We start from the raw sequence: 288,358 nt of genomic DNA on the forward strand, positions 1-288,358 counted from the left end.
TTTTACAAATCGCTTTTTGTCACTGTGGCTCTCCTGAGCCCTGGGCTATTCACGCTCTCTCTCTGTTATCAGGGCTGATTAGGAGGACTAGGCTGGGCCTGCAGGTTCTCTAACAGCCACAGGCAGTAGTCCACAGCAGCCATTACTGTACGGTAAGATAGATGAACAGATGAGTAACATCTAACCAATAACATTACAGTAGTATGACAACACCCAGTTCCAGCCCTAATGTCCAGTACATTTACATTCAGACAACACCTCTTTGTGTTACTCCATAAAAATGAGAATGATTAACCAAAGAAAGGTAAACAACAATTGACAACCTAATGTCACCATACAAGATAAACAATGTCTAAATGTTTAAAATAAGCTACACTATGCTAGTTTAATGGTGCTGTATTGAAGCATCATTGCCTTAATTAAGCTAGGGTAAAAATGAATTCATGTACTTCATTTGATGTAAAAACATATTGTCCATACTGACTGATACTGGGACTGCTGGCAGGCAGGAAGGCAGGCAGGCAGTTGATATGATTCCCAAGGTGTACTGGGGAGAGATCCCACTGGTCCGATAAAAGGCCTGGGTTCCTGCAGCAAACGCTGCTTTTCTCCAGACGTAGGCCTACACTCAACTTTAATTGGCCTTTTCTGTAGCTGTGAACCTTAATGACTATGTTCCTGGATTAAAAGCCTTCTCCCTCTCTCTCCTTCCCTTCCTCCCCCTTCTCTCTCTCTCTCTCTCTCTCCTTCCCTTCCTGCCCCTTCTCTCTCTCTCTCTCTCTCCTTCCCTTCCTGCCCCCTCTCTCTCTCTCTCTCTCTCTCTCTCCATCCCTTCCTCCACCTTCTCTCTCTCTCTCTCTCTCTCTCTCGCCTTCCCTTCCTCCCCCTTCTCTCTCTCGTCCTCTCTCTCTCCTTCCCTTCCTGCCCCCTCTCTCTCTCTCTCTCTCTCTCCATCCCTTCCTCCACCTTCTCTCTCTCTCTCTCTCCCTCCCTTCCTCCCCTCTCTCGCCTTCCCTTCCTCCCCCTTCTCTCTCTCGTCCTCTCTCTCTCCTTCCCTTCCTCCCCCTTCTCTCTCTCCTTCCCTTCCTCCGTCTCTCCTTCCCTTCCTCCCTCTCTCTTTCTCCTTCCTCCCCTTTCTCTCTTTCCCTCTCTGCTTCTTTTCTCCTGCCCTTCCTCCTAATCCTCATCCTCCTCTCTCCCTCACACTACCTCTCATTGCCTCTCAACCTCAGCCACTCCTAACAGCAATACACACACCTTTGTTTCCACACATAAAACCTTTTCTTTGAGGTTAAAGTCTAAGCGTTTTCCTCTCCAAAAGGTTAGAGGACAAGGTATGTATCACTCCTGAATAATTTCTCAAGTTTTTCTCTCCTTTTGTCCCCATAGCGACAATGGAGTGAAAGCACTATCTTTGCAACATCAGCCACAATCCATTCATTTCTGACAGAGAGGTGAGAAACAGAAGAAACACTCATGAAGGTGAACCAGTGAACCAAACTTCTCAGGATACTAGGGCTGGGAATTGCCAGGGACCTCACGATATGACATTATCACAATACTTAGGTGCTGATACAATATGTACTGCGATTCTCACAATTCGATATGTATTGCAATTCGATACTGTGATTTTATTGCGATTCGATGTTCCAAACATATTGCTCACCTGCAGCTGCAGAGGGAAAGTAGAGAGACATGATGCTGAAAAAAATGCTGAAAACAAATATAATACTGCGATACTGTCAAAACTATACAATATATCGTCAAAAATTATATCCCGATATGCAACTGTATAGATTTTTTCCCCCATCACTACAGGATTCAAAGCAGGCCTAGGCTTTACAGATCCTACAGAACAACAAGTTGATGAGAAAATATATTGTCTACATTACCTTATGTGCTGTATAATTGACTCACACATTGGGAGTCAAGGCTAAATTTAAATTACCGTAATTTCCGGACTATTGAGCACACCTGAATATAAGCCGCACCCACTGAATAAAAAAATATATATTATTTTGAACATAAATAAGCCGCACATGTCTATAAGTCGCAACACCTCGGCCGTCTGCTCTCTGTGTGTTGACCCAGTCTTCGAGCTCATTTTCTAGTTCGGGACATCTGCTTTTCTTCCCTCTGAAAGCTTTAGTTGTATTTTTGCACTGAGTCAATTCCTCACGCTGCTGTTTCCAACGTCTTATCATCGACTCATTAAGACCAAGCTCCCGTGCAGCAGCTCTATTTCCTTTTCCAACAGCCAGATCAATCGCCTTCAACTTGAAAGCAGCATCATATGCATTTCTCCGTGTCTTTGCCATGATGAGGGTGACAAAATGACTACCGTAATCAGAATGATGGGAAGTTTGAGAGCGCTCGATTTAATCTAAACAGTAAACCAAAAAGTTGTTTGACCTTAACCCGTTCGGCAATTTCATTGGTCTAATGAAAGCTTCATGCCGGCAAAAAACTGAGCACGTCACAGAATGTGTTTTTTTGGAGAAAAAAAATGTGAAAGCGGGAAAAATCCATATATTAGCCGCGTCATTGTTTAAGCCGCGAGGTTCAAAGCCTGGGAAAAAAGTTGCGGCTTATAGTCCGGAAATTATGGTAGGTTAATTCCATTCATGCATTTGTGCTGGCAGAACAAAACAAAACAGTACAATTTTCTCCATTCTCCAACAGCTCTCTGCATTGTCTACTCACGCCATTGTTGTCAAGCCTATTGTAGTGTTGTCACGATACCAGAATTGACTTAGATACCGTTACCAGTAGGGATGCACGATATATCAGTGAACATATTGGAATCGGACGATATTAGCTAAAAATGCCAACTTCGGTATCGGCCGATGTCTAGTTTAACGCCCCGATGTGCAAAACCAATGTCAAAGCTACCGTGCACACCTATATAACGTAGGTACATGACGTAATGACGCCACGTAGAATTTTGCGCCACACGTGCAACACAGCATTCCTAACCTAGCCCACAATGTCTGCTGTGTGGATCGAGCAGTCAGCAAGTCGAGCAGTCATTTGAAAATGTAAGAAAATTGCAGCGAGACAACTCAAAGGCGAAATCCATAAAAGCCAAGATAATGGAATTCATTGCCCTTGACAATCAACCATTCTCTGTCATGGGTGATGTTAGCTTTCGCCGACTGGTCAAGCATCGGTACACACCACCAAGTGCGCTATTTTTCAGATGTTGCCAGACCGGAGTTACACAGTAATACCGTCACTGCTATTAGCATCACGACATACATACTATAGAGCGCTGTTTGGATCACATTTTGACAGACGTACCGAAAGTAACAAACACCATTTTTCATGATCTAGTATCGAAAAACGACAAAGGTTTTGGTATACGGGCAACACTAGCCTCTTACCTTGAAGAGTTTGAGATGGAAGAAACTCAAAGCTATGTGCAACTGAAAACCCATTATGAGGGAAATGTCTCCAGTGTAAAAACTTACGCTACTCTCAAAGACAATAATAAACCTTTTAAAGGCTTTATATTATACCAGCATACCTTTAAGTGTGAAAAAGCATAAGAGGCACAAAGGCCACAGGACACTGTACTCTGTACTTACATTGTATTACACATTTTTTATCTGTTTGAGCTTTCAATAGATTTGAAAGATTGCCACAAGCATATTATTGTTCTAGCATAAAAGCAAAAAAAAGTTTGCAACTTCAAGGCTGTCCATCTTCATGAAAAAAATAGTTTTTTGTATTTGCGTGTACGTGTGTGTGTGTGTGTGTGTGTGTGTGTGTGTGGCCCCTGTCCTTCAGAGTAGCAGTGTGTTTCTTCCCTGCCAGCTGCTCTGGTTTGGCCAGCATGGAGCGGAGTGCTGAGTGATAGACTGATCGATGGGCAGCCTAATCAGCCAGCTTAACTCTAATACCCTGGACAGGTCCACATCATTATCATATCAGGCTCCACACGTTTCGAGGTGACAAGGAAGAGGCAAAAGATTAAAGTCAATCTTGTAAAGAAGGGCCACAACTTTTAATGCGCTGTCCAAGACAGGCTAGGTTTTATCTGGTAGCAGGGAAAGAAAGGAGGCTGAAGGAAGTGACAAAACAATACAGTGAAAACAGATGAGGAACTCATCAGTTAAAATTATTCTGTGCTTGGGGAGTGTTAGTGGCATTGTTGTGGCACGAGCTCTAACCGTACCTCAAACCACTTCTGTCAGCCAGCTCTCCCCCAGCCCACAGCCTGGTCCTAGACTCCTAGCAGCCCATTACTGGCTAACTATTAAGGTAAACGTTTGTTTAACTCCACACACATTTGGGGGCGCTGGGGGAACTCTTAGAAATCATCTATAAACCGCTTTAAACAAACTGTTTACAGGCCGTAAATGACGCATAAAAGAGGAAACAGGTTTGAGGTTGGGGCTGGGGCTTGTGGTGGTGGTGGCTGCACACACTTCACTCAATTAACTTCAACACACACACACACCCCCGATCTGTGAGTGATTCACAAAGGAGGACCACAATACATGCATTCCACACTTTAATATCAGCCAAAATGGCAGCCACATTCATGAGAAATGTTGACTAACTGCGCAACAACAAAAAACACATTCCAATGCCAAGAACAACCTGGCACCAATTAAGCTCTAGCTTTAGAAAGCACTGCCAATTCAAACCCAACAGGCAAACACAGTACGTGCTACATTCAGTATTGTGTAATGGCATTGAGTTTCTTTCCAGCATGTTCAAATAATATACAACAGTGTATGTAGGCTCTACGCGCTTATCTTCAGTGGGCTGCTATAATGAATGAGCAGACTGATTCGTTTTGGGTTTCATAATTAATGCTGCCTGTTGAAGGTCAACCACATTCCATTCCTGTGAAGATGAAATGACTGAAAGGTCTGGGGCAGTCAGCTACACTGAGAGAAGGGAACGTTGACTTGGCCAACAGGCACACCCTTTCCCAAACTCTGCCTGGGCTTATTTTAACAATCCGATACAAAAACAGTCATTTACCTTTTTTCTTATTGTCCTAGTTCATAATTCACCGTTACTCAATTACTGTCAGCTTACTTTACAGCGCAGGATAGAGTCTACAGGGAAATGGAGGGGGATACCAATTTCTACAAAAGCAACCCATACTGCCGCTCTCATTATACTGTTCATGGGAGAAAAGGTGCTCAAACCAAAGGTTTTTGAGGCATGAAACCTGATTAATAAGCTGTGATACAGATGCCTCCATGACAATTTCATCTGTAATGAAGACCATGTGGTTAGCAGCTCCAGTGTCGACCCTGAGGCCCAGCTACAGTGAATACGGCTGATTTTGCATGAAAAGCCCAGTTAATAACATTAGGGGGAAATCTCAACAATCGTTCAGTGCAGGAACAAGTTCAGCAATACATGGGCCTGAGAGTAAATCAATCTTAAATTGATTAGCTGTTCCCAGTGAAAGACTCAGATGAGGTTGTCTCCCCCTACCTTGTTCTGAACTCACCTGCAAGCCCACTGACGGCCGAGCTCCAGGCTTATTCTATGAGCCTTGACAATCCATAACACACACACAGTCAGCTGTCTATACAGTTATGAATGTGAATGTGACTTTCCGCATAGTCAGAGTGTAACCCTGAACTTAGCGGCCACCACTCCCCATCATCATTAATGCTTAAGATGGCTAACAAGCCCACTGTCAACAGCTTCCAGGCTAATCGACATGTCAAACAATGGCGGGTGTGTGAGGCGAGCTTTTAGAGAGTCCCTGGGGTGGCTTCTTAGAGCACGCTCAGTTTAACACAGCAGCGCACTGAGGGTGTAAACAGAGAGGGATATAGACTTCTGGATTGACTAGCTGATCAATGCCATTGATCACTCACCTCCAGCTCTTTGTGCAGGCTGGCTGTTCTCCCCTCCACCGCCCGGCCCTCCGCCTCCTCAGCCTCCAGCGCCTGGATCAGAACCTCATTCTGCTCACTCAGGTCCCGCACAAACGACTGCAGCACGCCCACCTTGCTCTAGAGGGAGACAGAGAAGAGGGGCACAGCAGACATGACCTTTGTTAGGTGTTTATTGGAATATCAACACTGAAATGGATTGCTGCTACCCACCTTCACTCAGTGTTATGGAGGAAGGACTGAGTGACCAGTTGGGATTAAAACAAATCCATTCAGAAAAATACAGCACATTCTCAAACGTCACGTTGTATGAATACAGCAAAGGAAGCAGTGATTTACATTTACATTTACATTTAAGTCATTTAGCAGACGCTCTTATCCAGAGCGACTTACAAATTGGTGCATTCACCTTAAGATATCCAGTGGAACAACCACTTTACAATAGTGCATCTAAATCTTTCGGGGGGGGGGGGGTAGAAGGATTACTTTATCCTATCCCAGGTATTCCTTAAAGAGGTGGGGTTTCAGGTGTCTCCGGAAGGTGGTGATTGACTCCGCTGTCCTGGCGTCGTGAGGGAGCTTGTTCCACCATTGGGGTGCCAGAGCAGCGAACCGTTTTGACTGGGCTGAGCGGGAGCTGTGCTTCCTCAGAGGTAGGGAGGCGAGCAGGCCAGAGGTGGATGAACGCAGTGCCCTTGTTTGGGTGTAGGGCCTGATCAGAGCCTGAAGGTACGGAGGTGCCGTTCCCCTCACAGCTCCGTAGGCAAGCAGCATGGTCTTGTAGCGGATGCGAGCTTCAACTGGAAGCCAGTGGAGAGAGCGGAGGAGCGGGGTGACGTGAGATGGTCAGAGAAAGTTTGAAAGTGGTAGGCATCAGGTAGGTAAGTCAGGTAGGTATTTGAGGGAGACAGAGACAACTCTTCTCGCTTGCTGTTGTGTCCTTTCCTGTCCCGCCCCCATCCCCTCTCTGACATCCCCTCTCTGATCATAAAGCAGGACATGCAGGGGTGTTCGGGCCAAACCCATCACATGACATCCAAACCCCCCCATATTAGAGCTCTGCTAACACCAGGGGTACTATTAGCCATATGTCACCTCTGATCTAGCATGGCATATTCACAGCCCAGACACATGGATGCTATGCAGGAACATGCCGACTATCTGCAGAACAGCCCAGACAGTTTGGACCCAGATTATAATTTAGTGCGGGATGGACACATAGGAATTATTACGGCTCTGTCGGCCGTCTGGTAGAAATGGAGATAAATGCTCCATCAGACTGAAGAGCTTTTGATTTTCAAAGCCTCTTTTAGAGGAGTGGAGATGGAGGTGAAGTGGAAGTGACAAGTGCCCCGCCTCACTTAAACAGAACACAAACAGGTGGGTTTGATGCTGCCCTGATGCAAAGCCCAGCCCACCAGCTCAATCAGCCAGTGGTGATGGGCACTGGCAGCACACACCCAGTAAACTGGGGGCCGTACATGGTAAGGTCCTCCCCCTTCAAACACTGGGCTAATGCTCTAGCCCCAAAGACGCATGTGGGAGTCCTTACTGTAACTAATAGATGAGAGGAGCAGCATTAGGTTCCTTCAGAGTACCAACATGGGTCCTGCCAACATCAAAGGTTCCCCTTTCTGTTAAGTAATTCTGCCCTCAGTTTGAAAGAATGAGCAGATGAGAGTCTGGCAGGTGGGAGGAGGGTGAGAGTGTGAGGGAAGGTAGGGCAGGCGGGGTGAGAAAGAGGGGGAAAAAATGAGAAAGAGAGAATATATTTTAGGTGTATAATCCTGCTTCCCAGCTGTGAGCAATTTTACAAAACAAATCTCCTGGCCATGAGAAAGATAATGCAAACCTCATAATGACACAAATAATAATCCAACAACACCAATAGCCAGCCACCCAGCTGCATCCAGGACAGCGGCTGGCTATCTCGGCCTCCACACAGCCTCACCACATTCAAATTCATATTGGATTTTTATTCTTTCACCTTTCTCAAAGCATCCATTTCAGACGGCATGAAAAAGTAATATTCCAGCAATAAAGCTTGATTTACACCCCTTCCATGCTCCCCCTCTTCCTTTTTTTATTTGATCATTTAGCCAGGATCGTATAACTGTATATCAGACACAAATGAAATCAGCTCCCTTGCACATTAAGGCCATGTCTTGCTGCAGCTAACATCCCCTGCAACCCAGCCAACCAGCTCCACAGCAAGCCAAGGGCAGTGTCCCATTCATTTTCAGGCCCATTTCCTCCTATGATTAGGCGATCAATCAATCCCAGCCTTCAATCTCATCAAGCAGACGGGATTATCTTTCCATCTCCCCTCTCTCCCTCTCTCCACTCAGTCAAACACTCACTCCCTCCCTCACACACGGCAGCACATTAACATCAGATCAAGTATCACCCAACGCACGCCGTCTGCCACATCAGCCCACCACAAACAGACAGTTCTTCATCGCACCCTTCTCTCAACATCTGCTCTGTCTCCTAAGGAGTGAGCACACACACACACACACACACACACACAGTTCATTTTTAGAAGCATCAAGCATTAGGATCCCTGTAGATTGACAGAGTGCGGCCTTTGCTAAAGCAGTCTTTTCAAGGCTTTCACTTACACACTCCCTCTCCAAGCCCCCATCTTCCTGAGAAGATATTGAATGGATGGCATTGCTCAACACCACTGGATCATAACTGCACTTGTGAGATATAGTAATAAATCATTTATTTTCTTAAATGTGGAAGAAGTCACTTCACACAATGTCCAGTAAAGTCAAAGACCTCACATAGCTTCTCTCTGTTATTCACTGCAGATGGAACACTGTAGGTAACAGATTAGAATTAGCTGTGAGGTTTGGAGTGTTAGAATACATTGATCAAGCCTGGGCTTGTCCTTCTATTGGTCAAAGAGAAACCTCATATCGCCAACATGCTTGTGTACCCACAATGCACTGGGGAGCAGCACGACTCTTCAGTCTCTGTCAGGTTAAGAGATGTTATTCGATAAAAGCATGGTAACTGAGGTCTTTGTGGTAGGAAAGGGAGTGGAGGGGATCTTTTTTACAATGTGGACCACTGTTTACACTCCCTAAATGGTGGCTAAAACGGTCACTTGTAAACAACAGAATGCCATTAAACTGGGCCCACTCAGGGCTGTTGGGGCTTCTCAACACGGCCAGATAAATGGCCCACTGGGACCAGGGACTGGGAGGGGATATGGGGTCCAAGAGACACCTCCACACACATACTGGTACTGAGGCAGAGAGCAGGGGACAGTCTACAACCCATCAATAATGGTCCTTACAGGCCATGGGTCTACTCTAGGTTTACAGAGCATTTGGAAAGAAGTCAAGGGCTGTAAATATTTCCACATTTTGGAAATGTTACAGCCTTATTCTAAAATTGATTAAACTGTTTTTCCCCCCTCATCAATCAACACCCAATACCCCATAATGACAAAGCAAAAACAGGTTTTTAGATTATATATATACATTTATGGAAATATCACATTTACATAAGTACTCAGACCCTTTACTCTGTACTTTGCTGAAGTACCTTTGGCAGCGATTACACCCTTCTTGGGTATGACGATGCAAGCTTGGCACACCTGTATTTGGGGATTTTCCCACAGTCTTCTCTGCAGATCCTCTCAGGCTCTGTCAGGTAGGATGGGAGCGTCGCTGCACAGCTTTTTTCAGGTCTCCAGAGATGTTCGATCGGGTTCAAATCCGGGCTCTGGCTGGGCCACTCAAGGACATTCAGAGACTTCTCCCGAAGCCACTCCTGCGTTGTCTTGGCTGTGTGCGTAGGGTCGTTGTCCATAGGAAGGTGAACCTTGCCCCAGTCTGAGGTCCTGAGCGCTCTGGAGCAGGTTTTCAAGGTTCTCTCTGTACTTTGCTCCATTCATCTTTCCCTCGATCCTGAATAGTCTCCCAGTCCCTGCCGCTGAAAGACATCCCCACAGCATGATGCTGCCACTACTATGCTTCACCGTAGGGATGGTGCCAGATTTCCTCCAGACGTAACGCTTAGCATTCAGGCCAAAGAGTTCAATATTTGATTCATCAGACCAGAGAATCTTGTTTCTCACACTGTCTCTGAGCTCTACGGACAATTCCTTTGACGTAATGGTTTGTTTTTTGCTCTGACATGCACTATCAACTGTGGGACCTTGTATAGACAGGTGTGTGCCTTTTCAAATCATGTCCAATCAATTGAATTTACGTCAGGTGGACTCAAGTTGTAGAAACATCTCAAGGACGACCAATGGAAACAGGATGCACCTCAGCTCAATTTCGAGACTCAAAGCAAAGGGTCTGAATACTTACGTAAATAAGTTGGGGTTTTATTTTTAATAAATGTGCAAAAATTTCTAAAAACCTGCTTTCACTTTGTCATTATTGGGCATTGTGTGTAGATTGATGAGGGGGGGAAAGTATTAAATACATTTTTGAATAAGGCTGTAACGTAACAAAATGTGGAAAAAGTCATGGGGTCTGAATACTTTCCGAATGCACTGTATGTACTACAGAATAAGTGAAACAATTTTGAACTTACAGAACTGGATAGAGATAATTTGGAAAATACCTAAATTAGTTTGACATACCCCTCTGATGGTAATTATCAAGTAAATTAGATAGTGTATGCTATGTAATTTAATTAAACTCTTAGCTCACTGCTTTCAAAACAACACTATTATAGGATAGGCAATAGAGATGTTGATATACTGTACTAGTCCTTCTTTGAATCCTTGACAAGAGAGTTCTAAAAGGCTTGTTTTGTGTTTCCAGAGCCGAGCCTGTCAGAGGCTGTGTGAATCAAATAGGATTTCCCCAAACCGAGGATAAATGCAGTTAAAATGAGAGGCTGTGTTGTTTCCAAACTCTGCCATTGCTTTGCCATGGAGAGGATAATTCTGAGAGAAGGAGCTTTCCTCTGGTGATTAGAGTCAAAGAGACAGGCTTGGCTCACTAAAACTTTCATCAGCCGTCATCAAGCCCAGTCCTCAAGGTGTGCAGCCACCCCCCCACCCACACAGCCAACCCCATCCTATAGCCACTGACATGACATGCACAAAGGGAGAGAGAGAGCAGCAGAATTGGCTCATCCTCATCACTTTCAGCATTCTTTAGTGGAGATGAATATGAAAAATAGCACATCTTTAAATGTTGAGGAGAAGAAAAATGAATTAGTAATATACTTACAAGGACTAAGAGCATGCACATGTAGGGAAATTTATTCCACTTTTACTGATGAGCACTGGCTAAAAGGTACATTTTCCCGAGATGTAAAGATATTCAATAAAAGCCACTTAATGGGATAGTTAAAAAATAACCCAAAAAGCTTTTTGATGTAAAGACAGTAATTCTCTTAACAACATTGATCAACCTGTCATGCTTTCATTATGGCACTATACCTTTTAGCAGCCATGCGCTAGACTAATAGCATTATAAGTCTCTAAAACACCAACTTTTCTCCCTGCCCTTGTCAGGCCCAGTCTGTTGTCCCTCCTCAGACTTCACATGCAGGGACAGCAGATACAGTCGCCATAAAAGGCCTGTCACTAAGTGTCTGCATCATAATGTAGGCCTAACCATTTTCTAGTTTATTCTCACACATATGCATCACATTGCAAGATCAGTTCATTAGTGGAAATAACACACTTGCCCCAGCACATCCAAGGAGCATCACCGCCTTTACCAGTTTACCTGCAGAGCCTCCTCCCGGGTGTCATCTGATTGGTCAATGCGTCGAAGACGCTCGTGGTAAAGGGTTCGGAATTCCACAAGGAGTTTCTGAATCTCAGCTGGCCGCCGAGTCTCTCTGGAGTAGCCATGATCCCCTAAGCCAGACTGGTAATCTATCAACACAAATAAACACATTTTACCATCAACACAACTGATGCATGGACACCATGTCTCACAATGACAAACCTTTAACTAAAACTGAAAATTGTGACATTGCCTACAGTACTATGTAGAGAGACGCCGTAAAAAACAGGGATGGGATTTCAGTGCGGGCATCAGTGTCTGAGCTGGCTACTGACGCTCGTCAGCTACTCTCATAGGGACTGTGACTGTCCAGAAGTGCAGCAGCCCACACAATAAATGGCTTTAATAACATACCTGAATCCTCAGGTGCGTAAAGCACTTGTTTTTCACTTCATCATTTTTAATTATGTGCTGAAAAAACCTTCCCAGAGCCCCTTGCTTCAGACCACAATGCCTTGTTATATTCTCTCTAACAGCAGTAATTAATCTAGGGAGCATAGCAGCATAGTCTCTCTTTGAGGAGCGGCCTATAAAACACATTTCACTCCGACAACTAATAAGTTATAACAATGGCAGATAAAGAGAAACTGTGCACCAAAGGAGCAGGTGAGATTTGGGGCAAAGAACAAATGAAAATGCCCAAAACAACTCTATTTGTGGGTATGTGTGAGTGAGCGGCATCAAAATCTTCTGAAATCATGGGAAGGAAAATAAGTAATGAAAAAAGAAATGAGAATCATATCTTGCTGCAGAGTAGCCTTGACCTGGAGGATGATCTTGATAGAGGTGGTGCTGTCCATTTAATTCATATTGATGTTTACACAACACCACCCTCAATCTTCCTTATCTCACTTCTGACCAAGTCATATTCTGGATTAGATTGAACCAACTCCAGATCGAGATGGAGAGAGAAACCAAGACGAGAGAGAGCAAGATAATGAGAAAGATAGAAAATATCCCTTTAAAGGGAGGTTTAGCCACACATTTGTATAAAATGTTTAGTTAATTAACAAATCAGGCTAATGCATTTAAATTACATTTAGAACTAGCTAACTTCACAAACAGCACGCACCTATCTGAGGCACAACCTTCATTACAAATCTTTCAGTGGCAGTGCTTTGCATCACGAGCCTCAACTCGTTCTCCTGAGTGAGATGGATAGGTAGCAGCAACCCAGCTAACTACTTTGACAAACAGTGACAAGTGTTTTCCAGGATATGGCTATAAACCCACAGGCAGTATCAACTTCTTGAAAGACTACGAGGTCGCCTAACGTTGATAGCCAAATAGGTAACGTTAGCTTATATCTAGATAATTATTTGGCTAATTCCGTTAGCTGGCTAGCTAACATCAACAGAGTTAGTTGTGTTGTCTTCATAATATGTAACGTTAGCTAGCTACCTGTTGCACTCCGGCTGCTTATCATTTCATTCGGTTTCGGATATGCCAAGTGGCTTTATGAGGCGCCTTGCACAGATTTAATCAACCTCATGTCGTTCAGCAAGTGAAAGTATCCCTTCTACTTTGCATTATAAATGCAGTGGTAAACTTATTGTGTTCCGTTTTTATCCGCTGTCACCACATTCTAACGTTAACCGCCTGGAAGCCCCCATCTCCCGCTTCTGCACCTGCACATCCTGTCAGTTCAAGCTCCAACAGTGAGACTAGCCAATCAGGCAATGATTTTGCGTAGCGCTTTGTCTTTAGAACCAATCACAGTGTAAACATTGCCATGAGGAGGCGTGAACCAGTGTTTGTTTTGGGAGTGAAAGTCCCAGATTTCCATGGAAACTTGCACAACTAACTAGCGGTTTGGTTGTGACTAGCGTGCATTACTGTCCGTTGGACTGTTCTCTTTGTTGTCCCAGATTTCTCTATAGGCTGATACTGTACCTGTACTACTGTACAGATCAGAAAGTGGAAGGTCCAGATTGTGTGTTATTATAATTGTTTTACTTGCACCTTATTCCAGGCATGGTCACTTTGCCTGTTTATGTCTGGCCCTTACAATTGAAAATAGCTCATGTGGTCTGATGTTCTCATAACATTCTGCCTGCACAGTGGTTTCATCTCCTTGGAAGCTCTTTTCCTTGCAAATATAGGACACTTTATTGAAATTGAATTTCCAAAGGTCCTTTGTTTTATGAAGAATAGAAAGTAATGGGTAGAATATATTGATAGTTATATGCTGCTCCTTTCTGCTCAGTAAGCTTGGAATGTGTTCATGTTGAGAATCATAAGGCAAAGCGTGCTGAAAGCCGCATGATTGCTATATTACTCGATTATTGACTTGAAAATTGCCTTCCCTCTATTCCTGTTTATTATGAGCATATTTGTTTCCTGCCTTAAACTCCATGGCCTAAAACGGCTATCAGGGTGCATGATGAATAAGAGATACTGAAACTGATTGCTAACAATATTATTTCTTATAATGTGCTGTGAACTGTAGAGCTTCTGAGCCTCATAAATATTTATAAGACCCTGTGTCACAACGGGAACTGGACAAATTGTTAAAATCTGCTTGCCCTAGGGGAACTGTTTAATTCACAAAGACAATATTGCATGCCTGTGAGATCTCTGTTTTGCTAATGCAGTGCAACACAAACCAATAAAAAGCTGCTTGCAAATCACATTCATCCATAACCTTTCCTGATAATCTCAAAGGATATTGTACACACACCTTGTTGTTCTCCCTATTCGGTGCATATCATGCCACTATCCATTTTATTTATCAATTTCCAGTTCTTATTAATTTTCTGCATATGCAGTAAATGTTCTGGTTGGATAAATAGTCAGTGTATGAAGGTTAGATTGATTATCACCAGTCCAGGAGAGACAGGCTTTAATCACTTCACAGTAGACTATTGAATGCTGTGAAACATAATCACCTGCAGAGTTTAGTGGATTGTGTAACAACAAGTTCAGATTCGGCTGATGCCTCGGAGGCTGGAATTTGTGCAAATTTGTGACATTCAATAAAAGCCTTTCCTTATTTTTCATGTTTTGAAATAATCACCTTTGACATTGCAACATCTTGTCAATATTCTTGAGCGGGAATCTAGTGGGAGCACTGCATGAAAATAGGTCTATGTGTTGACAGCTTTAGTTAAAAGTGTCTTCTGTTTTTAGGTTGACATACTGTACTGTTGTTTACCTTGTGTTGTTGCCTTGTGCCATCTCTGTTCTTGGTGATAATAGCATCATGTCTCTCATTTTGGATATCACCAGGGTTTGAATGGGAATTCAGAGGTGGAGGAGCCATATTTGGCTTATGCCAAGATTAGGGTTAGGGTGATGCTACACTCTTAGAAAAAAGGTGCTATCTAGAACCTAAAAGGGTTATTTGGCGGTCCCCATAGGAGAACCCTTTGAAGAACCCTTGATGGTTCCAGGTAGAACCGGGTTCGATCCCAGGCTGTGTCGTGACCGGGAGACCCATGAGGCGGTGCACAATTGGCCCAGCGTCGTCCGGATTAGGGCAGGGTTTGGCTGGCCGGGATTTCCTCGTCCCATCGTGCTCTAGCGACTCCTTGTGGTGGGCCTGCAAGGTGACTTCAGTCGCCAGCTGGACAGTGTTTCCTCTGACACATTGATGCGGCTGGCTTCCGGGTTAAGCGAGCAGTGTGTCAAGAAGCAGTGCGGCTTGGCTGGGTCCTGTTTTTGGAGGATGCACGGCTCTCGACCTTCACCTCTCCCGAGTCCGTAGGGGAGTTGCAGCGATGGGACAAGACTGTAACTACCAATTGGGGAGAAAAAGGAGTAAAAGTTTTTTTTAAAGAACACTCTATTTTGCAAAGGTCTACAGTAGCCTCAACAGCACTCTGTAGGGTAGGACCATGATGTAGCCGGAGGACAGATAGTTTCCGTCCTCCTCTGTGTACATTGACTTCAATACAAAACCTAGGAGGCTCATGGTTCTCACCCCCTTCCATAGACTTACACATTAATTATGACAACTTCCGGAGGACGTCCTCCAGTCTATCAGAGCTCTTGCAGCATGAACTGAAATGTTGTCCACCAAATTAAAGGATCAGAGAATTAATCTAGTACTAAAAGCATAAACTACAGCTAGCTAGGACTGCAGTGTATGAAATGTGGTGAGTAGTTGACTCAAAGAGAGAAAAAGACAATAGAACAAATTAATTTCTTCCAAAATGAAGGAGAAGCAAGAGAAATAGAGAGATTTCCTCATTTTTTTTCACTTTCAGTTTCACTTACTTGGCTAGCAAGTGCAGCTAGCTAGTTTAGCCCACTGAAGCACCCTGCTCAAACAGAGGGATGCTGCCTATGACTTTCCCACACAACAACTCTTCCAAGTAAGCTTTTGGTACTAATTTAATGCCACCGGGGCCCACCGGTGTAACTGCTTACTGACTGTACACTGTAACATAACCGCATGATTTGGGCAGGTTTACTAACGCGTTAGTTCTATTAGCTATGCTGATTATGACGTTACTTTAGCTAATAAGGTGACAATGATGTAGGCTGTGTGTAGCGGTTTGGTTTGGAAAGGTTTTCTCGCCTGGTCACATACAGTGTTGTGCATTGAAGTCCACAAGCGAAGGGAAGAGGTGAGAGGAGGAAAGCGCATAGATGCAAGAAGGAATACAACGTGGCTGCTATAATGTGAACTGTGTTTACTCTTGATCGGGGGTGTATTCATTCTGCCGATTCTTTTGAAAAACGTTTCTTAAACGTAAGCAAACAGAACAAAACGGGGATAAACATACCTTCATTTGTCCAATCGAAACTCTTGTTTGCAACGATTGGACTAATGATTACATCCTATATCAGCTAGATGCAGGCAAGAGTGTGCAAGGCGATATTGAATGTCACTGTCTGTCACCTGAAATTTGTCTCTCCACCTGTAAACTTTAATTCATATGCTTGGTTGTAGGAACCTCATGATGGGTTTAGGGAAGATTTGAGTATCATGTAGTAGCCTAACCCTATCGCTGTTACATTGAACTGGGTAAATGAAATATGAATGAGAGTCATCCAATATTCTGTAATAGAAATAAGCCCATGCTCATGAAAAAAAACTAACTTTAGCCTCAACCACAACCCTAACCCCAACCCTAACCTGCACAGCACTGCATGGAACACCCTTCCATCTCATATAGCGCAAGTAAACAGCAAACCAGGTTTCAAAAAACAAATAAAGCAACACCTCAAGGCACAATGCCTCTCCCACATGTGACCTCCCCCATGTTTGTGTACTGTATGTACTGACATGTATGTGTAACTGATAAATGCACACAAACACTCTAACACACACTCTACACACACCCTCACATTATTATTATTTTGTTGTATTGTTTCTGAAATTTGTGTACATTTGTGTCTTTAGTTGAAGTTTTATTTTTTTAATGTTTTTTTATATACAGTGCCTTCAAAAAGTATTCACACCCCTTGTCTTTTTCTACATTCTGTTGTGTTACATACATTGTGATTTTGTGTCACTGGCCTACACACAATACCCCATAATGTCAGTGGAATTATGTTTTTAATTTTTTTAAACAAATTAATATAAAATGAAAAGCTGAAATGTCTTGGGTCAATAAGTATTCAAGCCCTTTGTTATGGCAAGCCTAAATAAGTTCAGGAGTAAAAATGTGCTTAACAAATCACATAATAAGTTGCATGGATTCTGTTTGCAATTATAGTGTTTAACATGATATTTTGAATGACTACATCATCTCTGTATCCCACACAATTATTTGTAAGGTCCCCCAGTCAAGCAGTGAATTCCAAACTCAGATTCAACCACAAAGACCAGGGAGGTTTTTCAATGCCTCGCAAAGAAGGGCACCTATTGGCAGACACAGAACATCTCTTTGAGCATGGTGAAGACTTTGGATGGTGTATTAATACACCCAATTACTACAAAGATAAATGTTCTTTCTAAGTAAGTTGCCGGAGGGGAAGGAAACCACTCAGGGATTTCACCATGAGGCCAATGGTGACTTTAAAACAGTTACAATGTTTAATAGCTGTGATAGGAGAAAACTGAGGATGGATCAACAATATTGTAAATACTACACAATACTAACCTAATTGACAGAGTGAAAAGAAGGAAGCCTGTACAGAATAAAAATATTCAAAAACATGCATCCTTTTTGCAACAAGGCACTAAAGTAAAACATTCCAACAATGTGGCAAAGCAGATAACTTTTTGTCCTGAATACAAAGTGTTATATTTGGGGCAAATCCAATACAACACATTACTAAGTACCACTCTGCATATTTTCAAGCATAGTGGTGGCTGCATCATGTTATGGGTATACTTGTAATCGTTATGGACTGGGGAGTTTTTCAGGATAAAAAGAAACGGAATGGAGCTAAGAACAGGCAAAATCCTAGAGGAAAACCTGATTCAGTCTGCTTTCCACCAGACACTGGGAGATTAATTCCCCTTTCAGCAGGACAATAACCTAAAACACAAGGCCAAATGTACACTGGAGTTGCTTACCAAGATGACATTGAATGTTCCTGAGTGGCCAAGTTACAGTTTTGATTTAAATCGGCTTGAAAATATATGGAAGGACTTAAAAATGTCTGTCTAGCAATGATCAACAACCAACTTGACAGAGCTTGAAGAATTTTTAAAAGAATAATGTGCAAATATTGTACAATTCAGGTCTGCAAAGTTCTTAGAGATTTACCCAGAGACTCACAGCTGTAATCGCTGCCGAAGGTGATTCTAACATGTATTGACTCAGGGATGTGAATACTTTTGTAAATTAGATATTTCTGTGTTTCATTTTCAATAAATGTGCAAACATTTCAACCCTAACCCTAGCATCAACCCTAACCCTAGCTTTATGTCAACCTAAACCCTAACCTTGATTTATCATACTTTTCTCTTTGGACCTGTAAGTGCTGGAGCCTAGCTCTCTCTTTGACCCAAGTTGCAGGAGCCTGGCTCCAGCTAGCTCCTGCACAATTTAAAAACGGAATATCACTCCAAGATAAATGAGACCTTGGCAAATGACTAATGCTGTGATTTCCCTTTCTTCTGAGTTCCCTGTTGTCGATTAGGGCTGAAAGCTAAAATGAAGTAATCAGTTATGTCTGAAAATGATGTAAAAAGGAATGCGTTCCTAAGGGTCGGTGGGATTTTTCTGGGCAATGGATGTGACCACGCAGGCCCAGTGACTCACAAGCCAACCACGACTTGGCTACATCTTTGTTACAAACTGAGATTATTACAAAGATGTCCCTTGGCAGCTCATTATACCATCAGCTCAGGCCGTTTTCTCCCCCAGTCTTTAATTAAAATTGAATTATTACAAATATAAAGAAGAATCAACAGCTACATGGCTGCCAGCTAGTCTTGTATTGCGCCAGAAGGCAGGTGCCTTATCTTTTTAATTTGTCTGTTTTTTTCTGTCCATCTCTACAGCTCATTTTTATGCTCGGTATCATTTGCCATGTCTCTCCAGACTTTCCTCTTGTCCGAAGCTCATAAACCCGTTCTTTGCTTGTTTCTTTGGATGTGGGGGTGGTGGAATCTAGTAGGAGCACACACAAACCTCTCAATACATCAGTCATATGTCTCTAATCACGCAGTCTCTTCATTTCAGACTGTCAAACGAGAAACACGACAAATAAGTCCTTTTGAAGGGGCATCCTTACAACACAAAATAACCAAGCCTACTCTGCTAACTGGTGACAGTTTTGCACTATTGTATACAGAACATTACTCAAGATATTTGATTATAGTGGTGCTTTGAATGTAATCTATTCTTGTCTTGTAAAACATCTCATTCCACATTCCACATTGTGGAAAGAAAATAATGCATTTGACTCATTAAGATGTAAAAATTGACAATGTATTTAATTGAGAAATAAATAATTGTTGCAACTTATCATCACACTCATAAGAAAAGCAGCCAGACAAAGGTTTGAATGTTCCAAAGCAAAACAAGATGTTGTCAATAAGACATCTCTCTCTTTACCTTCCTGGGCATCAGCAGTGTGGAAACACTGGCTGTCAGGCTTTGTTCCACAACGAACCCTTTGTGAATGGCTCTTTACTCTAATAAAAGACAGTAATTGCTGCAATGGTTGAAAATGTTGAAAACCATGTAATGTCAAGGTTGCATTTGAATGGTTGCTGATTAATTTCTCCTTTTGTGTGTCAAGCTCATTATGAAAGCTGGAGATTGAAGGAGGGAAAGAAGTACACAGTCCTCTCTCTTTCTCTCTCTCTCTCTCTCTCTCTCTCTCTCTCTCTCTCTCTCTCTCTCTCTCTCTCTCTCAAGGATGTTGGGTGCACATGCTTTCCAATGTGGTACACAATAACCAATAACACAATGTCCTAGAAAAAGGAAAGAGGATGGAAAATTAAAGATTTCAATTTACTTCAACAGAAATAGACAACCATATAATACCTTTCTGTTTTATTTCCCCTATCATTAAATACGTTTTAGAGAGTCAAGGTAAGAGATGGGGAGCTCCACACATGACATGTTGCCATCTCTACACAAGACCAAGTAGCATAGATACGTTGAATAATCAGATATTTTAATAGTGAATTAATATGATTTATAAACAGCAGTTTGTTCAATAGTAGTAATGTAGGCTACAATAATATCAGGATAGAACATGTGAGAGAATTACTGTAAAATGTGCGTCTGTGAAATTCACAGAATGTGTATATTCCAGCAGTTGTAAAGGAATACTATAGGCCTACACAACACATATTTTTGTACAAAGAAACTCCATTTCAACATCTATATGCTTATTGTAGGAGTGATCTTTACCGCATAGCCTCGGTGAAAGGCAAGCTTATGAGCTCACTGGGAGGCAGACCTTTCCCTTGGCCTAGCCCATACTATAAAACCATCCCTGTGACACCCAGGAGAGCAGAAACACTATTCATTACACCGAGCAAAGATAGCTGGGGTTCACCTCAGACAAAACCGCAACACAGTGATACATAGCACCTGAAACACACTGAATATATAGAAAAGCTTGCATATTGTATCAGGGCAGCCATTTTTATTCTTAACATCATGAGTGATTTCTTTATTACTCCGTATCCTGACCTATTCATGATATGATGTGTGTTTCATCTCTACTATGTTAGTAAAGCATGAATAACCTGCTCTGGCTGCATAAAACCCAGCTAAAATTAGAATGTTGGTGTACTGCACTACTCGCTGCAGAAAAGGAGATGCAATCGTCAAGGTCAAAGAATGAATTGAAATGTTAGAACTACAAATGAATGGAGAAGTTGCGGTCTCACCAGACAGGGGCCCTGAGCAGAGCACTGTGCTGCGGTCAGAATAGGAAGCAGAGAGCAGAGACAAGGCTGTGTGTGTGGGAGAGTGAATTATCAATCTGCTTTACATTTGAAGGTAATTCAAATTCTTAATTTCTTTTCAACAGGCCCCGCAGAAAGACGCTGGACATGGTGGGGTGACAGGTTAATTGAGGAATAATACCCTTCAGAATGATGGATTTTGGTGACTTGAGATGTCAGAATCCATTATAGGAAATTCAAATTTGCAATTAAAGTGGGAGGTGGGGTGCAGAACTCCTTCATTTTAATTTACCCCTGCTCCTCCCCTGTTATTATTAATGTTCTGCATTAAATGTCCGGCCCCTCTCACCCATCATGTATCCCTCCCAACACGTTGCGTTCAAAGGGGGCTTAATTAATATTCTAATATATAAGTACAACAGCTTTTGCAGAACAGGGACATTGGACAAGAGGGACAGGCATGAGGTAATTTAACACATTGTACATGAGTAAAGACACATGGCTACCATTCCCTACTCTCATTGTGGGTCACACTGTAAGCTCTGTGAAAGCACTCCTTGTTTGTGTTGATATGACAAGCCTTTATTTCCTATGTTATAAAGTGTGAGGACTGATACTGTGTGATATTTGATCCCCCAACCTGAGTGGAATCTACTCAGGCCCTCTGTACATTGGTGAGTGGGCAGGGAATTGCTGTCATTGGGCAGATTTTTGTGGTTAGGAGCTGGCATATGACATGTAAAGATGTAGGATCCTAATTTGATCACCTTGTTGCAGGAGAACTTTCCTGAAATGCTTGATTTTACAGTGTCAACCCCTACAAAAATGTACATTAATCTTAATCTACATAATAATTCACATTTCCTGTTGCTGCAGGATTATTTTTCTGCTGTAGCAAGCTACCTCAAATTAAGATTCTACATCTGTAGTGTAATGTGATGCTGGCCGACAGGTGACTGATGGTGATCATATCTCTGTCAGAGCTCACCTGTTTACATATCTCATACCCAGAGAATGTTGAGCACCTGGAACAAGTGACTGATGTCAACAGTTGTGTCAGTAAATTCTTCTATAAAACTATCTCCGCTCAACACACTCTGAGAGTAGGATTATTTTTAGACATGATTGATGGTTAATGAATAGCATTATAAAGTTGTTTCATCCTGAATTGCATCATTTCAAGCATGTAATAAGCATGTTAAAAACAGACATGTAAGCTATCATTGACAGAGTTGCTGAGGTTTGGAGTGACAAGTTTTAAATCGAACTGATCAGCTTATGAAATAACAATATAGCTAGTCTTACTTTGTGTCATCACATGCCTTCCTCCCTTCCACTAGTAAGAGCTACTGGTGTACTAGTAACTGGTACACACTTTTGCAGCAGTTAGATTCAACCAAAGCTGCTGTTAGAGTTATCTTAAATATGATTATTGTTCATCCGGATAAATGCACTATATTGCCTCTTCTGTTATCTGTATACATCTTCTTTTCACAGAGCACCATACAATTGGAAAGTGCTGCAGAGATGATTTTCCTTATGTGTGTTTTAATCGCCTGGAGAGGAAAAGGACTGATGATGCACAAAATGTGGGTGACTGCTCTCCAAAAAGAGGAGTGGGGTGAATAAATGCAGAATGTCTCCTGCGAAGGCAATCTCCAGCAGCAGCACACTAACGCAACAGCTACTGTCAGCTACTATATCACTAGTCAAGGTGACGAATGGGAGACAAGAGCCTCTCAAATATTCAGGGTACACAGCAGCGGAGGGCGGGGGACTGTTCAAATGAGATAGAAGATGGATACATACACTTTGTTTTCCTCATTTTGAAGCGAGCTGGTGGGAACAGGAGAGATGGAGTGAATAACAAAGACAAAATATATTTTGTGTGTGTTTTGGTAAGTGTATGTTATCATAACAGTGTTTTTGGATCGGGAACAAATGTATATTTTATTTTCTCACCCCTTCCCTGCCCATCCCTTAGCCCCCCTCCCTGCTGCTGCTGGCCCCCAACACACCCCCCACCCCCATTTGGACAGCTGGAAACAGAATTCATCCGATTCGTTCTGCTGCTTCTCTCTCTCCCAACTGCCCCCTTCTCCCAACCCCCTCCACCCCCTCCTCACTGTCGTAATAGGATCTGCAGGAATCATTCAAAGGCTAGATATAATTTACTGCTCGCCGTGCACAATGCCCCCTCCCCTCTCACCCCCTTTCTCAATCGCACAAGGTGCCCTGCGGATGAACTAATCATACTTGAAATATAATTTCTGCTTCTTATTCCTCCATTTTATGAACAGCTCCGGTTTTATGGTGCAATGGATTTAACCACTGCATGATCCTTGTTTATATGTGTCTCTTCTGCTTGTTTTGACAGCAAGGTCTTCTCTCTAATTTCTGTTTTACCTAAACCACGGTTTCCCCAGATGATGCTTCTATCTGTAATGAAGCACAGGCATTACACAGTGAACATGGAAACACAGCCAGGAACCTCTGCCACAAACCATAAAACACAACTCCTTCGGGCTCTTTTACCCACAATCCCCATTCTCTCTTTACACAATCCACATATTTAGACTGTTAACCTTTCTTCATATATAATATATAACAGCTTTCATGTGAAAAAGTTAGTATTAACATATGTACTCCTCGTTTAAAAAACATGAAAGTGATACCCAAGACACATTTGTAAAAAAAAATATAGCAAAGTATTCCATATTTCATGTGTAATATGATTTAATGTTGTATTTTGTATGCAAACCTTTTTTTCCCCTTCAAAGCTTTCTGGTTGTCCCTCTCATTAACTAAGACAGCAGTATGCATGTGTTTACCATTATGAGTGTCTATTGGAGTCAGCTAGCCTGCTCTGCCCTGCTTTGGAAGTTGGCTGGGCAGCTGGCAGGGAGATATAGCATGTGCCAGCACAGTTTGGTGGGAAAGTGACATAGATTTGTATGTAATGCTATTGATCTGGCACCACCCCCATTGATCTCCTGTGGGACAACGGAGGTCTGGATTAAGAATAAAGTCTTCTAAACCTGTATGGGGCATTACATCATCAAAGCGCTCCCGGGGCCTCATTCTCCAAACATGGTAAATGGATTTGGAGGGAATTGACTCGATTACAGGAACATCATTTGGAGAAGTATAAATCAGCTTTATTGTTTTGATTCTGCCTCCAACGTATGCTTCCTTCGCTTTGGCACATTCAGAACAATGCCCATATGCCCGTTTCCTTCCCACACTCTCTTATTTGTTATATTTCTTCTCTGTTGCAAAAGGTGCCTTGCTGCAAACTCTAAATGATCCGTTTGAAAATAATTGATATCTGTATATGGCCCTTTCCTTCTGAAGGGGAGAGGAAAGCAACACAATCAAGCTCTAGGGCTCCTCTCCCAGACTGAACATTGCCATTGGATATATACTTTTAATTGTAGGCTATATTGTGTTTTGTGCTTTAAATGGTCATTTTAAGTATACTGCAATTGTACACTGCTGAAAACACCCTGGTTTCCTTGATCCTTATTATTCTATAAGATTCTACTCCCTTCTGTTTTGTTCCATTCTATTCTGAACCATTCTTTTATATCCAATTAAATCTGTGGTTTTGATGGTTCATCTGAGTGGTTGTATAAATTATCCAGCTCAAAATTTGCCAGGAGCCTCGACAATAAAAGCCCATCAGAGCAGATGTCAAGTGCATACTCCCTGTGCCTCAGGCTAGGAGGTCCCCAGATGAAAGGGTTAAATGGCATTAGGGACTGCTATTCTCTTAACCATCTGGGACCCAGTGTTCAGAGGCCAAGGTTGAACTGAACTAACCCAACACATCATGGCTGTAACGCCCCGTTCTCTGTCAGACAGATTCTTTGGCTACCTGTACTGAGCATCTCCTCCAAGGTAAACCTGTGACTTAAAGATGCACTCTCAAACTTTTGTATCATTTCAGCCAATAGTTTTGAAAGTGATGCTCACGAGCCAAAACGGGTCCCCGTTTTTTGTGTACTACATCATCCAATTGTGTACTACGTCATCGATTTTGTGTGATATGTTACGAATCCAATTTGTGCAATATGTTAGAAATGTACTATGCTTAAGATCCCGGAGTGCATCTTTAAAGGAGAAGGCTGCTAGGCCTACATGACCTATCCCTCATCACACTAGCCAATCAGATCAACGTATGGCCAGGCACAACTGGAAGTACTCCCTTGGCCCTTCCTCTGCATCCTTTACAATGACCTGGCCTCCGCACTGGGGAATAGATTGTCTTTACTGCTCAATTTGGACACACACACACACACACACTCCAGCCACTAACAAGCCGTATCAGCTATCTTTTCTCGACTGTGTACAGGTATTGACTCAGCCTGAGACAGAGATGGAGGGAGTGAGATAGGGAGTGTGTGTGAGAGAGAGGGGGAGAGAGAGAAAGGTAAAAAAGGAGAGAGGAAGGAAGAGATAGAGAGGGGTAGACATAAGGCCGCTCTCCACTGTTCACTTGTACTTAAGGAGCGCATTTACTTTCCATTGATTTCCAATGTTTTAGTCAATTTCCTGTCACTTTTCATTGCAAGTACATGGGATCTCAGTTTAGTTCCTTACAGGAAAAGGGAGAAAGTCCAGAGGGGAGATGTGGGAAAGGTCCTTAGCCTGGCTTTCACAAGTTCCACTTTAAAATATCCCTTTTCATTTTGACACACACAAAACAGGATCATTGCCATGCCCACAGACCTAATATGTTTTTTAATCTGTCATTAATCCTTACTGTGATTTATTGGGTATGCAGTTGATCAAATTGATGCATCAGTAACATTGTCTCTATAATCCAAGCAAAGCATTATAATCCTCTATGATTGTGTTGCTTGTGGTTTGTACCAGTACTACACAGGTCACAGAGTTTGTTTCTGCCAGTGGAAGCACTGTGAACAGAAACCTGAGATAGACCTGTGTTCTATTCATGTAATAATGGTCTTCAATTGCGGAAGTTCTTATAGCAAATGCAAAAACTCAAACCATATAAACGTTGCCGCACATACGTTGCCAAGACAACCACTTCATAGATCTCCTGTCCAAAACTAACATAGATGCCTCAATGGCACTGGCTGTAGGGCAAAATTATTTTACCTTGTCTGTTAATGTATCTCTCTCTCTATCTCTCTCTGTTTCTCTCACTCAACCACTCACCTAATTTTCTTTCTAGTTTCCTCTGTCTGTTCAAGTCCTCAGGGAACAGAGCCAAGCGAATATTTCCTTTTGAAAACAGCACAACTCCAAACAAAAGGCCATTTTTTCCTAACACATCTGCCTGTGAGCGAGACAGGGCCTTAACACCTGGAATAAATAAAGGAGCAACACAGAGAGAAAATGAGGTAGATTAATGTTCTGTGTGAGGAAGAGATTATGTTCAGAGAGAAGACAGGGAGGAATGCTGCTACACTTTCACCCCGAGACAACAGGACTAGAAAGCAGTGCCTGATTAAAACGGAAATGAGGGGAAAGGGAACATCTGAAAACGTGGCACATACTTTCATCCCAAGACAACCAGACTGAACAACAGTGTCTGATTAAACCTGAAGCAAAGAATAGAGCATCTGAAAGCCACTGCACCACTGGCACTACAACTACAGTATTATTACCTGTCCACAGCCAAAAATAATCTCAGTGCTGGAAAAACACCAGGAGGTTTTCTCAATGTTGATAATATCCTTCTATTGCATTTCACTTCATGATTTTTCTTGTTCAGTACCTTGCATATGAGTTATTGTTCAATTTACCTGGTTAGTATAATACTGTAGTTCATATTCAGCATATCACCAGCCAGAAATCTTTCACCACTGAACACCAGAGGCAGACAGCACACCAGTTCAACAGTTCACTCAACGCATATGAGCATCTTTCTCTGATGAATATTAACCAGTTATCGAACATTACAAACTCCTTTCACTGTCCCTGAACATTTATCCACTAGTCTACAGCAACTGGATTGCACAGTACACCTATACATTGTTTTCACTGTATGTACTATACAATGCCCCCTACACAATTGCATGTAACAGAAACAGTCCGAAATGCTTTATACAGAAATGTCTGCTACCATATGTTAAATTGTGGCAATGTCCTCTTGTTTGTATACCAGAGGTGCGTCTTGATTTCCTCGACCATCTAGAGAAAATGACCCCATTGTTCCTTAGAAGCAGAAACAGAAGAGACGGTGTAGAAAGGGAAGAAAAGGACTAGAGAGAATCACAGGAACAGGCAATTATTTCAAGACATCCTGACTCATCTGCAGTCCTACCTTGAATCATTGAAAGGTTAGAAGGAGACAGGGTAGGAGGTAGAAACTCCATTCTTGCTATATATTCTTCCCAACTACCCCGCCCTGAGTACACCAGAAAGGGAATGGAACCAAAACATTATACGCAGCAAGCCATTTTGTCGCTGAGGAGCGGGTGAGAGATCCCAGCACACACACACTCTCCCTTTCTCATCGCTCTCCCTCATGTTGACTGGAATGACATTAGATGCCAGTGCTTGTTTGTGCTCTAATGACAAGTAACAGGGGACTGGGGTCTCCATGGCAACAGCCAAGGCTCAATACATCATACCTCGTTACAGTAGTCAAGAGGGGACATTTGGTCAAAAATTAATATATCAAGGGAGGAGGAGAGGGAGGGAGGGGGGGAGGAATTGCCCTGCATTTGTTTTATGAAGCTGATAACCCGGCATTTAAAAAGGTGGCCTTATTCATTTCAAACAGCGGCCACATACCAAAGTTAAATGAATGTGCAATAACCTTGGTTTGATTTTCCTGCATGTATGTGTGTGTGCATGTGTGTGTGACTCTGCGTGTGTGTGTACGCATGTGTGTGTGACTCTGCGTGTGTGTACGCATGTGTGTGTGTACATCAGTGGAGGCTGCTGAGGGGAGGACGACTCATAATAATGGTTGGAACTGAGGGAATGGAATGGCATCAAAGTTTGATGTATTTGATAACATTCCACTGATTCTGCTCCAGTCATTACCACGAGCCTGTCCTCCACGATTAAGGTGCCACCAACCTCCTGTGGTGTGCATGTGACCCAGAGGTGCACTTACAAAGCAGTTGATTGGCTGCTCAGCAGGTCCATAATATGTTGAGTATGAAGCAGGCCAAAGCAGTAGCAACAAGAGACCTCGCTAGGAAGCTCGCTAAAAAACATAACAGCTGTGTTGCAACTAACATTCTATCATAGAAGAACAATGAATTTATCACATAGGTGGACGTGCTTCATGTCGGGGAAATAACATTTTGGCTCTGAGGAGATTTTCAAGCACTGTACAAAAGGACTATAATCAGAGACACATCTAGAGGGTTACATTATTTTTTTACATGATATAAAAATCTATTTTCTCATTTTAATATTATCTTCAGATGAGTGTGAACAAGATTGATTTACAGTACCAAGCGCTCATCATATCAGAAGAGAAAATGTTTGTGTAGGAGTGTTTGCCTTTTCATTGTTTGAGCCCGTATGGGGAGGAGGAGAGAGGACCAATGTGCTTGTTATTAGAGTTATGTTTAAATATCTCTCAACAATATTAGTCAAACGGGAGACTGTAATGGGAAGGGCAGACAAGGCCAAGGTGTGTTCCTCCAGCAGGGAGACAGAGACAGACAGACAGACAGACAGACAGACAGACAGACAGACAGACAGACAGACAGACAGACAGACAGACAGACAGACAGACAGACAGACAGACAGACAGACAGACAGACAGACAGACAGACAGACAGACAGACAGAGCGAGGGCCAGAGAGACAGGGACGTTGGGACAGACAGGGGCCTGGGAGGAGACCCTGACTCCTGGCAGCACAGAGCCAGGCCTCAGCCCCCTAATCTGCCTGCACCAGTCAATATTTATTCTATCAGTGCCAGTCAGGTGCACCAAGAGCAAGGGAGGAACAGAGAAAAAAATAATAATATCAGCCACTCAATTGGCTAACAGAACAGCTCACTTTTCTACTGCAAACAACCTTATTCACAAAGTAATAGCGATCTGTCTCTGAAATCCTATTTGCCTGGGTTCAAACTCTCAGCACGGCTGCCTCTGCCAAAGTGCTTTTTTCAAGAATAACTCCAAATGTCTGTAAACAATTTCATGTCAAGATGATACTGTGCAGTGGAATTATTCAGGAGTGGGTCTGTTTGCAGGGTGACAGTAATCTTTCATTAAAATAGAGAGACACCTACTGACAAGACTTCACCACCTCCCTTCTCTCCATTCTCCCTCTGTCTCCTCACCTTCTCTCTCTCTCTACCTTCTACTCTCTTCTCCCCATCCGTTGCCAACACATAGCCCCTTTCATTTTCTACTGTTCTGTATCATTTCAAATGTTTTCTCATTTGGAGGAGAACCATGTTTCTCTCCTCTTTAAAATTCTACAGTAAACACAATGCCAATATTTGATTTATAAGGTATAAAAACTGACACGCCAAAACTGGAATTATATTTTACCTCACCAGATAAGCAACCCTGAGCGAAAGGCCTTTCAATAACCAGACCTAATGAATAAAATAGAAATCTGCTTCTGCAATATTCCCATATTCTTCTGAACTGATTACTTCTGTATCTGTCAGCTTCTTGTTCATTTGACTGAGAAACTGATTGGTGCTTTTCCTCCTGGAATAATCAAACTGTCTCCCTCTTAAATTTAAGGGCCTATTTGACCTCCTATTTGAATGAATGATGTGATAATCTGGTAGAAACTATAGTCACTGATGATGATAAGGGTCATAATCAGTCTCATATTTATACATAATCTGAATGTAATATTTATCTGAGATGAATTGGGCTCTTATGGAGGAGGTCCTAATGAGGACTCATTTTCAGCTGAGTCCCTCTTTAGTCATTTTAACTCTCTCCAATTGACATTTACTGACCTTATATGGAAGTATGGAGGTAGGGGATATCCAATGTGTTCACTCTAGCATCTGCTTCTCTTTGGGCTGTGGAGCACATGTTCTTTGTAGAGCGCCTGTGAAGGGTTAAATTATTGATGTTAAATGGCATGCTGGATTCTGTCTGCTGCCTGTTAATTAGATTGTAATTACAGCGGAGCTTTGCAAGCCTGTCTGCTCTGATTAGAAACACTTTTGTGGCCGATCCGCATGACCTTTCCTTTAAAACTTCACTACTTCAGATTAACAATGGCTACAAGGGGTAAATGCTCAACAAGTAAACTTGTTCTGGATGAAAGATAAGGCAAATGCTCTTCTTTATGGTACCAACACCCCGCACACATGCATATCCATGCTCTCTGACAAGAAATCACTGTGTTCCCATGCAATCTAAAGATCGGAGATTGCTTCCCACCAGTATTATAACTGCAAAACCAGATGTGGATTGAATTCATTGCATTAGCCCCCGCCTAACAAGACATAATTCCCAGTTTTAATAATTTCCATGCTGGATTTAACACTTATTAAGTTAGACAAGGCTTCCTACTACCAAATGAAGAAACAAAGGCATATCTGGCAGCATTGCACCACTGGGGACTGAGGAGGTGAGAATCATCTGTTGTAAGGTTTGTCATAATTCCCTTTGTGTGTGTGTGTGTGTGTGTGTGTGTGTGTGTGTGTGTGTGTATGCCAGTGTGAACGCATATGTGTGAGTCTGTGAGGGAGCTCCTTGTCAGTGTTCATGAAGCAGAGGCAGTGTGGCCTCCCTCTCAGGAGGACTGAGGAGCGTCGCTGGCCCCCACTGCACACCTGGACTCCATTATCCCCCCATTTCACAGGCCTGCACCCCCTAACAGAGCAGCCTGGGAATGGGCCTGGCTCTTTCATCTTCCCATCATTACTGCTGCCTGCCCAGGGTCAGGGCCCAGTCTGACAGGCATTCCAGCAGCAACACACAACAACTGATTTTGGTTAAGGAAAAAAGTAGGATGAAAAAAAACTTGAAAAAAGATGGAGTCAGAGAAATATTAATAAGAACAAGTCTCAGAACAATTATTGCATTAAGAATTTCTTTCGGAGCCCTTTTCCCTAAGCTATGTGTAACTTGAAGCTGCACCTCAAAGGCTCTGGGAGAGAGAGATTCCTCCCTCCCTTTGCCCACAACTAAACCAGGTCCTGCTCACACACACACCCTCCACCTCACATAGATACACTCAGAGTACTGTAAACTGTTTCACACACGCACACACGCACACACACACACACACACACACACACACACACACACACACACACACACACACACACACACACACACACACACACACACACACACACACAGGGACTGTAGATTACGGTAAAGCATACAGAAACCTACATATGCCACAGATATTTGATGTAGGAATGGTGGTCCGATGCTGAGTGTTAGATTTATTCTGTAGGTCTATCCCTCTTAAAACCTCTCAGCAGTACAATGACTAGAGACATGTGGATCTAGGTGAAGCCAGGATTCTCTCCCTTACTTTTTAACTGTTAAAGTGATTTAGCAGACCCCATCAGACCAGGACAACCTGTGAAACACATTTATGGAGGAACAGGATAAACCAAAAGACAGTGGAGCTCTTACATGGTCAAGCCATTATCATTTTTACATACAAGAATAAAATTAGATGTGATAATTGATCTCTCACGACTCTGACATCAACGCAGAGCTATGATTTTCAGGGGTTAAAACCCTCTCAAACAGAGGTCTTGAAATGCTCTCGATGCATCACATTACTTTGAGGTTACAGAAATGACACCTAGGGAAGAACTTTGAAGTGATTTATTGGATAGAGGAGAAAAGAGGTTGAAGACAGGGGAGGAGAGGGCAGGAGACGGAGAAGGAGTTGAGAAGGACAAACACATTCCCAGCACATATTCTCCTCATTACGATTGAGGGGTGAGCCGATCACTCAATTATTGGCTGCCGTCACAGGCTAATATTTCTGCCTGTCAGGCCTGATTCAGGCTCAGTTTTGGTCAGAGTTCTTCTGATGGACCTCATTTCCTGTTAAGCAGAACCAGAAGGTTTTGTGAAAAAGGCGACACCTGATCCTGTGTCCAGGAGATGGGAAATAATCCAGCAAGACCCAGTGCCTGCCAAGGCACACTCCACACCTTCCCCATGGCTTCCAGGTTGGTGGGGGGCTAAGGCCCACTAGTTTGTCATGCACAGGATGGGGGTAGTAGACTGATATGGGTAAATGTCTATGCAAAAAAACAATTTCTCAAGTAACAATTTTGCTAGGACTGTCTGGGAGTGGTCTGAGTGGGGAGGGGAAAACTGAAAACTAGATTTTTAATGCCAGAGAGGTTTGGAACTCTCTTTGTTATTGGTCTATTAACCAATTTACCGCATCGTGATGTCACCATGGAAAGCTGAAACTCCCACCCATGCAAATCTACTGATTAGAAGGTCCTGTGTAGATTGTATTATTTCAACCAGCAACTATCAGAAAATAACTTTTACAGTGTTAGTTTCATCAGCTGTTGTACAATATGATATAAAACACAGGATAAACAGAATTTTGACTGCACTAAAACGGTGTTTAATAATGGCATGTATTAGTCTGATACATTTACAAATCCTGCATAACTCTATCCATAAGCAGTGTCCAGTAAAAGGTCAGCACTGACCCTCAGAGCCCCTCCCACAGACCTGTGTGTCTGTAGGTCACATGACATGGGTCTGCTATCAGTGATGTGCGGAGTCTGATAAGGTCTTCTTTCCTCTGACATTCCCGTCTATCCCATCAGATTCCCTGGAGGTGGGAGGGATGCCTGCTTTAAAACAAGGCCTCACCCAGCCGTCTTCAATTTAAAAAAGGAACCAGTCTTTGCGTTTTAAATGTTTTATCCCATTCGCCTTCCCTTGGATCCCCCTCACCCATCGTTTCTCCTGACAGATGAGATTGAATTAGTTTGACCTGTCCTTGCGGCTCTGGCGTGATTTGGCTTTGACATTGATAGGGGAGGAAGACATTGTGGCACTGCATGGATGGAGATCATGGGGCGGTGGGGAGAAAAGGGGGAGAGCTCACTGGGCTAGGATGTGGATGTAGGATGTGGTAGTCCTGTGGTCTTTAGGCCTGGCAATGAGAAGAATCCTTAGCCTCATGGTGTACCCTGTTATTGTCCCAGACTGGCTGTCAGAGGTTAGCCCTCAACAGCAGAGAAACCTGTTCATGTGTAAAGCAGCCCTGCTTAGCCAGGGCTTTCACTGGTGGAGCCACAAATGCATACAGTATGTCCACAGTCTTTGCTGGTGACATACTATAATTTGTTCCTTTGATACAGTTCAGAACAGTTTACCTACAATTCCAAATGTAACATGTTCCCAAAACCTCAACAGGTTTGATAGCAGTGACAGTCCTGGCAAAGGATCCAGAAATTTTTGTTCCAATTCTCAAAATATTATTACACTGCATTACTTTAAATACTGTGTGTGTGTGTGTGTGTGTGTGTGTGTGTGTGTGTGTGTGTGTGTGTGTGTGTTTGTAGGGTGGTTTCATGGCATCTCGTTGTGGGTTTGGAGTCTTTAGGACTTTGTGTTAATGTGACAGAGGTGAAACTCCACATTCGGATGGGTTGGTTGGCAGCAGGATGCCCTGACCAGCCCAGCGTAGGTTTGAAAGCCATGCTGGAATGTTTGGTAGCGTGATTTCCCTTCCAGCTTCTGCTCCTCATTTTCTACCTTTGTGGTCTACTGGGCCAGTGCCAACTTCAAGCCAAACAACCATTTAAGAGCCATGTTTCTCATTTAAACAATGTCCCGCGATTACATAGACATGCTATGTACAACCATGCCTTTTGTAGTCACTTTGGCTTCAGTTGTCCAACCTTCGTACCCTTGATTCACTGCAAATGTTGAAAGCAGATCCTAAAGAGCTTAAGAAACCCCACAGAGACATTAGTGGGACCAGGCCTCAACCCTCTACATGGCATCACCACCCAGCTAGAGCCATCCAGTCATACAGAGCGTAATCTGCCTGTAGGGCCTGAGAGGGAGTGAGCTCTGATACATCAGGGGCCATTTCTGGGATATGTACAGGGCAGACAGGGGTAGAGAGAGAGAGGAGTGGCAGACAGGATACTGTGGAGCTGTCACTCAGATCGAGGCCTACATACAGACCCCCTCTACTCACTGTGGCCTTCTGACAGGCTATGTGAGGGGCAGTTGGCATGATAATTAAGTATTGGGCCCCTACATTTTGTAACGTGGGGCCTGTTCCTCCAGGCCAGGTGAGTATAAGATTGGGAGCTCCCCTTGCCCATGGCCAGTGTTAGACTCAGGCGCTAACCCAATTTCACACTCTTGCAACTTGGGCTGTTACAATGCTACATGTGAGTGTGGGTGCCATCTGGTCCAGGGCCGGGGAGGAAGCGGCCTGGCTTTTCACTCTGATCCGATTAAGGTGCTTTTAATTCATTCGGGATGTACCCTTGCGTGTTAATTGGCTCAGCATGGCCGATGAATCAGGCTCCTTGCTCTAGACAGGATGGCCCCTGCCTCCAACTCTCTCTCTTTCTGGGGCTTCTCAGGAACCCTTTACCCCCTTTCCTAGAACCCCATCGTGCACCGTAGTTAATTCAGCATGCATGTTGTATGAACACACACGTTCACAGCACACTTCTCTTTTATAATATTCAGTTCCTTTTCAAATTATATTTCAATGAAAATCCTTTAGAAACTTTCAAGAATTCAGTAAGGCTCTCAAGGACTCCGCCCACCCTCTTCATCCCTATTTATAGTAAAAACGACAGCAATTCAATCAAATCTTCTCAGACTGGAGCTCACTAAAGGTCACAAGGCAATAATAGCGTACTCCTTTATTAAAGGAAACTTCCAAAGGGGAGCGCATGCCCTTGTGTGTCACACCGTTCCTGACTGGGGAGGGGGCCCCACTATCAAGGTCCTCCCTTGTTATTTCAGTTTGGTTTCTCACAAAAAGCATCTTGTTTCATAAAGTCCTCCAGCATTACAATCAAACCAATATGGTACAACTGTGTCACGTTTGTGCATGCAAACCTTGCAAAGACAAGAAAAATACAAAGAATGCATTGGAAATGTGTTACTAATGCAAAAGGCCCTTTACTGTTAATATTGTAGGGTGAATCGTAATGGCCCACCAACCTCTGTGACTCCTGTGCATAAAGTAAGGGAACAGCTTGGAGCCTGCTGCATGCCAAAAACTACGAAGGATAACACTGTTAATATGATACCTACTCTAACACTAAATCAATGTTACATTCATAAGTCTGATGTCATGCTGTATAGTTGAGATATACAGTTGAAGTCGGAAGTTTACATACATCTTAGCCAAATACATTTAAGTTTTTTACAATTGCTGACATTTAATCCTAGTAAACATTCCCTGTCTTAGGTCAGTTAGGAACACCACTTTATTTTAAGAATGTGAAATGCCAGAATAATAGTAGAGAGAATTATTTATTTCAGCTTTTATTTTTTTCATCACAGTCCAAGTGGGTCAGAAGTTTACATACACTCAATTAGTATTTGGTAGCATTGCCTTTAAATTGTTTAACTTGGGTCAAACGTTTTGGGTAGCCTTCCACAAGATTCCCTCAATAAGTTGGGTAAATTTTGGCCCATTCCTCCTGACAGAGCTGGTGTAACTGAGTCAGGTTTGTAGGCCTCCTTGCTCGCACACGCTTTTTCAGTTCTGCCCACAAATGTTCTATAGGATTGAGGTCAGGGCTTTGTGATGGCCACTCCAATACCTTGACTTTGTTGTCCTTAAGCCATTTTGCCACAACTTTGGAAGTATGCTTGGGGTCATTGTCCATTTGGAAGACCCATTTGCGACCAAGCTTAAACTTCCTGACTGATGTCTTGAGATGTTGCTTCAATTTATCCACATAATTTTCCTTCCTCGTGATGCCATCTATTTTGTGAAGTGCACCAGTCCCTCCTGCAGCAAAGCACCCCCACAACATGATGCTGCCACTCCCGTGCTTCACGGTTGGGATGTTGTTCTTTGGCTTGCAAGCCTCCCCCTTTTCCCTCCAAACATAACGATGGCCATGATGGCCAAACAGTTCTATTTTTGCTTCATCAGACCAGAGGACATTTCTCCAAAAAAGTTTGATCTTTGTCCCCATGTGCAGTTGCAAACCTTAGTCTGGTTTTTTAATGGCGGTTTTGGAGCAGTGGCTTCTTCCTTGCTGAGCAGCCTTTCAGGTTATGTTGACATAGGACTCGTTTTACTGTGGATATAGATACTTTTGTACCTGTTTCCTCGAGCATCTTCACAAGGTCCTTTGCTGTTGTTCTGGGATTGATTTGCACTTTTCGCACCAAAGTACGTTCATCTCTAGGAGACAGAACGCGTGACCTTCCTGAGCAGTATGACGGCTGCGTGGTCCCATGGTGCTTGTACTTGCGTACTATTGTTTGTACAGATGAGCGTGGTACCTTCAGGTGTTTGGAAATTGCTCCCAAGGATGAACCAGACTTGTGGAGGTCTCCAATTATTTTTCTGAGGTCTTGGCTGATTTCTTTTCATTTTTCCATGATGTCAAGCCATGTGTGATCTGGCTCTGGTCTCGTTGTGCCATGTGTGATCTGGCTTTGGTCTCGTTGTGCCATGTGTGATCTGGCTCTGGGCTCGTTGTGCCATGTGTGATCTGGCTCTGGGCTCGTTGTGCCATGTGTGATCTGGCTCTGGTCTCGTTGTGCCATGTGTGATCTGGCTCTGGTCTCGTTGTGCCATGTGTGATCTGGCTCTGGTCTTGTTGTGCCATGTGTGATCTGGCTCTGGGCTCATTGTGCCATGTGTGATCTGGCTCTGGTCTCGTTGTGCCATGTGTGATCTGGCTCTGGTCTCGTTGTGCCATGTGTGATCTGGCTCTGGTCTTGTTGTACCATGTGTGATCTGGCTCTGGGCTCATTGTGCCATGTGTGATCTGGCTCTGGGCTCGTTGTGCCATGTGTGATCAGGTACAAGCTAGTTTGCCTTTCATTCTCACATCCTCATTCCAGTAGTCATCAAAACACATGCAAAACAATGACACACACAGACACTTGTAGCGCATTCTCAAGGCTGAGAGCTGCAAACAGCACACACAAGCACTAATAATTAGAAATCCAAGCTTCTCAATGACTTAATTTTCAAATGAGTGCCCAGTACTAATACACAATGCACTTGAGTTCCAACATTAGTCAAAAGGAATTTAAAAGTACTGCTGTTCACAATATATTCACTTGGAGTTATAATTTTTCTCAGCCTTAATCAACTTGAATTAGTCACAAACAGCCACTTCTAATTAAGTGAGATCCTGCATTCGTTCCTTAATATGTTTTAATGAATCATGTCCAGAGAGCATCCCTACCAGGGAGCTAAATATGAAGGATGATACATCTCAGGACATGGAAGATTTAGAAGATCTGACAAGATCACACTTTTATGCATTAATTAAAACAATGACGTGCAAATGATGTTTTATGATCATTATTACCCTTAATGAGATACAAATGTGAAGGATAAGGTTTGATAATAATAGATATTATGGAGAATACTGCTAAGCTATGGCTGTGTGAGGTTATTGTATTTCAATTCTTTCCACCCTAAATACAGAAGAAAGCATAAAGGGTCAAATGCTCATGGTTGGTACGGAGAGTGCAGATATAGTTGTATCAACGTATACAAATCATTCATGGCAGGAAAGGCATTCTGATTTGAGCTAAATGTACAAACTGCTATTCAGTGTTCAACGTTCTCTCTCTGTATGTGACACTCGACTTTTGCACTCATCTGCACTTTTCATTCATACAATACAACTGAATTCACACAAGGATGAGGCACACAAGTAATGCATTTTATGCTCATCCTTTTTTAATGTATCACAATGAGCAAGAAACATACTTGATGAAATATTTTCAAAGGAGTATATTCAATTACCATCTACAATCAACTTAACTAGGACAACAAGGTTTTTGTGACAAAAGTTTCTTTAAAAGTCTGAAGTTCCATGTGGTTTTATGTATGTTAGTTTCCATGTAATTTGGTACAGTTTGGAAATCTTCATCATATAATTACAGTAACAAAAAAGCTAACAAGACTACAGTATAGAAAAGACATCAAGAACAACATTTTTGGTTTAACTTGCTCTTTTTTGTACATTGCAAGGCTGTTTTTTCTACCCTCAGTGGGCTGCCTGGAGCCACGGAGCCATGCTTGTGAGGCTCGGAGGAGGAATAATTCAAGGAAACAAAAAGAAAAAGAAAATGCATTAAAAAAAACATTGTGGCACCAGGAGTCACAAAAGGAACAGAGAGAGCTCCAAGTAACAGTTCATCTTTGAAGTTGGAGCAAACGGTTTTGTTTGGTTGTTTGTTAGTTTGGTTGTTAATTTTGGTTGATTCGCTTTTTTTGTGTGTAACTGCCTCTTTAGGAATGACAGCCTAGAAAACCTTTCCCCTTTCTCTCTGGTTCATTTCTCTTTTTGGTTGGTGGGATGAACAGAGAGAGGGGCGAGCCACCATCTGACTGGAGAGCTTATACTTGTCCATCAGCGAGACAAGCAGGAGGAAATGAAACAGGTAGCAACAACATGAACCGGGAGAAATGAAGCGAGCATCTCTGTCCATCCAGTCCAGAAGTGCGGAAACATGTCCGTAAAAGAGCAGAAGCAGAGGCAGAGCTGGAGAAGAGAGAGAGACAGACAGAGCAAGGAAGCAGCTGGAGCCACTATAGTTCAGCTTCTTTATCTAGTCTTTCCTCTGTGTCACATGTCCACTGGTTCCAGAGTCCATTCCCATCTCAGAGATGTAAGCAAATATGGTTGTGATATTAAAGCCGCCTTGAGCCTGCCTTTGGCTCCCATGCCCAGTTTGCCCACAGCCTCCCCTGTCCTCTCAGCAAGAGCTCCAAAGTTTCCCAGAGTTCATTTCTTCTTTTCATTCCTTCTTTATCATTTCAAACAAAAAAGTTGATGTCTTGTTTTAAATATATCTATATCTGTATACATGTTCATTTTCACAGTGGGCAAAAGATGACCTCTACAGCAAAACCTTGTCTTTTTCTTTCTTTGTAATTGTCCATGAAAATCAAGTATCCCAATGTGAGTGAAAGGATCTCAGTTATCTATTGTTTTGTGCCACAATAAAATATACACTTATCTGGGGCACAAATTGTAATTTTTATTTTTGTTTTTAACTGCATAAAGCTTTGGCCACATTCATATATTCAATCAAAATAAAAACTGCTCAGTGCTTCGGTATCGTCGTTCTCCTCTTTTTGATTATTGTTACCTTTAAAATTCAAATTTTCTAAAACTTCACCACTTTATTCATAATCCAGCTTTCGGTTCAGTACGTTTTGGTGCGTAAATAAAGGTACAGTATAAAATAAAATGTATAAAAACTCAAAACTGATGCTGGCTCTTATGAAACACACTCACACGCACACATACAAACTCACACACACAGTCCATGCTGGCTGAATCTGTTGTGAAGAAGACCATGACCGTCTTCCACAAAAGAGCCCAAAACAAAGATTACACTTCGGAAATAAGAGATCAAACAGTGTCAAAAAAGACAAACAAATATAAGAACATTATTACACCATAAAGTGGCCAGGTCATAGAATAAAGATATTTTTTAATTCAGCAATTGAAATTAAAGCTAGTGTTAATTTATATGAGGAAAAGTAATATACAGAAACAAAAATAACATAAAATAGTTCTAAGAAAATAATAGTACATGTCTGACATCTGAAAACCAAAATAAAGCAAACGCATTCAAGAATAAACTGTACAACATTAGAATTCTCAAAAAATAATCATATGAACAATATTCTAGAGAACAGGACTAGAGGAGTGGCAAGCTTGCAGACCAAATCAACCGAATTTCAACAGCATGCGTAAGGAAGTATTAACACCAAATTACATTGCTCTGCAAGACGTAACACTTTTAACACACTTCCTAGATTGCAGCTTTGTATGAATTATGGCAAATACACTTGCTATACACTAGTGGCCGAAAACCAGTTATTCACAAATTTAAATATGCCTTGGTTTTGGTGTAAAGGAATTAAATAAAAGTTGTTCATCTATGAGAGAGTGTGGATAATTAAGCACATCCATTTCCACTGCTATAAGATGGAGCGAGTGAGCTCTTTGGACATGAAGGCATGACATACCTCTTAACTACAGTATCTGAACACAAGGGACATCTTCAAAAAAACTCCTGCTTTTTCCAGACTTATAATGCTTTGGAATGAAGACGTCCCTTAGAAACCTGTAATCAACATCGTGCGTGAAAATGGTTTAACGCCCTGCAGACACCTGGGGCAAGTCACAATTGGATGTCCCAGGAAGTTGGGCCGGCACTCCAGACTTATCAAAACAGCCATTATTTCCTTCTGAGACTTGTAAGTTGAGAGGCATGATGATGTAACCTATGAGATGCGTCAGTACCAGATGTATTATATACATTTTTTGGTAACCACTATTACTTGCTGATCAAGTGAGCAACAACCTTAACCAGAAGGAGGGGTTCTTATCAACTTTCCATGCCAGACACAAAATGACAGATCTAGGTAATTTTGTTTAGCAAACAGAATGCTAACTTTACACAACAGCTTACAGTCACCTTAGAAATGAGAAAAATATATAATAATAATTAAAATGATTAAAATTAAATCAGTCCTTGCTTAAGAAAAAAAAGAAAAAACGTTGATGTGATATTTGGAATGCACTGTTCTTTACTAATGTTATATATCATTGGCTTTAAACATTGGTCTGTTCAAAAAGAAAATCGGCAAAAATGTCCTTTGGAACATATATTCACAGTCTTCAAAGTTCCGTTTTTGCAAGAAAAAAAAAAAAAGATGTCGCAGAGGCAGGAAAATGGTTTATTGTTGTTTTAGTTAAAGCTTAGTCAAAAAGCAAAATGAGCATGCATCTAGCTAGGTATTCTTTTTTCAAAATTCTACATTAGCAGCAAAACGTATGTCCTTGAAGACCAGACCTTATACATTTTCTTTAAAAAAAAATCATTTTTGTGAGTAACAGAAAAGTTAAAACAAAGATTTATAACCTCTATCTTACAACTGCAATGGCTCTGTAACGGTGCTACTCCACAATGCAAGGACAAGGGCCCTTTTTTGGTTTTTGGTATTCTTGGTATTTTACGTAAAAAAGTCACCTATCTGCTTGCAAAGAAGCAAAAACGGCAACTCTGATGCGTACTCATTTATTTTAAAACTTTGTTTTCTTTCCTCTAAAAACAGCAACAAATTCTCAAGTATAAAGAAGCCTCTTTTCTCATCTTTATGCACCAATGGTGAAAGTGTTTAGTCTTTGGATTTTCTTTTTGTTTTAAAGCGTGAAAATTATTATTATTATTATTTTTTCATTTTCATCTATGACAACAACAACGTAAAGTCTAAATGAAAATAAAGCCGAAAAAAGACTGTAGCCACACTACATGAAGAACAAAAGACCTGCTTCGTAGTGCACGAGGAGGAGTAACTATCTCCATATCTACAAATGCAGTGGAGGAGAAAAACTAAGTGAGGAGAGGAACAAGTAAAGTGAGAATTATGAGTCAGACAGTGTTAAGTGCACAAAGGTAACAGAAATAAACGTAAATATTGTTTAACATTTCACCCCAGATCTTTTTTTCTTTTTTGGTTAGTACCATACCAACCAAAACAGAGAGAAAAAACATTTTGAAAGAGAGGATCCTGCCTAGTGGGAGAGTGGCAGTTGGGTGAACGTTAGCCAAGAAGCCGAGAATAAGACAGAAATAAAGTTCAGATAAGTTACTGCTCCATAATCTAGTCTATCGGAATGACCAAGACAACATCAAATGAAGCGCCTTAAAGTTGGACGATACAAAAGCTAAATGTACAAAGTTTTTTTTCAATCTAACATACTGTTTAAATTCATTTCCAATGCAACAATCTACTTAACACCAAAAATGTTCATATCTATCATAAATACAGAAAGTTTTTTTTATCAAAAAAATCTTTTTTATCCCCCATCAACATGTCTCCAATGCTCTCCGGATTGCAAATTTTCCCCCTTTAAGAGTATTTCAAATGTTTAAAATCAGCAGATCAGCTACCCTTTTAAATGCCCAGAAAGCTATGCCTTTATGATATTTTCACTCATTTTAAAACTTTCTGTCGATAAAATCAATTTCTGGGAAAAAAAACACAGATGTTTCTCCTGTTCGGAACAAAAGGTGTAAAACAATGAATTTCTGTAACAGAAAAACGTCTGTGAGCTGTTGACCTGAGAATAAAATAGACATTACATTATTCTTTTTACTTTTGCAAGCCATTAGTATTTGAACGCTTTGATAGCAGAAAACTGTTAGACTATTCTCCCATACAGTACATACTGGCTTTTTGTGACTGTGCTATTAAGTGGAAATAATTACACAAACAAGGGACAGCTTGTTGACTTTGTCAAAAGGGTTCTTGGGCCATTTACCAACTTTGAGGCAGTCCATTGCTATACAGCATTCCTCTATCATTACCCAAAACTTAACTGCAGTGATCTTTCTATTCTTATACATATAAATGTATATATTTCAGTTGAAAGAAACGAAAACCAGCATGTTGATATGGGAAAACAATCCACTAACATTTAAATTTTTGGTTACAAGCTTTGGAATTGCAGTTAGTCTTTACACATCTTTTTCTGAAATTGTTTTGTATACTTTTAAACGTATTTTAACATCGCTGCTTTTTTGTTTGTTTTTCCCATTTGTGTTTTTTTTTGTCTTTTGCGTTTTTTAAATATTGTCCATCACCGAAAGCTCTTTTACAATCTGATGGAGTCCGTTCCTACACTAGCAAGATTACTACTACAACTACTACTGTCTTTGAGACAGCCAGGCTGTTGCGGCACCTCCGCCGTCCTACCCAGCCTGTCTGCTGACTTCTGACTGCTGTCAGAGTCAGACTCGTCGGTAAAGACGTCTGTTGGTATCGAGGTCTGAACTCCTGAGGTGCTCAATGAACTTGAGGTAACCGTTGAAGGTGAGGATACTGGAGGAAAAGAAGAAGAAGGAGGAGTGGCATTGGGCTTCCCAGCTAAAGCTCTGGAGAAAGGGGCCTGGGGCCAGGGTTTGCCGGCAGCTGTGGTGTTGAGTGGGGTGGCAGAGGAGGAGCACAAGGATGAAGAGACAGAGGAGGACGGCATGGTGGCTGATGTCGTTGGCGGGGGAGGGGGGGTGCTGATGAGATGAGTGGCAGACTGCGAGGTAGATGCGGTGTTAGGATCGGGGAAGCAGGCTGAAGAGTGAGGTAATAAACTAGTAGCGTGCTCTTTGGCATTTCTGGCTGATCGCTTGATTGTTCTGTGTTTGTGCAAAGCCGAATCCAGGTGTTGACTAAGCGCTTTGTCCCCATCCAACGTGGTGTCGCAGGCCAGGCAGTCATAGAGGCTGCCCATCCCTGCACCTGCGCCACTGGGGACACGCAGCAACACCTCTTGCAAGTTTGCCACAGACTGACCGAAAAAGCAGATAGACTTCAGGTGATTGACGGCCGCTTCTTCCTTGCTGAAGACTGCTTGACATTTGCGACACGCCAGCCTGTACTGCACCTTGGGGACGATGTACTGGTCTAGAAGGGGGTCTGCGACTTTGCCATCCATCTCGTTCTGCTTGGAGGGTAGGTTATTGTGAGAGGAGGAGGAAGAGATCTCTCTGTGGGGGTTGCCTTTCAGCTCCTCTGTTTTCGCTGGATCTTTGGCAGATTCTTTGCGGTCCCCCGAAGGTTGAGGGGGTACTGGAGTTTGGCTCGCTTTGGGTTGCTGGATCTGCTGAAGCTGCTGCTGCTGCTGCTGTAGCGCCTCCTGCAGGCTCTGCTGATATTGCTGGTAGTGCTGAAGCAGGGACCCCGGGGACAGGCCCATCAGCGCTTGGGACAATGTTGGGTTGTAGGGGAACATGCTTTCCATGCCGTACATTGGCTGCAGATAGCCGCCTTGGAGAGTCCCAGGTATCTGCGGGGCGTAATACGGGGAAAATCCAGGCATGAAGTAGGGCAGGAACTGACTAGTCAGTAGAGCTGTAGGGTCCGATGCCAAGGCAGCCTGCAGGGCCTGGAGCTGGGCAGGGTCTACCACATACTCCATACCCGGCGTGGGCATGGAGGTGGCGGGCACAGCTGCATCTTGTTTTTCTTTCTTGGCGCTGGCAGCAGAGGTGGATGGGGCTGGGGTGCATCCTGTGGAGGATGGCGTTGAGGGCTTCTCTGTCTTCTCCTTGTGGTGGGGCTTCTCCTTCTCTCTTGACCTCTCAGCATTACGCTCTTTGGGGTGTTCAGGCCGGGAGCCTGACTGGGCTGTTGTGGTGGTGGAGGTGGAAGTAGGGCTGGAGTGGGCGACAGATGTGTTGGCCTGTGCTGGGCTGGGTGATGCCAAGGAGGAGGAGGAGGGAGGCTTGTTGGGTAATCCAGACGTAGGGAGGCTGGGTGAAGGAACACTGGCGCCAGGCATGTTCAGGAGGTTTGGAGGTTTGGGAGGAGTTAAAGCTAGAGGAGATGAAACAGAGAAATGGGAGAATTCAGAGTTAGAGGGGGATTCAAGACATTAGTTATTCATAGATGCATATATGTGTTTTTCTAAGTAAGGTGTTCTAGAGAGCTACTGTACGCACTAATTATTGGAGCTCAGTGCATTAATAACTGAGCACTTTATTGAAGAGTGTTTTTCATTTGAAAATGTTTTTCACCAGAGGTAATTCATTAGATTGCTTTTGATGATTCAATGTTAGCCAATCAGAAACTCAGCCTTTCCAGGAAGGCCCATAAGATGAGGTCTTAATCACAATATTTACTAGAGTTAATCAATCAAGAAGCAGCTGGGCAATAATAAAGAAAACAACAGACAAACTGAGGATTTAGTTACATAAAGACTCTAGTGTCTACTACTTCAAACATGTGCAAATGGTTTCTTTACATGAAGTATGACACTGACCTTTAAACAAACTTAGGAACTCTTAATCAAAACATGTAATTTAAATGATAATAAGGTCAAGTACTACTAATGTTCCCAAGGTCAAAGAGGTTTGAGAAGGAAGTGAGCTATTAGTATTCATTTGAGGACTTTGTTTAATGTTCTCTAACTGAATGGTAACAGTTCAAGTAGCTCATGAAGTTGACAGCAGATGTCTGGAGATGCTCATTCTGATTTTATATTGTATTTGTTTGTTGTAGTAGCGTCTCTCCAATAACGCAGGCCAACACTGTCAAATGAACGGAATGAAGGACTTTTACTAGAACACATGACTCATTATGAAATACAACGTGATGTAAAAAATAACATGCTTACAGTTGCCTGGCAAATCCATATTAAAACGGAAGGTGCCCTCACACTGTTATATTGCATTATATGTACAGTATGTATTCTAATGTGAATATTTCCAGATGACAGATTGATTGATGACAAGGGTATTTAATCTGAAGAAGGTCGAAACGTTGCCTACTGGAAAATGTAGGAGAAATTCAGAGCCCTATTTAATCGAGAGTGCTTACTAGTTTTCCCAGTTAATACCTAGTTAATGGTTTTACTTGAATGAGACCCCCAGACTGGTACAGCACTTCTTTTCAATTGTGGATATGACAAAATATTACATTTGATCCAAGAGTGCTTCATCGGTTTAAGACAACTCTGATGAAACAGTGATCTATGTGACGTCTGAGTGATGACATACCTGAGTTTGATGAGTTAAAGCCAGGTAGGGAGGTGCTTCCGACACCTGGCAGAAGTCCAGGGGGCATCCCTTGCAGATTTGAATAGGCAGACTGAAGGTTCAGGGCCTGCAGGGCGGGGCTATCAAAGATCCCCTGCTGCTGCATGGCTTGCTGCTGTGCCAGTCCCAGGACCTCATTGGCTTTCTTGATGCGATCCATCTCCTGCTGGGCCATCAGCTGGCGGACAGTGGCTGGGTCAAAGTACTCCTTCTCCTTGTCCAGTTGGCTCCCAATGGTGTCCTTTACCTTGGTGATGTGTTGCGCAGAGAAGATGTGATCTCGCACGGAGAGACGGGCACTGTACTTGACACTGCACAAAGAGCACTCCGTCTTCGGCCCCTCATAGGATGTGTGGTTGATCCCGAAGTGCTTAGCCATGCTGAGCTTGGCCTTTTTCTCCTTGGCGCGAGCATTCTGGAACCACACCTGAACCACCCTCTTTGGAAGTCCGATGTCATTGCCAAGTACCTCACACTCCAGCATGGTAGGTGTCCTGTAGTCATTGAAGCAGGACTTGAGCAGCTTCAGCTGGAGGTTAGTCATCTGAGTTCGGAAGCGCTTTTGGCCAGGACGGTCTCCACTGTCAATGCTCCTGCTGCCGGAAGCTCCAGGGCTTGGTGAGCAGGGATCAGCCAGACTGGAGGTCTCACTGTAGTCGATTATATTCTCATTCTCATAGTCTCTAGCATAATAGCTTGTCGCAGGGCTCACCAGCCCTGATGACATCTGGTCGTCATTTTCAAGAGAGGGGGCTGTGCCCACAGACTTAGACAGGTAATCACCACTATTTTGACCATGCTTTTGATCAGCACTGTCATTGTCAGCATTGGCCTCATCACCAGTGGTGGTATCTGTGATGGCCGTATTCACTGAAGAACAGTCGTCATTATCAAGTTTGTTCTGGTCAAAGCTAAGGTTGACAGAGGACATAGATGGACTCTCAAAGTCCTCCATTCCTCCTTCAACTTTAATGGATGAAGGGCTCAAAAGGGCCCTGGGAGACAAGTCCATGTTTTTGCTCACTGGTGACAGAGAGGAGCATTGTCCATCATTGTTAGAAGGGGCAAGCTGGGAATAGCTGGTGATATCCAGAGGATCCATCTTCATTTGCATCCCTTCCTCAGTGAACATGCCAGAGAGAGCTAGGTTGTAACCGGCACGTTTGGCTTCATGCCAATGGCGGGAACGGATATGTGCCTCTAGTGCAGTTTTCGCCTTGAAGAGAGCACGACAAAAAGGGCATCGCCGGTGAGCTTGAGCAGGCCCTACAGCCCGAAACTGCCCCTTCCTTTCCCTGGCTCTGGTATTTTGGAACCAAACTTGCACTACCCTCTTCTTCAGTCCCACCTCATGAGCGATGTGGTCAAGCATTTTACGAGTAGGGTTTGAGTCCAATAGGTATTTCTGATAGAGGATCTCCAGCTGCTCAGGTGTGATGGTAGTCCTGAGGCGCTTGTCTCTTTGTGGCTCCTCCCCACTGTTGGTGCTGTCATTCTCTCCTGGGCTAGTGCCTGCTTTCTCCTCCAACTTCCTCTTCAGGGAGTTCATGGTGGAGGTGGGTGTTGATGGAGAGGTGGCAGAGCTGCTTGGGATCTGTGGCATGGCCCCAGAGAGGAGTTGACTGGCCAACAGGGGATTGCTTGGATCAAACAACATGAAGGGCATATCCATTGGGCGGTCCAAGAACTGAGGGTGGATGAATTGGTTTTGCACAGAGAGGAAGTGCAGTTGCTGGTGCTCCTGCCAGTGCTCAAAGGATGGGAAGCCAAGCTTGCACTGCTCACACTGGTATTGGATCATTTGCTGCGCCAGCTGTTGCTGTGATGCAGAGCTCATGTGAGGGTTGAGGCCCATGTGGGAGCTCTGAGAAGCTCTCTCAGCCTGGCTTGTCTGAGAGACTGAGGGACCACAGTCACGTTGCTGCTGAGAGAGGGAAGGAGAAGAATGCTTGTTTGTCTTTGGGGCTGTTTGTGGCTTCTCATCTCGGGCTTCTCTTCTCTGATGTTGAGTCTCAGATTGGGGCTGATGCACAGTCTCCTGTTTGATGGTGGTCTGGTGCTCACGTGGATCTGAGGACATTTCAGCCAAATGTTTGGGCTTCTCATCATAAGAGTTTGATGTGTTAGCTGGTGAGGCTTCCTCCTTCTCAGAGGATGAGAGGTGGGAGAAAGCTGAGGTGGAGGGAGGGAGAGGGCAGAGGCTTGAAGAGGAAGGCATAGGGGTGTGACAGGAGGACCCAGAGGGGGTGTAGTATTCATGAGAAAGATCCATAGAGTCCTCGTTTTGGCTGTCGTATTGCCCGTCATCGTCTTCATCTTTGTAACACAGCTTCTTTTGGTGCTTTATGAGGTCAAATATACGCTGGAAAACCAGACTGCATTTCTTGCACTGGTAGTTCAGGTTGGTGGTGCGAATGTAACGGTCATTGGACAGCTCTCTTCGTTCACCATCTTTGCTTCCATCCCCCTGGTTTTCATAATTCTTGCGTGCCTTCTGACGAGCATTTTGGAACCACACCACAATGACACGTGTGGGGAGGCTCAGAAGGTTGGAGAGCTGTTCAAATTCATCATCTTTGGGGTAGGCGTTAGCATCAAAAAAGTCCTGAAGCACCCTCAATTGGTAGTCTGTAAACCTTGTTCTTGAGGATCTTTTACTCCCATAACACTCCTGTCTTTGAGGCTCAGGGGAAGGGGGTTTAGAGTCAATTTTGGTATCCTCCAGAGTGGTAATGGGTGGGTTGTTGAAGTTGTAGGGTGAGTCTTTGTTGCGCTGGCGCTCTTTGAAGAGGGTGTTGCGGAACCAGTGTTTGATGACTTTCTGGGGCAGCCCTGACTTATCTGCCATCTCTTTAATCTGCTCCTCATTGGGGGAGTTGTTGATGTCAAAGTACTGCCGAAGGACCCTAAGCTGGTCATCAGTGATACGTGTCCGGGGCCTCTTATTCTGCTGCTGCTGTAGCATGGCTGGTGTAAGCTGCTGTTGGTAAAGCTGGGCCAGATCGTTAGCCAGTGACTGTGACTCCACAGATGACATCTGGGATTGCATTTGAGAGGGCATGGACTGTAGAGACATTGACTGCATCATGAGTGGTGAGAAGAGGGGCATATCCATTGGCATGGGAATTTGAGCCATTTGAACAGGAGGCTGTGGGGTCGACACAGTTGGGGGTGTGATGGATGGAGCAGAGACAGGAATATTTGGTGTTGGGGCTCTCTGCGGAGGGGGTGGAGGTGGAGGAGGAGGAGGAGGAGGAGGAGGAGGTGGAGGAGCAGGAGGAGCAGCCTCTGGTGTCTGGGGTCTGAGTGGATACAGTTTGTCATACTGCTCTCTGTATTCCTTGGCAAATCTCTCCAGGGAGCGGAATGGGAAGAAGGCCTGATGGATGTGCTCTTGATGACTCTTTAGAATCAGTATGTTTGAAAATAGTTTTCCACAGGATTCACATTCCAGTTTCTCCAATCCCTCGATGGGGTCCACCACTCTTGTGATCCCACCAGGCGTGCTTGTTCCAGCTGGTCCAGGCCCAGCTGGTTTCTTCTGAGCCTTCTGCTTGTTTTCATTGTATTGAATCACTAGCTCAAACCCAAAGTTCTCCAGAAGAGCTTTAGTGGCATTTCCACGAGCATCTGATGCAATTCTTGGTGGAGGAAACCCAGGATCGTGGTTGGAGTTCATTGCAGTCTGTTGCATGTCCTTTTTTTCATTTGACTTGTTGTCAGAGTTGTCTTTTGTGACATGTTCCTCAATTTTCTCTCTTAGGTCTTTTTCTCTTTGTATTTCCCTTTCTCTCTCTTGCTTCTCATTGTGGGCGGCAGCGGCCTTCTGCTTTTTCTCAGCCTGGTGAAGGAGATTGGCACTCTGCTGAAGCAAAGCCATCTGGCCCTGGGCCTGAGAATGGGCTTGGGCCTGCTGTTGTTGGTGCTGCTGCTGAAGGTGGTGGTGCATCAGCTGCTGTTGCAGGCAGCTCTGAGCCTGAGCCTGCTGGGCAGAGTTCTTCAGGTCCTCCAACAGAGAGTTGGCAGTGGAGCTTGACAGGCCAAGTGCAGAACTGTTGAGGTTCATCTCTGGGTTCAGTTGGAATTCTGCTCCAGGGATGTAGAAAGGGAAGAGCAGCTGCTGTTGCTGCAGTGAGTGAAGAGCATCAGTTGTCATGGGGAAGTGCTGCAGAAGTGCTGGGTTGAAAAGCTGGGACTGGATGAGGGCAGCTTGCTGCTGGAGCTCTTGTTGGAGCTGGGCCTGGGCTTGGGCTTGGGCCTGAGCCAACTGCTGTTGCTGTTGCTGTTGAAGCTGCTGCTGCTGCTGCTGCTGTCCCCTTGCAGAGAGCATGTCTGCAAATTTCTTCTTTTTTGATTCATGGTTTTCAGACGGTGACGGATGACAAGTCATCGAGGAGTTCCCAAGGCTTTCAATGCTGTGAGACTGGCTCATGTGGTTGCCTCCAAGAATACTCTGTGTAGTCTGAGCCCCAGAAGAGCTGTGGTTGCTGGAGCTGGTTGTTGAGTTTGTAGCTGGGCTCGGGCTTGGAGTTGAAGTGTTGATGGAGGATCCACCGCCACTTAATCCAGAGCCACTGCTGGAGCTGGTGTTTCCTCCTGCTGCTTCAAGCTTGGCTGCTCGGGCCTTGGTCTGGTGGAGGACAGAGCGCATGTGGATCTCTAGAGTAGAGCTCTGGCTGTAAGCCACGTTGCAAGTGTTGCACTTGAATGGTTTGTTGTCAGGGCTGCTGGTGGGCTCTGGTTGACCAGTGGTGGACTCCTGTAGGGCCCGCTTGACCTTGTGCAGGTGTGAGACAGAGTTGTAGTGAACCAGAAGGATGTTCTTCTGTGTGAATGACTCTTTGCACACCGTGCACTTGAAAGGACGAGATGGGTCCAGGAACTTCTCCATGGTAAAGTTAGGACCTTTCCTGAATGGCAGGGCACGCTTGGGCTCTGATCCAAAATCTTCTAGCAATGAGCCAGAGTCGCTGCCTGTTGGGCTTTGCTTCTCCTCTTGGTCACTGTCATCTCCCTCTTTGTCATCTTCTCCCAGTCCTCCGTGGTCCTCTCCAAGTGATGGATCTCCCATGACCATAAGGTCTCCGTTCATCAGTAAGCCTCCGTAGAGCTGTTGGATGTCAGCCTCACTCAACTCTAGGTGGCTGGTCTCCAAATGTTTCTTCAAGGCCTGCAGGGTCCTGAAGCTGCGTTGACAGAGGCAGCACATGGTGGCTGCTCTGATGACGTGGTACTGCGAGTGCAGTTGCAGTTTCTCCACCGTCTTGAAGGCCAGGCTGCACTGGTTGCAGCGGTACTTGTAGACATGCCGGTCCGAGACAGGCAGCTGAGGCCTTTTGTTGTGAACCTCGTTGAAGTGCACCTGGAGGGAGTTGGAGGACTTGAAGACCTGGTTACAGCCTTTCTTCCAACACAGGAATCCTGTGTCTTCCCTTCCAGACTGCTGATCCTCCAGAGGTGACTTGCGAGCTTCAGCTATTTCTGTAGGCAGTGAGACCCCTTTCTCAGGCTCAGCATCTGATGGTTCTGTCAATAAATAAAGAGAAAGAAAACATGGATTAAAGAGGCTCCCACATAAGCAGAGTCTTTGTGCAAGAAAATGTAATTTCAACAGAGGACATCTTATCTCTACTTAGGAGTCCTTGACGCATGTATAATTTCAGAATCCCCAGGGAGGGGGTAGTTGCAACACACAGAAGTAATAACTAATTCAGACTCCTGCAGATGCAGGAATCATTCTTTTTCCTTTGTTGTCAATGACGGCCTTGGCATGATCCCCTGCATTTTCATTACATTTTCCAAAGGGAGACTGGGTAATGAGAACAGTGCCATCGCTATCCTTCACATATAAATGAAAGGAGGGACAATTAAAGCATAGGTAAATACATGGTGCTATACTGACCGGCTTGTTTCTTGATATCTTCAGAGCTGGAGTTAGCCGTGGCCTGTGGGGTGCTGCTTTGTGCCTCTCTGTCTGGGCCTGGTACTGGTATGAACATGCTTTCTGGCAGAACCTCTGATGCTGTCACCTGGAAAATCAAACACAAGACACATCCCTTGTTAATTACTGTCTGGTTCTATTATACAACTGAGTTTCTGTAAGCTCACAAAAAGATTATGTTATTATATATTCTTTACATTTAAAACTGCACACATATTTTCCTGATGGAATTGATAGACGTCTTAAAAAATCTTGGAAACCCTTGCAGAAGGTTTTTCTCTCACATGCACTCACACACACATGCACAAATAATCATATTACATTTTACTTTATTTGCCATCCCTGGAATTTGTACTTTGATCACTGCTGGTGTTTTGCCATGCGACTGGAAAGTTCTGCTGCAGCCAATTAGTGAGATGGCCTGAAAAGCCTACCTTGGCCAACTGAAAAGCTTATTAGGCCACCTAATGAAATAAATATTCCATGAAAAAAGCACATCCCATTCCAATGATAAGAACCAGAACAGAAAAGAGGCATTCTGGGTAATATAAGCACTATCAGTTTGGGGAAATATTCTATGCCTTCCAACACCGCATAAGTCACAATATAGTGGTTTAATGTCAGTTACGTTAAAGTTATTTCAGGTGCATTAAGAATACAAAATTAGAGCTACTATGGATAAATCCAAACATGAACATGTTCAATAAAGATGTATGAACAAATACGCAACAGAATGGCGTTTCAGGAGGAATGCTATGCATTTTTCCACTATACAATGGTTTAATTTGTTTCTACCATTTTAATTAGAACATTTCAAGGAGCAATGAATATTGATTAAAAATGTGCAGAGAAGCGGCCAGGTTTTCTTTGCTTTCAAAAGGTTGAAGTCAATCATGGGTGAATGACAGCCACCTCCCTCCATATTATCTCCCCCCACCCCTCCTCCTCTCCCATATCTCCCCCTCATAGCCCCTCTTTCCCCTTAAAGAAATACAACAATTCATCAAATGCACTCATTAAGCAGGTCCTATTTAACAATAATCGGTGATTGAGATTGGAAGAGGCCGTGAGATGAGGCACTGTCTGCTTCACCTTCCTTCAATAAACTCCCCAAACAGAATAATCATCCTCACTCCCCACACCGCATTTCAATTCACAGTACCCCAACCCACCCGACCCCACCCCTCTCCCTACTCCCCACAGTCTCTCCCCACCCCTCTCCCTACTCCCCACAGTCTCTCCCCACCCACTCCCTACTCCCCACAGTCTCTCCCCACCTTCTTCCTACTCCCCAGTCTCTCCCCACCCTTCTCCCTACTCCCCACAGTCTCTCCCCACCCTTCTCCCTACTCCCCACAGTCTCTCCCCACCCTTCTCCCTACTCCCCACAGTCTCTCCCCACCCTTCTCCCTACTCCCCACAGTCTCTCCCCACCCTTCTTCCTACTCCCCACAGTCTCTCCCCACCCCTCTCCCTACTCCCCACAGTCTCTCCCCACCCCCTCCCTACTCCCCACAGTCTCTCCCCACCCTTCTTCCTACTCCCCACAGTCTCTCCCCACCCCTCTCCCTACTCCCCACAGTCTCTCCCCACCTTCTTCCTACTCCCCACAGTCTCTCCCCACCCCTCTCCCTACTCCCCACAGTCTCTCCCCACAGTCTCTCCCCACCCTTCTCCCTACTCCCCACAGTCTCTCCCCACCCTTCTCCCTACTCCCCACAGTCTCTCCCCACCTTCTCCCTACTCCCCACAGTCTCTCCCCACCCTTCTCCCTACTCCCCACAGTCTCTCCCACCCCTCTCCCTACTCCCCACAGTCTCTCCCCACCTTCTCCCTACTCCCCACAGTCTCTCCCCACCCCCTCCCTACTCCACACAGTCTCGTCCCACCTTCTCCCTACTCCCCACAGTCTCTCCCCACCCTTCTTCCTACTCCCCAGTCTCTCCCCACCTTCTTCCTACTCCCCACAGTCTCTCCCCACCCTTCTCCCTACTCCCCACAGTATCTCCCCACCCTTCTCCCTACTCCCCACAGTCTCTCCCCACCCCTCTCCCTACTTCCCACAGTCTCTCCCCACCCTTCTCCCTACTCCCCACAGTCTCTCCCCACCTTCTCCCTACTCCCCAGTCTCTCCCCACCCTTCTCCCTACTCCCCAGTCTCTCCCCACCCTTCTCCCTACTCCCCACAGTCTCTCCCCACCCTTCTCCCTACTCCCCACAGTCTCTCCCCACCCTTCTCCCTACTCCCCACAGTCTCTCCCCACCCTTCTCCCTACTCCCCACAGTCTCTCCCCACCCCCTCCCTACTCCCCACAGTCTCGTCCCACCTTCTCCCTACTCCCCACAGTCTCTCCCCACCCTTCTTCCTACTCCCCAGTCTCTCCCCACCTTCTTCCTACTCCCCACAGTCTCTCCCCACCCTTCTCCCTACTCCCCACAGTATCTCCCCACCCTTCTCCCTACTCCCCACAGTCTCTCCCCACCCCTCTCCCTACTCCACACAGTCTCTCCCCACCCTTCTCCCTACTCCCCACAGTCTCTCCCCACCCTTCTCCCTACTCCCCACAGTCTCTCCCCACCTTCTCCCTACTCCCCAATCTCTCCCCACCCTTCTCCCTTCTCCCCACAGTCTCTCCCCACCCTTCTCCCTACTCCCCACAGTCTCTCCCCACCCTTCTCCCTACTCCCCACAGTCTCTCCCCACCTTCTCCCTACTCCCCAATCTCTCCCCACCCTTCTCCCTACTCCCCACAGTCTCTCCCCACCCTTCTCCCTACTCCCCACAGTCTCTCCCCACCCTTCTCCCTACTCCACACAGTCTCTCCCCACCCTTCTCCCTACTCCCCACAGTCTCTCCCCACCCTTCTCCCTACTCCCCACAGTCTCTCCCCACCCCCTCCCTACTCCCCACAGTCTCGTCCCACCTTCTCCCTACTCCCCACAGTCTCTCCCCACCCTTCTTCCTACTCCCCAGTCTCTCCCCACCTTCTTCCTACTCCCCACAGTCTCTCCCCACCCTTCTCCCTACTCCCCACAGTATCTCCCCACCCTTCTCCCTACTCCCCACAGTCTCTCCCCACCCCTCTCCCTACTCCACACAGTCTCTCCCCACCCTTCTCCCTACTCCCCACAGTCTCTCCCCACCCTTCTCCCTACTCCCCACAGTCTCTCCCCACCTTCTCCCTACTCCCCAATCTCTCCCCACCCTTCTCCCTACTCCCCACAGTCTCTCTCCACCCTTCTCCCTACTCCCCACAGTCTCTCCCCACCCCTCTCCCTACTCCCCAGTCTCTCCCCACCCTTCTCCCTACTCCCCACAGTCTCTCCCCACCCCTCTCCCTACTTCCCACAGTCTCTCCCCACCCTTCTCCCTACTCCCCACAGTCTCTCCCCACCCCTCTCCCTACACCCCACAGTCTCTCCCCACTCCTCTCCCTACTCCCCACAGTCTCTCCCCACCCTTCTCCCTACTCCCCACAGTCTCTCCCCACCCCTCTCCCTACTCCCCAGTCTCTCCCCACCCTTCTCCCTACTCCCCACAGTCTCTCCCCACCCCTCTCCCTACACCCCACAGTCTCTCCCCACTCCTCTCCGTGCCTCTATTAATCCTCTACCTCCATTTCAGGTTCTCCTTACTGCAATGGACCACCCTTCTTCTCTCCTATTACCCCACAATGGTCATCCTGGCTTTGCCTTTTTACTTAAATGTGTATGTGTGGGTGATAACATCAAACGAGGCTATGCAAAATGAAAAGGAATAATATAATTCAAATAGCTGTTTTGACCTTTACTATCTAACATGATATTCATATTCTTCAAAAAGAATCAGTCAAATCTTATCAACATATATTTAACCTTAAGTCACCAGGAGTGATGTATAAAGGCATAATGGATTCACCTAGTTATCTGAAACATAAAATAATCAAATGCCTCTGTCTATATTTGTGTATTTTAGCCTTTGGTCTGGCCTGTGCTTGTAAAAGGAACAAACTCTCTGTCAGTCTGCAACTGGCAGCGTGTCCAGCAAATAGTGACAATGAGGACATGTCTGTGAACAAAGCATGGCACACAGCTCCAAACAGATCTACTCTAGTCCTACACAAGGCAGAGTCCTCCTCAAGCAACAGCGGGTTTGCATAGGGCTCCGGGGTTAAGTGGAACAGTAAACATTCTCCAGTCCATCACTGTGCGATTAGTCTCATCAGAAATTCACTGGAAAATGTTCCGACATTTTCCTTCCTTTCTGTTTTCTTCTCCCTTCTCTCTCTCCTCCAAACAGAGAGTGGTAAATTAATGCAACCAGCATGGAGAATACCACAAATACAAAACATAGCAGCGATTTACATTACAAAGTGAACTGTTTCTAGACAACTGCTTCATTAGACGACGAGAGGCAAGAGCAGAGAGTATCCCAAGGTCACTTTTAATTTGGACCGCCTAATTGGCAAACATAGTTCAAAATGGCTATCATCTAGCCAGACTCAGAATTAATGAAGCACAATTATTTTCATTACCCCTATCTTAGACAGACAGAAAATGAGACATAGAATGAGAGAGGGAGGGGAGGAGAGAGAGGAAGAGAGAGGGAGCGAGAGAGGAGAGAGAGAGGGAGGGGTAATGGAAGGATGGGGCTGCAGGAGAGAGAGAGAGAGAGAGAGAGAGAGAGAGAGAGAGAGAGAGAGGGAGGGGTAATGGAAGGATGGGGCTGCAGGAGAGAGAGAGAGAGACAGAGAGAGAGAGAGAGCACATGGTGGATAAAAATGAAGGTTGAGAGAGTGTGAGCATCTTTATGCATGGTCGGCATGAAATAAAAGTCTCCTATTTCAGAATTCATTAGGCTCGTCTGCTACACATGTGAAAAAAATAGAGTACCTTTCCATCTATATCCACCAGTAAAAATAAAAAAATGTGCTGGTTTTAATGTGCATTATATTACCTATGGTTCTCTCCTGTGTCTTTGTAGGGGCTCAGTGCATTATTATCTCTATAAAAGAAAAATACTGCTGCCTTCCATACTAAAGTGTTTGCCATTTGCTTTCTAGCTGGGCCAGAAAGATGGCTAGGCAGCTAGGCAGAGCACCGTTCTCCTGAATGATTGTCCAGCGAGCAATTCTGTTCCACAGGCAAGAACAAACGTCAACATTTGCACAGTCATTTACAGGAAATCAAAGGAGAGCAAATAAAACCATATTTCCCTTTGATGATGATTAAAACAAAATGAGCTCTTTCGCTGGGGTAATGTAGCAGAGGTAGACAGAGTCAATTTTGTAAATACTGATATTACATTTGTGTGAGTCTATATCTAACTTCAGAATGTATATTCATGCTTTAGTCTTTACGTTTTTTGTACCGCTCTGTGTGGAACTCAGATAGTTCCTAGATAGTGGTATATGTATGGGAAACGTTAGGGGTGATTGTCTCTTTGTGAAATTGGTGCATTCATTATTCACATGAGATTTGAGGTTGGCACGCTAGATTAAAGAAATAGTGAATAATAATATTTCCATTGCCTGAACTTGCATTTCATTAAAGGGAAAAAAGTATTAATTACATTTAAATGAATCTGTGTCACAATAACGTAAATATATTATTAATGCAAGCCTTTGTTTAGAATAGCTCTGAGGTGATCACAGACACTGAGAGAATATCAATGTGCTCCTGAGAATAAATGGACTGGGAGGTAAGATATAGCAAACATCAGACTTATCTGTCTCTCTCTCTCCCCCGCACTATCTCAACTGACTACGATAACAATGAGACCCAAAAAAGGGCTCATTGACCATAGGCACATTAGACAACGGCACCTTAGAATATGGCTAAAGCATCTGAACCTAACCCCCATAATATCTGACTGGCAGTGAGTCAATGAGATGCCTTGGAGCCATTTCACAATTAACAGTTTCCTTTGTATTTTGATAAAGCTTCAAATGTCATAAATTTGGAAGAGAGAAGACTGGAAAGACGTGCTCCATTACAAACAGCCAGGCAGGCAGGCAGGCAGGCAGGCAGGCAGGGTGAGTAACAGATCCAGCCAGGCAGGCAGGCAGGGTGAGTAACAGTCATCTCTGGGCTGCAGAGAAGAGACACAGCTAAGGCCTCCGTTGGTCCTTGACCTGATGGGGCCCAGCCAGCTTGCCTGCATGGCCCTATGTGTTCAGACATACGCTACATGCGCTAAGCTCACACACGCAGAGCATCAAAAAGGCCTTGCTTATTCCCATGGCCTCTTCATCACTTCCCACAGAGAAAATAAATGACTAAACAGACACAATGGTAAATATAAATGTGGTAAAGGATGTATACTGTACAGGATGGGCTGGGTATTAAGGCTAGGTGGTAGAGCAATGACATCCTGTGTTGTGCTTTCCTCTCAATGTATTCAGTGTGTTTAAAAAGGCCCTTGAAAAAAAGATGTCATGAAGTCCCCATGCAATCCAGTGGCCATGGATTAGGAGGAAAACAGTAATCAATGTACACATCTCAGAGGCAGGCGCCTGCCTGTAGCCTCACAAACAGAAAGACCACAATGCACCAGAAGAAAGGGAAGGAAAACCCAGCGAGAGGATTACAGACTGAACTACCTTGAACATCTCAGAACCATTTACAGCTGTTTAGCTTATAAAACACCATATTTGTATTTGTACAATAGCTGATGTGTGGTGAGCCTTCTGGTATAAAATGGTTGCAATGCATCACCCAAGTGGGTGGAAGAGGTGACTTTCCCCCCTACTATGTAAAGCTCTTTGAGCACCTACTGTAGGTGGAAAGGCGCTACATAAATGAAATCAATTATTATTATTATTACAGCTGTGTTCACCCTATTTTACAGACATGGATGTGTGCAGGAGGCTTGGCATTGATATTTTAGGATAGGTTTCATTTAGCTTGAGGGAATGTGCATTTCCTGTTATAATTGAGCTGACTATTGGTATGTAATGGCATTGCAGGGGCCATGGTTAAATACTTCTAAAGAATACAGTACCTAAGGATTAATGTATACACATACTGTATCCACAGTCCACACAGACACACACACAAACACACCCTAACACACACACGTACCGTGGCGATGAGCTTTTCCACGCAGTCGGGCGCCACGCTGTGGAGGTGTGTGAGGTGGAACTGCAGATGGATCTTGTTGTTCAGCATGTCCTGGCAGAGCGGGCACCGGAACATGGGCTGGACAGAGTGCTGCGTCATCACGTGCATTCTCAGGCGGTTCAGGTCCGTGTTGCTGAACTTGCAGTAGGGACATTGGTACATCTGGAGGAGAGGAGGAGAGGTGGGAGAGAGGAGGAGAGGTGGGAGAGAGGAGGAGAGGGGGAGAGGGGCGAGAGAGGAGGAGAGGTGGGAGAGAGGAGGAGAGGTGGGAGAGAGGAGGAGAGGTGGGAGAGAGGAGGAGAGGTGGGAGAGAGGAGGAGAGGGGGGAGAGAGGAGGAGAGGGGGGAGAGAGGAGCACAGGGAGGTTAATGAGGTGAGATGGAGAGCTGTAGGTCTGCTTTGTGAGAGAGAGGAGTTGGAATGGGAGGATGAATGGAGGAGTGTTGCCCTGTGTCTCTACCAGGCAGGTCCCTCTGATCATGGACCACTAGGCAACACGGAGAGCAGCAGTCCTGGCACACACTTCAAAGCTCTCTCATCTGTCAGATACTATATTGATTTTCCACCTTTTGCACAATTAGCAATGCAACTGCAGCAGGAAAGCAAAACTAATTTTAAGGAGATTTCAAAAAAATCATGCATAATGCAAAAAGGCCCGGCTTTATTCAAATGTCTTTAAGAAAAATGCTTAGAAGTAGCTACGTATTTACATTCCTTTTCTCAATTAATGTGTAAGTTTTACTGCTCATAATGAGGGCATGGTAATTGGGGATGGGATAACCTTGAGTTGATTGGCAAGTTCAAATCGTTTGGGAACAGTGAGTGTTAATATGACCATCCTCTATAATTTAAGAAACCAACTTCTGGAAGTGGCAGCAGGCTGTGTGTTAAAGATAGAGCAGAAGGATTGGGCTGTTACCTGCTCCGCAGCAGCACTCTTCTCAGCCGTCCTGGGACGCTTGGAGGAGAGGGGGCTCCCTGTGGCCCCTGACCGTGAGGAGGGCCTCTTAGAGGGGTTCGGGGAGTCTGTCTGGTCCCTCTCTGACTGGCTGGATCCTGCTGTGCACGTGCGCACACACACACACACACACACACACACACACACACACACACACACACACACACACACACACACACACACACACACACACGGGGCAGAGAAGAGAAGAAGACTCATCAAAGCAAGGTGAAGACTTGGCAGCCTGAGAACAAGTCAATCAATAAGTGTGGATAAAGAGCTTTGAAATGTCTTTCTTCAATGTGATATAACCGAGTTTAATGGGACTTGGGCAGGGAAGCAGTTGATCAGCCAACCCACAGCTCCCCGTCCAAACCACCAGTCTGTATACTTCTCCTCCCATGCCAATGCAGCAACACACAGCCAAGGTGTCTCTCCCCATGTTGGATTGTTAGGACATCAGACAGCGCCACAGACGGCTAATCAAAACATTAGTTTGCCACATTGAGCAGCTTTAGGTTTCTCTCAACCTCAGATTTTCCATTTGAAGTGGCGCTGGAGATGAGGGATTCGCCAAACTTGAGACGAGGCAAACATCTCCTCGCACTCCAGCATTAAGGTAAAGAGATCCACATCAGTCCTCAGTTTAACTTCCAATGTGACTGCTTTCTTTACTTAGTTTCTCCCAGGTACTCTTTACAGCAGCTCCTATACAGGTACCCAGCTCTGACTAACAGAGAGGTGTGTATTCATTCACCTCTTTTTCTATGGTTCCATTTACACAGATATGATAGAAATAACACCAACTATAAATAGTTGCATAACATTAGCACAGATTGTTATTGTCTACAATGGTAGAATGGTCCCCATTGAGACAGTACATCCAATTAGCTAGCAAGGGGGCCTACAATAAGTGAGTGAATCTACTGCCAGACTTTCATCAAGAGATGTAAACCTCAGCAATTCCCAACTGTATTTTCAATTTCACCAATTCACACAATTATCAAAACAGACTGTCATGCTAGGCAAGGCCATATATACTGCTGAGGTGGCTGTGGACTGGTTGAGAAGGGAGCAAGAAATTGGATTTTCGCTTTCAAAGTACTCATGACCAACGACATCATAAGCTTGCTCCTCATCAAAATACAATTCAGTTGAAATTGCAACCAAAGAGGGGTGAGGTTGCCAGGAATGAAATAGGAACGATATCAGAGGAACGAGAGGTGAGGTCCTTGGATTCCTCTGCCAGGAATGAAATAGGAACGATGTCAGAGGAACGAGAGGTGAGGTCCTTGGATTCCTCTGCCAGGAATGCAATAGGAACGGTGTCAGAGGAACGAGAGGTGAGGTCTTTGGATTCCTCTGCCAGGAATGAAATAGGAACGATGTCAGAGGAACGAGAGGTGAGGTCCTTGGATTCCTCTGTCAGGAATGAAATAGGAACGATGTCAGAGGAACGAGAGGTGAGGTCCTTGGATTCCTCTGCCAGGAATGAAATAGGAACGATGTCAGAGGAACGAGAGGTGAGGTCCTTGGATTCCTCTGCCAGGAATGAAATAGGAACGGTGTCAGAGGAACGAGAGGTGAGGTCCTTGGATTCCTCTGCCAGGAATGAAATAGGAACGATGTCAGAGGAACGAGAGGTGAGGTCCTTGGATTCCTCTGCCAGGAATGAAATAGGAACGGTGTCAGAGGAACGAGAGGTGAGGTCCTTGGATTCCTCTGCCAGGAATGAAATAGGAACGGTGTCAGAGGAACGAGAGGTGAGGTCCTTGGATTCCTCTGCCAGGAATGAAATAGGAACGGTGTCAGAGGAACGAGAGGTGAGGTCCTTGGATTCCTCTGCCAGGAATGAAATAGGAACGGTGTCAGAGGAACGAGAGGTGAGGTCCTTGGATTCCTCTGCCAGGAATGCAATAGGAACGATGTCAGAGGAACGAGAGGTGAGGTCCTTGGATTCCTCTGCCAGGAATGAAATAGGAACGATGTCAGAGGAACGAGAGGTGAGGTCCTTGGATTCCTCTGCCAGGAATGAAATAGGAATGGTGTCAGAGGAACGAGAGGTGAGGTCCTTGGATTCCTCTGCCAGGAATGAAATAGGAACGGTGTCAGAGGAACGAGAGGTGAGGTCCTTGGATTCCTCTGCCAGGAATGAAATAGGAACGGTGTCAGAGGAACGAGAGGTGAGGTCCTTGGATTCCTCTGCCAGGAATGAAATAGGAACGGTGTCAGAGGAACGAGAGGTGAGGTCCTTGGATTCCTCTGCCAGGAATGAAATAGGAACGATGTCAGAGGAACGAGAGGTGCAATTTGGCTTGGCAGTTAGAGCTTTAGAAGTTGTGGACCCAATATCCTCTGAAATCCTGCTGGAAACACTGACCTATAGCTTGACCCCGCTTGGGTAAATCCTCCTGCTCTTTGTGCCTACACAGCAAGTGAGTGCCAGTGCAACTCTCGACTTAATTGGAATTTCTGTAACCAGCTAAGCCTCCTCCAGTGGTTTGTGGGTCGGGCCAAGTGGACTGTGACAAAGAGAGAGTGGATAGAGAGACTCATTCACACCCCAGCCCCTCACAGCACAACCATGGGTTCCCCCCTTCACAAACCAACACGGGTACCAGGCTTCACAACCACAACACGCCATTCAGCTCTTAGAAAGAGCAGGAATTTTGAGGAGAAACAAAACCTTTTTCCAAAGACCTTTAGGGGGATTCAGTAGGGAATTAGACTACTGATTAGCATCCATATGCACCACAGGATGTACAAGACAGCCATGCTTTGTTACACACAGTAGGCTGAAATGTAAACAGCGGCTAATTGTCAGGTACCATCTCAGGCAGGAATATCCCCTCTCTACTGTCACTGCAGGCTCCAGTGTGCTCTGCTCTACTAGCCAGCTGGACGTATCACACAGTTAATCCTTTTAATGCAACCTGCAGCAGCATTAACAATGCAGCCAGCTTCTCCCTCCATCCCGCTCCCTGTCTCTCTCCGTCTCCACTGAGCCGGGCCCCACAACAAGAAGCTTCTGCTCAGCTAACCAGAGAGGAGAGCACTCCCTGTTAGAAACCCAAAAGAGAGAGAGGGAGAGAAAGAGAGGGAGGGAGGTAGACAAGAGAGAGAGAGAGAAATAAAGCCAAACAAAATGGGAGCAGCAAACAGAAAAGAATCACAGCTGAGTAAAAATACTAAGCCGGCGCTCGTAAAGGAGCTAAATCCACACAGTGCCGGCGTGGGGGAGCCAGAGCACCACAGTGCCCCGCCGCCAGTGGAAAGAATTCACTGTGAAACTTAAGGAGGTGTCTTGCCGGCCCTTAACAAGGCCATAAAGAGTTAAATTTGGCCTGATTTGTACAGTCCTGGAAGGGCAAATTGAGAACAGGGGGCATTGGGAAGGGGGCGAGGGGGGGTTAGGGGGGGTCAGGTTAAGCAGGGCTGACCACACTCCTGCTCCAGACATTAAAATGTCAGCTCCAATCAGGCCGGGGGCAGCTGAGCTGATTACCCAGTGGGGGCCCTGCCTTGGCTTTGGTCAGAGCAGCCTGCTAGATCTCCCAGAGACACTGGGATTGGCCAGGGAGGCCTTATTAGGTCCAGTCAGACACAATCCCATTAAACACATCAACCAATAAACAAAGGAAATGTTAAACAAAGGCACCTCCCCATTCCCTGACATTAACCTCTCAGTCATGAACTGTCCTCACCACTTCTTCCTCCACTTCACTACACTTCACTGCCTCTTCACTCACTGCCCCCTGTCCTCACTCCTCCTCTCTTCCTATTTCTGTTTTCTGGCCCACTCACTCTCTGGTGGTAGTCCCCCCCCCCCTTGTGTTAAAAGACTGGGAGGTAAACCCTCCTACCAGACCAGGACCTTGCTGCCTTGCTAAGCAGTTATCAGACTCTAACTGCTCAGTATCAGGGTGGAAATCCTCACACATAAAGACCATAAATGCTCATATGTGGCCAGGCCCTTCAGTACAGGGCAAACAGCTGGAGAAGGGGAAGCAGCTGAAGCCTGCTCTGCTCTGAGAGAGGCAGCATTACTGGACAACAGTCTTCAATGAGGCTGATATGATCAATCAGGCCAGAGTAATGGACAACATAATGCTTGGGCTATGGAGTCCCGAGGCCAACACACTTAATACCTATATTAAACAATACACAAGAAGCCCTCAAACAATAACCAGCAGCTGCCTGGGTCTACCAGTGTATAATGTATGTGGGTGTACATGTACAGTGTGTGTGAGTGTTTGAGTGTGTGTGTATGTGTGTGTGTGTGAGAGAGAGAGAGAGAGAGAGTCTGAGAGCGGGGTGGGAAGGCTTGTTCAGGGCACAGCCTTACCTCGTCACGGCCTGTTAGGAGTCCATAAATCTGATCAATCGCTCTCTTCTAAGAATCCAAACCGCCCACTCCTGCCACCAGCCCTGTGACTAAAGTCCAGCTACCGTATCCTGTTTTCGTTGTCGAGTGAAGAGAAAAAAAGAGAGACCAACACAGAGCGAGCCTGGGAACATACCGGAATGAAAAGGAGGCTGATAAAAACAGAGGGTGAGGGGATTTTAGCGGTGTGTGCGGTCTGAGTGTGGCATGGTTGGGCTGGTATCAGAACATGGCCGAGCATCGGGACCGACCAGATCCATTAACAGGGACTAGGAGCAGAACATTGGCTCTGCCTCCTCCAGGACCCACACTGTAATTAATGTGCACTGGACTCAGCACACAGCCACATTCTGGCTATGAAAGGCAAAATAAAGACATTGGGTTCAGTTGGAGGGAAAGCGTACAGTAAGGTGAACTCTATTGCTCTCTAAAGTCCCACTTCTTTTGGCCTGCCCTTGGGAGGCAATTTGAAGTTTAATATGCTGCATAAAATGGCAATCAAGGATGTCAAGTTCTTTAATATTCAAATCTCGTTGTCTCTCCTTGTCAAATTACCATTGGAGGACATTTTGAGCTGTGCTTTCATATATGGAGTCCCTGTGTGACCTTGTCCTGGAACTGTCTGTGTAGCTCACCTGTGATAGGGTGTGAATCAGTTTGTCATCAGAGGGGCTGGGCTCATCTTTATGGCTTCATCCATACATGTGGATCACAGTGGGGCCTCCCCAGTGACCTATTTGACTGAGAGGACCCTGTGTGTGACCCTGACCTCTCCTCTCCGCTCATTACACACCCACCTCACATCCATCCCAAACCAACTCTGACAGATACACAGAGTGGACATTCATCTGAGAGCACAAAAGGTATAGCAGGAGGGAAAGAACCCTTAAGAGTCAATTAGGTGATTATTAATTCATGGGCCTTTTCCGTAAACCAGGGGCTTTTGTGCTGTCGAGTCCCGTAAGTGAATTGGACTTTGGCACCTTGTCTCACCTCCCTGGGCTGGGCTGCATTACTCAGGCTGCAGCGAGGGGGCTGTCAGCACACAGCCTGGTCTCTGTAGCAATCACAGCCTTGTTGTGCTTTCAAGGGGGGAAAAAGATGGCAGCTGAAGTGAGTGACCGACACAAGCCAGGCTGAATTAACACAACAGCTCTTCTGCCATTGAAATCTTCGAGGAATGCAATCACAGCTGCCATTGTGTCATTGATCTGTCTCTACATCCTTGGGAAGGGATATTCCACGAGTTGGAGCTAACAGGATGGAGAGGAGAGGAGAGGAAGAAGAAAGGGGGAGAGAATGATTTCCTGTGGCGGGTGTCTGGGTCTGGGATGGTAGGCCTGGTGGTGCCCTCTTCTCTCACAACTGGCTGGAGAAGCCTGACCTTCAGTATGGACACTGTCCCCCAGGAGGCCTTGGAAAAGGATGCATGTGGTCACCAGCTCCGCCCCTTCTACCGACTGGCCCTATCCTGTCTGCAGACCCAGCCCCGCCTCGGAACCCTGAAGCCTCCGGTCGTAAAAACATAAGCCACAGTTTAGGCTCCGGTGGAGCCAGGCCACATGGCCCTACAGCCTGATACCCACCACTCTGCCCTGGGCCCAAGCCTAGCCGCATCCTACCCACAACCACCCCTCTCACAATCCCTTCCCACAATGGCCTGATCATTCAGGGACAGACTCACAGCCATCTACTGTACTGGAACTCCATCCATTCAGTCTCCTCCTCACCCCCTCCCCACTAACCCACCCACTCCACACTTCACAGGGCCAAATTACTGAAGCTCTCTCTCCCCATGTCCCTCTGCTCTTCACTCGCCTCTAGTCCCTCAGCAATTTAACCATTAATATGGAGAAGCAGGTTCAACTCCCCAGTGCTACAAGTCATTCACTTTTAATGCATATGCTAACAATAACTGAATATGATCTCTCTTTTCCCCTCCCTTTCTGCCCGTCTTTTTTAATCTACAGGCCATGTTAGAGCCCTGAGCGACAAAGGCTATATTCCACTTCACCTCATACTTCTCAGGTAATTACTCTGCATCAATTAATTTCAAATAAAGAAAATTACAACCAAAGCCTCACGCCAAAGCGACTCTATATCGAGGCTCATCATTCCTCAGTATCCTTGGTGGATAACCCTGACTTTTATTAAATGAAAAACCAGCTCCACACTGTATGGGAAAAGAAGAGAGTGGTTTATATAGGCCTACAGGCGTGACTGCAACAAAAACACATTTAAAATGAAGAAATTAAAAGGAGATAGTAATTAGTGTCCGCGTTATTAATCTTCAGGCCACTGAGCAGACGGCTGACATGGCGTTCACCTTTAAAGGACACTCCTCCCTGCCCACCCGGCCGGCACACAGGCAGTAGCAACACGGCTGGCCCATAACACTATAGCAATAAAACTCATAAACACTGATCTCTCAGGGAGTTGGCTCACAAACAAGGACAATTTATGGTCTATAATCTTCAAAGACAAAGGGAATTATAATTTGAGGGATGACAAGCACTCAAAGGACATGATATGAATATGAAAATATTTTTCTGCTCTCCTCTGACTTCATGGGGTAACAGTTGCACATTGTTAGACCATTGGTATTATACATTCCTTAGGCTGAACTGTTAAAAAATCTGAAAATATGAGATATATGAGCACTGTCCATTGCTAACCTTACCCTACTGGCCAGCACAGCATTTCTGACAACTCATGAGACTATTACTAAAACTAGATTTTAAAGCTACCACATCCCCATGTGTACGTTTCAGTGTGAGCCACACACCACTCCCAAGACTGGAGAGCACAGACCATTATATGTTCAGCCTGCAGTATCACTCCTCTGCATCCAGGGGCTGCTAATGTTCACTGCACTGACAGAGATGCATCCATAGTCTAACGTCCCTTCACTCACACACACAGACACACACAAATCTACACATACAAACCAACACACACTCACAACCAGACACACACTCACAGCAACGGGCTCCTCCACACTCATCCAATCACAGAGATTCATAGGTAAAAGTAAATATTTAAGGGAAAAGAGATGGGACCAATTTGGTTGGGTGCTCTGCCGGTGACAGAATGCGGATGACCCCGCGCTGTAATATCATTTTCCCCTCCCTCGCTCCAGCTCCCATAATTTGAAAGTCAGGAAGGGGGTATGAGAGGAATTATTCATAAACCTCAATTGCAGAAGATTGCAACCCCCACTCCCTCCCCACACACACACACCGCACCCTTCCCTCCCATTTCTCCATATAGGCCACCACAATACAAACCCTTCCCATACATTTATGTTAAGCATGTCAAATCATATTGTGGCCATTCCTCCTAGCCCTTAAGTGTATTAACAATCCCTCTTTCCTCTTTCTGCCCCCCTCCTCTCCCTTCCTCCTCTACCTTTCTCCTACCTCCATCCCTGTGTATTCACCTCCTGCATTAATACTGTTCTGCTCTAATCTAGGTACAGCCCCCCTTGCCTTCCGGAGCAGAACCCCTCCATTTCACTAATGCTGCCTCAGCTAGGTGAACAAGGCATGAGTAGAAGGGGAGCAAGGCTCGACGCTGGCCATTTATAAATATTTCATTGGCCGCATTAGAAACGACCCCTGGATAGCTTATTGGGGAAGTTGCCTAAATCGCTGCTTCTGCCAACACGAACTTCATTGTTTAAATAAGTAATGAATTCAATGTACAAACTAAACTTGTGGTTGTATGTCATCCCTCGCTCTCTCATGGAAAATAATTACAAAGTGTGGTGTGTGTGTTCACCTGTGTGAGCGGCATATTGTAGAAATCTTTCAGCACGAGAAGACATGCAGAATACACATGCATTTCTAAATGGCTTTAATGAATTTTGAAGCGCTGTGGCACTAAAAAGGGAAAATAAGATTGACAGTAGCTTTAAAAAGGAAGATTCCTTTCTTCTGCCTCTGCTAATGCCACCTGCCTGATAGTGACTGTCACTTGTAAAGGGAACAACGTCTCTACACCAAGTTCCAATGGTTGTATGACAAGGATGAGACGAAACACTTCAATAGTTCTAATGACGGACCTTAGGAGAGCGGCACACCATCAGACAGCGGGAGACGGAGCACTTTTCAGACAGTCCTTTAAATAACAGGCTAGCTCAGTCCATCACAGTCTAGTCCAACAAACAGCATCAGTGTGTTGTTTGCCTTCTCAGACATCCTGAGACAATCATCAGCCACAACAAGCATGCCTCTGTTTACCAAATGCATTCTGTGTTCCTCTGCTGTTGTTCATACAGGGTTATAGAGGGTCTCTGTACCGGCGCTGTGTCCATCAGTCATACAAAAATAGAGTAGAAAAAGCGACCTTCCATTAAACTAGTGCTCCCGTCTCCTTTCTCAGCTGACAACACAGCCGCCCCCCATCCCTCCACCCCTCCACCCCTCCACCTTATCCACCCACCCACCTTTTCACTGACATCAAACAGAAACCCAGACCTGGTTTCCTAATGCACACGCTATTTTTAACTAAGCGGTTCTAATAAGCTGCTGGGAAGATGTACATTTTTCATATGCAAGCACATCTTTCCTTTGTGAAAACACAGAAACACACTTATTTGGTGATTAGTGACTGACAGAGGGGAGGAAAGGAATTGAATATGCTTGTATCAAATTGCATGCCTTTCAAAAAGCAGGAATGCTAATGCGAGGACTCTTCCTGAGCACCACAGGTATGAGTGAATTATTAATCGCTTGGCTCATTTTAATGCTTTTTAAAGTGCTATATTTTGATGTGTTAAAATGTACTTTTAGCCATTTTTCAGGCAGGCATGCATAACATTATTTCTCCCATCAAAGAGGAGTGTCACCCTTTCAAAGAGCACAAACAACTCAGGCTCATTTAAAATAAAAGTTAGAATATCAAAGACCTTTTTACAAAGATGGGGCTTCAAGTGGTGTGATGAACTTTTTCGCAGAACTTTCTTTAAAAAAAATGTAGGTATGCAAAAGGTCTGGATTGTTTTCCAGCTTTTAACCTCACTAATGTAAATGAAGACATCAGAACTCTAACCACCCCCCCGTTCCAGGGATGGAGCTGGTCTAGTTAAAATGCCATCTCTCACTTTGCCTGCTAGTCTGTGATGTTGGCTTTCATTACCACAACTCTGTCTATTGGATGGGAGGAGATTACAAGAAATCCCCCTACTCTCTTCCATCCTTGTCTGACAACATGAAACAAATAGCTAGATCAAAACTAATTACTGATAATACTTATTCCCTTTTCTACTTCATAACAGTAAAAACTCAAAGTATAAAAAGGACCTTCCATTAACCCAGTGCTGTATTATACTGTTCCACAGTACTCCTGTATACTGTGTGCTAAATGGAAAAGCATGTTTCATACATGTGGAGCAGTAGGCCAATAGCCAACAGTGTTTGGATGGATATTTACACAGTATCTGTCTCAAAAAGGTGTGTCAACGCTCCCCACACCACCCCAAGAACCAATGGGAAAGCACCTCAGGCCTCAACGCTCTATGGGCTCTATTTTAACTAACCTAACACAATGGTAAACCTAAGGGCTCTATTTAACTAACCTAACACAATGGTAAACCTAAGGGCTCTATTTTAACAAACATAACACAATGGTAAACCTAAGGGCTCTATTTTAACTAACCTAACACAATGGTAAACCTAAGGGCTCTATTTTAACTAACCTAACACAATGGTAAACCTAAGGGCTCTATTTTAACTAACCTAACACAATGGTAAACCTAAGCGCTCTATTTTAACTAACCTAACACAATGGTAAACCTAAGGGCTCTATTTTAACTAACCTAACACAATGGTAAACCTAAGGGCTCTATTTTAACTAACCTAACACAATGGTAAACCTAAGGGCTCTATTTTAACTAACCTAACACAATGGTAAACCTAAGGGCTCTATTTTAACTAACCTAACACAATGGTAAACCTAAGGGCTCTATTTTAACTAACCTAACACAATGGTAAACCTAAGGGCTCTATTTTAACTAACCTAACACAATGGTAAACCTAAGGGCTCTATTTTAACTAACCTAACACAATGGTAAACCTAAGCGCTCTATTTAACTAACCTAACACAATGGTAAACCTAAGCACAGGCGGTAGTGCTATAGGTTCAGGGGTGTATCAGAAATATCTTTGCTATTTTCACTGTCACAATTATCGGCACACTTGCAGACGTTGGCGCGAAAGGGCTGGGTTTTGATGAATAAACAAGTTGTGGGTGTGTCGAGGCTTGGGCCCTCACTGGCCAATCAGAACGTGCTCCTTGGTGAAATATGTGGTTGCTTCAAGTTTTGGATTTACAGTCTTTTATGTATTGCCTTGGAATCAACTCCAATTCCAATGTTAGTCCATTATAGTTTATTAAATGGCTTACAGAAATGAAATAACAAAATGTAGACCTAACTTTGCTAAGTAGGTTAACTTGAACCCATTTGCAGTCCACATTGTTCTAAGTAATTGCATGCCTTCAATAGCATTCACACTGATATAGGGGCTAGGTATACTGTAAATTGTATTATGGCTGAGCATGGACATGCCAAAAATGCCTAATAAAGAACAAATAATTATAATAAAATGCTAAACAAAACAACAAACTTGTTTTAAATAGGCTATGTCACACTTACAGGCACCATCATTTCTCCATGTGGGCATATAATATTAAAACAACTCAGAATATGGAGGGTTTTATGCACATCCAAAACAGGACCTGCATGGCTAAAATAATGTGAGCCTGCCTACAATGCTTAGATAAAAAGTGAATGTCAGCTCACTGTTTTACTCCTCTCAAACTTTATATTTTAATAAAGCTTCGGTGATTAAGATTTATTTCCAAGCCGTCTCAGGAGGCACAAACCCTTTATCGGCAGTCTTGACTACTTCGCAATTACATAGAGCAGACAAAAAAAGCCTAATTGAGAGGAGGGTAAGGCTATGCTTGGTTTTTAACCAAATAAAACCAAATAGGAAGAACTAAATGTTTTTTATATTTCTAAAGGCACCAAAAGCACATTAGGCTACTCTTGTTCCATGTGCATATGGGCAGTGTGCGTCAGGCTGGATAGACTGTGTTTCCACTGTCAAAGTTCATGCCATAAGCAACTACGTTACCGCTAAAACCAGCTTTTGGTTGGTCTTAAATATCCCTATCAGCGCTGAAATTACAACTTTGGATCATGTTTTTAAGGACATGCCTCAAATACTTCCACCCTGCCCATCTGAACGCAAGCAAACTGATATAAGACAGATAAATTGCCGAACCTGGCGTTAGGGCTGAAAAACAAAAACATCAGCCGAAAATAGAGCCCTATATAGTATACTGCTATTACTAATGACTATTACTGTAACTATTACTAGATTGTTACCGAACTATTATTACTATAACATATTACTATAACTTCTAACTAATTCTACCAAGGAAGTTTAGAATATTCTTGGTCTAGGAGTGCTGTGATTGGATATCCAGGCCAGACCCCCAACAGGGCTTGACACAAACCCTAGCTATGCTCTGACGTGAACATATGGCCAGGGGGGCCAAGCAGTGGGGGGCAGTCACAAACACTTCCTGTCTGTGAACCTCCTCCTCACACTCATACACCCACACACGTTCAGCCTGGACCTGCTGACCTCGACTAGCAGCAGAAATCAGCTGAACCATTTCTAATGCACACTGATGTAAACTAATCACATTAAAAGCAGATAGGATTCATCCTAAAACCTACAACAACAAACAATCATGGACTCCCACCAAAACACAGGCCTTTAATCTGCAGGTAAAAGTAGGCCTCAGGTTAGAAAAGGCCTGAACACTAATGTCTCGCCTCAGCTCAAGCCCCACCTCTCCATGGAACTCAACACCTGCACCTGGCATCAGAAAGCCCACAGAGAGAAATATCCCTATCTGATAACATTTAACACAGGTGTGTGTTTCTGTCACACACAATCAGTGCAGTGCAGGCGGGAGGCAGGCCTGTCACATGGGCACACACACGTGGCTGAGCTTGAATTATGCGCCCAGGCCCCTCTCCATAAAATCCACTGACAACTGACAAAACATGAGTCACCTGACCAGATTAGCTCAATTGACAATTTGGCTAATTCATCAGATAGGATTTGATGAGAGGAGACCTGTCTCCCTCCTACAGTAAGAAACAGAAAGGCCTCCTTTAAAGAAAACACTACAAACTGATTTGTGGATTTGTAACAGAGCAATATTAAAGGGACTCTGACATTTGTGTAGAATCTGTATAATTATTTGAGACAAAAGGCCTTCTGTTGAGAACAAATCAGGTGCAATAGCACATGATCCCTGAGGGCAGTGTTGCCTAAATGTGTGTAGTGTAAATATAGGCCTTACCTGTCCCTTTGGTGAGCTCCTTCTCCCCCCCACTCTCTCTGTCTTTGGTTTGGTCCTCCTGCTCTGTGGTGGTCTCACTGGCAGCCTCCACATCCTCGCTCAGCTCTCCTGAAGGGGGAGGAGAGGATGGGATATGTAAATCAACACGCCATCAGAATTGGTGGAAGCACTTAAAGGGACAGCAGCGTTTTTTTTCTATAGGAGCTTACAACAATTACATTCGCTGACACGCAGTTAAAAGGTTACCAGACAAAGAGGGCGGGATCTGCTTTCTGCCCTGTGCTGCTTGATCACCATGAGTGCATTTTGCCATTTATTTTCATTAAAAAAATACAATTTGAGAAATCATTTTTGTTCATCAAAACAGAGATAGAGGAAATGTATTATATTTTCTCTCATCTATTTTCTCTGCTGTATCCACACTAATACAAACACATTTAGAAAATAATTACAGTTCATTTGAAAATATAATAACAATAATAACCATCATAATTTTTTATACAAGCCCCAAAGTTATAATTCTTAATTTATTCAAGCCCATGACACAAATATCTTTATGGCTTCCTCTCTTTAATGTGGACATAAAACTGCAGAAAACCACACACATGTGGTAGAGACATACACACATTTTCCAAAGCGGTTTGAAGTATGCAGACAGGAAAAATAATTGTGTGAGGAGCGTGTTTCTAGAGATTATAGAGATATTCTCTCTCTCCCTCTTTCTCTCCTTCTCTCTCGCTTTCTCTCTCTCCACATGCATTACTGTCCCCAGCTGCAGTCTGCTAGGCTACTTACCAATACAGGGTTCATTTCACCTCTACTTCCTCGCTATTGCAAAATAAAAAATCATAAATATTTAAAACTTTCAGACCGGCAATTCATTTGATTTTTCTGCCAAGTCAAATACAGAAATCCCCTGTAATGACCTTAAAAGCCTCAGCTCAATATATCAGCCCATTTAAAAGCATTGAACTCCAAACAATATCCGATAATGCCATCTGTAAGTAATGCACGGAGGGAAATATGGCAAAAAAATGATAATAAAAAGGGCATCAATCTTCTTTATTTCTCTCCAGTGCCCCCCGAGCAGGCCCTCGGCCTGTTAAGTTTGTTTAAAAGTAGTGCGACTAGCACGCAACCACATTGATTTGACAACAGTAAACTGGGCCGCAGTCAATAAGGCCTATCAGTTACTACACAAGTCAGCTAATTCTCCGCAAATGTACTTAAATGTTCTTTTGAAAATGCTTCCACTCTCAGGTCTCTACTCGACAGTCTATTGATATATTGACAATGCTACAACAATAGCCACTGAAATATCCTGTTCACATATTCAGCCCTGCAGTCAACACACATCTGATCTGAGCTCACCACTAGACAAGCCACTACGTACACGACTTTTATGGCCTCATATGATCTACTATAGCACTTACACTCCTAAACTGTAGTTACCAACTATGTAACCTGGAACGAAACACAGACCCAAAGCTTCACCAGCACAAATAGCCTCTAAAAATGGTTTCTGAATAGAACATTTTGAATCAAATCAAAGATGCACATTTCACTACCAGCATGGTATGGTTAAATGCTTTGTTTTGTATTATCTCTATTCATTCATGACTGGCAATTCGTGAAGTACTTCAAACATTTCAATCTCCTTCAGTTCTCATGGTAAATAGATATTTCCTGTGCTTCTATATTCACATGTAAATCAAAGAGAAATGAAAGCTATACGACGAGAGACACATGATACCGTGTGTAAAGTGATTACACATTTAGATCAGGCTGAAATTGCGATGATAATGTGCTATTGGAGTTCTGCTATCCTAATCATTGATGCACCAAGAGAAACACACTTACTAAAGACAGCAATAATACATAGCTCAATAGTACAATATACAATTCCATCCTACAAAATAAGCTATGAGTTTGTCAATGTGATTTTCTCACTGACTTAACAAAAGATTGGATTTAGAGGCCTGAAAAGTGCTTCTTACTGTAAACTGAAGATACCATACAAGCATGCATCATAATTGCAATAACTATCATTATTCCAGTTATGATAATAACTACAGCATTGAGGAGATTGTCATTGACAAAGCTTTAACTCAACAGAAAACACCTCTGTGTCATGAGGCAAGAACAATATCCAGGAGTTCCTGACTGTTTCCCAAAGTAAGAAGCCCCTCTCCTCACAACAGAATGATTGGTGTATGGATTATGTTGCTAGACATTACTGCTAGAAGCAGACGGCGATCCTGTGTATAAATGAAGGTATTTAACAGGGATAACTGGCTCCCAGTAAAAAGCACATTTAAGTGATCCCCAGATCCCACTCGCATAAATACATTTTTTCCTTATTTTATTATTGACCATGTTTCTATTATGTTTCCAAGGCAACCTGTAAGTTCCGTCCAGCGTAGCCCATCCTGTGCTGGCGAGGCGGTCCTAAACCGTCGCCCCGTAAACCAGAGGAAAGCCGCAGCCTAGCCCCAAAATCCCATCTAACTCCAGCCTGCACAAATCCACACAACTCCCGGAGAATTAGAATACCATACAGCCGCACAAGTGCTCAGATTACAAAATAATCCCCAGGTAAATTGCACACCTTTAAAAAGGGTCTGCATGTCATTCTGAGATGTCCTACTCTTACAGTGTGTCTAATTCCACACCTCCACACCTCAACGTGCTTTTTCAGGAACATTGCAGTGATCCACAGTCCAGATTTGAACTCTATTCAACGTCACTGAATACAACAGCTGTCACCTCAGCATTCTCCAGACGGATCTCTTGTGGGACGTAGAGAGAGCTCCCCCCAGCCTCTGCTGACTGCCTGCCTGCCCCCTCTCACTCACACTTCTTCATTTGGGTTTTTAATCAAGATGTATGACACTTCCACCACACACCGCACAGTAACCCCCCATAATGAATGTAGAAATGCAGACATTTAATTCCACGAGCGGCAGTACATCTTTAAGTGGCAAATGACTGTGTCTATTCCTCATCTCATCTCCAACGGTATTACACAATGATTAAAGCCGGTTCCAGCCATAATTAATGAAAGGTCACAAGTGGCCTAAGAGTAGGATGCAAATGGAAGAGCCACTAAAACGGACTCATAGATTAGGACTGGAAATAGACGGGGAGAAACACTCAGAGCTATGGCAATAGGCCATTTCTAACCTCAATCATTCAAATTTAAAGGACAATAGCCTGGAGGTTGTTGTCTAATGAATTGTCTTCATTAACCCTCCTCATATAGTGATATTAAACTGTTCTGTTAATCTAATCAGGCAAGCTGAATAAGCCTCCGCTGCAGACACAGATTACACCCATAAAAATATCAGTCCTGCACTGCATGTCAACAGAGACAGTCCTATAGTCTCTCCATCCTACCAGCTCTCTGTCTGCAGAAGGCATCCCAGACACAGCAGCCAGGTGAAATGGTGTGACATGGAGATGAAAAAGACAAACTGAAGCATCTATTTCCCCCTGACACACGCACGCACGCGTACGCACGCACGCATGCATTTACACACACACACACACACACACACGCACACACGCACACACGCACACGCACACACACACGCGCGGCTGCTGCTCTCCTTCCCTCGCTCTCCCTCTGCCTGCCTGTAAGTGCAGGGGCTTAAGTAGACCCATAGGTGTCACCCTATACAAGCCGGGAGAGAGCGAGGTACTCACACACATTAATGGGGGGTGGGTGGATGAGGAGAGAGAGAGCAACAGAGACACAGGGAAGGAAATAGGAGAAGAAATATGTGGAGATGTAAAAAGCAGATGCTCTGCAGGAAGCGGCCGGTGAAGATGAGACGGGGAAGACAGTGCGATAACCTTCAGATGAGGCCAAACAGCCTTCCTTTCCCCAGAAGAACAGTGATTACACTAATACTAATCCCACTGACAGGCACAAACGGACTAATAAATAATAGATGGTAACCACTGCACTTTCCAGTATTCCTTCCGAGACTGAAATAATTATATATATAGACAGTGTACATAGAAATCAGCCAGTCAAACTCCTCCTCTGTTGCAGCTGAACACATGCTAAACTAACAGCCATTCTATTAACACATAATCCAATCCTACCTGCTGCAAATGGCTCCAGTGCTCCTCACACACAAGTGAATCCCTGCTCATTTTTGCATGTCTGTCAGTCTCCCTTTCATGCTCAGCAGCAGACTCCTCTGCCTGTCCCTCTCTGTCCCGTTCTCCTCTCCCCAGTCTTAGAGTACCAGTTCTCCTCTCCCCAGTCTTAGAGTACCAGTTCTCCTCTCCCCAGTCTTAGAGTACCAGTTCTCCTTTCCCCAGTCTTAGAGTACCAGTTCTCCTCTCCCCAGTTTTAGAGTACCAGGAGCGGGGGTTGAGCTGTGCCTCTCCCCAGTCTTAGAGTACCAGGAGCGGGGGTTGAGCTGTGCCTCTCCCCAGTTTTAGAGTACCAGGAGCGGGGGTTGAGCTGTGCCTCTCCCCAGTCTTAGAGTACCAGGAGTGGGGGTTGAGCTGTGCTAGTCACTAGGGCTCCTCTGTGGTGTGTAGCTGGCTGTGTGTCGGAGCTCTCATTACTCTCATTATGATTATTGAGGCTGTTGTTATCATTTTAACCAGGTGTCACAGCACTTCAACTGGAAATCAGGGGTGCACTTCCCCCGCTTTATCCAGCTCTGGACAGCTTCCTTTTCTTTAACGCCGCGCTGTCGGATAAAAAGCAATCTTATTTCACACCTCACAGACTATCTTTCTCCTCTACCTCTTTCTTTTAAAATCCCCCTGCTCCCCATCATCCCTTGCACCCCATCCCCATATCAAAGCTGGCCTGACTCCGGACTGGGGGGTGTCAAATGAAAGTGACAGGAGGGTACCATGGGACAATGGGATACAGGCCCCATGCTGGGGGCTTTCATGCATTGTCCCCTCCTCATATCAGCACCTCTATGCCCCATACGCAAGCCCCCCTCCTCGCTCCCTTAAACCACAACACACAGAAAAACACTCCCACCCCTCCCAAAAAGTAACCTTGCCCCGGCCCAGACCCCTCCTCATGCCCTCGCTCATGAGCTAGCTGTCAGAAAACCACGACTGAGTAAAACACGGCCCACTCCCTAACCAGAGAGGTGAGAGGTTAGAGAGGTATGGGCCATCACTTAGTAATAATAGTCAACCATAACATATGATACAACCACAGTCCCACACAGCAACTACACCGCCATTCAAACAGTCCAACAAACTGCTGATATCAACATCCTATTTAAGATAGAAACAAAAAAATATTGAAAAGTGATATACAAAATATAAGTGATAAATGCAGAACTCGTTATATAAAAAAATATTATAATATTTCATACTTAATGGATGTCGACAGGAAACTTCCAAAGTGATTGTAAATACAAGCATAAGATACAATTAGAAATAAAGCAAGTCAAATATGTGGTGAGGATTGGTTGATTCCCCTGCTACCATAAACACAGTGTCTGACTCATGCACTCTGAGACCTAGCGTCACACCAACACACGGCACAAGCTGACCAACTGACTGTCCAACACTCCACTAGTCTTACACACCACAACACACCCCACACATTCAAAGAGGAGTGTCCTGTATCTCTAATGCTCTTTCAGTCTCTCAAACCCCTCTCTCACACACACACACACACATACTCCTCACATTTAGGAAGGAAAGAAGAGTACCTTGGTTTAAAGGGCCGTGGTGTCTCTCTGGCGGTGTGGGACTGAGTTACGTGCTAGATTCCTGACCTGTCTAAGGGAGGACATGACACTCTCTCCCCACTGGCCCTGCCGTGACCTCACCATCTAAATGTGAATGAATACTTTGTGTCTCCATGGGGCTGGGGGCAGGAGGGGGAGGTGCAGGAGGAGCAGGAGGAGGAGGAGGGGTAAAGGGGGTCCGGGGTTAGGGCAGCTAATAGCTAAAAAACTTTAAACAGCAAGTTAATCACAAACAGCAGGGATAGCTCACACTGCCTTAGAACAATACCAGTGGGCCCCATCTCCTCTCTCTCTCCCAGCACTCCTCTCCTAACCCCCCCGCCATGCCCGGCTAACCCCCCTAAGCCTTCCAAGCAACACTTAATTTGATCCCCCTAGCCTTTCAAAGTCACTGGCCATTTCAGTGGACATTCAGCCCTTATTCAGGTCACCAAGGGTCACGCAGACGGAATTATTTTATCTGTCCGCAACGGCAGCAGCGTCTAATAGGGGGAAATCTAATTTACACATGCCTCCGGAATATCCTGTTATTCTAAATAGACATCACTTTGTTTCAATACCTGATGTGACACCGCATCGCAAACATGACATGTCTATTGCAATGGATGCTCTACATCTCCCATAAGTAGGGAGCTGTAAACAGGACATCAATCGTGATGAAACGGCTCCTCTCCCTTCAAAATAGAGCTCACAAAAAAACATATGACTATCTAATTGGGCAGTATAGTACACACAGCATATGTCAATTTAAAGTATTTTCCCTAAAGTAATTATATCATAGGAATTAATACTAATTAGTAGAATTATTGCTTGTTTTATTGATATTTAGACACATTATAAATACATCTGTGAAGAGTGGTGTTCTATTTCTTTTCTCTTTTGTGTTTTAGTGGAGGAGAGGACGAGAGGAGGAGAGGAGGAGAGGAGGAGAGGAGGAGAGGAGGAGAGGAGGAGAGGAGGAGAGGACGAGAGGAGGAGAGGAGGAGAGGACGAGAGGAGGAGAGGACGAGAGGAGGAGAGGACGAGAGGAGGACAGGAGGAGAGGAGCGGGGGATGTAGGTTAATGTGCCCGCACAGGGACTGAGCATTCAGGGATCATTCTCTCCAGCTAACCTCTACACACACACACACAGAATAAACACAGGCAAACAGCTCTGACTGGCCATTACGCTGTGTCCTGTATGACGGTAGCCTTGTCTATACACACATTATGGACAAAGGAGGATGCAGACTGTCCTTTTCCCTGGCAGGCGATGGGCTAAAAGCTTGCGCAGGAGGCAAAGACATCACCGGACACACTACTGCTCTCATGTCTGGGGGAGATCTGGCCTGCACAAAGACACAGACACTCCCCCCCCCCCCCCACACACACACACACACACACACACACACACACACACACACACACTTATGTTAATGTTCCACGCCTTCTTGTCTTTCTTTTAAAATCAAGCCTTTTCTTAATGCATCCCTCTTTTCCGTCATCTCACACCACAATAGCTTCACCTATTTCTAGACTATTGAAGGGGGCTAGTTAAGCAGGATCCAGAGGGAGGGGGGATAGGAAAAATGCATCACTGCTGTCATGAAGGGCAATCACATCAACTCTGAAGTATTCACCAGTGGGTCGGAAAATGCGATGGTACAGTTGTGACAGGCGAGTAGCCCCCCCCTCATCTACCCCCTCCCTCTCCCCACTCCCCATCAGGGAGGAAGCATGGCGGGCACTCTGAATATGTATAACCCGGAAAAAATGTATTGATTTTTTATTTGGCAAAAAAGGGACATAAAAATCACATAACCCGAAACTGTCACAGCTCTTTTGTTCATAGCTCATCTCTCCCGATGTCTGGCTTCTGCCACAAACTCCCTTTAATTACCAGGTACAGCACAGTACAGCTTAGCTCCAGAGCCTCACTCTCTGCACAGACACACACACAGCCACACAACACAGCCCGCTGTGCTTAACAAGACAGCACCATTTTTTACATCCACACATTTATTAAATATGATCTACACCAAGTTGCTTTTGTTTAATATCTGACAAATAAAGCAGACTGAATGTGAATATACACACTGCATTGTTATATATATACACAAATGATGTCTGCTGTAGAAACTGAATGCTAACAATATCCTTGAAAAAGCCTTTGGAAAACATACTACTTAATATACTGTGTGTGAGTATTTTTATATTTAAGTTGATGCTACTTTACATTCACATTCCGTAGCCTAGTTTACTAAGGGGCTTCGTCTCAATGTGGAATTATTGAAACAGGCTTCTTCAGTCCCACCGCACAGCAAGCTGGCAGGTATGTGTGCATACACGTGTCTGTGTGTCCATTACCAGGTACTTATCTGTTTACGCCTCTTTTTAGAACTACCGACCCACCAGTACAGCGGGCCGCCTGAAAAAGATCTCTGCCTGTCAGTTTATCGAATGCTCCATTTGCATATCTTTGTAGTGCATCCATCTGCCTGTGGATCGCTCTGTGGAGGCATCAGCTGAGAAAATCAATGTGGCCATGGTTGGATGTATGTAGCACCTACCTCCATGTGTTAGGAGTCCAGCTCACAGCACACAGCCCCCACATGGCTCAGTCTACACCAGTCCTCCCGGGCCTGCCACGCACATAAACATACACAAACACACTACCCACAAGCCCTCTCTCTCCAGACTGGGCCGCTCCAGCCCTCCCGCCTGCCTGCCTCTCCGGCTCGGAGCACACGGTCAGCAGCGGGCATGACGGGCTGCTTGTTTATAAAAGCATACGCCTAGCTAGATAAAACAGAATTGACTATGCTTCTGAATACCAATATGGCTAATCAATTTGATTAAAAATATAAGATATGGGGGCTATCATTGATGTGTTTTCTTTCTAATACTATCTGTCTGCTATGCCTGCTAAATCAAAATGTGTTGGAGGGATATCTTACTGGGGAGAGGATATCTTATTGGGGAGAGGATATCTTACTGGGTATCTGAGGAGAGGATATCTTACTGGGGAGAGGATATCTTACTGAGGAGAGGATATCTTACTGAGGAGAGGATATCTTACTGGGGAGAGGATATCTTACTGGGGAGAGGATATCTTACTGGGGAGAGGATATCTTACTGGGTATCTGGGGAGAGGATATCTTACTGGGGAGAGGATATCTTACTGGGGAGAGGATATCTTACTGGGGAGAGGATATCTTACTGGGTATCTGGGGAGAGGATATCTTACTGGGGAGAGGATATCTTACTGGGGAGAGGATATCTTACTGGGGAGAGGATATCTTACTGAGGAGAGGATATCTTACTGAGGAGAGGATATCTTACTGGGGAGAGGATATCTTACTGGGGAGAGGATATCTTACTGGGGAGAGGATATCTTACTGGGGAGAGGATATTTTTTCCTGGGGAGAGGATATCTTACTGAGGAGAGGATATCTTACTGGGGAGAGGATATCTTACTGGGGAGAGGATATCTTACTGGGGAGAGGATATCTTACTGAGGAGAGGATATCTTACTGAGGAGAGGATATCTTACTGAGGAGAGGATATCTTACTGGGGAGAGGATATCTTACTGGGGAGAGGATATCTTACTGGGGAGAGGATATTTTTTCCTGGGGAGAGGATATCTTACTGAGGAGAGGATATCTTACTGGGGAGAGGATATCTTACTGGGGAGAGGATATCTTACTGGGGAGAGGATATCTTACTGAGGAGAGGATATCTTACTGGGGAGAGGATATCTTACTGGGGAGAGGATATCTTACTGGGGAGAGGATATCTTACTGGGGAGAGGATATCTTATTGGGGAGAGGATATCTTACTGGGTATCTGGGGAGAGGATATCTTACTGGGGAGAGGATATCTTATTGGGGAGAGGATATCTTATTGGGGAGAGGATATCTTACTGGGTATCTGGGGAGAGGATATCTTACTGGGGAGAGGATATCTTACTGGGGAGAGGATATCTTACTGGGGAGAGGATATCTTACTGGGGAGAGGATATCTTACTGAGGAGAGGATATCTTACTGAGGAGAGAATATCTTACTGGGGAGAGGATATCTTACTGGGGAGAGGATATCTTACTGGGGAGAGGATATCTTACTGAGGAGAGGATATTTTTTCCTGGGGAGAGGATATTTTTTCCTGGGGAGAGGATATCTTACTGAGGAGAGGATATTTTTTCCTGGGGAGAGGATATCTTACTGAGGAGAGGATATCTTACTGGGGAGAGGATGTCTTACTGAGGAGAGGATATCTTACTGGGGAGAGGATATCTTACTGGGGAGAGGATATCTTACTGGGGAGAGGATATCTTACTGAGGAGAGGATATCTTACTGGGGAGAGGATATCTTACTGGGGAGAGGATATCTTACTGGGGAGAGGATATCTTACTGGGGAGAGGATATCTTATTGGGGAGAGGATATCTTACTGGGTATCTGGGGAGAGGATATCTTACTGGGGAGAGGATATCTTATTGGGGAGAGGATATCTTATTGGGGAGAGGATATCTTACTGGGTATCTGGGGAGAGGATATCTTACTGGGGAGAGGATATCTTACTGGGGAGAGGATATCTTACTGGGGAGAGGATATCTTACTGGGGAGAGGATATCTTACTGAGGAGAGGATATCTTACTGAGGAGAGAATATCTTACTGGGGAGAGGATATCTTACTGGGGAGAGGATATCTTACTGGGGAGAGGATATCTTACTGAGGAGAGGATATTTTTTCCTGGGGAGAGGATATTTTTTCCTGGGGAGAGGATATCTTACTGAGGAGAGGATATTTTTTCCTGGGGAGAGGATATCTTACTGAGGAGAGGATATCTTACTGGGGAGAGGATGTCTTACTGAGGAGAGGATGTCTTACTGGGGAGAGGATATCTTACTGGGGAGAGGATATCTTACTGGGGAGAGGATATCTTACTGGGGAGAGGATATCTTACTGGGGAGAGGATGAAGAGGTGGTTCAGCACTGAACTGGACTGGACATGGAAGTGTTTCAGCTGGGTCAATGTGACAGGGTGTCAGCCAGGCACTGCCAGGCCAGCCCACAGTGTGACAGGAGTGTGTACTGAATGTGTGACTCACTGAGCACAGTGACAGGTCCACCTAAATGTACCATCCCTCAGGATAACACGTACACTAAAGCTCAGTCCAAACAGTAGCACTGTGGTCAAGTACTGAGGATATGATGCATTATTGTAGAGGAGAATATAGTGGATACACTGGGTACCTTCCTTTCCATTACTGGGTCTGTGTCATCAGGATTCAACCCCAGTTGGCTGCTAATAGCAATCCGCTAAAGGAATTCAATGAATACATTGTGGAGGCACTTTAAAACATCCACAAGACTGCCACCACTTATTGAGAAACAAATTCCGCTCCTTCCTCCCTCTATCAGGTCGGTTTCTAATAGAAATCAAACACAGGAGCTTACTTTCTCCATTTGTCTTTCTTTCTGGTCCTCTTTGCATATCCCATCCATTACTTTCACATGAAATATGAAAAGGCAATATCCTCTCTGTGTTTCTACTGAAGCGTAATGTGATTGTGTTGTCATTTATAGGAAATAATCGCAAACCTCTCTTTCATTTTCCAGTTCAAATAACCATGAAAAATTAGCCTGCAATGTCAGGGGGGACAACAAAGGGACGCGCTCAGACTATCGCTTCGCCACCGCGCTTGACATTTCTCCTTAATAGGAAATCGGGCGGTTGTTTCGAGCTTTCTTTTTTAACCTCTCCTTTACTTAATTAAAAAGTTCTGCACTTTGATCGGAATAAATCTCTCCTTGTTCGTTACTTGTTGTGAAGGAGGGGTAGGTTGGGTTTGTATGACGGGGTGCGGGTGGAGTACGGGGATCATACTCTGGTCCCCCTCTGCCCCTCATCAGCACCTCCACCCCTCTCTGCTAATTGTTGTCCGTCCGTCCATCAGGAGGAGAGATGTCGCCAGACAGCACCGGTGGGGCCTTGGTCTCCGTGGCTACGTGGCTGCAGCCTGGATAAATGATTTAGCAGCTATCAGACTCCCTGGCAGCAGAGCAGAGCCAGTCCCCAAAACACACACAGACTCAGGACGTCATGTGTCACAAGGCCTTCTCCACCCATCAGCATTTAGCCCTACAAGTGATAACAATCCACCAGATCTCTAACTGCACAAACACTCACACAATTATCCCCTATCAGCAGTTAGTGAATCCTTTCTATTTAGAAAAATCTTTATTTCCAGTGTGAGAAACTATTGGTAATTGGATTGCTTTCTGTATTACTGCCATTCGAGAGCAGCTTAATAGGCACACTGTATTTTCCACAGTAATTATGCACAACATAATCAACCCATCTCGGTTTAACAGTGAAATTATTACAGATAGGTCTGATCAACTCCGCTTATCTTGTGTTCACAGCACCTGATAAAAATCATTCAAAATGATATGCAACATATTGTCGCTCGTGGATTGTAAATAGGTACTGTCAAAACAAAACTGCTGTCAGCTAAGTGAAATATGTCACTGAGAGCCACGCACCACAATCATCTACCATATCTTCTAACGAGCCTTCTTCATCTCTGAAATCATCTGCCAAAACAAATAAATTACTTAATGAAAAGCAATTTAACAATCCTAAACCCAAATCTCAAAAACAAATTTACCCCCAGAATCTCAAGGTTAAGTGATTATTCTTACTCCTGCAGACTGAACCATTGGTGGTCTGAAACACAGCGGGGTACAGGGTACAGTAGAGGACTGAACACAGGTGGTCTGAAACAGAGGGGTACAGGGTACAGTAGAGGACTGAACACAGGTGGTCTGAAACACAGAGGGGTACAGGGTACAGTAGAGGACTGAACACAGGTGGACACGTTTTACTGAGTAAACAGGCATGTCTCTGCACAGCCCCAGGGACCTGGGCAGTACTCTGTGTGTACAGTGCACCACTAACTGCACAGTGTAAACAGAGAGTGTTTGAGACTACAGCTGTCTCTTCGGAAACTGGGCTCGTCACTCCACTCTGGTTGGTAGTTTTGCTACCCCCTCGTGATTTCCTTCACTCAACAGAATGTTTGCTCATTTACATATTTCTAAAGCAGGATTTCATCTGGCATTATAGTTTGTGATGCATATAATGAGATTTCCCCTGAAAAAGCTCATGAAAAAGACTCATCTCATGCAATTAGCTGCTGCTTGCTTTCTTCACTTCTTGTCATGTATTAATTCATTATCACATAATTCTTACACTATTTATTTATTTTATTATGCACACACCTTAAAACCTTAATTACAAAAGGGACTAAGAGCCAGAGGAAGGGATGCAATGCACAAACTCATCTATCAGTCAATCTATTTATCTGTTTAATCTCAACAGTATATCCATCCAATCTCTTATCAGCCTGTAGTAATCTGAAGCTAATCAGTTTACCAATTTGCTGTATGGGCGCAAGCTCATCTAAGAAGAGAGACTCAAAAATGCCCTGAAAAGATAATCTTGTCAAAGTAGGCAGAATTTGGCCTCCACAATTCCCTTGCCCTCCCATCCGAACCCTCTCTCTCTCTCTTTTCATCCTCCATCTCGGTGCATTTCCTCTGGATGTCCTCATAATGTAAACTGGCTGCAGTTCCACAGCCGGTTCAGCTGCATTCAGCTACACCAGCTTGGGTCACGTGTCAAGTGAACACACTTCATTTATTTTCAATTTTACCCTTGCTCACCGTTTGGCTTTTAACAGCAGCCAGACTGCAATGGAGACTTCTTATTCTTAGCTGAGACCCCCAAACCCTACACATTTACAGTAGTTTAATGTTGTAATTTACTCCGGCTAAGCTACTGTCACAGCCTGCTGTCACCTAAGACAACTACTTCCTGTAGTCCAAAACCAGGGTTTCCCAGACGGTCTGTGTTCATGCTAAGTGGAATTGTGTCATTGTGCATTCAGGACCTCTATGATTCCTCATGCACATGTGTCATAACAGAGTGAAAAGGGGCTGAGATCTGGTGGTGGTGCAGAGCTGGGTTGCTGACTGAGGTGATGCTCTCCTGAGGAGGGGAATTGAAGTGATTACAGTCACACACAGCTACTCAGTGAGTTATCTTTGGCTCCTCGGCTCGGCGAGGGGAGAGGAGAGGAGAGGAAGGAGCAGAGCAGTGAGTGATCACACCGACACGGCCAGAACATGGAACAGCTGCTTTACAATAACCAAAAGCAAAAATACCTCTGACCCTGTTCATGTAGTATTTACTCCTCCACGTTACAGCCCCTCACCTCCTGACTCTGTCATGTCCATCACTGAGCCCAGGACAGCATTCCCTCAGTACAGACCAGAACAATGACTCACTATCACTGGGGATAGCTACAGGTTTAAAACTGTTACGGGAAAGGAGACATTATTAAAGAGCCATTCCCAACGCCCTTGGATACTGAAATGGAGGCCAATTAAATGGCTTGGCGGCATCCATTTTGTGCCGAGTGAACAGGTATGAGCAGCGGAGGGGAGGGGAAGGAGGGGGAGGAGGAGGAGGGGACAGCGGAGTAGTACAGACAGCGCTGTGCGCTCGGCCCATCAGCAGGTTCTGCTAAATAGGCTTATTAATTTATGCAGTGTGGAGAACATTATGAGGGATGCACTGCCACATAATTGAATATTACTTTCTAACTTTCAGAGGAAACTGTTAGCCTAATGGTCTCAGGATCACATCAGCAGCATTTGTGAAATGAAAGGTTAGCCAGCGTGTTCCCTCCTCCTTGCTCCTCCATTTAGTGCTGACTGTGCACACAGGCATGGAAATGAGAGGGTGGGCCAGAGCCTTCGTTAGTCCCTGGTCTCTCCCAGGCATGGCCAGGGATTAACAGCCCCCTGCCCTGGCCCTCTGAGACCACGGCCTGCACCGCTAAATTGGTCTTGTAGTACACCACTCGCCTCCGCTAGGCTAGGTGTCCCCACATCTAGCCTATTTCCCTGTGCCTTGGTATGCATATAGCTGTTAGCGCTGTTGTTGTTTGTTGTTGTTGTTTGTTGTTGTTATTGTCCCCGCTGCAGAACACCCTTCTCTTTAATTAGTGAGAGGGCTCATTGAGGAGAGTTGGGCAGGTAGGGCATAAATTATTCATCCCAGAGACACCGTTTGGGCGATAGCTGATGAGGAGACCAGTGAAGGAACTCTTAACTAGCAGAGGCTTCTCTCCTGAGGCCCGCTGAATAAACTACTGAACCGTGTGTCAGTTGTCAAGAGAAATGAAACACTAATCACTAAGACGAAGCAACACACCGCCCACAATAAATAAGGACCTCTGTGGATTTGGGGTGCTTTCCCAATTTTCCATTCCAAAATATTGTGGCCTTCAATTCAAATCTAGGCCCTGGCTTCATAAGGTCTGGGCCTCCCTCCTACTCCCTCCCTCCCTCCATCCATCCAGTCCAAGCCTCTCCTCTCATGGCTCCAGCCAGGACCAGCAGCCTCCTGAGAAGGCTGTGATAAGAATTCATTTCTCCCAATTATGTGCTCTTGTCTACTGCCTCAGTTCATCAGTTCAGTGCAGCCAAGTCAATGAAAAGGCCTGTAATGAAGCAATCAGATGCAGGCTGGTTCCCTGGGCCAGGCGCTCTGTTCTCCGCTCCCAGACCCCAGCTCCCAGTGCAGGGGGGGGGACAGGCTGCACACTGGCATTAATTCATGGCCCTGTCTTCATAGACTGAAGGATAAGCGGCTCTCATATGTGCCTCAACCTCAGATCTCCTGTCTCCTGTGGGTTTAGAGAGTCGGCCAGTTCCACAGACTTCCATTATTGTGGCTGAACTGGCCACTAAACCAGCCAATCGAGTTTGAGCAGGAGGATGTGTTGCTGTCACCTGTGGAGGTGGGTTGATGGAACGGCAGCAGAAGGCTGGGTTCCCTCTAGCTCTCCCTCTCTCTCTTGCTCTCTCCCCGTCTCACTCTCTTTCTCTCGCTCTACCCGTTTGCCTCTCTCTCTCTCCCGCCTCCCACCTCTCACGTCTTTCCCTCTCCAACATGTGGAACCCATTATGGGAAGTTTGGGAGAGGAATGCATGTGTTGAATCTTAATCTGTGCCTTAAAGTGGAGGATTCTGGCTCTCCTTTGTCTCCTAATGCTGTGAAAGTTTCATCTCAAATTAAAAAGGACCCGTTTGATATACCTAATATTGTTTTCGCTCTATTCAGGAGATGGAGAAAGTCCAAGTTATCTCTGATCCCACAACGTCCTGCCCCCCCCTCTGTCTTTCTTTCCCTGGCTCACAGGCGGGCACATGGCTGTGCTATTTTACGAGCTATTGTTGAGATTTGAAATGGTCAGAGTTCAATGTTAGGACACAAAAAGCCTACGGTGGTATTTTATTTTATTAACTCCACAAACAAACATTAAATACAATGATTATTTTCAAATTAGGCAGCTTAGTTCCAAACTAACATCACTTAAAACCACTATGGCAACAAAAACTCCTGAATCGTTAGGAAGTAATGATAATAATGATAATATTTCCTGTTCAACACAATCATCTCTGGAGGAGGTAACTATGCTATTTTTATTGCGCAATCTTGGCGGAAGAATTTATTAACAAAAAAAGATCACAAAAAAATATTCCATAATGCCTGCTGTTTGTCAGTCATAGGGTAGAGCATGTATGGTATTCAACTCTACACAGGAAGCACATATCAACATGATAAACAACAATACCAACACGAGAGTGGATGTCTGCCTGGATGACAATTTTTAAGATTTACCCAAGAGTCTACTCTCTGGAAAGAAACACATCTACCCTTCTCAGTGGGTGATGCAGCAGTGATGCTTTACCATTCTACAAGTAGCCTCAGTCTATTCAGGCTTCAATACAAGAGCAGAATGTAGCTCCATCTCACCTCCAAACACTGCAGAGAAGGTGCCCAGACCCCCCTCACTCCTCCTCCTCTACCCTCCACCCCCGCCTGCTGCCAGGGTTAGGTTTGGCAGGGAGACCCCTGCGGCTGGATTCCACCTGACAGGAGCTCCTTAACAAGCGCCAGTCATTAACCTCCGGAGCAGGCAGCTGCCATGTGATGTAGTGCGCAGGGCCCGCTGCAGAAGGCCCTATTGATCCCACACATACTTGGTGCCTTCCTGGATGCTTATAATCAATATGCAAATGGCCCGCGGCATTGATTCAATATTAATTTTCAATTAGGGAGTTCTCGGGGGTCCTGAGTGGTCAATACAGAACCATTCAGAGCAAAGGCATGAGCAAGTTGCAGTTGCATTGATGTTCTTCTACCCAAGACAACTTACTTACTGTTTATTTAGCCTGCCTTGCTGTAAGCACCGATTACGGCTCTGGCTAACAGGCAGAGAGACAGATGGGCCTTTCTCCACTTCCACAACACACACTAAATAAACTGGATTCTGGTGAAAATATATTGTCCAAACTAATCATCTTACACTTAGTTCAATTTTTTGTCTTTTAAAGGTGGGGTAGTTTCAGGGACAGTCTGAGTAGATTTCCTCAGTATCTTATCAGTTTCACCTGTTCATATCAGCTTTCAGTTAGGAGCTGTTTAATGAGTGAGAAAGGAGACATGACTCACTGTCCCCTGACATTACTTAACCATGCAAGACATCACACATTTAACGTGTATCATACAATTCCTGATAGGCCTTGTAACAGCAAACAAATGCATATTTAAGCCCAGCCTCCATAATTTATGAAAACCAATTACAGAGGGCCAAGTCACCATGTTAGTACTCTCACTGAGCGAAAACCCACATTTACTCAGCTACTTACTCAGACACCAGGGCTGAGGAGCAACGGCTGACCAAGTACCATTACCATCAGTTTTCTTTCCTCGCTTTCTTTTGTTTCCAAATTCAGAGTCCAAGTCTTCAATTAGATTTACCAGGTGTCACCCTATCTTCAATATCAGCTCCTGTAGTAATAACCCTGCTCTGGAATGAGGAAATAAGTACTTTCTTCACATCAGTCAAGAATGTGGAGGGAGAGAGGGAGGGAGAGCGAGCGAGAGGGAGAAAACATTTTCTCAGTTGAAACGTCGTTCTCTGATAAGTGAGGTAATGGATTCCAGGCAGGACTAGTCCTGCTCTTCAACGTGAAAACAATAGTATTGATTTATAAGCGTGTTGTATTTCCTGTACAGACTGCGTGTCTATCAGAGGCCATTTTATTGAGTGCTTGGGCTTGTCGCTGCGTAGTCTCTCACTTGCTTCCAGCTGTTCAAAGAGGCAGGCGCTCACAGCTGGGCTCTGTTCACTGGAGGAGACATTCTGTAGAGATAGATACCACACTGTGACTGCACCAACCCTCCTAGCCTAGCACCCACTGCCTGCTAGGTAAGATGGGTAACATTATCAGAAAACAATGTCTGTAAAGCAACACTTCCTGCACAAAGGGAGAAGTCCAGACCGAGGACAGGAAGTAGCACTATATAAATGACAGAGAATGAAACACAGGAAATGGAAATGAGGCGCCTTACAATACAGATAAACTGTCAGGTAGGGGAAGAAACAAAAAAATCCAAACAAACGCCAAACAGTCAACAGAATAGACCAGAATGCAGTCCCATCGAATCCAACAGCAACAGAGAGTGACGAAGAGAGGATTTCAGGGAGGGAAGTACAGAAAAAGAGATAAACCGGTAGGGCCACTGGCTGTGCTTACCAGTTGCTGCACTGCCTGGTCTAATTGACTTAGGGATAACATCAATTACCACATTGCTCATTAATGGATGAAGCCTTTATTGGTTCCATTGATCAGCAGAACTTGTTAGCCATCATCCTACGCAATGGTGGATGTAACAAGCTTACATATTGGCATATCAATTAATGCAATCAATTCCTGCCTAGCAGCTGACATTCCCCTTGCTCTCCCACTCCCCCCCATTCTCCTCGGCCTCTGGATGACCAAGACAAAAGGCCCATGTCAAAGCAGACTTTCTAAAGAGATTTTCAAATGATTGCTTAAGTTGAGAGGCGCACGTTCAATCGACTGGGCGGAGGTGTGGCGAAGCAGTAGGAGAGGCAGAGCGGGATGTAGACGTCTGGTTTGAGTTCAGTAACACACCAGTGTTGGGGGAGTAGAAGTCAAAAGTCTCCCTGCAACAACAGGAAGCTAGAAGATTCCAGTGGGTGAAAACAGACTGATTCAAAATGGTTAACGCTACGGGAGATTCCACTACTCACTGACTCTCCACACTCCTCGCAGACAGCTGAGGAAGTTCAATCGGATTATCTGCCATACACACCATGGCAAGTGGCACATCTCAAACACCCGTCCCTTGATGCTCCCAAGCAGATCGCAGCTAACTGCACTCAGCCCCTGTTCTTTAACTGTACAAGTCTGCTTTGACTGGCTAAACCGCCTGTTTCGTTTCAAACTTCCTTTTTAAAATTGAGATCAATGTAGCTTTTTAAGACTCATTGATTAGCACTTAGAATCCTCTTCTCTGTCACGGCTGTTCCACAGGGATGGCCGACTTTAAATACTACTATGCCAGTGTAGTGTCGCCCCAGTAACACGTGGGCAGAGTCGGGGAGAACATGAGCGATGAATGAGGGAGCAGGGTGTGATAACTGAAAGCACACCATGACAAAGTGGAGGGATTTAACGTTGGGCCCGCAGCACTTCATTTGCTTAATAACAGATCATTCTGTAAGAAAGTGGCTGCTCTGAGGGGGATATCGCCCAACGAGGATGTCTCACTCGCAGAAATCCTATTTGAAGACAACACCTTGTGAGGGCTCATCCTCTTCCAAGCCTAAGACGATCAGTGCGCATGACAGGCTGTATTAATATGACGCTCCAGCTAACTTAAAAACAGGAACCAAGATGATAGCCAGGGAGGAGGAGGGGCCGTGGGTACTGACTGTGCATGTAGCAGGGTGATGGTGTGCGGGGGGGGTAATGCTCTTTTTGGAAAGATGTCTAACATTTCCTTCTCAGAGCACTTGGGGGGGGGGGGGATCATGCAGGACCACTGCACTCTATGATGACCACGCATGGAGCGGAGGAGCGCAATCGCCTCCCTTGAGTCTTGTTAAAAAACAAAGGCCTCCCTTTGTTATTCGTACAGCCAGGAATCATTCTCTCCTATCTGGCTGCTATCTGCCACACTCCTCCATCACATCCATGACTGCCTGATCAAAACACCTCACCCCGAAATGCACTGGCCTGCTTCCACATATACTCATCCAAGACACATGCTTGACTGCACCCACGCACAGGCTAAACAGGCTTGAACGTTTTTTCCTGTTTAAAGTTGACTTTTTGCCTTTCCACACTAAAGGCAGAGGTTCTAGTGTTATAGGGCTTTTTCAGGGTAGAAGAAACCTTATGACCAGTTTTCACTGCCTAAAACCTTGTCTTTCAAACAACCTTGTAGCAACGTTAGTGAGATAACTCAACATCACATCACTGAGGAGTATACTACTGCATATAAATGCGACAGGAACATACATTTGTACTAAACTGTTGGCTAAAACATATTTCTAGACTGTAGTACAGATATTAAAAGGTGCCTCTGGTAACTGCATTTCCACTTTATGAATGCTGTGAAGGTCAGGGAGAGAGGGAGGGGGTGGCTGTTTGTTTGACAGTGTTATTACTGTGTCCTATGCTGAGGCCAGACGTGCAGGCAGTTAGTCGGGCACCCCACACTCGCTGGATCCGAGTCCTCCTGAAGGCTCTTTCAGTCCCTGTCCCCAGAGCAACACAGAAGTGGGCTGAGCAATTAACAATTTCATGCTGATTGCCTGAAGCATGTTTTGCTATGCCATAAAGATAATAGCATGAAGGGCGCAGTAGGCCCCCTCCTGCTCCTCCCGGTGTTCCTCCATCTCTCAATTCTCTCCTGCATGATTCACATCCCAGATATTAGTGTAATGGCTGCTCTGCCTGTCTGCTTTATTAAAGACTCTGGTCGTTTAGATGGGCATTTAGGAAAAATATCCAGATGACTCCCTGAAGAGTAAACAGGTATGATTATTAAAGGCAGAGGGAAAACTAGAGTCTCCGTCTCCCACTGGCTTCTTGATTTGAAAGTCTAATTTTGCAACAGCACAACAGGTGGGCAGGTAGACACAACAAACAGAATCCCTCTCCCCGAACACACTGAGCATGCTCTGTAGTGGGCACTGGTGACAGCCCTCAACCCTCCCCCCTCCCCACGTGGCGCTGGTTGGAGGATGCTGGCGTGACAGCTTTCCACACACACCACTGTGCTCACGGCTGCACAAGAGGGAAAACAGGGGCGTTGGTAAACCTTTAAGCAATATTCTACATGAGCAGTTGCACATCAAAGAGTGATAAAGACTGGAGGCATGTAGCTAACATTCTTCCCATGGTAGCATCACATGCCAAACTGACAAGAAAAAGCACACATCAAAATGCTAGCTTGTGTATGTACATATATAGTTATAAACCACATGGGGTTCAAACAATACCTTCCACATCAGTTTATTAGGTTCTGGAAAACAAGCAGGGAAGCAGCCATCTAATTTCATTCATTTCTGATCCACTAGCTAGCCTTTTGTAGAGCTTTCCTGTTTTTTCAGAGGTCATATTTCCCATTTTCTAATTCCTCCACCTGCACAGTATGCACACTGCATACATGAACATGGGTTAACACTAGACACATGAATACACAAAGAGACAAGCAGAACCCACTCACACACACCAGGGAAGCAACCGGCCACTGCAGCGTTGCTAATGAGTGGACAACACCTACAGTAGCACATTGTCCTCAACCCAGACAGTTCACGTGATCCACATTGCGCATAGAGGGCATTGAGCTGCCTCATTTTTAAACTAAAGTGCTACCTTCATATCACTAATGATATTTCTGTGTTAATGAATGCATGTTTTTAAGGCAGCGCCTCGTCGGGCTGCATTGGAAATCTGAAGATGTATTTATTTAATGTTATGACCAGGACAGGGACATTTATGAACTTGGGAGGTGGTTTAAAATCAGAACACAGCTCCGACGTGCATTAAACAAGGAAAGGCTTCCAAAAGCCCGTGATTGATTTCTCATGTTATTTCCGATTGTACTGACAAATCTCCCTCTGGGTACAGACTGTGTGTGTCCCTATATTTTTCTGAATCTGCCAGCGAAAGGTAATGAGGTAAATAAATTCACATTTTGATTAAAAATATAATAATAAATGCTTGATTGCATTTCCCCCTGATGGAGTGTGAGTCCGTGATCCTCTTCAGTATTCAAATGACTATATTTTTAACAATCCCAGCTCTCGCATGATCATCATTATACCAGGAAAAAAACCCCAGAGCAGATCAAGAGACAAAATAAATGTGGACTTGAGAGAGATGGAAGTGGACAAAGCGTTGCAGCACCAGCCCCCTCTGCCCGTCCCCGTCCCCCCGGCCCTCCCACCCCCCGGCTGAGTGTGAAAGTCCAGCTGGCGCGGTGACCTCGGCTCCTCACACAGGCATTTGAGGCCACATATTGTTTATGATACGGGGCCACCATCAATTTGCACAGTTAAGTGATCATGGCGGTTGGACACACACCAAGATACAAAAAAAAGGAAGAAATCTGCACAACAACCTGAAACTACATTCCCCCCACCACTATCACACACACATACATACTTAACGCCCCCCCCACCACCACTACCACTACCACACACACACACATACGTACCTACTATCCCCCCCCACCACCAACTAAATTGCAGTCACATCCCCCCGTTCGTAGGCGATAATAATTGCGGACGGCCAATAAATTACTACTGCCTCCATATCAATTATAAGCATCACGTCTGGCATTGAGGAAAATGAGATCTTGTGACAAATTTCATGAGGCTTCGCTGCCCAGCAGCCTTTCTTAACATGCTACAGATAGCAATCCCTTATCTAGCCTCTGTAATGGGGAGCTACGGATAGAGAGATGGAGCTGCAGCCATTTAATTAAAAAGCTAGGGGGGGGCGGTGTAATTCATTGAAGAGGCCCAGGAAAGAGACAAAGCCTTTGTCTCCAATACATATTTTGCTCTACATTGTCACTCATCAGGGACTGAGCTTTCTGTATTTCGTTTGATAGCCATTCGAAGCATTTTCCCTCCATTTTCTCCTCCTTCTCTCTCTTCTTCCTCTGCTTTTTTATTTCCCAGGAGTCCACTGGACTGTTTTCTCCACAGGGACCGCCCCAGCGTTTTTTACGAATGACTGCGGTGGACGGACAGTGACCCTGAATGAAATGGCCCCTGCTCCGAATCGTATTCCCACCTGGGGAGCGAGGGTGAGGGCGCTAGCTTCAAGAGCTCGGCAATGAGGATTTATGGTGGACAGGGAGACGGCAAAATAAAACACCAAAAGGGATGGCCCTTAAATCTCATTCCCAGCCCAATATTCATTGCAGTTGCAATCGGGTGTCCTGATAGAGTGTTGACAAAACGACTGCTGCGTTCAAATGATGGCTTTTCTCTCTACTAATATTTAACATCATTAGAAAATCATTAGAAAACCATCATAAAAACCTGGGATTATGACTAGAGCATTAAACACAATGATTATTCAGTGTGTTCCTTCCTCGCTTTGCCTTGGAAATGAGATTTGCTTCACCGTGGCTATGTAGGTGAAAGCAAGAGTATTTCTCATAATTACTATAACATTTGAAAAACATTGCCCTGCATGAATAACTATACCATTTATGCGATTGTGTTTTCTTCCCCCCTAAGCAACTTTTTTCAAGATTCTTGTGATACCACAGAAGGGCATTAATGCAATTCTACAGAAGCATTAGCAGACTAATTCAAATATCTCTCCATACCTCCACCTACGAGGCGATGGCCGATCATATATAGCTTTTTTGCATTGCCAGACAGACCTAGACAACATCCCTGAATACAAAACCAGATGCTAAATAGCTCAAACGTATGTACACACTGCATATCTTATTGGTTAAAAATGAATCATCATTCAAACACCATCCGTTGTCAGCAATATGGAGAAGGGAGGGGGGCGTCACAGTTGTTCAGCGGGAGGGGTTGGGGTTACGGGGGTGGCTGTAGAGTGTTAAGGCAGCTGACACCAGTGCTCTCGCTGTAGCCATGGCTGCCACTGCGGTCAGGCCACAAACCATTAGCAACACAGCACGCCACAGCAAATAACATTCACAACGCTTCGTAGTATTTTCTCATTAAAAAAATACACCAACACATTCTCATAACCATACGGCTTATTCAGCATGGGCTAATCTGTACACGGAGGATGGATGGATGTACTATTCCACTTATAGGAGGAGGACGGCTGTGTGTTACTTTTGGGGCTTTTCTCGGCAGCCCCATTATCAGCAGCAGCCATCAGCACAAAGATAAAAGATCCTAATGGAGCAGACCCCGGTGGAGATGAAAGGTGCAGAGGATGGCACACTCTGTTTTGAATCCCTAATGCGGCCCATGTTTCTAGGGGAACGGCCGTCTCTCAGGCCCCTTTCATAGGGCTCCCCGCCGGGGGCCTCAGGGATAAAGGGCTCTTCTTCCTTGTCACGGAGCGCTAAGGTACTGACCCCTTGACCCTGCCCTCAAAGGCTCTTCAAAACCTCCTTAGGAGGCACGCAGATTTCGGAGGGGAGCATATCCATGTCCTCCAAGAATCAATCTAGGCACGGACAATGGAGACACAGTGTGGTAGGGTTAAACCCAGCAAAATACACCCTGTGACATCACCAATATTAACCACGCATGACCAATGATTGGTACGCTGCATATGAATGGAAGGCTCAATGATCACAATGAGGATCGGCAGAGAGAGAGAGAGAGAACGTGACTGTACCAGGCTATCCACGATCTAACTAAATGAGCTAACATTGCAGAAAAGTTCAGAATAAAAAGATAATACAACTTTTCTGTACTTGGAGATAAAACATTATCTTCTTGTGTTCTTAGAGATGGGGTGGACTACTAGCGAACTCTCCTTGCAGCTACACATTCTTTTGGGGGCAGGAGAAGAGACAGGCTAATATAAGAGCAACTCCTTGTCAAGCCTTTGAGGGTAATTCAACTGACACTGATGAGAATCAATGTTCCTTTGAATGCATTACTTGGCAGAATCGGGGGCTTTTGTCCCTTAAACTTAGCCGTCGAAAAATGATGCACTTCGAACAATGGGGGGAGAGGTGAAAATATAGAGAGTGAGTGAGAGAGAGGGGGGAGATAGAGAGAGAGAGGGGGGGGGGAGAGAGAGAAAGTCTTCTCTCCCATTCCCTTTCACAGAGCCAAATGGATTCCGAGCACTTTATGCATTAATCAATCAATATCTCTCACTGTACATCAACGGCGCGACCAAGTTATGAATGACCTTTGCAACAAAAAAAGGACACTTTAATGCACACAAGATAGCTTGTAGCTTAGTAACTTCAGCCCGGTTTTTATCACGCATGATTACACCTTCACAAGGCACAGGGCCATTAATAGTGCACTAAATATGACGAGGTTAGTCGTTATTCAATTTGCACATGGACAGGGTTGGGGGTGGTGCCACTCCCCAAGCTCACATGTCTGCCCGCCCCCAGCTCTATGCACTATGCTTTTGTATAAAGAAATATTATATTAACACAGATTTGTATCATTATTATTATTTTCGCTATTCGATTTGTTTAGTGCATTAGAATATGATAATGCCACAAAATGAAAAAGGTAGACAGTCACCAATCACAGGGGATTTGTATTGGGGCTCACATAAGCGTTAAGTGCAATTCTTTGTAGTGAAGCTCAAGTGCTAATTTAAAGACGGTTCCTATCTTTAGATGAAAGAAGACTAACCACCATCACACTTGAGAGAAATCACAGTAAGTGCAGGGGTGCACTCCAAACCTGCCTGTTGACAATCAGGTACAATGTCACCCAACAGTTTGGGTCGATTACATACATCAACAACTACAAATGTTTCTGCCCTCTCTACACTACAATAGAGAAACATTCCAATTAACTATGTTCACTAATATATTGTATTGGCAGGTAAGCTGAAGTAACAACTTCTTCTAAGTAGTAATGTATCACACGCAATCTCTCAATCAAATAAGTCACTGCCCAGTATTCTCATGATGTTAGGAATTTAAAGTATTTTCTTCTTTTTGATGAAGACACAAATCTTTCATCGTGCATTTGGTCACCCCTCATGGCAAGTACTGACTCTTAACTTACTGAGCAATCAATTCCAATAATTTCTCATTAAATGACTGAATTTTTAAAATCAGATAACATGCACCAGGAAATGTAAAGATACTTTTCTGGAGGCGGGAAACGGAGGGCAGACAAAGAAGGGAAAGAATTAGCCTTTTCTCAATTTCTTTCTTTTTAATGGGCTGGAATAAGAAAACGGGGCAGGCAGGCAGGGTAAGGGCTGTGGTGGGGGTGGGGGTGGGTATATGGGATTGGGAAAAGGGTAGTAGTGGTGGAGGGGTCTCTCTGTGCCCCGTCCTCAGCGCTGTTGGAGCGTGGAGGTGAAGCGTGGAGACAGAGTGGAACGGACAGGAGCTGACTGCACAGAGAGCCACAGAAAGGAAGAGCTCAGGCCAGGAGCACACATTAACACTATTGTGGGCCACTCACAATGGGGCCTGGAAAGTGACTGCAGAAGGCCCTTAAACAAAGGAGACATCGTTCTCTCACCCACACCCAATTAGATTTTCTCGCCCCGTTTTACATGACAAAAACACGGTCCATTTTTCCCAATTCCCCCTGCCATATTGGGCCCCGTTGACACAGGACCAGAGGAAACCAAACAAACGGCAGATTAGCGCTCCGTCTGGCTGATTGACAGTGACCTGCACCGTCCATTCAGACACCGCCACTGTAACGCCATAGTGCTTCTCGCCCCCAAATATGTGACCCGTCTCAACCTTCCCACGTGCCCGAGATATTCAGCATATACATGAGAGAGACACTCATTTCCAAAACAGACCCGATAATCATTACTTTTTCTCACCAGGTCCTCTGAAATGATATTTCACACAGCCCAACAGGAACTAAATACATTATCTAGCTCCCAAACTGTTGCAGATGTTTTCATATTATCTCCAAACAAAAGGGCTGCTCTTGCTTGGCGTTAGCCCCTTCCATCTCTCTACAGCAGAGTTTCTCAAGTCTAGTTATTTTAACTGTGTGTGCTGGCTGTTTAATAGCCATTGACTTGCCAGTTCCCTATTCGTGGTTCATTAAGGGAACAGGGAAGAGTGACAAGGACCTGGATGTTAATACTACTCCCTGAGTGCAACGCCACCCTTCTCAGACACCATTAGTCCCTGTTTTAAAATTCAGATGACCACAGACCATAAACGCTACAGTGTAATCCCTCTCCATTTCTAATAGGAGTCACACAAGGGAGCAGCACCAGCTCCATCCCCTACAGAGGGCTGTGGGGCCTGGGGAGAGGAGAGGCCTTTAGCCTGTCTGGTGCACTGGGCTATACTTCCTGCTGCACTCTGACCTCTCTGCTCTCTCTCTCTCTGCATCTACATCATCATCAGCGTGTTACAGCACTGTCTAACCTGCTCCTGAATAGACAGAGGTTGCTCTCACCTGCATTGACACCGGCTGTGGGTACACTGGCTAAAGGCCCAGACTCTCTCTGGATGCTGCGGGTTTATCCTGTACCTTATGACTCTGAATAAGGCTGTTGTTGTGCATTCTGAATCTCAGACCAAGGACTTACATAAAGGCAAATATTGTCTTTTTTGGGGCTAAGTTAATAAACTATTTCTAAACTGGCCATCCAAGTCTACATGTATCACGGTAGGGAGAGCATTAAAACTTCAAAAACAAGTGCATGAGACCATCAGCCTGAGTGAGCGAGGCGAAAATCTTTTTATAGCAGCACTTGGTCTAACATAGCGGCACAACTCTAAAGTGGGCCTGAATTGCGTGTCCTTTCCTCTTGACTGTGCAGCGCGGCTGAATTGACTCGATACGCCGGGCTCTCCTGTATGCTTACTGAGCAGGTAGCGTGAAAATTGACCTTTGCTTGCTTTCTTAACAGTGGATTATTCATCTTAATGCTTTAAATTGGTCAGGGTGGTTTTTCTGCTGCCTTCCAACATATTTTCCTCTCTCTCTCCCATCTTTGTGTCTTCCAAATTCATTTTTAAATGAAAGAATATGCTTTACAGAACTCTGAGGGCTCAACAAATAACCATGCCAAAAATCCCAGAACAATAAAAAAGGAAAACGCCCGTATAAACTGCTGCAGGGATTGGAAATCAACAGGCAATGATTGCATATGCAGTAACCATTTTATAGGCAATGTGTGAAACAAAGACAACAGGAAATTCAGAAAACAGATCTGCCCATGCTTTTATCTGAGTTATTTCTACTCATGAGTAGAAATGAGGCACTATTTCACGAGGAAATGCAGAGCTTTAATCTGAAACCCATGAGTGACACAACAGAGAGAAACACACTTGTCTTCTTGGCCGTATTCATTCTGAGTAGTGCTTGAGAGGCAGGCCTTTGTCTCAGTGGCTGTGCCCTGCATACTGTAATGTAAACAGACACCAGGTCGAGAGGATGGCCAAGACACACAATACAACACGTTTAAGAAGCAGATAAAATACATCAGATGGGAGCTATGTCTTTGATGCAGTGCTTCTGCTCTAATGACTGGTGAATCTCCTCTCCACCGACCCGCCCTGTCTGAGGGGCCCGCGCCCAGACACTGCACTAAAATAATACGCAATAGTCATTTTTCTGGGAGTTTTTGCACTTAAAATACCATCCATCAGTGGGCCCGGGCGGCCTCCTCTGGCCCATCTAAACAGGCTTGTGGGTGAATCTGTCTGGTAGCAGCTAATAAAATAGCAGTGACAGGGCAGCGGGCCCAACCAGACAAAGAGACAGTGTGAGGGCTATGCCTTCCACCGGACCAGGAGGGATGCCATAAATCTAGCCCAGTCAAACAGCAGGAATGTCCCAGTTTGTCAAAAACAAATACAGTCTTGTCTTGGATCGTCACTGGGCAGAAAAAGGGCCTCACATCTGGTTAAATAGAGTCAGCCAGACTTCCACCATGCCCAGCCCAGGCCATGGGCACGACTGACTTCCAAATCCAGACTTCGGCCCTTCTTTAACAAACAGGCCATCACACGGAAACTGCTGTCCAATCAGAAGCCACAGAGCACCACCACACGACCCCTCAACGCTCTGCATCTAAACATTCATCCTCTATTAGGGCCAATGTTAACACTTTGTTTGAAGCAGGGAGGGAGATTCCCCTGCAGTATGCAGACACTGGGCCAGGAGCTGAAGGTGTGCTGTGATCAATAGCCTGCCCAGTGTGGGTGGTGTATAGGTGAGGCCAGAGTGGTCCTTTGAGGCCGGGGGGACAGTGTGAGAATCTCTGTCTCTGTACTGTTGATACCCAGCCTATCCCTGTGGGGGGAAATGTGATGATGGTTGCCGGGGGTAACAGGAGACATCCCGAGCCGAGCCAAACACCTGCTCCCCCCTACGGACCGCTGATAGATCGTACTGATGTCACCACCATAACAAACCTGGACTTTCTCTCTCTCTCTCTCTCTTTCTCACCAACATATTTCTCCATGTATTTTTCTCCTCACTCATCCATACCCTCCCTCCCTAGAGAATAATCAGATGCAGGCTGAATCAATGGTAGGCGTGCAGGCCTACAGGTAAAGGTTAGCAGGGTTCACTATTGAATTATTCCTGCTCCTCTCTCTTCACTGCCATCTGCCTGGCTGCTTTTAATTGATGAGGTGGAGGGACAGACAGCACAAGGCTATGACGCCAACGCACATACACAACGCTGTTATGTGTGTGTCTGTGAGAGAGAGAGAGTGGGTATGGTGTGTAAAACACACACACACAAATCAGACACCACAGTGGTTCTCTCCGCCAGTCATTCACATCTATCACGGGACAGATAATGAATCATCTCTTGCTTTCAGCCAGTGTTTGTTTCATCTGCCTTTATTGTAATGGAGCCTTCAGAGTGTGAGGGCAGGTTGGCTGCTGGAGAGGGCATTCTTTACTCCCTGGTTTTGTTCTGCTGTCAGGCTGGGAGAAGCTGGGAGAGCTGGGGAGAGCCGGGGATGCTGAGCTGAGACTGAACTCATCCAGAGCAAAGATCATGGCCTTTGATCTGCCAGTGCTCTCTGGGGGGACAAACAGGCCTTATTAAAAAAGACTAAATAAAGCTTTCCCTGCCTCCATTCTAAAGTTGCCAAACTTCTCCACTTCTCCACTCTCTCATGTTGCCTATGGTCAAATTCAGCTGCCTTGATACTGACAGTGAGTGAACTGCTTGGTCTCGCAACACCAAAAACATAGCAACAAATAAAGCGATCTAACGGCGTTTAAGAATTTATTGGCTCTTGTTCCCAGAATACCTGACATACACAAACAGTGCAATCAATAGCAAATGTATCCGAACAAGGGCCTACTGTGCGTGAGATCAAAATGTGTGCCTTGGGGGAAGTCCAACTAAGCTACAAAGAAAACTTATCTGCTTATGTCAAATGAAAAGTTCCAAGTGCTAGTGATCGGCAAGAGAGGTAGCCACATTACAGACTTATCGTATAGCGATCAAATGTTAGGCTGTGATGGATTTATGGATGTGCCTGTGTGTGCTGTCCAGGATGGCCTAAAACAGAGCTTTGATTGGATGGGATTTATATGGAACACTTGGCGTTATTGGTGTAGTGTGATTACAGAGCCAGTGAAATGAGTCACACTGGGGAACTGACTGTGATACACTTACATTACAGCATTTCCTCTAAATAAACCAAGAAGGCTGCCAAGCCGCTGTCTGCACTAGTGGAACACCAGCCAGCCATGTTGCACATCTGCAAAGACGCTGCAGTACAATCCTATTAACATTAACCTCGACTAAACTCATAATAACCTAGTCACTAAAAACTCATATAGTACACAAGGTATTTTCACACTATCAGAAATGATACAATGAACATGAACTCACTTCTCTCTCAAAGCACTTATGGCTTTTCCTCTCCTCCTCTTATGCTTCCTGTCTGACACTGTTGCTGCTGCTGGTTTAATCAAACCCATCAGAGCCATTCTCTGTACGTCAGCGCATCTATTCTCAGTTCCCCTTTCTGCAACCACAGAGCCTGCAGCCCTCTGTGCCCTCAAGCCAGACTGACAGGCCCACAGGAGTGTCTGTGGTCACTCTCTCGCTGAGTGACAGGGAGGCAAGCAGGGCTACTGCATACCCCCCCACAGACCCCTCCGGAGTGTGCAACCCAGCACCCTAAACCGCTGCTCCCCACCTCTGCTCAGATATGCAGCAGCAAAGCCTCAGGGCCTGGAAATAGAACTCATTAACACGGTTAGTAAGTACAAATGAGAAGACTGTCTCCTGATGGACTGTCTATCTTTTGGATCAGCTTTCAAGAAGAGCGTCTGGTAATGACGGGAGCGAGGGAAACCAATATTATAATGCGCTGCCTGTCTCCTCTCGGCTGAAATAAAGGCCTGAAAACGGGCTCGATGACAGGGAGCGAGGGCCTCTCTCACCCACACACCCGCTAACTCTGTGTGGACACCTATGTTGCACTTATTTATGAGTGTGTGCAACATAAAATCCAGCTCAGGTTTACACCCATGTGCCATCCTTGATGCTGAAAAGCACACACTGAGCACAGCACACATAGTGAACAAACTCAATAGGGCCTAGTGTATCTAAGTAGAAAGCTGATTATGCAAAAAGCTTTTCATGTTAAAAGTTCAGGTTGAAAAGTAGACATTTTGTCTAAACTTTGTTTTTGAATAAAATATCTTTGTAGTTTCTGAGTTCACCCTTTACTTGGCCTCCTCTCATTATCCCTCTCTGTTTCTCTCTTCCCCCTAAAGCCTGGTGCTCTACTCCATAGGCCATCTATTGGATTGACTGACAGACACACAGTGGGCCAGTCTTTGTTCACCTGCCAGGCAGAGAGAGGCTGAGGCAGTGCAGCCAGTGGTCAGTGCCATCCAGCCCAGTGCTTAGTGCTCTGGGGTACAGTCATGAAACGTAGGAAGAATGAATATGGACACAGGACGTTTTGATTCATAGTCTATCCGAAAATAGGATCGTGGCTTTCTGGTAAATTTGCTATTGCAGGATGAGCCAGCAGTGGAATATATACAGAGGCCATCTATAAACCAGGGGGAAAGAAAATACTTACTTGTGTGAGTTTGGACAGCAGGGCCATATGAGTGCGACTGCGTAATGTGCACAACCGGTAACTCTATAAAGTCATTATTTCGGCTTTTTTTTATAATAAAAGGCAAGTTTTTTTTTTTTTTTAAATGAAAGGTAATGTATTTATGAAATTCCTGCCACGTTCTGTGGACAGCAAACAATTTCCTCTGCTCCCTGTGCCCCTGGGTCCTGGATAAGAGGCCAGCCGTCTGACAGGAGCCAGACTGGGCACTGGGCCCCGGGCTCTACAGGGGCCCCTCCTCACCCTACTAACCCTCCTCACCCGCCCTCGCCCAGACCTCATCTCCACTCTGCATCACCGCAATAACAGCCTTTATTAAAACAGCATACAGCAAAGTCAATTTCAGATTGGACATAATATGGCGTGGAAGAAGGTTAGGGGCTATAATATCCTGTTTCTGGGAAGGTTTACGTAGCATTTTAACAAGCATGAAAAAAGGATGACATTCCAGGGATGGCGGCTGTCCGTCTCCTGTGCTCCTCCTGTCTGTGGGAGGGAGCTTTGCTGCAAGCCGCCCCCGCAACGCCATCGGAGCGTGGCCAGGCTCACCCCTGCTTCCCCTGGCTTCTGCTCTCACAGCCCCGCCACAGGACCCGCTCCTTCAGGAACACTGTGGGAGCTGGAGAAGGTAAAGCTCAAAGCCCAGCTAATGTGCAGTTCTCAGGGGCAGGCAGGGGGCGAGAGGAAGGGAGAGGACCTGGCTTCTATATCGCATGAGCGTGATATATTCCAACCCAGTTTAGGTGAGGATGGTTTGAAAGCCCACCATTTCCCCCCACTGTTGACATATCCTGTCGGCTGTCCAAGAGCCTCCGTAAGGGCTGCCAGAGAGCTGGAGGCCTCAGAAGATGAGTGAGGATCTGGTATTTGCCTTATTAGCACATTTTTTTAAGCATGAAGCGCTTTGCCAGCTTTTTTGGGACCAAAGAATTATGTATGAGACGGAAAGGGAGAGAGGCAAGTGGGGATAAGAGGGATGCCTCTGTTGTCAGGACAGGGCTTGCTATTAAGTGTATGACCCTGGAAGCGCACCCCTTTTAGTGAAACAAGCAGCGGGTTTCAAATTGGATTCCGCCAGTATGCAGTAATTCCACGCATCTTTTGGCCTCATTTCCATTTGCCCATGCAAACAGCCTGCATGATGCTGTGTCCACTCGCTAGGCCACACCCACTGGGATGTGCCGGCCAGGCTCTTGTTACTGCGCTTCCTGGTTAGAGACCTGAGTAGCAAGCTCTGCTGGTGGGGTGTTTACCATGGCTACTGCAGTGTCACTATCCAGCCCACCCGTCACCGCTCTATACCCCCCCCCCGACTGCTGCTACACCCCTGACTGACCAGGCAGGCCCCTGTGTACTGAGAGACTGGAGACAATGAGTGGAGGCTGCTCTGACGGGCCACGGCCCCAGCCTCCCTCCCAGCCACCTTACAGACAGGGATTTCCTCCTGCGATGAGAGCCAAGCCGTCACAGACCAGTGATCAAGGGCCTGCCATCTGTGGCTGAGGCAGATTTACAGCAGGGGCTAATCCACACCGTCAGCCCTGTTTGTTCTCCTTCTCAGCCTCCTCCACACACACACACACACTCACACTGCTTCCCTCCATATCTGTGGCCTGCTCCCCTCCACCACTCCTCCACTAGGACCCTAGTCACTGGGAGAAGGGCACCCACCATGCAGTAACCATTTAACTTTGCCCTTTTTAAAAAGCATGATCTCATTCTGTTCAGTGCTCAAAAAATAACTTTAGTCCATTAACTGTTATGAAATGAGAAACCCCAATGTGTCAGTGAGTTATATGCCCTGGTGAACATCACTCATAAGAAATAGTGTCATCCAATGCCCGAGTGTCACACTAGCTATCAGTCACCATACACACACACAAACCCACACACACACACCTACCTGGAACCTGAGTTTCTCCTCTCGTCTCTTCTCCCCTCCCTCTCTCTGCCAGTGTATCCAGTGAGGTGTCGGTGTCTGGGCTGTGTGCAGTGTGTTAGTACAGGGCAGCAGTGGGCTGTGCTCTGTGGCCTCTCCACCCAGGGACAGGGACAAGGCAGCTGTGTGGCTTGGGAGTGGGTGTGGCTGGGGTCCCTCTGAGGCCTCCTTTGTCCCCCCCCCCCCAACCAGCCAGAGAAAGGGTTAAAGAAGATAAATGGAGGCAGAGCCTCAGAGGAACGTGCTTAAGCAGCACATTTTCAGAGCGGGGGCAGGAATTTAAACAATGGCTGCCTTTTATCCCAGCGTTGGTCTAATTGGATGGGAAATTCATCTCTGCCGCCTTAGCAGCACTCTCCCTTGACGCTCTACAGAGGGGAGACATGGCACCAAAAACCTCTGGCCTTCAGATTCCGTCCACCCAGCCGCCCGCACCCCACAGCTTCCTCACACAGACCTTTCACCCAGCAAGGCTTCCTGTGTGAGTGCATGTGTGATTACACACCTTGCAAACACTGTCCTAGTCTCTGTGCTGCCTGCATCTGTTTGCAGAGATAAGCCTACTTGTGTTGTCATCTGTCCTTTTTCCTTTATGAGTCACTCTGGTCTTTGATACAGTGGTCAGGGCTCCTAGGGCTGCTGCAAGGAGGCTGCTGATTGGGGGAAGCCTAGTTCCTAGCTAGCTCCTGTGGAGACTAGTAGCCCAGCACCTAACACCAACAGAGCAGCGCTCCAAGCCCAGCAGCAGTCAGGGGAATTACTGCCTAGCTGACCCAGAAATCTAGGGTCAGCTTTGTTTTAACAAGCAGGGGAACCTTCCACCACTTTAGCAACTGTGCCTCGACCACAAGAAAGGGTCCTGCGCCTCCGAAGAGCTAGCGGGGAGGAAATTAAATATTACACCAGGAGGGAATGGGGGGTGGGGAGGAGGACTGGGTCATTCACTGGTGCTGGGACAAGGCATTAGGAGGTGAAGCGGCAGTTTGGCAGAAGGGGGGTGGAGACTAGGAATTCACAACAGTTCATTCTCGCTGATGAAAAGGTATGTTCATTATCAGCGTAATTCGATCAAGATGCTCGAGGGGGGGGGGTAGGAGAGCGAGAAAAGGCTGACATTCTTTATTACACACTTCATTTCATTTAACGGACCTTTAAAAACTATATATAAAGGAAAAAAGAAAGAACGAAGGAGAGAGGGAAAACTGTGCCCTGGCTGTTAAAGGGGAGGTGGCAGCCGTTCCAGAAGCTTTTGGTCTGCACCCAGTCTTTTCCTGGCAGAGAGCGTCCGCTGGCCTGTAAGGTGGGAGCGAGCAGAGCCTGACTCTGTAACACAATCAATCAGGCCTTCAGCGCTGAGCCTCGCAGAGCTCCGTTTGGTAAACATCAAGTCACAGGCTATTAAAGGATCCTCTGGCTTTCTAAAGTCCCAGGATGCCAGACTGTTCAGGAGCATGACAACGACGGCCCTTAGCATGGTGCATAGCCGCTAACAGAGTCACTAACACAGGATAGGGACTGGGAGAGACATTAGGAGATTTCTATGCTTACGGATGTCTTGATAAAACAACGCCCTGTACACATGAGCAATTCCACCCTTTGACCTTGTGATACGTTTACAATGAACTCCCCTTGCCTTTCATCAGTGTGTTACAATCAGCCAAGCCTAATGATCTAATTCCTAACAACCCTCCCGTTCTATTTCTTAACCTCTCAGGTCAAAAGTAGCTGAATTACTTTTGGGAAAAGATGAGGTGATTAAATTAATCAACTGAAGGACCTGACAGCAAGGCAATCAAGTCATCTTAAAAGTACACACTTCATGCAGGCATTAACCTTGAACTAAACCCTACTAGTGGCCTGAACAATTATCACAGAGTAGAACGTTTTTTATCCACCATCTTGTAGTGTTTGTCGTGTGTTTACTGTGGGATAATGTGGTCTGGAAGACTGTAGTTTGATGTATCTCCGAAGGGGGGCTGGAGGGAGCACCCCCAGCATATGTGTGTGTGTGTGTGTGTGTGTGTATTGCTCTGCCCACACCACCCCCGTGCAGGAGCCCATTACCTAACCTACAGCTAGCCTCACTCAGTTTCTTACAAACGGGGTTATCCATTAACGCACATCAAAGGTTAGGAAAGAAGATATATAAATAAACAGAACCTCTTGTTTGTGAACCACACCACAGCCCCCCTCCTTCCTCTAACACAAAATCCCCAACCCCCCACCCTTTTAACCTAAGTGGGCTTCCTCTTGCTTTTACATGTTCACTTGTCCACTGTACTGTAGTCATTAACATATTTGGAGTGCAGTGAGCAGAAAGCTTAATTGTCCTTAATTGCTCGTCTAAATGTGTTCTCTAATGATTTGCCTCAGATCTGTGACTGCCTTTTGCGCAATTTCCCGGCCGCTGGCTTCATTATCCCTGCCTCCTTGGAACAAAGCATCTTCAGAGGCCGGGCCTTTTTTTACATAACAACACACAGAGTGAGTGTGAGGGAGGGAGGGCAGTGACGGCACTCTGCGGGGACACACACAATGGAGGCCCTTTGTCAGGGTGCAGAAGTTAAAGTGATTAGAAAACCAAATCTGTGCAAAGACCGTGTTAATTGACCGCTGCTCACTCTTTTTTAATTGGCCCCTAACAAACGACCAATCCTGGCTTTTGTTTGTGCGTTTTGCTGCTGCTGCTGTGGGTGTATCTGTTGTTACTGCTTTGCTCCTCCTACCTCTGGCCTGATGGCATCTCTGAATGTGTCTTTATTGGCTGAACAGCAAGGCCCTGTAGCCTCCATTAACTGCAGGCACGGCCAGGCCTGATCTCAGAATTATTATTATTATTTCTCAGAAAGCATCCAACTGAATTGTGCATATATAGGAAAAAAGGCTGTATTCAGAAATAATTAGTTACAGTAAATTTAGTTTGGACTAGGAAAAAAGATGTGAATATACATTTTCTGAATACATGCACTATTCTGAACTAAAAATATATAAATGAACGTAGAGTGTAGGGTTTGTGCCTGACAGAATGGAGGCACAGTAGCTACTTCCTGCCTTCTACCTGTGTGGGAGGAGTAAGAGAGGGCAGGTGGCTTTCCTGGTAGATGTGCACTATGTGCCAGCAAAAGTAAAACAGTCTAGAGCACGCTGTATTTTGAATCTGAGGTGCCAAAGAAAATAAATTGTGCACCATTTTATCATCGTTTTACCTGCTTATATCAATATCACAGCACAGACTCAGTGGCATTGGGAGCTGTTTGACTGGTTTGAATACGATAAGGCATAGACACTTACTCACGTTTCAACCACTGTTACTTTTTATAATCAGTTTATCAGTATGTTTTTGATTACATTTCCCTTGTAGGGAAAAATAACAACGGCAACAGCAGCACTGTCACTGTCTAAACGTGGCTGGTTCCATGAAAGTAATCAAATTATCTTTGATAATTAACATAAGCACTGATGCTCATATCTATACCGCAGAGGACATAAAATAAAGCCCTCTTTAGTCCCTGTGTGAAGTATACTGAAGCAGCTACAGGTACAGCCAGTAGCTGGTGAGTGTGTCTGTATCCCATTGTAAAATATAGTGGAGAGTAAGTCCTCCCATTGTAAAATATAGTAGAGAGTAAGTCCTCCCATTGTAAAATATAGTGGAGAGTAAGTTCTCCCATTATAAAATATAGTGGAGAGTAAGTCCTCCCATTGTAAAATATAGTAGAGAGTAAGTTCTCCCATTATAAAATATAGTAGAGAGTAAGTTCTCCCATTATAAAATATAGTAGAGAGTAAGTCCTCCCATTGTAAAATATAGTGGAGAGTAAGTTCTCCCATTATAAAATATAGTGGAGAGTAAGTCCTCCCATTGTAAAATATAGTGGAGAGTAAGTTCTCCCATTATAAAATATAGTAGAGAGTAAGTTCTCCCATTATAAAATATAGTGGAGAGTAAGTTCTCCCATTATAAAATATAGTAGAGAGTAAGTTCTCCCATTATAAAATATAGTGGAGAGTAAGTTCTCCCATTATAAAATATAGTGGAGAGTAAGTTCTCCCATTATAAAATATAGTGGAGAGTAAGTTCTCCCATTATAAAATATAGTAGAGAGTAAGTCCTCTCATTGTAAAATATAGTAGAGAGTAAGTTCTCCCATTATAAAATATAGTAGAGAGTAAGTCCTCCCATTGTAAAATATAGTGGAGAGTAAGTCCTCCCATTGTAAAATATAGTAGAGAGTAAGTCCTCCCATTGTAAAATATAGTGGAGAGTAAGTTCTCCCATTATAAAATATAGTGGAGAGTAAGTCCTCCCATTGTAAAATATAGTGGAGAGTAAGTTCTCCCATTATAAAATATAGTGGAGAGTAAGTCCTCTCATTGTAAAATATAGTAGAGAGTAAGTCCTCTCATTGTAAAATATAGTGGAGAGTAAGTCCTCCCATTCTAAAATATAGTAGAGAGTAAGTCCTCTGTATCTTACCTGTATCAGCAGACGGACACTTGCGGATGGTGAAGATGGTGCTGAGCTCCTCCTCATCCTCAGGCAGGCCCTTCTGCAGGAGCTGGAGCTTCCTCAGGCTCTCGCTGCGCTGGTGCTTCATGGAGCGCACATGCTGGACCAGGTTGAGCTTGGCCTTGGTGGAGTAGTTACACAGCACACAGTGGTAGTAGCAGGCATCTCCCTCTACCGCGTTCTCCTGATGCTGCAGGTGCTGTGGGAGGAGAGAGAGAGAGAGAGAGAGAGAGGAGAGGGAGAGAGGAGAGGGAGAGAAAGAGAGGAGAGGAAGAGAGAGAGAGAGGAGAGGGAGAGAAGAGAGGGAGAGAAAGGGCTTTTAACTGACGGCAGACAGCTAGCCAGGCACCACTGACTCACTTTCACTCACACAGTTCGCAAATGAACAAATCAATTACCAATCACGGCCCTGTTGTTTAACACCCAGCCCTCTTCCACACTGTTCTGTTTGGACTGAGCCCTGTATCTCTCTCTGTGTCTGGCTGTATCTGTCTGTGGACTAACAGGACAGGAGAAGAGAGGGGTGGGAGCCGGGCTGGTCTCAGGGGCCCAGGCGCGGGCGAGAGACACACATCACGCACCCCTCAGAGGACCACAGGACCACAGACCTGGCAGACGGAAGGGAGCATTGATCCCTGTCACTCAAGAGAAGGCTCTCGTCTCTGAGAAGGAAACTCCAAACATCTGCCTCTTCATGCATGGGATGCTAAATATTGATCACGGCCAGTCAAATCCTCCCTATCACAGCAAGCGTCAGGGAGAGAGAGGGAACGTGGAGAGAGAGAGCGAGGGGGGGACCACATTTTGAAACGAGCTAGAACATTCCTCAACAGGGTTGTGACCTTCAGAGGACAGAGACTCCACAGTATTGACCTATCAACCCCATCATTTCCTCTAAGTGCCCCACACTGACACTCCAACTCCACTGTACCCCACACCCAACACACACCCTATAATGACACACAACGTGCCCCACACCCCACAGTGACACCATCTCTCCCAACACCACACCCCACCACACCACGGACCCACACACTAATTACCACCTACAAGGCCCAATCAATAGCACAATGCCAACACAATATGGCCCTGACTAGGGGATCGGTAGAGGTATTGATAATTATCCTATAAAGCAGGGTCCTGATCATTTCATGTTTACAATGGAAGGGCCAGACTCAGTATGGCCACTGTTCTCACTGCTTCTCATGCCTGTCATGTTCTGTTCATACAGCCCACTCTGGAGTCTAGCTGTGGATTTCTGGGGCTGCAATCAATGTCAATCATCAGAAGATGTTTCTTTCTATTCTAATCTTCATGGCCTAGTCTCTTGTGAGATTCAGTGGCTGAGTGGGTGAATGGGCTGAAAACAACAAACACTTCACTGCCAGATGGGGACTAGATCAGATAATGAATCCAAATAAATGTACTTTCCGTCCATCATTAATGCTCCATTAAAAACTGCCAGGAAAATAAATACATGTAAAAATTGTGATTTCTTTGTAACAATGGCTGGGTTTTCCATGCATGGCTTTGAAAGCTTTTGAGAATTGCATGTATAAGCAACGAAAATAAGGCAATTGGAGCTTAGTGGAGATACAATTGGATGCATTTGATGCATTTGATAGGTAATTATTAATCCTAACCAAGACAATTGCTACTGCAATTCGTCATATCATGTGAAAACTGAAAAGGCTATGATAAAAATAACTTTAATACACAATGCAAGCACAAGCAGATTATAAGAAAGATTGCTACATTTCAGTATCGTTTTATTTGAAACAGGCTTCATTTTGAATGTGTGGCTTCATGCTGAGAAAGAGGAAAAATGGCTGTTTTCCTGTATCTGCCTCCCACCACGACTCTCTTAATCTCCCGTACAGGCCACCCCCCACACTCAGACAAAGGTCGGGAAAAACAAATTGATTAATTAAGAGGAGCCTGAACCGGCTTGCCCTGCAGTGAGGCAACATGTTTAGATGGCTGGGAAATGCAAAAGCAATGGAAACATTACATTTTTAACCACATTACATCTGAATCAGGTGTTGACAGCCTGGGCTGAGAAAAAATCATAACAATATTATGTTCCCAGAAATGCTCCCGTCCTTTTCTTCTAATGTTTAATTTTCTGGTAATATTGTAATATCGCTATGGGCTTTTCTGGGCAATTGTATTCCATTCTCCCTGGTTTTATATTTCTCACTTCTACACCTAAACGTACATTAGGACACTGCTTCCAGGAAAAGGAAGGGAGTTTTTATTTTTTGCAAGCCCCACAGCTCTGTGTAATAGAGATATTAGGTGATTCTAAAAGGGTCTGTCTCTCTCTCTGTGCTCTCCCTCCTCGCCTCGTTTGAAGCCCTCCATGATGTCATTGAATAGGTGCTGCTGGATATTCTGCTCGTGCGAGCTGTATCCCTCCTTTCTCCTCCTCTCCCCCCTTCTCTTCCGTCCACACATATTGCATCAGAGCTCAGGTACAGAGAAATCTGACAGACACATTTACTCGTAGATAACACCAAATCCATTGTGTGATTGCTGAGCTGAGAAATGGCACACTGTTTTAAGTCATAGCAGATGTCGAACAAAAAAAAATGGATCGAGAGGGACTTCTTACCGCATTATAACTCAAGGCTGAAAAAATCTACAAGGAGACAGTGAGTTCACACAGAAAAAACAGACGACACCTGACCTAAACTTCAAAGTTGGTTTGAGGAGGTAGAAAAAAAAATCCTGGGAGTTTTACAGCTTCCCATAAAAAAGGCAGGATTTATGCAGGAGTGAACCTGAGACTGCCTGGCCTAGAACAGGCCGTATATCACCTCAAAACTGACTGGGCTGTAAGCAGGGCCCGACTCAGTCCAAACCAGACCTCATCCCCTCTGTATCACCACCTCTTACAGACCACAGACACCTGTAAGTGTGTTAACAACCACACTTACTCAAACAGCACCGGGCCGTACCAAACAGAGTGTGGGGGTGATGGAGGACTGTTGTTAGAGATATGGGGCCTGATCAGTACAGGGCCAACACAGCAGCGTACCCCCCTCCCCGGACCGGTCCATCTGACCAGTTGTAGGTGGGAGCTCTATATGAGAGACAAGATAAAACACTACCCATGGGAACAGGGGCTCTCTGATACACCCCCATGCATGCGCACGCTCACAAACATTATAGATGTGAGAGAATCTAGTGATCCTATCTAGGAGCACACACACACACGTACACACAAACGTTGGATGTGAAACACAGTAATGCATTAGACAGGGCCTGTGTCTGTTTCCTATGATCCTGCAATGAAGCCCCTAGCTGATAAATCACCTCCAACTGGAGTGCAGGAATTCAGCGGTTTAATTAAAAAGTCATGTTGGGAGAGAGAGCTGGGAGGAGCTGGCCTGGCCGCTCCAAAGGAGAGGAGAGGAGGCTGCCTGGGCTGCCCTACACCGGGGCCCCTGAGCACCAAGCACCCCACTGAGGCCCTGAGAGGAGCTGAGCTACAGAGATGGGTGGAGGCTGGAGGATGGCTGTCAACCCTTCCTCAACAGGCCGCATGGCTTCAATTTCTCTTCAGTTCCATTTCATTGGCCGGGAATTTACGACAGCCGTACAGGAGACAGGAGTTTTAGCCGAGCATGGATAAGAGAGTGGGAGCCCGGAGTGCTGGAGAAGGATGGGGCGAGGGAGGCAGAATGTGTGTGCTGTTCTGTAGCCAGGCCTCTGTACTCTACCTCCTCTCTCTGTGGGGGTTGAAGCAGGGCTCTGTACTCTACCTCCTCTCTCTGTGGGGGTTGAAGCAGGGCTCTGTGCTCGTACAGGTAGAGAGGGACAGGGGTGGTGTGGGCGCCACCACATCATCTCTCTGGCAACTTAACACTGCACCCTGGCCTCTCAGTGGGCAATATAGGGACAGATCAGTTACAACACCCACCCAGAGTGCTGCATACACCTGCATTTCCATCCACTTCAATGGGATGTAAAAATACACCTTCAACCAAAACAGTAGCTGGGAGAGGAGAAGAGAGGAGAGCCAACGTGACATGGACGTGGGTATTACTGGAAGGGTGGAAGGTAGCTAGAGTGCCAACACAAGCCGGTAATTCCACAGAATGGCCCCCAATGGAGCAGTATAATACATGCACACACATAAACACACACGTGCAAACTAAGGTGCGCGCGCACACACACACACACACACACACACACACACACACACACACACACACACACACACAGAGACAGGCACGCACACACTCTCCATTATGATCATACCCCAATTTCCAGCATTACATTTGGCAGTGCTGTTAATACAAAATTAATGCATTAAAACAGATGACTATCCACGGGCTAAATGGCTATCAATTCAGCGAGAGCTGCCAAATTCCCTGTGTGAACGAGCCAGTGAGTGTCTGGCTGTGTATTGCTTTGTAATTATCCCAGTGATTCTCAGCACTTAAAGGTAAAGCTGGACGCTTTCCGGACGGCACTGAGTGTGTTTGTGTGTGTGTGAGCGCTGGTGACAGGAGAACATGGGACAGAGACAGGGAGAGGACACAGAACCTACAGTCCACAGTGTGCTGCCATGTAAACCTGATCCATATTCTTTACCATATCAATGAGGATACCATGTCCGGTGATATCATAGCGCCAGTAGTCATGGTTTCTCCATTGACCGAGGGGCAAAATTATGAGCTGGTTCCAGGCACAAGGCATGTTGATGAATAATGTCAAATAGCACCTATGTTATTCACACACACTGATGTCATGGCAGCAATTACATCCAACGAGGTCATTGTATTTCACTGTGAAAAGATACAAAGAAGATGGGCTGAAAAAGCCATTCTGGGCTGGGTGTAGAATAAAACACCACTGCTGTCTTATATCTCAGTGTGTGAGTGACTGAGCCGTGTGCTGGCACAGGTAGCCCTAGGGTGGTGTGTGTGTGTGTGTGTCTTGGCGGGTTGTGTGGGGGTGTTGCAGGAGGCTGGGGTCTTGTAAAGAGGGGCTCTGGGATTCCCCTGGAAGGAAGGTAGGCTGTTTAGCAGAGAGAAGATGGGCAGAGCGGCTGGAGTCTGAGTGCTTGCAGCTTTGCCTGTGATTCCCACTCCGCCGGCAGCAGCAGGAACAGCAGCCACGACCACAGAAGCCGCTGCGGGTGCCAAGTTCAGCGGCTGGTTCGAATTAGCCACTGCGAGCGGCGACAAGCCCAGACATTGCGCTGTGGCTGGGGGGACTGCATGTATCCGCCCCAAACTGCATACCTACTGCTTCCTGTCCCCCTCCCCTTCCCCTTCCCCTCTCTCCTCTCCTCTCGCTCCCTAATCCCTCTCTGCCCAACCCTGGGCTCTCCCCTTTTGTCTAAAAGCACACCAGACAATTAGTGACTCTCCCTACTGCCAGTGGGGCGATGATCAACTGCTACAAATGAAAAAACAACAGGCTGCATATTTGTCTGAGAGAGAGAAAGGAGGCCTCTTTGTCATCGGGGAGGGCAGCGAGGTAAAGATGGATGACAGTAGCTCTCTACAGGCTGGGCAATAGGTAAACACAGGCCGCTGGGAGCACAGGGGGAGTCAGGGGGGTCACAGTGCCTTAATACAATACTGCTGCTGGCTGGGCCTCGGCTTCATGCAGCCACTCAGCCTAACTTTAACATTAAATAAAGCAATAATTATTGAATTCCTTTTTAATAAGTAAGATGCTGGAAAGTAAACAATGGGAACATAATTGCAGAGGGAAGGCAATCAATGCAGCCAGTCATTTGGCCCATGTTGATTGTGTATGCTGCGGAAGCATGTCTCTTTGTGTGGCTGGGGAGCGAGGAGGGGTGGCGGGGTGTAGTGACAAGCAGCCGAATAATACATTCTTACATACACTGGGCGAAAACAAGAGTTGGGTAATCGCTTCTTCAATATTGACCCTGGGCTCGAAACAATGGCTCTCAATCAGCTGATCAATGTGTTCATATAATTCATGAGTGAGTCACTCTGCTCTAAGAGAGGAGGAGGAGGCTGAGCGGGGAGAGATCAATGCCCTGCACGGTGATAACGAGCCTGGGCCTATGCCCTCCGGAGCCCCACGCCGACATCCCGGGTCCCTCTCATTAACAATATTTGGATAAGCATGGCCATACATACATAAGGTCCACTTCTAATCTCAGCCAGATAAACACATTTCCCCCCTCTTAATGAGACGGGCCCCTACTTTTGCGACACACTGCAAATGATTCTGAGACGGGCAGGAAATGATGTCAAGCACCGGAATAATAAGAAAAAAAAGTATGGTAAATTAATAGCGAGCCGTCGCCCTTCTCTCTGAGCAGCTAATTAACAGTTTAGCCTCATGGTGCTTTAATGAATGCTAGCCTGGGCGAGCCGAGCAGAGAGCAGAGAGCAGAGCCGACGCTGCAGTACAATAACTCTGCCTGCAGGAGGCGACAGATGTGTTGTGCCACGGGGGCACAAAGCAAACAGCTGTTCCAACCACTCAATGACATCTGGAACATCAGGAGGGCAACTCTGGACCTGCCCTTGTGCTGCTCTTCCCAGCAACCCACTGCCTCAACAACAAAACAACCCTCCATTTTGGACAGTGGTGATGGTAATAATTAGGACTGACTGGGGAAGAATGTGTTTCTCTGGTTCTCATTACAGCTCCAAACAGGAGACAGACTCCATCAAACCCAGGCAGCAGAGATGTTCACATGCATTTCAAAGGAACTGATGTTGTCTCGTCTTCTCTTTGAATAAAGACTAGACGTCAGGAGGTATCAAGGGTTTACTAACACATGTCATATCTATCCTAATGAGAAATAAGGGCTTTCAGGATGAGGGAAAACAATAAGCTGGTCAGAGCTGAGGCTTAGTACAGTAGCCTAGGCTGGGGTGGAGTGGTGTTATGGTATATGCCTGTTCTATCCAGTGATGAGATATTGTCTCACCAGCCACCTCCTATGAGTATAAGCCCCATACAGGTCAGTTTTCACGGGAGGGAGAGAGAACAAGCAGGTCTGTGGAAAATCCACACCTGCACTTGGCAGCCACAACCCAGAACACCCCTCCTCCCTTACAGTATCTGCCCCCCTTTCCAAACAAACCCTGCTGACAGCACCCCGTAGGATTCTGACAGCAGGATGTACCCAGGCCACTCAGCCTCCCAGCTAGCACTTGGCCTGTAGGCAAGGCTTAAAGCCCAGCCAAGGTTAGCATGGTAAGCTGGCTACTCTGCACTGGGCTGGGGGATAGGGAGAGGTTTGGATATAGTCTCTGCGATGATATTCTCCTACCTGCTTGAGGCAAATGTTAATTTTACAAACCTTAGAGGCACTTCCAACACACTGCTAAAACGCTACACTAAAGAGGCCTAGAGCCACGTATAAAATGAAATCCTTCAAAATATCTGCGACTTCCATGCAAGTCAGCAGGGAATCTGAGGAATGCATTACAACACATTGTAATAGGACTAGTGCTCTTGAGTGGCAATGCATTGACTAGCTGAATAGGGACGTCTAGGGTTTCTGACGTGTGTGTGGGTGCTAAATGAGACAGATGACGGACTTACTGCGGCTGTACATGAGAGTACTTGGTTTCATGGTGGGTTTGCCTGTTACGGAGGCAGAGGTAGAGGCAGCCCTGGCCTGGCGACCACACAGGTGACAGAGACCCTGACACACACAGTACCCCATTTGTCACTTGCCAGCCAAACAATTGCAGCATGGCCTTGTGGGCCGGCTGGAGGTGTGGGCCACAGGCTGCTTGTTAGGTGGATGGGGAGTGAGTGGGGGTAGTGGAGGGTACGGTAGCAGAGAAGCCATAAGGGCTTGGAGGTGCGGGTGTGAGGGGTACAGACAAACGGCACTTGTGATGATTAATGCAGTCAGTGAAAATGTAACTCAGAGCCAGAACATTACCAAAACGCCATTAGTCTATGACAACAAACATCCCGTCGCACCCGCTCAGATCTGCTGCGACCCCTTTATGACTGGGACAGGCGACAGGTGCGTCACCAGACCCAGTGCTGCACCCCTAGGGTCGAACTGGACCTCTCATCAGCACCACACTGTCTGTCACAGTGTCACCAAGATGGCTGCCCTTCCTTTTCTCTACCAACCTCTCTAGCTACCGTGACCCAGATGAAGATGAGCCAGTGTATCTTGTCTGAGGAGAGGAGGAGAGGGTAAAAGATAGAGGAGGAGAGGTGTCCATAGGGCAGGGCTGTAATACTTTAGCCTCTGGGCTTGGTGGTGTCATTAGTTTCTCTCCTCCTGTTCCACCCAGCCTGGCTGGCTGAGATGAGAGATGCTGACGTAACGGGAGGAGCGATACAGAATACAATCTCCTCTAGGCTTGTATTATCTAGCTTTCACCTCTGGCATTCCCAGTTTGGCTGTGTAAATATTTCATTACCACATAATTGGTTGCTGCTTCGGGCTATGCAATAAGGCAGTGAGAGTGTAATGCTGTGTGTTTTCTCTCATTACTTTCCTGTTCTTCTTTATATAAAATTCACTATGAAGTAGTTGGAGTGTGGGTTTGAAACCTCTATAGGGGAAGTGTTTCACTCGCTCTGCCTTGCCCTAGCCTGCCCCTCTTCAGTGTCCTACCCTAGCTACCTCTCTACACTGGCGAGCTAATTAAGACACCAATGATGACTGAGCCAGAGTCAATATTTAACCGTCTTAAGGGGACATCTTTCATTAGCAGCAGCGAGCTGACAAAAGGAGCAACAAGGCCATCGAGTGGTCCTCTTCCTAAAATGCAAGTGAATGAATGGGGCGGAGCAGTTAGATAAGGTGCTAGTGTAAAGAGGAAGGCTTGGACTGTGATGTTATGTGTGGAGGTTGAAGTACCCTGTTGGTGGAGTGAAACTACTGTTGAGAGTTCTTCTACCAGCTCCGTACACCCACCAACTGGTCCATGCCAACATCTACTATGAGACCGATAGAACTTCAGCCCTGCACCTCTTCTACACATCACAGTCCAAGACTTCCTCTTCACACTAGAACCTAATAATAGCTAAGATAAGCATACAACATTCAAAAAGGGTGTTATAGTGTTAAAAACACCATATGTTGTTACCACCTGTACACGTCTTCATACAATAAAAACTAATTATTTTCCTAATCACCTGATACTCATTCAATGTTCATATAATGAGTCCTGTTCTCTTTCAGTAGAGATACTATGTGATGAAAAAAGCATGCCCTGAAGCCTTACTTCTTCTGCCCCCCCAACTAGACATGAATTTGAAATGAGTTCTCCCTAAGACCCCCAGCAGCCTTTAACCCATGCCCAATGGGAGTGTGTGCACTTGTGTTTAAAAGTGGTGCTCTGTGAAGGTCTAACCCCTCTATCGCATAATATCATCGACTACACCAGGGACCTGCTAACACAAAAAGCCATTCTGGCTTTATAGGGTCATTCTGCCCAGGCTGCTCATTAGACATAGAAAAAAACATAACCTCACTTTCCATAAAAAGACAAACAAAGTGCTCATTGATCAGGGTGATCAATGGAGGATCAATAACCTAAACCCTCATCATTCCCAGCACAGCATAATTACAGCTGAGATATGGTGGTCGTCACAAAAGTCCAACACAGCCTGGTCTAATTGGAGGCAGCCTACTGCTTTAGTCACGCTGGCAGAAGCTTTTCCAGAGCAGAGCAGCCTAGTGCTGAAAGACCTCTGCCGGCCTGGCTGGGCATTGGAGCTTCCCAAAATAACCACAGCGAGCTCATGCCATTAGCCCCAGTGTCATCACGGAGGTCGTTGGAGATGGCTGCCCATTAAATGTTTGGGATATTTAACACAGGCCACAGCAACCTCCTGCTCCCCAGCGCACAGGAAAGCTTTGTATCCCTTTTAATGTAAATTACGCACGTAGGTTGTAAGATCGCATTAAGCCCCTTTTTATAGGACAACTTGTGATTTTAATTTATTAATGTTTTGGAGGAGTACCCTTATTATGCGATTAGTTGCTGACCTTCCTTGTTGTTGACCTCCCATAATGTTTTCCACTCCAGTGACTGTGGCGAAGAGAGACACTAGAGGAGCAGGCACAGCTAAGTGGTGAGCTCAATGTACCGCTCAGGCATCGGACAGGCTGGCATCACAGTCCCGCTGCCCTGTCCACCTATACACCCTGCTTACTGGTGCACAAAGTCACAAACTATACCTCAAAGGCTACCACTTTCTCCCCTTCCTGTTTATTGATTAGGTAAACCTCTTGTTCAGTTATTGTGCAGTAAATCAAGCATGGTGAGCACTAATCTCAACCCCGGGAGGAAAGTGGTAAAGGTTAAACTTGCTAAAAAGCGCATAATTAAGGAGCCATGTTCAGCCATGAGTGAGGACATATTCCTCCCTCTCAGCTTTCTGCCCTGTTCCTGCTTTACCCCGTTCCTCTCTGCTGTGCTGTGGCCTCTGCCTGCCTGTCTTCCTGCCTCTCTGCCTAACTGACTGCATGACCGTGCAACCAGAGGCTGGAGGGAGTGGGCTTGGCAGAGGAGCCACGGGAAGGAAGTATATACAGTTTCTAACCACCTCTCCCTATCCCTTTCTCTGTCTCTCCCTCCCACTATTCTCCACCAAAGCGCCGGGGGCGCCATACTTGTAAAGTAACCACAGCCCTTTGAGTGCCTCTTGTATTTACAAACAGAGGTATGTCGGAATCAAAGGAATTACATGACATAACACAAACAGTCGGCGGATTGAGAATTTATAGCGTGGATATGGCATAGGTGGGGCTGCACCCAGGAATTCTGCTATTGTTGGATTAAGCTACACTCAGTAAGATAACTGAATTTACCTAGAGGAGAGAGCAGGGCAAGAGTCCACTGCAACAGCACTCCGCCCTTTTCCCAGACAGACAGGCAGGCAGACAGTCTGCTCCAGGTGGAGAGAGCAATCACTTTCCCATCAACTTCCTGGTCCTGTTGTTTCTCCTCCCTTTCTCTCTCTCTCCCGCTTCTCTCACTGGCTCTTTTAATGAAAGCGTATCTATTGGTCTATGCCTCCATGAGGTCTCTACAGTATGTTTCTGCCGTAGTTAAATCTGGCATTTTTCCTCTCCTGGTTAGATCTAAAAGCCCCTTTCCCTCTCTCTTTCTCCCTTTCCCTCTCTCTCTCTCTCTCCCTTTCCCTCCCCTCTCTCTTTCCCCTCCCCTCTCTCTCTCTCTCTCCCTTTCCCTCTCTCTCTTTTTCTCCTCCCCTCTCTTTTTCTCCTCCCCTCTCTCTTTCTCCTCCCCTCTCTCTTTCCCCTCCCCTCTCTCTTTCTCTCTCGATCCCCTCCCCCTCTTCCCCCAGCACTTTCCCTCTGTTGCTGTTCTGCCCAATCTCACCTCAGTTTTTATTTCTCCTTCATCAGCAGGGGACTAAAAATAAATGATAAATGGAACATGATATTTTAAAGTCTTTTAAAATCTTCTTACAAAGGAATAATGGGCTAGTTAATCCTGCAGATCTCCCTCAGATTGATTAATCAGCACATGCAGACAATCAAATAAATGATTAATATTCGCCAGACCTGCGGTCGGACAGTTACCCTGAAACCATCAGTAATAATTCAGTAACCCTTCCCAGACCATGGGCTGGCTCGTCTGACTCACTCTGCCTCACTCAGCCTCATTCAGCTTCAGCCCTGTGATGTTCCAGCAGGGCTTTGAACTCAACTCTCACCATGCTGGAGTCAGACACACTGGGGAGAAGCTGTCTGCTTTCCATTCTCTCTCACACACACATGCACACACCCCTAAGCAGGACAGAGAACACCGGCCTACCTGGGCAGACTCACCCTGCAATACCGTCAGTCTTCTGCATAAATACAAGGTGTAGCTATAATAGAATATTCACTCACGGGATCTGTCCTCCATGTCCACACCAGCGCTGCTGTGGTTTTCCTATCAAACATATCCTCGCTTGGAGGTTTCCACTAAAAGAACTGGTTCCTCCAGTTTCAACTGTTGGTAGTAAACAGTTATACAACCAAACACACACATACAGTATAAAACCCTCTCACGTCATAGTAGCTGCTATAATACACAGACAAAGCCCAGTGGGTAAAGAACATGGGCAGAGCTATTCTGTCTGTGAGTGAGTGTTCACACATGAGAGAGACAGAGAGAGATAGAGGCTAGCTGGCTGGCTGGCTGGCTATGTGTTATGTAAGGGATAAGGTGAAGTGAAAACAGTGTCACCATGTTCCCTGGGAGCCAGGGGGCCAGATGTCCTCAGACAGACAGGCTGTTTAGCATGAAGCCTAGCCCCATCACCACCACCCTGCCTGGCTGCCTGGGCACATGTCCTGGTGATGGATCCCCTGTTTATTCAGCTATTTTTAGGACAAAAGGGGGAATCTCCGTTGAGAAAGACTTTCTTTCTCTCCCATTACCCACCCTGCTCTCCCTCCCACAGAGGTCAACTAGTAGGCGTCCTCACGGCCCTCCCTGCATCTGCCAGCCTCTGCTGTTATTAATCTGGGAGAGGGCCGGGGTCAGCAGAGAGAGAGAGCGGTGCCTCTCCTCTCATACCCCCACACTCCCTCACTCCCAGGGGGGCCGAGTCAGGCCAGGAAAAGGGAGGTAAACACTGTCTGTAGGTATGGAATGTCTGCCCTACTCCACTCTGCTCCCTGGCCAGTGGGTCTAGGGGGTGTTGCTGTGTATGATACTGCAGATCTCAAGCTTTCTCTCTCTCTCTCTCTCTCTCTCTCTCTCTCTCTCTCTCTCTCTCTCTCTCTCTCTCTCTCTCTCTCTCTCTCTCTCTCTCTCTCTCTCTCTCTCTCTCTCTCTCTCTCTCTCTCTCTCTCTCTCTCTCTCTCTCTCTCTCTCTCTCCTTGGACCCATAAAGCTGTCCCACGACAGAGTTGACCCCACCCCCCTCCCCTTTCCTCCTACCCCTCCTCTCTCTTCTGGAGATGGCATGGCCTTTGTGTTGGCTGACCGGCTGGCTGGCTGAACCAGCCTGTGCAGCTGTCTACTCCCCTCTTCCATATGACACACTGACTCCTCTTGTTAAACTGCTGTATTACACGGCAGCATATCATTTACTGGCTACAGACATTTACAAAATATCAAACTTCCCACTGAACTCAGACAGAGTTTACAGGCTGAGTGCAGGAGAGTGCTAGCAATAGCACATTCCTATAGCCTTTTTGCAGTGTGAGCAGCTTACAGTTTAGCGCTGTGAGACCTAGAGTCATAGCAGGGGCAACACCAAGCTTTAAACTGCACGGGGCCACTCAATAGTCTTGCCAATATGGCGTGTGATATATGGCTTTGTCTTTAATAGGTATAAGCATGGTGTGTTGTAGGGCAGTGTCGTGAAAAGCCCTGGTTTTATATAACCGTTAGAGTTCACTTTGATCTTGTCTCTCGCTCCACTGTTTATAAATCAGCCACACAAATATTTATGAGCAGGACGAGGAAAATGGCTAGTCTGGTTTGTATCTCGCCCTCCCGCTTTCCCTCCCTCCCTCTCTCTCATTCTCTCTCTCCCTCTCCCTCCCAGGCTGATGTGTCGATGAGGCCACCACAGAGGCAGAGCGAGGGCATAGGCCCCGGGCCACATTCATCATGCCTGATGCCTGGCCTGGATTTGGCTATTGTGTGGCCAGAGGGAAGACCACTCAAATGGGAGCGAGAAAGAGATATGAGGAAATAAATAAGGAAGAACATTGCTTAGATATTCGGGCCACTTTGAAATCTTAAGAGTACTGAAGTAGGTAAGCAAAAATAACAATAACAGTGCAAAACACCGAATGAGTGCATTATGTGTGCTCCTATTAAAGATAGTGTGTGCATGCATCTGTCCCTAGTGCAGCTCCAGTTCATTTGTAGCATGGCTCAATACATTTATAAAGCCATGTTCAATATGCATTGCCTTTCTCTTGCTTTCAGCTCACCTATCAGTTGGTGCCTGCAGCACACACAATGGGACGGGCCCTGGGCTCCTGGATCCATAGACTTTAATTGCTCCCCCCAGCCCTGACCTCTGCTCCCGATCACTCCCTGATACACAGCATCTCTATTAAGCTGGGAAGTAGGTAAATATTCTTCTAATGACCCTTAGTCCTAACGACACCATTGGAAATGGAGGAAAAAATCAATCCCCCCCTTTTTTCCTCTTTTGTCCTTGGCTGACTATTAGTTTTCCCTTTTTATCTGATGTCGGGCTCCAAAAATGTTGAGGGAAACGGATGAGTGGTGGAGTGTCTGCGCTCACTTAGACATGGTGGCAGAGTTCCTTTGGGGGGATTTTTAGATAGAGAGATGGCAGGGTTGTGTTTTAAATTGAAAATATCTTAAGCAGTCGAGACTGTTCTTCAGACAACATAGACAACAGAGCCAAGGCAAAGAGACAACCTTCTTCTTACGTGGATCTTTAGATCATTCAAAAGGTAACGCTTAGACAGAGAACAAGAGAGAGGAGAGAGAGGCGGGGAAAGGAGTGCACTTTCCTCTGATGAGTAGCCTAACCTCCACATTTCAGACTGGTCTAACCAACCAGGCAGTATGAGGGAAGTTTGTTATGTGACTGAGTGTGGGTTTGTATACAGTAAGTGCTTATATGTGTGAGTCTGTGAGTGTGAGGGGGGTGGTGGGTGGTGAGTGGTGATAGTAGTGGTGGACTGGCTTGTCGATCGATACAGTGATTGGCAGTTAATGGCTTTTCCTGTTGTGCCTTCGTAACCCCGGCCTGAAGGCTGTTGCCTCTGATCAGAGATGGCAGATGGCGTTTGATTTTCGTATATAAACACCTGACTTTGCGGAGATGGCTTCATCATGTTTAATGATTTAAAAGTTAAGTTGAATACGGGGAATACTCTGTTGCTGGGGCTCTTCTTTGAAAGGCACTAAACGGCTCTCCAGATGTACGGGCAGGGCGGCTCTCACACCAAACTGCACGATTTACAGGTAGTAATCTACAGTAATCTATCCCTAGAACTTACTGGTATATCCTCCAAATGAACTTCAAAACGCAGACACGCCATATTTACATGGTCATTTACTCTACATGTGTAATATGCTGTGTATATAAGTGGCCTCTGAGGCCATGCAGCCTACAGTATATATAATATCAGCTAATGGTGTTACAGCCCACTCTACTAACACACATAAAATGACCAATCAAAGAATGCCAATGATCAAAGGTGATTCTAGAGGGATGTCACAAATTGTTCCAACCTGTTCTTTGTCAGTGAGTCCACCATGACAGAGCAAACTGAAAATGAGGCCAGAAATAGCCGGAAATTGAGGAAAATTGAATGATAAGCCCCATTTGGAGTGAAAGAGACGAGGTGTGTTAAAACTCACTCTCCAGCAGGAAATCACAGTACAAACAGCAGGCCCTGAGAACGATCAGGTTTTTGGAGGGTTGTTTCATGTACTGAGGGATTTGTAATAATTTGTCTCGTCACTCCTATAATCCCGATTTTATTCAATCTGATATTCTGTTTTGATCCCATAAACTCCCGTCATTCTAACATTTAATCTTTTCTAAAGTTCAAAGGTGCCTATGAAATGGAAGAACTGAGAAGAAACCCCATCAGATTAGTCTAAGAAGAATAAAAAGGGGCTACATTTATTTTTCATAAAGAAGGAAAAACATCTAATGTAGAGAGAGAGGTTCCTGTTCCCAGCCATTCAGGAACAAAGGCCGTTCCTGCAGGGACCATGGAGGCCAGTAACTGGATCCTGACATAAAGGAGGGGGATATTAGCTGGCAATATGGGGGGAATCATCTCCAACACAGACCGGTGCTCTCATAACTCATCTGTGAAATGATGTTGGGAAGAGTAGTCTGGAGACACAGGAGGTGCATCAGAAGAACAGTGGAGAGAACAAAAGCAGGGATTGTGTTCATGGAGATCTGGGCCCATTGGGACACGCCACTGCAGGAACTAATATACACTACTCTCCCGTGCAACATAAACAAATATTTAATAAAGCCTGGTTCATATAACTCATTAAACTAGACTCTCCGTTCGGTTGCTTAAATTAATATATTGATGATTTGAATAATAATTTGCAAACCAGATTTAGCAATCGACTCTCATGGCACGTAAACGTACTGGCTCCAAGAGACCCCGTTTATACAGTAGCACAGAGTCCTTATGGTTCTAATTACTCCAACAAGACCATTCCAACCGTACAAGCATAAATGAAGGACATTCCTAAGTAGTGACAGAGATAGGCCATCTGAAAGAAGGATCCACGTTTGAATCATTCAGCGGGCCCTAATTTTAGGTCTGGTGTTGATTGAATGTGGTGGCGTTATTAAGTGGGGTTTGTGGGCCTGGCGTGGTGACTGGCGAGGAAGGAGATGAGGAATAGTTCTCAGCGATTTGGAAGCAGTCCTGGGATCTGGGAGGGAGCTGAGAGGAGAGGAGCTGAGAGGCTGTGGTGAAGACTTCCTCTGCTGTCTGTATTTCTGATCTGTGCTCACAGGGAAAAGAGAGAGCAAGAGAGAGAGGCCCTCCAACAGGATAGCACAGCTCCGTAAATCACCCAGCGATTGAAAAGTGCTTTATAAAATACAAATGTGTGAAACCGCTTATTTTGAACAAAGGCCCAATCCCTCTCTATCGCACTTTCACCAGCTGTGACTAGTAAAAAAAAACTCACCTCAGAAAGTTTGACCCCTAAGTTTGCCACATAAACAAAAAAGGGTGAGGTGGGGGTGACTGGTGATGATGGCAAGAGGGTGGGGCTTATGGGGAGTGAGGGACAATCCTGTTTCTACACAGTGTTCTTTATTCCAGGCATCAGTTTGTTATGAGGGAATGTGAAGGCTATAAACTATCACTGTCCTTGAGAAGTTGAACAGCGTTCTTGTCCCTAACCCGTAACTCTGTGCATTTTCTCTCTCTCTCTCTCTCTCTCTCTCTCTCTCTCTCTCTCTCTCTCTCTCTCTCAATGAGTTAAAGTAGAGCACAGGTGGAAACAGAGACACCAGGAGGAAACGATAACATTTGTGAAAATTCACTGTATTCTAATTTAATCTTTTTATTTCCTCTACCTGTTTTCTGTCTGAGAAGGTCTCTGACTGGCCCCTGTGCTGCCCCCTCCCCTTCCCACCTCTGTCTCCTAAATCAATACCCAGTCATTTCCATATAGGAATTCAAACAGATTTTCTTTTTAAAAATCTCCTCTCTCTCTTTTATCCCTCCTTTTATACAACAATAAAGGGCATGATGAGAAAACAAGGTGCGAAATGATTTTTCCCAGAATGCCCCAATAAAAACCATATGACACCCTGGGCTGCACTGCTTAATTACAAAGGGATGAAATCTTTCGTCTACATCTGGAGAAAACATTGCCCCCATAACACTGATAGATTTACAGCTCCCAGTCCTAACGCTGGAGTCCAGAACACGGCAATTAGGCCAAACATACGCCACTTGGATGGACAGTCATCGCCATGGGGGAGGGTGGGGTTGGCTTTTTATCCCCACACTATGGAACTAAGGCCTTGAGGATCTCCAGGTTAGGAGTTCAAATCTCCCCAGCTATTGTGTTTGGGCTATGGGGTTGGCTCGGTGAGTTACCATCTTTAAAGAAAAAATATAGAGAATTGTTTAACGTTAGACTAGTTGTGAATATTAAAGGGACACTTTGGGATTTTGGCAATAAGCCTTTTATCTACCGCCCCAGAGTAAGATGAACTCATGGATAAAATGTTAACGTCTCTGCAGCCAGTATGAAGGAAGTTAGAGGTAGTTTCAAAAGCCAATACTAACTAGCGTTAGCGCAATGACTGGAAGTCTATGGTATATACTAGCATGCTAGCAGTTACCAAAGTCTATGGCATCTACTAGCATGCTAGCAGTTAAAATAGACTTCCAGTCATTGCACTAACGCTATTTAGCATTTGTATTAACACTTGTTAGCAACTTCCTTCAAACTGCATGTAAAATCCTGAAGCGTCCCTTTAATATAGCAAATAAAACGCATACCACCAGCATTAGACTTAACCCATCAAATACCCATTTAAACTCACTAGTGGGGCGTTACAAGGTAATGGGAGTGAAATTCAAACAGCTAGGTCCACATTTCCATTGCACTCCTGTTATTTATCTGTCCCCAGACTCTCCTCGGCAGCCCAAAATTAAACAGACAGGGATCCCTGTGTGCTCATCCTGATGACTGAGATCCCCCGTCCCTTCTCCCCCTCACCCCCCTGCCCGCCCCACAAACCCACTGAATAGAGAAGCGAGTGGAGCAGTTTTGTGGCCCTGACCACTCGCAGGCTGTTAATCTGGTCGCTAAGCCACTGATGTATTGATGGTGGTGAGCCAGTAAGCCAGCCTGCCTCTCTCTCCATCCCCTCAGCTTAGGAGCCACACAGATCCAGAGGAGCTCCGGTCCAGGCCTCATCAAGGCAGCGTTTACCTGCCCATCGACTGCACTTACTCTCCTGGTCGTCCTGGCTACGGACTGGCCACCCAGATGGCCCCAGGAGAGGCCACGATAGACAGAGAGACACCTGGCCTGTCATTTCACTGCACTTTGACTAGCAAATACGTGCAAAGTTAACACCAAATTATAGAGTCTGCTGATTAAATGTGGCTCTTATCTGGTCTATTTGAAGACAAGGAAGGGGATGCAATCTCCCTGTTATCTCTGGGATGTGGAATGGTGTGGGGGGAAGGGGGGGGCAGAGATAGGACTATGGCTGATATGTCTGTAATATCATCTTTACAAGATTGAGGCTGGCAGTGGCTGGGTAAAACACTGATTAGGTGATAGAGAGGGAGACCCTCTGGTCAGGCTCGGCACAGGAAGTTGATTCTGTAAGATGTAATTGTGCTCTCAATAAATCCTCCTCTCATCATGTTGAAAAGTACAGCTCTCAGTCTTACGGTTGGTCCATCATGACTAGGGGAGTAGAGAGAAAGTTAGATTTGTTTGCTCTATTTTTATGGTGAGACCCTGTGTTTATCCTATATAAGCTGTTTTATGAAACCCCGTTGAGTGAATAAATTAACCAGAGCATAAACAACAAACGTCTTGCCCCAAAGTGAAGAGCGCGCAACTATAAAGAGAGAGAAGACTAAGGGGAGAAGAGAGAGAGAGAGGAGGGTGGAGTATGAGGAGGGGTGGGGGTGTTGGGGGGGGGGTGCAGAAAGAGGATTTGGCTAGGGAGAATATTTAGTTTTCCAGCCTGGTTGGATTAAAAACATTTAACCTTAAGCAGAGGCCCATACAAGACCACCCACTGGCCTACAATCTGTATTGGTTTGTTTTGTGGGTGACGGGTACTTGCCTTGTTCATTCATTTTCAGGAGACAAAGAATGGAGAGGAATGGAAGGGGGGAGGAGAGAAAGAGGGAAAAAAAGGAAAAAGAATGAGAGAGGGAGAGTGAAAGAGAGAGGGATGTGGGTGTGTTGGTGTGTGATAGGGGTGTCAGTAAGTCCTGTTTGTAGGTGGAAGGGAGGGAGGAGGAGGTAGGGTTAGGCCTGTAGATCTAGGTTTGGGCTTGATACCCTCCCCAAGCCCAAATATTAAAAACGATGCTATTAAAAAAAGTGTGCAGCGCATCAACTCTTCATTTAACGGATTATAGTTTGAATCGGACAGCAGCCAATCAAATTGTGCCAGCTGAAAAAAGTTGTGTGTGGCAGTGCAGAGGAACGTCGGCAGGTAAATTCAGATGGAGCCCTTGGAAAGATGATACCCAAAATGATTCTTTTCGGATATAAAGACAACGCTGTATCAACAAAAAAGGGATTGCAACTTGCAAAACATGTGGGAAGAAAATTAGGAGGCGCAACAATTTACAACTTTGTTCGACATTTGAAGCTGCACAAAGAACGGTAAGTCGTGGCTAATATAGCCGACAGCTATATATTTTAATACTAGTGTATCATGTAGGCTAACGTAACGTTAAATCAATGAGCCTCCACACAGTCAGTCGGTGCGGGAACATGATCATTGTACCCAAGATTGAGCTACAACTGGCTAGGCAGTTGGTGGCCTAAATCCTGCCAATACGTTGTATTGTAATATGTATGTAATATACTAACTATTACTCTTGTTAAAAATATGAAATGGTATTACATTTGGTGAAGAGCACATTATGACTTGTTTAGGACTCGAAACTTAAAGTTTAGGACTTGAGACTTGACTTGATACTTGACGGTCTTGACTTGAAAGTTGACTCGAATTTGCCTGTCTTGACTTGGGACTTGGCTTGGGACTTGAGTGCTAAGACTTGTGACTTGTAAAACGATGACTTGGTTCCACCTCTGCCAAACATACCTCCTAAAACTCTACTAACTCCCCCTCTAGTATACACTGACAACACCAAACATACCTCCTAAAACTCTACTAACTCCCCCTCTAGTACACAATGACAACACCAAACATACCTCCTAAAACTCTACTAACTCCCCCTCTAGTATACACTGACAACACCAAACATACCTCCTAAAACTCTACTAACTCCCCCTCTAGTATATACTGACAACACCAAACATACCTCCTAAAACTCTACTAACTCCCCCTCTAGTATACACTGACAACACCAAACATACTACCTAAAACTGTACTAACTCCCCCTCTAGTATACACTGACAACACCAAACATACCTCCTAAAACTCTACTAACTCCCCCTCTAGTATATACTGACAACACCAAACATACCTCCTAAAACTCTACTAACTCCCCCTCTAGTATGCACTGACAACACCAAACATACCTCCTAAAACTCTACTAACTCCCCCTCTAGTATACACTGAGCACTGAGCTGCTCTAGTCCTCTCCCTGAGTCCTCCCCTAACCCTCCCCTTCAGCCACCAATCTGCCTTTTCTGCTGATCAGGCAACAGATAATAGGATCAACGGCTTCCTTGCACACCGGCAGGAGTGTGCTCAGTTGCTCTTGTCCGGATGCCCAAAGAAAAAAACTAAAGTCAAAACAAACAACCATTAACACAATAACCAAGGAACTCCAACTCCCAACTGAACCAGAAACATAACATCCCCCCCCCCCCCCTGCCCTCCCCCCTCTGGCCCTCCCTCTGTGGGCCTGCAGAGATATGACGCAGTGCTGGACACGTCCCTATCTCTAACCAGACACACAGTGAGGAGGAAGGGAGTACAGGCCAGGGCCCATTTAGCCATTCTATTAGTCAATCTAGGTAAACAGCTTGTGAAAAAGGCTCAAATAAAGCTGGGCCTACCCTGCTTGGGCGTCTCTCTCTCCCTCCCTCTCTCCCTCTGTGCTGGCCCTCGAAACACCCACAGAGGGGCAGATGCACTCCCAATCAGCAGCAGCAATGTAGCAGCTGGGCCACGGGTCAGCGTCTGGCCTTCTCCAAGGTGGGAGCTGGAGGACTTGTGAAATTCCAACACACTGCCAAACACTGAGTCCTGAACCCTCCCTCTCTGCTCTGATACCACACTCCTCACAGCCTGACTGACAGCCACTACAGCCAATCATAGACTGATCCTCTGAGCTCTATTCCTCAGAGAGAGCCCTGTGGTCCCACCCTCTGGAGTGATTGGGTCCTGTTTAGGCAATGCAGCCCAGAGTTCACCACCCTGCAGGCAGGCTATAGACAGAGGGAGGTGGGAGGGGGAAGGGGGTTCTGGATCATTGCTGTGTTGACTGAGGGAGTGTAAGGAGGCCCCACACACAATTTAAACACTTCCTCAGCTTTACATTACGCCGGCTACCACCCACTTGCACCGAGCTACACAATATCATATGACCTGCACTATGTACTAACGAATGTGATCTGTACAGCCGCGTGTAGCTATTCCCCCTAGCCTCTGTAAAGGTGATTGCTGTAAAGGGGGAGCATGTGTGTGTGTGTGTGTGTGTGTGTGTGTGTGTGTGTGTGTGTGTGTGTGTGTATATAGGGGAATGGGCTGTCTCCCAGGATGTGCAGCGAGCGCTTTATTAGAGCGGTAGTACCAGTAAATCCGAGCTCTTCCTGGAACCGCTGCAACCTTTCCCACTGAGCACTATTACTGAACAATCACAGGCCAGCCATGATAATTAGCAGAGTATCTCTAAACGAGCCTCTCTCCGTCTCCCTCTCCCTCTCTCTCGCTCTGTCTGTCTGTCTGTCTCTGTCTGTCTATCTCCCCGCTCCCCTCCTCTAACTGCTGTCTGGTGGTGGTGGTGAGTGTCTGTCTGTCTCCTGATGGGGCTAAGGTTGGGCTGATCGGCTGGCAGATGAAAGGGCCATGACGGATCGGATCCCAACAGCGATTAAATGCTCCCCCGTGACTTTAACTCCAAATTACTCTCTCCAATTTTATTTGATAATAAAAAACAATCCTTTCTGGAGTGAAACCATTACTTATTCGTTACGATGATGATGGTTTCCTCTCTCCTCTGATGGTCAGGAGGATTTGGAATCAATCCTGATAATTATGATCATTAATGGGGGAGGTCAGTGTGCAGTCTGGGGCAGAGGAGCAGAGTACTTGTGCTGAGTAGGATCCTCACTGAAACACCTTAATGCATTTCCATGTAGCAGCTAATCCCTTCATTTACATTACACACATTTTGCTCCTATTATGCTTTTCAGACATGTTCTTTCCTAACCGCTCAGTTATCCAGTTGGATCGCGCTGGAGGGGAAAATAAGGAGAGGAGAGGCGTCCAAGATACAGATGCTTTGCGCTGGTTAGTGGGCCGGGCTTGGGTCCCAGTCAGCACCGCGTTAGTCTTAGCAGCTAAGACTTGAGAACATGTGATCTGCTCTGAAGGCCTGTTTTCAGGGGTAAGGTAGGCAGTCGCCGTGCACAGTCTGTGTGTATATGGGAGAGTTTGTACAGTTGTGTGTGTGTGTGTCTATGAGAGAGTTTGTACAGTTGTGTGTGTTTCTATGGGAGAGTTTGTACAGTTGTGTGTTTAATAGAGCGGGGCCAGGACAGAGGGAGGGGTGTCGGGGCTTTCTTGGTTAAAGATTCCCCATGTGATAGTGACGGCACTTTCTTCCTCTCTTTCCGCAGCCAAACGGCATCTGGAGTGGATTTTGTGCGAGCAGACACCGAGGAACATGATTACATTCAGCTAACTGCGCTCTAAACTGATTATGCATGTGCCAAGCTAATGGACTACATTTGCAAGAGGAAAAATAACATCCAATCAATCTCAATTACCGCAGATCGCACCGGCCCCCGAGACAAGGAAGGTAGCCAGCTAGCCCTCCATGCTCCTCCCCTTTCCCCAAACTCCTGCCTGGAAGCAGAGGCCTGGCCAGCCCAGGCTCCACCCATCCTGTGTGAGCAGGAGCAGAGTGAGGCAGAGTACAGCAGCTCAGGCCTGGAACTGGGAGAAAAGCACCTGAGGCCTGCTGGGAATGTTTAATAAACCTGTGTGAGTCTCTGTCAGAAATGTTTGGAGGGATGTATTACTACTACCGTAAGGTAACTGTGAATAACTGTAAATCAGGTGTAGAAGTTGGATTTCTCCAGGCCAGAGTGTCTCTAGGGAGAGTGGGGGAGCTGAAGCTTCCAATAAAATAGAGCTTATCTTTGGGGTGACCTGCATATTGTAGTGTAGGGCCATCTGCTTGCGCTTATGGGTGACCATCACGACATCACTACCGCCACTACAAAGCCGACAGTGAGTGGGGAGACGTGAAGGGAAGGTGAAAGTTCAGAGGGGTGTGTCAGGGGTGTGTCAACTGCAGGCAAAGTGAGGCTCCAGATTGAGTGTCTCCAAACCCAGCACATGGGAGTCAGGAAGAGGCTGCAGCATCACCCCCACTGCGTGGTGGTCCGTGCGGTGAGGACGCCTCGCTCCAGTTTTCCATGGGCTTTCGGAACATTCCAATACGTGGGGTGGTGGGGGGGGGGGTATTTTTAGAAAGCCCTAATATGGGCCACATACCACAGACTCTCAAATTATCCCATCCAGCTTAGCCCTCAGTTTAAACCTTCCTTTTTAATTCCAGTAATTACAGGCTCCAATTTATACGGAGCCGTGGACACAAAGGGCCTGTTTAATGCAAACCAGTTTGATTTGGGTGAAGTGTCCCAAGGATCTCCCACATCTTACAGTCTGTTTATGCTGACTTGAAGATTTATTTTCTCCCCAAAAAGGTAAAAAAATGCTGCTATTCGCATCACATTTCTTTTGGGAAGAAGAAATTATTTCCCTTTTTTTCCTTTCTTCATCCTTGCATAATCTGCCAGGCTGAGCCGAAGGCTGAGACTGTTGCTGAGCTCAAGGGCCTGCTGTGCTGTGGGGTTCTGCCTGGCTGGTTGTCATTCCCTCTACTCTACAAGGACTGGAACTCCAACACGTCACAAAGGCTGTGACATTGTCAAGTGGGGAGCCAACCCGTGCTGCAGTGAGCTAGGCCTCAGAACCATTTACTTATCATCCACTAATCACATTTGTGGGTCGTGAAACGCAGTAATAATAAGTTGTGAACATCCTTTTTCGCCACTACACATGTCTGGAGTGATGGGAGCTGCCTGCTTAGTGAGGGCCAGCAGGGCTCTGTGTTCCGGGGTGAGAGCTCAGGTCATTCCTGGGCAGATACTTCCCTTTCTCTGGAGATCAATTGGCTTTAAGAAGTATGGAGCCATCTTAAGAGGCTTAAGTGGTGGAAAACGATCATGCTAGGATGTGTTGTACATATTTAATCCTCCCCAGTCGTATTACCACATACAGTATGTCAACTTTCTACAGTAAAGCACCATTTTGGCACATGATAAAGTGGAAGGCAGACAGACAATGTAATATAAACTCGTCACTCTCCTTCCAGACAAAACATTATTTTCCACCTTAGGTGTGAGTTGGATATGCAGGATGTCAAGGCCCATCTATTTCGGTCAAGTGTGAGACAGTGGCACTGGCATGTGGGCAGAGTGCCCCGTCTGTCTCAGTGGCACAGAGAACACCCAGGGTTACCCCAGCCCTGCCCAGTGAGGATGAACCTGGCCTGGGGCACTAGGAGGCCCCTCTCAGCCTCTCAGCCTCCACAGGCCAGGCCCAACGTGTCCTACAGATTGTGTTACATATTTTAATCAGTGTGGTATTTGTAAATATCCTGGCTACGTGTCTGGGCATGAGTGGTGGAGACACTGCTCTAGTCCTGCTCCACTATAACCCTGCTCTCTGTCTCTCTCCAGGTGATTAAAAACACAATAATGTCTCCTCATTTTCCCCCCTCCTATATTACACTATTTGCCAAGAGCAGTTATACTGCAAAAAGACTAAATAAGAGGTAGAAAACCAATAGAATATATTGTTTGTTTTGCCCATTTACTTTCCAATAGCCTAACACTTGAGAATGGAGCAGAGTCTTTGTGTAAATAAAGGCACAGTGTGTTTGGGGACAGAGCAGTGTGATGAGCTACAGTTGTGTGGGTGTGTGAATGCGTGGGTGAACGGTATGCGTTTGTTTACGTCTTAGTGTGTGTGTGTGATTGTGTTAGCCGTCTATGTAGCCATGCCAGGTTGGGTTAAACACAGAGTAGCCCTAGCCTAGCCGCAGACACACAGGATAGGTGCCTAAGTGGAATCAGGCCTGTTAGATTTATGGCCATTTGTTCAGAGAGTGTTCATCCATTGGCTATTATGGAATGATTAGAGGAGAAGGTGAAGCTCCAAGTCCAGCGAAAATCAATACGGCTGTCGAGAACGATTCTGCCTTTCCTGCTCCGAGGAGTATTAACACCAAACCTCTGTCTCCTCACACTTCTTCATCCCTCTCCTAGTGATTTCACCCCTTATCCTCCATACCCGGATCCACCTGCTAGGTTCTAGCCCGCCCACTCCTCTGTATGGGCCCTGTGAACAGAAGGGTTAGACAACAGGGCCATCATTCATGACTGGTGGAAGAGGCTAGCAGCGGAGCAGAATCCAGGGACCTGCAGTGGAGTACCGTGGAGGAATGTAACGTTAGGAAGGAAGAAGAGAAGAGGGAGGAACGGTGGAAGGGGAGAACGGCACGTACCTTGTACAGCTTGAGGCTGGCCTCGTGGCGGGAGTTGATGGTATGCATGCGTAGCTTCTCCAGGCTGTTAGTGTAGTAGTCGCAGGCGTTGCACTTCAGGTGCACCGGGTTGCCGATGGCCACGCACTTTAGGCGCCACTCGTTGCCCTTGCCCCCCTCCTTGATGTGGGCCACCAGCTGGTACTTCTGCACATGCTTGTCGGTCTTGCAGTGCAGCTGGAAGTTGGCCTTCAGCTGTGTGGTGTAACGGCACAGCTTGCACTGGTGCGAGTCGCCCACCACGGCGCGCCACTCCTCCTCGGGCAGGCTGCGCTCGGCACCCATGTGCATGCCCAGCACGTCCAGGTTGTCGGTGGTGAAGCGGTTGCACACGGCACACTGGAACAGCTTGAGGGAGGGGTCACTGGTCTGCGACAAGCTCTCCCCCAGGGTCATCAGCTCCTCAGACACCAACTGACCACCAACGCCACCCAGCCGCATGTCCATGGGGATCTCCCCACCTACTGAGCACCAGGGACGGAAAGAGAGAGAGGAGGGAAGAGAGAGAGAAATTGTGTGTTTGAGAGAGAGAGAGAGAGAGAGAGAGAGAAAGTGCTTAGTTGGTTACATGCACACGGTCAGTTGGTTATTTTCAAATTTCACAAGCTCTGAATTCTAAGTACAGCTTTCAGGGATTATTCCTATCTAGCCATCAATCTATTTCACTTTGTGTTACATGTACTTTTCTGGACATCAGGAGTTATTTAGAGTTTCTTAGAGGGGATGGAGGCATGGGGTTTTCCAAAGGGGCTCTCAGTTCTTAGAGTTTCTTAGAGGGGATGGAGGCATGGGGTTTTCCAAAGGGGCTCTCAGTTCTTTGAGCCTCCCTCAGCATGGAAAATGTCCTAGGAAAAGTGAAAGGTGTACGGTTCAACTTTCAACAAAGAGCCATGTTTGTCTCTGCAGTCAAAGTGGATTTGCTCTCTAGTTCCAATACCCCTCTGAGGATAATGTGCATGTGTGTATTTATGTACCTAATTTGATTAAATCAAGATTATCCTTCCTTTGAGCCAAGAGAAAGAAAGTCTGGACTTTTTCTTCGGGTGCAGAAACGTTGCACCGCCAGAGTAAGGATTTACACGTAGTCCTGTTTGGACTGGTGTACTTTCACGGCCCGGCACTAAATCAACTCCAGAGGCCGTGAGCTCCGCAGAAAAAGAAAGTTATTCTATCATTACAAGAGAACTAAAGAGTTCCCAAGCATACATTACTGTAAATCAAATCCAGTGCCCTTGTTCACAGAATAATAATACAAAAAATCCACTTTTCTCTTTGGATTCTCCTGCCTCTTTCGACTCAGCATAGCTGCTAAATCGATACAGACACCTACCAGATTAATCCTACTCGGTACTGAGCGAAGAGGGGGAAGTAAAAAAACAACGCACGCATCCAGATCCAACAACAGAAACAACCATATCTACAGTCTGAAGAGGAGGGGAAAAAACTAAAGGCGGTAAAAATGAGGTAAGAGTGGCTGGGGAGTTTTTGCTCGCTGATCTTTAATCTATCACTGCCCAGACTGAGCGCACTGGCTGACCCCGCCTGGCTTTACACTAAATTAATTCCAGCAGCCTCTTTTTATTTATTGCTGCAGTATGCAGCCTGCTCTCTGACTTTTCTCCATTACCTGAGTTTTTATAGCCGGGAAAGGGAGACCTCTGTGAAGCCCTCTGAAATCACTCACAGATCCACCTCTCCAGCCAGGGCCCCCCTTCTCTCTCTCTCTCTCTCTCTCTCTCTCTCTCTCTCTCTCTCTCTCTCCTCACTAGTTACTACCCCTATCTCTATCTCTTCCTCTCCATTCCTCATCTTTATTCTCTCATTCCTGTGTGGCTCTCACACTCTTTTCCACTGTAGACTCCATGCTCCAACACAGACACAGTGATTACCTTTGCCTTCACGGCTGTGTGAGAAAAGGTTCAGTCTGCGGTCCCTACATGTGTTTTAGATGTAAGCAGGCCTCTGTTAAATATAACCTAGAATATTTTGACTGAGACGCTGTCAGTCCGTATCAATGTTTAGGGAAAGGGAGGCAGGACGCTGTGGAAATATTTTCACTTTCAAATAACATTAAAAGGCTTGAGATAAACACACATCATTGGGAAATCTTGGAAACTCTATTCTTTGACATTAGCAGAGTCCAAGTCCATGCTGTAAATATATTAACGTGTCTCTACAGGGCTTGGTGGAACTTCCAAAAGATTAGTGGTGGACCAGCTTTGCTGGATTTTCAGAGAGCTCTACCTAGATGCTGCAGCATTCAGGCAATATATTGGACAACAAAGTAGAGCACACAATAGCTAAGGCCCTCCCCCCCCCCCTCTCTGTATCTGCAGCAGCTCAGTCCTGGGGATAAGGATTACCAAGAGGGTGAGATCATGTGAGGTCAGGATTTGTCATCTCCCTCTCTGTCTAACAATATCCTCAAAAGTCAGAAATACACAGTGGAAAAGAGGACTAAAGGGAGGGAGGTACAGACGGATACTATCTGTCCTTGAGCTGCACAGGCATAGTTATGATGGCAGAGTAGTGTGTGTGTGATGGAGTGTATCGGTGTGTACAGTCAATCAAAATGTGTGTGTCTCGGGATGACACTGTGGTCGTTTTAGGGCTGAGAGTAATGCCTCGTCATTGCCTCCCTGTAACATGCTTATTAAACGTTCCCTCACAGGAAAATGAACCAGATGGCAAGAGAGGGGATGAAAACATTTGTCACAGCAATCAATTCTTGTTCGTGTCTTTGAACCGGCGACAGTTGGAGACAAGTCTGTACAAACTGTGGGGTTGTAACTGGCACGCCAAACACTCAGCTATGCCGCTGAATTACCCATACTGGGCCCTCTACTCCTCCCTTCTTTGACCAAGATAAAATTTATAGCTGCAATTACAACGTTGGGGGAAAAAAGAGAGCTCCAGTGGCGGAGTTCAGTGGCAGTTTGGAAATAATGACATGAAAACGCTGATGTTCAGAGGCATGGAGGACATGGGCAAACAAGAGGAAGGCTCACTGAGCTGCTCTCTCTTCCTCTCTCTCTCTCTCTCTCCCTCGCACCGCCTATTGTGAGGAAAACAAGGTATCACAGGGGGACTTTCCCAGCAGTGTGACCCAGATAGAGTGACATAGACTGGAAATGTAAACTAAACTCTTACGTGTGTTATGAAGTGAAGTGTGGATGTGTGAGTTTGGGGGGCATATTTGAGGCTATATAGGAGCTTTCAGAGAAGTTCTACCTACACCACTTAATAACTGATGGAGACAAAAAAGCTCCCAGAACTCTAATGACTGGGTCGTTTTTTAACCAGGGTCAGCTTTCTCTAAAATCAACACAAAAAGTCCCTAACTGAAGCTCCACCGATAGCTTCACTAGCCGTGGGTCTAAAGGTCCACTCTTCTCAGCCGAGCCGGAGTGAAACACTATCCTAATACCAAGGCCCCCATCTGGAGAGGATCCCCTCTTTTACTGGGAAGATATCGATTCAGCTCCAACTAGACAGAACATGGCATGGAAGTCATGGTGCATGGCACATTGGTGAGAGAATGTTAACAACTAACAAGTCGTGTTGTACACTAAGTCAGAAAGGGACTGTTGTTAGGTCCACCCTCTAGTTAGGTCCACCCTCTAGTTAGGTCCACCCTCTAGTTAGGTCCACCCTCTAGTTAGGTCCACCCTCTAGTTAGGTCCACCCTCTAGTTAGGTCCACCCACACGTTAGGTCCACCCTCTAGTTAGGTCCACCCTCTAGTTAGGTCCACCCTCTAGTTAGGTCCACCCTCTAGTTAGGTCCACCCTCTAGTTAGGTCCACCCACACGTTAGGTCCACCCTCTAGTTAGGTCCACCCTCTAGTTAGGTCCACCCTCTAGTTAGGTCCACCCTCTAGTTAGGTCCACCCTCTAGTTAGGTCCACCCTCTAGTTAGGTCCACCATAGTTAGGTCCACCCTCTAGTTAGGTCCACCCTCTAGTTAGGTCCACCCTCTAGTTAGGTCCACCCCTCTCGTTAGTACACCCTTCCGTTAGGTCCACCCACACGTTAGGTCCACCCTCTAGTTAGGTCCACCCACTATCGTTAGGTCCACCTCTAGTTAGTCCACCCTCTAGTTAGGTCCACCTCTAGTTAGGTCACACCATCTAGTTAGGTCCAACCCTCTAGTTAGGTCCACCCATCTAGTTAGGTCTCACCTCTAGTTAGGTCCACCCCTCTAGTTAGGTCCACCCTCTATTAGGTCCACCCTATAGTTAGGTCACCCTCTAGTTAGGTCCCCACCTCTAGTTAGGTCCACCCTCTCAGTTAGGTCCACCCCCACGTTAGGTCCACCCTCTAGTTAGGTCCACCCTCTAGTTAGGTCCACCCTCTAGTTAGGTCCACCCTCTAGTTAGGTCCACCCTCTAGTTAGGTCCACCCTCTAGTTAGGTCCACCCTCTAGTTAGGTCCACCCACACGTTAGGTCCACCCTCTAGTTAGGTCCACCCACACGTTAGGTCCACCCTCTAGTTAGGTCCACCCTCTAGTTAGGTCCACCCTCTAGTTAGGTCCACCCTCTAGTTAGGTCCACCCTCTAGTTAGGTCCACCCTCTAGTTAGGTCCACCCTCTAGTTAGGTCCACCCTCTAGTTAGGTCCACCCTCTAGTTAGGTCCACCCTCTAGTTAGGTCCACCCTCTAGTTAGGTCCACCCTCTAGTTAGGTCCACCCTCTAGTTAGGTCCACCCTCTAGTTAGGTCCACCCTCTAGTTAGGTCCACCTCTAGTTAGGTCCACCCTCTAGTTAGGTCCACCCTCTAGTTAGGTCCACCCTCTAGTTTAGGTCCACCCTCTAGTTAGGTCCACCCTCTACGTTAGGTCCACCCTCTAGTTAGGTCCACCCTCTAGTTAGGTCCACCCTCTTAGTTAGGTCCACCCTCTAGTTAGGTCCACCCTCTAGTTAGGTCCACCCTCTAGTTAGGTCCACCCTCTAGTAGGTCCACCTCTAGTTAGGTCCACCCTCTAGTTAGGTCCACCCTCTAGTTAGGTCCACCCTCTAGTTAGGTCCACCCTCTAGTTAGGTCCACCCTCTAGTTAGGTCCACCCACACGTTAGGTCCACCCTCTAGTTAGGTCCACCCTCTAGTTAGGTCCACCCTCTAGTTAGGTCCACCCTCTAGTTAGGTCCACCCTCTAGTTAGGTCCACCCTCTAGTTAGGTCCACCCTCTAGTTTAGGTCCAACCTCTAGTTAGGTCCACCCTCTAGTTAGGTCCACCCTCTAGTTAGGTCCACCCTCTAGTTAGGTCCACCCTCTAGTTAGGTCCACCCTCTAGTTAGGTCCACCCTCTAGTTAGGTCCACCCTCTAGTTAGGTCCACCCTCTAGTTAGGTCCACCCTCTAGAAATCTCGTGTTTTATACATTGCCGTTGTTTCACCTCCCCTCTTTTATCTAAATGGGGCTCTTTGCTTGGAAAAAGTGCGAATGATGTTAAGTTCAGTAGGGCAGGTGTACCTTCGGGCAACAGAAACGGAAAGAAAGAGACCGCTGCCAACATGAAAGATAGGATTGTGTGTATAGAGTGTGTGTGAGAGTGAGGGAGGGAGGGCTATGTGTTCCCTGGTTAACCCTTTGCCTGCATGTTGGTTCAGAGAAATGGCTGCTCGGCTGTTTCTCATGGGGATTTTTTTATATTCTATATTCATCACTAAAACTATAAATCATTGAATGTAAATATAAAATGACTTACCATTCATGCATTCATTTACTGGCCACGCTACACACATTCAGTAAATAAATTAACACAATTAGCCTATGTCTAAATGGGTTAAAAAGTGAAGCATTTAAAAAAAAATCAAAGCTGAATCTTCCATTTAGTCACATACTGTTTATAACTGTGTTTCATGTTTAAAAATAAACAGCTGGCAGCAGTGAGAGCGATCCCACCCCTTGTGAACTCGTACTGAACTGCAGTCTGCCTTCTCTGTGGTGACCTGAGGCAGTACTGAGGGAAGAGCCAGAATGGCTCCCACTGTTCCACTGTTGCAGAGGCGGACTGAGGGAGCTCACCTAGTTGGGGGGCCAAGGCGGCCATGTTGGGGTCCAGGTGGAAGCCTCCCAGCAGGAACTGGGCCTCAGCTCCACCCGGGTCCATCTTGAGCCCTGGGGGCAGGCTCATGTTCTGGGTCAGGTAGTACTGGTAGAGCTCGGCCTCGGAGGGAGAGGGCATGGCCCCCAGGCCCAGTCGACCATGCTGCATCTGGGTCACATTCTGCTGCAGCAGCATCATGTTGTGCATGTGCTTCTCGCTGGTCATGTGGATGCGCAGGTTCCGCGCCACGTTGGTCTCGTAGTCGCACACCTCACAGCGCCACGTGGGCTTGCTTTTTGGCTTGGTGGGCGAGGGGGAACCGCAGGGCCCCGCCATGTGGGCGGAGGACTGGGTGGGGTGGTGGTGGTGTGGCGGGTGGTGGGTGCTGGCCTGGGTCACAGAGGGCACGGTCACCACTCCGACCCCTCCAGGGTGCTGGCCAAACACCTGCTGCTCGGCTGAGGGGATGGAGCCTCCGTTCTGCAGGGTCTGCATGTTGTTCAGATGCTTGTCCGACTGCATGTGGATGCTCAGGTTGCCCTTGGTGGTGGTCGAGTAGTTACACACCTAGAAAATAGAGAGGACGTTCATTTTTGCTCATGTTGTAAAGTGGAAATCTTTGTTGCCTCTAACTTATAGTCCATGAAATATAAATCATATCATGACATGTTGATTGATATGTCATATCAGTCAACATGTCAACATATCAACATATTTCACATTGTGCTAAAGTTCTATTCAAAGTCCTACCACCTGTCAGTATACTAGTCATTAGGCTGAGGTCAGTACTTCAACTGACTAGGTTGGATCTTCAACTGACTAGGTTGAAGTACTGACCTCGCAGCGGAAGGGCTTGTATCCGCAGGTGTAGCTCTCTCCTCGGGCCAGACGCGGGTGGCTCTGGCCACTGCTGCAGTACACACAGGAGCCACCGGAGTCTGGGTGCTTCTCCTTCATATGGGCCTCCAGGGTCTGCTGGTACTTGTAATGCCAGTTGCACTTGGGACACTTGAGTGTCTTGCATGAGTTGCGCGAGTGCATCATGGTCATGTGTCCGCCCAGGGACCGCGAGGAGCCCAGGACGGTGTCGCATTTGGGGCATTCCACCCCACTTCCTCCAGGCCCATGGTTCTGAGGGCACTCACCGCCACCGCCCATTTCACAGGACCCCCCTGGGTGGGGGTGTGGGTGAGAGTGGGAGTGGGCTGAGGGGTGGAGGTGGTGGTGGTGATGGTGCAGGTGGTGATGGTGCAGAAGGGCTCCGCTGTCCTCCTCTCCCTCTGCCGGGCAATCATTTGGTTCAGGAGCTGTGGCACTATCTCGATTGGCACTTTCGTCGGCGGCGGCGGCGTTGGAGGCCAGAGGTGAGGAGGTGCCCGCGGCGACGTCCTCGCTCCCTCTGTTGGCTGCAGCCGCCATCGCCATGGGGACAGTGGGCCCCTGGCAGTTAAAGCTCAGAGGGAGCTCCGAGGTCCTCCCCCCACCGTCTGCCGCCGAGCCCTCTTCCCTGACAGAGGAAGAAGAAGTGGAAGCTGGGGCTTTGCTGTTGAGGGTGGGGCTGGCTGCAGATGGGCAGGCAGTAGGCTGGAGAGCGCTACTAGGTATTAGTAAAGGAGATTTGGAAATGCTTTGGTTTGAGACAGCCGGTTTCCCCACTTCGCCACCACCACTGCTACTGTTACCAACACAGGCCAGCGGAGTTCCTTCTTCCTCCACCTCAGCTTCCTCTTCCTCTAATAACAGTTCCTCCTCTTCCTCCGAGCCCCCCTCCTGGCTAGCCAAGCCTTCTCGCCCCTCCTTGTCCCCACGCTCCCGCCTGCGGATCCCCTCTTTCCCAGCAGGCCCCTCTGTTCTCCCTCCCTGCTTGGGCAGGGTGTTGGAGTCTTTGGCAGGGCCTGGGGTTGAGGTAAGAGCAGGTGCTTTGGGGTTGCCCAACCCCCCCAGAGAGAGGAGGGAGCCTTGCTGCTGCTGGAGGCCAGAGGAATCAGAGTCTTTGTTCAGGAGGGCCTCGCTGCCCCCACTGCTGCTCCCTGCCTCCAGGTGGACCCCACTGAATGTGCCGTAGAAGCTCTGGCCAGAGTTCATGGGGACCATGGTGGGGGGCGCCGGCATAGGAGAGCTCTTGTTTTTTGGTTCCAGGAAGCTGATGAGGGGCTCTTTGTCCTTCCCGATGCCCTGGATGATGGCAGACGCCTTATTGTCCCCCAGCAGCCGCCTCTCGTCCTCACACAGGGTCATGCGGTGGTCGTGGACGGCATGAGTGGCGAAAGACCGCGGGTAGCCGAAGGACAGTTTGCAGAGAAAACACATGAGGATGGGCTTTCCCTTGCCATAGAGGGCCAGCCCATCAAATTTGGAGAAATCCACGTTGTTGGGAACATCTTTGGATACGCAGGACTTCTTGGCAGACCCGTCGCTGTTCAGGTAATCCTTGTTGCTTTTGTGCCGCACATCGAAGACGCGGAAACTGTGCAGGACAGGACTGAGGCCTGCCAGGGTGGAGGTATTGGGGAAACCTTGGTCTGAGGAACCAAACCACTTCCCGAACGACGAGGCTATGTGGAACGTGTTGATGATCTGAGGGTACACCGAGGATGAGGTCCCAGCAGGTTCCCCCGGCTTCCCCGCCACGGGGAGAGAGTTTGTGGGGAGCAGGCCGGGCACAGCACCCCCTCCACTTTGGATCAGCTGGCTGAGACTCTCAACAATGTAGGCCGAGCCGTCCGGCTGGTAGACTATCTCTCCAGCCAGGTTCTCCACATCACTGCTCTCCTCTTCTTCCTCCTCCTCCTCTCCTTCCTCACTCCCGCTCTCTGCCACACCCCTTCGTCGGTTGGGCTGCTGGCGTAGCAGCGTAGGCATGCCCCCTCCTCCAGGAGCTATGGGTACTCCGGGGAAGGGCTGCAGACTTGGGAAACAGCTGTCGATCTCCATCTCATCCAAGTCCTCCAATTCTTCTTCCTCTCCGCAGCTCACTCCCTCCTGCTCCTCGTTGAGCTCCTCGTTGAGCTCCTCGTTGAGCTCCTCTCTTCTGGGGTGCAGCTGGCCTGAGGCGGAGCTGTCGCTGTGGGCCAGGGGTGGGGTCCGGGTGGGATGCTGCTGCTGCTGTGGCTCTCTCACAGAGGGGTAGGGTGCAGAGAGAGACAGGGGCTCCAGGGAAGAGGGCTGGCTGCTGGGAGGGACCTGCGAGTTAGAGTGATCGTTCCAGGTCTGCAGAGGGTAATGCTGCTGCTGCTGTTGCTGGGAGGTGGTGGAGGAGCCGAGCCCATCGTCTGTCCCAGAAACCACGGGAGACTCACAGCTGTCCATGCTGATGCCTACATGAGGTGTTCATCGCATCCAGGCCTGAAGACACAGAGAGAGAAGAGAGAGAGAGAGAGAGAGATTGGTAAGAGACTCTAATGGTAATGAATATATGAAAGGACCATGGTTATCAACAAGGACACAGTCTCTCTTCCTAAACTTGTATAAACTCCTTTCATAAACATAACCCATAGCATTGTTCTCATCCTAAGTACTTCCATATTTTCCCCTCCCCTAATGCACTCTTCCCGTAAGGTGGGATAAAAAGCACCTTCATCAAAGGAACATCTATCTATAGAACCCAGGCGAGAAGAACACATTTAATGTATAGTGCATCGGGTGAGAGCCAAAAGTGTGAGATCTAATTAGGTAAATGACAGAGGGCTCATTATGTTAGATTAGGTACTTAAACACAATACCTGAGACGAGCACTAATAAGTCGTCCCACGATTCATCTTCCTGCCATATCAGGAAGTTACCATCTTTTATCTTCACCTTCCAAACAACACCCCTAATCTTACATTCTCAAAATCCTACATCCGTTTTTAATTAACTTCCAGTCAGAAAGAGGGAGAAACAGGCCTAACTTAATGGATAAAATAGATTCATTGTGCGATAATTAGACACAGAGAAAGCACCCATCAGGACATGATACATTTACATAACTAGAGAAGAAGTGAAGGGTACTGCTGATAACTTTACAGCCATTTTACAGCCCTCTCCCTTCCTACTGAAATAAGAGAAATCATGCATAGAAAAACACATCACCCACTCCTCTCTCGTTGAGTGCACACAACGCAGTATGCAACGCAGGTAATTACTTGTATCCTCGCATGCACACTCTCTCAAAGAGGAGGAGAGGAAAAAAGGCTATGTTTTCAGTAAAGCCCAAAATACACCAGCTGGGTTGGGACTAAAATGCAGCTGTGTTTAGATCTGGCATCCACCTCCTCGGTCAGCCTGGTTTCAAACACTCCAGCCATCCTCTGCCTCTGAAAGAATAAATGGGAGCTGTGCTTTCAGGAGCTGGCCATGCCCTGAGCACCAGTGGCCCAGCAATACACAGGCCACAATTTAGAGTGGCGAGGAGATAAAATGATAGCGCGAGATACTGCTGAGCTAATAATTGTATTAAAGGGATGCAGGCAGCATTGATTAAAGGGGGGCGACCGGGCTGAAACCAATAACTCTGGCCTGCCCTTTAACCCAGCCAGTACTGAATATTACATGAGCAAAGTTTCCCGGCACCATGCTCAGCCCAGCCGCCATGTCCCGGCTGATTAGCACATTCGCTGCCGCCACTTGATTTATTTACTTATTTACTTAGGGATGCAAATTCTAGCTGTGATCAGACCGTGTGTCTCTACCCCACCCCCTACCATATTAACTAGAGAGGGCCGGCCCACACTGCAGAGATTGAAAATGTCTGCCTCGCTCTTTATTAATGTCTGATAGAAAATACCCCCCACTCTATATGCACTTATGCTACTCAAACAACGGGCCGAGTCTTTTAGCATGCACCTTCGCATTTTGACTGGATTTGCTAATTATGACCGTCTGCCTTGACTGGAGGAGTGAATTCTAATCAGGTGTAATTAATGCACATGATTGGTTTGATAAGAAACCTCATATTGTATGTTTAACTGCATTATCTGAGTGTAATGAAGGCAAGGCGGGTGTAGTAGTTGCAGGATCTTCCACTGAAAACAGTGAAGGTAGGCAACCATTTTGTGTCAGCCCATGTCCACCTGCTTTCATTGTTTGTACTCCACACAGACAGAGCCACACTGATGACCTCTGTTGCTTTGCATTCAGAATGAAAGATAGTAGGCTTATTAAGAGGATTACTTGATCCAGACAGACATGATTTGTAGCTGGCTGCCATATTGAGAGGGGATAGTAACCTGGTCAGTCTGCATTTACTATCTGCTCCATTACTAAGAGAACTCTAGGCGCTCTGCAGACATTTCAACAAAATGGACTGAGGTAGAGGAAACCACAGTGAATTCATTGTTTTCTCTCCAAAAAATCCATGCCTTACAGACAAATAATGTAACTCATTCATTCATTAAACAAAGGATACCTGGATCATATTTTGCAGCTAACCACAAAAAAAGGAACAAACTTTCCTGTGGGTGATTTGTCTAATGAGAAGACGTAGCAAACAGATGAGCACCCATCCTGTCTGAACATGGATCTCCTTCACACCTTTTCCTGTAATCTGTTGTTCCATCAGCCCCTCCTCCAGATTCCACTGCCTGTCCTGACCATGCCCCGAACACTGTGCCCACATCACTACCTGCTACATGGGGCGTCTAGCTAGCCCACAGAGGGGTGGGGTGGAAAAACACACAGCACACCAGCCTAAACTACTACTTTACATCCCTCATTCACTACATTTCTCCAGTCCTGTCCAGTATCCCTCCATGGCTCTCAGAGTCTAAACAGCATGTAGCATGTAGCATGCTAGCATGTAGCTACTGTATAACTGTATGTGTGTGCACTATGCATCTATTAGCATCACGCCCTTGTAATGTGTCTAAAGCAATTAGAGTGGGAGAGGAGAGGAGGATGACCCCTGGCCAGTGATGGAGGCTGAGCCGTGGCCTGAGCCAGCTCAGCGTGTCCACTGCTTACTAGAAAACAGAATTGCTCTTTAAAATCAAGATGGTCTAATTCAATAACCTGTGGTGGTTACTGATGTGCAATGGGATTGTCTGGAGTCGGAGAGTCACAGATGGGCTGGCTGATACAAAGCTATCTCCCTGTTTGTCTTTAGGAGGTCTGCTCGCTAAGCGACACCTGTTTAGAGCAGGAAAAGCTTGAATCTTTCAAAGGCACTAAATGAGGGAGATGGACTGACGGACAGGAGCGCTGGAAGGGCAAAGAGGGAAGTATGGGGCAAAGTGTCTCTGTGCTATAATAAACACATATTAAAAGGATGAATCATGCCAGTAAAGGTAGTACTGCCTACAGTATGTTAACATTAATGCCCAAGGTTAGGTACTGTACTATGCAAATGACTTGGACTTTTCCTTTGCTTATTGGTATCTGAGCTGCTGCTAAAGGAAAACAACAGGATTCCTGCCATGGCCTGTGCTTTCCAACCCTGCCCTTGTGTTCTCTCCCCCCCTCTCTCGCTCTCTCTCCCTCCTTCCCCGGGCCCACTGGGCTGAGAGACAAACAATAAGCAGCCAAAACAAGCCTCAACTCACAATAAGAGATAATCAGAGGGAAGAAAAGCATGGATTCCTGGACTCTGGGAGAAAGGGAGGGAAGTTGCATGCCCATACACACTACACAGGGCCTGGCCATAGGGGGCAGTCCTCCCACCCATCCTCACACCTCTTCTACAGAAGTCAAATGCCAGACCCTCTTTCTCCTGTCTCTGACTTAGAGGCATAAAACACATTATGTTCTCCTCCCCCACCTTAACAGAGCAGATAAGGTTGAGCCTATTGAAAGGGCCCAGGTCCTAATGAACCCTGTCAGAGAGTGGATCTGGTTGTCATTTTGCAGGGATGGAAAATGAGATAAGTTTTTATTTATGGGCCCTTTCATTATGTGGGATTTACCGGCCAAGCCAGAGAGGAATTAAAGGCTAAGGATCCATCTGATTATAAGCATGCACAATCACCTGCCTGGGGGCCAGGCCTCCAGAGAACCAGGGAGAACCAGGGTCTCCTGGGGAATTAACTCTGGCCCAGCCCCAGCCCCAGCTGAGAACACCCCCATCGGGCTTGGACTTGAACCCCACCTTACCCCCCTCCATCTACACCTAGTCCACAGCCTTTCTAGCTGAGGGGAGATCATTCACCCCATTCACCCCCCAAAAAGCCACTAGACCCCCCCCCCCCCTCCCCATCTCCCATTGTCCTTCAGGAGGGCTGTCTGTGTTTGAGTCTGAGCCATCTCACAGAGCCTCGGCCTGGCCAGCCACCGCAGGGTATGGGTGCTTATTGGAAAATCAATGGTGTAAATGCTAAGCAAGTTACAGGAAAATGTGGGAAGGAAGGCTTCTTATTGATAAATCAAGGAGGGCCTTTGATGTTGCACAGGGGACGTGCTTATCGATGGGGGAACCATTGTAGTCCTCAGGCAGAATGAACAGGGGCTCTTCTCCAAGGCTTGCCCCAATTAAACAATGAAATGTATGCATACATCTCACTCTTTACCTTAAGTCCATGGTAATGCCCAACATAAGGCCCCTGTATTACCCTTATCCTAAGCCTTAGATGGTGGGATCTTCCTAAGGGACTGCATTGAGGCACAGGCTGCTTCTCTCCTTCTCGCCGCCTCGGCTTTACACCGGCTGTCCCTATCACCCCCAGACCAATTTCCTCTACTATATACAGTACTAACATCTAGGCCAATTAGTTTTTACACAATTAACAAAATATGTTACAGTGCTAATTAAGTATGATTCCTAACACAGTACATCAAAGTGTTTCAAATCAGGCCAGTGTTATTCTTTTCTCTGTGTACTGTAAACTTCCTCCCTCTCCTCCTCCCTCTCCTCCTCCCTCTCCTCCTCCCTCTCCTCCTCCTCCCTGTGAGTGTATAATACAGACACAAGGATACTCCAGTGCTGCTCCTACTTCAGGAGGCAAAAAGTCACCTCAGGTCGATGGCACTCAGTCTGTAAACAGGGCTTCCCGTAAAATCAATGATCTTCAGTTGGAGCTATCAGTCTGTGGAACAGAAATAGCCGTGTCTGTGTCAAGACCGAGGCTGAGGCTAGGGCTCTGGCTGGGTAGGAGAGAGGGGAGTATAGGGGGGGGGGGGGGGGGGGGGGGTCAGTGTAGTGTGGCTGGGAGTACTGTACATCAAGCAGCTGATAGCAGGGCTATCTGAGGCATGCTGCATCTGTCATGCCCCAACCACTACACCTTCAGGTCCCAGGCTCTGAGAAGAGGATGTGGGCCAAACTACAATTCCTAGCATGCATCACTGCAGTTACAAAACATTTCCTGCCAAAATTCTGGAATGAGATGAAGATTGGGCCAAAAATGGCCCTGCTGACTACTATATGGCACAGTAAAAGACCCTAGAGGTGTACTGGTGTACTGCAGGCCATTCTGTATCACAGCATTAATGCCTGTCACCATTCAGCTCTTACACTGCTTTTCTTTGGCCAGAGAAAGTATGAACAAATTGATTTTGTAGTATCAATTGCCTCCTTTGTTCATGGACTCGAAATAGAACCTTGAAAATGCTGTTATCGTTTACGCAACATCATCAGATTCTCTTAATCCATTCCGTGTTGCACAACAGAGATGTACTGATTTGAACAAAGTGGCAGGGCTGTGATATAGGTCCTGCCAGTCTGAACAACCGCACCAATCAGACAGCAGGTAGGTTCAAAGCCTTCCAGAACAGATTGGAACGTGGCGGCAGAGTGTCGCCTCACTTTTGGAGGGTGCGATGGAAACAGTGTGGTGTGTAATTAGATGTAGTTCATTAACTGTGGGTTAATTACTCAGTTGTGGAGAAAGAGCTGGTGGGGTGGCAAAGCGAAGGGAAGCAGCGAACACACAGCAGGAAGCTCCCAGTCTCCCGCCAATTAGCAGGCAGCGTGGGGGGGGGGGGCCGTTGAGCTGTGGCAGACGGAGTACAAATGAGAGAAACCTCACATCATCTCACTCACACCACAGAGAGGGAGAGGGAGAGCAGACTGAATACATCCAGATTAAAAATGCATACTGTTAGACATTGGTTTTCCTAGCTGTGTTGTTTTTGTTAAGCGATTCGTTTGCACAAAAGCCACAAAAGCCACATTGTATGCAATCACAGTCATCATAAATTGATCTGTGACCTTGGACTCCAGATTACGGAGGAGCATGCGAGTTTCTGCAAAGTGTCAGGTAAAAAATGAAACAGAAAAGACACTGTTTTAATAACTACAAAAATAACTTCTTGTTACAGCAGCCGCGAGCTATCTTTCTTTTTTAACAAACCATAGTGGATGTTGGCGCTGTGTTATTTCCATGCGATGTCCCCAGTGGTTCGTTTAGATAAAGCTTTGTGTTCAGTAAACGCATAAATTATCTCTGGGATAAAGTTATTGATGTATAATCAGAGATGGGCGATCATGCTCACACCTCAAAAACCTACGTTGGCCCCCAGGCAACCTGGTGCACAGAGCAGGCACAGCATGCGCCACAACACAGCAGGAGGGTCCTGAGTTAGCAGGAGCGTGTGTGTGTGTGTGTGTGTGTGTGTGTGTGTGTGTGTGTGTGTGTGTGTGTGTGTAGGCCCTCCTTTACCTGCTAATAGAGGCTAACAAACACCAGGCTGATCAGTTAATTACACTTTCACCCTCTCTGCCCCAGTTCAGACAGACAGACAAGCCGGCTAAGTTGACTGATTAGTGATGGTCTTGTATAAAAAGTACTCCTATTCCATAGCATGCTGTGAACATTTTGTCATTGGGGTTAGGGGGGAATGCACAGGGACACTGGGGACACCTCCCTTATCTCACCTCATTTGCGCACATTGTATATAGACTTATTTTTCTACTGTATTATTGACTGTATGTCTGTTTATCCCATGTGTAACTCTGTGTTGTTGTATGTGTCGAACTGCTTTGCTTTATCTTGGCCAGGTCGCAATTGTAAATGAGAACTTGTTCTCAACTTGCCTACCTGGTTAAATAAAGGTGAAATAAAATAAATAAATACAAATCCAGAGCCCAGTGGAAAGGTTAGTCTGGCACTAATCAATCAGACGACATCATTCCTACCCATTCCTACCCATTCCAGGGAAGATCAGCTTAGAAGAGACTCCCAGAGAGAGAGAGCGAGCGAGAGAGATAAGACAACTCCCTAGTCCAAGCTTCCTCCACTCCCCACTCACAGATCCGCTCACCTTTCCAACCAAAGGTCAAAGGTCAGCGGGGCACGGGGAGATGTTTCTGATCAAAGTCTGCCGGCCTTTTATTCATTTTCACTAATTATCAAATCTCCCCCTGTTTAAATATGAGGGAAGCAGGCCTTCTCTCCAGAGAGGATGGAAGTTAAATGTGCTAACTACAGGCCTTTTGGAGCCTTCAACTTCTCTGTTTTCGCTCAGTCCATTTCATTTGGTTGCAACAGGATGAGGGTGGAAGGGGGGGAAAGAGGACTGACCGCAAGAAGCGCAGGACTGTTTTAGTGTTATAGGCGCTTAGATGCTTGTAAACGATAGGCAGCCATGTATAGAGCAGGACTGAATGGAATGAGAGAGGATCCCACATAGTTGTTCAATGAGGTGAGACGCTGGTCTGAGGGTGTCTTTACATGCTAAACAGTCATAGCTGCAGAAAAACTGTATCGTAAAGAAAAACTGCTGCTCAACTAGATCACATTTTGTTGTAGTCCCCCCACCCACCCACCCACCCACCCACCCACCCACCCACCCACACACACACACACACACACACACACACTTCCTGCAGGCCTGCAGTAAAGGCAAGCCGACCGCAAACACGGTTGTTAAGATGATCAATACAATTGAAATATTAAACCTTAAGAAGCCACATTATTGATTGGGAGGCCGATGATAAAACTGTTTATTATCTGTATCGTAAGGCTCTATGTAAACGTTTTGGAGAGGACTTCAGCTGTCCAGCTACTGGAGACTGGGACTAGACTTCTTGACCCCCACTACCCCCCAGGCTCCGAGCCCCCTCTACCTCCCAGCCAGCTCCCCTATCCTGTCCGGCCCATCCTAAACCCTAGGGATGAGGGGATAGTGGTGGACAAGGAAAACTCATTACCACACTACTTCTCGTCCCATTAAGGACGGCTGGGTGAAAGTCTGATCAACATACCCAGCCTGTGTTGACAGGGACAGCTCCTGTCCTTCCTCCTCCACCACCCTTACAGCCAACAGTGGCCCAGGCTGGGAGGTCGGTTATTCTGGGCTTTGGCGTGACAGATCCCTAACGGCACCAGGAGCCAGGCTAGCCTAGACGTTTTGGAGAGATCCCCAGTGTGATCCCCACACTGGGGATCAGGGCCTGACAGACAGTGGGGGACAGGGATAACGCGCCTTTAATCCTGGGCCGCACCATGTAATCTGGAAAACAAATACCTTTGTAATGACCCAGGCCTGCACCTGGTAAAACACAGGGATCGCTGGCACCTGGTAAAACACAGGGATCGCTGGCACCTGGAATTAGATAAATATTCTCAGAAGAGCATTCTTAAAGGGACACACTCGCTTTCTGGAACACCCTGAAGGGGCACGGAACACACGCCAACACATCCATGCGAACACACACACACACACACACACACACACACACACACACACACACACACACACACACACACACACACACACACACACACACACACACACACACACACACACACACGGACTGTTGAGGGGCTTTGAGCAAAACTAGTGGGCAAGGCCTCATACCTTTTAGTATATTACATAGACACAAGTGGTTAAGCTGTGACAATAAGCCAGCTATATGAAGGCCAGGGAAGCTCAGATCTGGTCCACCCACAGGGCTATTTAGGGATATCAGGGGGACAATGAAGGAGGGAGCTGGAGGGTTACATAGAGCTTCCAGGACTAGCAGACAATGGCTGAAGCAGTGCCACCAGACAGACTGGGGGTTCGGGTTAGGCCCAGTGTTTTGTTAAGAGTTTAAACCTGAGGAGGGTGATAAGATAACCCTTTAGATGGCATGTGAAGGCAAAATGACCAAGAAACCTGAGTGGGTGACAGCTGTCTGGGGGTGAGAGCTGAGACCTGGACTAATGTGTGGAGAATGATGTCTAAGGAATGGACACTTAAACTACAATCTCTTTCTACACATCAGAATGAAAGATGGGCTGAGGCATATGAGCCTACATACATAGACACGTAGTCATGCACCCTAGCACTGACACACACACACACACACACACACACACACACACACACACACACACACACACACACACACACACACACACACAGAAAGCGGAGTAGGGATTAGAGGGTGTTCCAGTGAAACCATTCTGTGGAAATGATTTCTTTGCAGAAAAAAGGCATGAAAGCCAATGGTGACCCAGCCTCTAATTCTAGAGCGGGATATCCTCAATAAATAATTACAGGGTTCCTTTGAAGACCCTGCACAGCCTCTCCATTCACTCTCCACTACACATTTGCTAAAGTCATTAATGACAAAGATTTGAAAAAGAAAAAAAGAAAATCTTTCTGGTACACAAATACTTATTTTATGAGGCCAGGCCTGAATTCCTGTCTGCTTAGTTGAAGCTCTTATGCTGGGAAAGAGCTGTGCTCGTTTTAAACAATAAACCTCGAGGGAGAACTCATTTCTGCAGCTTTCCCCTCCTTTAAAGAATTATGGAGCGTTAATAAAGTTAAAGGAATAATGTGTCCTGTGCTTAAATAGAAGGAAGCGAAGGAGGAGTGTTGGGACACTCAATGTCCGGGCATTTGGAGAAAACAAAGACGAGAGAACAGACCCAGAGTTAGCCAGAAATGTGAAGGCCGCTCCATTTTGAAAGAATAACTCAGGAGTGGGAGTTGGCTGGGACTGCCAGGGAGAATTAAAGAGATGCACTAGTGATCCCACTGGCGCGTAATGCCTGGCTATTCTCATACAACACTGGACTACAGCTCCAATTAGGTACCCGTGCTCACACTTAGTGACAGGCTATTTTTACATGGAGCTATGCAGCTTCCCAGGCTAGTGAGGCTACCCAGGCTATTTCTCACTGGAGACATAAATAAAGAGGAGATGACAGCTGAAATAACAGTCGTCATATCCGGATCCCTTTCATTTTCAACTGGGACTTTTGGGCGACTACTATCTGCCATTTCTTGTCTAGTTCCATTTAAATGATGAATGTTAAGGGAGGGAGGATACTGCAGTTGGAACTATGAGAAGGTGCATTGGGACTATATGTCTCTGGAGAGTCAAGGCCATTCAGCACCTGTCTACCTACAGATGGTACACTTCATCGTTAACAGTGTGGCGGTTTATACACAGAACACTCATAAGTCATATCTTGATGCAATCATCGTGTTAGAAAAGGTTCAGAACCTGCCTCATGGTCTACAAGGACAGAAGCCAAGTTAAACTTTGAGAGGTGACGCGCATTCCTTCAGAGCAGAGCAGCGATGAGGAACTGTCAACAGAGGAAGAGGGAAGAAAAACACAAAGAGAAAACAAGTTGTTAAGTGTGTAACAAGGTGGCCTGGAGGGCGGCGCTGAAAGAAGCCTCGACGCTCTGCGTTCAGGAGTGTTAGAACATCAAACAACATTTTAGTCTCCGTGGAAAACTGCAGCTATGCAAAAACAATGCAAGGAGTGAAGCAGAACTGAACTCATTCACAAGCGTTCCTAATGTAACCATACCAAACCATGTAGCCGGGTTGTGTTGAAGATGGCTGAGGAGCTGTGAGATTCCCAGACAGACAGGCCCAGCAACCAACTGCAGTCCAGGCCAGGCCAGCGCTGAACCCCAGACCTCCTGAGGGACCTGACTCACTATACCCAGGGTGGGAACAACTGACTGCCAACAGCAGAGACAGAATGACCCGCTCATAAAACAAAACACTAAACAATGGACCAGTCTCATCTGGCTAATGTCCTAACGGCCTGGGATGCCTGTTCTGCTCTGCTCTGGTCTGGTCCTGGGGTAATATCCATCTATGTATCAGGACCGGAGGAGAACGGACCCCTGGGACTGCTACTGGAGCCGGGAGGGAGGAAGAGAGGGAGAGAGCGAGGGCGTCTCTCAGTAGTGATCCCTCTAGAAGGGAGACAGTGGGGGGTGAGGAGGGGTGAGGAGGACACCACAGGGCCCTGATAGGCGGCTGGGGGGAAAGCCGACACCGCACTGAAAAACATAAGACGATCAAAGTTGTTGGCACGTCAACTCTCACAGACAAGCCGGGTATTGTGATGGCTGCCAGGGCTCAGAGATTGATGCCTGGGCTGGAAATTCACACACAGTCCCTCAGCCTCTGTGGGTGGGGGGGGAGAGAGAGAGAGAGAGAGAGAGAGAGAGAGAGAGGGGTGGGGGTATAGAGAGAGAGAGGAGGGGGACAGAGCGAGAGGGAGGAAATGGAGAGAGAGAGAGAGAGAGGGGGAGGGAAACAGAGATAGAGAGAGGAAACAGAGAGACAGGAAGAAAAACAGCCTGATATTGTAAGACGCATGACAAGTGTTTGTGAGTCCCCTCTTCCTCCTCTCCCTCTATTCGTTGGGCCTGATCTAGGCGGTGGGTGGAGTGACAACCAGCCAGGCAGGCCAAGCTGAGGGGCCGTGGACTGTGGCTGTGTTTGAGAAAGAGCAGAGTCCTGCCCCTAGTCTCCATACACACACTGTAGCCCTTGTACCCCTTGGCTCTCCCGTCTTAATGAAATGGCCACATGCCGTCCTCTCCTCTCACTCTCCACCGCTCCCCTCATCCCGCTCCCTGCACTGCCTGCCCACTGCAGCACCTGTTAGATATAAATCAGCCCTACTGAGCTGTATTTGGGAAGTGAGGCATTAAGCATGACACAACCTGTCAAAGTTCAGATCATACCGACCGCAACATCTAGTTGAACCGCTGCGGAGCAGACCCGAACCAGATACCGGGCCCAGCCCTGCCTCTCTTATCTCCTGCCTTCCAGCACCACATGACATGCCTGCCACATCTGGCTCCCAGCTGGGCGGCCCGCCGAGTGCAGCTAGCCGAGCCGGGGAGAGGAGGGAAACACTACAGCACCCACGCTCCACAGGGAGAAGTACAGCTCCAGCACCATCTTAGAACAGTCACTGGTCCTCCACCTATAGCCAATTCAATGCTCTTTATTTGTTCGTGGTTTGAGTCTTATCTCATTGGTGAGGGCTGTGGGCACAGTGCAGGATATTACTATTGCTCCCGAGTGACTGGCTTCTATTTCAGACAGGCTAGATAAAAGTGTGTGTGTGTGTGTGTTGTGTCTGTGTGTGTGTCCTGCAGCCCTCTGCAGAGCTGAAGAATCTCAGTCACGTGTCAGCCTGGGGTCTGAAGGTCATAGGCTGGAAGAGAACCCACACATTCCTCAGAGAACAGACACACATCTTCACTGAGCCGCTGTGTGTGCGTTCGTGTGTGTGTGTGTGTCCAACTAGCCTAGTTCTCCGCACTCCACCAGTCTACCCCAGGACCTAGCAGTTAAATATTAACCAAAGATGTTTTCACTCTGAACTTCACATGCAGTGCAGGGGGTAAGCAGTTCAGATGGAGAGAGGGAGAGTGAGAAAGACAAGGAGAGAGAGAGTAAAGAAAATATCATCTGCTAGGGATTTATTCCCGGGTTCCCTCAGAGAGGGGTGTATACTAAGATGTGGCTTGTTCTGTTTAGCTGGGAGCTACAGGGGAGGGTGGAGGGATGGGAGGAGGGCTGGGAGGGGAAAAGAGAGGAGAGAGGGAGCTGATGGACAGGGCCAGTAGGGGCCAGGGCTCAGCTCAGCCCTACTGTAATTTACATTGCTGAGTAATTAGCTGCAGGATCAGGGGCTACAAACCAATGAAAGATGCATCTCTCACGGAGAGGGAGACATGGGGAGAGGCTTGAAGGCTTACTGTGCGTCTCGCTTTCTCGCGCTTTCTCTCATACACACACACACACACACACACACTCTTTAATCACCCAGGGTCTCCCAGATCACCCAGGGTCTCCCAGGGTCTCCTTCATCACCCAGGGCCTCCCAGGGTCTTGCTCACAGGCCAGGAGGGATTTGAGTAACACTAACACACCTATATTAATGGAAACGATGAACATGTTTAGAACAAACAGACAAATCAGACCACACCCTCGCAGTTATCCTTGGCAGAGGTACACCAAGTAAAGTCAGAGAGAGAGAGAGAGAGAGAGACATACTGGCCCCATTCACCAAGCTCAGATAAACAGCTGTCCATCAACCCAAACCCAGCTGATGGAACAGCCCCCAGGGAAACAGGATCAGGTTGGAGTAAGCCATAGCTAGGCTAACTGTAGCGCTGCTCTAGCTAGGCTAACTCTATCTGTGGGGGTTGGTGACTGTTGGTTCTGTTACCAAACAGGCCTGCTCACTCACTCACTCACTCACTCACTCACTCACTCACTCACTCACTCACTCCAGGTTGGGGTGGCTGTTCTGTGTACATGCAGCTAGTTTGGCTGAAGTTCTTCTTTATTGTGCGGCCAGAGTGAGCAAACTAAGGTGTTTGCAATGTTGACTTATCTCATATGTACATATGGGTACATGCACGCACACGGGCACGCACACGGGCACACACACACACACACACACACAATTACGACAGAAGGAGATGGGCACCAGATCAGTGACCAGAGACGCCACACAGAAGTAAGTCCATGATACCAGCAGAGATAACCCATGCTCACTAACGAGCAGCACGGAGGGAGTACGGCTAAAAACTAAACTAACAAAAATATCACAGAGTACTGACTACTGTTACTCACATAACTCCCCATGTAAGAAACGCAGGGCAGAAACTGGGGGGAATGTGCGTGGCTCAGAAGCAGTAGAATCAGCACTGCCTAGTGGACCTTGAAAACGGCGCATTTAATGCACGTTTAATTAATGATGTCATTGTTTTGACATTGAAAAAGCATGCCGGCTAACAAGATAAACAAGCTCTAGCTCTGGGGAGAGTGCTATCTGAATACTAAAGGAAACACCAGGCTGAGAGATCACAACCAAAGCACTCTGAATCTTAACCCCGGGCCTTTGGACTGCTCTACTCAATCCCCCATACGATGAGATAATATGTTACAGAGGAGAGCAGAGGAGAGCACAGCTGCCAGGTCTCCACTACTCACACTGTGTGTGTGTGTGTGTGTGTGTGTGTGTGGTCAGGGAGAGCAGCCAGATATAGTGCCATATTGTGAATGAAATCCCTCTCTGGAGCTGTGAGTTTCCACTCAGGCAGGAGTGCCAGTGTACTGGGCATAGGCAGGAGACATTACAACTGCCAGCAAGAAACTGGCAAGGGGCCACAAGTATGCACATACAATACAGTGCTACCACTCACTCACACACACACACACACACACACACACACACACACACACACACACACACACACCTTCCTAATATTGAGTTGAACCCCCTTTTGCCCTCAGAACCGCCTCAATTCGTCAGGCATTAACTCTACAAGGTGTTGAAAGCATTCTACAGGGATGCTGGCTTCCCACAGTTGTGTCAAGTTGGCTGGATGTCCTTTGGGTGGTGGACCATTCTTTATACACACAGGAAACTGTTGAGCATGAAAAAACCCAGCATTGTTGCAGTTCTTGACACAAACTGGTACACCTGGCTCCTAATACCATACCCTGTTCAAAAGCACTTCAATCTTTTGTCTTGCCCAATCACCCTCTGAATTGGCACACAAACACAATCCATGTCTCAATTGTCTCAAGGCTTAAAAATCCTTCTTTAACCTGTTTCCTCCCTTTCATCTACACTGATTGAAGTGGTTTTAACAGGTGGCATCAATAAGGGATCATAGCTTTCACCTGGATTCACCTGGTCAGTCTGTCATGGAAAGAGCAGGTGTTCATCATATTTTGTACACTCAGTGTACATAGTCACAGAGGTGAAAAGTACTGCAAGGCCAACTGTCTTGCCCTAGAAGTTCAAGTTGAGTCTCACAACAAATTACAACTTGACAGCTTAAATTACCCAGAGTTAATTTGTTCTTACAATGTATGTGCGTGTTGGGGTTTGTCAATGGGACCTGCAGCGTGATTCATGTTCTGTTACCGGTATTTACATCTCCTCCATTATCTCTACACAATATACACAGGAACAGAGAACATTCTTTCTCCTGCCGTGCTGTTAAGAACATCACCCCCACCCCTGCTCTCTAGTAGGACGTTCAGCTCCATCCTTGACAGATGCCCTAATATTAGAGCTGTGAGAGAGGGGGGGGGGGGGGCAGTGTAAGATGAGAGGATGACTAATTGGTCCAGGACCTGTAATTGGGGAGTCCTAATTGGACTGGACTCTATAATGCCAGGTGCACCTTTAGGGGGGTGGGGTGGCGGTTTGCCCTTTGACTGGTTATAGAGGGGTGGAGGGTTGAGGAGGGGTGGGGCCTGCACGTGGGGGGACAAAGAGTACTGCCACACTCAAGGCCCCAGTAGAAAAGAGCTAAGGAGTGGCGTGTGCCTCACGCTATTAGCCCCCTGAAACCACATGAAAGCCCCTGTACTGAGCCCTGTCACAACGACACACACACCCACCCACGCCCAGTCTACCACCTACACACACACACTCAACGGCTACCAGCAGCAGCACTCGCTCCGCTTGCACTTTCTCAACACTCTACTGCTAGGAAAGAAAGCTCCAGCTCAACATTTTCCATTTCTCATGGTTCACATGTCCGGTCAATGTGATCAATGTGTTCATGGCTCACCTATCCAATACTACACCCCTCCCAATCAATGTAATGGGGGCTGAGTGTTAATTGGAACAGAGGGAGTGAGGGAGCGAGAGGGAGGGAGAGAGGTGCTTTCTGCAGAGACATCAAAAACGATCGGCTCTTACAGAGAGCAGCTTAATGCCTATTGTGTGCTTCTTTAATACGCTATGCTGTGAAGTTCTGTTCTTGTACTTTGAGAGAAAGATGTGGTGGGGAGTTGGAGGGTGTTTTGACACTCAGAGCACATAGGTAACACCTGTTTATCCTGCCACCACTATATGATTATTGGTAATTAACAGTAGATAGCGCCTGCAGTTGCGTTGCGTGGGCGTGGCAGCGGTGCATTCCCCTCTATGGGCAGGTATGTGGGGAGTGCCTGTAAAAACAAAACACCCTACCTCCTGCCTCCTTCCTCCTGCCTGCTGTCTCAGGATCCAGGCTGGCCTCCACACAGACACGCCCCTCACACTTTCTGGGCACAGCCATTTCATTACAGGGAGCTGGGCCTCCATCACCCACTTTCATTCGGAGGCTCTGCCATCATATAACTTCTGTACCATCATCTGGAAACTGATGATAACAATAGAAGACAACAACGTGCTCCTACACGATGATAGAGAAATCTCCTTAATGATCCAATTATAGTGGTCAGTAAATAGGCTTGGTCTATATATAGCCTGAAGTGGGATTGATAAAGGCTGATTATGGACAGAGGTGATTGTTCAACTCTCTGGGGCCTTCTGGACGTTCCCATTGGGAAAAGCAGCAAAGCTGGACATCAACAAGCAGAGCCTTTCCAGAACCCAGGCCCAGTTCTGAGGAAATTCCCCCTCTACAAATCTGTCTTTGAAGAGGACTAGAGGATCCACTTCAAACAGCACCCTTCTCCGCTCGCCATCTCTGCCTCCCGTTTATCAGGGAGAATGAAACAGCTTAACATTGTGATGAGAAATACATCTGCATTGCAAACAGGGGAGAGAGAAAGAGCCATGTTGCTGATCGCAGGTACAGTAGAGGAGCTAGGATCGGATGTCTCTCAGATCGTTAAAATAAGACTCTGTTAGTCAAACATTTAAGCTAGCATCCTTCTCTCTCTCGACGTCCCTTTGATGGAAACCTTGGGAAGCTGCCACTGAAGAAACTAACAAATACAACAAAGATAGCGAATAAAGGTAGAGAGAGAGAGAGGGGGGAGACATGTAGCATAAACAACTGTTTACCAAGCTTGTTTAGTGCACGTTTTATCCTTCTGCTGTGCTTGTCTGGAGCCCCTTGATGAGAAGCAGGGACTGACAGCTAAAAGTACGGAGTTCTAGCAGGAGAACCTTTCTGTCTGTCAGATAAGGGGTGAGACAGGGAAGGGGGAAAGGAGGGGGGCTGTATGTAAGCAAGAGGAGCACCCCCTGTGCAGCCTCCCCTCTTTCCTTGTATGTGGGGTGAGAGGTTAGCCACTATGGCCTCTACCTCCATAAAACTAGGCCTGCAGCTCATTTGCCTGTGGTTGAATGCAACAGAGAGGGCGTGGGGTTCAGTTCTACTGGGTTTAGTGAAGCCACAGCGAAGCTGTGTCTCTATACCCCATCTCGTCCATATTTCATGATAAATGGGCTTTTTAGCACCGTGGCTTGGTGTAAGGACTATAAATCTCCTTCACTAAGAGAGCGCCCAGGCCATCTGCTTGACCATTAGGGCTGAAGTGAGGACGGGTGATGGAGATGTATTGATTATGCAGTGTTTTTGGTGTAATTTGGTGGAGATGAATGATCATTTTGTCCCTGGCCTCGATCCCTCTCCCATTCTGCTGACATGATGAACAACACCAGGTCATCTCTGGGGTTGGAGGGTCTGGATTCAGGGCACATGGTCAGTCCTGTGGTAGGGCGGCTCCGGCCAACCCCCAGCCTCTAAATTACCCAGCAGGCTGACCTGACACAGGGACATTAGCTGTCCACTCAGTCCAGCGTCTGGCTGGGCAGGTCAACCCCTTCCCAATCAGGGATCAGGTCAAAGCCACATAACTCTTTAGCTAAGGTGAGGGTCACTGTGGCGCTGCGGCCAGGCCAGGGTTAACCAGAGGTCTCCGGCCACTGAGGTTCATGGCAATACAATAAAGCAATCAATCCTGCCACTGGACCCTGGTCAATAATATACTCCTGGGCCGCGCGGGGTCACCACCTGTTCTCTGGTCTCTCCTTGGACTGTCCTGGCCCCTGGAGATGTGTTACGGTTTCACGGTCACCCAGGGGTTGGGGGGTGGGGGGCTACGGGGGTGCATTATCAAACCCTCAGCCTGCTCGGACACAGGTGCTATAAAGCATCTGATGCATTACGTAGAGGGAGGCTGTCATTGGCTGGAGATGGGGACAGTTTCTGTTTCATTACTGTAATGCGCCTGACAAAGTCAACCTTGCTGTCTTTCAGACAGAGGATGCCCATCCTGTCACAAATCTGGGATTTTTTCCACTCCCACTGACAAACATCTGATGATATAGCTAGTCTCTGTAGCTATAGCAGACTGCTGCTGGTGTCAGGCCATGGGCCAGTGGTGCTCTTTCCAGGCATCCTCAAAGACAAGAGGACAAAACACCCTTAAATGTCGTTTTGTAACAGAGAGGTTTACATAGACAAAGCAAAAAGAGAGAGCGGTGGTAAAATGTGAAACGTTGTGTAATCGGACACCGCTCCCCAACGCCAGCCCAGCCACCCCCTCTCTCTATGAGGAAGTGCAGACGTGTGTTTTATCTATTTTACTTCAGAACACTGTCTTTCTTTCTGGCAGAACCTGACCAGATACACCGAGCCCCCAGACAAAGATACATAATTCCACCCTTTTCCCTCCTTTTGAGGTTTAGAGGGACTCATCAGCAGCACTGTTTCACTTTTTCTCCCCCTCCCTCATTCCCTCTACCTGCCTCCCTCCCTCCCTCCCCTCTCATGTTCACCATGAATGGAGGCAGACAGCATGGTCGTTGGCTGCCAGGATGAAGCAGCAGTTCATTCTTGGCTGCCCTCCCTCTCTGCTTAAAGGCAGGTATAGAGTTTCTAACAGCTCTGGCTGGCATGATACAATGGAGACCTCAGAGGTGCAGGCCGAGCTCCAAACAGGTGAACCAAACCAACCAGCCTCCCCATCCTGGCCTTACACCCCCTTACACCCACCCCTGTACACCCCAACCCTTCTGTCCCTTACAACCCCCATCTATCTCTGTCTCTGTCTCTGTCTGTCCTGACATTCACTGTGCTTCTCCCCTCTGCCAGAGAAATATAAAACTCCAGCCAGATAAGATCTGATCCAGGAACTAACTTGCTAATGAAACACTGTAAGTTCAGAGGCCAAACACCTCTCACATCCATTGTTTCTAGGTAGGTAAACATTTACACTAGAATATTGACATTGTTCAAATAGATTTCTTTGCATACTCATTCACATCTCTGGTTTTGGCACCTTGACTTCCACCCTTCTCCTTCCCCCTCTCCTCCCAAGTCTCTTCTGCCAGCAACACGAGGCGTCATTAGGCAGCATAATCAGCATGCTGTTTGCATACATCTGCCTTATTTTATTGATCCCTCTTCATTCATTAAGATGCAGGGTATATAATTAAGGCCCCCCTGCCTCACCCCAGGGAAGGCTAATTCCACTGCATGCCAAGGGGATTTCAGCAGAGGGCACAAGTGGGCTTGTCACGACGGGCACAGGGCCAGTTCCAGTCCCAATCCCATCCCTGCCTCCCCTCCGGCTGTCCACAGCCCCAGCCAACTCCCCTAACAAGGACAGCCTTTTCCTGGCCGCGTTAACTAAAAGGACAATTATCTGGAGAACAATGATGCTTTTCACAGGGCCTGTGTTGTCATTAATGCACTGGATCTGGTTACAACAGCCAGCTTAAGCTAATTAAGGAATGCTATCTGTGGCCTCTCATTGCTTCTTAATTAAGTAGGATTCATTTAAAAATGGGGACAAAAACAGAGTCACATTTTTTTGTTTAGTTTTTCTGCTGTTCTCACCAGTTTTGGATTCTGTTGGGATTTTTTCTTTCCTTTTGGCTCACTCTTTTCACTTGATAAAAACTGACAACTGTGTAAGGGAAACTACAGTACCATTTAACAGCATTCCAGTTCAGATCAAATGAACCTCCGTAACTATGAACACAGAGAAATAATACAATACCCTATATGCGTATGTATAAATGTTTTATAAACACAGGCCCAGCCTCAGGCCTCACTCAGCCCCAACAGGGTAACAGGACACCTGGCCTGTCTGCCTGGCCTTTGTCCCTCTACAGTGGACAGTGTGGAGTGGTCCAGGCCCTTTTACCACCTTTCACCTCCTGACACAGCCTACTCACCGGCCCGAGCCCCAGCTCCATCCACCTCCAGCATCAATAACACATTTCTATTAGGCCTGACTGAGTGCCGGGCAACTCTTTATTTCCTTAAAGACAGATCACTCTTTATTTCCTTAAAGACAGCTGACTTCTCAGGAGAGGCCTGTTAGTCACCAGTCACTCGCCACTGACTGACAATGTGGGGAAAGGTGAACGAGTGAGGGAATGTGAGGGAGGTAGAGTTGTGAGAGAGGTCTAGCAGGATTCTTCCATGGTCTTGAGCTCTGTCTCTTTAAAGGGACTGACCCCTCTGAAGAGGTTAAGATGACATCCAGGTCTTTTCAAAGGCCCAGCACAGCCTCTCTAAAGGGGACTCTTCACTGCAGACCAGGGTCTAACACTCTGTGATGGGAGACAGAGGACCTAACATGACAGACAGCTAGTGAGGCAACATTAAGCCACCTTTGGACTATAGGACTACACAGGGCTTCAGTGTGTTAGCGCTAGCAGAATGTAAAGAGTGTGTGGTAGTTCACATTGGAGAGAGCAAACAAACACACACACACACACAGACACACTTGAGCAGAGAAATCTGGTTTGGCAAGTATATGTCCATACATGCTAGCAGGCTACAGCTGTTAATTGTGATTAAAATATAAACAAAAGCAGAGTTCAGTGAGAGGCCCGGTGTGTGTATTCTCAGAGCTGGGGTGGATCCGGATGGAGATCACACACTCACACACCTCCCATATCAGGTTCCAGGAAGGTTAGCTCCAGCCCAGCTCACTCTGTTCTTCAGTGAAAGACTAGGTGGATGAAGAGCTTATGACCATGTATATTTATTACTTTTCCCTTTCACCCCCACAGCTCTCCACACCCACTCAAAACACTCCAACCATTCACACAGCTTTTCATGGCCTGACACCACCTTAAACATTCTGCAGGTACCTGACTTCTTTCTCCACAACTACTAGGATCCATGTCACTGGAGACCTCTGTGTCAAACCAAAAGTGAGTGTCATTTCCCCTTTTCCCAGCTCTTAAGTATGCTAAAGTTTTGAGCTCTACAAATCTTCAGATGAGCCGATGTGCAGCCATTTGGACCGTCCACTACCCATGATGCTGCTGGAGTGTTGTCCCCGCCTCGTGGCATCCTATGTCTGGGGTCACTGTGACCCCTGGTAGACTGCTCTTCTTATCAACGGCAGCACCGCTCCCTTAGTTTTCCCTGCTTTTAGCCTCTAAACAAGAAAAATGTAGTGTTTTAAGTAATCCTAGTTGGTACAGGCCATAATTGATTGGGTAATCCTGGTTTAACATGCACTAAAGCCAGTGCTTAAGAATCTATTAAGAAAGCTAGCAGCTTAAAGAGGCAGGATCTATCTCGTTGGCTGGTTGGGCTCGTTGGCTGGTTGGGATGGATCTCACATAGCATGACAGCCCATGTTACTGTCCCGAGCCCAGAAGATGGAGGCAGCGATGTGTCATTTTCAGCAGACCCACATTTGGTGCCCAGTGATTTAGTCCCTCTGTCTTGTTTGTTTGCCTACTCATGCCCGCTGCTTGCTCCTTTAATGTGCTAAAGACAATGCCAGGCTTTGCCCCCTGATCTCTGGCTGACTACAAATCCCTTCGTAAGAGGCCTTGCTCGTAAGAGGCCTTGCTCGTAAGAGGCCTTGCTCCTCCATTAATCTGGTGGCTGTTCCGGCCCTGGCCGGGCGCCGTCCCGTCTCCACAGACGTGACACCAAAAGGGCCCGTCAAGTCGACATGACACACGCCACACCGCCCGCTCATCACTGTGACAGCCCTGTCATAATCACCACAAATCTCCCCACATCAGCATGGAGAGGGAGAGAAGGAGGAGGAGAAAGCAGAGAGAGGGGGGAGGAGAAAGAGAGAGGGAAAGAAAGAAAGAAAGAAAGAAAGAAAGAAAGAAAGAAAGAAGAGAGAGAGAGAAGAGAGAGAGGAGAGAGAGGTGGGCAGGAAGATAATGGACACAGGGGGATCAGCATGGGGGAGGCCCATCTCTTCCTGCTCCTCTGCCTGGCTCTGTGGCTGTGTGACACAGGAAGAGAGGGGCTCCCTGCTGTACTACACACACATGCTCAGATCAGAGCTACACAGCCTCATCATGACCAGGAAGTGAACAGACTATCACTATGAGTGGAAGCTTGGAGCCTGACCAGCGAGCTAGATAGACACCACAATGACACCACGGACACAAATGTGCCTGCATTCACACACCCACACACACTACACTACACACTCTCTCTCAAATCCACATAGACACACACAAAGGAAAGAAGAGAAGGAGCATAATCCCCCCCAAGACCTCTGCCCTAATGGGGCCCACTACTGTAATTACAAGGCACAGATTTGGGATCAGGCACTTAAGTAGCCAGCTAAAAGTGCCCAGAAAACAAAAAGCTCTGTAATTATCGTCTGCCTCCTCTCTCCCCTGTGCAACTTCGGTTACCTGTCATGCTGCCGTTTTGTCAGGACCCCGTTGTTTCCCGGATTCTCCCTAATCCGTGGCTGGAAGCGGCACTGGCAGAGCGCCTGCCTGTGCGAGACGTGGGGGCGAGTGACGACACGGAACACAAAGATAGCAGAAACCTGAGTCCTCGCAGCCCCACAAGCACATGAATGCATTTATTTTACAAGAGGAGGGAGGAGGAGGGTGGGTTCAGTTTGCACTACACAAAAGATCCATTGTGCAGTGAAACTTTATATACATATTAGAAACTCGAAACCCATAGCCTCGGCGCACAGGATTCTTGTAAATGTGAACAAGATAACATTACCAACCATTCTTTTCCTCAGAAAAAAAAGAGGCTTCAATCCTGTTTTTCTACACAGGTCTTATTCCTCATGATGGATTCCTCTTTTTTTGCGCTTTTCTTTTCCAGCAGGGTCATCTAATATCTAGGATAAGAGATGTGGTCTTGGGGCAGTTTGGTGGCCCATGAGGTAACACATTCCCCAGGTGGAAGAGTGCAGCAGGAGACATCACGTCCACACAGATTTGCAATCAACATTCTCTTGGCCTGCAGTCACCATCTACCTCACCTCTCAGGTGTTGCGGGAGGAATTCAAGTGCCTGTATGAATCCCTTTCTTAACACTGTTGAATTCACTCCGTTCAGTCACCCAGGAATGCAGTCTACCTCTTCCTCACACCGTCTGGGCCGACGACACAATTCAAACACTTCCACCAACAACAAGAAATCAACATCTTTCCTCGCCCTTTTATATACATATACATCTCAACAGTGTGTAACCTGTAAACATTCCAAACCCAGAGAGGATGGTGGGAAATGATGCGGTTAACAAGACCGAGAGACACACACTTTTTTCTCCCTCTTTTTTGGCACAAGTCCATTCTTGTCAAAACAGTTGTAGAGCTCCTTATCTACTTGTTCAGCAGGGAAGTTAAATAACCACGTCCACAGAACAAATAATCACATAGGATCCCAGGCGCACACTGAACATCAGGGGAACACTAGGAGAGAGAGGGGGACACCTGGGGTAAGAGAGAATGGGTAGAAGGGGAAGAGGTATAGAAGAATAGCAGTCATTAAGACGATTGGGTCTGATACAAGAGGCCCTGTAGGGCAGTGTGAGGAGGGATAGGGGTGAGACAAAAGATGGGGGAGTCAAGAGTAAACCTACAGAGGCTATGGGAGGGGAGGGAGAGAGACAACCCAGCCCTGTCCATGGGCCCGAGAGTGTCAGGAGACGCCACAGCCATGACATCATCATTGTGAGATCTGTAATTAAGCATTGAGAGCTGAGGAAGACAGTGTCAGTAGCAGTCAGAGAGATCTGGAGGAGGCTGGACAGCCATGTTCATAATGACAGCTTAGCGTGGACCAGAGAGACGGCAGAACCTTACTGTGGCGAATAATTATTGCTGTGACATAAACATGCACGCATACACGGGACAGACATACTGTACATAAATACTAGCACACCTTAACACTTCCGTCATGAAACAAGGTTTAGTGGAAAAAGGTGACAAAATGGACCCATTATAATGACTAACTACCTACTATTGTCTAACTCAAGCTAGGCTCAAAGCCTGTGGTTAACTAAAAGAGTAGTAGCATAGGAAAGAGTTAGTGTCCTAGATGAATGTTGCACGACTCTCCTCAAGTTCACAAGAAGCAGTCTATTCCTATTTATACCAGCATTAAACCTCTGCACAAATCAGCCCTGATTCAAACCATAAGTTTCACACGTCCACAACAGAGTGGGTTTCTACTCATTTGGGTGCAAAATGAATTCATTATGCAGTTCCACCTCTGCTGTCCCCTGGTCTTGTTTTGTTACTTATATTTATATCAGCTGCTCATGTTCTGAGAAGGCCAAGAGGGGCGGTGGGGCGAGGGGCAAGGGGGGGGACAGAAAGAACGTGCTCTCAGTTTAAACTCTCTACAGACTGTGTGCATAATGCGCCTTTAAAGTTTGCCGTTTTTTTATTCTCTGTGCTGCTGACTTTTAAGTGTTTTAGTCGGAGTGAAAATGTGCATCCCAGAATGGGCCTCTCTGAGCCGTAGCTCATCTACAGAAATAAGGCTGCAGTGTGCGAGTTATAGGCCCCTCTCTCATAGTTTACTTTACTATGCTCCCCGTGCGTGATGAAGCCCAGTCGAAGGGAGGGGAGGGAGGAGGGGAGGGAGGAGGGAGGAGGGGAAGGAGGGCTCTGATATGGCTTGGCATTCGTATTAAGGAACAGAAGACCGTGCAGTCCACTGGGGCTACTCAGCTCTCCAAGGGAGAGAAAGAGAGAGAAGAGGGAGGAGGGGGAGGATTGAGTAGTAATAATGCCATAAAGTTTGTAACTGGACTCACGTCTTTATGTAATGGAGAAGTGTTGGATGTGTTTGGATAAAATGGGGAACTATTTTAACAGGCTCCAGAAATATCAGGGTTGAAGGTGATTCAGACCTGGCTGTTTCTGTTCTCAGCAGCTCGACTTCATGTTCCATGGAATCTGCTCATATCACACACTCATTCATAGTGTGCATCACATATTCAACCATGGTACATACCGTACACTGAAACACAACCATGCTTTGATTAAAATGTTACATTAAGCCACCTTCTTCCAAGTGAAATATTTGAAACCGCCTACAAAGGGCTTTGCTATGGTGCCAGCAGTGAGCTAATCAGTAGTGTATAATCAGTTATGTGTGAGGCCCCATTTGCAGAGCAGTGAAGTGACCTGCTGATGAAACACAACCAGTGGGCGCGAAGGTGTCTCTGAGGTGACCTCTCTGTTAGAGCACTGCATCGTGGGAAGGTCACATCCATCGGCGAGAGAGAGAGAGAGATACTGTATAGTAGGGTCAATGTGAACAGTATCTTTGTGTTGTCTCTCCTTCTTCTGCTAGACATAGCTGGGCTGGGCTGAAGTGGAGACTAGCTAGGCCCAGATTAGCTAGGCCCAGACTAGCTAGGCCCCGCCCCCCCACCCCCGTTCGGGCTCCACTCTGAACGGCCTTTTGAAGTTGGTAACAGCTGTAGTGTTCCAGCCCTTATTTAAAGGTCAGCTCACTGACTTCACTTAAAAGGAGAGGGGGACTAGGGGAGAGAGAGAGGGAGAGAGGAGAGGAGGGTGTGGGACAAAGGAGAGAGAATAAGAAGAAAGAACAAGAGAGAGTTGCTAGTGTAGGGAGGGATTAGTTGACGGAGAGGTTAAAGTTTGTAGAGTTGCATTTGGCCTCCTGCCTACTCCCCTGTTTATTGCCCTAGGCCTGGAGATCTGCTGCCAACGGTAACCGCACCTGAAGCCGCTCCACGGCACGCTGACTGGGAAGACAGAGGAAGGAGTGCACGCGTGATCCATACGCCACAGCCCTGCACTGGCATAGCCTGCATGTCTATGTGCCAACCCAGAGGAGGTGTGTGTGTGTGTGTGTGTGTGTGTGTGTGTGTGTGTGTGTGTGCGTGCGTGCGTGCGTGCGTGCGTGCGTGCGTGTGTACTACAATCACCCTTGCCAAGTCATGACTTCTCCTTACTCGTTAATCCTTCCCCCTTCTTTCTCCCCACACTCTTCTCTCTTCCTTTCTATCTCTCTCTCTCTCTCCTGCTCTCTCTCCAAGCCTACCCCCCTCTCTCTCTCCTCCCTCCCTCTCTCCCTCCATCTTTGTGCTCAGTCACTCTTGAAAAGTGCCTGGCTGCACAGGACTGGCCAATCCCTCCGAGCCAACCCACCAACCTCCCGAGCCTGCTATGGGCTGGACAGCAAGTCTCTGGCCAGCCTCTTTTACACGTCCACAACAACAAGGTCCTAACCACAGAACCAGACAACTAGAGGCAGATGGTGTTCCTGCTCCATGGAGGAGGCCTGCACGCCAGACTACAGTCCTCTAATGAGTACATGACTTTCTAACAGACAGACTGAGCTTAGACTAGACACAGCTCTACGGGAGAATGGTATGATGTCCCCCATGGCCACGACTGGACAGACTGTTCACTTCAGCATCTCTCTTTCACTGGAATTCCCCTTAAAAACCTGCCAGCTCACATACTGACATACTGTACACACATACTGATACACACACACTGATACACACCATCACCTTCCCATGAGCTGGGACACGGGAGGGTCAGGAGACAGAGGGAGAGGGGGAGGGAGACACTTGGAGGACACATGGGGGGGACTCCTCTTGCCCCAGGCAGTATAGACAAGCCTGCCTGCCAGCCAATTAGTGTAAGCTGAAGCCACTGCCATCGTCCCTCATCAACCCCTCCTAATATAACCCCTCCAGCCCCCTCCCCTCCCCAGCCTGGTCCTAGCCCCTCCCCAGCCTGGTCCTAGCCCCCTCCCCAGCCTGGTCCTAGCCCCCTCCCCAGCCTGGTCCTAGCCCCCTCCCCAGCCTGGTCCTAGCCCCCTCCCCAGCCTGGTCCTAGCCCCCTCCCCTCCCCAGCCTGGTCCTAGCCCCCTCCCCTCCCCAGGCTGGTCCTAGCCCCCTCCCCAGCCTGGTCCTAGCCCCTCCCCAGCCTGGTCCTAGCCCCTCCCCAGCCTGGTCCTAACCCCCTCCCCTCCCCAGCCTGGTCCTAGCCCCTCCCCAGCCTGGTCCTAGCCCCTCCCCAGCCTGGTCCTAGCCCCTCCCCAGCCTGGTCCTAGCCCCTCCCCAGCCTGGTCCTAGCCCCTCCCCAGCCTGGTCCTAGCCCTCTGAACTTGACATGGTGAGGGCTGGAATTCTGAACCTGCTTGTGTTCACATGCACATCAAAAGCGATTAAGCACAAGCCTCCTGGATTAAGATGAGTCTGTAGCCGCTCACATCTTGGGCTAACCTCTAGAAAGCATTCGGCTCCCTCCTGACACAACAGTATCCAAGTTCACTTTGGCCCGACTCCGGCCTCTCCTTTGCTTGTGGAAGTAATACCAGATTACAGAGCAACTGTTGTCAAACGTTTATATAATGTGTTTTTCTTGTTCTTTTTCCCCCCTCTCTGTGTTTGGACAGCTGTTCTTTAACAGCGGGCCATCTTAAGATGCTGCTCTAGCATGACTTTTTTTGTGTGGAATTAACGTCTCATTTCAACTTAATAAACATAAAATACATTACGGATTTGGCAGGGAGAGGGAACCTCTGCAGCTGGGGGGGGGGGGGGGTAATTATGTTCCTTGATTTTTTTTGTACCCTGCTCCAGCTCTCTGCTATGGGGTTGTCTGCCTGTGTGTTAGGAGGTGTCAGGAGGAGTCAGCCTCAGTGTACTGTGGCATGGCAGGGGTTAACTCTCCCCATGTTACTCAGGTACACACGACGTGTCCTGACAGGCAGCCCAAACCCCAGTGCCGGGCTACACAGATCCACACAGCCCACAAAAGAGGGGGAATTTCACCGGAGCGAGAAGTTCTACGAAAACAAAAGGAGAGGAGGAGAAGAACAACTCCTTGACAACATTCTTTTCTTTGTCGAATCAAAGTAGGGGAGCTTAAAAGAAACACCCATCAAAACACCCATTGATAAAAAGCGCCAGCTTTAGGTGTCTGGATGGATAGAAGGAGGAAGGGGGGGGGAGCATTGGGTGCAGACATCAGAATCAAGCCCAGGGAGTGAGGAGTACCACGAGGAGAACTCCACACTGGAAGCAGTAGTGTGTGGAGACTGGAGGACCAGCGGGCTGGAAGCTCTCCCAGAGCCCAGATGCTCTCTGTCAACATAGAGACTCCAGAGAGGAAGCAGGGCTTTACAGCAGCAGGCTGGAGACAAAGCCAGGGCCTGCAAAGACCAGGAGCTCTGACTGAGGAGACAACCTGCTTCACACTAACAGTCTAACACACACCCCTCCTCCTTCTCTTCCTCTGCTCTGAAGAGGTCCTGGCCCACTGGTTCTGGTTCCTGGCCCTGAACGGGCCTGTTTCAGAGCAGGCTGCCCCAGCAAAGAGGCCCTGAGAGCAGGGACTGAGCTGTCGAGTCTCCCTGTCCGGGCTGGGCCCCTCTCAGCCTGCCACTGTCAGGAGGTAAATAGCTATTGGCTGCTCAATAAGTGGCTTCAGTGCGTTGGAGTGAGGGGCCTTTTTCCCTGCGCTCTCCCCAGCCTTGACAAGCATGTATTGACAGAGCAGTTACACACTAACCCATTGGGGGAAATCCTCCACATTGTGCCCCAGGCAGCTGATAAATGGAACTCATACACTACTTGTAAGCATGAACACATGGAGACACACTCACACACACACACACACACACACACACACAAGGGTATACACAAACACAACGAAACGGTTCAATACCAGACACACACACACACACACACACACACAGTAAAAGGTGAGGGAGTGTGTGTGAGGAAGGGGGACTTTATGCTAATGTCATCTCCTAGTATATAAATCAAGCAGAGGACATGGGAGACAAAGACACATACAGAGAAGAGGGTCAGAGATGAAGGGTAAAGAGGCCCAGGGTTCAAGGTCACCAATCTGTCTGATCATATAGATTCGGCATATAGATCCTGTAAAACCCCCTCTCGTGACATCCTACTCCATAACAAAATAAGTTCCATAGTTGTGTTGCCGCCGCAGGTGGTGCGAGATTACAGGGACCTCAGCTCAATATCTACAGCAATGATCAAAATACTCTATTAAAAATTCAGCCATTCGATAGCTAAATAAGGGCCTAAAAGCTCTACAAACCTCAAATAGAACGACTTGTATTGACACAGTAGGGGAGGGAGAGAAATGGCGAGAGAGAAAGAGGGAAATCAAGTCAGTGCACAGCTTGGCCATGCTGAGGTATCAGAGGAAGCCGTCAATGCCAATCCCTCTGGCTCCATCTGGGTCATTCAGCCATCTCTCCCTCTATCCCTCTCGTCATCCATCCCTCTCTCCATCTCTCCCTCTATCCCGCTTGTCATCCATCCCTCTCTCCATCTCTCCGCCATCAGGGAGCCACAGCAGCCAGCCACAGATGTGGGAGGAAGCAGGAATGAGGGAGGAGAGGAGCAGAGGGGACTGAGCCCCCAGCAGCGGAGAGTGTTGTCCTGTCTCTACCCCCTCTCTCCCACACCTCCACCCCATCTGATTCACAGCTGATAAATAGCTGGGGGTGCAGCACTCGCTTTCACTTTGTGATATGATGTCAGTAACCTTCATTGATCTGCGGGTGGGCAGGCAGGCCTTATCGCTGCCTTTCCCCTGTGATATACTGTGATCTGGGGCCCTGACTGCTTTTTAATACACTGCACTTTGGGTAACAGTGTCACGGGTTAACCTCCCAGCCTGCTAATACCTGGGGCCATATTTTACCCTCCCAGTCTGACGGACATAGAGATTACACTGAAAATAACTCAGAGAGAGAGAGACCACCTGAAAGGAAGCGATTCCCAAACGTTCCATAACAAAGCCATCACCTACAGAGAGATGAACCTGGAGAAGAGTCCCCTAAGCAAGCTGGTCCTGGGGCTCTATTCACAAACACAAACAGACCCCACAGAGCCCCAGGACAGCAACACAATTAGACCCAACCAAATCATGAGAAAACAAAAAGAGAATTACTTGACACATTGGAAAGAATTAACAAAAAAACTGAGCAAACTAGAATGCTATTTAGCCCTAAACAGAGAGTACACAGTGGCAGAATACCTGACAACTGTGACTGACCCAAACTTAAGGAAAGCTTTGACTATGTACAGACTCAGTGAGCATAGCCTTGCTATTGAGAAAGGCCACTGAAGGCAGACCTGGCTCTCAAGAGAAGACAGGCTATGTGCACACTGCCCACAAAATGAGGTGGAAGCTGAGCTGCCCTTCCTAACCTCCTGCCAAATGTATGACCATATTAGAGACACATATTTCCCTGAGATTACACAGATCCACAAAGAATTCAAAAACACACCCGATTTTGATAATCTCCCATATCTACTGGGTGAAATACCACAGTGTGCCATCACAGCAGCAAATATTTGTGACCTGTTGCCACAAGAAAAGGACAACCAGTGAAGAACAAACACCATTGTAAATACAACCCATATTTATGTTTATTTATTTTCCCTTTTGTACTTTAACCATTTGCACATCATTACAACACTGTGTGTATATATATATATATATATATATATATATATATATATATAATATGACATTTGTAATGTCTTTATTCTTTTGGAACTTCTGTGTAATGTTTATTGTTAATTTTTATTGTTTATTTCCCTTTTGTATATTATCTACCTCACCTGCTTTGGCAATGATAACATATGTTTCCCATGCCAATAGAGCCCCTTGAATTGAATTGAGAGAGAGAGAGTGAGAGAGCATGGCAGAGGGTGATAACACAGCCCTATGGAGGATGTGGAAATGGGGAGGTGAGATGATCGGCCATATTGGTTCTGGGAGTGGAGGACTACACTACCCAATATCTGAGGGCTGAATACTACACACTCACCTGGCTTGGCATCCCTAAGTGTAGTGACTAAGCACTACTGACCATATGGCAGGTCCTCATCCTGACCCCTCCAACACCCAGGTCCTGACCTGTAACTATCTCCCATCTTAATGATCTCCTCCCCTACCTGTGTCTGTGTGTGTGTGTGTGTGTGTGTGTGTGTGTGTGTGTGTGTGTGTGTGTGTGTGTGTGTGTGTGTGTGTGTGTGTGTGTGAGGCTCTGGCTGTGCCCTGACTGTGTGGGAGCCCAAACCAACACCTGTGTCGGGGCACTGACCCTGTGTTGACAGAGAGCACATCGTTCTTACTCGATTAGAAAAAGTGCTGACAGGGACTTCCTCCTCTCAGATGTATACACCCCTCCACCTGACCTGAGAGCTGTTCCCAGCTCCCGCTGCACCCTCCCCAGGGAGCTAGACCCAGCTCATCAACCTCTTACCCCCCACCTTACCCTCCTAGTCTGTGGCTGGTCAGCTGGCACTTCTCCAGAGGCGTATGGGAAACAGAGTGCAGAGAGGAGGGGAAACTGGCACCCTTTAGTAAAGCCTTAAAACACATCGAGGGAAAGACAGAGATATAGGTAATTTAAAGTCAATGGAACGAGGCCAATATTGGGTGTTAGTGGACTAATGACATCAATGCCACCACCATAACCCACTATAAACGGATAGACACGGGCACACCCATAGATCCAAGCACACACTAGCTAACCCCTACCCTCCATGTACACAGGTTGAGGAAAGCTGAAGATAAAGGAGAACGGAGACTAGCGGCAGAATTATCCCGCCTATTGATTTTAGCTGTTGGGTATTACAGAGGGAAACAGCGGGTTTATCAGGCCAGGATCCCCCTGCACTTACTAACTAAACGAGTATTTTCAGGGCTTATCAGACAAGGAGCCTATTACTGACTCCCTCAGCCTCCTCCTATACCCAGCGAGAGAGCGGAGAGAGAGGGTGGCCACGACACCTCCACCATTATCTATCCAGACTCCATTTTGGCTCTTATAGGACCTCTATCACTAAACCATTCACACCACACTATGCTCACTGCACTAACAGAACAGATCTGTGTAGGTGTGATGGGCACCTGAGGCCGTCACTCTGAGCCTCTTCCTCGCCCTTTTCCTGCACTTCCTTCATGCCAGGTTCCATCCCTCTCTTTATTTGTTGGTTGCCTGCTGATGGACACCGGTGGCCTTTTAAACGAGTGGGTCTCTATATCAGCGCTCTCTCTCTCAGGTTTAATATCATTCTACTGGCTGATGTATATGATGCCCATCCTCATCAGCGCTCTAATCCCGGAGAGGAACTAATCACTGAGAAAAATGTGTGTTTTAATGAATGAAAAAAAGATCTGCAAAGCTTGATACACGTCTCCTTAGTGAACGTGTCTTATCTGTGATGCCTGCTCTGAACAGTCACACTCCTCCTTTCTCTGTCTGGGGTCAAAAAAGGACTAGAGCGCTCTCCTTCTTTCCCCAGATGAAATGATACCTAGGGAGACATTTTGAATGTATACCCATTTCCCAATATTAATAATGAAGGCAGGTAGAGAGAGAACGTTTCCCTCAGCAATTACTGTAAAAGTCTATAATCTAATCAATGTGCAATTCAAAGGATTGTCTTAATACATATAAACGATAGACCACACACAGCATGTGTGTATGGGTGGGCTGGTAGCATGTATGAAGGTGCATGAATTTACTGTGGCGTGAAATGACCTCACCAAGATGAGAACATTATTGAAGAAATAAAGACTGGTTTAATGATTTACATATTTCATCTAAGACAGGAAATGGGTGTTTTAGAGAGGGAATTTGGAAAGAGAGGCAACGACTGCTAACCAGAAAAACATTGATTGTTTTTCTCTAAGTCGTTTTCTATCTTCAGAAAACACTGGCAGTGAAATGTACATGCATTATTCCAGCATGCTAAAGATACACTGGTGTCTACAGTCATGGACGAAGGGAGGAGGAAGGGAGAGATGAATGTGCCACTGAAGGAGATCAAGAGAAAGACTTGAACTTGGTTCAATAGGCAGTGGGAGGGAGGAGCATCAGAGGGGAGTCTGCAGCCTGGCTGTTTGTCCCCAGCTCTGGCACCCTCTGAGGGGGCAGTGCTCTTTCCCTGTCTCCCTGACTCCCTGACTCCCTGTCTACCTGACTCCCTGTCTCCCTGTCTACCTGTCTACCTGACTCCGTCTCCCTGACTCCCTGTCTCCCTGACTCCCTGTCTCCCTGACTCCCTGTCTCCCTGACTCCCTGTCTCCCTGACTCCCTGTCTCCCTGTCTCCCTGTCTCCCTGTCTCCCTGACTCCCTGTCTCCCTGACTCCCTGACTCCCTGTCTCCCTGACTCCCTGACTCCCTGACTCCCTGACTCCCTGTCTCCCTGACTCCCTGACTCCCTGACTCCCTGTCTCCCTGACTCCCTGTCTCCCAGTCAGCCCTGTAATTTGCTTAGGGAGGAGATAAATCTTATCTCAGAGACCTGATTAAGTTTTTAATTTACACTCCAATCAATAGCCTAGGTCTATTGGCAATGTGTCTAAAACTCTATTTACCAAAGGATTCCCTGCTATCAATTGATCAAGGACCCGGCAGCCATAAATTATAGACATGTGTGAGTGTGTAAGAGAGAGAGAAAGATCGAGTGAGAGAGCCAGTGTGTGCCTAAAGGATTATTTTAGGCTAGAAAAGGGATATGAGGGGCATTTCACTGCAGACATAGTCACTACATCCTAGTGAACATTGACATATGAACACATTTTGAAAGCAACTGCACAATCGGTTTTGACAGTATTACTAGTGGCAGCTAAAAAGCCAACTGTTGGCCCTGTTCAGTTCAGCCAATTGTGTACAGTGCTCTCCATTGGCAAGGCTGGGGCTGGAATCCTATTGAACAGTGACATTAAAGCAAAAAACACCCACTAACTAACTCCCACACAACTTTCCTAAGATTGGCACCCAGAGCGCCCCAGCTAAAGGTCTGGACTAACGAGACCTCCCACTTCCGGTCCATTCTGCTTGAGCGCCATTATCTGTTTACAGTCCCTGCTTTCCCAACGGAACTGTTCAAGAGAAATCTGCTGGAGTCGGGTCTCCCCACACTGTGAACTCCTGAATGCAGTTCCTACGCCATGCCTCGGATATCGCATTCCGCCTCGGAAACAGAGGGAAGGATTGTTCAGGCACCAGTTAGCACCACCATGACATCCAGGAAACGGCCCGTCGGCTATTTTCAGCAGTTCAGATGTTTGTTTAGAATTAAAAAGGGGGGGGGGGAGATAGTCAGTAAGAACTGTAAAGATCTCATTAATCTAAACAGGGAAAAGCTCCACCTGATTTCTGACCCCACCCTCAGATAGGACTGGGAGAGAGACATGAGTTAGAGACACTCCTCTCTTCACCATACTGAGCAGTACCTACCCCTTACCCTCACCCTACCCCTTACCCTAAACCCTTACCCCTTATCCTTACCCTACCTCTTACCCTAAACCCTTACCCTTACCCTACATCTTAACCTAAACCCTCACCCTACCCCTTACCCTACCCCACCCCTTACCCTACCTCTTACCCTAAACCCTTACCCCTTACCCTAAACCCTTACCCTACCCTACCTCTTACCCTACTGCTTACCCTTACCCTACCCTAAACCCTTACCCTTACTCTACCCCTTACCCTACCCCCTACCCTAACCCTTACCCTACCTCTTACCCTTACCCTACCCTACCTCTTACACTAACCCTTACCCTACCTCTTCCCCTAAACCCTTACCCTACCCCCTACCCTACCCCTTACCCTACCTCTTACCCTAACCCTTACCCTACCTCTTACCCTTACCCTACCCTACCTCTTACACTAACCCTTACCCTACCTCTTCCCCTAAACCCTTACCCTACCCCCTACCCTACCTCTTACACTAACCCTTACCCTACCTCTTCCCCTAAACCCTTACCCTACCCCCTACCCTACCCCTTACCCTACCTCTTACCCTAAACCCTTACCCTACCCCTTACCCTGACCCTACCGCCAACCCTACCTCTTACCCTAAACCCTTACCATACCCCTTACCCTAACCCTACCCTTTACCCTAAACCCTTACCCTAAACCCTATCCCTAAACCCTTATTTGAGCCCACCCCTCTCTTTATTCATGTTTTTGTTTAGTCTTATGTTTTGTTTTGACAGTTTTATTTGTTATTTGTCTTGTCATTTCTATAATTGTAAAGCAACTTTGGGTTCTTGAAAAGCCCTATATAAGTCCCATGTATTATTATTATTATATTAAAGGCAGTAGCCTCTTTTAGCTCCTTTGTTCTCCCTGGTCCCTGTGAAAGAGTACAGACACAGAGCAGGCTGAGGCTCTCCCCCCTGGTCCCTGTGAAAGAGTACAGACACAGAGCAGGCTGAGGCTCTCCCCCCTGGTCCCTGTGAAAGAGTACAGACACAGAGCAGGCTGAGTCTCTCCCCCCTGGTCCCTGTGAAAGAGTACAGACACAGAGCAGGCTGAGGCTCTCCCCCCTGGTCCCTGTGAAAGAGTACAGACACAGAGCAGGCTGAGTCTCTCCCCCCTGGTCCCTGTGAAAGAGTACAGACACAGAGCAGGCTGAGGCTCTCCCCCCTGGTCCCTGTGAAAGAGTACAGACACAGAGCAGGCTGAGTCTCTCCCCCCTGGTCCCTGTGAAAGAGTACAGACACAGAGCAGGCTGAGGCTCTCCCCCCTGGTCCCTGTGAAAGAGTACAGACACAGAGCAGGCTGAGGCTCTCCCCCCTGGTCCCTGTGAAAGAGTACAGACACAGAGCAGGCTGAGGCTCTCCCCCCTGGTCCCTGTGAAAGAGTACAGACACAGAGCAGGCTGAGGCTCTCCCCCCCTGGTCCCTGTGAAAGAGTACAGACACAGAGCAGGCTGAGTCTCTCTCTCTCTCTCTCTCTCTCTCTGTTCCCATGAAAAGGAAGTGGAGGGGGAGGAAGGAGGGCAGGCAGGCTGCGTTATCACCGTGGAGAAAGTGTCGTCATGGAGGTTCTGCTCTGACCCTGCTGACTCGCCGATTCCTTAACATGAGATCATTTTGGACAGCTGACCTCAATATCACTGCACTCCTAGGATGAAAGGGATCCAATGGGGCTTCTTCTTATTCCCCCACACTATACAGCCTACTACTGACAGAGCACTGCACTACCAACCAGCACCGGCATTTAGCTGCTATGGCCAGAAATACCCTTTTTATTTGCACACCACCATTTAGAGGAATTAGAGGAATTAACTGTGGTAAAGTAAACAAGTTCTTTCCTCCTCCTTCCTTCCTTCATCCACAGAAATAAACGAGAGGAAACACAAGCTGGGATTTATAGACACTGTCTGTTCACAACGTTTATCCTCAAAAGATCACATTTCACTACACTGCCCTCCACCAAATTCCCTCTGTTAGACAGGACATCATGGCACGTTCATCTAATCATCTAACTGTAAATATCACATAAATACCAGTTTTCCCATCAAACGTTTCAGACTCTGACCTACAAAAATAAAAAAGGTCAAAAAATAATGCTGTGATAAATGTTTAGGAGGAATGTTAAGTGCTACTTAGTCATTAGGAGAGAAGTTCTCTGGCTGGGCCCAGCATAAACATGCGTCAGAATTACATGTAATTACAGCTGAAAAACTTCCGCCAGCGAGTATGAATCAGCTCAGCAGCTGGCTGGCGTGCCAGCGGAGATTATAGTGCCATGCTCGTCTCCACGTCAATACCTGGGGGGTGGGGGGGCAGGAGGGACTGACACTGGGCTAGCATGGGAGGCATATCAGGCCTAAAACCACAACACTGAGTCATGGGGAGGGGCACTAAAAAGGTCATCACATAGCCAATTGAAAGGTGTGCTCCCTGAAACAAATAGCTTTGGGTCACGCTCTGTGCTGGACCATACCAGAGTCCATGAGAGCTTGTCCTTCCTGAGAATCACCCATGGGTCTGTGCAATCACGCCATCCTCCCTCTACGTCTCTCTCTCAGTCCCAGCGTCCTCCTCGCTAGCTAGCTAATGTCTCGGTCTGATTCGATTTAGGCAATTAGGCAGTAATCTATAGACCCTGGGAGTGATGGAAACATTTCCCACTGTCCTCCTCGTCTTTCTCCCAGCTGCTAGAATTAGCCAACTTTGTTTCTCATTAAACATCAGTGTTATTTACATACCCAGATCCAATTTGGCTGCATCGAGCCCATTCCTTTTAAACCACCAACAAAACCCTGGGATGAGAGGCTACAAACCTAGTTACTTATTTACATAGGAAATCATATATCATGTGCTGCAGAAAACCATATGGAAGACGGCGCAGCATAGACATCTAGCTACTAAAACTATCCAGAGGTGGCGTCCATGTTGACTGTTCATGATAACAGTATATAACAATGTGTGATGCTGCTGTTATTGTGAATGTAGAGGAGGTGTCTGGAGGCCTGTCGGGGCATGTGGTCTGATCCTAAAATGGAGGACATTCCTCAGGTCCCTGGTGTGATAGGGGCTGAGGACAGCCTAGTCTGAGCTGGATACAGAAGAGAGGAGAGCACATACACAATTTATTCAAAGTCCCCTATTGTATTGTAGGGGAGTCCACATGGCATCTGAACACCACAAGACTGACTTCTGAAGGAATTAACATGCACAAGGACAGATCTGGGCGACTCGCTCATTTGAAAAATCCCTTTTGAGAAATGTAAGATCTAAATTAAATGAACTTCGTAATTCACATCCAAACAACATAATCAAAAGACACATCTGATATAAAGGGAAATAAATCAAATGGAAATGGGACTTCTTAAGTACTGTGAGCACTAACACATTCATGACTTGTTTTGTCCTCTCTGCTTTAAACTAGCCGTGGTCATTTGGCACCATCTTGAATATTGGGGGAGAGATTTGTTTGAAGGCTATTTGTCTGTTTCTGCCCACTAACAGGCCTGTCAGAGGGGAGGAGAGGGGCTGAGAGAAGGGCCTGTTCCATGGAGCTCTCTTTAGAGCCAGGCAGGTTGGTTGCAGTTAAGGCCTCCACCTAGCGCTTGGCAACTTTTTCTGTTGATATGCAAAGCAGTGAGGATCATTTGGGTCCCCATGGTAACAACGACTCTGCCTTGCACAAAGGTAATGATTAATCGTGGCTTTGATAAAAATGGCCAAAATAGCTCCAACATGAACGATGCATTGGTGTGTCCTCACCATAACACCTCCCTGCTATTGGCTGGCCAACTCAAAATGGGGAGGTTGAAATTAAACATAACCTTTCATAATAGCCTAGTTAGTCGTGGAGTGGTGACACACACACACACACACACACACACACACACACACACACACACACACACACACACACACACACACACACACACACACACACACACACACACACACACACACACACCCTCCCTGGACATAGCTGCAGATATTGCATTAAACCCTCACCCCATTTCAAATGACTTCAATCAGGCGCAGAGTGTCCATATCAGTTAACCTCTCTTGGGTAGGGGGCAGTATTATGACGTCCGGATGAAAAGCATGCCTGTTGTAAACTGCCTGCTACTCAGGCCCAGAAGGTAGGATATGCATATTATTAGTAGATTTGGATAGAAAACACTCTGACGTTTCTAAAACTGTTTGAATGATGTCTGTGAGTATAACAGAACTCATATGGCAGGCAAAAACCTGAGAAAAAAATCCAACCAGGAAGTGTGGAAATCTGAGGTTTGTAGTTTTTCAAGTGATTCCCTATCCAATATACAGTGTCTGTGGGGTCATTTTGCACTTTCTAAGGCTTCCACTAAATGTCAACAGTCTTTAGAATGTTGTTTCATGCTTTTACTGTGAATGGGGAGAGAATAAGAGCGCTTGGAATCAGATGACTGAGAAAATGACATGAGCTCAGTGGCGCACGCTCCCGTGAGAGTTAGCTGTGTTCCTTTTCCTTTTTGAAGACAAGGGAATCGTCCGGTTGGAATATTATGGAAGATTTATGATAAAAACATCCTAAAAATTGATTCTATACATCGTTTGACATGTTTCTACGAACTGTAATATAACTTTTTTGACTTTTCCTCTGGACTTACTGCTCGAGCACAGTGCATTTGGGTTACTCGACTGAACGCGTGAACAAAAAGGAGGTATTTGGACATAAAGGATGGACTTTATCGAAACAAATTAACATCTATTGTAGAACTGGGATGCCTGGGAGTGCATTCCAATGAAGATCATCAAATGTAAGTGAATATTTATAATGCTATTTCTGAGTTTTGTTGACTCCACAAAATGGCGGGTTTGGTTTTGTGACAGCGCTGTACTCAGATTATTGCAAAGTTTGCTTTCGCCGTAAAGCTTTTTTGAAATCTGACACAGCGGTTGCATTAAGGAGAAGTGTATCTATAATTCTTTGAATAACAGTTGTATATTTTATCAACATTTATGAGTATTTCTGTAAATTGATGTGCTCATTCACTTGAAGTTTTGGGAGGCAAAATATTTCTGAACATTACACGCCAATGTAAAATGGAGTTTTTGGATATAAATATGAACTTTATCGAGCAAAACATACATGTATTGTGTAACATGAAGTCCTATGAGTGCCATCTGATGAAGATCATCAAAGGTTAGTGATTAATTTTAGCTGTATTTCTGGTTTTTGTGACACCTCTCCTTGCTTGAAAAATGGCTGTGTGGTTTTTCTTGTCTAGGTGCTGTCCTAACATAATCTAATGCTATGCTTTTGCCGTAAAGCCTTTTTGAAATTGGACAGTGTGGTTGGATTACCGAGAAGATTATCTTTAAAATGGTGTATAATACTTGTATGTGTGAGAAATTTAAATTATGAGATTTTTGTTGTTTTGAATTTGGAGCTCTGCTATTTCACTGGCTGTTGGCGAGGTGGGACGCTACCGTCCCACATACCCTAGAGACACCTGAAACCCCACCTCTTTAAGGAATACCTGGGATAGGATAAAGTAATCCTTCTAACCCCCCCCCCCCCAAAAAAAGATATAGATGTACTATTGTAAAGTGGTTGTTCCACTGGATATCATAAGGTGAATCCACCAATTTGGAAGTCGCTCTGGATAAGAGCGTCTGCTAAATGACGTAAATGTAAATGTAAGTTAATCTCCCATGCTGTCTGTCTGTCTATCCACGAGAAAGCCCCCAATAATCTGTCCCCTCACACTCACTTTTCTTCCCTTCTTTAATTATGCCGGATTCAACAACAGACAGTGTCAGTATTTTGAATGAATTCCTTCTAAATTATTACTGTAATTTCTACACCCTCCATCTTGTGAGGCTCATTACTAGACGCTGCATTTGCATTTGCCTCCAATCTGGGAGCTCCGTCTCCTGCATGGGCCTGTAGCTCCAAGCCCAGCCCCCGGCCATTAGAGAGGCTGTGGGTTCTAGACATTATCCATACCTGTCTGTGACCCACAGAGATTCTCCCTAGACAGAAAGCAGTGCAGGGCCAGGCTCTGACAGGTCTGTGATATGGGACCTGTCAAAGCTATAGAGAGGACATGGATGAAGAGGGAGAGGCATAAATCTAATATGTCTGTCTGTCCACGGCATGGTGGAGTTGGAGTGCATATGGAGGAATGTGGCCAGGACTGGGACTGACTGGGGAGAAGTGTAATTCAATCAGCAGCGCTGTGGCTTGACGCAGATTCACTTTGTCAGTTGCGCTTTACCAGTAATTCATCTTTTTGAAAACGGAGACAATCCAAACAATCATTTCTTTCAACTCAAAAACTTGGCAAAGGGGGCGGGTGAAAATCTAATAACAAGGATTTGATAGGCTAACACCCCCACCCCCCATCACATCTCACCCTATCAAATAAAAGTTTGCCCTGCCTGACGTACGGACTAGGTCTGTCCATTATGTGACGTCCAATAGTGGGACACAGACGATAAATCCTGCAATTACGCCTTAACTCACCATTAGCTATATGGACAGAGAGCTTGCAGTCTGTACACTTAAACAGATTGCCTCAACACACAGACTGTGAGAGAGTAGTGGTGCTGGGGGGGGGGGGGGGGGGCTGTCCTGGGAAAGGGTTGTTCCTCCCAGGGCCCTGATTGCACCCCTCCTCAGCACCATTCTGCCTCCTCTGTGAGTAGCAGGACTGGGCTACATGGGACTGGGCTGGGCTGTGCAGCAGAGGGTTAACCGCCCTGCACCGCTCAGTCACAGGCGTGAAGTGAAACAATGAAATAATGGCAGCGAGTGAGCGGCTCAAAGGGCCTGGGTGGAGGGGGGCCCTCGGCACAGGCTCCTGCAGATGTTGCTGGGTCCGGCGGGTCACACACACATTAGCATTCCTGATGGAGGGAGCCCGGATTAGGGAGCTGAATGCCTTTCACCCTCTCTGTCAGAGCCTGAACACACCGGAGAGAGAGCCAGGGCAAAGGAGAGAAAGCACAGACAGGCCAGGAGAAAAGGGGGAAGACAGAGAGGAATAAAAGCACCTCAGAGGGAGTTAAGGATAGACTAGTTGAGAGAAAGAGCAGACTGAATTGTAGACGCTGGGGGAGAGGTGGGGAGAAAGGCAGATGGAGAGCTAGAGGGAAGGGGAAAGGCCCACAAATAGACTAAAACAGCAAATGAAAGAGTGGCATTAAATGTGCAATAAAGAGAAATGAAGCATGTGAGAATGTAATGCTTTTGTATGTGTGAGAGAGTATGTAGCATTATAATGAAACATGTTCTAAGTCTATTTGTGGCCATGTGAGTGAATGAACATAGACAAAAGGCTTTCTTAGTGTGTTTGTGTGTTTGTGTGTGTGTGTGTGTGTGTGTGTGTGTGTGTGTGTGTGTGTGTGTGTGTGTGTGTGTGTGTGTGCAGAGACAAAAGCTTTTGTGAATGTGTGTGTCAGGCCGTCCTCTTTTCCCAGGCCAGAGGTCCGGAGAGACCTTATATTTCTAGCTGCTGTCAGGCCGGGTGAGAGGGAGAGACAACGAGGAGCAGCTGCTTTCTACGAGGTGCCCAGGCTCCCTCATACACGCCCTTTGATCCAGCCTGCCTTGGCCAGCCAACAGTCTCCCCCAGTGTGTGTGTGTGTGTGTGTGTGTGTGTGTGTGTGTGTGTGTGTGTGTGTGTGTGTGTGTGTGTGTGTGTTCGTTCATGGGTGTGTGTAATTAGCGTGGTGAGGGCCACAGGTGCTGGCTACCCACGCAACCTGGCGGCGAAACCCAAGTGGCAGAACGGGGGAAAAAGCGACACCAAAACCTGATCTCTCTCTTCAGCTCTCCTTCTTTCTTTGTCTTAGCGTAAGCCAAATTATTCCCCAGGAATGCAGCAGGCCCGGTCTGAAATGGCTGTTGATTCAGCAGAGATTCAAGAATGTGGTGAGATACACACACAGACTCATACATACACACACACACAATAGTTGTTTATTTGGAATAACAAAAGAGGCACCACTAGTAATTTGTTTTTAATTGCAGGAGAAACGGCTGCAGAGGGATGACCTGTACATCTGCACAGCAAAGAGAGGCAGAAAACAACAGCAGAGAACTACAGCTCATCTAGCTGCTCCAACTTTGATGAGGTCAACCTTTGTCTTCAGTACCAGGGGATCTGGCCAGGCTCAAACGCCACGCTGCTAACCCATTTCGTCTCATGTCATGATGCCTGGGACTACTACTCTATTCAAAATGGAAGGATTCCCTCTCTCCTTCTACCTCGCCCTCTGCAGCCTACATGTTGTTTGCATCTCTAGTCCCTTTCATAATTCTATCAATGGTAATTGCTGACAGCACTGCTGTCATTTCTGAGGGAGGCAAGGTGGGGGAGAGAGATACGTCTCCATCAACAAGGCAGCTTATTCTGTGGATTGGCTGTCACAGTGGAGTCACGCCGTAGGACAGCTGGGCGGCTTGGCCTTGTCCTGCGTGTCCAGGGGGCACGCTGCCCCTGGCCTGGCCTGGCCTGGCCCTGACTCCCCTGGCCTTCTATCAGCCATCAGCCATCCATCCTCTTTATTCCAGAGTGCGTGGGGTCATCAGGGCTTGACAGCTCCCAGTGCTGCTCCACTAAGCCAAGACAGACACCATCAAAAGTACAGTGCTGTGCTGCGGCGTTCACAGAGTGTGTAATATACCATCTTTCACCTTTCCCATCAGACATACACACTGTGGGATGTAGAGGTGGTCAGGAAAAGGTAACCCAGTGTAATATCTTTATCTGTTTCAAAAATGAAAACTACAGTGAATCTGCTAGTTATGTTTTGTGAGTTTACTCTGATAGGACACACGCAGCAATGCTATAAAGGACAGATAGACTATGGTAACCGTGTGCATAAGCATTGACAGTAGGCCTGAGGAAGCCTGGGCCTCTAGTAGGAGCCTCTGCTGCCTGTGTGCTCCCAGCTCCCCTGCTGTCCTTACTCCTCCTGCCTGCCAGCCCCTGACGACAGCTAGCGCAGGGAGACGACACCGGAGCACAATGACGAGCCCTGCCATTTGTCAGTTAAGATTGGTGTACCTTTGTCCCCAGTCAATGACTGTCAGTAGCTCTACAAGTTAATATTTGCTTCCATCTGCTCATAAATTTGCATGGCATTAAAAACCTGACCTAAATGCATTTTTAACACCCCCAGTAATTAGCAGAGCATTTCATAGTAGGAGGGAGAGAGATAACAGGCTGCTGATTCCTCCCTGTCTGACTGTGACCTGGCTGGGCTGGGAGAGAAAAGAAGAGAGGAGAACAGGATGGGAGGCAAGGATGAAAAGAGAGAATAAACAGGGCTGGTGTACTGCCTCTTTAATCTAGTACATTAACTCTACACTACACCAGGCAGGGAGGAGCCAGCATGAAGGGAAATAGCCCCTCCAACACAAAGGGGGAGTGTCAATGAGGGGGCAATAAGGAAAGACAATGAGTAAACAAGCTGGGGAAGTCCAGAACAGGGCTGGCGTGTTAGTAAAACTCCCTGTCTCTCCTCTCCTCAACCAGGCTGGCACTGACACAATAGCCCCAGTGTAATTAGCCACCCAATTGGTTGTTTAGCATTTGCATATAAATGCCCTCACAGGCCAGTGCTAAACACGCTGACACAAGCTGTGCCCAAAACAGACGTTCGCCATACCTCTTCCCCTCTAGGGGATCCCAGGGGCCCTCTTGTAACAGGGTAGTCCCCCCCTCCCTGCGCCTCGTGCCTGCTCTGGCTGCAGGCTGGTACTCATGGCATGGCAGAGAAGTGAATGGAGCGATGTGGTAAAGGGTAGCCGGGTACTCAACTCCACTTGGTTCCTGTTTCTAGTGAGGTTGTGAAACAGTGCAGCCAGGCTTCCTGTTGAAGGCCCACACAGCCGGTCGTCATGACAAAGTACACTTTCTGACACTAGCCACAGTACTGGGGGGATAAACAGGGGGGTGCAGGTGGTGTGTACACACATACACGCACGCACCACACACACACACAAGCATACACACACACACTCTCTCTACAGCACACACACATGCACCGGATTGTTCTGAGGAAACCAGAGGTCTGAGGAGTGTGAGAAAGAGTGTTATTTGCTGATCAGGGTCAAAACACACAGGCTTGTTTAATGTGACCTGCCTTACACAGAGAAGGAGAGAGAGGAGAGATAGGGGGATTTGGCAGAGCAGACCAAGCTCAGAGATTAGACGAGTCAGTCAGACCACTTTTACACTGTGCTTCACATTGAAGAGGAGATACACCAGATGCGGTGCTTTAACCGTGTCTATAAATCTAGAGTGTCTATACATAATGTTGGAACAATGTCTTTGTATAAGGGCTCTTTTGTTCACCCATTTACATGTCATTTTCTGTCCACACTGTTGTTATGACAATGGTGATTCATAAAGAAAGCTAAAGAACGGAAGGAAGTGATGGGACTGGTGCCCTCCCCCCCTCAGCTCCCCCTCCCTCCCCTCCCCCTATCCTCGCCAATATAAACAAAGCCTGTGTCACCTACAAACTGGCCCTGCTGCTGAGAGGGGACAAGAGCCAGAGCCTCTTTTCCAGGCCTGCTAATAACTAGTCTGCTCTGGCACAGAATAGAAGAGAGAACCACCGCACAGAGGGGACACTTCCTGTTTCATCCCCCAGCCCTGAGCAACCCTCCACAGGCCTCTACAGCCCCAGAGAGCAGGCCCCGGGAGCCCTGCTGGAGGCAGGTAGGAAGAGAGCTGCGTTAGCGCCGGAGGCCTGGTTCTCACCTGTAACGATGCAGCCTGTTTCTCCACACCGGGACAGGACCCAACATGAGGGAACACCTGGCTTATAGAGCACAGAGGAGAATTGAGGCCAAACCTAAACCTACCACCATGCTCTCACTCTGTCCTACAAAGAACACCTCACCTGATCTGCAGAAACCACATTGAGCCTCAGCAGAGATGCTACACAAATTAGCCTAAGCTCTGTGGCAATTTCTACATTTGCAGAAACCGCAGGCGATTAACAACCTACTCCAAAGGAAACCTGCTTAAACATTGCCCTGAAGTCGTTGACTACTGAGAGAGCCAGAGAGGAAGAGAGAGTGATAGTGTGTGTGTGTGTGTGTGTGTGTGTGTGTGTGTGTGTGTGTGTGTGTGTGTGTGTGTGTGTGTGTGTGTGTGTGTGTGTGTGTGTGTGTGTGTGTGCAAAAAAAAAAGAGTAGCTACAAAGAACACTGGCACCTGACAACTAACTACTGAAAGAATTCAGGCTTGAGCTCCCAGCCCAACGCTCACCTCTGGCTGACCTGGTGAATGTGTCCAGGCTGTGTTCAGTTCCTCTGCTGCTTCACACAGCAACACTTCACTGCTATTTGTTTATGCCTGCAATCAACAAGAAGGCCAGTTTGTCCTGTCCGGTATGAAATAAATGGAAGGGAAAAAAGCTGCCTTTTCTTACCCAAGTATGATAAAGACAGAGAGATAAACGGATACTTAGTCATTCTACCACGGGAGGATGAACTCATCATTAGATGCAGTAGAACGTCAGAGGCTGTGTTTTGTTTTCACATGCCATCTACAAATAGGCCACAGTTCTCTGCTGCTGTATGCATCCTTATGAATGTTATCACACAGCCATATGAAGCTAGGATCTGATCAGCCGTATGAAGCTCGGTTCTGATCAGCCGTATGAAGCTAGGATCTGATCAGCCGTATGAAGCTAGGTATGATCAGCCGTATGAAGCTCGGTTCTGATCAGCCGTATGAAGCTAGGCCCTGATCAGCCGTATGAAGCTAGGTCTGATCAGCCATATGAAGCTAGGTATAATCAGCCGTATGAAGCTCGGTTCTGATCAGCTGTATGAAGCTAGGTTCTGATCAGCCGTATGAAGCTAGGTATGATCAGCCGTATGAAGCTCGGTTCTGATCAGCCGTATGAAGCTAGGATCTGATCAGCCGTATGAAGCTCGGTTCTGATCAGCCGTATGAAGCTCGGTTCTGATCAGCCGTATGAAGCTAGGATCTGCCATTACAGAGCAGAAGCTGAAGGGAATTCAGCAGCGACCAGACGGGCTCTGTGACGTCACAAAGCCAGGGTCACCAGTCTGTCACGGCCGTCTACCCTGGTGTCGGTCCCCCGAGGCCTGCCTGGGACCCCAACCCCCCACTAGACTCACGCCCCAAACCCCCAGCACAGCACAGCCTGGTGCCGAGGTAACTGAACCTCCAAATGAAAACCAAACAGTCATGGGAGTGAGGGATGATGCGTGTTGAATATGAAAAGGCCAGGAGGACGCTGTCGTCTGTCACCACCACGCCAGATACCGTCCACAATACAGTGACCAGAGCGTGGCTAGCTCAGACACACAGACGGTCTGCCATTAACTTCACTAGGGTGTGTGTGTGTGTGTGTGTACATGTCTGCGTGTGCCTCCTCCTCAGGCCAAACACACACAGTTCCAGCACTGGGTGCTACTGTGTGGGAGTCTGCATCTCTCTAATCAATTTATTATGAGGCTCCGAGGTCCTCGTGTTTGTTCATTTAACACAGGAAAAATGAGCAAGTAGCATTTGTTTTAGGTATAGTGAGCCAGAGAGAGAGAGAGAGAGAGAGAGAGAGAGAGAGAGAGAGAGAGAGAGAGAGATGGAGCGAGTGATGGTGGGGAGGAGGAGAAGTGAGTGGGGAAGCATACAGGACAGACGCCCTTCATCTGACAGTGGATGTGTAATAATGTGGCTTTGAGGAAGTGTTGATTTAATTGCAGCCCAGTGCAACGCTTAATACAGTCTGTAGGACACCTGGCATAAACAGGTTCCACCCAGGAGAGAGGGGGGAGGACAGGGGCAATTAAACCCCCCCAGCCAATCAGATGGCTCTCCTGACATCTCCTGTTTGACATCTAAATGCTCATTTGATGAGAGGAGACAGAGACAGACAGTGTATTTCTCCTTTTTTAATTATAATGTCTGCAAGAGGACAATGTGATATAAACAATCATCAATTCCAGCCCCAGCACCATACGTGGAAGCCTTAGCATAATGTAGGGCCCAGCCTAAATAATGATATTACTGTGTGTCTCCTTTATACCACTATCCCCATAGCTATTACCATTACTGACAAAACAACATCACATAAAATAACAAAACACTGAAGAAAAACTGATCATGTTGCCTCATTGTGTATAAATATAGTATATCTCATCATAAATGAATAACAAGGTGCTAGAAAAAAATATATAATGCAACAACATCATTATGAACAAGTCTATGTAAAAATGTAATTTGAAACTAAAATGGAATCGTTTCCTCTCCTCTGTGGTTGTGTTAATAGAGAGCTCTAAAAAGGCACCAAAATGGCTGCAGCACTCGGGACAGATCTGATGTCTGAACACACATTCAGAGAGGGGGGCAGACATTGGCCTTGACATTTTCACACACACACACACACACACACACACACACACACACACACACACAGTACACAGTACAGCACTAACCCAACACAGTAGCTAAATAGATAGCTGACGTTTCAACTACACACTATAGCATTACCTTTATGTTCATAAAATACAAGCAGGGCCATTTCATTGAAATAACTTTAATGATCAACGTAAATATGCAGCACACATGCGGAATGTCTCTAGATATTAAAACAATTATTTCATGACAATAGCTGTAAATGCTTCACTGAATGTTTCTACTTGCATCAAAATAACACAGCACATTTATATTAGGTACCTGTGTGACGTGTCTGACAATGAGCAGGCTAATGTAATGACTGACAGAACAGTACCACAGTCAACTAATGCTTAGAAGTATCAGCTACATGCATTTCAAGCATCAGTGTGCATTGTGAGACACAATAAAAAACTATATTTAAAATATATAATTTGCATGGTACTCGTTAGCGCTCGCTAAACTAGAAAACAAAAAATTGCATTAAATAATAAGCTGGCCTGAGAACGCTAGAGGAAAAAAAGGTAGTTAGCAACGCGTGAACGCGGTAAAAGCCCGGTGGACGGCTACCATCAGAGGGCTAGGGAGGCTGCCGCACTTAGAGGCCATTTTATTGCTTTGCTGTGGTCAAGTGAGGTGCACCGAGCTCAATTCCACCGCAACAATGGCAAAGAGGGCCGCAGAGACAAAGGGGGCTATCCCTGCTTCTTAACCCCTTCACTGCTGCCCCGACGGCCCCCTGAACAGGGGGATAACAACAACAGACCACCGACAAGGAACCCGGAGAGAATGATAATATTACATAAATACTACACCGGCCACAATGGCTGTCAAATGCATATACACACACACACTGAGTCTCATCACGTGCATAGCGTACTCGAAGCCCAGGAGGTGAGATGCTAGGGATGTGAATAGCTCGGGAGCAGTCGTCGTTTCCTGAGCGTCAGACAGAAATAGTAGATGCTAGAATCCTATCAGGCATACCGGGGAGAGCAGGCCTCACACTCCAGGAGACTGGAGGTTAGGGAGCATAGCTGCTACCACCTCTCTCCGTCCGTTCTCTATTTCTCTATCCGTCTCTCTCTCTCTCTCTCTGCCCCATGGGGGATCTGGACAGGCTGCCACATTTGCAAGTGAATCACGCTTTTTGTTCAAGTTTTTTTTTACCCAGAAAAAGGGAAAGAGGGTGAGTGAAGGAGAGGGGGGCACCTCCAATCCCTACTTTATTTTGTTCTCTCTCTAATCCTGAGGAGGATAAGCTGTGAGGTACACAGAGAGGAAGTGCAATGGGCCTGCTGGGGTCCAACACATCCCCACCACGCATTCCTGAAGCCCAACCTAGACCCGGCCCGACCCAGCCATGAGACTGGGACTGGGACAGCCCCACACGGCCACCTCTGCTATAGCCACTGAATCATAGTACTAACTGACTGGAAACACACAGCACTGCTAGCCTCTCAAATGAATGCTACTTCCAACTGAAAATAAAAAGAATAATCAGCAGAAATTAATATTGAGTAAAAAACATGTATTTGCTTAAAGAAATCCACTGACATCTCAAATATAGTAGCATAAACAAAACAACAACGTGCATGGATAATACCTTGGATGGATAATACCACACCTGAACAAATACACTGACACCTTTAGGCAAATATATCTGGAATCTTCAAAGTGTGTAATGTGTTAGACATGTGGAGCTATGGGAGCAGTGTAATGGAGGCAGGGAGGGGGACTGTCTGACTGTCACTGGCTCTTTCTCTGTCCTCACTCCCTCCCCGCCCGGCCCACTGACCGACAAACAGTGGCCATCGCTGCAGCTGACAGGCTTGCATGCTCACCCTCACACACACGCTCACACACGCTCACACACGCTCACACACGCTCACACACACACACACACACACACACACACACACACACACACACACACACACACACACACTACTACCTAATAATACACACACGCAGCCAAAGCAAATCCTGTTGCATCCTTGAGCTAGATAGCCGTAGAACAGTGAGGGCAAAATGACATCTGCTGCGGATGGACGTATGAACAGATCACCTGACTGAACGACAGAAAAAATTACATTCCTACTGGAACCATTTACCATAATATTCATGAATTAACAATTATAATATTATTTATTTAAGTTGATGGAAAATCGTATTTATGCCTTTGTATATGCTGTAATAAAATATATTGTTATGAAATAAAATTAAATTAAATGAGTATAGTCACATTAGAAAAAATTATATTGTATTAATGCTGCTTGTCTCTTAAAAAAATATGACAGAATTATGCAATTAATCCAAGAATATGTATTGATGAAATGTCATAACATTGGAACCTGGTGTACACAGCACAGCATAGCACAGCATAGCACACACACACACACACACACACACACACACACACACACACACACACACACACACACACACACACACACACACACACACACACACACACACACACACACACACACACACACACACACACACACACTTCTTCGCTGGGGAGTCTCACTCCGTGAATTTTTAACAGCAGCGTTTCAGTTACATAATGCACATTTGACTAGCACTGACAATAGCATATTACTGATAGACACGGCGTAACTAACAAAACAATATGTGGACAGGGATCACTGCATTGAGCACAAGTATACGCAGAGGAAGAAGACGACAAAGAAAGAGAGGAGGATGAAAAGAGGGTGAGCGTGTCATCGGAGTCACAGGCCAGAAGGCCCCATGCATTGTTCCATGGTTCAGTGTGGGGAGAGAAAGGCGACCTCTGTCTGTGTGTCCACCATGTTTTATGCATTCTGTCCTTTGTGATGATAAGCGCCGAGGGTGGAATGCTGGTCTCCGGGGTCCAGGAGAGGGGTGGGCTAGGCTGGGCCTGGCCGGGGGGGGGGGGGGGGGGGGGGGTACTGCAGAGATCAATTGGGCAGCCCCTGGAGTGCTCCCTGTCGCCCGGGTACGTAGCTACGTAGGCTACATATGCACGCTGCAAAGCCCGCCTGCTCAGCGGGGAGCTACAGCCAGCCGCTACTGTCCTGAATATGAGACACGGCCTTAAATGCTATGTTACCTCCACTAGCTGCTAACTGGCTATGCTACTGCTGTACTAGCCTCCACTAACTGCTAACCAGCTATGCTACTGCTGTCCTAGCCTCCACTAGCTGCTAACTTGCTATGCTACTGCTGTCCTAGCCTCCACTAGCCGCTAATCTGCTATGCTACTACTTCTCCGGCACTCGTCTGAATCACATCACACAGCACTCGTGGACCACTCTCTGCCAGAATAGAACACCCAAGCAACATGCCTTAACACTGCTCTACAACCATCACACACATCCCTACACACTGATGGGGGAAATGACAGGAGCTACCAGTGCTTCTGTTTGTCAGTGTGTATTTTTGTAATAAAAATGTAATAATCAGAAATGATTTCTACAAATCATATCCCTAACATTAACGTTAGCGTGTACACAGTAAACAGATAATGTGCAATAGCAACGGTATTTTCTAATGATTAGATTGCTAATTATGCTGATTGAGATGTGTGTCTCATTTTAAACATACACACACATACTTCCACACGTGTATGGCATAGAACATCTGTATTTGTTTTCAGAAAAGTATAAATCACTCTCAATAACTATGTTTGCATTTGGATGCAAATCTGGGTGTAGCTATATGCATTCTAATAGGAGCACTAGGTGTAACTCCCAATCCGTGTAGACCAGCTAGTATTTTTACCTAGTGCTACATAAATGACAAAGGAGGCCGAGTGGCCAACGTGGAAGGCCATCTATAGCTGCTTAAACATGGATAATATAGTGAAAAAGCGTATAGGTATTCTTACCTATAAATCCGTTTCTAACCCTCTTCTCTAGCACATTAATCAGGTGAGGTGTGGGTTTTTTGGTTCCTCTTGTTCTCTTTCTCAAGTTCAGACATATTACCAAACAAAACACGTCTGCTATGTTTTGTATTTTGAAGATATGTCAGCGATGATACCCAACAGCTCGTGTGGTGTATATGCACAGACAGCAGTAATATTCACAGGGGGGTCGTCGGCATTTTATAAGGATTACTCTGAAATTCTCTCAAATTGACGACATGACATTGCACACCTCCACCTAAAAAGGAATAATAACACAAAAAAGAGAGCAGACACACACAGTACACACACACACACAGTACACACACCTTCCCAGGTGTAAATCTACCCCACGATGATTTATAGAATGTTAACACAATAACATATTGTGAAACAGCAAAGCTCAGAAATTCCTGCCAACTTCACTTCAAGAAGATAAAAGAACGACAGCAAGAACAAGAGCTCAAAAAGAGGACAGGGAACAGGGAGGGGAAATGGACTGAAAATCAGTTCGCTGCTGGCATAGAGGAGATCTCGTGGCGTTTCGGGGCTGCTGGGAGCAGAAACCAGGTAGAGCATGCACACACACACACACACACACACACACACACACACACACACACACACACACACCTAAGAATCACTGCCATCTCCTGGCCCCCACCCCTTGCCCCCCCCCACCCCATGTTCCACCCCCAGTCCGCTCCTTAATGACACGGCTGACACGTATGCCCCTGGCCTGGGCTACGGGACAACTGGAAGAACAGGTCCTGGCTGTACAAGCTTGCATATTCAAAACCATAATCTGTAATCTGAGCCAGTGCTCCTGCTAAACTCATTTACACACAGCCCTACTGCAAATGGAGGAGGGAGACGCTTTAGCCTCTTTCTCTCTCCAGTGCTATCAATGGAAAACGAATCTACACAAACATAGTCATATTTATACTATCCTCACCCTTACAGCAGTTCAACCAAATGTAAAAGTACAATCACAACAAAATCTAAGATTGTGATAAATAAACTAAAATAATCTAAAATAATTAACTGGTTTAAATGAATGTAATAATAATACCAAAAATAATATTATTAATAATTATAATAATAATAGTAACAATAATAATAGTTAATTGCTATAATTAACAAGACATCATTAGTGATGTAAATTATTTAAATATCAATATATCAGGCATCATCGCTGATGAAACATAAAATAAACCTTATTAGATTTGATTTGGCAACGTGACTAACGGTTGGTGAATATATTGTGCTAGTCCATGCGTTGCCTGCCCCTTAGCGGCCTGGCGCTGGCCCAAAGAGGGCTCTCTCTGACTAGGGACATGGCAAAGAGCTTCCCTAGGGGTGCTGCCAGTCCCCAAGAGCAAGGGAGAGAGGGAGGGAATGAGAGAGAGAGAGAGAGAGGGGGCAGTAGATGACCAGGGTAACTGTCTCTCCCCTCACATTACCCTGTAACCAAGTCACCGCTCTCCTCTTTATTTCATCACTACTAAACACCTTATTTCTGTTCCCCTCCAATCACATGCCCAAATAGGACCTGCACACTCAGACACACCAGTAATCAAATATGCTCATGGAACCGGACATAGGGAGATAACGCAGGTAGTATCACAGGATAGACCAATAGGGCTTCATCTACAGACTATCACTGAAACAGGAACCTCAATCAAATCCCTAACGTCACTAGACTACTGACTATTCACTGCTTATGATATTAGAAACAAAGATCACCATGAAGAACAACAGAACTGTGATACTAATGTTCTTACTCCTAGTATATTACCACTTGTAATAACAGTAATAATGTTGATAATAAACATCATACTAATAATGATGATAATTACAATTATGGAACATTTCACATTTTATCAACAGCATCAGTTAACTGTCCACATCATAATTCCCGGCAGAATACATACCCTATTTTACACATAGAGTAATAGAACATTCTGCCAGATGTGCTCGCATTCATATACTGCAGGCTACGCGTTCTGTCCTATTACGTGTATCCTATGGTTTAACACCATTATCTAACATTACACGGTGATAGTGAATAGTAAAGTACAACATTTAACTATGAGTAAAGACAAATTGAAAGTGTACACCAAATATATTTTTATGTAAATATATCTATAAAATAAATATTGTTCTATGTCAATATAAACAAACTGTGTGACTGACAATGAAAGACCTTAAAACAAAATATAGTCTTGAGATAAAATGCAATAAAGTCCTTGTAAATAAATGTAATAAAAATATATATGCAAATTGAGGATCATGCTTTAAGTCCCCCTCCTTCCATCTGTCAAGGATTAACGGAACTTAATACTTTACAAAAACACAACCCTGGTCATTACTAATGAATTGGAAATCAAAGTTGAGTATTTACAATGATGTTCAGTGTGCTGTAGCTATCTATGCTGAAAACATAGTTCCTCGTGACACCTACCCAACCCACAGTCCCCTTAAGCAGAATACACAGCATGGTCAGACAGATACAGTGGTTTACCAAATGCACATACTACACCTAACCATAAATCTGCTATGTGATTCTAACAGAGTACAACACAAGGAAACCAAGAACCATCTTAAACCCCCATTAAACCATACCTGAGCTGGTAAATGCAGCTGACATAAATATTATACATTGGATAATTACTTTTCAAAAATATCAAAAGGCATCAAAATCCTCCTAATCTGTAGTATACATATTGTAGTTGCTTTTCAAATGTTTCTACCAAAGGTTTTGATATCAAATCCAGGAGTCTTCTAAGAGCAAGTGAGATGACACCGAGGAGCGTTGCTATTTGTTTTGTAAAGGAGGAGGACAGAGAGATCGAGAGAGAGAGAGGGGCGAGGGAAAGGGAGATGGCGAGAGGAGAGGGAGTCCTGGCACAGCACATGTACTATGCTATATTTCTTTTCCTATGTCACGCCTGTAATTATTGCCCAACCTACGTCTACGGAGCAGAGATACAGAAAAACAGACTTACAGGCCCAAAATCTACTGCTCCAAGTTTTCCCCCCTGAAATACAGAAATAATAATATAAGCAAAAAATAAAGAGGTATTATATTCTCTCTTGAAGTTAAAAAAAACCGTATCCACTGCGCCTGCTAGAATATTTGTTTTCCCTCTCTCCCACTACTATCCTCTGAGTCCTGGACATACTGCTGGTCTGAGTTATCTATGAGGGAGCTACTGGCCCCTCTAGTTGGGGCAAGTCTGAAAGGTGTTAGGATCTGTTTCCCTGCCCTCTTCCCTGATTCCTTCTCCATGGCCCATGGCTATCTGACCCCTTCTATCCCTCTCCTCCTACCCCCTCCCTAGCTTCCTCTCCTTCTCTTTCTGTCTGAGTCTCCAAACCACATTATTAGATTTTCCTTCATCCTACTAGAAACCCATAGAAACATTTGTATAGTGTTTCTCTCCTGTTTACCAAACTAGACGCATGTTTTTTTATCTTGCACTTGCTGACCCCCACAATCTCAGTGTTATGCTTTGTGTGACCCCTCAACGTAACCCCCCCACCCCTCTCCTTTCCCCCAGTCTCACTCTCCCACTGCCTTCCCTCGTTGTTTGTGTATGGTTTTTCCTTCTTATCTCTCTAGCACTCACACGGTGACCCCTGCTCCCCTGTTTCTTGCCGTCTGACCCCCAGCCTTTCAACCTCCCCCTCTTTCTCCCCCAAACCAGCACATCCCTGCCTTGCCTTAGCTTGCAAAACGATTTTCTTTTCCATCCCTCTGTCGCGAAAACTCGTCGGGCTGCCTCATTCTTTCACTCTTTCTTCGAGAGTCCTCCATTTCGTCCCTGTGTTCTATGTTTTCTGTACTTTTTGGGCATCTTGGCACTGCATTCTGGGTCTTAAACGTCGGGAGGCCAATAGCATTTCCGCTTTTTACTGTCTATCCGTCCGTCTCCTGGAAGGACTAGTTATATTCTCCCTCAAACCGAATCGGTCCCAGCGTCGTGTTACTAGTCGATGTATTGCTTATCAATTCAAGTCTGGCCTATGTTTAGATATTTTTTGTAAAATTCTCAAGTCATATTTTTTTCTATACAATCCGTCGTGTATGATTAATCTATTTCTTCTGACAGTAATGCATCCAAAGTTGATTTAGTATCGTGTCTGGTTGTTTTAGGAAAGAAATAGTTAGGTTTCCTTTAGAAATCACTAATAAGGTTGTTATTATTACGCAGGGAAGCATGTTAGGTGATAGAATGACGTTATACAATAGCTTTTGAGTTTTCATTTATAATGTTTACTTTTTGTAGGCCTATCTAGTATAATGTTTGTTATGAAGGTAAGCTATATCCAGTGGGAAGGAAATGTTATATTATTGCTCTTACTTATTCCATAAAAATCCATACGAGCTGTCATCTGTCTCGTCGGACAGCCAACCTATTCTGTAAATCCCTTTCTCTGCTCGCATGACCATTCTATTCTTTCCATGCAACCCGCAGCTCAACTCTCTGCCTCGGCTATGGGCTCTCCCGTACCCGAGGTCTTACTGATCCGCTCTTGTCATGAAACACACTAGACTTACAAAACACACACACACAGGCCTACCGATCGATTTGCATGTGACTCCGTCAGGGAATCAGCAAGAATCGACTTTAACATCGCTTCAGAGAAGCAAACAGGAATGAAAAATAAAAGAAAATGATGGACAAAGTGGGGAGAGAGAAAAGTAGAGGAACTGAGCTGTAAAGCGGGGCGGAGGGAAATACACATGTAAGAAACGAATCGGAAAGTGATAATGTTGCTTAATATAAAGGATTTTATCAACCCGTGATGGTGCTGAAAACAGCGGACCGACCAAGTGGCATATCTGTCAAAATAAGAATGCGGGCGATGTTTCTCTTTCGCGGGACGTACACGGACCCACAAGCTGGACTAATGTGCTCTTTTCCTGGCTACGCTCATGTGCAGCTCCCGCTACCCTCCGTTTGCTGAATGTAACCCTTTCGCATCGTAATCGTCCTCAAAATGTGTTTCTTGACACCAATAACACTTCTCTATCTTTCCTGATTCCATCGAAAAGCACAAATGTGTTTTTAAATCCATGTTTTTTGTGGTCTACTTCTTGGAGAGGAATCGCTGTCTTGACCATTTCTTTTCTTCCAGTCATGAGGGGAACGAGGACGAACGCAGATGTAAACACAGGTAATGATACGAATAAAACCGAGAATAAACAAAACTACTTGCATGAATATAACTTGTGATCGCCTGTCATTTCTCAGAATGTGAGAATAGTGAAGATCGGTGCGTATCTGGATAATAGGAGAAACCTTCGGTTAGCCCACTACTAAAAGTGAAAAGAATCGAATCGTAGAAACATCGAGAGAGGAAAAGAGAAACGGCAAAGTTGTAACTTACAATTTTTCGCTGCCGCTTTGTGATCCTTGCTTTTTAATCCAGTATTGAGACGATTCGGCTAAAGATCCCATCAAGGCAGTCCCTTTTGGTCAGTTTGCGTTTAGGACGGCAAAAGAAAGATCATTGTTGTTGCGGAGTGTAAAAAAACGAAGTATTAGTTGTATAGGGCAATATAAAAATAATTTGGATGCAAAGCAGGCGATGAGTCTTGTGTTAGAGGGAGCGAGGAAGAGGTGAAAGTGAGATCTGATGATTGAAAAGAAAAAAACTCTTTGGATCTTTATTCCTGCTAATTAGTTTCCTGCAAAAAATGGCTGTGATTAATTCAGTGCGCATGTGCTTCATTACACAGGCACGACGGGAAGGGCTAATTAGCCACCTTCTGGATCAATAAGATTCAGCAAAGGAGAGAGCTAGGGAGAGAGAGAGGGAGGGAGGGAGAAAGAGGAGGGAGGGAGGGATGGATGGATAGATGGAAGAAGAAAAGAGGAAAGTAATGATCAGGAATTGAAAATATGGAATTAAGTACAGCGGAAAGTAAGAGTTTGATTAGAAGGAAGACAGTGAAAGTTAATACGGGAGTAGACGCCACAGCCGCAGCAAACCACGCAATACCCCGCGCTTCGCTACATTTTGTCCGTTCTTTTTAGGTTTTTAACTTTAGGCTATATCGTATTTATATTTCTTATTATTAACATATTTATATTAAAACACAGTAATGGCCTATATTCATTATTACATTTTCCTATATTGTCACTTGTGTTAGTAGTGAGACTAGATGCAATCTGAGACAGCAGTGCTGACTGCTAGAGTTTGAGATACTTTTTAAATGTATTTATACAACTTATAGACACGAGTCAATATTTTTATGATAGGCTACAGTTGGACAGTACGGGAAAACAAGCAACCAAGAAATGAAGCATTATGCATAAGGGAACTTTGACAAGATATGCACATTTGCTATAGACAACTAAATAGCTTGTTATTTAATTTTGTTTTGTAAATGAATGCCTAGTCTCATGATGATACATTTCTAACGTGTGGGATACGACAGCATGCCACTTAAACTAGAATGCACATTCCAAGCGACTGAATAACACCTATGACAATACTAATTAACCATTTATGTACATATTTGCAAACGTAATAAACTACTTAAACATGATCCGTGCATTTTAAGCACAAAACGAGACGCAATAGCTCTCTTTGCATGCTTTAGAGTTGCAAAAGCTTACAACAAGCGGGTGTAACACTATTTCTAATGATGTGCAAAGTTTAAAAAGCCTTATTCCACACTATCAAGTGTAGGGATCACTACTTTTATATGTCTACACATATATAATTTGAGCTAAGATGCACCTGATAAGTCTGCCTTGGCCTCACTGTAAAAGACCGATACGTTCTGTAACTGTAGTCTCATGCATGTGTAATAACCTACTTCTGGATACAAACATAAATCCTTTTCGTGAGAATGTGGAATCCTTCAATGAAAAACGGAGATTTGTCTCGATAAAATATGCTTTGTCCCAGGATAGTAGTGAGAGGGAGATAGTGAGATGAGAGACCAGGATAGTAGTGAGAGGGAGATAGGGAGATGAGAGACCTGAGGGGATTGGAGACTATAAAGTCTACTGTCAGTGTAAAACAATAGTTTACAAATGACACTTGATAACACCATTGTAATACAAAACTAAATCAATTTGGAGATATGTTACAATACCTCGACAGCATATCAGCGATGTATTTAAAATATTTACAGAATTTAAGTTGAAGTTGTGAAAAGCATAGACTCCAACTTCCTGTGTGTGTCTATGGTATGAATATAGCCCTCGTCCAGTCCACTAGTTTCGAGTAGCTAGCCTCTGTGTGTGATATTGGCCACGAAGCTAACGCATTGAATTCTGCATTTTATGATGTTTATATGTATTTGAGTAGGTCTATGTATAGAAGATGTATACAACAAACACTCAAGCAGCAGACGAGGCTACTGACAGTAAGAATTGAGGGAGTTTGAGGGAGTTTGCATTGCATTATTCTCATATCTCATATGCCTATGCAGGTCAATACAGGTAGAATATATTGGATTGAATTCAGTCATAATCAATAACATTTCCTAAGTGTCCTAATCCTATACTTTGTAGGACTAATGATTTCACCTGTTATTACAAATTATAACAACTTATCTAATCATCTCATTGCGCTTGATATTTCACTTTCAAGTGTTTTTTGTGAATGACTTGCTTTTAGTGGTTAAATGTTTGACTATGAGTGTATGGTTTCAATCAAACAGTTATCTGAAAACAAGCATAATTGGCATTACTCAAGTCATATCTGTGCATTTAGAAATTATTCCTGATAAATGGAGAAACTTCCAAACGACTGCGTTCAAAGAGGTGACATTTGATCAATACTAACAACTGTAGTATAGATCGGTGAGGTTATCCACAGGTTTGCCTTTTTCCCCTTCACTTTCCCCCAAAACATTTCCCCTCTTATAGACATGGTCACTTACTACGTTTGGTTTCCCCCAAATGGAAATATTGTATTCTAGAAATCAACCTTTGAGCTTGTCCCACTGCCTTTTCTCATGATAATTCTATTGTTGATTCTCTTTAAAGAAATTGACAATCCCTCACTTTCAGTATGCACACTTTCTGTTCTGTTCTAACAGTTCCAAACCGCCCTGATCCGCACAAATAAAACTAACCCGCTTCATTTCATTGATTAGGCTACATAATGTTTATTGGAGTAACATGAATCTGAATCAGTCTATTCATTTTTTTGATGAAGAAGTGCACGTTTAAGTTGATATAATATGTAGATTGTACAAAACACATAGGCCTATCTTATTTTTCTCCTTGACGTAATTTGTGAGATTCCAAACGCAGCTGTAATTCTAGTTTCAGGCTACTTCGATGATTTTATACGAGAATAAACGCACTTAAATTTAACCTTAACTAAGAGTAATCTTAAATGAAAAGGTAATGTCTATATTTGAGCGTTTTTTCTTCATGATATTAAGCTAACATATAGCCTACTTAAACGGCCACACACATGTAAGTTATTTTATAATGAACACACAATACTATTTAGATTCAAATAAGGCATGTCAAAAATATAATTTTTTCGATGTTTTAGTCTGAATGCTCATGTTGCATGCCTATTAAAATCTTCATTTGTATCTTGCTCTGATGTACGGTGAACCTTAGGGATGACAATCAAAATGGGGAGCCTCACGTTCAATGTGAGCTCGTGCAGGTATGTCAGATCTCAGAGCCATCTACGTGTTAGGGAAAATCCTTACTTTGTACTCCACAGCTGAGCACTTGCTTAACTATTAGGACCAAAAAGCGAAAACGCCTGATGCAAACAATAGCGTATGTGTGTGTGTGTGTGTGTGTGTGTGTGTGTGCTGATATGTGTGTGTGTGTGTGTGTGTGTGTGTGTGTGTGTGTGCGTGCGTGTGTGCGTGTGTATGTGCGTGCGTGCGTGCGTGTCCCAGAGCCAATATTTGCAATGTTACAAGATTTTGCACCCATATAAAAGCATATTTGAGGCCACATATTTGATAGACCAATCGGGAATGTATCGATACAGAATCTTAGCACGGAGGCCTGTTTTGCATGTTACCTGTACCAAAACCATAATGACCAAGTGTGACAAACTGAGATGCTGATTTAGCTGTGTGAGAGGCAGACTGAAAGGATTTGCGATGTGTCTACTCTCTCGGGAAAGGGAGATTGTAAAAATGAATGGGTAGAAAATAGAGTGCGAGAGGAGTTCGAGAGCCAGTGAGATAATAAAGAGCCTTGTGTGATTGGGGCTGGTGAGAGACATAGCCTATCAGAGCCAGTCTATCGCTCTAGCAAGCCGAACAATGCCAATCTTAGTTTACAGTTTATGTTTAACTAACAAGCATTACTACCGTATAGATCTGACTCGGTAGGATAACTCGCGTTTATGAATATACAGACCAATTAGTACGAGTCCCGAAAAAAATGTGACAGGCTCACGAGCCTTTGTGTTAGGTGAATTACGATAACTGTCCACGTGCTAACCTCAATAGGCCTACATCGATGAGTGGCTTAGCAAATTCACCACAACCTGTATGACAGCCCGTGGAATGCTCACTCCATTATTTGGGTCGCATTAAAATACTTGACCATCACAGAGCTGCAGGAAACAAAATAATATATTTAAACACCAATGTATGGACCCTTAATATTGTGTAACATGGTTATAGTTTGGAATAATATGTTGCTATTCTACATTTACTGACGTTAAGTGATTGTATTAATTTCTATTTCAGAATATGCATGGGTAGGCCTACTGTGTGTGTGTGTGTGTTACTTTATCTTAACCTCATGCACCGCGCGTGCCATCCCAGGATAACAAAGCACAAAAGGGAGCACAGGGGAAATGAGAGCGGAGTGAAAGCGTTTACAGATAAAAGCTGCTGTCTGGAATAGCTCTGTAACTTTATAAAGGGATAATGAACATTTTAGTCCGGAGGATTTGGGGATTTGGGCTATTATATTAACATATGAGGCACGCAAGTCCAGGTTTCCTGTATTTAGGTAAATAGAAGAGAAGAGGGCATAGCACATTCCGCAACACTAAAACAGTTTTCCAAGAAAACGTTCATCTTATAACATTATTTTCACCTCACCACTGAATGACACTAAAATGCTGGAATAAACTAACATGCTGGAATAAACAACTATGATAAACAGATTAAATAATTTGTCAAATGAAAAAAGTCACCTTTGGATAAATGTGCCTTTGAAAATGTGGAGAGGCAAAGTTAAATGCTGTTGCATATGTTCTTTCTAAAACAAACGGAGTATTCTTCAAGGGTTTCGTCAGTTAGCAGCAACGTGCTTTTGTCCGGCCCTGCTGCGCCTGGGATGGATGGGGCATTACATTCTACCAGGTGCAATGGGAGCGCCCTCTTATGTTCAGTCTGACCACCGCGATCAAGGAGCACATGAACCTGCCTCACCAGAGTCATGTGCCTCTCAGAAAGATAATCATCCCTGGTGCCCACCTGTGCGCCACCGCGCCAGCCCATGCTATCAGACTGCGATAGTGTCTTTAGCTATTTACTTATGGCCAACATGCAAATCACCAGATACAGTCCACCGCCCAAAGGAGATGTGCAAAGGACAAGACCCATACATGCAACTCTAGAGATGTTAGTTTAAATAAACAATATAGCTCATTCATCAGTGTTTACTTGTATCTAAAGCCATCTCTGCAGTGTATTTCCATACGAGTATTCAGTGGTGGGCAAAAATATTTTTGAGAAAAAATAAATTAATCAGTGAATAGAGATATAGATGTTCAACCCATCATATTAAAATAGGCTATAGTCTTGCTTTACAGCAGTTTTATAGTGTATATCTATTTATTTAGGATAATATTAAACTAGTCAACTCAATGTGATTACATTTTATTTGCTAGTTAGTGATGCCATGCAATGTTAAAAAAAATATGAATATTAATTAATATAATTATAATTTTATTTTAGATTATATCATAATAAGACCTCATTCGGGTCCTTATTCAGATGTTAGACTTACGTATTTTTTAAGATTCGAGTGAAGAGTTCCCCTATCCCTTATGTATAAGGGTGTCTTACACACAAGTGAAGATGAATATATTACAATTTAGTCATTATTTAAACATGTGTTCCTTATGAATGCACTACAGCGACCGAATCTTTACGGAAGCGTTTTACGTAGGCCTAGAGGTTATTTTGCATTGAACTGTTAACCCTGGAGTAAGATCTGCCGTAGCCTGATGTTTGCTAAACTGTGATGCATGATGAATATTTCATCCGTTAGTTCACAATCCCCTCTTCTTCTCTCCAAAGACTATTCTCTTTGTCACACGCAGCATATACATTTAAGACACACAAAATGCATCTTTTGCATGATATTTTGCATGCCCTGCGTACCGTTTTGTATCAAAAGGCGTCCTGTTCTAAATAATCTTATAGCAAACCCACTTCATCTATTTATTGTGTCGTAACTGTGTTTGGACACAATTATTTTGAGAACAGTGTTTTTCTTTGATCTATGCAGGGCATAGAAAGGAAAAAAGTATAAAATATGAACAACATCCGGCGACCAACCTTGAACTATTGTTCAATTTCTGGTCTTTGTAAGGGCATTTCATTTCTACGTGTGTGCATATAGGCCTATGTCATTTTACTGTTTCCCAACCTGCGCTACTTAGATAGGGTGGACAACTACCAGCCTAATATATGTTTATAACATGTTAATTACAAAACTCTACATTTGATTACTTAATTAGAACTTAATTTGTTTGAAAAGTAGCGAACCCTGTTTGTTTGTGTATTATGTGCATACTCCACTCACATTTCCATTGCTGATTAATCATTCGAAATTGCTATTCAAATCGTTAATTTTTTGCAGAGAAAAACACTTCAGGGTTTGATTGAAATGAAGGATTGTAATATTCACCACATATTCACAAACGAGACGATTTCGATCTCAAAAACATCCATTCTATGCATTTGTAATTGTTTTTTTTCTGTTACATGAATGTATTGTGTAAACGAAAATTAAACGCAATTAAAAATATATATTTTTGTCTCTAGTATTAAGTTTTGTCAGAGTAAATGAAAACAATAAACCAGCAACGTCAGAAAGTGGGGACAACACGGACATCGGTTGTGTGGATGCTAACTGAACTGGGAGCAGGACGACCTGTTTGTTGTGATGACCATGATTTAGAGATAGTGACCTTGGAGGGTAAATATGACTACCGCCCGTCTGGTCACTCTGTCTCATTCACATTAAAAATAAGGAAAATTCATTAATCTGGCTCTTTTCTTAAATACTACTGTACTGCGCTGTTGGAGCTAGGAACACACGCATTTCGCTACACCCGCAATAACATCTGTTAAATATGTGTATGTGACCAATAAAATTGGATTTGATTACTTGTGTCCTCCTGCTACCAACTCACTATACCTCTTCAGAAAGTACATTATTATTTTAATTCAAATGTTGTATTCGTTGTTGGTGAGTGGATGTAGGAAGCTACATGTTTTATTGCTAATGTCGATTTTAGAAATGTGCATTTCAGAAAACGAAGGTCAGCGACGGGGGTTGCTTACTGTAGGCCTATGGAACGTGCAACGTGTGTGTGTGCGCGCAGACGCGCGTGCCTGTGTCCCCTTACCGGGTAGGTTTGCTACTACCGTATAATCCAGTTTTTTTTTGTAATCAACTAATAATGTCCATTAAAATATGAAACATCGCAGCTTGATTTCCTTCGTTTATTATTAAAGTTGGTTCTATTCTGCATTTTGTTTTGTCTGTACACGCACACAATCCTCTGTTCCAACGTCAAAATAATGTGTTGAGAAACTATAAGTGATGCAAGGGGACAATATTCGTCTCTGTGCAGTAAAGTAGTACAGATGTCTTCCCATCACCCGTGAAAAACAAGACACAATGTATTTCAACCTGCCTGGAGCGAGCCTCGGTCCATCCAAGCAGCCTCATCATCCCTTATCACTGTCTGTCTGTGCTTCAACCATTTCATCTCTCTTCAGGTAAGAACATTCATTTCAAAAACGACATTTTAAACCAATTCGTTTCCATAGACACTGTGATGAATACACTGGTGAGATAAACCAATTCAACCGAGACCGGCGCACAGTTAAAAATTAAGGACATTCAAACAAAATCAAATGAACGCTCTAACAACAATTTGATTGTCTTAGTTGCATTGCAGTGTCGATATACAAAGTTGGCCAATGCTACAAAATCAAGTCAATAATTGTATAAATGCGCACATCTCCATAGTTCCGGTTCGTCGTAGGCTAAAACAGGCCTAGCGCATACATTTCAGGTCTACGGGGACATATAGAATAATGGACAAATCCTGAGAGCTGCTGTCAAGTGCTCATGATGACAGACAGAGCCATGACACATGGGCTTTGCGCGCTGTAGAGAGGAGAGGGGAGAGAACACCGGGCGTCTCCAAAGATCAGGGCAGAGGGCTCCCAAATCAGAGCCATATGACCACTATACTGCAATGTGGATGAGGGAATATAACCGCTGCAGAATAGAATAACGCATGTCCACCCTTAAATTTTTTACCTAAAAGGAAACATTACAACGACGCAGAATATTGTGCCTGGTTTGGCTTTGCGCTAACACATTCTAGGCCTAAATGGAGAGTCATTTTCTCCGAGATGCTGCCGGGGAAAGCCCCCAAATCGCACACGATGAGAGATGACAGGTGGAAGCGGACACAGAAGGGCAACCGAGATCTAGGATATCGCGAAGGGTCACCATCTAAATCCTGTGCCTCTGGATGCTTCTCTTTCAGCTGACATATATGTCTGGCTTATGTGCCAAGCTATGGTCATGAAATCATTTCATCCACGCATGAACGCTTTCATGAATTTGCAGTCAGGAAATCCTGCCTTTTCTACAACCCAAATACCAACAAAATAATCACAAATACTTAAGCTGAAATTACAAAAATACAAATGTATGACTGATTTCATGATAAACATCCGATATGGAAATGAAGGCTTATTTACTGATTATATTGAACAAAGTATATGTTTTCATTCTCTTATGATGTCATAATATCAAGGTAGAAAAAGGAATCGCATGTATAACTATTCTAACTCTTATTCTACCTCTTATTCTAACTCTTATTCTGACTCTTATTCTACCTCTTATTCTGACTCTTATTCTAACTCTTATTCTAACTCTTATTCTGACTCTTATTCTAACTCTTATTCTAACTCTTATTCTGACTCTAATTCTAACTCTTATTCTAACTCTTATTCTAACTCTTATTCTAACTCTTATTTTGACTCTTATTCTGACTCTTATTCTAACTCTTATTCTAACTCTTATTCTGACTCTAATTCTAACTCTTATTCTAACTCTTATTCTAACTCTTATTCTAACTCTTATTCTGACTCTTATTCTAACTCTTATTCTGACTCTTATTCTAACTCTTATTCTGACTCTTATTCTACCTCTTATTCTGACTCTTATTCTAACTCTTATTCTAACTCTTATTCTAACTCTTATTCTGACTCTTATTCTAACTCTTATTCTGACTCTTATTCTAACTCTTATTCTGACTCTTATTCTACCTCTTATTCTGACTCTTATTCTAACTCTTATTCTAACTCTTATTCTGACTCTTATTCTGACTCTTATTCTAACTCTTATTCTAACTCTTATTCTAACTCTTATTCTGACTCTAATTCTAACTCTTATTCTAACTCTTATTCTAACTCTTATTCTAACTCTTATTCTAACTCTTATTCTGACTCTTATTCTACCTCTTATTCTGACTCTTATTCTAACTCTTATTCTAACTCTTATTCTGACTCTTATTCTACCTCTTATTCTAACTCTTATTCTGACTCTTATTCTAACTCTTATTCTGACTCTTATTCTGACTCTTATCCTACCTCTTATTCTGACTCTTATTCTAACTCTTATTCTAACTCTTATTCTGACTGTTATTTTACCTCTTATTCTAACTCTTATTCTGACTCTTATTCTAACTCTTATCCTACCTCTTATTCTGACTCTTATTCTAACTCTTATTCTAACTCTTATTCTGACTGTTATTCTACCTCTTATTCTAACTCTTATTCTGACTCTTATTCTAACTATTATTCTAACTCTTATAGCCTACTGGTTATTGAGCATCAACATTTGTCTTTGAATGAGAACAAACTAACAATTTCAATAGGCTATCATAATTTGCCAGCCATCAATATGAATTCTAAATCCCGAAGTGTGTAACCTACAGGTATACCTACCTCATTCCAGGTAATAGTTATTATGCATGGTAACAACGCCCTAATAGGGACACATGCAATGACGATTGAGTCAGGTGCATCAAAGGGCACACGTTGAGAATAACCTTTGATTTCCTTATTAAGTTAGAGCTCATCAAATTAAAGTTAATCTAATTTAAAACAGAAGGACCATGGTGAAGATAGTGGTGATGGTCTTAATGCAAATGACGACATTGATGATCATAATGATGATGATGATACTAATAATTATGCTGATTATGTCAATGATTTGTAAATTAGTGAAATATTTTAATATTGTCCTGTTTTTTTGTTTGTTTCCCTTGCCTGAAATATCATAGCTTCTTATTTAAATTGCTTCTTCTTCACTTATCTAAACATAAAACTAAATATTCAATGACGCCACATGCATCTTCAGTTGTTAATTGAAAATAAAATGCTCATTTTCATTGTAAAAAAAAACATGTGGTAAGTGAAAGAATAGCATTTAAGGGAAGTGGAATGATCATTCAATCTGAGCCTACTGTACAATTGACATTGGCATGCACTACACAAAACACACACACACACACACACACACACACGCACGCACGCACACGCACACGCACACGCACACGCACACGCACAGACACAGACACATGCACACGCACACACACACACACACACACACACACACACACACACACACACACACACACACACACACACACACACACACTGGCCTTGATCTGTATGAACCAATGGGGAAACAACTGAAACACAAACTCTTCTCTCTCTGCCCCTCTGTCAGTCATAGCCTGAGCAGTGGAGCCATGTGGACTGGGAGTAATTGCAGGTGACCACAGTGACTATCTCTGAATTATGGGACGCTTAACCCCCGCCAGCCCTCCTACCCCCTCGACCTCAGCTCCGTGGCAGGTGATCCCACCTGTATTTGGTGAGCGTCCCTTGTCAGCGTGCTGCCTGTGGCCCTAGAGAGGCGGTGCCTAGCTGGCCTTTGGGGCCCCGGGGCCAATAAAAGCAGGTGATTAGTGAGGCCATTCCCTGGCTAGGTGTGAGCTTGTTAACACAATTAAAGGCAGAGGTGTTTACCTTGGCACTACATTAACACTATAGGAGTGGTGGGTTCAGACCCTACCAGGGACAACACACATGCCCACCTAACAAGTACATTTTAGTCATTTAGCAGACGCTCTTATCCAGAGCGACTTACAGTAGTGTGTGGATACATTTGAATACTTTCCCCGTACTGGTTCCCTGTGGGACTCAAAGCCACAAATCTGGCAATGTGAGGCCATGCTCTACCAACTGAGTCACATGGGACCCTCTGGGTAATACAACATTTCTACAGTTTATTCAGTCTGGATTTGAAAGGGTACTCAAGGCATCGGCCTGAATCTGGTGTCTGTATGTGACCTGTCTGATTTATTAGTTTCATTTTAATGTGATTAAATCCACATTATTTTGATGCATATCTATACAGTAAAAATAGACACATAAACAACAAAAAATAATGTGTGGCATGTAAAAGGTAATCTCCTCCCTGTTGTCAACTGACAGGCAGCTTTGTGACATTCCCCTCATTGCTTAGAGGATCAAACATGTGCATTTGTTTAACTCCAATGACTCCAATGATCACAGGATGATTACTGGCCTGTCTTGAACTTGACTTAAAAACTTGAACTTGAATCATTAGATGTCTACTATTTAAATGGTTTAATTCGGTGTCCTGAAATGTAATAATACTATTAGGTTAGGTTACTATTAGGTTACTATTAGGTTAGGCTCTTGGTATAATAGTGAGAATGTGCACACTATGTTCTCTACTAAAACTACACAGAACACAGCAGTCTGAACCATGCTGGGATCAACTGGAACATACAGATAGATTGACTCTCTCTGTTCTCTTTCAACATCCACATGTAATATCAAGCATGCAAATAAAAGTGGGATAATCTGTGTTGTGATGGTTTTTTGTGTTATGTGTTTTATGATATGTGCAAATACATTTCCGGAAAAAATAGGAGCGACGGAGATAGAGAGGGAAGTGGTTTTAACATATTCTGTTTAGAATTGTAAATGTGTTGTATAGGCCCTGCTGTCCAATTACATATATCTTTCATGTATGAAATCATGCATGTCTTTTTTTACCGGGAGGCCAAAGAGGGCCGGCACAAAGGGAGCAACCCTGACTGCAGAGCAGAGCAGTGTGGTGCAGCAGCCCACATGCAGAACAGAGCAGGGCCTGGTGTGGTGGGAGCTAGGAGCCCTGGGCTAGGAGCACAGCTCCATCAGCAGCACACAGGCCAGGGAGGAGGGGTGGTGGAGGGGGGCGAGGGGGGGGGAGTTATCCCCCCTGACTGGATCCTTCTCCGCCTCTGCCTCCTGCTGCATTATCTTTGTCCTATTGTGAACCAGCTGACCCTTCAGGCCCCACAACGCAACGGGTTGCTCACAAAATACATTTCAGATCACGTCCTTAATTAGCTCCACAAAGATGGATATTGTCTCTCCTAATGCTTAGAAGTGTTTTATTTTCCACACACTCACACAAATTAAAAAACATGTAACCCTTAAAGACACATAAGAAAGCTTAAAATCAGGTCTGTTAGGTTACTTATCATTCCCTCTCATTTTCTCTCTCTTTCTATCACAATGATGGTTCGCTGCAGTGTATTTATCATTTGCGGTGACCTAAATTTTGCAAAATGACTTTGAACTTTTCAAACAAAGGCCCTCAGCTCTGCAGAGCCTGGCTGATAGTGATCCTCTCCTGCATCCTGCATGCCGCTTTGTCTGTCATGCTTTCTTTTTATTTACTTAATTCTATAAACACCATTTACTTTCAATCAGGATTATTGAGAGCAGAAAATAACCTAATTCACAGTAGCTGAAGAGCTAATATGTCTTTGCTGTTTTGTCTATTGTGTTGAAGAAACCCTTCCAGCTTTGCAATACAGGTATACAGTGTATGTGCTTCAGTATTTGCACTGTGCCTCAGAAGCTTTGATTCAGAGACATAATAACAAAGAGTGAATGCAAAAATACCAAATGTTCTCCTAAATCATGCAGATTTCCTAATCACATAGTGATTTAACATAATCCAGGTAAAGTGGGATTTAGTGTTTACCACCGACTAGATATGGTTGCACGGTGCCTTGGGAACTCATATTATGTGTAACTAACATGCTATTACAAAATAGTGCTGTGAAATATATGAGTCCAAAATACTATTGATGACAGGTAAGGTGATAATTAGGTTGTGAATCAAGAAGAGTAAAAGTTAAATGACACCTCCATTAGTCTGACCATGTTCATATGGTATCAGATCCCAGTAAAGCATCACTGTATCTCCTTCATCTGTGCAGCTAGGTAGCTGTGCCAGTAGCAGATTGAAACCCAGCCCAGATCCATCTCTCCCAGAGTCACTCTGTATGGAAATACGGACCTCTGAACCTATGCGCCTTACAGCGCAAACATGCATGTCCACATTCCCTGCACACATACACACTGAAAAGCTTACACACACATGCATGTGAACACCCACCCACCCTTGGCTTTACTAATGACCAGAGATGACATTTTATCTGCTGGAAAATGCTTTTTCGCCCATAATGAACTGAAAAGCACCCGTGTCTTGGGACTGTCAATCCTCTTTACTTAAAACACCAGAAAAAAGCCTCCTGCTACAACATGAATGTGTGTATTTGTATGCCTTGAAAAGAATATGCGTACGTGTGTGTATATGTTCCATCAAACATTTATGTGTGCATATACAGTACCAGTCAAAAGTTTGGACACACCTACTCATTCGAGGGTTTTTCTTTATTTTTAATATTTTCTACATTGTAGAATAATAGTGAAGACATCAACACTATAAAATAACACATATGGAATCATATAGTAACCAAAAAAGTGTTAAACAAATCAAAATATATTTTGTATTTGAAATTCTTCAAAGTAGCCACCCTTTGTCTTGACAACAGCTTTGCACACTCTTGGCATTTTCTCAACCAGCTTAACCTGGAATGCTTTCCAACAGTCTTGAAGGAGCTCCCACATATGCTGAGTACTTGTTGGCTTCTTTTCCTTCACTCTGGAGTCCAACTCATCTCAAACCATCCCAATTGAGTTGAGGTTGGGCGATTGTGGAGGCCAGGTCATCTGATGCAGCACTATATCACTCTACTTCTTTGTCAAAAAGCCCTTACACAGCCTGGAGGTGTGTTGGGTCATTGTCCTGTTGAAAAACAAATGGACTATCTTCTATATACCACCCCTACCTTGTCAAAACACAACTGATTAGCTCAAATGCATTAAGAAGGAAAGAAATTCCTCAAATTAACTTTTAACAAGGCATACCTGTTAATTGAGAATGCGAAGCTTGTGCAAAGCTGTCATCAAGGCAAAGGTAGCTACTTTGAAGAATTTCAAGTATAAAATATATTTTGATTCGTTTAATACTTTTTTAGTTACTACATGATTCCATGTGTTATTTCATAGTTTTAATGTCTTCTCTATTATTCTACAATGTAGAAAATATTAAAATAAAGAAAAACCCTTGAATGAGTAGGTGTGTCCAAACTTTTGACTGGTACTGTAGGTACGAGAGCGTGTGTGTGTGATGAGCTTCCCCCACCCTCCCCTGTTACCCTGGCAGAGCGGCCACACATTTCCCCGCCATATGTGCAGCAGCTCTGCTCTCTGTGGTCAGTACCTGCAGGGGGTCAGTAAAGAGCTCAGGGTGAGCATCTATCAACCAAACAACGTCCACATATTCAGAGCCTCTAATCTGAAGGGAACAAACAGGAGAGCAGAGCATGAAAGCAGGCCGTTTATCAGCAGCCTTTCCTACATGCTGCCTCCTAGGGGGAGCTGGCAATGTGAGGGGACACGGGCTGGGGGGCTGCTGGGAGGCGGCTGGGGGACTGGCCAGCTTCAAAGTCCAGAAGGAGTTAAAGGGCTTAGGGCCCGGTCAGCAGGAGCAGGGGGACTTCACAGCCTTACCTGATGGGGTGTTTGGTTAGAGTCGCCGCCGCACGGAAGCCTCTCTGACTGCGTCCCGCTTTTCAAGTGTCTGTTTGAAGCCGTCAGGCAGAAAGGTCACGCCCTCTCAGTCACAGCAGGTTGGTTGGTGGTGCGCTGGTGGACGGATGGCCACAGGCTATTGCTGACGTTCAGACTTTGTACTCTTTCTTAGTATATTAAAAAATAATAAAGCTATAACGTAAAGCTATAGGATCCGGTGCCTGGGCACCTTGATAACTTTGGTGATGTACTTCTAAAAAAATCCAGGTATTTCCAGGGTTTTCCAAAGCTATTAGGTTGGGAATACAAGATTCCCATGTCACAAGAGGTACAGACTGCCTATCAGGATGACAGTGATACAGACTGCCAATCAGGATGACAGTGATACAGACTGCTTATCAGGATGACAGTGATACAGACTGCCTATCAGGAGGACAGTGATACAGACTGCCTATCAGGATGACAGTGATACAGACTGCCTATCAGGAGGACAGTGATACAGACTGCCTATCAGGAGGACAGTGATACAGACTGCCTATCAGGATGACAGTGATACAGACTGCCTATCAGGAGGACAGTGATACAGACTGCCTATCAGGAGGACAGTGATACAGACTGCCTATCAGGATGACAGTGATACAGACTGCCTATCAGGATGACAGTGATACAGACTGCCTATCAGGATGACAGTGATACAGACTGCCTATCAGGAGGACAGTGATACAGACTGCCTATCAGGAGGACAGTGATACAGACTGCCTATCAGGATGACAGTGATACAGACTGCTTATCAGGATGACAGTGATACAGACTGCCTATCAGGATGACAGTGATACAGACTGCCTATCAGGATGACAGTGCCACCTGGCAAAAGAAGAAGAAAAATAAGAAAAATGAACATACGAACCAAAACAGTTGAGGCCAAAGATATAATAGAGTAAGGTATTGTAGTGTATGTACAGTGCATTCGGAAAGTATTCAGACCCCTTGACTTTTCCCACATTTTGTTAAGTTTCAAAAACTTGTTTTTGTTTTGTCATTATGGGCTATTGTGAGTAGATTGGTGAGGGGGAAAAAATCGATTTTATCCATTTTAGAATAAGGCTGTAACGTATCAAATTGTGGAAAAAGTCACGGGGTCTGAATACTTTCTGAATACACTGTAAGTGAAGCACTTTGTGTGTTCCCAACCCTGACTCATAGAAAGAAAAAAACATCTTTCATAAAAGGAAAAACAGGACAATATGGCTTTTATCAAGCCTCAGAAGTCTTATATAAGCTGTTTTAGAGCAAACTAAATTAATATGTAATTATTTGTATTACTGCAGGACAGAATCGTATGATTTCCAGATTGTATTAAGTACTAAACGTATTGCTCGGTGTAATTTCTCCTCTCGTACCACTGTAGGCTTTTAAAATCAGAAATGAAAAAGATTTCCGGAGAAACTTAATTTCCCTGTAACCAGAACAAGACATATTCCTGTAATAACGCTCATAATTGCGTGTTCTGCAGAGGATCTCTCATACACAACAACAAAGTCACTTAGACAACACATATTTATTCAACTGTCAATTCCTTGGAAAGAAATATGTACACAAGATATTTGAATTCCACATGGGCCTGGTGTGTGCGAGGCTGAGTAAACGTGCTTGTCATATGTTAGGGTTGTGACAGCTCCAGAGTGACAGAGCTTTAGTTAGGGAATAAAGGACAGGCAAGGCAGACAGTCTGTGATATCTGAATGGTCCCTTTGGAACCCCCTCTATTTGGCAACATTTTTACGATTATTTTTACCTCTGTGGTTAGACCTGAGTTGAAGCCCATGTTTAATTGTTCCCAAGAGCTCTTATTATGTTGCTGATGAGGAGCTCCGGGGAGCAGCGTTTAAAACTGCAACAAAAACAACCAGGCCTCAGCTCATTGGCCACGGCAATGAGAGGGCGGGGTAACTCCTGAGAGGCTCCTCCCATCAGCGAGAGAGAAAGAAAGAAGGAGAAAGAGAGAGAAAGTAAGAGAGAAGGAGCAGAGACAGAAAGAGCAGAAAGGGGGTGGATGGAGAGGCGTGGGGGCTGTGTACCTTCAGGATCATCTAACATCTGGTGCACTCATAGCTCACAATACTGAGTTAATGAAGTTGGGCCCAGCTTTACAATGTATGGTGCTACAGCATTTCATTACATTCATACCAGAAGGAGCCTTTGAGTCTTTTCTTAGGCATAACCCATTTTTCTTTTGCACCCTAAACAACTATGAAATGAGCATTACTTTTATCTTTGACCTTCACTTTTTTTTCTTTGACAAAAAGCACATTACATTTTAGTCCATTTTCTAAACCCTCCCTATCTATTTGTCATACAGGTTTGAAGTACTCTCAGAAAAAATGCTCTTATTACCTTATCATTTATTTAATCAATTGGACCATTCGTTTTCAAAGTTTTATTATTTTCATATTTATGAGACCAATAACAGCAACACTCAGACATAAATAATAGTGAGCTTTGCTCAAGTTGAGTGGCTAAGATGTGAAAGGGAAAGGGTTTTCTATGTAGGATACATGTATAGAGAAAGGGTTTTCTATGTAGGATACATGTATAGAGAAAGGGTTTTCTATGTAGGATACATGTATAGAGAAAGGGTTTTCTATGTAGGATACATGTATAGAGAAAGGGTTTTCTATGTAGGATACATGTATAGAGAAAGGGTTTTCTATGTAGGATACATGTATAGAGAAAGGGTTTTCTATGTAGGATACATGTATAGAGAAAGGGTTTTCTATGTAGGATACATGTATAGAGAAAGGGTTTTCTATGTAGGATACATGTATAGAGAAAGGGTTTTCTATGTAGGATACATGTATAGAGAAAGGGTTTTCTATGTAGGATACATGTATAGAGAAAGGGTTTTCTATGTAGGATACATGTATAGAGAAAGGGTTTTCTATGTAGGATACATGTATAGAGAAAGGGTTTTCTATGTAGGATACATGTATAGAGAAAGGGTTTTCTATGTAGGATACATGTATAGAGAAAGGGTTTTCTATGTAGGATACATGTATAGAGAAAGGGTTTTCTATGTAGGATACATGTATAGAGAAAGGGTTTTCTATGTAGGATACATGTATAGAGAAAGAGTTTTCTATGTAGGATACATGTATAGAGAAAGGGTTTTCTATGTAGAGTACATGTATAGAGAAAGGGTTTTCTATGTAGGATACATGTATAGAGAAAGGGTTTTCTATGTAGAGTACATGTATAGAGAAAGGGTTTTCTATGTAGGATACATGTATAGAGAAAGGGTTTTCTATGTAGGATACATGTATAGAGAAAGGGTTTTCTATGTAGGATACATGTATAGAGAAAGGGTTTTCTATGTAGGATACATGTATAGAGAAAGAGTTTTCTATGTAGGATACATGTATAGAGAAAGGGTTTTCTATGTAGGATACATGTATAGAGAAAGGGTTTTCTATGTAGGATACATGTATAGAGAAAGAGTTTTCTATGTAGGATACATGTATAGAGAAAGAGTTTTCTATGTAGGATACATGTATAGAGAAAGGGTTTTCTATGTAGGATACATGTATAGAGAAAGAGTTTTCTATGTAGGATACATGTATAGAGAAAGGGTTTTCTATGTAGGATACATGTATAGAGAAAGGGTTTTCTATGTAGGATACATGTATAGAGAAAGGGTTTTCTATGTAGGATACATGTATAGAGAAAGAGTTTTCTATGTAGGATACATGTATAGAGAAAAGGTTTTCTATGTAGGATACATGTATAGAGAAAGGGTTTTCTATGTAGGATACATGTATAGAGAAAGGGTTTTCTATGTAGGATACATGTATAGAGAAAGGGTTTTCTATGTAGGATACATGTATAGAGAAAGGGTTTTCTATGTAGGATACATGTATAGAGAAAGGGTTTTCTATGTAGGATACATGTATAGAGAAAGGGTTTTCTATGTAGGATACATGTATAGAGAAAGGGTAAGTGCACGCATGTGTGAGCATGACTCATTGCAAACACACACACAGTGGCCATGTGTATTTGTCTTACCTTCCTTCCCTCCCTCCCTCCCTCCCTCCCTCCCTCCCTCCCTCCCTCCCTCCCTCCCTCCCTCCCTCCCTCCCTCTACTCTACCTCTCTCTCCCTCTCTCTCCCTCTCCCTGTTCTGTTCCCTCTCTCTACCTCTCCCTCTCTCTACTCTCTCTCACTCTCCCTCTCTCTCTCTCTGGCCATGGCTCCACTGTGAGGCAGGCAGGGTGACCTGTGGGAGTGTTTGAGGGATCAATACGTCCCACCCTAGAGCACAGCAGGGCCGTGGGCCATCCCTGACCTGGCTATTGATCAGGCCTGGCTCAGCTGCCAATAGCAATGTGCTGGATGTGACACCAGGCTAAGACAAGACACGGGCTGGGGAAGGGGGAATGTGTATCGCCGGTGGCAGCCCCACAGCACTCTGCAGATAAAAGTCAATTCCACTTAACCAAATCACTGATAACTAAATAGTTAGTGGACAGAGGAATGTGGAGGGTCTCAGATGGTGGCAGCTGAGCTGGGCTGACTGGCTGGGCTGACTGGCTGGGCTGACTGGCTGGGTTGACTGGCTGGGCTGACTGACTGGGCTGACTGGCTGGGCTGACTGGCTGGGCTGACTGGCTGGGCTGACTGGCTGGGCTGACTGACTGGGCTGACTGGCTGGGCTGACTGGCTGGGCTGACTGGCTGGGCTGACTGACTGGGGGGATTCCCCAGCCCCTGACCTGACCTGCTCAGTGGAGACACGGGCCGTGGGAGGGAGCAACACTATGACGTCTACAGCCCCTGGGTGGCCCAGTGACTGGGAACACCAGCCAGGTAATTATAGCTAACAGCATACTCTGCCCAAAACACACAGGATCTATTACTGATAGTGGGGGATATTGGTGTGACTAACTTGTTGAGCACTTCATTACAAACAAAGTGGATGCCCGAGTGTTGAAGAAAACGATCAATTAAATAATTTGACTTCAGTCAAGAACTTATCCTCAAAAGAGTGAAGTAAAATAAAGATAAAGAGCTCACATTTTGTTGGAGATTCGGTCATGACTGTCTGGAGATGATTTGTTATTTACATCTTTATAAAAAGTATATTCATCTGGGTATCAAATAAATCAGCAGATTTTGTAATGTTGAAGTTAAAAACACTCCACATGAACAATGTTTGCCTGTGTCTGAATGTGTCTGAATGTGTCTGAATGTGTCTGAATGTGTCTGTATGTGTCTGAATGTGTCTGAATGTGTCTGAATGCGTCTGTATGTGTCTGTATGTGTCTGAATGTGTCTGTATGCGTCTGAATGCGTCTGAATGCGTCTGAATGCGTCTGAATGCGTCTGTATGTGTCTGTATGTGTCTGAATGTGTCTGAATGTGTCTGTATGTGTCTGAATGTGTCTGTATGTTACTGCATGTGTCTGAATGCGTCTGAATGTGTCTGTATGCGTCTGTATGCGTCTGTATGCGTCTGAATGCGTCTGAATGCGTCTGTATGCGTCTGTATGCGTCTGTATGCGTCTGAATGCGTCTGTATGCGTCTGTATGCGTCTGAATGCGTCTGAATGCGTCTGTATGCGTCTGTATGCATCTGAATGCGTCTGAATGCGTCTGTATGTGTCTGTATGCGTCTGTATGCGTCTGAATGCGTCTGAATGCGTCTGTATGCGTCTGTATGCGTCTGAATGCGTCTGAATGCGTCTGAATGCGTCTGTATGCGTCTGAATGCGTCTGTATGCGTCTGTATGCGTCTGCATGTGTCTGAATGCGTCTGAATGCGTCTGTATGCGTCTGTATGCGTCTGAATGTGTCTGAATGCGTCTGTATGCGTCTGTATGCGTCTGTATGCGTCTGAATGCGTCTGAATGCGTCTGAATGCGTCTGAATGCGTCTGAATGCGTCTGAATGCGTCTGAATGTGTCTGCATGTGTCTGAATGCGTCTGAATGCGTCTGTATGCGTCTGTATGCGTCTGAATGTGTCTGAATGTGTCTGTATGCGTCTGTATGCGTCTGAATGCGTCTGAATGTGTCTGTATGCATCTGAATGCATCTGAATGTGTCTGTATGTGTCTGAATGTTTCTGTATGTGTCTGAATGTGTCTGTATGTGTCTGAATGTGTCTGTATGTGTCTGTATGTGTCTGTATGTGTCTGAATGTGTCTGTATGTGCCCATGAACTTGACTAGTCCCTTTTGATCCATCTTGCTCCCAGTCATTACCAGTCCATATGAGAGTAGTTTACATGTCACTTTACAGGTCCCCTGTCTGCTCAATGCAATTTTCTGGAATCCATTTTATTGCCTTGCTCTGCATTCAGCACCTATCTATAGCTCCATATCTCTCCCTGTAATTACTGAGTGACAGAAAGGCAATAGTGACTACTTCATTATGGGACAGGCCCACTGACCGGACCCTGAACCCCCTGCCCCCGAGCTCCTAGGCCACTCTGGCCAGACTGACCTTATCTGCCCAGGGTCACCAGAGGTCAATCAGCCGGAATTTATCAGATAGGAATTGACTGGTTGTACCGGAGTGGTGGTACAGAGGGGTCAGCTGACCCTGGCAGACTGCTTACAGCAGGTATTGATTGCTGTTCGTCTACTTCAGTTAAGGCGGGACTAATCCACCAATACTCCGGGGTAAAGGCTTCAGTGAGAAGTTAAGTACGGGAAGTAATGGAGTCAAGGTGGAGAGGTTGGACACTAGAGTCACCCTGAAAGGGTTAGGAGATGGAGAGCTGAGGACGGCCACTTATTCTGCTGATGGGGAGTGTGAGGGTTTTGAACAGAGAAAAGCGATGGGCTTTCAGACAGATAATATTCATTCTCAAGCTGGAGGACTTAAATAAGTGTAACAATCATGTGAATTAAATATGTATAGATTCATAATATCAATGAATAGACCATTTACTACTATGGAGAACCTCATGACTTGAACATCCAGATATCTATGCTACTTCAGTCCCTCAGTGGGACTCCATCCCCTCTTGTTTAACTCTACCAAACAGATAGAGACAGCGACCTCACTGGGGAGCACCGATGCTCCTGTGTGTAAAAACTAGACATGTTTTCACGTTTCCACTTCTGTTTGCGTTGATGTCCCTAATTCCCCAGCCAGTCAAGTTAAAGGGACATGGCACTGATCAATATTTGAAGAAATCAGTATTAGTTACTCACTGGGTCCCATAGGGTTAATTCATTTACAAAATGAAGTAGCTGTCACTCTGTGGTTACCCATGACATATGGTGGGGAACATGTGTTTGTGTTTGTGTGTGTGTGTGTGTTGTAGTTAGTGTAGCAAGCTGTGTTTGTGCACTACCCTGTACTGTATGTACATACTAAAGCCTCAGTGACACTCGTCAGATCTCGTCTGGAGGCTGGTGGCTGGTGCTTGGCATCTCTCGCATTAAATGACAATAAAGGCAGCCGAGCCGCAGCGCTGGAGAGACGTGCAGCCATATGAAACTATGCTTTATTACACTTTGTTCCTTTTAATAAAAAAAACTACGGCATAAAGATAACCCGGTTTAAAAACTCCCTGATAAACAGCGACGATTGCGTCTTTAAATAATAAATGATCCCCAGCTTCATACAGACGAGAATATAACAGAAAATAATTGAAGACAACAATGTCCTCTAAGAGCCCCAATGTAGCAGTGCTGACTCAGAATCCCTCCAAACTTCAAACGCTCCGTCAGAAAGTATGGATAATCCCCTAAAAATTGTTTTTGAAAGGCATGCGTCTGTTTACAATTTCCTTCTAATTAAGGCTACAGGATAGGGTCTACCTTTCTTAAAGTTGTTGTGCGTTTGTTAGACTTCCACAGAAAACTGAACTGGCAAATTAGGGGGAGAATACAAAACGAAACAAACAATAACACTCTAATAGTCAAGGAATAAATATTTCACCATCTGTCTACATATGACACACTTTCACATGAGAACAAAGGATTTCTAAATAACAAATTAACCAATCTTATTGAATAACCTTTGTGACCTGCATTAATAAACAAAGCTTGGTTGAGACGTCCGCCTCTGATTTTGCGCTGCTCGTAATGTGTCCTCAGTTTGTTAAGACTTCGCTCAGAAACGTGGACACTCTCTCTTCTCTTCTCTTCTACGTCAACTGTAACTTTTTTGTTGCCAGTTATGGAACAAATCAAAACAGATCAAGAAGAGAACAAACAAAAGCCCAAACTAAGCCAAATGAAGAAAGAATGACAATTAGAGACAGACTCAATGACTGCAGGAGCTCAGCTCTCCTGTCCATAGCCAAATCTACTGGGATCGCTAGACTTCTCTAATACTTCAAAGCAATATTAGAGTAGGGAACAAAAAGTACCTAACAACAGTTAGAAAGTGACTATGAGCAGAGCTCAATGAAGAGTCAATGCCTGTTGTTTACAGCCATAACCACCCTGCATGCTCATGATCATGACGCGAATACCAGTACTGTTATGTAGGAGAAGAAGGAGGGTGTTGATTATGATAATGATTATGATTCTGTCCTACTGGGCGTGAATGGAACACAGAGGTAGGAGGCCCGTCTGGTGGTGTGTAGAATATGGATAAGGCAGTGCTGTATGATTAATCACTGGTCATAATAAACCATAGTTAAGCTGATACCCTGATATGATTGGAGCCGATTAGAAAAGAGAAGTCATTCCGGAGTCTAATCATCTCTGCTGATTGGAAGCTAGCGGAGAAGATAATAGGGGTTCTTCTTCAGAATGAACTGCTAGATTACTCCTTGAAGTTCATGGAACAGGGGGCCACACCCCTGTAGGCCTGAGATTTGAGGATTAAGATAAACTGACCTTTCATATTGCCATGTATAAAAGATGAAGTTTACTGGCCCATGATCACATTAGACCTTATCAATGGACAGAGTCTCTGTGAGGCTGCTTTGAACACCACAATGGACTTTCAGGGCAACACACAAGAGGCCCCTACCCCCTACTGCAGGATTAGTGTGTGCGTGTGTGTTTGTGTGTGTTGTTGGGTTGCTTAATAGTGTGTATGTATTTGTGTGTGTGTGGAGGGGTAGGGGATATTCCAGAATGGGCAGTTTGTGAAAGCAGTTTGACAAATGTTATGTCCATTGAAGGCCACTATGGATGAACTAAGCCATGAGCCACCCAGTAGGCCCTGTGTGGGGTAGGCCCTGTGTGGGGTAGGCCCTGTGTGGGGTAGGCCCTGTGTGGGGTAGGCCCTGTGTGGGGTAGGTCCTGTGTGGGGTAGGCCCTCTGTGGGGTAGGCCCTGTGTGGGGTAGGCCCTGTGTGGGGTAGGTCCTGTGTGGGGTAGGCCCTGTGTGGGGTAGGCCCTGTGTGGGGTAGGCCCTGTGTGGGGTAGGCCCTGTGTGGGGTAGGTCCTGTGTGGGGTAGGTCCTGTGTGGGGTAGGCCCTGCGCATCAGGCTGGTACCTCATACCAGTTGCGGGCAACAGTATCCACCTCCTCCATCACTCCACTACAGCCCTGGTCCATTACACTAAACAGATGACTGTGGTTATATTACACTCTCCCTATCAAACTATCACTACATATCAAACCCTGTCACAGAACAACACTGTCCCTGCCAGGCCCTGTAGGCCCACCCTGACATATCACAGTGTATAGAAAAGTCCCCATGACTGAGAGGCCTGCTGTCTGCCAGCTTTACACCTCCACACTGGTCTGTGAAAGGTTAGCTCTGGGGCCAGTGGGCAGGGCAGGTCTGGGGTCAGTTGGCAGGGCAGCTCTGGGATCAGGGCCCATATTCACAAAGTGTCTCAGAGGAGGATTGCTGTTCTAGATCATTATACTGTATGAAGAGGGGAGAAATGATATCCTACTCTGAGATATTTTAGAAAATAGGCCCAGGTCTCTGACTGATTCTAATGTAAGACAGGGAGCCACAGTCAGACATGGACATCAACCGTTCCTCTGATGATCGAATGAGTCCAAACTCTCTCCTGTCAGTGGTCCTGTCCTGCAGCTCCACAGCCATACATGCGTCAGATTACCGCCCAACCTCTCCAGGACCCTTTGATGTGGGGAGGCAGTGAGTGTTTACCCCTTCCCTGTAAGTTACAGCTGAGCACTGGTGGGACTTCGTTTTATAACCTCCATTATTTTCTATTGTAAATATTTAAATCCAGATCTTTAAACCCTCAGCATAGTGAGGAGAATAGCCAAAAACAACATCTCTTCAGCCATACCCCCACTCTCAACCCCTTGATAAAGAAATCATTCTGAAAATGAATACAGGAATCATATAGAATGATGAGAGGAGTCTGTACAACCCTGTTGAAAACAACACACTCATAGAAAACAGCACTGAAATGTACATTTGGTCAGGGGTTATTGTGCTTTTTTTTGTTTTCTTTATTTCTTTGAGTGTTTTGACACATTCTGCATTTCCTTCCTTTTGGCTGGAATTAATATTTGGAGGATATTAATCCTGAATCAGGGCCAGATTAGTTTGCTATTGTCCCCTCTGAACTGAGCTCCAAATAAAGAAGCTGACACGGAGAGGAAATCTATACGTCTCTGCCCTGCAAACAAAGCCCCTGCACCCAGAGATAACACACACACGGCCCTCCAACACAGACCCCCTACTCCATCAGTCCACACGCACCCACCCCCCCATACACACACAGGATGCCCCCTCTCTCTCTCCTCTAACCCCTCTTCCCCTCACCACTTTCTTCCTCCCTGTCTCTCTTTCTCAAAAAAAACTTTGCCATGGTAGATTTGCAAGGCAAGTGTGCCCTTAAACCGTGCCTCTTCCCCAGCTTAGACCATGCATTTTCCAGAGTTTATCAAAGAATACAATGGGGTTATGCTTGCACCATTATTCTCCAGGCAAGAACAGTAATTTAAATGCAGTAGTACTACTAAGGAAGGGAGCTGCTGGCCCGTCTCGCCGTGGAACAGAGAGAGATGAAAATGCATTACAAAAACGCACTGCATTACTGTGTTGACCTTTCCTGTTCCCATAGTTTACAAACAGCTGTGAAGCTCCTTCCTCTGGGCTCTTTGTACATCAGAGACTAGGACTGATGGAGGCACGCCATGCTTAAATAGAAAGGCTTCTTCTAACTCGCCTCGATAGCAACTCACAAACACATCTTCACAAACACAAATTCTCCCTGCCGCAAAGCAGCTACTCAGTGTGGACATAAACACTGAAACAGATATGCTAGAACCACTCACACACACACACACACACACACACACACACACACACACACACACACACACACACACACACACACACACACACACACACACACACACACACACACACACACACACACACACACACACCACCACCACCCACACACAGACGCATGTCTAATTTTCTCCTCCACTGACATATAATGGCATGGGAAAGTAATTTGTCAAGTGATGCTATTTTCTACATCCTGGAACCTAAACAATACAGCGAGCCCTTTTAGATGCTATTTTGATCCAACCAAAATTATAGAACTTAAATGTTGATCCCTGTCACAAATAAACTACATACTACTCTCCACAATGACAGCAATCAGCACATTCCTGCAAGCCACACACACACACAAACACGCACACATGCACACTTACTGCAATACAGAAGTTTATGATGGCATTGTGAAACTAGTGGGAACAGAGAGTGCCTGGGTTTTAATGCTTGTCTACATGTGTGACCTAGAGGCACTATGTTACGTGTGTTATAGCAGGGAACTGAGAGGTGGAGGAGACAGAGGAGGAGAGGGAGGCTGATGACTGGGAGAAAGAAAGGAGGGAGATGATGAGGGGAGTGAGCAGGAGGAAGAGAGTGATGGGAGGTAGAAGAAAGAGGAAAACATTGCGCTCTGGGTCTGCTCTGGGTGACGTGACCATCCAGCCGTGGTTTACTGACATCAGTTCATCAATCACATGGGTGTCTGTGTGTCTGGGTGGCCAGACACTCCCAGTCTGGAAGGGGTTAATGGGAAATCAATAAGAAAGGGATGCGTCTATGAGGGGGATAGGGGACAGAGAGGATCGAGGGAGAGAGAGAGGGAGGGGCGGAGAGGGCTAGATAAGGACCTTGTTTCCTGTGATAGCAACAGACTTCCCAGATGTTATCTGTCACTCAGAAGACCACTGGTGGCCAGATGTTTAGTCTCAGTGTGTCTGGAGTGGGTATACATCATACACAGGAATCAATAGAGGTCAAGTGCATGGAAATATTTATCTCTGCGCTGCACACACTGACTCTCTGGCATTCTGTCTGCACCATACACACACTGACTCTCTGGCACTCTGTCTGCACCATTCACACACTGACTCTCTGGCATTCTGTCTGCACCATACACACACTGACTCTCTGGCACTCTGTCTGCACCATACACACACTGACTCTCTGGCACTCCGTCTGCACCATACGCACCATACACATCCTGAATCTCTGGCACTCTGTCTGCACCATACATACACTGACTCTCTGGCACTCTGTCTGCACCATACACATCCTGACTCTCTGGCACTCTGTCTGCACCATACACATCCTGACTCCCTGGCACTCTGTCTGCACCATACACATTCTGACTCTCTGGCAGTCTGTCTGCACCATACACATCCTGACTCTCTGGAACTCTGTCTGCACCATACACATCCTGACTCTCTGGCACTCTGTCTGCACCATACACATCCTGACTCTCTGGCACTCTGTCTGCACCATACACATCCTGACTCTCTGGCACTCTGTCTGCACCATACACATCCTGACTCTCTGGCACTCTGTCTGCACCATACACATCCTGACTCTCTGGCAGTCTGCCTGCACCATACACATCCTGACTCTCTGGAAGTCTGTCTGCACCCTACACATCCTGACACTCTGGCAGTCTGTCTGCACCATACACATGCTGAGTCTCTGGCACTCTGTCTGCACCATACACATCCTGACTCTCTGGCAGTCTGCCTGCACCATACACATCCTGACTCTTTGGCACTCTGTCTGCACCATACACATGCTGAGTCTCTGGCACTCTGTCTGCACCATACACATCCTGACTCTCTGGCCCCCCTGTCTGCACCATACACATCCTGACACTCTGGCACTCTGTCTGCACCATACACATCCTGACACCCTGGCGTTCTGTCTGCACCATACACATCCTGACTCTCTGGCACTCTGTCTGCACCATACACATCCTGACACTCTGGCACTCTGTCTGCACCATACACATCCTGACTCTCTGGCACCCCTGTCTGCACCATACACATCCTGACACTCTGGCACTCTGTCTGCACCATACACATCCTGACACTCTGGCGTTCTGTCTGCACCATACACATCCTGACTCTCTGGCACTCTGTCTGCACCATACACATCCTGACACTCTGGCACTCTGTCTGCACCATACACATCCTGACTCTCTGGCAGTCTGTCTGCACCATACACATCCTGACTCTCTGGCACTCTGTCTGCACCATACACATTCTGACACTCTGGCACTCTGTCTGCACCATACACATCCTGACTCTCTGGCACTCTGTCTGCACCATACACATCCTGACTCTTTGGCACTCTGTCTGCACCATACACATCCTGACACTCTGGCGTTCTGTCTGCACCATACACATTCTGACACTCTGGCACTCTGTCTGCACCATACACACACTGACATTCTGACACTCTGTCTGCACCATACACATCCTGAAACTCTGGCACTCTGTCTGCACCATACACATCCTGACACTCTGGCGTTCTGTCTGCACCATACACATCCTGACTCTCTGGCACTCTGTCTGCACCATACACATCCTGACACTCTGGCACTCAGTCTGCACCATACACATCCTGACTCTCTGGCACTCTGTCTGCACCATACACATCCTGACTCTCTGGCACTCTGTCTGCACCATACACATCCTGACTCTCTGGCTGTCTGTCTGCACCATACACATCCTGACTCTCTGACACTCTGTCTGCACCATACACATCCTGACTCTCTGGCAGTCTGCCTGCACCATACACATCCTGACTCTCTGGCAGTCTGTCTGCACCCTACACATCCTGACACTCTGGCAGTCTGTCTGCACCATACACACGCTGAGTCTCTGGCACTCTGTCTGCACCATACACATCCTGACTCTCTGGCACTCTGTCTGCACCATACACACACTGACTCTCTGGCACTCTGTCTGCACCATACACATCCTGACTCTCTGGCAGTCTGTCTGCACCATACACATCCTGACTCTCTGGCACTCTGTCTGCACCATACACATCCTGACTCTCTGGCACTCTGTCTGCACCATACACATCCTGACTCTCTGGCAGTCTGTCTGCACCATACACATCCTGACTCTCTGGCACTCTGTCTGCACCATACACATCCTGACTCTCTGGCAGTCTGCCTGCACCATACACATCCTGACTCTCTGGCACTCTGTCTGCACCCTACACATCCTGACACTCTGGCAGTCTGTCTGCACCATACACATGCTGAGTCTCTGGCACTCTGTCTGCACCATACACATCCTGACTCTCTGGCACTCTGTCTGCACCATACACATTCTGACACTCTGGCACTCTGTCTGCACCATACACATCCTGACTCTCTGGCACTCTGTCTGCACCATACACATCCTGACTCTTTGGCACTCTGTCTGCACCATACACATCCTGACACTCTGGCGTTCTGTCTGCACCATACACATTCTGACACTCTGGCACTCTGTCTGCACCATACACACACTGACATTCTGACACTCTGTCTGCACCATACACATCCTGAAACTCTGGCACTCTGTCTGCACCATACACATCCTGACACTCTGGCGTTCTGTCTGCACCATACACATCCTGACTCTCTGGCACTCTGTCTGCACCATACACATCCTGACACTCTGGCACTCAGTCTGCACCATACACATCCTGACTCTCTGGCACTCTGTCTGCACCATACACATCCTGACTCTCTGGCACTCTGTCTGCACCATACACATCCTGACTCTCTGGCTGTCTGTCTGCACCATACACATCCTGACTCTCTGGCACTCTGTCTGCACCATACACATCCTGACTCTCTGGCACTCTGCCTGCACCATACACATCCTGACTCTCTGGCAGTCTGTCTGCACCCTACACATCCTGACACTCTGGCAGTCTGTCTGCACCATACACACGCTGAGTCTCTGGCACTCTGTCTGCACCATACACATCCTGACTCTCTGGCACTCTGTCTGCACCATACACACACTGACTCTCTGGCAGTCTGTCTGCACCATACACATCCTGACTCTCTGGCAGTCTGTCTGCACCATACACATCCTGACTCTCTGGCACTCTGTCTGCACCATACACATTCTGACACTCTGGCACTCTGTCTGCACCATACACATCCTGACTCTCTGGCACTCTGTCTGCACCATACACATCCTGACTCTCTGGCACTCTGTCTGCACCATACACATCCTGACTCTCTGGCAGTCTGTCTGCACCATACACATCCTGACTCTCTGGCACTCTGTCTGCACCATACACATCCTGACTCTCTGGCAGTCTGCCTGCACCATACACATCCTGACTCTCTGGCACTCTGTCTGCACCCTACACATCCTGACACTCTGGCAGTCTGTCTGCACCATACACATGCTGAGTCTCTGGCACTCTGTCTGCACCATACACATCCTGACTCTCTGGCACTCTGTCTGCACCATACACACACTGACTCTCTGGCACTCTGTCTGCACCATACACATCCTGACTCTCTGGCAGTCTGTCTGCACCATACACATCCTGACTCTCTGGCACTCTGTCTGCACCATACACATTCTGACACTCTGGCACTCTGTCTGCACCATACACATCCTGACTCTCTGGCACTCTGTCTGCACCATACACATTCTGACTCTCTGGCACTCTGTCTGCACCATACACATTCTGACACTCTGGCACTCTGTCTGCACCATACACATCGTGAGGAGGAAGGAAGAAATCCCACCTTTGTGATATTCTCGTCTATTTCAGGACCAGAGATCTGGCATGATGGGGCATTCTCATTAACATGGAGTGTGTTGGTTTGACCTGGATCAGCAGCACTATCTACACCTACTTCCATTAGGGAAACAAAGGGGGAGAGCACATTTGGAAGGAAAGGCAAAATAAATGCATGGAAATGCAGCCAGAGTACTTTCCCAAAGGTTGTAAGCGGGTTGGAGGGAGTTCGGGAGGGTTTGATGGGGGAACCAAGAGCAGGCCCCAGCGCACTGAGGCTTTTTTGTCGTTTGTATTTTTGGAGCTAGCCAGGGGCTCACTTCAATAACCTCTAACTCTCAGGAAGGCTGTTTTGGGAAATGACACGGTGGTGTAATTAATAGAGTCAATGCAGCGCTGCCTTGATTTGGATTACATTAACATATCATCAAAGATGTATTCATCAAATTCAAATAAATACTTCCCCAGATTAGCTACTTAGGTGTATTTCTACCCTGGCTGAGAAAATGTTGAGCTTGTATTGGAGAAGTAGGGGTGGGCAGGCAGAATTACACTGAAAGCAGTACAGTTTTGCAGCAGTTTGAAACAATATTTCTCTGCTCTTATCTATTCTGATTCATTAACCCCTTTTTTCATCACTGACAGCTATTTATAGGTCTCCAACCAAGAGGCAGAATATAATCAATTCATACATTTACATTTAACAATATCATCACACAAAAGAAATAAACACAGCCATGACATAGCACTGAGAACACAATGCACATAATTTGTGCAAAGCTACTTTGGGCTTGATTTCCCCAACCAGCTAAGTGGATTGTGAAAAGAGTTAGCCACTTTTATCATCAGCAGAGGAGACGAATCAGCTTTGCCTTTGTATTTTTCCTTAAATGCATGTTCTGTTTTTCTCAGATAAGTTGTGTTGTTTAAAAGCATCCGTTCTCTCCTAACGCTTTGTTCATCAGGAGAACTTCATGCCCAGGGATTTTCCAAACACAATTCATCAAAGTGGAACGGCAGCCTTTTCCCCCCATTCCTAATCCTTTTTGCTGCAGATGAGAGATTTGCTGTTCAGACTCATTAAGATTAGAGCGTTTTGCCAGAGTTATTTAAGAATGCAAAGTTCCATGTGAGACCTCTCAGAGTTCAGAACAGAGGAAAATCCCAGAGACTCAGTGCACTAGGGGTTGATCTTAACCCATATTTCTATATTTGGTGTCAGTGATTGAGTGATAGCATGTGAAATGGCTTTCCCTTCTCTACTCTCCTATAGAGAGGTCAGAAACACACTGTTTACCACTGCTCTTACTTTCCTTACTTTCACAACGAGGCATTGGCTGTGATAGGGTTTTTCACTTGGGAGAATATAGTTCTTTGGCTCTGTAGTATTATTTTGAGTGGGTTGGTGATAGTATTTTGGCTGAAAAATGTGCAGTATTTTGGTTGGAAGTAGGAATCTTTTGGATGGAAAGGCAGTAGTATTTTGGTTGGAAGTAGGAGTCTTTCGGATGGAAAGGCAGTAGTATTTGGTTGGAAGTAGGAGTCTTTCGGATGGAAAGGCAGTAGTATTTTGGTTGGAAGTAGGAGTCTTTTGGATGGAAAGGCAGTAGTATTTTGGCTGGGGAGTTACACATCTTTTGGATGGAAAGGCAGTAGTATTTTGGTTGGAAGTAGGAGTCTTTTGGATGGAAAGGCAGTAGTATTTTGGCTGGGGAGTTACACATCTTTTGGATGGAAAGGCAGTAGTATTTTGGTTGGAAGTAGGAGTCTTTTGGATGGAAAGGCAGTAGTATTTTGGTTGGAAGTAGGAATCTTTTGGATGGAAAGGCAGTAGTATTTTGGTTGGAAGTAGGAGTCTTTTGGATGGAAAGGCAGTAGTATTTTGGTTGGAAGTAGGAATCTTTTGGATGGAAAGGCAGTAGTATTTTGGTTGGAAGTAGGAGTCTTTTGGATGGAAAGGCAGTAGTATTTTGGTTGGAAGTAGGAGTCTTTCGGATGGAAAGGCAGTAGTATTTTGGTTGGAAGTAGGAGTCTTTTGGATGGAAAGGCAGTAGTATTTTGGTTGGAAGTAGGAGTCTTTTGGATGGAAAGGCAGTAGTATTTTGGTTGGAAGTAGGAGTCTTTTGGATGGAAAGGCAGTAGTATTTTGGCTGGGGAGTTACACATCTTTTGGCCAGGGAGTTAGCAATGTTTTTGGCAGGGGACGGGGTAGTCTTTTGGCCAGAGAGCTAGTAGTCTTTTGGCTGGGCACTTGGTAGTCTTTTAGCCAGGGAGTTAGTATTGTTTTGGCTGGGGTGTTAGTAGTGTTTTGGCTGGGGTGTTAGTAGTGTTTTGGCTGGGGTGTTAGTAGTAGTCTGTTGGCAGTGGAGTTAGTTTTCTTTTGGCTGCTCCCAGGCTTCAGTGGAACTCAGATCCCGTTGTTGTTTGAACACACAGCTACAGTCTAGGCACCTTTCCCAAACTTTCCAGCTCCAAGGGGTTCCAATCTGGTTCTATTTTACAGCTGGCCTTGAGATTGTAACAGAGCTCCTTTCTCCCCCTCCCAAACCGCATATTTAATCCCTGTGCTTATGTCAAACTTAATTACGGGACCTTGTACGAAGAAATAACAAGTGTGCCTTGTAAGAGAAGGAGAGAGGAAGGAGGAGAGGGAGAGAGAAGAAAAGACAAGAGAGAGAAAGCCAAAAGGTGTGAGGACGAAGAGGAGGAGTAGAGAGGCATAAAATCTATAAATTCAGGGGTAAGTGTATTGAAAGAGAGAAAATGTGTAGGTGGATATGTCTAACAAAAAAAACGTTTTAAGACGTGGAGTCTCCTACCTCTATACAAAATATTAGGTACTGTATTATGAACCGAAAAAGACATATTCTAATCGTTAGTGGTCCTGTTAGAACCCATAAACAACATGTTGTTGGCTCCAGGTATTGTCACAGCTGATACAGAGTCAGTAGAACAGATGACATGAGGATGTTTGTGTCAATGTTTTGAGTTCCCTGTGTAGTAAAGCATCGCTGTCTGATCAACTTTTCAGGAAATTGAAAAATTAATCCCATTAATGAACATTCAATTATGAAACTTTAGAAGCTGTTTTGAATACATTTTCTTGGTCTAGAGTTACGTCATTTTCAGAGTACATTGAAAGAATCTACTGATTTCAATAAATGTAAAAAAAGGAAAATGGGCAAAAATTTTGTTACGAGGTTTTGCTCAGACAACGACGATATGTAACCTAAAATGTCTGATTCCAGAAAGAAAGAGAGCGAGAGAAGGGAGAACTTACGCAAACCCTCTAAGAGTCCCTCTACCCATATTTCTTAAACTGACAACACCACAAGCTCTCTACACCCCCTTCAAACCGTGAAGAAAGAATCATTAGACTAAGCCAGTCACCCACGGTGTGTATGTGTGTGTTTATACGTGTGTGTGTACGTCTGTGTGTGAGAGTAAAACTATTTACTCTGCAGAAGTGGAACAGCCAAGGAGAGAGATGTTTAGTCTGTCAGTTTAAAACTATTACCTCAAACTCTGAAAATATGAGCCAAACCCGTCTCGCACCGACACTAGGAGACAGCACTGTGAAGAACAAACCTTTGAAAAGTCTAAATCAATTTTGGGGGGGAGTAACAAAACAAACGCCTCACCGGAGTGAAGAAAAGGGGATTTCTTTTTTTAACACTTTGAAAAGCACATATTCATACAATCTTCATAAAGCAAAACAGCTTAAATGCAGTATACATGAAGTCTTTTGAACAGGGAGACAAACCACAGAGCTGAGGCAGCCATGGATGAAAGACAGGGATGCTCCTCAGAGAGACACAAGAAACAGCAACACAATTAAGAAGAGGAAGACCTTCCACTCTACCCCACCCTATCCTGCTCTGCCCCCCTCCCATGGATACCCGCTGGCCAGAGCCTTCCCAGACTGGACCCCGGTGGCCCTAGCGCTGGGCTTGAGGAGGGAGAGAGGTTCCCATGCCACTAGTGGTGGGACCGGCGCGCCACCCTGAGGTATTTATAGCAGGCCAGCTCCAAAGGGCCGGGAGAGAGGGCATGCTTGTTTTCCTTTCCATTCCCCAGGCGCCCTCGCCAGGCCTCACACAGGGGTGTTAAATATATACCCAAATACTGGGAGCAGCGCCGCAGGGGGAGAGAGGAGGAGAGAGGAGGCAGCAGCAGGCCCCACAGAGTATATACCTCTTCTCAGACAGACAGAGAAAGAGAGAGAGAGGGAGAGAGAGACAGAGACGGAGAGAGTGAGAGAAAGAGACAATGAGGAGGATATGTTCAAAAAGAAACAGGAAAAAACAGTGGACTGATGAAAAGGATAGAAAGAACGAAAGAAGAAATGAAATAAATAAAAGTGAAAAAATAGAAAGGAGGACAGAAACGAGAGTGAGACAGTACAGACAGGACAGTACAGTTTGTGGGGAAAGTCTCCTGGCTGCAGAGGTACAGGAAGCTGAAACAGGCTCAGTGCCAGAAGGCCCAGGCCTCAGTCCCAGGCCCAAGCTCAGCCCACTTCAGCCCCTTTAACCAGGGCCAAGCTCAGCCAGACATCAGCTCCACATGGGGGACTGGAGATGCGGGGGCATCCCTGGAGATGAACAGGGTCACTCACAGGCAAGCAGTAGACCAGCCCTGTTGGTGTGGCCTCTGCCCCAACATCAAATGATGTCTGAGAGAGTGAGACTGGATCCAAGAACCATCCCTCCCATTCTCCCTCCTCCCTCTTTGTCTCTCTGTCTTGCTCTCTCTCTTTCTCTCTATGCATGAGAATTCCAGAGTGACATTATTACTATGATGAAAACAGACCCTATAAATACTGAACACTGTGATGAATATAACAGTGATTACGGAGGCAGAGATAATTAGATCAGCGGGAAAAAGAGAGAAAGACTCATTGAAGTTTGCTCTGTTTTTGTGTTTGGGAATTCCTTTCAAGATGGTGTCTTAATTTATGAGGAATTACAGAGGCAACAGTAGCGTGATAATCATCAGGGTGTTTGGGAGGGCCTCTGGGGGCCTCTCCAGCGATCCTTTCTCCTGTTTTCATCTCTCTGGCTTTCTCTCTCATTTTATCTCAGTAAAAGCCGCACTGCCGTCTGCTTTTTTAATGACGGCTTGGCCAACAAACAATTAATAGGCTGCCCCCGCAGATGCCTGTTAAAAAATGAAACAGCAGGAACCATGGAGCGCTCCCAGAAGGGGTCTGATGAACTTTCAGCGGCTCCGTTTGTTCCCTCACCCACCTATCCTCCTTCTCTCCTCCTCTCTTCCCGTCCTAACCACACACATCACTGTAGTCTCAACAAACCCTCTCTTACCCATCCAGCCAGGGCTTAGGTTCTAAAGCTGTGGGACTACGTCTTTAACAACCCCCCCATGTCCAAACCTCGCCGGCCGGCGTGCAACCCACTGTCTGATTGCGTCAGATGGATTCCACAGCAATGGTCTGTGTTTTTTCATGCTTGTGGGAAAATAGCAGCTCATGTTTCCTAGGATGCTTCATACATTCCTCACCCTGTCGTCACATAACAGGGCCCCAGAGAGTAGGAGGGCCCATAGGGGGAGGGGCTTTATTATGGAGAGGCGGGACCAGATGAAAGGGAAGTGGATAGAGTCAGGTGTTAGTGTGCAGCGATAGGACGGGTCAGGCGCAGGACACAGAACTGAGTAAAAACGTACTTTACTCGAAAAGAAACAACAATAATTTCCACGCAGGTAAAAACACACCAGCGCCCAGAAGTCTAGAACACTAAACAAAGAACAAACACGCACAAAACCATGTGGGAACAAGAGGGTTAAATAGGGAATAAATTATAACGTAATGGGAACCAGGTGTGTACAATCAAGACAAAACAAATGGAAAAAGAAACGTAGATCGGTGGCAGCTAGAAAGCCGGTGACGTCGACCGCCGAACGCCGCCTGAACAAGGAGAGGCACCAACTTCGGAGGAAGTTGTGACAGATAGAGTCTACAAAGTGTATTTAGTAGTGGGTTGCTAGGCAATGTAAAACTCTGAAACTCTAATTGCATTTCCCTTAGTTTGATGAATAAAACAGAGAACTTGGACAGATCCTTTCCAGCTCATTTCACCTATCTCAATCCAGCTGGGAATGATAGATAACAGAACATCTGGCCGTCACAAAAATACTGCTCTAGTATCTGATCCAAAATGACTTTTTAGTGTCCCCACATCCTGCAATAAACTCCACGTGCAAAGCTAACTGTAACAGCTTCAATATTTCAAGTTTTGTTAATGTATATATTTTTTTGAATTCTAGATGATATTCCTGTCCTTTGGGTCCAAGTTTCATACATTTGATATCAGCTGATTTATAGACGCTTGGTGAAATGTGTAATTAGATTGAATTTGGTGGTTAGAAGTATCAGGAGTCTGCTTGTCAATCTCAAGGTCAGAACTGCTGTCTGCTGGGAGGAGGGCGGTCTCAGTGGAGGCTTGACATTTGGCATTGACGTTCAGTAACAATAAATCACCTGTTTAGCTGTTTCATGCTAAATACCACTCCCACTCTTCTCAGTCTGTGTGGACAAATACACACACACACACACACGCTAACACACATGCACGCGCGCACATGCACACACACACACACCTCTGATAGGGTTCAAGTTATGTCCACATTCCTAGCCTCAATACATTAAGATAAAGACAGTTTGTGTTTAAATATTTAAGCCGTGGCTCAAGATTAACAGCATGTGGATTTCGGAATTACAAAGTAATTCATTTTGATGTTGAAAACATTATTAATGGTAATGTTAATTACATCAAAGCTGAGTTTGACGTAGACACAGCAGATCAGTAGTGACACAGTGGAACAGATGAGCTCAGTGGAGTCAGGCAAGGTGAGGAGCAGAGCAGGGGAAATACACTTTGTCTCTCCATTGATTTTCATTGAGATTTCCTGGAGAAGTGGTAGGGTCAGTGTGGGATAAACTCAGTGTAGTGTCTGTCTGTGTTTGAGTGCGATTGGCAACCTGGTGAAGTGCTTCCCTCACTCTTTGAGAGGCCTGTTAGCTGTTAGCTAGCATAACGTTACCGGTTCCATCCTCAGACCTCAGCGGTGTGAGGAGGGGGGGAGGGGGTGGGACTCAGCCAGTCCCCATCATTACAGCCCAGTAAAAACACATCTCCATAGCTAAGCGCTGCAAATTCAGCGTTTTACAAGGCCTGTTCGCTTTCAATTTTTAATGAAAGGAGGTCGGTCAGGGCCAATTATGACCAACAGTCTGCTCTGAAGACCAGAGGGTTAAACCTCACCGCATCAAGCCCAAGCCTCTGAGCCCCAGCCTGGACACAGGATGTAGAAGAGAGCAAGGCGGAGACTCGTCAAATTAGCGAGTATGAATCTTAAGCATGGTAATGACTGGGAGGCCCATTGGATAGACTCCATACAGCTGGGCGGACTGCTCTGAGTTAGCCTTGGGCAAAGTGATAACCCCCCACTCCCACAAATTCATTTACCCCCGTCACCACGCCAATTCAAACAGGGAGTCCGGGGGGAGCCGTATTGAGATTCACATCACATCTCCATCCTCACTGGAAACATTATTTCACTACATATATTATGCATTCAGCGTAAGGGAGTGGGTGAATGTGCAGTGTGTGAATAGTTGTGTGGGTGTGGGACAAGCATTTCCTTCTATGTATACATGCGCTATGACAAGCATGTGGTGAAAGCGTTTTTTTAGGGGGTGTAAAAGCGATAGAATGCTTCAGGGGGTTTATTTTAATGGGACTGAGTTTACTTTGAGAGTGTGGAGAAAATGTTTATTTCAATATGTTTGCATCAAGATTATACAAGTGATTTGGATCTTTTACATGAGGAAGATGGACAAAACTTTTGTGAACACAGGGTGCATCCATTTCAGCAATGTTAACTTATCTCACTGTTTGAGTGCTGTCGTAAGCGTGTCCTCATGGGTGAATCAATTCTGTGTTGGGGGAATCTCTGGCACTTGGATGAGCATGTGAGAGAAAGCCCTTTCATTCAGCCCTTTGCTCTGAAGGCTCCAGTCCAGATGTCAGCAGAACAGTTTTTGTTTGTTCATGTGTCCTGTTTTATGAACCCTCCTCAAAGCGTCTCGCTCCCTCCCCCCTGTCCCCTCTGAGTCCCTAAGTGGCCCAATTAAGACACAAGACGGCTCTTGTCTGATCCAAACTGGAATCAATTTAGAAAAGAAACCATTTCACCTCAGATTAAGTGCTCCTCTGTCTGTGCTGTGGTATTCTGACCTTTAGCAGAGGTCTGTCTTGTGCTGCTGGGAGGGGCCAGCCAGATGATGCTCTAGGCTAATTAGCACTCTTGACGTCAGAGAGCCAGCGTGGGCCTAGCTGAGTGACTTATGGTTGAACCCCTGGCCAGGTTGTTAGTCAGGACTCACAGTCCCCTCTCTGTCAGGAGCCAGGCTGGGACTGTGGAGGCCACCAACATCACACTCACACACACTGCCACACTCATCGTTCACCTAATTTCAGTTTATATGACAAAACAGGCAGTCATTGTGTAGAGAATCATTGTTCCATCTAAACCGCTGTGAAATATCTTTTCCGTTACCCAAATATTGTATATTCAGCTGTTTGAAGCTAGTGTACAAAACCGAAAGTAAACGACGCAAAAACTAAACTTCAGAACGAGAAGCATAGAAATAGCACACATTGAACAGATCTACCGCTTATTAGACTTGCTTTCAACGGAAATGAAAGATCTATACCTCACACTTCCATGTGAATTTGGTTGGGTTGCCCCCTTTCAGAATCTTGTTCCTCCTCTCTCTCAGCCTCTCTGTTTTACACTAGCTCATTTTCTCTAATTTCCCTCCCTCCCTCCCTCCCTCCCTCCCTCCCTCCCTCCCTCCCTCCCTCCCTCCCTCCCTCTCTCAGTGCCTCTAGTAGTGACCTTGCAGCCCTGCCCAGATGTGAGGGCAGAAGTACCAGCTACTAATATAGGATAGATAGCAGCCTGGTGAGAAACCTTTCTCCCACAGTATGTTGAGTCACAACCCCTTAGAAGTGAGGAAAGAGGAGGAGACCAGCAGCCCTGCACTCCAACCAGCCCTCAGTCATGAGCTCTGAGCTTCAGGCGCCCAGGGTAATGTAACAGACAGAGGATGCTTGGCAAGGAGAAGAACCTCAGCAGGTCGAGCCCATTCCATTCCTCTGGTCTATTATACAGACTTGTTTGGCTGCGGAGGAAATGCGCTCCAGCCTGACCCTGGGGAACTCATCCAATCAGCTCGCTATCTCCTGAAAGGGCCTCCATAATAGTGACATTTTTCCACCTCGTCAATAAAGAGTTGAAAGCCACCCTCCACCCGCTACTTGACCGTTTAACTTCTTCCTGAAAAGGCCCTTTCTTTCTGCCTGCCTCTGTGTCTGACTGAAATCAATAAAAGTGGAGCAAGGAATGAGGCCGATCAAGAGGGTGCAGTACTGGTGTTCTCCTTCACTAAGAGGCCTGGCAGGCAGCAAAAGACGGCTGCAGGGCCGGCGGGCCTGGCCTGGCTCACTCATCCAGCACTGGGTCGGGTGCAGGCTGCTGTATACATACGGGCCAGCGCTCTCACACAGGCGAGGGCACAGGCCTCTACACACGGGCCAGCTCCTTCACAACGGTCACAGCACAACAAACAACAATGAGCCTACCCATTCACAGGCATGCAGACGAAGTTGTACACAATTCATATGTATATGTAGTATTCACATACACATACACACCCACACACACAAACACATGAAGACAGACAGACTTAAAACAAGCAGACACATATGCCACGATGACAGATGTATAAAACGTAAAGCCAAACTATCTTCTTGTGCATCCTGACTAGCCAAAGACAATACCTCATGCACAGCAACACAGAGACTGAGCTATACATTAGTGGGTGGGCACACCAAGCTTTGTCTCTAATGATCATTGCCTGCCATGATTCATTTAGCAGCTGCGTTCACACATCATCACATGTCTGCAGTGATTGACATAATGGCGGCAGAGTGAGAACAAAATGTCTCCCAATAAAGGAGGGTGGGGGGCTGAGCAAGATAGGTTGCATCTACGCTCCTGCTGAAATTAGCTCAGTGCTTTGTTTGGTTACGCTGCCTGAGCTGAAATTGATTTCTGTGTAACACACTCTCTTACAGAGAGGGAGAGAAAGAGAGAGAGAGGGGGATAGGAGGGAAGAAACAAAGAAGGGGGATGTCAAAATGAAATTACAAGGAGAAAGACAGAGGTAGGGAGGATAGAAAGGAGGAAGCAAATAAATCGATGGAGGATAGAACGTTACAGCAGTAAGATAGCATAGCATGCACTGTAGTGTGAGAGCTTAAAAGCCATCTGGCAATGGGCTGTAGAGGATCAGACTCACACCGCTCAGAGCTGACATCACGCTCTACCACAGGGAACATGACCAGGGATTACAGTTCATTACATCTAAAAACATGTTCTGGTAATGAATGGGATGTGGCTCGCCTTGCATGTGTTACAATAATTACTATGTTCCTCTCCAGTGTGTGAGACTCATCAGCCGTGTGTGTGTGAAAGAGAGAGATTGTGTGTGTGAGTGTTTATGAGTCTGCGCTTGTGTACATTTGTGTGTAATGTGTGTGCGTGCTGTGCATATGTGTATATGAGCATGCATATGTGTTTGTGTGTGTGTTTGCGTATGTGTGTGTGAGCTGTTTGTTTATCCCAGTCCTGATGATAGGAACCAGTACTGTGGAGGAGACCCCAGGCTGTGTGGTACTCCTATGTTACTCCTCTGTTACTCCTCCCCTCCCTACCGCCACCAGTCAGGGGACAAGAAGCTGCTTCCTGGCGCAGTTCATTAAAAACACAGCATTAATTAGACAGACATCTCTCACCACCTCTACCTCCACCCCCTCCACCCATTCTCCACAACAAGCCCGGCTGGAGCAGCTGTGTGGACCAGACTGTGTGGTTTGGGCCGGCGTCAGGGTCTGGAGCTGGAGCCAGAGAGGGAGGGGACAGGCCGAGCCACACACCCCAGAGGGAGGAGGTTGACTCTGGGTCACAGAGGCTGAGTTGGCTGGCTCTGATAGATGACAGCTGGAGACTGGCTGTGCTCTGGAGATAGTTACACCACACTCTGCTCATCTCTAACCTCTATGTAGAGCCGACTCATGCATACCCTGAACCAGTGACACAGAGGTGGATTCCGGTCATAGTAGGCCATTGTGTATTTACAAGTTTCAGAGTAAAGAACATATGATTCTCAAAACATGTCTTAATAAGGCCTCTAGTAAAAATCCGAGTCAGCCACATGTATCTGGGTCTGTGAGTGACATGGTCCCTCTGTAACATTCCCAAGCACCTTTACTGTCCCACTGTAGATACAGCAGTCTGCTGGAGTTGCTGCTGCTGGTAGTACTGCTCCCCTGTATTCCTCAGACAGTAGCAGTGACGAGCTGTGTGTGTTCCCTCAGATAGACTGTAGTGTGTGTGTGTGAGTCAGGAGGGAGAGGCAGAGGGAAGCCCAGGCTGTTCCAAGACTGATCTCTGGTCCCTTATGGCTGTATGACAGGGACACAGAGATCCCCATGGATAGCTGCTGCTCGCCTCCCTGCCTGCCTGCCTGCCTGCGGGTCCCCTCCTGTTTGCTCATACTGAGGTGGCAGAGGAGGGAAGAGAGGCGGGAGCAGGGGCCGTGGTTCCCCGTGCCGGGGATACCCAGGGGGAGTGTGGGGTTGTGAGGAGTGCTGAGGGGACACGTCAGCCAGGCCGATGCCAGTGTAGTGCCACGTGGGCCAGAAGGCGGGCACGGGGGCGGGTACAGTGGCGTGAGAGCCTCTCCCTGCTGAGGGAGGGCGGGGAAGGAAATGATACGACAGCGGATCGTTAAGAGACTGGCATTGACTGCGGCGTGCTAATTTATGCAAATTAAGGTCTGAGCCCATGGGAGAGGAAGGGGTGGGGAGGCGGGTGTTGCTGTTTGGCTGGTAGCCAGCATCTAGCAGTGAAAAGGTTAAACAGCCGAACTGCGCTACATTGGAGGTTAAGAAAGTTCTGCTGTGTGAGCCGGGAGCGCCATGACGCGCTGGGAACAATGACAAAGGCAAACGGAGCCCCGTCCACGCCAGCCTTCTTCCTGGCAAGGCGGGCAGACAGGCGACCAATCAGGGGGCACGCTGGCTCTCCCCTGCCCGATTGGCATGGCCCACCGGCCCCCCTCCTCCCCTCCTCGCTGCTCCGCAGCTGCCCAGGATGATTTTGTAAACATTTTGCCAGCGGATCAATAGCCGTATTGATCAACCATTGTGAGAGTGATCCGTCTAAAACCCAGAGCAGCCTAGAGCTCAGAGATGGGAGGAGCGAGAGAGAGAGGCTGCGGAGAGGATGAAGAAAGGGAAAGAGAGAAAGAGAGGGAGAGAGAGAGAGGCTGCAGCCACAGAGAGTGGAAGAAGAGGTAGAGGGGAGAGAAGGGGATCTCAGAGAGAGAGGCAGACGGAGGCACATTTCGGACGGCGCAAGGCGAGCAAGAGAGGCCATTGGGATTGTGGAGAAATGCGTTGTAATCGTTTTCTCGTTAAGGGAGGGAAGGAGGGAGGGGCGACTAATGAGCCTGGCTCTATGTATGCAGGGTAAGTGACAGATGGTGAGACAGTGAGAGAGATTCCCACACATAGGGTAACTGGTGCCTGCACTGGTTTGGCCTGGTGTCTGTGAAACCTACTGTGTGTGTTTGTGTGAGTGTAAGTGTATGTGCGTGTGTGTATGTGTGTGCGTGTTTGTGTGCGGGTGTGTGTGTGTGTGTGTGTGTGTGTGTGCGGGTGTGTGTGTGTGTGTGTGTGTGTGTGTGTGTGTGTGTGTGTGTGTGTGTGTGTGTGTGTGTGTGTGTGTGTGTGTGTGTGTGTGTGTGTGCGTGTGTGTGTGTGTGTGTGTGAGGTTGCAGGGGTATGGGGAGTGCAGTTGAGTTGTGTCGGCCTCGCTCTGAGAAAGCAATACGGCTTTATTTATCACTGATTGCTTTTTAATTTAAATTTTAACTTCTTCTCTCTAGGAAAATAAAACGCCTGGATGAGAAGAACCAGTAAATAGATTTGCAAATGACTTCTCAATTTACCCAACAACGACTTGGGTCAGAGGAGGCCCAGAACATACAACAGTCATCAGTGACAACCAGGAGGCTTTTTATTGGAGCAGAAGGGAATTCCTTGATGAAGATGGTAAAAGGCCAAACTAAAGGCCCATATCCATGGAATTGCATCTTTGCGATACAGACATCAGGACAGAGGAGGACTATGCTAAATGTAGGATGCCTCACTCAGCATGTTCAGATACTGTAACACTGACTTCAGTGATGCCAGGAAAAAGTTGACATCCTTGGAAGGATGGACGTTGGACTATTGGGCGTCTGGTCATGGAATTGAAAGTCCTCACTAGGGTAGAGACGGTTTCCCTCCGGAATAATGAGCTATTTACCTTCTACATTAGATGGATAGTGATGGGGCTTGGATTCTGTTTTTTTTAAATCATTTCTTGTATTTTGGGGATATATCTATTTTTTGTGGTCAGGCATGAACCCAAAAGACATGCACATGACCAGTCTGATGCATTTTCACCATTTTATGGAGGTGCTGGTCTGGACTGGCAGCACAATGGATGTACAGCACAACGCTCCAAGGCTTAGCACAGAGGAGGGCCAGTCACATGACCCAAAGGGAAATCAAGTTTTTATTGATTGATTTTAAAAGTGGTTTTTTTGTCTCATGCATAGGAGTGGATGTTTGGGGACTGATTCACCATAATATTGCGGACAGACTTTGTATGATGCTGCCCTGAGACCTGGCCTACTCTGTGCAGGATAAATACTTGTCTTAGGCAGTACTGAATCCCTGATCTCAGACCAGTGGATATGACATGCACTCTGAATGCTTTCTTCCTGTGTTCCAGAAGGAGACTGGGGAAAAGACTGAACGTTGTGTGCTGCAGGAGCCAGAAAAACCTGCATGGAGTTCTAGTTAGTTATTTGTAAAGTCAAACAGTCAAACTATAACAGATAACAAATACTGGAACTGTACACAATACACAACCTCCACAATAAGAAAACCTCCTATTTGTTCTTGCACTTTGAGCCTATTTGTTTCAAAACATCTCAAGGACATGTTGTGAATAATATGTCTATCAGTGCAACGTGTGCTAATGTGAGACTTTAAGACTTTAACAAGCTTTACACCCGTCAGAGTAAACAGGAACAATGGTAAAACATTCATTGCCACAAATCTTATTAATTTGTTGACCGTGCCATATTAATTTGGTTTACTTGTCCGTGCTGAACTGTTTAGAAGATGAACTGTTTAGATGTTGAAGTTGAACTGTTTAGATGTTGAACTGTTTAGATGTTGAACTGTTTAGATGTTAAACTGTTTAGATGTTGAACTGTTTAGATGTTGAACTGTTTAGATGTTAAACTATTTAGATGTTGAACTGTTTAGATGTTGAACTGTTTAGATGTTGAACTGTTTAGATGTTGAACTGTTTAGATGTTGAACTGTTTAGATGTTGAAGTTGAACTGTTTAGATGTTAAACTGTTTAGATATTGAAGTTGAACTGTTTAGATGTTAAACTGTTTAGATATTGAACTGTTTAGATGTTGAACTGTTTAGATGTTGAACTGTTTAGATGTTAAACTGTTTAGATGTTGAACTGTTTAGATGTTGAACTGTTTAGATGTTGAACTGTTTAGATGTTGAAGTTGAACTGTTTAGATGTTGAACTGTTAAGATGTTGAAGTTGAACTGTTTAGATGTTGAACTGTTTAGATGTTGAACTGTTTAGATGTTGAACTGTTTAGATGTTGAAGTTGAACTGTTTAGATGTTGAACTGTTTAGATGTTGAAGTTGAACTGTTTAGATATTGAACTGTTTAGATGTTGAACTGTTTAGATGTTGAAGTTGAACTGTTTAGATGTTGAACTGTTTAGATGTTGAAGATGAACTGTTTAGATGTTGAACTGTTTAGATGTTGAACTGTTTAGATGTTGAAGTTGAACTGTTTAGATGAAGAAACCATGGTGAGGCTTAATGTTGAGAGGGCACTTTCTATTCCCTGCTAGGTTTATTCTAAGGGGCATCAATGGCTGCTCACTAAGTGGAAATAATGAAGAACGTTCTCAATAATAAATAACAAGACCACAATCAGATAAGGCTGAATCATGCTGATTTTAATGTGGATATTACTGCCTTCATGGTCTCTGTTACATTTTAATGTGAGTGCATATATTTTTATTTGACTGAAGTAATGTTTAATTTCACATAAAGAGAGTTTTCTTTCTGTTTTAATCAACTATTGTATTCAAAGGCCTGGACAATCCAGAATGTTACAAGTCTACAGTACTGTCTTAAATCTTTGTAGATTTTGTTGTTGTTGTAATTTAGTTTGATGTCTACCCACACAGCGTTTACATCAGATGTTAATCTGCAGGGGAGACATCAAATCTAAATTAGTATTCAATTAACAGGTCAGTCAACCCTACCTAATCAACCAATTAGACTGTTTTGTTGGAACAAAAGGCAACAAAACACAGTGGCCCCCTGGGAGAGGAGGAGAAACACAGTGCAGAATAGTGACAGCGTAAAAGAGGAGATTCTGCCAGAGGAACTGAATAAAGAGTGAGGGGAGGGGTGAAAGAGAGAAAGCGAAAAGAGGAGAAAGAGAGAGAGAGAGGGAGAGAGAGGGAGAGAGAGGGAGGAGGGAGCATGTCTAGAAGAACAGGGGAACAGGTCTGGGACATGTCTGCCTCTGTTGTTTGTGTGTAAGGCATGGAAATTAGTGATGAAGTGAAACAGAAAAGTATGTGTGTGTGATTTGGGGTGGTGAGAGGGTCGATATCAGAGCCTCTGGCAGGGTGTGTGAAGGAGAGACACAACTGGATTATGTCATTGAAACCCTGGAGCGAGTGTCTCTCCTCTCCCCATTTCACACACTCTCTCTGGGATCTCCCTCACTGGGAGTGGTGGAGGGCTGCCCTCTCCAAGAACAACCAAAGGCCCAATCAAACCTTCCTAACCACTGCTGTGTCGTCCTAGACTCTACACAGCACTTCTGTTGTCCTCTTTACACTGACACTATGTCTCATCTGCTTCAGAAATGAAAAAGCTCTCTCCTTAGAGAGTTTCCACGGTCAGAGACTTGGACCTAACCGCAGTACAACCACCATACATGAACGTTGTGCTGAAAAGGAGAGTATGAAGAAGCAGGAGGCAAGAACAGCAAGTTTCATTGTGTGTATTCTTGTGTGTTTGAGTGTGTAGATAGAACAATACAATACTCACTTTATATATAAACTAGATAAAAGTCAATAAAAACATCTGATTCAAGTAATGGATAAGAAATAACCTTAGCAGTAGAATAATTTTCCCCCTGAACTGTATATTGTCAGTCATTTATGGAGTCTACTGTGTAAATAGTAAAGAGCTGTTTGCAGCCCCATTCAGTCAGTGAGTGTGATGTGTATTGGGAGTGTTGTGTTGAAGTGGAGGAGGCAGTCCACGTACCGTCAGGCCGCAGGAGATCAGAATGTTCAAACGCCTCCCTCCTTACAAAGTGGAACTGAACCTGAGACACACACACACACACACACACACACACGCGCGCACACACACACACACACACACACAGTGAAACAGAAAGAGAGAGAGCAGAATGTCAGTACTCAGTACCCTCACTCCAGGAGTCCTCCTCAGTCAGAGCCAGTGCAACCCGACAGCGGGGGGCAGGATGTCAGCTGACGGCAGAGAGTGAAGCATGCTCCAGGATACAGTCAGCAGGAGCAGCCTGGGAGAGAACACTCTGGCTCTTTGTTCCCTTTTACCTACACTAGCTATCTTCCGTAGCCTCCATTTCCTCCTCAGCCCCATCCTGAGATCTGACAGGGAGATCCAGCACTGGCCAGAGGGGAGCAGGGGCCCAGAGAGGAGAGGAGGAGAGCGAGGAGAGAGAGAGAAGAGGAGAGAGAGGGGAGAGGAGAGGAACACCATTATTGTACCAGTAAACGCCAGAGCAACCCCATCTAATTGTGCCATTACTAATTCATGTTTATTAATGCAGTGATGTATGATGGCGCCTGGTGACAGATTGTGGCTGTCTGGCCCTGTTGTGGAGTGCGTGTAGTGTGAGGGAGGGAGGGACATGGGGAGCGGGTGCTGGGGGGTGGGGGGATATGTAGATGTGGCGTGTGTGGTGACAGTGCCAGGTTGTATGTGACACATTTGGTGATGACGGGGCGGGTGGTGGCGCTAGGTTGAGTAATGATGGTGCTGATGTCTTCCCCTGGCTCTGTGCCAGGCCCCTGGTTCCCCAAAGCCACGGCCCCAGAGCCCCTCAGCACCCCCGGGCACACACACACACACACACACACACACACACACACACACACACACACACACACACACACACACACACACACACACACACACACACACACACACACACACACACACACCACAGTTATGGTTTTCACTGCCACACAATTAGCAGCGCTGACGATTTGTTTTGTCGTGATAATCACCTCCGGGCTCTGACAAGCCCCACGCCGACCCCATCCCTCTGTCACTCAGTACCAGTGACTCAGCAGGAGAGCGTGAGGGAATGTGAGGAGGAGAGGAGGAGGGGAAGGGAGGTGATATGCTGGAAAGGATTACAGGAGCACTCGCAGGACCCAGCTCTGTGGATCAGCACTTTTTAAGAGATCTTTGGGGGCCTGTTGGCTGAACGGTGTTCGCCTACCAGGAGGAAAGGCCAAACACAGCCCAGTTACACTTTTATAGAATGCTTTGTGGAAAAACCCCCTGACACACACCTTGGCGTGGCAGCTCGGTTTGTCATATGGCCCATGGGGCTCCGCTGCCCCTTCACATGACCAGAGCAACAACCTCAGAGGGCAGCCTCCTCAACAAGAACAGGCCACACCTACCAGCTGCACTGCTCTCTGGGAAATGAAGTTTAGTCGGTCACTGTGGTGTATTTTGGCACCAAAAAGCTATAAGACAACCACCTTTGAGAAATCTAACCACAGAGAAGGCAGTGAGACTACTAAAGAGGGATAGCAAAAAGCTGGTAAAGAATGTACCAAAAAACATGTTCATGTTTTAATCAAACGTTGTCCGCTCTCTGAGCAGAGTCCCTGCCTCAACTCTAATCCTTTATGAAATGTTCATAATATAACACCTCATATGAATGTGAGTAATGTCACATTTTTTTAGATATATATTTTTTATACTTCTATTAAAATGGGCTTGTGACTTGAGGAGAATCAACACAAGGTGCATTGCAGATTACTTATCCAGAAAGAACACCACAGGAAATAGAACCACTTGATATTCCGTTTTTGGAAGGGAGCAGATTTAAAACAAGATGTTGTGATGTGATGGAGGAGCGCAAAGCCTCTATCTGTGAGCAAATTAAGGTCAAAGGCCAGTTCAAACCCACATGCATATCTTATACATATTCATAAATGAGGCCCATCAATCTCTGTAGGCTGCAGGGGCTGAGAGGAAATGTGCAGGCCCCAATAATAAAAACGGCGTACGCCTTTGATCACAATGAAAATGTGCTGACATCAGAGAGGCTTTATGGGCTGTATGATGTGTCTGATAGACCCTCTCTGATCATTACTGAAACACAGTGAACAGTAGCAACGTTATTCAACGACGCGCTAAAATGGTTACACTGTCCACAGGGGACGTTATAGAGATGAAATCTGGGGGGGGGGGGGGGGGGGGTCAGAGAGATGTACGCAGGCTTAACACCTGCTAAATTAAGGAGAGTTGAAATCACAGAGTACATATTTTTTTTATTGACTCTACCGGAGTCATCTTAACCATCAACAGAGTGATACGATCCCTAGAGTTAGTGTTGATAACTGGAGTTGATTGGGACTGAGTACTTTTAACTCCATAAGTGTAAACAGAGACAGGGAGTTAAAATTATGGAGTATCCACAGATGTGCGAGGGGCGTCATTGTCATATTTCCCAGCATGCTCTGTTGTAGGTTGATTTTTAAAATTGTTTATTTTAATATCTGAGCTTTCACATGTACATTGATTGTTTTTGATCTGATGCGACACAATGATACAGTCTGTAACATATATTTTCCTAAAATAATCAAATCTATTATTTTGAATGTAAGTTGTGGGTGATGTAAAATGATTGGACATCCTCCCTCTTAAATGGATATCAATTGAGCTTGGATGTCATATTGCAAGCCACCATAATATGACACAGTAAGAAATATGCAAATGCACTCTACACGTTTACACCTCAAATGGGACTATATAAACCCCCAAAATAGTGTTGAGTTTTCTTCATAGGCGTTGAATTAACTCTTTGGATTATATTGTGAGAGTAAACATTACTGTGAATAATTAACTCTAGAATACTGAACAACACTTCAGAGAGTTAAAAAGGTAACAGAGTTATTTTCAATTAATGCTGTACAGAGTGAAATGCAAAATGCAACACTAAATTGAGCGTTTACAAAAATCATTCTGTTGCCAGAGTGTGTTTTACTCTTTTTAGACTGGGACCAAACGTTATCTGAGGCAGAGTTACATTTACTTCAATTAGAGTTATATTTACTCTGTCATTTTTACTGTGCAGGAGTGTGTGAGTGTGTGTGAGTGTATGCGTGTGTGTGTACATGTTAAAGCTGTGTGTGTGTACATCAAATCAAATCAAATTTTATTAGTCACATGCGTTGAATACAACAGGTGTAGACCTTACAGTGAAATGCTTACTTACGAGCCCCTAACCAACAGCGCAGTTTAAAAATATATGGATAAGAATAAGAGATAAAAGTAAAAAGTAATTAAAGAAGAGCAGTAAAAAATAATATATACAGGCGGGTGCCGGTACAGAGTCAATGTGCTGGGGCACCGGTTAGTTGAGGTAGTATGTACATGTAGGTAGAGTTATTAAAGTCACTATGCATAGATGACAACAGAGAGTGGCAGTGGTGGGGCGAGGGGGGGGGGGCAATGTGAATAGTCTGGGTAGCCATTTGACTAGATGTTCAGGAGTCTTATGGCTTGGGGGTGGAAGCTGTTTAGAAGCCTCTTGCCGTGTGGTAGCAGAGAGAACAGTCTATGACTAGGGTGGCTGGAGTCTTTGACAACTTTCAGGGCCTTCCTCTGACACCGCCTGGTATAGAGGTCCTGGATGGCAGGAAGCTTGGCCCCAGGGATGTACTCGCACAACCCTCTGTAGTACCAGGCAGTGATGCAACCAGTCAGGATGCTCTCGATGGTGCAGCTGTAAAACCTTTTGAGGATCTGAGGACCCATGCCAAATATTTTCAGTCTCCTGAGGGGGAATAGGTTTTGTCTAGCCCACTTCACGACTGTCATGGTGTGCTTGGACCATGTTAGTTTATTGGTGATGTGGACACCAAGGAACTTGAAACTCTCAACCTGCTCTACTGCAGCCCCATCGATGAGAATGGGGACTTGCTTCGGTACTCTTTTTCCTGTAGTCCACAATCATCTCCTTTGTCTTGATCACGTTGAGGGAGAGGTTGTTGTCCTGGCACCACATGGCCAGGTCTCTGAACTCCTCCCTGTAGGCTGTCTCATTGTTGTCGGTGATCAGGCCTACCATTGTTGTGTCATCTGCAAATTTAATGATGGTGTTGGAGTCGTGCCTGGCCGTGCAGTCATGGAGTACAGGAGGGGACTGAGCACACACCCTGAGGGGCCCCTGTGTTGAGGATCAGCGTGGCGGATGTGTTGTTACCTAACCTTACCACCTGGGGGTGGCCCGTCAGGAAGTCCAGGATCCAGTTTCAGAGGGAGGTGTTTAGTCCCAGGGTCCTTAGCTTATTGATGAGCTTTGAGGGCACTATGGTGTTGAACGCTGAGCTGTAGTCAATGAATAGCATTCTCACATAGGTGTTCCTTCTGTCTAAGTGGGAAAGGGCAGTGTGGAGTGCAATAGAGACTGCATCATCTGTGGATCTGTTGGGGCGGTATGCAAATTGGAGTGGGTCAAGGATTTCTGGGATGATGGTGTTGATGTGAGCCATGACCAGCCTTTCAAAGCACTTCATGGCTACAGATGTGAGTGCTACGGGTCGGTAGTCATTTAAGCAGGTTACCTTAGTGTTCTTGTGCACAGGCACTATGGTGGTCTGCTTAAAACATGTTGGTATTACAGACTCGGACAGCGAGAGATTGAAAATGTCAGTGAAGACACTTGCTACACTTGCTTACAGTGTTATTTGCCTCAAAGCGAGCATAGCGGTAGTTTAGCTCGTCCGGTAGGCTCGTATCACGTGGATGCGTCTGTGCGTGTTTTTTTGTGCATATTGGTTGATGTCTCTCTTTTTGGCTAGTTGATGGGGTTGGGTAATGGGTATCTCTGTATCTGTATATGTCTGGAACAGTCAAGTGCATATGTCTGCCAGAATAGTGCATGTTCCTTAGTGAATTTGTTTTCTCCTTATTTTCATTAAATGAGCAGCTTGAATGTTCCCAATGTTAAGCACATATCTTGAAAGAAGACAAAAATAGTAATTATAATTCCTTGCTTTTAGTGGTCTCCACAGGCAACGTAGGCTATGCTGTATTTCCTGTAAACATTGGGAGGGAGAAGAATGAGAAGAAGAGAGGAAGAAGAAGAGGGAGAAGGAGAGAGGAAGAAAGAGAGCGGGAGAAGGACAGAGGAAGAAGGAGAAAGGGAGGAGAAGAGGAGAAGAAGAGAAGGAGAAGAAGAGAGGGTGAAGGAAAGAAGGAGAAGAGAAGGAGAGAGGGAGAAGGAGAGAAGGAGAAAATCCTCCTGCTAACAAAGCCATTATATGTGAATGAGGCTGATGAGGACTGGGCTGACATGACGCCATGCCGCTCTGTGTGATAGCGCTCTGCATGAGAGCATCCAGAACATTCCACACCCCTCAGCGCACACATAAACACACACACACACACACACAGACACACACACACACAGACACACACACACACACACACACACACACACACACACACACACACACACACACACACACACACACACTCACACACACAAACCTAAAAATGAAACACTTAATGGTCAGCAGAAATATCAGTATCAGTATTCATTTACATTATTCAAAAAAATATGAGCTGATAACCAATCATTTCATATTCCCTTCCCCTATTTATTGTGACATTTTCCAGTGAAAATGGAACCTCAGTAATATGGGGGGTACTTCACATACGTATATAGCTTTTTTCAAACACTATGTCCTGCTCTCAGTGTATCCATGCAAGATGGAGGTGTTACTGCTCATGGTAATGCAGTGGCTCTAATGGCCTTGGAAATATTTAGCTTTTTCTGAAACGCCATAAAACAGCTGGAAATCGCAAGCTTCCATCCAACATATGTCAACAGCAGGATGTAGTTCCTAAATATATGAATACATGAATATTTCTATTTTTTTCCACTCAAAATATGAGGCCAAAATGATCCATTATGATGCATATGGGTACAGAGAGAGACAGAGAGGTGCATGGGGCGAGGCTGCTTTAAATGTTATACTTCCATGATTGGTTCATTCTTTCCACTTCCTGTCCATTGTGCCAATGCAAACGCCATTGTCTGTGCTGTGGCTCTGTTCATGGCTCTGTTCGGCCCTAGAAAGGCCGTCCCCTGGGAGCTCTGCATCTTTTATTAATCAGGGCCACTGCGCCACAGCCCCGCCACAGCCACAGTCCCGCTTATCTAATTTAGCAGCCCTACTGTCTCAGATGGAGAAGGGCTGGCCTGGGTGTGGGGAGAGGGGACTGTGTAGTGGGGTGCCTCTTTCAGCCCCTGGGGGGGGGTGATGAAGGAGGGGGGGCGACCTATCAGACACCTCGTCACCAAGCTTTCGGACTGAATCACAATAGAGCAAATTACCTTCTGCTGACAAGAAAAAATGAACCCGGCGCTGGTATGAAAAAAAATAGGACTGTCAGGGAGAGGTGACACATTGATTGCTTAGTATGCGCATCCTGGAGGCTGGGGTTCAGACCCTCCTCCCTATTTATATGTAGAAGAGGCGCAGCAGCGAGGGGAGATGAGAAATTGAAATGCCATGTTAGATTGGGGGGCCCCCCTCTCAAGCCAAGCTCCCCAGCCCAGCACAGCTCAGACCAGCCTCGGTCTGGTCCAGAGGATGTGTTCTGCAGAACAGCTATGCTCATACTACCCCACTACCATTACCACACATACTGAACTTTACAGGATCACAATGGAAACGACAAAAGGTGGTTTCTAGCATCACCAGCTACCTGAATGAGCTCTCACACACGTACACTAGGTTCCAACACAGATACATAACACTCTCTAGTGAGGGCCTGTGTATCGTCACAAGACATGACACGACCTGGTCTCTAAGTTATTTTTTATTCCCTCTCTGGTTCCCTGTGTCTGTCCCCCCTCTGTCCCCTCTGCCCCCTCCTCTCTCATCTGTGTCATGGCTCAGATGAATCAGTGTCACCGGTGTTGAGAGCACTTACTGTCAACCCCAACGCCCCAGGCCACGCCACTGATGGACACAAACTATAAAATATCCCCCCCGGGGAGGCATTGCTCAACCACTGCCCCACAGCCCCGAGCTGGAGTGCTACTCTGGGTTTGTGCGCGTGTGTGTGTGTGTGTCAGAGAGTTTGTGTGTATGTGTGTTTTGACCATGTAAGTATGGTTTGTGTGTGCAGTCCTGTGTACAATAGTGTGAATAGGGGGAGAGGAATGGTAGGGGGTGTATATCAAGCTATAAAAATATCAGTTTGTCATGTCAGAGGATAATGCTCACCCTGGTTTTAAGGCTCTTGTTTTACAGCCCCCTTTAGAGAGAGATTAGAAGAAATAAGAGGAGACTAGCCTGTCTGATCCATGCTGAGACTCCTCCACAGAACCAGCACCATGCTCCTCCCCTAGTCCCGCTCTCCTTCAGGATCCAGGCTCAGCCAGCCAGCCAGTCCTGCTACTAGTCCTGCTCTGCTCTGGACCTCAGCGGATGGATGCTGGACATGCTGGCTGAAACACTATGCTTGTCTCCTGGCCTCTATAGTGCAGCAGAAGGTTGGCTGGCTATGCTATAGATGACAACTATCAATCATGGCGTCTTAGGACGCGGGTCATATCTGCTGTTAAGTAGTGTGGAAACCCCCCTGTGTGCTGGCCTGCTGGCTATGGGCTGGATGGAGAAGGGTGGGGGAGGGCTGTGAGGGGGCTGCAGGGCTGATGATGGAGGAGGTGGGGGGTGAGAGAGGGGTCTTTCCAGCCCCTGACTTCAAATCCCCAGCCTGCACGGGTCACTGGGCTGCTAACCCTCCTTTCAGATCTGCAAGGTTAAAAACCATGTCTCTCTCTGTCATTGAAGGAGAGTGTGCATATGAGTGGTGTGTGTGTGCGTGCGTGCGTGCGTGCGTGTGTGTGTGTGTGTGGGTTTGCATGATCCTGCACATTTCATATATAGAGGATATATAAAATACACATAAGTAGACACACACATACACACACACACACACACACACACACACACACACACACACACACACACACACACACACACACACACACACACACACACACACACACACACACACACAATTCAGTCCCACATTTCCTACTATACATCCTGAGAGGAAATCCCCTATAGATACAGTCATCCTCTTGGAGAGCTAACTCAGCTCGCCGAAACCCCAAATATTGACTATTCATTTACGCTGTCAGCTTAAGCGGTCTGTCGCTGCTTGACTTATCTAATCAAGGAGCATTAGTAGGGCTCCTCCGAGATCCAAGGACGAGGGAATTAAGAGAGGAAAGGAAGGGACGAAGGGAGGAGAGGTAGCGAGGTGTAGCGCCACAGTGAGCGTCAGGCAGGCCGGGGGAGGATGAGATGACCGTAGGGCCTAACAGCTCCATTCTAACTGTACCTGTTACTTTACGGGTGGAGTGAGAGTCCTTGGGCATCTCAAGGAGGAGGAGCACAGGGTTGGAAATGGACAGAGTCAAATGCAGGTCACTGATTACAATTTCTCCTCCTTTTCGTTTGTCTTTGTGACGAGGTCAGGTGGAACTCAGACAAACACACAGCTCAACGTGGCTTAGTGCAACAGACGTGTGATCAGAACAGTTCTTCTGACAAAAGAAAGACGAAAACAAACAAATAAAACCAACAAATGCAGTAATGTTTAAATATATACTTTTTATTTATTTGTTAGCTCTATTAGCACTGTAGCTTCAGAGAAATACCCATTAGCCCTGAAAGTGTTAGTAAGTCTATGGTCCTCAATACAGTATAAACATCTTAACTGTCATCCTATTGTCCTGGATTGAGTAACCTGTATGTGTTTGGGAGAGGTACAACAGCTTCTTATAATTGAATGGTAACTTCAAATCCCGGGGCTCAATAACCTGAGTCATATTGTAGAACTAGATTCCATTTCTGATAGCGCTCTGAGCCAGCCAAGGTAAGATGGCGGCGGTTGCCTAAGCAACGGCTTGTGCCTCAGAAGGAAATAGCCACTCTGATTCTCAGATTTGGTTTGGTTTGTACAGTGCCATTTGATGAATGCTTGTTGCGTCTCACCAAAGCCTTTCCCTGTGGTTTCGGGAGGTGGAGGGGTGGTGTGCGTAGTTCCTGTCCCTGTCGGAGGGTGCAGGGGACTGAGTGATGAAGGGGTGGAGGCCCTCGCTGTGACCCCTCCCCCATTAACCCGACCCCTGCCACTATCACCCAGGTCCCCGGGCCTGTGTCCGCCGGGGCTGCCTAGGCGCCATAAAACTCATCTATAATTTCTGATGAGTGTAATGCCATCTCCACTTCATGATTATATGATATTCCTCACCTCAGCCACAGCCGATGAGGCCAGGGGGTCGCTGTCTTAATGAGGTGCCTCAGAGTTCAGGATGGGGGATGGAGAGATGAGGAGAAGGAGGAGGGAGGGATGGAGAGATGAGGAGAAGGAGGAGGGAGGGATGGAGAGATGAGGAGAAGGAGGAGGGAGGGATGGAGAGATGAGGAGAAAGAGGAGGGAGGGATGGAGAGCTAGGGGAGCCTGTATGCACAGGTGAAAAACCAAGCGAGCCAAATTGCAGAATACCACATCAGGAGAATAATTTACCATTTGTTGCATTGTGAGACATTGTTGTCTGAGTTCCCTGTGATAATGTGGCTGCAAAATGTGTAAACATAATGTACCTCAAAAGCAGTGGGTGAGGAAGAGACCACAGGCCAGACAGAACAAGCCATTCCAACCACAGAGCCAAGCCCACATAACAGAGAGACCAGCCATTAAAGCCATGCTTAGGGATATAGCCGACCACTCCTTAATACATGCATGATCAGTGACCACTACAACATCTTGGTCCTGACGAGGACCACCTACGTTAGTCAGATTCCCTGAGTGACATTCCATCTCTAGTGCATAGCTGTGCTGACGATAGTTCCTCTGGATGATATGAATAAGCAAATAACAAAAATGTTCTAGTCGTTTAATCTCTGAGCAGGGCAATTAGTTAGAATGTAGTTTGTGGGGCTTTTTTCTGTCCTTATTATTGTTACTGAAATGTCAGGCTCTTATTTAGCTATGGGATGAATAATAAATATGCTGTAATTACTGTCCTCAATGAGCTGGATGTTTTAATGGTGGAGGAGGGAGACTGTTTCTTTCTTTATACCACCTTTCTCTCTCTCCTTTCTCTTTCTCCCTCTCTCTCTTTAATTGGATCTTGTAATTAGTTTCTCTGATGGATCTGGGAGGTCTGAGGCGTCCTCTGCAGCGTTCATTAGCGTCCATGGTGGAGAGGGCAGCTCTTTAAAAGCTCTCCCTGTTTCTGTCCCTGCTCAGCCCAACCCTGACAGACACAGACCAACACACTATGAGCTTAACATACTGTAGAGGAGGGAGAGGAGAGGAGAAGAGAGGAGAGGAGAGGAGAAGAGAGGAGGGGAGATTGTCCCTTTCTGCCTATGTTTCAACTTCCTGCTATTAGTTTTTTTTTCAAATGAGCATATGTGTGTCAGTTACTAAATGGTTTTGTTTTAGAACAGGCACCAAGCTAAACAAAGGCAGAAAGGAGAGAGCCAAACCAGACAGCAGGACAGGCAGATATGAAGATACAGTGACATATAAGTAGTCTGACAGCATATTGTTGTTACTCTGAGGTAACGGTTAGCAGTATAATCTCAAATCCAGCTGGAGAGATCTATCCGGTACAGAGTATGACTGTTATGTGTGTGTCAGAGTGATCAGAGCTGGTAAAAATGTCATACATGTTCTAATTATAGTCAGCAGAGCAGGTTTTACACCTTCTTTTAAATAGACACATATAATGTCCAGACATACACAACCCCTCCTCCAGCACCCCAATCCCTCTCCCCCCTCTTCCTCGTTCCCTCTCTCCGCTGGCCAGGCTACACTAGACATCTCTCCCTAATCAGCAGCCTCACCGCGCACAGACTGGTTGCCATAGTAATATGCTGGCTGGTCGACATGGCAACCGCTCTGAGGTCCACTATTAAAATGATGAGAGAGAGAAAGGGAGGGAGGGAGGCAGACAGACTGTCCAAGATGGCGGGGGTGGGGGAAAGAAATATGGCAGAGCAAGAAATGGGAAACAGCAGAGAAAAATGAATAGAAGGAGAGAGAGGGGGAAAAGGGAGGGGGAGACGGGGAAGACGGAGGAGAGAGAGGGGAAAAGGGAGGGGGGAGACGGGGAAGACGGAGGAGAGAGAGGGGAAAAGGGAGGGGGGAGACGGGGAAGACGGAGGAGAGAGGGGAAAGGGAGGGGGAGACGGGGAAGACGGAGGAGAGAGGGGGAAAAGGGAGGGGGGAGACGGGGAAGACGGAGGAGAGAGAGGGGAAAAGGGAGGGGGGAGACGGGGAAGACGGAGGAGAGAGAGGGGAAAAGGGAGGGGGGAGACGGGGAAACGGAGGAGAGAGAGGGGGAAAAGGGAGGGGGGAGACGGGGAAAAGGGAGGGGGAGACGGGGAAAGGGAGGGGGGGAGACGGGGAAGACGGAGGAGAGAGAGGGGAAAAGGAGAGGGGGGAGACGGGGAAGACGGAGGAGAGAGAGGGGGAAAAGGGAGGGGGGAGACGGGGAAGACGGAGGAGAGAGAGGGGGAAAAGGGAGGGGGGGGAGACGGGGGAAAAGGGAGGGGGGAGACGGAGGAAAAGGGAGGGGGGAGACGGGGAAGACGGAGGAGAGAGAGGGGGAAAAAGGGAGGGGGGAGACGGGGAAGACGGAGGAGAGAGAGGGGAAAAGGGAGGGGGAGACGGGGAAGACGGAGGAGAGAGAGGGGGAAAAGGGAGGGGGGAGACGGGGAAGACGGAGGAGAGAGAGGGGGAAAAGGGAGGGGGGAGACGGGGAAGACGGAGGAGAGAGAGGGGGAAAAGGGAGGGGGAGACGGGGAAGACGGAGGAGAGAGAGGGGAAAAGGGAGGGGGGAGACGGGGAAGACGGAGGAGAGAGAGGGGGAAAAGGGAGGGGGGAGACGGGGAAAAGGGAGGGGGGAGACGGGGAAAAGGGAGGGGGGAGACGGGGAAGACGGAGGAGAGAGAGGGGAAAAGGGGAGGGGGGAGACGGGGAAGACGGAGGAGAGAGAGGGGGAAAAGGGAGGGGGGAGACGGGGAAGACGGAGGAGAGAGAGGGGGAAAAGGGAGGGGGGGAGACGGGGAAAAGGGAGGGGGGAGACGGGGAAGACGGAGGAGAGAGAGGGGGAAAAGGGAGGGGGGAGACGGGGAAAAGGGAGGGGGGAGACGGGGAAAAGGGAGGGGGGAGACGGGGAAGACGGAGGAGAGAGAGGGGAAAAGGGAGGGGGGAGACGGGGAAGACGGAGGAGAGAGAGGGGGAAAAGGGAGGGGGGAGACGGGGAAAAGGGAGGGGGGAGACGGGGAAAAGGGAGGGGGGAGACTGGGAAGACGGAGGAGAGAGAGGGGGAAAAGGGAGGGGGGAGACGGGGAAGACGGAGGAGAGAGAGGGGGAAAAGGGAGGGGGGAGACGGGGAAAAGGGAGGGGGGAGACGGGGAAGACGGAGGAGAGAGAGGGGGAAAAGGGAGGGGGGAGACGGGGGAAAGGGAGGGGGGAGACGGGGAAGACGGAGGAGAGAGAAGGGGAAGACGGAGGAGAGAAAGCATCTCTGGAGCTGTGTGAGCTACCTAAGGCATTGTATTCAGCGCTCCTGTTATAATGTGTCGCAACAATGCCATTAACCTAATGTATGACGTCATTTACTTTATGGCTTAGTATACATTTATACACATGAAAAATGCATGTGTAGCTCTTCCTAATCTAGAAAAAGGATCGTAAACTAATATTTTGTTTTAAGAGCTACTTAGATTATTATTGCCAATATACTTTAGACATACCTGAAATAAGATATGAATAAATTCATATTTACAAAGTATAAAAGGTTTTATGGACTGCAGGGCCATTATGATGATCAACAGTGACACGTGAAAACTTTATGTTAAAAAGGACACAGGGGTTGTCATTTGTAGTCTCCTATGATAAAGTCTCCAAAGATGAAGTCTCCTGTGATTAAGTCTCCTATGGAACGAAGACTAGGATCAGGCACAGTCTCAGCACTCACTGCTTTTACAACAGTCAGGCCCAACAACAATAACACAACCAGCCGTTCAATAACATGCTAGTCTTTAACACACGAACGCTCTTGGTACCCATATGCATGCAAACATATTAGATACATTGAGTTGTCAGACTGGGGTGCAGTGTGTAAAATGCTGCTGTCATTTCACACTACTAGTGAATACACCCAGCAGCCTGGTTCATATCCCCAGCCCAGCTCTGTCACTGACTGAGCCATAGTGCACTTTGCCTGAACTGGGGGAAATACACCAGGGCACACGTCTATACTGCTATCAATCTCTCTCTTTCTCTATCTTCTTCTATCACTCTCTCTCTCCTTTCCTCCTCTCTTCATCTGTCTCTTCGCTTTCTTCACCTCTATCAGTCTTTCTCTCCTCAAATTCTTCCCCTGCCTCTCCTCACCTATCTTTTGGTCTCGTACTGCCACTCTCGCTCTCGTTCTCTCTCTATTCTCTCTCTCTCTCTCTCTCTCTCTCTCTGTCTCTCTCTCACTCACTCTCTCTCTCTTTCCATTAATCTCTCCTCTCTTTCTCTTTGACTAAATCTCTCTGTCTTTCTTTGCCTGTATGTCTGAGTCCCTAATGAATTAAATATCATTCCACGAGGATGCTACTCCAGTAGCCAAACCCAATGGCATTTTGTAGCTTTTTTTCCTTTTGTGCGTGAAATTCCTTTATGAATCAGAGCCCTCCCCCACCCGAGAGCCTTATGAAAGATAGCTCATTGATGTCCATATTGCACCATCAGCCCGGGCTTCACTAGCACACCATTCACAAGCAATTAAAGTGAGCTCAAACAGAGTAAGAAAGTGCGTCATCCTCTTAATGCAATTAAGGAAGTGTGCACACACAGACGCAGGAAAACACACACACACCCACATAGAGCGTACAGAGGAAAGGCTAGCAGAAAAGGTTAATTTGTCAGGCAACACAAGCCCTTGGCCTGGCCTCACCCTTCACAACTCCAAAACAAGAGAGGGATTCATCAGAGAGAGAAACACACGCATCATCATCAGAGTCGCTGCCTCTTTACTTCCGCTCTAAAAAAACACCTTCCCTGGCGTGGATGCCTTCCACAGCAGCAGCTGACCACTGTTCCAATGACAGGGCTGTGGTCTGACACAGATTACTTTCACTGCGAGACTCAAAGTGGTCCAACACTTTTGCCCAAGTCTTTGACATTCCCAATTACAAGCACTGTCCGATCAATTAAAATCAGCACAGGCCTCATTAAAACATCCGGCCACTCTTCACTTAGACCAATTTAAAACGTGAATGGCTGCTAGCTCAGGGGCCATTTTGCCTCTGCAGATGGATGCCTTATTATTTATGGCTAGAAAGCCCTGGCTCCATCCCGCCCACCCTCCCGTGTTGGTGATGGGAGGAAAGTTAATTTGGGTGTTGCGGCGAGGGCGTCCCACAGCCCCACCACGTCAGACAGCTGGGAAACAGCTTCAGAAAGCTCACTACTCATTTCCCTCACTTTAGCATCTCATCTGGCTACTGGAGACTGCCTCCTACTGCCTCCTCCCCTCCACAGCTTCATTAACATTCACCGCGCCAGCCAAGCCAAGCCAGGCCCAGCCAGGGGATAGGCCCAACCGGAATGGGCTAGGTGAATCAGAGGTATCAGAAGGTATGCTTCTATCGTGCCTCACACACACGTCACATACAGATATCCCCTTGACAGAGGCATCAGTGCGTGTGTGCACACAGTGGTATCTTTTGTTGGACATAATTAGTATTGATCTGCCCATTATGGTGTATAATGCACCAATTGGATTTATCTAAGTTTCAAGTCAAGTTCATTGGCTGGTAAGTGACTGGACATAAAGCGCCTCGCTTAGCCAACACTGGAGAGTACAGCATGACATAGCTGACCCACTGGTCTGACACACACACACACATTCACACATGCACACACACACACACACACACACACACACACACACACACACACACACACATTCATACATGCACACACACACACACACACACACACACACACACACACACACACACACACATTCATACATGCACACACACACACACACACAAAAACACACACACACACAATGAAGAACAACAGGGCACTTTACTACCAACACAGACTAAAATAGGTTTTCCTAAAAGTGTCCAACCAATGGAATCACTACAGGAGTAGATACCAAAGAGGGAATTGAACATTGAATTGAATAAAGGAAAATCATGAGTGTGTTCAGAACAAACTGAGGAGACCAGTAATGAGCAGGCATGTGGCTTTCTGACAGGAACAGAGGGCCTAACTTTACCTTAAATAATGTACAAGAACAAGAATTAGGCAAGCTTCCTCAGTGCAATTTAGCAATGAATAAAATGTTTGTATTCAACCCTAACATACAGTGGTCTCACTAATGGCAATAAGTAACATTCACAGGACAAAACAACTTATGTATGTCTGTGAGGAGGCTCTTGGAGGGATACAGTAGCATGGACAGGCGCGGGCCAATAGGACGGGAGGGAGATCATGTTTGTACAGATTCAATTAGAAATTGCAAACAAAGCAGGGCCTTGATGGACCAGAGTAATACAAAAGCTCAGCAAGGCCCAGTGACAGCAACCTATTCATTAACGCTCTTAACTATTTAATCAGACCCCCGTCCCCAGAACCCGGCGATTAGGGCTACAGACAGACAGACAGACAGACAGACAGACAGACAGACAGACAGACAGACAGACAGACAGACAGACAGACAGACAGACAGACAGACAGACAGACTGGGAAGTACTCAGAAGTAGAGAAGGTACGTCAGGCCGTGTACACTGCATTATAGGTATCCTAATGTGTCTGCGTGTATCTGTGGGCTGTGTATGTTGTCATGGCAATGCCCACAGTGTCTGAGCAGGGCTGGAGGTGGGTTTGTAAGGTGAACTCTCTCCTTCTTCTTTCCCCCCAAGGGTGATGTGCTACAGGGGGGAACATGTTATCTGTACAGAGTGAGAGTAGGGAACTAAAGCCAACAACAGTACCCTCTGGTGCTCACAGCCCTCCTCAATTAGTCCCCAGCTGGGTCTCCCTCCCCGAGCAGGGAGTGGCCAATTTATCTACCACTTTTTAATTGGGAGAGTTTCTACCCCAAACCCCTGGTCCTCCTGTCCATCCCAAAGACAGCCTACCACACCCCCATCCCTGGACTAGGATATCAGTCTTCATTTAAACCATCTCTGGAAGCATTAAATGGAAATCAATCGTGTAAGTTTAGCAAATAGATAATTACTGCTGGGCTTCAGATTGATCTGGAGGGGAGTGCTGGCAGCTGAGCCATTTGTCTCCTTCATCTGCCATTAAACATGAGAAAATAAGGGAAGAGAGGGAGAGATGGAGAGACAGTGAGAAACTGGAGGGGATCATGGGTTAGATGTTGGAGAAGAAGAAAGGAGAAGTCGATGAGGGGTGAGGGTGTGTTAGAGGAATGGGGTGACACACACAGACACACACACACACACACACACACACACACACACACACTTGCATTGCAGGTAAGACTCATCATTATCCTGATTTTGCACAGAAAAGGGAGTGAAATAAAAGCTTCATTTGTAAAGATCCAATATGATTGGTGCCAGTAACAATGTAACAATGACTATTTTGTCAGTTTAAGAGCTTTGGGAAAAACACCTAATTGCCTCTGTCTATTCTCGCTTCGGTGAAATGTTCCTTTATGCATTAATTACTAGAAATTAAAGCTTTATCAAACCATCTGCAAAACTGATTGTAAAAGACAAAAGTGTCTGAGTAAAGATAGCCCTTGTTTAATGTCAATGTGAGTTATTAGAAACCCCATGTTAACACGATAGAAAAAGAGAAAAGCTGCTAAACACGAACTAAACCCTAGTTCATCACAATTTGTACTGTAAACAACATCCTTAAACATCCATGAATTAAATATTTTATAAGCGTGCGGTAACAGAAACAGATAAAGATTAAAACAAGCATTCTTTCAGTTTCTGGCTTTGGTAAGGCAGGCCCTCAGTGTGATTTAGTGAGGAGTAAATCTAAGAATACTCTGATAGCATTCAGGCCCATGCTGCTGGATCTGGAAGCTGTACATCTCTCAAATGACTGAACACTGATGACTAAAGAGTTCTGGGATCCTCCTGTAATCCTGGCCTGGAAGAACCATTTCTCTTGGCTTCCAAAGATATGTCACATCACTCCCAACAACAAATAGACAGCAGACGCCCCTACTCCTGCCGTTACAATGAGCTACTTCACTACAGCACGCCAGGGCCTACCGCTGCCTCTTTAACCCTGCCCCAGCCCACCACCCCACCACCACACCACCCCACCACCACACCACCAACACTCTGACACCAAATGTAAAGTCCAACTACCCCCCCAAATCCCTCCCAATTATAAAAGGTCCTTGAGTTGCTCTTTCCCCCCTCTCTCCAGTCTCTCTCCAGTCTCTCTCCAGTTCCTGTCTGATTGCTGAGTGTGGGCCGAGCGGCACAGGCAATCACACGCAAAGCACCGAGGACCAAGAGGGGCCTGAAAAACAATACTAATCCAAAACACAAAAAAATAAACTAAAGGGGGACTCCTGCACCACAATTCCAGGCCATCCAGTCAGGCCCCTGCTCTAGCCAGCACTTAAGGGCTGCCGTGATTTCCGACAGAAAAGGTTATTCGTTTTTATTGGAGGAAATAGATGCTGGGTGGCTTTAAATGGCACAGTAATGCGTGGGTGTTGAAGGGAGGCCTGCTGACCTCGCTGTCCCCAGGGGCCCATTGGGAAGCCTGTGGGTCGGACGCGTCGAGGCCATCACGTACCCTCTCCCCCAGCCTCTGTCTCCTACTGCTCATGCTTGACCCCCAGGTCACTGCAACTCTCTCTGGCCTTGAACTCAACCTGGCCTGCTCCCTCTCCCCCCGTCACTACACTCTCCCCTCCCAACCCACACCCATTCCCCCATCAAAACAGAAAAGCTGCAGCACCACAGCTTCTGATATTTCTACCACTTCACCATATTCCTCATTTCTGTTTTTTCATCAGAAATGATTGCTCATGAGTACTTTCATGTGGGTGTAAAATATTACTGTTCTCAGATGTTTAATTCATATTCTGAACAAAAATATAAATGCAACACGCAACAATTTCAACGATTTTACTGAGTTACAGTACAGTTCATATAAGGGAATCAATTTAAATAAATAAATTAGGCCCTAATCTATGAATGTCCTCCTAAAACTGGGAGGGCTTAGGTCCACCCACATGGGAGCCAGGCCCAGCCAATCAGAATGAGTTTTTCCCCACTAAAGGGCTTTATTACAGACAGAAATACTCCTCAGTTTCATCAGCTGTCCGTGTGGCTGGTCTCAGACGATCCCACAGGTGAAGAATGTGGAGGTCCTGGGCTGGCGTGGTTACACGGGGTCTGCGGTTGTGAGACAGGTTGGACGTACTGCTAAACTCTGTAAAACGATGTTGGTTGGCGGCTTATGGTAAAGACATTAACATTACATTCTCTGGCAACAACTCTGCTGGACATTCTTGCAGTCAGCATGTCAATTGCATGCTCCCTCAAAACTTGAGACATCTGTGGCACTGTATTGTGTGACAAAACTGCGCATTTTAGAGTGGCCTTTAATTGTCCCCAGAACAAGGTGCACCTGTGTAATGATCATGCTGTTTAATCAGCTTCTTGATATGCCACACCTGTCAGGTGGATGGATTATTTTAGCAAAAGAGAAATGCTCACTAACAGGAATGTAAACAAATTAGTGCACAACACTTTTGAGAAATAAGCTTTTTGTGGGTATGGAACATTTCTGGGATGTTTTATTTCAGCTCATGAAACATGGGCCCAACACTTTACGTTTAGATTTTTGTTCGTTCTATATTTTAGATGTGTATGAAATGTACATTTCTGGGGCAAAACGCTATATATCCATTGTTTAGCTGGAATCTAATATTCGTGTCCTCTCTATTTGACTGTCATATGTGGCCTTTAAGATGAATCTTAAGATGAAGGTACTTACTATAAGTCAAACTCGATAAGAGCATCTGCTAAATGACTAAAATGCGTAAAGTAATTTTTTTACATACATATTACTGTATTGAATTCTTAAAAAAAATAAAAAGCTATCACCATCAAGTGATAGATTGTAAACAAATACAGGTATGTCACTGAACAACTCCATGATTAGCTTGTTAAAACAAAACACTACTCTCTTTCATCATTTCTTTAAACAATAAAGGTACATTTACCAACGTTTCTGAAAATGAATATATAGCAGTTTGTAATAAAACTCTTTATATATACATCTTCCATATAAACAGACATGTAAAAGTAATATTATCATTGTGTCGCACTAGAAATGTAGTAAAACATGTAGATATTTTTGAGCCAGTCTCAGTATATACATGGGAGCTCCAAACAGTACATAGTAGAGTGAGCCTAGCAGTCTGTGGCCATGGTTCCTGCTCTGGGTCCGGCCCAGGCTTGGAATCTGACCCATAAATCTCATCATTCCCAGGAATTGTGTGTGTGTGTGTGCTTGCATGTGTGTGTGTGTGTGTGTTGGTGTGTGTCTGCTCTCCAGCCCGTCAATAGCGGCACATGTGAAAACATTTCCAGTGTGTGCAGCGGCTGCGTGTTTCCTCTGCTCTGTGTAATGACCGTCCACATATCTCCCGTCACGAGCATGTGCCTGCTCTGCAGATCCAGGGAGGAGACGAGAAGAAAGGAGGACAGAGGAGGGAGAAGTATGCGGCCATATTTGCCTTTGTGCTGTGCCGCACGGTGTGTGTACTCTGCTGGGTGTGACGTTTGTTCAGCATGTGTAAGCTATGCTCCTGATGAAGTGCTCTTTAAAAGGCCTATGTCTGAGTCCAGTGATAGGCTGTCAAAGGCAGTAATCAGAGACGCATGCTTTTATCTGCTAACCAGATACACTTCATAGCACAGAGTGTATTTGTCTGCATGTGTTCAGCCATTATTTTCTGCACATGTTTAGTGGTAATAAGTTTATGTGTGCACCGGTATATTTATATTGTCATTTGTGTCTGATGTGAGAGTGGAATGTATGCGTGTGTATATGTGATTTGTGTCTATTTGCACATCTTCAGTGATGTGCAAACATGTCCTGTGTGTGTATGTGTCTGTGTGTGTGTGTGTGTGTGTGTGTGTGTAGTCCACAGCCCTGCTCTGCTCTCCTCCTCATCAGTATTCAAGGCAGGTGGACTCCCGCTCTGACCCACAGCTCAGTACCTAATGGAGGGGCTGATGGGAGCCTGCCAATGGCCACAAGGTCCCGACACACACACACACTACCACACAAGCAAGTAGACGACATAGATAGTACACACAGACACACTCACATAAACACACTCTAGGGTCTCCTTTAAATACATACTATGTGCTCTGGACACATTGCCTCTCTAGTATCAGGGTAAATTGATTACATTGGCCATTTAACATAGGTTTTTTTTCTTTTCTTCAATACACCAGGGATGCAATTTGATCAATTTTGTCACCTCTCAGAGTTATTGAGTAAGCAATTATACCGCAGGGCATGGTTCTCTGCTGTTGTGTTGATTCTGCTGCTGCTGTTGCTGCTTTACTTTCTGCCTTTAATTGCCTCAACAACAAACTTTCCCAGCGAACCACTGCCCCTCTAAGTTGATTGCCAGGAAGTGCAGGGAATTAGAAAATTAATGTCACACCAGGGTCAGTGCATTAGAGCATGGCTCTGCTCACATAAACTATCAGAAACCTTGTTTTCTTTCTACAATATCACAGAAACTGTGTCCCCACCTTTGACTCTATGGAAGAAAATGAAAATGCAATTTTGAGTTTATTTATTTTTCCTTTAGAGCTGCTTATAGCACGTTTTCCACCACTAGACCCTACAGCAAGACCTTTTAATGCACTACTCTAAACCTGTCGATGACTTCACAGTGTATACCAGGAACGAAGGAGCACAGCCTACAACACACACTGCAGGAACAAACAGTTAACTCCTTGAGATTACTAAATATCAGACCCAAGCACCTAAAGCCAGAGGTTCTCACAACAATCCCTTTCCAGCCTGCCTCTCCTAACTCCCCTTCACTCACCTCATCTCTCTCGACCCCTCTCTCTCTCTCTGAGGACTGGACAGATCCCCTGCTCCCTGTCTTAGCTCTAATACAGCGGCCGTGTGTCTGGGCCTGCTCTCCCTCTCTCCTCCTCTCCCTCCTCCTGAACGAGGGACACAGAGCTGACAGGCTGTGACCCAGGAGCCCCGGGGGCACCCAGAGAGAGGAGTAATGGGTCCGACCCCATCAATGCGCGGCACCCTTGGCACTCCCGGGGCCGGCGGCAGCTTTGATCCAGGGGCCCCCGCTCGGGTCTTCTGACGCCCGGTGAGGAAATTCGCAGGAACAACTGGAAGAGGCCTGTGTTTATTCAGCTCCCTTTAATGAGGAGGGAGAGGGATTATCAGGGGCCTGGATCTCCCTGAAAAAAAGTAAACTGCTGCTCCAGATGTTGTTCTACCTTTGGCCACTTCAACACAGAGAGAGAGAGAGAGAGAGAGAGAGAGAGAGAGAGAGAGAGAGAGAGACAGACAGACAGACAGACAGACAGACAGACAGACAGACAGACGACAGACAGACAGACAGACAGACAGACAGACAGGACAGACAGACAGACAGACAGACAGACAGACAGACAGACAGAGACTGTTTGGAGGGGAGAGGAACTCCTTTATTTATATATTTCCTGGTGTTTTTTTCTTTCTTCACTGTGTCCAGATGTGGGAGCTGGCTAGCCGTCTGAGGGTGAGCCTAGAGGAGAGCAGCGGGGGAGAAGGGGGCTCTGGAGGGGGGCAGGAGTTCTGAGGGGCCTGCCGCTCTGGAGAGCCACAGGCATGTGATTTTTGGGAGAGGGTGTAGGTTACCCCTGCTCTCCAGTGTAAGCTTTGCTTTTAACAATTTGTGCTGTCTTATGGGGAAAACGCAGCTATTTCCTGAGCCAGTAATACAAGCTCTAATGCGTTATTTTTGCTGTGTCTTACACATAGCCTTATTGTAATTCTAGTTTAACCTCGAGAAAGTGACGCTCATGCAGACGTATGAGATCTTTCACACAGGGGCAGAAGCATAAGCATGGAGTTTGATGGACAAGTCACCCTGGACATGGACACAGGTGGTCTGGGGGAGGACAGAAACTACTTTGTATCATGACTGTACCTGTAGACAGAGGAGACAGACAGACCTAGCCTGACCAGACTAGACCAGCTCTTGACCCCCAGCCTCAGACAGCTGACCTGATCAATACTCTCAATTGTCAACTCATTGAGGAGGGGATTAGGGGCTGGTCACTGGTCACACAGCGCCATACAGAGGTCAGAGGTCAGTCTGACTGGACGGTTTACATGTGGCTTACACGCATACGCTCTGCTTAGTTAATAGTGTCAGATGAGGCAACGCCCCCAAACACTGCAGTCTGGCAACACCCCTTACTTCCCAAGTGTTATTGACCTCTCCCTCCCTAATCTGCACAGCCAGACTGGCCTTAACACCCCCCCATCTGACCCTTGACCTATGACCCTGCTGACTTTTCCAAGTTCAAGGCTAGGTCACTGAGGCCAGGGAGTGATAAGGAGAAGAGAGGTGCCCCACTCTCTGACTGTCTGGGAGAAGAGAACACTAGAGGGCCATATGCTGGGGCTGAGCACCATGGACATACAGGGATCTGCATGGCCTGAATCTCAAAGAACAGAAAACAAACATGAACAGGCTGGAAATGAAAGGGCTCTGGAAAGGATGTCTCTATCCCTCCACAGATCCCACAAAGACCATATGTGTGTGTGTGTGTGTGTGTGTCTGTGTGTGTGTGTGTGTGTGTGTGTGTCTGTGTCTGTGTCTGTGTCTGTGTGTGTGTGTGTGTGTGTGTGTGTGTGTGTGTGTGTGTGTGTGTGTGTGTGTGTGTGTGTGTGTGTGTGTGTGAGTGTGTGTGTGTGTGTGTGTGTGAGTGTGTGTGAGTGTGTGTGTGAGTGTGTGTGTGTGTGTGTGTGTGTGTGTGTGTGTGTGTGTGTGTGTGTGTGTGTGTGTGTGTGTGTGTGTGTGTGAGTGTGTGCTCCTACTACTTCTCCTTGACAAAATGATTCTCGTCTCCATCTGGCTCCACTTTGAGAGAGCATGCAGGCCCGTTCATTTACAAGTCTTCCACTTCACAGCCATAAAACTACACTTGAGTGGATTAATGAATACAAACAAATAAAACAGCACTTCATTGGTGTTGATTAGCAAAACCACATAATGCAGACATCTAATTAGGAGAGATTGCATAAACATCTGTTTGTTACATTAAAGCATCTTGAAATTTTGCATAAAAGGGAGCCTTGTATTTATATGATAATTACTTCTAGCATTAAACACAGTGGGGCTTCAACATTAACTATTAAAAAAGTTGTTGTTGATTATAATGAATCTGTGCCTCAGAGGGCACCAGAAGGGCCCTTAGTGAAAACAGGACATAGCTGGATGCACTGCCATTTCATCCACCATCATTATCATGGTGACACTGTTTTAGCAAAGTCAACTCACCTTTAAGCATTTTACTTTCAATTGAGACATGACATTTCATTGTAACATCCAACAAACAATATATGAACAGACCCTCATTAATGAAATATTCACTTAATTGATAATATATTATGAAGTGAATATTTCATCAATACTATTCATTTGTTAAATAATTTAAGCAATTTGAATCACATGCTAATTAGAACCTTCGAAATATAATTTAATTTTCTAGGGGCTGATTACATGTTAAGTTGTTCAATGCATAAGAAACATTTTAAATTAACAAAATGATGAATTCATACAGTGAGTGACTATAAAATTGAACTTAAGGAACATTTTACAATGTTTGCAAGGCAAAACCTCATTTAATCGATCCTATAAAAGTACAGATCACTCTGTAATAATTCCACACCACGGCTGCATTGGCGTGACAGAAGATTTCATGGTCAGCGTCTGTGATTTTTACCTGTAAGTTGTCCTCACTAAAGTCACATTTTGAGAGAGGTGGCTCTCCATTTTTTATCCCTAGTGTTGTGTGAGTGACAGAGTGCTGGAATGGCATACGGCAGGTGGACACAGTCTCCAGATCAATACTGTAATGGCTTTCTGCACATCCACTGTCATGAAAGGACACTCTCCACCAAACCAACTGTCCTCTCCGCCTCATAGTGGAGTTTTCTAACTAAATACAATGAGCAAGGTTAAAAAAATTAAATAATAAATCAGAAGACAAAGGTGGAGGTTTTTGAAGAGCTCACAGTGAAATTCACACTGAAGATGAAAAAAACATGAATTTGTGAGGACACACTTACCGATTGTTGCCGTGGCGTTACCAGGAACCTTCTTCACAGACCTGAAAGGCACAAGACGAGATAGATAATCATTATCCTCAACCGTCAATCGAATATGAAATCCAATTTGATTTCATCCATTTCAATCACTGTCCTCGAAGAAAACAACAAGACACAATTGTCATTTTGAATCCTCAGCTTTCTGATTCGCATTATTTTGTATACGTTCTTCTTACTGAGCAATAAGGCCACACTTATCACAGAACAGGGCCTTGTGTAAGAATGGGCCTGGGCTACATGAGCTAGCAAATGGGAGGCAGGCATTAGGACCACATTCTTCATGTACGTACATGTCTGCTAGCTAAGTGTTTCTGCTGTTTGTTAGTGGGTTTCATTTCAACCCAGAGGCTAGAAAAGGAAACCTTGTAGACATGATATTCATAAAAAAACATTTTACAAAAGGAGGGGAGAACCTCAGCAGTGAATGTTTAATAATATCCCTCCTCCTGCCTTTGATTTTCACATCATTTTCATATCGCACATATGGCGGACTGACACAGAGTGCCCGAATGTTCAATTCAATATATTTAACCTCATACACTTGAATTTTCCTAGTTGAAAAAATGAAAGAACATCTAATCAGCAGCCTTTCAGGAAATGAACTATACAGACCACAGAGACTGTACCTGTACATAACCATTCTGACTCCACTGCTGTGGCATCTAAATATTTTACCACCAAACATTGAAATTAACAACACGTTTTTTTAAACACTATTCCTTTCATTCCTAGTGAGAGCCGGGCCTCTTCCGGCCAGTCAATCCCTGACCCATGCCCTGCCACAAGACAAGGGGAGCCATGCCTCTGTGTTACGGCTGTCTCCAGGTCAGTGGATTACATTCTGGTTTTGGGGCGCTGCTGATTCAGTATGCGTTTTAATAAGGGGGTAGCAGAGTAGCAGGCTGCAGTTCAGGCAGATTTATAAGCCCAGTGGAGGGATGGAGAGACCTGGACTGCTGTCTTCTCTGGCCTCCAGGTTCCCCCTGCACCATTACACCAGAGTGAGATATAGTGGGATATTGATCCCAATGCTACTTCATTTCGCAATAACTATTACACGATATTCTCCCGGCCGCGTGTGGCCCCTGATTTATGCTGCCCTGCTATTTGCATTAGCAGTAAGTGTTTTTCTATACAGACTGAGCTGAGCTGAGCTGAGCTGAGGAGGGTCTCGCCACCACACCAGGAGACACACACACACACTCCATACCACACCTGACCTGTCTAGATGCTTTCTGATGCTTTTCCTCTGAAGCTATGGACACTTAGATGTATTGTACACCAGACAGAGACAAGTGAGTTAGTTGAGATAAATTACTTGTACAAATATGAACTGAGAAAGGGGAATACATCTCTGCTTCCTTTGAGGTGTTTCTCTGACCTTGAGGTGACGCTGTTGTGTTTTTGACTGCCCCATGCTACTCACTATGGTCCTGGGAGACTATCAAGATAGCTGCTCCTAAGCACCTGATTCTTATAAGTTACATAGCTACCACATTATGAGAGATATTTTGGACAAATTTGTTTTGTTGTGGAAAGGGGTAGTATTTTCCCCTCGCTGATAGAGGTGGTGTGCAGTCAGCATCTACATCAAACATCACATTCCAAAATCATGGGCATGAAATGTTTGCTGCTATAACAGCCTCCACTCTTCTGGGAAGGCTTTCCACTAGATGATGAAACATTGCTGTGGGAACTTGCTCCCATTCAGCCACAAGAGCATTAGTGAGGTCGGGCACTGATATTGGGTGATTAGGCCTGGCTCGCAGTCGGCGTTCCAATTCATCCCAAAGGTGTTTGATGGGGTTGAGGTCAGGACTCTGTGCAGGCCAGTCAAGTTCTTCCACACCGATCTCGACAAACCATTTCTGTATGGACCTCGCTTTGTGCACGGGGGCATTGTCATCCTGAAACAGGAAAGGAACTTCCCCAAACTCTCAAAGTTGGAAGCACAGAATCGTCTAGAATGTCACTGTATGAAGTAGCGTTAAGATTTCCCTTCACTGAAACTAAGGGGCTTAGCACGAACCATGAAAAACAGACCCAGACCATTATTCCTACTCCACCAAACTTTACAGTTGGCACTATGCATTCGGTCAGGTAGCGTTCTCCTGACATCCGCCAATCCCAGATTCGTCTCGGACTACCAGATGGTGAAGCTTGATTCATCCCTCCAGAGAACGAGTTTCCACTGCTCCAGAGTCCAATGGCGGCAAGCTTTACACCTCTCCAGTTGACACTTGGCATTACGCATGGTGATCTTAGGCTTGTGTTCGGCTGCTCGGCCATGGCAACCCATTTCATGAAGCTCCCAACGAACAGTTCTTGTGCTGATGCTGTTTCCAGAGGTAGTTTGGAACTTGGTAGTAAGTGTTGCAACCGAAGACAGACTTTTTTTACGCACTACACGCTTCAGCGCTCTGCAGTCTCGTCCTGTGAGCTTGTGTGGCCTACCACTTCACGGCTGAGCCATTGTTTCTCCTAGACGTTTCCACTTCACAATAACAGCACTTACAGTTGACCGGGGCAGATCTAGCAGGGCAGAAATTTGACGAACTGACTTGTTGGAAAGGTGGCATCCTATGACGGTGCCATGTTGAAAGTCACTGAGCTCTTCAATAAGGCCATTCTACTGCCAATGTTTGTCTATGGAGATTGCATGGCAGTGTGTGCTCCACCTGTCAGCAACGGGTGTAGCTGAAATAGCTGAATCCACTAATCTGAAGGGGTGTCCACATACTTTTGGCTATGTAGTGTAGCATTCAGTGGTGCTGCTGTGAGAACCAGGGAGAGAATGGCAGGGCTAGAATGAGTCATATTGGTACCAAAGTGTCTCACCCACAGTGTGCCACTTAATTACAATAAAACCCTTTCAGTTGGAGAGGCCCTGGGGCAGCGCGCAATTGGCCCAGTGTCGTCTGGGTTAGGGGAGGGTTTGGCCGGCAGGGATGTCCTTGTCTCATCGCGCTCTAGCGACTCCTGTGGTGGGCCGGGCACAGTACACGCTGACACGGTCGCCAGGTGTACGGTGTTTCCTCCAACACATTGGTGCAGCTGGCTTCTGGGTTAAGTGGGCATCCAAGCAGTGTGGTTTGGATGGGTTGTGCTTTGGAGGACGCACGGCTCTCGAACTTCGCCTCTCCCGAGTCCAGCGATGAGACAAGACTGTAACTACCAATTGGATACCATGAAATTTGGGAGAAAAAGTATAAAAAAATATAAAGTACCGTTCAAAAGTTTGGGGTCACTTAGAAATGTCCTTGTTTTTTTAAAGAAAAGCACATTCTTTGTCCATTAAAATAACATCAAATTGATCAGAAATACAGTGTAGACATTGTTAATGTTGTAAATGATTAATGTAGCTGGAAACTGAGGATTTTTTATGGAATATCTAAATAGGCTTACAGAAGCCCATTATCAGCAACCATCACTCCTGTGTTCCAATGGCACGTTGTGTTAGCTAATCCAAGTTTATCATTTTAAAAGTCTAATTGATCATTAGAAAACCCTTTCGCAATTATGTTAGCACAGCTGAAAACTGTTGTTCTGATTAAAGAAGCAATAAAACTGGCCTTCTTTAGGCTAGTTGAGTATCAACAGTGAAGAGGCAACTCCGGGATGCTGGCTTTCTAGGCAGAGCACCTCTGTCCAGTGTCTGTGTTCTTTTGCCCATCTTAATCTTTTATTTTTATTGGCCAGTCTGAGATATGCCTTTTTCTTTGCAACTCTGCCTAGAAGGCCAGCATCGTGGAGTCGCCTCTTCACTGTTGACGTTCAGACTGGTGTTTTGCGGGTACTATTTAATGAAGCTGCCAGTTGAGGACTTGTGAGGTGTCTGTTTCTCAAATTAGACACTATAATGTACTTGTCCTCTTGCTCAGTTGTGCACCGGGGCCTCCCACTCCTCTTTCTAGTCTGGTTAGGGCCAGTTTGCGCTGTTCTGTGAAGGGAGTAGTACACAGCGTTGTACCAGATCTTAAGTTTCTTGGCAATTTCTCGCATGGAGCAGCCTTCATTTCTCAGAACAAGAATAAACTGATGAGTTTCAGAAGAAAGTTCTTTGTTTCTGGCCATTTTGAGCCTGATTGAACCCACAAATGCTGATGCTCCAGATACTCAACTAGTCTAAAGAAGGACAGTTTAATTGCTTCTTTAATTAGCACAACAGTTTTCAGCTGTGCTAACATATTTGCAAAAGGGTTTTCTAATGATCAATTAGCCTTTTGAAATGATAAACTTAGATTAGCTAACACAATGTGAATTTGGAACACAGGAGTGATGGTTGCTGATAATGGGCCTTTGTAGGCCTATGTAGATATTCCATTAAAAATCAGCTGTTTACAGCTACAATAATCATTTACAACATTAACAATGTCTACACTGTATTTATGATCAATTTGATATTATTTTAATGGACAAAAAATGTGCTTTTCTTTCAAAAACAAGGACATTTCTAAGTGACTCCAAACTTTTGAACGGTAGTGTATATATAAAAAATATAAATACCCTAAATCATGACCCTAAGAAAACAAGAAGGTAAAGAAATATTAGTTTGTCAGTAGGCTCAAGAATGTAAGTCATAGTATAGTCAATGATGCTACACTCAGCATAGTAATAGTATAACTATTAGTGTGTAATAGTTCTATAGTAATAGTATAACTATTGGCGTGTAATAATTATATAGTAATAGTGTAATAGGGTAAACTAATAGGGTTAACTAATAAGGTAAACAAAATTAATAGAGCCATCTCAGAAGAGCTACGTCGTGCCAGAAGAGGCTGTGCTAACACACTGGTGCTTCCTGTCCCTGTAGTGTCACCAGCTAGTCGACATACGGTGGGCCACTTGCCAAAGTGGCATCATCATCTGTGCCAGGCCTGTGCCGGCAGCGTGCCCACCCACCCGGCCATGGGGGTTTGTATACAAGAGGAGGAGGAAGCAGCTTGAGTAGCAGAGAAGCGGCGTGGAGGAGGAGGAGGAGGGGGGATGGCGTGTATACACATGTAGCGCTGGCATTCCCACAGGCAGCCCCAGTGCAGTCTGGGGCGAAAGCGCCGCACACTGGAACACAAAACAAAAGGACTAATGACCCTTAATTGCTGCTTTACGGTTTAACATCAGAGGGGTGTCCCCGTAGCAACGCTATGCAAATCATCTCCCCCCTCCTCCTGCTCCATCTCGCCGCCCACCCCCCAACGCACTCCCCTGGCACAATTGGCTCTTTATCTACATAAGGGGGCAGGCAGATGGGCAGGCTGGCTGCCAAGTGAGGGGCTGGCAAGCGTGGAAATGTGCAGACACTTGTTGCTGCCACGCCTGCCTGTTACGCCAGCACGCGGCACAGAGAAGGCGGAGGGGGAGCAGACGACGGTATCCTGTAGGCTCCACACACACAAGTGCTGCCACTTTAAACACGCCAGCAGAAAAGGCACGTGCTCCTTAGTCGTCTTTCAAAGCTGCCAGCCAATGTCTGCCTGGCCCATTCATGAACAGACCCCATTCACATACAACGCCTAGTCAGATTTTATGCAAATATGTCGTCTGGGAGGAGTGCATGGGTTTTTGTGTGTGTGTGTACGCAGGCACGTGTGTGTTTGTTTGGGGGGGTGCTGTTGAAGGACGTGTCAGGGGGCATAATGTCAGGATTAGTTAATGCTGTATTTTAAATAAACACAGATGAATCCAGTTCATAACATAACTTAAGAGTGTGCATTTTGACAAAGGTTTTCACACAAATAAGCATAGTGATCGTGCATTTTGATATGCATAAACATTTAAAATATTGTAAAAAATACGAATATTTATATATTAAAAGCTTTTTTATTTTTGCTGTGTAAAGCCCTACTACGAATGTAAACAGTGAATTCTACATACACAAATTCACCAGGTTTTTATCAAATACTCTGCATTATGTTTTTTGACGTGCCTAGGCTTTGAGCTAAGAGCATGCATTTCTTATCATCAATATTTGATGGGCAATTGAATACATTTAGATATATGACAAGAATACCATACAACTGCAGTCGTTAGGTGAAGTGTAGCCTGCAGGACTCAGCTCCAGCCCAGGCAGGTCTCTCCATGTGGTGACCCTGCTCGTGATGTCTCTGAGCTGGGCAGTGTTCCTGAACGATGTCCCTCTGAGCCACTGGGTGTCCCAGCGCTCACACCACTCCCATCAACGTCCAGCCTTAATGCATTTCCTATACCTGCCTGCTTTTCAGCTATATGGAGTCCCCATTGATTTAGAGGCAGCAACAAACCTGTCCCATTTTCAGAGTGACATTATTGATAGACTGTCACTTCAGACTGTAGGTACCTGCTAATGGTTATTTTATGGTGCCAAATCTGATGTTGAGTTTTATTTGTTTCTCTCTCTCTATTTTCTTTGGCTCTATAGATACTTCTGAGGCTCCGTCCTCACCTAGTGCCGTTATTAGAGTTGATGGAGGGACCTCACTATGGAAACCTCATTCAGGAAAATGACCTGTCAAGTTGATCTGTAAAGATACTTTTTTAGGTTGAATAATATGTTGTTGACTTCCTGTAAAGCGGCCCAGCCATCAGAGCTCTGCACCTTGTGGTTGAGCTTCATTTGTCCTGAGTGATATACGCAAGTGAAATAAGAGTGATGCAACATGTCATCTTTATCTATATTCTCTACACACACTCGGCCATATAAAAACCTATATCAAAGAAATGCATAGAAAATAAAACCGGGGCAAGGTGGCAATCAAAAATGTGAATAAAACAGTAGGTTTCAAATTCATGACATCCATATTGTTTAGAATATTGTTTATTATTTTATATATCCAGACACGGGACACCCCCTTTCTCCCCCTCCTCCCACCTCTCTCACCCCCCCCCCCCTTTCTCCCCCTCCTCCCCTCTCTCCCCCCTCCCTCTCTCTCCCCCTCCTACCTCCTCTTTCCAGTTTTATCCACTCCAGTGTTTGTATTTTGAATCTGTACACCCTCTTGTCACGGATTAGCTGCCATGCCTGCGTGAACAAAGGCTGAGCCAGCGTGTGTGTTTGCGTGTTGGTCTGTCTGTGTGCTGTGTGGAGAGGAGAGACACGTGTCTCTCCACTTGTGCCCGGATTTTAGAGGACCCCAATTTGTGGGGCATTAATCAGAACACCTGCTCGGAGAGCGCCTCGTGTCACTGGCTCACTTTGTGTATCAATGGTTCCCTGGGATGCCAGGCGCTTTGTTTCATCACTTGAATCATCAGTCTTTTCAATTCAATTTAACGATTGCGCCTGAGACTGATTTGAGTATGCAAATGCAGCAGGGTGTGAGAGAGGGGTAAAGGTGGAGAAAGGGTGTCCAGGCAGGAGAGAGAGAGACATGGAGACAGAGAGAGAAAGAGGGGTGGGGGCAGAGAGAGAAATGGATGGAGAGGGAGGAGGACAAGGGGAGTGGCAATGTGCATTATTACATGCATTAAACAGCTCTGAGTCCTCGAATTTCAATCCCAGCAGGTTCATTTGACAAGGAGAAACAAAACCAGCCAGGATAGAGCTGGGCTAGATAAGATAATAATAAAGCAAAAATTGCTCCACAGCGAAGGACAAGACACGAGAGAAAACAACGAGTAAAAAATGAAAGAATGCCATGCGGAGAAAGGACAAGGAAGATTGGGTCAGAAATACACAAGGAGAAAGAGAGGGAGAGGGAATACTGAGGTGGAAGCAGGGGAGGGAAAAAATGAATACATTCATAAGGGACAAATGAAGAGAAAGAAAGAAAGATGGAGGGGAGTGGAGCGAGGGAAGGAAGGGGGTTGGAGTCATCAGCAGAAGATGTTTATTGTCCGGACCAGGAGATAAACACAAAAGCACTGGAAAGATTCAATTAAGTATCATATGCAGTGACCTCATTGCCATGGTTACAGAACAGCGGAAAATATTAATCAAGCCTGCACTTGCGAGAGAGGGAGAAAGATGGAGGAAGGAGAGACAGAGGTGATAGAAGGACTGAAGGGAGAGGGTGAAAGATTGGAAGGAAAAAGATAATGGTAGGTATGTCTGTGTGTTTGGTTGAGCCAGACAGTTAAACAGAATGTGCTTTAATGAGGCATGGTAGGGAGGGCGGCTCCATCCCAAGCCTCTCCACCCAACCCCCAGCCCCCCTAGCCCCAGCCCCCATTCACCTCCCCCCACACCCCAGCTCTGGCGTTCTTTATGTTGACATTGAACCTGACACACTCTGTCTATCAACTTGACCTTGGTCTGGAGTAAACACACTCAGGTCGGATTGTTTGGTAATATTTGTTATATTATATCAAAAAGCATAGATTTTCCAGAATAACTAACACACAATGTGCTATAGACTCCCTTGCGTTCCATGCAATAGTGTGTCTTTGCGTGCAATAACAACAAAAGTGAAAACTGACATGAGTGCAGAAGCCTAGTCAGTCATCACTATCCCACCACAGCACTGCACAGATCCACTATAGTGTAGTTCACATTTATCCAAAGAGAATGGGAGACGTACATGTGGAATGAGCTCAATTCAGAACTCATTTCATACAGGAGTGAACTCACTTCTCCATTCACAAAGACCGTTTTTATCTCATCCTTTATTTTTCAGGTTTCAGAATATGCCCAACTGGCTGTTGATGCCATCTTAAAGATAAAGAATCTAGAATCCCTTCACACATCAGTGCATTCATTAATGACACAGTACACACCAAAGTTTGCCACATGAAAATGCAATGTTTTCATCCATCAATGTGGTTTCTCTGTGAAGGGCTACACTTAAGTGTATGAATCTAAAAAAAAAAAAAAACCTGCCTGCATATTATTACAGTACAGACTCACAAAAATTCTGACAATAATTTTCAATCAAATTCCATGATGGTGTTCCTCCTCTCTGGCACATTTGTGTGTGCGCTGTGGAGAACTGCAGAGGGGGAAAGTTGAGGATTGTTCTGTTTGATGACACTACGGAGTGTTTGCTCGCTGTCTGCAGGGACTGTCTTGAAAACAAGCTATCTGAAACTCCCCCCGCTGAGCAAAATGTTAAATAAACAAAGGCACGGATAAACAAAATCCCTCCATTTTAATGTCACCGAGAAGAAAACCAACATTTTAATGCTACGATTGCGAGAAGGAGGCGGCAGCCTTGACACCATTTTTATTTAAACTTTGCACACCTATAGAGTCGGGATTATTATCACAATGATTCATTATATGGCGATTAGACAAAAAAAGTTGCCAAAACCAGCTAACTGGCAAAACTTGCTACAAAGAGTGGGTGGCAACATTAATGAGAATTCTGACATTTAACCGTGTGCTACTAATCTTACTTCTCTGCCTCTATGCCTCGTTTGCAGCCTCCAACTTTAGATCGCGGCTATCTCTATTGATTATTTGAGAATTTCTAGAGAAAGTAGAATTTGACAGGAAGGGGAAGAGGGAGATCACCACAGAGGGGGGAGATATGCAGAGAAAGATCCAGTACTTACAGAGGAGACAGCCCAAACAGGACCAGGATGAGAGAATTTGAGTTGCAGATTGCTCTTATCCCCTGCTGATCTTCATCCTGTGTCCCCTCTCTGCTTTGTCTGGCAGTGGCTCGGCCTGCTGGCCTGTAAGGACCCCTAGCCAAGTGCAGGCACACAGGCAGAGGTGGCGCTGGCCCAGGAGAAGGACCCCGAGTGGGGCCGCCGTTTAAATTGCCTGGCGTGACCGTAGCCACTTCCAGAAACAATTGAATTCCGTGGCTCCAGCCATATCCAGCTGATCTACTCCACCAAGGTCATTAACCGCGCCACAGAAGGTCACATGATTAATGAGTGACAGACCCCGGGTGCAATAACGTATATGAGTGTGGCTCACATTAATTAGACAGGGGGCTGGGCTGAGGATACAATGAATGGACAGCCAGCCGGGGACAGCTTGGCCCCCTCACAACCCCCCCATTCACACACCCTTTCACTACTACCAGGAAACGGACACACACTCACATATGAACACACACTATTGCCTCCAGATATACCTCCGTGTTTTTCTCAGCTCAAGACTGTACACAATAACCTTTCTGACAACAATAGTAGATGTGTGTTTTTCATGTGTGACGGACCACAATAAGCCCCGTCTGAACCTCCATATCCCCTATGTATCCCATATGTAAATGAGGAGAGGGGGTCACAATGTAACGTCCCTTGTTCAGTCCAGCTGGACATATTCTCTGACTAAAACACAACAACACCTTACTGCTGGTTCACAGAGCGGTGATATGAGGACTGGGGTAGCCAGGTTCATGTTGGTATCAGATATGAGAGCTGTGTTGTGTTGTCTCAGTGCTCTCCAGTAGTATGATAAGCACTGTGCATTACTCTCTGGAAAATGAGGAAATGAAACATTGCTGCCACAGACAGACCCAGACGGTCTTTATTAGAAGAGAACAAAGCCAGACCTCTCAGGATGAGGATATACACATCACAGAGTTGAATTGATGCTGACTGACTGTCAATGCTCTGCCATTGCTGGGAGAAACAGTGTGTTTAACACTGCTCTGTGGTAAATGGGATTAATTTCTGGCTCTAATCAACTTAATGCAATTCCAATAAGTCCATCTCTTAGAGTGGCCCAGTTGTTGATTTGAAACCTCATAGCCCTCTCTGTTTTATTCTCAACAAAGGCAAAACAAATGTAATGGCTGCTAAGTTTATTGAGCAATAATAGCAGAATGCTCTACATCCCCTGCATGCATTTCAATTCCAGCCCTAGGCTATAGTGTTATGGACACTCCCATTGGGATCATTAATCATACATACAGTATACTGTATGTAATAACAACCGGAGGGCAGAAGGAAGGGGACACGGACCTGCTATAGAAGGTTCCAGATGAGGACAGCACTGGAAACATCTCTAGGACCAGAGGAAACATCTCTCACATTACTCACAAACACGTCACTCCTCTTTCTCTCAGTCAGCATAGTGTCACAGCCATGACACGTCCATTACATGTTGACACGTCACACTGACTCACACAGCCTCCCACACCTGCTCTTGACGTCAACCAATCAACACAGAAGCAGGAAGTAGGGACTTGAAATCCATACCTCTACAACCTCCTTCAGATGCAGGCAGGAGCATACAAAAGGGTTAAGAGATGTTTCATAGTAGATCATAAGATGAATTCTAGGGCATAACATATTCATCAGGGGTTCTGAATATGGAGTTAAGAGTAATTTATGAGAAATGCTGATGATAGACATCATGTTGAAAAGTTGTTGCACTGCAAACATTTCTACAATTTTCCATGTAAATGAACAACGCATTCTGGATGAAAATACATAATTTCCGTGACTTCTTTGAAATAAGCTATGTCTCTAGCTATGCTGAACTAAGACATACCAAACATTTAGAGGCTTCCTTGACCCCTCAGAATAAAGCGTCTCTTTGGAGGCTTGTGTACGCATGACACACATCTCTCACTCAGCTTCTAAAGACAGCCATGAATGCTGCTTGTGCTCTGATATATTTTTTATATTCAGATAATATCAAATATGGTTTTCTCAATTATTGATGAAATATCTGTCTACAACCAACATAACACAGGCTGGGCCTTGGCATGTGAGTTAGTGATTGCCCTGCCTCAGTCTTTTTGACGCATCACTCCATCACTAAGATGAGAATAAGCTCAGTACAGGTACTGATCCACTACACCACACTGGCTACACTCTCTTTGGATTCATACTAATACCAGGCCCTTTAGTGGGTTAACACTAAAATCATGCATGTGACACAAAAGCATACACCGGCAAGATAAGTTCAATATTACAATTGACATATTGTAAATGTATATTTCCATTTGTCCCAAAAAATATTGATAAATATTTTACACACAAAATAATTAGATTACAAAATGCCCACAATTGACTTATTATGATTGTATACAGTATCAATCCCTATAAGATTTTAATCATTTCAACCATATAAGAGAATGCAACACAAACAAAGCTGAATCTAAAATGGTGTGAAGGCCTTCTCTGCTTTGACCAGCATCATCTCCTGTGGAGGATCATTACCAACATGAGGAGGAGGAGGAGGAGGAAGCTCTCTCCATCCCTCCACCCTGACTTCAGGGGGCATGATGGCAGAGGGAGAGAAAGGAGGGAAGAAGAGGTGGGAGGCCATGCTGGGAGAGAGGAAATCTTCCATGTGCCGGTTAGAGTGGCTAGAGGACATTTCACGCTAATGCTGGCCAGGCCAATTGAAATGACTGCAGCGCGGCATGATTTGAAGGTCAGGAGACAGTGGATTATATTCCAGTGGTGGTAAAGGAGGGGGTCTGAGGAATAAAAGGGTTCTACCCCCCCCCCCCTTCTCTGGCTGATTGCAGGACAGCCAAGATGGAATCAACACAGTGCCAAACCAGCAGCCATTACTCTTACACAGATCAGTCCCTGCACCAAACTACACCGCAGCCTGCTGCTTTGCGCCCATCAATCTCAATGGAAATTTATCTTCTCGGATATTCAGATTTTCTAGTAAGCACAGGGACAAAAGACAAGGCGTCCCTAGCCCAGATAAATCTAAATAGACCGTGGGTTTTCACAGCATCGTTTATACGGCCTGATCTGTAGCACACATAATATAAATCCTATCTACATGAGGTCAAGGCTAGATTATACTAACATAAATATATATATTTAATTCTTTCTTTGGGATAACAAATCATCCCAACTCTTGCACATTGTGAAATCTTTCAGAAGACCCTACAAAGTCCACAATTATTTCGAATCCTCCCAGTGGATGTGGGGTGACACACAGAGTAAAGAAGCGTATTTGAAACATTGCAGCCCCCAGTCCATAAGGTTCACACATGAGAGTGTAAAAGTTCCTCAGACATGAGAAAGGCATAAAGAGATTATCCACATGAGTGCAGTAATCAGATGTAATAAGATGGGGAATGACCATACGTATTTACCCCGGCCCAGACGCTGTACTATAGACGCTGTGCAGAGGCAGACTCAGAGCTGGCTGGCCCACATGATTACCCAGTGTCTTATTCCTTCAGATGGATATTACAGATTTAACTAATAAGGCAAAAAAACATCCTGGCTAACATGCAAAAGAAAAAAACAACAGCAACAAATAAAGCAACAAGGATGTCATGAGGAGACAGAAAAATCAACAACATTCATGTAATTAAATTAATCCCGCAGAGACGTCGACTGTTTCATCTGCTGTTGTGATGTCATAACATGTGGAGCCTTTGCAGTGTGCTTGCTCTCCTCAGAGAATATACACAGCTCAGGATTGTTGATAAAGAGTCAAATATTTCTGCATTTGTCATGTGTTTCAAACACAGCTGCATATGTGCCCATGTCTGCTTGAAAGCAGGAAAAATAAAAGGAGTGGGTCTGAACTGAAGCACAAGATGCAGATGTTTCCACAGGGCTGTTGACATGCTGATGTCTGGAAACAGCCAATCCCAGACACTCCGCTGACGCTGACAGGACAGAGCTGGACGTCTCATAGGACGAGAGCAGGTGTCACTCATCCGACACAGCCAACGGAGCTGCCTCGTGTGTCGGAGGCATGTGGGACACAAGTC

The 288,358-nt window shown here is 45.8% G+C and overlaps 2 protein-coding genes and 2 long non-coding RNA genes across 11 annotated transcripts in view; 1 reads left to right on the top strand and 3 right to left on the bottom strand.

The window, feature by feature from the left end:
• Positions 1-13,367, bottom strand: part of LOC115203077 (centrosome-associated protein CEP250) — a 193,935-nt gene extending 180,568 nt beyond the window's left edge. For all 3 annotated transcript variants that reach the window (XM_029767425.1, XM_029767424.1, XM_029767426.1), the window contains exons 1-3: positions 13,046-13,367; positions 11,582-11,733; positions 5,853-5,990 (exon numbers count right to left, since the gene is read on the bottom strand). In XM_029767425.1, coding sequence (XP_029623285.1) covers positions 5,853-5,990; positions 11,582-11,733; positions 13,046-13,070 — 315 coding nt within the window. In that variant the 5' untranslated portion in view covers positions 13,071-13,367. The remainder of the gene's footprint in view (positions 1-5,852; positions 5,991-11,581; positions 11,734-13,045) is intronic.
• Positions 13,368-37,731: 24,364 nt separating this feature from the next.
• On the bottom strand, positions 37,732-203,348 carry zfhx3b (zinc finger homeobox 3b). Of its 6 annotated transcripts, none has more exons than XM_029767428.1 (12): positions 202,918-203,348; positions 143,640-146,147; positions 142,781-143,369; positions 142,461-142,487; positions 136,716-137,215; positions 110,762-110,993; positions 72,403-72,510; positions 59,595-59,734; positions 58,637-58,837; positions 51,536-51,662; positions 45,595-51,159; positions 37,732-44,413 (listed from the first exon to the last, which is right to left on the bottom strand). In XM_029767428.1, exons 2-12 carry the CDS (start codon positions 146,109-146,111, stop codon positions 42,696-42,698), a joined length of 11,679 nt encoding a protein of 3,892 aa, XP_029623288.1. In that variant the 5' UTR covers positions 146,112-146,147; positions 202,918-203,348; the 3' UTR covers positions 37,732-42,695. The 6 variants fall into 6 exon arrangements, with proteins under 6 accessions (XP_029623288.1, XP_029623289.1, XP_029623287.1 ...); XM_029767429.1 differs by having other exon boundaries at positions 59,595-59,731; positions 136,716-137,218; XM_029767427.1 differs by having other exon boundaries at positions 136,716-137,218.
• LOC115203080 (uncharacterized) lies at positions 93,691-93,955 on the bottom strand. The gene is made up of 2 exons (XR_003880111.1): positions 93,762-93,955; positions 93,691-93,725 (listed from the first exon to the last, which is right to left on the bottom strand). It is a non-coding gene; the product is annotated as an uncharacterized LOC115203080 (long non-coding RNA).
• A 42,878-nt stretch (positions 203,349-246,226) lies between the features above and the next one.
• On the top strand, positions 246,227-248,951 carry LOC115203081 (uncharacterized). Its single transcript, XR_003880112.1, has 2 exons — positions 246,227-246,390; positions 246,810-248,951. It is a non-coding gene; the product is annotated as an uncharacterized LOC115203081 (long non-coding RNA).
• Positions 248,952-288,358: the final 39,407 nt, after the last annotated feature.

This window comes from Salmo trutta, chromosome 12, assembly GCF_901001165.1.
Source record: "Salmo trutta chromosome 12, fSalTru1.1, whole genome shotgun sequence".
In the NCBI taxonomy this organism is placed as follows: Eukaryota; Metazoa; Chordata; class Actinopteri; order Salmoniformes; family Salmonidae; genus Salmo; species Salmo trutta.

Excerpts from the sequence above, each read along its gene's own strand:
- zfhx3b (XM_029767427.1), bottom strand. The coding sequence starts at position 146,111 with ATGGACAGCTGTGAGTCTCCCGTGGTTTCTGGGACAGACGATGGGCTC. Across the intron at positions 142,488-142,780 it reads CGCCTTGGCCCCCCAACTAG|CGTGGCCAGTAAATGAATGC; the intron begins GTGAGCTCCCTC and ends GAATGTGTGTAG. Across the intron at positions 51,160-51,535 it reads AGATATCAAGAAACAAGCCG|AACCATCAGATGCTGAGCCT; the intron begins GTCAGTATAGCA and ends ATTTATTGACAG.